General features: G+C 40.8%; 2 protein-coding genes across 2 annotated transcripts; both read left to right on the top strand.

The window, feature by feature from the left end:
- The first annotated feature begins 76,559 nt into the window (after positions 1-76,559).
- On the top strand, positions 76,560-113,054 carry LOC126428235 (sex-regulated protein janus-A-like). Its single transcript, XM_050090150.1, is given in 4 exon segments — positions 76,560-76,774; positions 90,800-90,955; positions 94,438-94,539; positions 112,902-113,054. Coding segments are annotated over 3 exon segments (378 nt in total). The 5' UTR covers positions 76,560-76,645; the 3' UTR covers positions 94,531-94,539; positions 112,902-113,054.
- A 1,797-nt stretch (positions 113,055-114,851) lies between these two features.
- LOC126428234 (molybdenum cofactor biosynthesis protein 1-like) lies at positions 114,852-227,193 on the top strand. Its single transcript, XM_050090149.1, has 6 exons — positions 114,852-114,884; positions 164,727-164,953; positions 176,638-176,862; positions 188,402-188,547; positions 201,590-201,675; positions 227,114-227,193. Exons 2-6 carry the CDS (start codon positions 164,765-164,767, stop codon positions 227,167-227,169), a joined length of 702 nt encoding a protein of 233 aa, XP_049946106.1. The 5' UTR covers positions 114,852-114,884; positions 164,727-164,764; the 3' UTR covers positions 227,170-227,193.
- Positions 227,194-288,358: the final 61,165 nt, after the last annotated feature.

Raw genomic sequence — 288,358 nt, 5'->3', positions numbered from 1 at the left:
TATTGACGACGAAACACAGAAATTGCATCGGAATTTAATACAAATGGCACAATGCCTTCTTAAGTACCAGAAGACTGGGTCTTCTAACTGTCTATGTATTGAATCATTCCTGTGACACTAGTTATAGATTCCGATGCTTCACGTCAGGTTTACTGTATCCCTTGGACCTTCTTATTGACGTCTAAACACAGAAATTGAATTGGAATAAAATACTAAAGGTACAATGCCGACTTAAGTACAAGAAGACTATCTCTTCTTACTGCCTATGTTTAGAACCATTCCTGTGACACTAGTTATAGATTCCGATGCTTCACTTGAGGTTTACTGTATCCCTTGGATCTTCTTATTGACAACGAAACACAGAAATTAAGCGGAATTAAATACAAAAGGCACAATGCCGACCTAAGTACAAGAAGACAGGCTCTTCTTACTGACTACGCTTTTGAACATTTTCTGTGAGACAAGTATTAAATTCCGATGCTTCGCTATATGTTTACTGTATCCCTTGGACCTTCTTATTGACGAAGAAACACAGAAATTGCATAGGAATTAAATACAAAAGGCACAATGCCGACGTAAGTACAAGAAGACTGGTTCTTCCTACTGTCTATGATTTGAACCATTCCTGTGACACTAGCTATAGATTCCGAAGCTTCACGTCAGGTTTACTGTATACCTTGGACCTTCTTATTGACGACGAAACACAGAAATTGCTTCGGAATTAAATACAAAAGGTACAATGCCGACTTAAATACAAGAAGACTGGCTCTTCTTACTGTCTATGTTTTGAACCATTCCTGTGACACTAGTTATAGATTCCCATGGTTCACTTCTGGTTTACTGTATCCCTCTGACCTTCTTACCGACGATGAAACAGAGAAATTGCTTCAGAATTAATTACAAAAGGCACAATGCCAACTTAAGTACAAAAAGACTGGCTCTACTTACTATCAATGATTAAAACCATTCCTGAGAGACTAGTTATAGATACCGAAGCTTCACTTCAGGTTTATTGTATCCCTTGCACTATCTTATTGATGACGAAACACAGAAATTGCATCGGAATTAAATACAAAAGGTACAATGCCGAATTAAGTACAAGAAGACTGACCCTTCTTACTGCCTATGATTTGAACCATTCCTGTGGCACTGGTTATAGATTCCGATGCTTCACTTCAGGTTTACTGTATCCCTTGGACCTTCTTATTGACGACAAAACACAGAAATTGTATCATAATTAAATACAAAAGGCACAATGCTGACTTAAGTACAAGAAGACTGGCTCTTCTTACTGTCTATGTTTTGAACCATTCCTATGGCACTAGTTATAGATACCGATGCTTCACTTCAGGTTCACTGTATCCCGTGGACCTTCTTATTCAGGACGAAACACAGAAATTGCATCTGAATTAAATACAAAAGGGTCAACGCCGAATTAAGTACAAGAAGGCTGACTCTTCTTACTGCCTATGTTTAGGACCCTTCCTGTGACACTAGTTATAGATTCCGAAGCCTCACTTCAGGTTTACTGTATCCCTTGGATCTTCTTATTGACAACAAAACACAGAAATTGCATCGGAATTGAATACCAAAGGCACAATGCCGACTTAAGTACAAGAAGACTGACTCTTCTTACTGACTATGTTTTGAACATTTCCTGTGAGACAAGTATTAAATTCCGATGTTTCGCTATATGTTTCCTGTATCCCTTGGACCTTCTTATTGACGATGAAACACAGAAATTGCATCGGAATTAAAAACAAAAGGCACAATGCCGACTTAAGTACAAGAGGAGTGGCTCTTCTTACGGACTATGTTTTCAACCATTCCTGTGACACTAATTATAGATTCCGATGCATCACTTCAGGTTTACTGTATCCCTTGGACCTTCTTATTGACGATGAAACACACAAATTGCATCGGAATTAAATACAAAAGGCACAATGCCGACATAAGTACAAGAAGACTGACTCTTCTTACTGACTATGTTTTGAACATTTCCTGTGAGACCAGTATTAGATTCCGATGCTTCACTATATGTTTACTGGATCCCTTGGACCTTCTTATTGACGATGAAACACAGAAAATGCATCGGAATTCAATACAAAAGGCACAATGCCGACTTAAGTACAAGAAGAGTGGCTCTTTTTACCATCTATGTTTTGAACCATTCCTGTGTCACTAGTTATTGTATCCGATGGTTCACTTCAGGTTTACTGTATCCCTTGTACCTTCGTATTGACGACGAAACACAGAAATTGCTTCCGCATTAAATACAAAAAGCACAATGCCGACTTATGTACAAGAAGTCTGGCTCTTCTTACTGTCTATGTTTTGAACCATTACTGTGACACTAGTCATAGATTCCGATGCTTCACTTCAGGTTTACTGTATCCCTTGGACCTTCTTATTGACGACAAAACACAGAAATTGTATCGGAATTAAATACAAAAGGCACTATGCTGACTTAAGTACTAGAAGTCTGGCTCTTCTTACGGTCTATGATTTGAACCATTCCTGTTGCACTAGTTATAGATTCCGATGTTTCACTTCAGGTTTACTGTATCGTTGGACCTTTTGATAGACGACGAAACACAGAAATTGCATCGGAATTAAGTACCAAAGGCACAATGCCGACTGCAATACAAGAAGACTGGCTCTTCTTACTGTCTATGTTTTGAAACATTCCTGTGACACTAGTTATAGTTTCCGGTGCCTCACTTCGGGTTTACTGTATCCCTCGGACCTTTTTTATTGACGACGAAACACAGATATTGCTTCGGAATTAAATACAAACGGCACAATGCCGACTTAAGTACAAGAAGACCGGCTCTTCTTACTGTCTATGTTTTGAACCATTCCTGTGACACTAGTTATAGATTCCGATGGTTCACTTCTGGTTTACTGTATCCCTCTGACCTTCTTACCGACGATGAAACAGAGAAATTGCTTCGTAATTAAATACAAAAGGGACAATGCCGACTTAAGTACAAGAAGACTGGTACTTCTTACTGTCTATGATTTGAACCATTCCTGTGACACTAGTTATAGATTCCGATGCATCACGTCAGGTTTACTGTATACCTCGGACCTTCTTATTAACGTCGAAACACAGAAAATGCATCGGAATTAAATACAAAAGTTACAATGCCGACTTAAGTACAAGAAGACTAACTCTTCTTACTGTCTGTCTTTTGAACCATTCCTGTCACACTAGTTATAGATTCCGATGCTTCACTTCAGGTTTACTCTATCCCTTCATCCTCCTTTTTGACGACGAGACACAGAAATTGCATCGGAATTAAATACAAATGGCACAATGCCGTCCAAAGTACAAGAAGACTGGCTCTTCTAACTGTCTATGATTTGAACCATTCCTGTGACACTAGTTATAGATCTGATGCTTCACTTCAGGTTTACTGTATCCCTTGGACTTTCTTATTGACGTCTAAACACAGAAATTGAACCGGAATTAAATACAAAGGTACAATGCCGACTCAAGTACAAGAAGACTGGCTCTTCTTACTGCCTACGTTTAGAAACATTCCTGTGACACTAGTTATAGATTCCGATACTTCACTTCAGGTTTACTGTATCCCTTGAATCTTCTTATTGACAACGAAACACAGAAATTGCATCGGAATTAAATACAAAAGGAACAATGACGACTTAAGTACAAGAAGACTGACTCTTCTTACTGACTATATTTTGAACATTTCCTGTGAGACAAGTATTAAATTCCGATGCTTCTTATTGACGATGAAACACAGAAATTGCATCGGAATTAAATACAAAAGGCACAATGCCGGCTTAAGTACAAGAAGACTGGTTCTTCCTGCTGTCTATGATTTGAACCATTCCTGTGACACTAGTTATAGATTCCGATGCTTCACGTCAGGTTTACTGTATACCTTGGACCTTTTTATTGACCACGAAACACTGAAATTGCATCGGAATTAAATACAAAAGGTACAATGCCGACTTAAGTACAAGAAGACTGTCTCTTCTTACTGTCTATGTTTTGAACCATTCCTGTGACACTAGTTATGGATTCCCATGGTTCACTTCAGGATTAATGTATCCCTCTGACCTTCTTACCGACGATGAAACAGAGAAATTGCTTCGGAATTAAATACAAAAGGCACAATTCCGACTTAAGTACAAGAAGACTGGGTCTTCTTACTTTCTATGATTTAAACCATTCTTGAGACCCTAGTTATAGATACCGAAGCTTCACTTCAGGTTTACTGTATCCCTTGGACCTTCGTATTGACGACGAAACACAGAAATTGCATCGGAATTAAATACAAAAGGTACAATGCCGAATTATGTACAAGAAGACTGACCCTTCTTACTGCCTATGTTTTGAACCATTCCTGTGACACTAGTTATAGATTCCGATGCCTCACTTCAGGTTTACTGTATCCCTTGGACCTTCTAATTGACGACGAAACATAGAAATTGCATCGGAATTAAATACAAAAGGGACAACGCCGAATTATGTACAAGAAGACTGACTCTTCTTACTGCCTATGTTTTGAACCATTCCTGTGACACTAGTTATAGATTCCGGTGCTTCACTTCAGGTTTACTGTATCCCATGGACCCTCTTATTGACGTCGAAACACAGAAATTGCATCGGAATTAAATACAAAAGGCACAACGCCGACTTAAGAACAAGAAGACTGACTCTTCTTACTGACTATGATTTGAACATTTCCTGTGAGACAAGTATTAAATTTCGATGTTTCGCTATATGTTTACTATATCCCTTGGACCTTCTTATTGACGATGAAAAACAGAAATTGCATCGGAATTAAATACAAAAGGCACAATGCCGACTTAAGTACAAGAAGAGTTGCTCTTCTTACGGTCTATGTTTTCTACCATTCCTGTGACACTAGTTATAGATTCCGATGCTTGACTTCAGGTTTACTGTATCCCTTGGACCTTCGTATTGACGACGAAACACAGAAATTGCTTCGGAATTAAATACAAAAGGCACAATGCCGACTGAAATACAAGAAGACTGGCTCTTCTAACTGTCTATGTTTTGAACCATTCCTGTGACACTAGTTATAGTTTCCGGTGCTTCACTTCGCGTTTACTGTATCCCTTGGACCTTTTTTATTGACGACGAATCACAGAAATTGCATCGGAATTAAATACGAAAGGCACAAGGCTGACTTAAGTACAAGAAGACTAGCTCTTCTTCCTGTCTATGTTTTGAACCATTCCTGTGACACTAGTTATAGATTCCGATGCTTCACATCAGGTTTACTGTACCCCTTGGACCTTCTTATTGACGACGAATCACAGATATTGCATCGGAATTAAATACAAACGGCACAATGCAGACTTAAGTACAAGAAGACTGGCTCTTCTTACTGTCTACGTTTTGAACCATTCCTGAGACACTAGTTATAGATTCCGAAGCTTCACTTCAGATTTACTGTATCCCTTGAACCACCTTATTGTCGACGAAACACAGAAATTGCATCGGAATTAAATACAAAAGGTGCAATGCCGAATTAAGTACATGAGGACTGACTCTTCCTACTGCCTATGTTTTGAACCATTCCTGTGACACTAGTTATAGATTCCAATGCTTCACCTCAGGTTTACTGTATCCCTTGGACCTTCTTATTGACAACTAAACACAGAAATTGAATCGGAATTAAATACAAACGGCACAAAGCCGACTCACGTACAAGAAGACTGGCTCTTCTTACTGTCTATGTTTAGAACCATTTCTGTGACACTAGTTATAGATTCCGATGCTTCACTTCAGGTTTACTGTATCCCTTGGATCTTCTTATTGACAACGAAACACAGAAATTTGCATCGGAATTAAATACAAAAGGCACAATGCCGACTTAAGTACAAGAAGACTGACTCTTCTTACTTACTATGTTTTGAACATTTCCTGTGAGACAAGTATTAAATTCCGATGTTTCGCTATATGTTTACTGTATCCCTTGGACCTTCTTATTGACGATGAAACACAGAAATTGCATCGGAACTAAATACAAAAGGCACAATGCCGACTTAAGTACAAGAAGAGTGGCTATTCTTACGGTCTATGTTTTCAACCATTCCTGTGACACTAGTTATAGATTCCGATGCATCACTTCAGGTTTACTGTATCCCTTGGACCTTCTTATTGACGATGAAACACACAAATTGCATCGGAATTACATACAAAAGGCACAATGCCGACTTAAGTACAAGAAGACTGGGTCTTCTAACTGACTATGTTTTGAACCATTCCTGTGACACTAGTTATAGATTCCGATGCTTCACTATATGTTTACTGGATCCCTTGGACCTTCTTATTGACGATGAAACACAGAAAATGCATCGGAATGAAATACAGAAGGCACAATGTCGACATAAGTACAATAAGAGTGGCTCTTCTTACCATCTATGTTTTGAACCATTCCTGTGTCACTAGTTATTGTATCCGATGCTTCACTTCAGGTTTGCTGTATCCCTTGGACCTTCGTATTGACGACGAAACACAGAAATTGCTTCGGCATTAAATACAAAACGCACAATCCCGACTTAAGTACAAGAAGTCTGGCTCTTCTTACTGTCTATGTTTTGAAACATTACTGTGACACTAGTTATAGATTCCGATGTTTCACTTCAGGTTTACTGTATCCCTTGGACCTTCTTATTAACGACAAAACACAGAAATTGTATCGGAATTAAATACAAAAGGCACTATGCTGACGTAAGTACAAGAAGACTGGCTCTTCTTACTGTCTACGTTTTGAACCATTCCTGAGACACTAGTTAGAGTTTCCGGTGCCTCACTTCGCGTTTACTGTATCCCTTGGACCTTTTTTATTGACGACGAATCACAGAAATTGCATAGGAATTAAATACGAAAGGCAAAATGCTGACTTAAGTACAAGAAGACAGGCTCTTCTTTCTGTCTATGTTTTGAACCATTCCTGTGAAACTAGTTATAGATTCCGATGCTTCACATCAGGTTTACTGTATCCCTTGGACCTTCTTATTGACGACGAAACACAGATATTGCTTCGGAATTAAATACAAACGGCACAATGACGACTTAAGTACAAGAAGACTGGCTCTTCTTACTGTCTACGTTTTGAACCATTCCTGAGACACTAGTTATAGATTCCAAAGCTTCACTTCAGATTTACTGTATCCCTTGGACCTCCTTATTCTCGACGAAACACAGAAATTGCATCGGAATTAAATACAAAAGGTGCAATGCCGAATTAAGTACATGAGGACTGACTCTTCCTACTGCCTATGTTTTGAACCATTCCTGTGCCACTAGTTAAAGATTCCGTTGCTTCACCTCAGGTTTACTGTATCCCTTGGACTTTCTTATTGACAACTAAACACAGAAATTGAATCGGAATTAAATACAAAAGGCACAATGCCGACTCAAGTACAAGAAGACAGGCTTTTCTACTGCCTATGTTTAGAAACATTCCTGTGACACTAGTTGTAGATTCCGATGCTTCACTTCAGGTTTACTGTATCCCTTGGATCTTCTTATTGACAACGAAACACAGAAATTGCATCTGAATTAAATACAAAAGGCACAATGCCGACTTGAGTACAAGAAAACTGGCTCTTCTTACTGTCTATGTTTTGAACCATTCCTGTGACACTAGTTATAGATTCCGATGGTTCACTTCAGGTTTACTGTATCCCTCTGACCTTCTTACCGACGATGAAACAGAGAAATTGCTTCGGAATTAAATACAAAAGGGACAATGCCGACTTAAGTACAGGAAGACTGGTTCTTCTTACTGTCTATGTTTTGAACCATTCCTGCGACACTAGTTATAGACTCTGATGCTTCACTTCAGGTTTACTGTATCCCTTGGACTTTCTTATTGACGTCTAAACACAGAAATTGAACCGGAATTAAATACAAAAGGTGCAATGCCGACTCAAGTTCAAGGAGACTGGCTCTTCTTGCTGCCTATGTTTAGAAACATTCCTGTGACACTAGTTATAGATTCCGATGCTTCACTTCAGGTTTACTGTATCCCTTGGATCTTCTTATTGACAACGAAACACAGAAATTGCATCGGAATTAAATACAAAGGGCACAATGCCGACTTAAGTACAAGAAGACTGGGTCTTCTAACTGTCTATGATTTGAAGCATTCCTGTGACACTAGTTATAGATTCCGATGCTTCACTTCAATTTTACTGTATCCCTTGGACTTTCTTATCGACGTCTAAACACAGAAATTGAATTGGAATTAAATACAAAAGGTACAATGCCGACTTAAGTACAAGAAGACTGGCTCTTCTCACTGGATATGTTTAGAAACATTCCTATGACACTAGTTATAGATTACGATGCTTCACTTCAGGTTTACTGTATCCCTTGAATCTTCTTATTGACAACGAAACACATAAATTGCATCGGAAATAAATACAAAAGGCACAATGCCGACTTAAGTACAAGAAAACTGACTCTTCTTACTGATTATGTTTTGCATATTTCCTGTGAGACAAGTATTAAATTCCGATGCTTCTTATTGACGATGAAACACAGAAATTGCATCGGAATTAAATACAAAAGGCACAATGCCGACTTAAGTACAAGAAGACTGGTTTTTCTTACTGTCTATGATTTCAACCATTCCTGTGACACTAGTTATAGATTCCGATGCTTCACGTCAGGTTTACTGTATACCTTGGACCTTTTTATTGACCACGAAACACATAAATTGCATCGGAATTAAATACAAAAGGTACAATGCCAACTTAAGTACAAGAAGACTGGCTCTTCTTACTGTCTATGTTTTGAACCATTCCTGTGACACTAGTTATAGATTCCCATGTTTCACTTCAGGATTAATGTATCCCTCTGACCTTCTTACCGACGATGAAACAGAGAAATTGCTTCGGAATTAAATACAAAAGACACAATGCCGACTTAAGTACAAGAAGACTGGCTCTTCTTACTGTCTATGATTTGAACCACTCCTGTGACACTAGCTATAGATTTCGATGCCTCACTTCTGGTTTACTGTATCCCTTGGACCTTCTAATTGACGACGAAACACAGAAATTTCATCGGAATTAAATAAAAAAGGCACAATGCCGACTTAAGTACAAGAAGACTGGCACTTCTTACGGTCTATGATTTGAACCATTCCTGAGACACTAGTTATAGATTCCGAAGCTTCACTTCAGGTTTACTGTATCCTTTGGATCTTCTTATTGACGACGAAACACAGACATTTCATCGGAATTAAATACAAAAGGCACAATGCGGACTTAAGTACAAGAAGACTGGCTCTTCTTACTGTCTATGATTTAAACCATTCCTGAGACACTAGTTATAGATACCGAAGCTTCACCTCAGGTTTACTGTATCCCTTGGACCTTCTTATTGACGACGAAACACAGAAATTGCAACGGAATTAAATACAAAAGGTACAATGCCGAATTAAGTACAAGAAGACTGACCCTTCTTACTGCCTATGTTTTGAACCATTCCTGTGGCACTGGTTATAGATTCCGATGCTTTACTTCAGGTTTACTGTATCCCTTGGACCTTCTTATTGACGACAAAACACAGAAATTGCATCATGATTAAATAAAAAAGGCACAATGCTGACTTAAGTACAAGAAGACTGGCTCTTCTTACTGTCTATGGTTTGAACCATTCCTATGGCACTAGTTATAGACTCCGATGCTTCACTTCAGGTTTACTGTATCCCTTGGACCTTCTTATACACGACGAAACACAGAAATTGCATCGGAATTAAATGCAAAAGGCACAACGCCGAATTAAGTTCAAAAGGGCTGACTCTTCTTACTGCCTATGTTTTGAACCATTCCTGTGACACTAGTTATAGATTCCGATGCCTCACTTCAGGTTTACTGTATCCCTTGGACCTTCTTATTGACGACGAAACACAGAAATTGCATCGGAATTAAATACAAAAGGGACAACGCCGAATTATGTACAAGAAGACTGACTCTTCTTACTGCCTATGTTTTGAACCATTCCTGTGACACTAGTTATAGATTCCGGTGCATCACTTCAGGTTTACTGTATCCCTTGGACCTTCTTATTGACGTCGAAACACAGAAATTGCATCGGAATTAAATACAAAAAGACAATGCCGACTTAAGTACAAGAAGACTGGCTCTTCTTACTGTCTATGATTTGAACCATTCCTGTGACACTAGTTATAGATTCCGATGATTCACTTCAGGTTTACTGTATCCCTTTGACCTTCTTATAGACGACAAAACACAGAAATTACATCGGAATTAAATACAAAAGGCACAATGCTGACTTAAGTACAAGAAGACTGGCTCTTCCTACTGTCTATGTTTTGAACCATTCCTATGGCACTAGTTATAGATTCCGATGCTTCACTTCAGGTTTACTGTATCCCTTTGACCTTCTTATTGACGACGAAACACAGAAATTGCGTCGGAAATAAGTACAAAAGGTACAATGCCGAATTAAGTACAAGAAGACTGACTCTTCTTACTGCCTATGTTTTGAACCATTCCTGTGACACTAGTTATAGATTCCGATGCTTCACTTAAGGTTTACTGTATCCCTTGGACCTTCTTATTGACGATGAAACACACAAATTGCATCGGAATTAAATACAAAAGGCACAATGCCGACTTAAGTACAAGAAGACTGACTCTTCTTACTGACTATGTTTTGAACATATCCTGTGAGACAAGAATTAAATTTCGATGTTTCGCTATATGTTTACTATATCCCTTGGACCTTCTTATTGACGATGAAACACAGAAATTGCATCGGAATTAAATACAAAAGGCACAATGCCGACTTAAGTACAAGAAGAGTGGCTCTTCTTACGGTCTATGTTTTCTACCATTCCTGTGACACTAGTTATAGATTCCGATGCTTCACTTCATGTTTACTGTATCCCTTGGACCTTCGTATTGACGACGAAACACAGAAATTGCTTCGGAATTAAATACAAAAGGCACAATGCCGACTGAAATACAAGAAGACTGGCTATTCTTACTGTCTATGTTTTGAACCATTCCTGTGACACTAGTTATAGTTTCTGGTGCTTCACTTCGGGTTTACTGTATCCCTTGGACCTTTTTTATTGACGACGAATCACAGAAATTGCATCGGAATTAAATACGAAAGGCACAATGCCGACTTAAGTACAAGATGACTGGTTTTTCTTACTGTCTATGATTTGAACCATTCCTGTGACACTAGTTATAGATTCCGATGCATCACGTCAGGTTTACTGTATACCTTGGACCTTCTTATTGACGACGAAACACAGAAATTGCATCGGCATTAAATACAAAAGGTACAATGCCGACGTAAGAACAAGAAGACTGGCTCTTCTTACTGTCTATGTTTTGAACCATTCCTGTGACACTAGTTGTTGTGTCGGTAGCTGGGCCGACACCGTGAAGTTGAGATTGCTGAAAATGAACTCTAGACTAACGCTGTAGCCGATAGTGCACGCACGGCATAAAGCAGACGGGCGTGAAGTCTGGAACATGAGAACTTATAAATGAATAAGAAGAAAAGTATGTAGATGCTTTTTACTTATCTTTTATTTAGTCCTTGGAATACATCTCTCTTGAATACTCGTAAGCTATAGGCACTGATACAAATGGCGCCTTGCTAGTTAGTTGCCATTAACTTAGCTGATGGCTATTCAGTCTCTCGGCTAATGAGAGAGAAAGACTTCGTACATCTGGTCGGTAGCTAGGTTCTCGTACAACTGGGCTGTAGCTTGGTTCTCCTCGTATCACGAGACCTGCCTTGGTGGTGGCGCTAGGTCTGCGATTACACAGTGGCGACACGCGGGTCCGACATGTACTAAATGGACCGCGGCCGATTTAAGCTACCACCTAGCAAGTGTGGTGTCTGGCGGTGACACCACACTAGTTATAGATTCCGATGGTTCACTTCTGGTTTACTGTATCCCTTGGACCTTCTAATTGACGACGAAACACAGAAATTTCATCGGAATTAAATACAAAAGGCACAATGCCGACTTAAGTACAGGGAGACTGGCTCTTCTTACGAACTATGATTTGAACCATTCCTGAGACACTAGTTATAGATTCCGAAGCTTCACTTCAGCTTTACTATATCTCTTGGACCTTCTTATTGACGACGAAACACAGATATTTCATCGGAATTAAATACAAAAGGCACAATGCCGACTTAAGTACAAGAAGACTGGCTCTTCTTACTATCTATGATTTGTACCGTTCCTGAGTCACTTGTTATAGATACCGAAGCTTCACTTCAGGATTACTGTATCCCTTGGACCTTCGTATTCACGACGAAACACAGAAATTGCATCGGAATTAAATACAAAAGGTACAACGCCGAATTAAGTACAAGAAGGCTGACTCTTCTTACTGCCTATGTTTTGAACCATTCCTGTGACACTAGTTATAGATTCCGATGCCTCACTTCAGGTTTACTGTATCCCTTGGACCTTCTTATTTACGACGAAACACAGAAACTGCATCGGACTTACATACAAAAGGGACAACGCCGAATTATGTACAAGAAGACTGACTCTTCTTACTGCCTATGTTTTGAACCATTCCTGTGACACTAGTTATAGATTCCGATGCTTCACTTAAGGTTTACTCTATCCCTTGGACCTTCTTGTTGACGACAAAACACAGAAGTTGTATCGGAATTAAATACAAAAGGCACTATGCTGACTTAAGTACAAGAAGACTGGCTCTTCTTACTGTCTCTGATTTGAACCATTCCTGTGGCACTAGTTATAGATTCCGATGTTTCACTTCAGGTTTACTGTATCGTTGGACCTTTTGATAGACGACGAAACACAGAAATTGCATCGGAATAAAGTACCAAAGGCACAATGCCGACTGAAATACAAGACGACTGGCTCTTCTTACTGTCTATGTTTTGAAACATTCCTGTGACACTAGTTATAGGTTCCGGTGCCTCACTTCGGGTTTACTGTATCCCTTGGACCTTTTTTATTGACGACGAAACAAAGATATTGCTTCGGAATTAAATACAAACGGCACAATGCCGACTTAAGTACAAGAAGACCGGCTCTTCTTTCTGTCTATGTTTTGAACCATTCCTGTGACACTAGATATAGATTCCGATGGTTCACTTCAGGTTTGCTGTATCCCTCTGACCTTCTTACCGACGATGAAACAGAGAAATTACTTCGTAATTAAATACAAAAGGGACAATGCCGACTTAAGTACAAGAAGACTGGTTCTTCTTACTGTCTATGATTTGAACCATTCCTGTGACACTAGTTATAGATCCCGATGCTTCACGTCAGGTTTACTGTATACCTTGGACCTTTTTATTGACCACGAAACACAGAAATTGCATCGGAATTAGATACAAAAGGTACAATGCCGACTTAAGTACAAGAAGACTGTCTCTTCTTACTGTCTATGTTTTGAACCATTCCTGTGTCACTAGTTATAGATTCCCATGGATCACTTCAGGATTAATGTATCCCTCTGACCTTCTTACCGACGATGAAACAGAGAAATTGCTTCGGAATTAAATACAAAAGGCACAATTCCGACTTAAGTACAAGAAGACTGGGTCTTCTTACTGTCTATGATTTAAACCATTCTTGAGACCCTAGTTATAGATACCCAAGCTTCACTTCAGGTTTACTGTATCCCTTGGACCTACTTATTGACGACGAAACACAGAAATTGCATCGGAATTAAATACAAAAGGTACAATGCCAAATTAAGTACAAGAAGACTGACCCTTCTTACTGCCTATGTTTTGAACCATTCCTGTGACACTAGTTATAGATTCCGATGCCTCACTTCAGGTTTACTGTATCCCTTGGACCTTCTTATTGACGACGAAACATAGAAATTGCATCGGAATTAAATATAAAAGGGACAACGCCGAATTATGTACAAGAAGACTGACTCTTCTTACTGCCTATGTTTTGAACCATTCCTGTGACACTAGTTATAGATTCCGGTGCTTCACTTCAGGTTTACTGTATCCCTTGGACCTTCTTATTGACGTCGAAACACAGAAATTGCATCGGAATTAAATACAAAAGGCACAACGCCGACTTAAGAACAAGAAGACTGACTCTTCTTACTGACTATGTTTTGAACATTTCCTGTGAGACAAGTATTAAATTTCGATGTTTCGCTATATGTTTACTATATCCCTTGGACCTTCTTATTGACGATGAAACACAGAAATTGCATTGGAATTAAATACAAAAGGCAGAATGCCGACTTAAGTACAAGAAGAGTGGCTCTTCTTACCATCTATGTTTTCTACCATTCCTGTGACACTAGTTATGGATTCCGATGCTTGACTTCAGGTTTACTGTATCCCTTGGACCTTCGTATTGACGACGAAACACAGAAATTGCTTCGGAATTAAATACAAAAGGCACAATGCCGACTTAAGTACAAGAAGAGTGGCTATTCTTAAGGTCTATGTTTTCAACCATTCCTGTGACACTAGTTATAGATTCCGATGCATCACTTCAGGTTTACTGTATCCCTTGGACCTTCTTATTGACGATGAAACACACAAATTGCATCGGAATTAAATACAAAAGGCACAATGCCGACTTAAGTACAAGAAGACTGACTCTTCTTACTGACTATGTTTTGAACATTTCCTGTGAGACCAGTATTGAATTCCGATGCTTCACTATATGTTTACTGGATCCCTTGGACCTTCTTATTGACGATGAAACACAGAAAATGCATCGGAATTAAATACAAAAGGCACAATGCCGACTTAAGTACAATAAGATTGGCTCTTCTTACCATCTATGTTTTGAACCATTCCTGTGTCACTAGTTACTGTATCCGATGCTTCACTTCAGGTTTACTGTATCCCTTGGACCTTCGTATTGACGACGAAACACAGAAATTGCTTCGCATTAAATACAAAAGGCACAATGCCGACTGAAATACAAGAAGACTGGCTCTTCTTACTGTCTATGTTTTGAAACATTCCTGTGACACTAGTTATAGTTTCCGGTGCCTCACTTCGGGTTTACTGTATCCCTTGGACCTTTTTTATTGACGACGAATCACAGAAATTGCATCGGAATTAAATACGAAAGGCACAATGCCGACTCAAGTACAAGAAGACTGGCTCTTCTTACTGCCTATGTTTAGAAACATTCCTGTGACACTAGTTATAGATTCCGATGCTTCACTTCAGGTTTACTGTATCCCTTGGATCTTCTTATTGACAATGAAACACAGAAATTGCATCGGAATTAAATACAAAAGGAACAATGCCGACTTAAGTACAAGAAGACTGACTCTTCTTACTGACTATGTTTTGAACATTTCCTGTGATACAAGTATTAAATTCTGATGCGTCGCTATATGTTTACTGTATCCCTTGGACATTCTTATTGATGATGAAACACAGGAATTGCATCGGAATTAAATACAAAAGGCACAATGCCGACTTAAGTACAAGATGACTGGTTTTTCTTACTGTCTATGATTTGAACCATTCCTGTGACACTAGTTATAGATTCCGATGCATCACGTCAGGTTTACTGTATACCTTGGACCTTCTTATTGACGACGAAACACAGAAATTGCATCGGCATTAAATACAAAAGGTACAATGCCGACGTAAGTACAAGAAGACTGGCTCTTCTTACTGTCTATGTTTTGAACCATTCCTGTGCCACTAGTTATAGATTCCGATGGTTCACTTCTGGTTTACTGTATCCCTTGGACCTTCTAATTGACGACGAAACACAGAAATTTCATCGGAATTAAATACAAAAGGCACAATGCCGACTTAAGTACAGGGAGACTGGCTCTTCTTACGAACTATGTATTGAACCATTCCTGAGACACTAGTTATAGATTCCGAAGCTTCACTTCAGCTTTACTATATCTCTTGGACCTTCTTATTGACGACGAAACACAGAAATTTCATCGGAATTAAATACAAAAGGCACAATGCCGACTTAAGTACAAGAAGACTGGCTCTTCTTACTATCTATGATTTGTACCGTTCCTGAGTCACTTGTTATAGATACCGAAGCTTCACTTCAGGATTACTGTATCCCTTGGACCTTCGTATTCACGACGAAACACAGAAATTGCATCGGAATTAAATACAAAAGGTACAACGCCGAATTAAGTACAAGAAGGCTGACTCTTCTTACTGCCTATGTTTTGAACCATTCCTGTGACACTAGTTATAGATTCCGATGCCTCACTTCAGGTTTACTGTATCCCTTGGACCTTCTTATTTACGACGAAACACAGAAACTGCATCGGACTTAAATACAAAAGGGACAACGCCGAATTATATACAAGAAGACAGACTCTTCTTACTGCCTATGTTTTGAACCATTCCTGTGACACTAGTTATAGATTCCGATGCTTCACTTAAGGTTTACTCTATCCCTTGGACCTTCTTGTTGACGACAAAACACAGAAATTGTATCGGAATTAAATACAAAAGGCACTATGCTGACTTAAGTACAAGAAGACTGGCTCTTCTTACTGTCTATGATTTGAACCATTCCTGTGGCACTAGTTATAGATTCCGATGTTTCACTTCAGGTTTACTGTATCGTTGGACCTTTTGATAGACGACGAAACACAGAAATTGCATCGGAATTAAGTACCAAAGGCACAATGCCGACTGAAATACAAGAAGACTGGCTCTTCTTACTGTCTATGTTTTGAAACATTCCTGTGACACTAGTTATAGGTTCCGGTGCCACACTTCGGGTTTACTGTATCCCTTGGACCTTTTTTATTGACGACGAAACAAAGATATTGCTTCGGAATTAAATACAAACGGCACAATGCCGACGTAAGTACAAGAATACCGGCTCTTCTTTCTGTCTATGTTTTGAACCATTCCTGTGACACTAGTTATAGATTCCGATGGTTCACTTCAGGTTTACTGTATCCCTCTGACCTTCTTACCGACGATGAAACAGAGAAATTGCTTCGTAATTAAATACAAAGGGGACAATGCCGACTTAAGTACAAGAAGACTGGGTCTTCTTACTGTCTATGATTTGAACCATTCCTGTGACACTAGTTATAGATCCCGATGCTTCACGTCAGGTTTACTGTATACCTTGGACCTTTTTATTGACCACGAAACACAGAAATTGCATCGGAATTAAATACAAAAGGTACAATGCCGACTTAAGTACAAGAAGACTGTCTCTTCTTACTGTCTATGTTTTGAACCATTCCTGTGACACTAGTTATAGATTCCCATGGATCACTTCAGGATTAATGTATCCCTCTGACCTTCTTACCGACGATGAAACAGAGAAATTGCTTCGGAATTAAATACAAAAGGCACAATTCCGACTTAAGTACAAGAAGACTGGGTCTTCTTACTGTCTATGATTTAAACCATTCTTGAGACCCTAGTTATAGATACCGAAGCTTCACTTCAGGTTTACTGTATCCCTTGGACCTTCTTATTGACGACGAAACACAGAAATTGCATCGGAATTAAATACAAAAGGTACAATGCCGACTTAAGTACAAGAAGACTGTCTCTTCTTACTGTCTATGTTTTGAACCATTCCTGTGACACTAGTTATAGATTCCCATGGATCACTTCAGGATTAATGTATCCCTGTGACCTTCTTACCGACGATGAAACAGAGAAATTGCTTCGGAATTAAATACAAAAGGCACAATTCCGACTTAAGTACAAGAAGACTGGGTCTTCTTACTGTCTATGATTTAAACCATTCTTGAGACCCTAGTTATAGATACCGAAGCTTCACTTCAGGTTTACTCTATCCCTTGGACCTTCTTGTTGACGACAAAACACAGAAGTTGTATCGGAATTAAATACAAAAGGCACTATGCTGACTTAAGTACAAGAAGACTGGCTCTCCTTACTGTCTATGATTTGAACCATTCCTGTGGCACTAGTTATAGATTCCGATGTTTCACTTCAGGTTTACTGTATCGTTGGACCTTTTGATAGACGACGAAACACAGAAATTGCATCGGAATTAAGTACCAAAGGCACAATGCCGACTGAAATACAAGACGACTGGCTCTTCTTACTGTCTATGTTTTGAAACATTCCTGTGACACTAGTTATAGGTTCCGGTGCCTCACTTTGGGTTTACTGTATCACTTGGACCTTTTTTATTGACGACGAAACAAAGATATTGCTTCGGAATTAAATACAAACGGCACAATGCCGACTTAAGTACAAGAAGACCGGCTCTTCTTTCTGTCTATGTTTTGAACCATTCCTGTGACACTAGATATAGATTCCGATGGTTCACTTCCGGTTTACTGTATCCCTCTGACCTTCTTACCGACGATGAAACAGAGAAATTACTTCGTAATTAAATACAAAAGGGACAATGCCGACTTAAGTACAAGAAGACTGGTTCTTCTTACTGTCTATGATTTGAACCATTCCTGTGACACTAGTTATAGATCCCGATGCTTCACGTCAGGTTTACTGTATACCTTGGACCTTTTTATTGACCACGAAACACAGAAATTGCATCGGAATTAGATACAAAAGGTACAATGCCGACTTAAGTACAAGAAGACTGTCTCTTCTTACTGTCTATGTTTTGAACCATTCCTGTGTCACTAGTTATAGATTCCCATGGATCACTTCAGGATTAATGTATCCCTCTGACCTTCTTACCGACGATGAAACGGAGAAATTGCTTCGGAATTAAATACAAAAGGCACAATTCCGACTTAAGTACAAGAAGACTGGGTCTTCTTACTGTCTATGATTTAAACCATTCTTGAGACCCTAGTTATAGATACCGAAGCTTCACTTCAGGTTTACTGTATCCCTTGGACCTTCTTATTGACGACGAAACACAGAAATTGCATCGGAATTAAATACAAAAGGTACAATGCCAAATTAAGTACAAGAAGACTGACCCTTCTTACTGCCTATGTTTTGAACCATTCCTGTGACACTAGTTATAGATTCCGATGCCTCACTTCAGGTTTACTGTATCCCTTGGACCTTCTTATTGACGACGAAACATTGAAATTGCATCGGAATTAAATACAAAAGGGACAACGCCGAATTATGTACAAGAAGACTGACTCTTCTTACTGCCTATGTTTTGAACCATTCCTGTGACACTAGTTATAGATTCCGGTGCTTCACTTCAGGTTTACTGTATCCCTTGGACCTTCTTATTGACGTCGAAACACAGAAATTGCATCGGAATTAAATACAAAAGGCACAACGCCGACTTAAGAACAAGAAGACTGACTCTTCTTACTGACTATGTTTTGAACATTTCCTGTGAGACAAGTATTAAATTTCGATGTTTCGCTATATGTTTACTATATCCCTTGGACCTTCTTATTGACGATGAAACACAGAAATTGCATTGGAATTAAATACAAAAGGCAGAATGCCGACTTAAGTACAAGAAGAGTGGCTCTTCTTACGGTCTATGTTTTCTACCATTCCTGTGACACTAGTTATAGATTCCGATGCTTGACTTCAGGTTTACTGTATCCCTTGGACCTTCGTATTGACGACGAAACACAGAAATTGCTTCGGAATTAAATACAAAAGGCACAATGCCGACTGAAATACAAGAAGACTGGCTCTAGTTACTGTCAATGTTTTGAACCATTCCTGTGACACTAGTTATAGTTTCCGGTGCTTCACTTCGCGTTTACTGTATCCCTTGGACCTTTTTTATTGACGACGAATCACAGAAATTGCATCGGAATGAAATACGAAAGGCACAATGCTGACTTAAGTACAAGAAGACTGGCTCTTCTTCCTGTCTATGTTTTGAACCATTCCTGTGACACTAGTTATAGATTCCGATGCTTCACATCAGGTTTACTGTACCCCTTGGACCTTCTTATTGACGACGAGACACAGATATTGCATCGGATTTAAATACAAACGGCACAATGCCGACTTAAGTACAAGAAGACTGGCTCTTCTTACTGTCTACGTTTTGAACCATTCCTGAGACACTAGTTATAGATTCCGAAGCTTCACTTCAGATTTACTGTATCCCTTGGACCTCCTTATTGTCGACGAAACACAGTAATTGCATCGGAATTAAATACAAAAGGTGCAATGCCTAATTAAGTACATGAGGACTGACTCTTCCTACTGCCTATGTTTTGAACCATTCCTGTGACACTAGTTATAGATTCCATTGCTTCACCTCAGGTTTACTGTATACCTTGGACCTTCTTATTGACAACTAAACACAGAATATGAATCGGAATTAAATACAAACGGCACAATGCCGACTCACGTACAAGAAGACTGGCTCTTCTTACTGTCTATGTTTAGAACCATTTCTGTGACACTAGTTATGGATTCCGATGCTTCACTTCAGGTTTACTGTATCCCTCGGATCTTCTTATTGACAACGAAACACAGAAATTGCATCGGAATTAAATACAAAAGGCACAATGCCGACTTAAGTACAAGATGACTGACTCTTCTTACTTACTATGTTTTGAACATTTCCTGTGAGACAAGTATTAAATTCCGATGTTTCGCTATATGTTTACTGTATCCCTTGGTCCTTCTTATTGACGATGAAACACAGAAATTGCATCGGAATTAAATACAAAAGGCACAATGCCGACTTAAGTACAAGAAGAGTGGCTATTCTTAAGGTCTATGTTTTCAACCATTCCTGTGACACTAGGTATAGATTCCGATGCATCACTTCAGGTTTACTGTATCCCTTGGTCCTTCTTATTGACGATGAAACACACAAATTGCATCGGAATTAAATACAAAAGGCACAATGCCGACTTAAGTACAAGAAGACTGACTCTTCTTACTGACTATGTTTTGAACATTTCCTGTGAGACCAGTATTGAATTCCGATGCTTCACTATATGTTTACTGGATCCCTTGGACCTTCTTATTGACGATGAAACACAGAAAATGCATCGGAATTAAATACAAAAGGCACAATGCCGACTTAAGTACAATAAGATTGGCTCTTCTTACCATCTATGTTTTGAACCATTCCTGTGTCACTAGTTATTGTATCCGATGCTTCACTTCAGGTTTACTGTATCCCTTGGACCTTCGTATTGACGACGAAACACAGAAATTGCTTCGCATTAAATACAAAAGGCACAATGCCGACTTAAGTACAAGAAGTCTGGCTCTTCTTACTGTCTATGTTTTGAAACATTACTGTGACACTAGTTATAGATTCAGATGCTTCACTTCAGGTTTACTGTATCCCTTGGACCTTCTTATTGACGACAAAACACAGAAATTGTATCGGAATTAAATACAAAAGGCACTATGCTGACTTAAGTACAAGAAGACTGGCTCTTCTTACTGTCTAAGATTTGAACCATTCCTGTGGCACTAGATATAGAATCCGATGCTTCACTTCAGGTTTACTGTATCGTTGGACCTTTTGATAGACGACGAAACACAGAAATTGCATCGGAATTAAATACCAAAGGCACAATGCCGACTGAAATACAAGAAGACTGGCTCTTCTTACTGTCTATGTTTTGAAACATTCCTGTGACACTAGTTATAGTTTCCGGTGCCTCACTTCGGGTTTACTGTATCCCTTGGACCTTTTTTATTGACGACGAATCACAGAAATTGCATCGGAATTAAATACGAAAGGCACAATGCCGACTCAAGTACAAGAAGACTGGCTCTTCTTACTGCCTATGTTTAGAAACATTCCTGTGACACTAGTTATAGATTCCGATGCTTCACTTCAGGTTTACTGTATCCTTTGGATCTTCTTATTGACAATGAAACACAGAAATTGCATCGGAATTAAATACAAAAGGAACAATGCCGACTTAAGTACAAGAAGACTGACTCTTCTTACTGACTATGTTTTGAACTTTTCCTGTGATACAAGTATTAAATTCTGATGCTTCGCTATATGTTTACTGTATCCCTTGGACATTCTTATTGACGATGAAACACAGAAATTGCATCGGAATTAAATACAAAAGGCACAATGCCGACTTAAGTACAAGATGACTGGTTTTTCTTACTGTCTATGATTTGAACCATTCCTGTGACACTAGTTATAGATTCCGATGCATCACGTCAGGTTTACTGTATACCTTGGACCTTCTTATTGACGACGAAACACAGAAATTGCATCGGCATTAAATACAAAAGGTACAATGCCGACGTAAGTACAAGAAGACTGGCTCTTCTTACTGTCTATGTTTTGAACCATTCCTGTGCCACTAGTTATAGATTCCGATGGTTCACTTCTGGTTTACTGTATCCCTTGGACCTTCTAATTGACGACGAAACACAGAAATTTCATCGGAATTAAATACAAAAGGCACAATGCCGACTTAAGTACAGGGAGACTGGCTCTTCTTACGAACTATGATTTGAACCATTCCTGAGACACTAGTTATAGATTCCGAAGCTTCACTTCAGCTTTACTATATCTCTTGGACCTTCTTATTGACGACGAAACACAGAAATTTCATCGGAATTAAATACAAAAGGCACAATGCCGACTTAAGTACAAGAAGACTGGCTCTTCTTACTATCTATGATTTGTACCGTTCCTGAGTCACTTGTTATAGATACCGAAGCTTCACTTCAGGATTACTGTATCCCTTGGACCTTCGTATTCACGACGAAACACAGAAATTGCATCGGAATTAAATACAAAAGGTACAACGCCGAATTAAGTACAAGAAGGCTGACTCTTCTTACTGCCTATGTTTTGAACCATTCCTGTGACGCTAGTTATAGATTCCGATGCCTCACTTCAGGTTTACTGTATCCCTTGGACCTTCTTATTTACGACGAAACACAGAAACTGCATCGGACTTAAATACAAAAGGGACAACGCCGAATTATGTACAAGAAGACAGACTCTTCTTACTGCCTATGTTTTGAACCATTCCTGTGACACTAGTTATAGATTCCGATGCTTCACTTAAGGTTTACTCTATCCCTTGGACCTTCTTGTTGACGACAAAACACAGAAATTGTATCGGAATTAAATACAAAAGGCACTATGCTGACTTAAGTACAAGAAGACTGGCTCTTCTTACTGTCTATGATTTGAACCATTCCTGTGGCACTAGTTATAGATTCCGATGTTTCACTTCAGGTTTACTGTATCGTTGGACCTTTTGATAGACGACGAAACACAGAAATTGCATCGGAATTAAGTACCAAAGGCACAATGCCGACTGAAATACAAGAAGACTGGCTCTTCTTACTGTCTATGTTTTGAAACATTCCTGTGACACTAGTTATAGGTTCCGGTGCCTCACTTCGGGATTACTGTATCCCTTGGACCTTTTTTATTGACGACGAAACAAAGATATTGCTTCGGAATTAAATACAAACGGCACAATGCCGACGTAAGTACAAGAATACCGGCTCATCTTTCTGTCTATGTTTTGAACCAATCCTGTGACACTAGTTATAGATTCCGATGGTTCACTTCAGGTTTACTGTATCCCTCTGACCTTCTTACCGCCGATGAAGCAGAGAAATTGCTTCGTAATCAAATACAAAAGGGACAATGCCGACTTAAGTACAAGAAGACTGGGTCTTCTTACTGTCTATGATTTGAACCATTCCTGTGACACTAGTTATAGATCCCGATGCTTCACGTCAGGTTTACTGTATACCTTGGACCTTTTTATTGACCACGAAACACAGAAATTGCATCGGAATTAAATACAAAAGGTACAATGCCGACTTAAGTACAAGAAGACTGTCTCTTCTTACTGTCTATGTTTTGAACCATTCCTGTGACACTAGTTATAGATACCCATGGATCACTTCAGGATTAATGTATCCCTCTGACCCTCTTACCGACGATGAAACAGAGAAATTGCTTCGGAATTAAATACAAAAGGCACAATTCCGACTTAAGTACAAGAAGACTGGGTCTTCTTACTGTCTATGATTTAAACCATTCTTGAGACCCTAGTTATAGATACCGAAGCTTCACTTCAGGTTTACTGTATCCCTTGGACCTTCTTATTGACAACGAAACACAGATATTGCATCGGAATTAAATACAAAAGGTACAATGCCAAATTAAGTACAAGAAGTCTGACCCTTCTTACTGCCTATGTTTTGAACCATTCCTGTGACACTAGTTATAGATTCCGATGCCTCACTTCAGGTTTACTGTATCCCTTGGACCTTCTTATTGACGACGAAACATAGAAATTGCATCGGAATTAAATACAAAAGGGACAACGCCGAATTATGTACAAGAAGACTGACTCTTCTTACTGCCTATGTTTTGAACCATTCCTGTGACACTAGTTATAGATTCCGGTGCTTCACTTCAGGTTTACTGTATCCCTTGGACCTTCTTATTGACGTCGAAACATAGAAATTGCATCGGAATTAAATACAAAAGGCACAACGCCGACTTAAGAACAAGAAGACTGACTCTTCTTACTGACTATGTTTTGAACATTTCCTGTGAGACAAGTATTAAATTTCGATGTTTCGCTATATGTTTACTATATCCCTTGGACCTTCTTATTGACGATGAAACACAGAAATTGCATTGGAATTAAATACAAAAGGCAGAATGCCGACTTAAGTACAAGAAGAGTGGCTCTTCTTACGGTCTATGTTTTCTACCATTCCTGTGACACTAGTTATAGGTTCCGATGCTTGACTTCAGGTTTACAGTATCCCTTGGACCTTCGTATTGACGACGAAACACAGAAATTGCTTCGGAATTAAATACAAAAGGCACAATGCCGACTGAAATACAAGAAGACTGGCTCTAGTTACTTTCAATGTTTTGAACCATTCCTGTGACACTAGTTATAGTTTCCGGTGCTTCACTTCGCGTTTACTGTATCCCTTGGACCTTTTTTATTGACGACGAATCACAGAAATTGCATCGGAATGAAATACGAAAGGCACAATGCTGACTTAAGTACAAGAAGACTGGCTCTTCTTCCTGTCTATGTTTTGAACCATTCCTGTGACACTAGTTATAGATTCCGATGCTTCACATCAGGTTTACTGTATCCCTTGGACCTCCTTATTGTCGACGAAACACAGAAATTGCATCGGAATTAAATACAAAAGGTGCAATGCCTAATTAAGTACATGAGGACTGACTCTTCCTACTGCCTATGTTTGAACCATTCCTGTGACACTAGTTATAGATTCCAATGCTTCACCTCAGGTTTACTGTATCCCTTGGACCTTCTTATTGACAACTAAACACAGAAATTGAATCGGAATTAAATACAAACGGCACAATGCCGACTCACGTACAAGAAGACTGGCTCTTCTTACTGTCTATGTTTAGAACCATTTCTGTGACACTAGTTATAGATTCCGATGCTTCACTTCAGGTTTACTGTATCCCTCGGATCTTCTTATTGACAACGAAACACAGAAATTGCATCGGAATTAAATACAAAAGGCACAATGCCGACTTAAGTACAAGAAGACTGACTCTTCTTACTAACTATGTTTTGAACATTTCCTGTGCGACAAGTATTAAATTCCGATGTTTCGCTATATGTTTACTGTATCCCTTGGTCCTTCTTATTGACGATGAAACACAGAAATTCACATCGGAATTAAATACAAAAGGCACAATGCCGACTTAAGTACAATAAGATTGGCTCTTCTTACCATCTATGTTTTGAACCATTCCTGTGTCACTAGTTATTGTATCCGATGCTTCACTTCAGGTTTACTGTATCCCTTGGACCTTCGTATTGACGACGAAACACAGAAATTGCTTCGCATTAAATACAAAATGCACAATGCCGACTTAAGTACAAGAAGTCTGGCTCTTCTTACTGTCTATGTTTTGAAACATTACTGTGACACTAGTTATAGATTCCGATGCTTCACTTGAGGTTTACTGTATCCCTTGGACCTTCTTATTGACGACAAAACACAGAAATTGTATCGGAATTAAATACAAAAGGCACTATGCTGACTTAAGTACAAGAAGACTGGCTCTTCTTACTGTCTAAGATTTGAACCATTCCTGTGGCACTAGATATAGAATCCGATGCTTCACTTCAGGTTTACTGTATCGTTGGACCTTTTGATAGACGACGAAACACAGAAATTGCATCGGAATTAAATACCAAAGGCACAATGCCGACTGAAATACAAGAAGACTGGCACTTCTTACTGTCTATGTTTTGAAACATTCCTGTGACACTAGTTATAGTTTCCGGTGCCTCACTTCGGGTTTACTGCATCCCTTGGACCTTTTTTATTGACGACAAATCACAGAAATTGCATAGGAATTAAATACGAAAGGCACAATGCTGACTTAAGTACAAGAAGACAGGCTCTTCTTTCTGTCTATGTTTTGAACCATTCCTGTGACACTAGTTATAGATTCCGATGCTTCACATCAGGTTTACTGTATCCCTTGGACCTTCTTTTGAGGACGAAACACAGATATTGCTTCGGAATTAAATACAAACGGCACAATGCCGACTTAAGTACAAGAAGACTGGCTCTTCTTACTGTCTTCGTTTTGAACCATTCCTGAGACACTAGTTATAGATTCCAAAGCTTCACTTCAGATTTACTGTATCCCTTGGACCTCCTTATTGTCGACGAAACACAGAAATTGCATCGGAATTATATACAAAAGGTGCAATGCCGAATTAAGTACATGAGGACTGACTCTTCCTATTGCCAATGTTTTGAACCATTCCTGTGCCACTAGTTATAGATTCCGAAGCTTCACCTCAGGTTTACTGTATCCCTTGGACCTTCTTATTGACAACTAAACACAGAAATTGAATCGGAGTTAAATACAAAAGGCACAATGCCGACTCAAGTACAAGAAGACTGGCTCTTCTTACTGCCTATGTTTAGAAACATTCCTGTGACACTAGTTATAGATTCCGATGCTTCACTTCAGGTTTACTGTATCCCTTGGATCTTCTTATTGACAACGAAACACAGAAATTGCATCTGAATTAAATACAAAAGGCACAATGCCAACTTAAGTACAAGAAAACTGGCTCTTCTTACTGTCTATGTTTTGAACCATTCCTGTGACAGTAGTTATAGATTCCGATGGTTCACTTCAGGTTTACTGTATCCCTCTGACCTTCTTACCGACGATGAAACAGAGAAATTGCATCGGAATTAAATACAAAAGGGACAATGCCGACTTAAGTACAAGAAGACTGGTTCTTCTTACTGTCTATGATTTGAACCATTCCTGTGACACTAGTAATAGATTCCGATGCATGACGTCAGATTTACTGTATACCTTGGACCTTCTTATTGACGACGAAACACGGAAATTGCATCGGAATTAAATACAAAAGGTACAATGCCGACTTAAGTACAAGAAGACTAACTCTTCTTACTGTCTGTCTTTTGAACCATTCCTGACACACTAGTTATAGATTCCGATGCTTCACTTCAGGTTTACTGTATCCCTTGGATCTTCTTATTGACAACGAAACACAGAAATTGCATCGGAATTAAATACAAAGGGCACAATGCCGACTTAAGTACAAGAAGACTGGGTCTTCTAACTGTCTATGTTTTGAAGCATTCCTGTGACACTAGTTATAGATTCCGATGCCTCACTTCAGGTTTACTGTATCCCTTGGACTTTCTTATTGACGTCGAAACAATGAAATTGCATCGGAATTAAACACAAAAGGGACAACGCCGAATTATGTACAAGAAGACTGACTCTTCTTACTGCCTATGTTTTGAACCATTCCTGTGACACTAGTTATAGATTCCGGTGCATCACTTCAGGTTTACTGTATCCCTTGGACCTTCTTATTGACGTCGAAACACAGAAATTGCATCGGAATTAAATACAAAAAGACAATGCCGACTTAAGTACAAGAAGACTGGCTCTTCTTATTGTCTATGTTTTGAACCATTCCTGTGACACTAGTTATAGATTCGGATGATTCACTTCAGGTTTACTGTATCCCTTGGACCTTCTTATAGACGACAAAACACAGAAATTACATCGGAATTAAATACAAAAGGCACAATGCTGACATAAGTACAAGAAGACTGGCTCTTCTTACTGTCTATGTTTTGAACCATTCCTATGGCACTAGTTATAGATTCCGATGCTTCACTTCAGGTTTACTGTATCCCTTTGACCTTCTTATTGACGACGAAACACAGAAATTGCGTCGGAAATAAATACAACAGGTACAACGCCGAATTAAGTACAAGAAGACTGACTCTTCTTACTGCCTATGTTTTGACCCATTCCTGTGACACTAGTTATAGATTCCGATGCTTCACTTAAGGTTTACTGTATCCCTTGGACCTTCTTATTGACGATGAAACACACAAATTGCATCGGAATTAAATACAAAAGGCACAATGCCGACTTAAGTACAAGAAGACTGACTCTTCTTACTGCCTATGTTTTGAACCATTCCTGTGACACTAGTTATGGATTCCGGTGCTTCACTTCTGGTTTCTGTATCCCTTGGACCTTCTTATTGACGTCGAAACACAGAAATTGCATCGGAATTAAATACAAAAGGCACAACGCCGACTTAAGAACAAGAAGACTGACTCTTCTTACTGACTATGTTTTGAACATTTCCTGTGAGACAAGTATTAAATTTCGATGTTTCGCTATATGTTTACTATATCCCTTGGACCTTATTATTGACGATGAAACACAGAAATTGCATCGGAATTAAATACAAAAGGCAGAATGCCGACTTAAATACAAGAAGACTGGCTCTTCTTACTGTCTATGTTTTGAACCATTCCTGTGATACTAGTTATAGTTTCTGGTGCTTCACTTCGGGTTTACTGTATCCCTTGGACCTTTTTTATTGACGACGAATCACAGAAATTGCATCGGAATTAAATACGAAAGGCACAATGCCGACTCAAGTACAAGAAGACCGGCTCTTCTTACTGCCAATGTTTAGAAACATTCCTGTGACACTAGTTATAGAATCCGATGCTTCACTTCAGGTTTACTGTATCCCTTGGACCTTCTTATTGACAACGAAACACAGAAATTGCATCGGAATTAAATACAAAAGGCACAATGCCGACTTAAGTACAAGAAGACTGACTCTTCTTACTGACTATGTTTTGAACATTTCCTGTGATACATGTAATAAATTCCGATGCTTCGCTATATGTTTACTGTATCCCTTGGATATTCTTATTGACGATGAAACACAGAAATTGCATCGGAATTAAATACAATAGGCACAATGCCGACTTAAGTACAAGATGACTGGTTTTTCTTACTGTCTATGATTTGAACCATTCCTGTGACACTAGTTATAGATTCCGATGCATCACGTCAGGTTTACTGTATACCTTGGACCTTCTTATTGACGACGAAGCACAGAAATTGCATCGGAATTAAATACAAAAGGTACAATGCCGACATAAGTACAAGAAGACTGGCTCTTCTTACTGTCTATGTTTTGAACCATTCCTGTGACACTATTTATAGATTCCGATGGTTCACTTCTGGTTTACTGTATCCCTTGGACCTTCTAATTGACGACGAAACACAGAAATTTCATCGGAATTAAATACAAAAGGCACAATGCCGACTTAAGTACAAGGAGACTGGCTCTTCTTAAGAACTATGATTTGAACCATTCCTGAGACACTAGTTATAGATTCCGAATCTTCACTTCAGCTTTACTATATCTCTTGGACCTTCTTATTGACGACGAAACACAGAAATTTCATCGGAATTATATACAAAAGGCACAATGCCGACTTAAGTACAAGAAGACTGGCTCTTCTTACAATCTATGATTTGTACCGTTCCTGAGTCACTAGTTATAGATACCGAAGCTTCACTTCAGGTTTACAGTATCCCTTGGACCTTCTTATTGACGACGAAACACAGAAATTGCATCGGAATTAAATACAAAAGGTACAATGCCGAATTAAGTACAAGAAGACTGACCCTTCTTACTGCCTATGTTTTGAACCATTCCTGTGGCACTGGTTATAGATTCCGATGCTTCACTTCAGGTTTACTGTATCCCTTGGACCTTCTTATAGACGACAAAACACAGAAATTGCATCATAATTAAATACAAAAGTCACAATGCTGACTTAAGTACAAGAAGACTGGCTCTTCTTACTGTCTATGTTTTGAACCATTCCTATGGCACTACTTATAGATTCCGATGCTTCACTTCAGGTTTACTGTATCCCTTGGACCTTCGTATTCACGACGAAACACAGAAATTGCATCGGAATTAAATACAAAAGGTACAACGCCGAATTAAGTACAAGAAGGCTGACTCTTCTTGCTGACTATGTTTTGAACCATTCCTGTGACACTAGTTATAGATTCCGATGGCTCATTTCAGGTTTACTGTATCCCTTGGACCTTCTTATTGACGACGAAACACAGAAACTGCATCGGAATTAAATACAAAAGGGACAACGCCGAATTATGTACAAGAAGACAGACTCTTCTTACAGCCTATGTTTTGAACCATTCCTGTGACACTAGTTATACACTCCTGGAAATGGAAATAAGAACACATTGACACCGGTGTGTCAGACCCACCATACTTGCTCCGAACACTGCGAGAGGGCTGTACAAGCAATGATCACACGCACGGCACAGCGGACACACCAGGAACCGCGGTGTTGGCCGTCGAATGGAGCTAGCTGCGCAGCATTTGTGCACCGCCGCCGTCAGTGTCAGCCAGTTTGCCGTGGAATACGGAGCTCCATCGCAGTCTTTAACACTGGTAGCATGCCGCGACAGCGTGGACGTGAACCGTATGTGCAGTTGACGGACTTTGAGCGAGGGCGTATAGTGGGCATGCGGGAGGCCGGGTGAACGTACCGCCGAATTGCTCAACACGTGGGGCGTGAGGTCTCCACAGTACATCGATGTTGTCGCCAGTGGTCGGCGGAAGGTGCACGTGCCCGTCGGCCTGGGACCGGACCGCAGCGACGCACGGATGCACGCCAAGACCGTAGGATCCTACGCAGTGCCGTAGGGGACCGCACCGCCACTTCCCAGCAAATTAGGGACACTGTTGCTCCTGGGGTATCGGCGAGGACCATTCGCAACCGTCTCCATGAAGCTGGGCTACGGTCCCGCACACCGTTAGGCCGTCTTCCGCTCACGCCCCAACATCGTGCAGCCCGCCTCCAGTGGTGTCGCGACAGGCGTGAATGGAGGGACGAATGGAGACGTGTCGTCTTCAGCGATGAGAGTCGCTTCTGCCTTGGTGCCAATGATGGTCGTATGCGTGTTTGGCGGCGTGCAGGTGAGCGCCACAATCAGGACTGCATACGACCGAGGCACACAGGGCCAACACCCGGCATCATGGTGTGGGGAGCGATCTCCTACACTGGCCGTACACCACTGGTGATTGTCGAGGGGACACTGAATAGTGCACGGTACATCCAAACCGTCATCGAACCCATCGTTCTACCATTCCTAGACCGGCAAGGGAACTTGCTATTCCAACAGGACAATGCACGTCCGCATGTATCCCGTGCCACCCAACGTGCTCTAGAAGGTGTAAGTCAACTACCCTGGCCAGCAAGATCTCCGGATCTGTCCCCCATTGAGCATGTTTGGGACTGGATGAAGCGTCGTCTCACGCTGTCTGCACATCCAGCACGAACGCTGGTCCAACTGAGGCGCCAGGTGGAAATGGCATGGGAAGCCGTTCCACAGGACTACATCCAGCATCTCTACGATCGTCTCCATGGGAGAATAGCAGCCTGCATTGCTGCGAAAGGTGGATATACACTGTACTAGTGCCGACATTGTGCATGCTCTGTTGCCTGTGTCTATGTGCCTGTGGTTCTGTCAGTGTGATCATGTGATGTATCTGACCCCAGGAATGTGTCAATAAAGTTTCCCTTTCCTGGGACAATGAATTCACGGTGTTCTTATTTCAATTTCCAGGAGTGTAGATTCCGATGCTTCACTTCAGGTATACTGTATCCCTTGGACCTTCTTATTGACGACGAAACACAGAAATTGCATCGGAATTAAATACAAAAAGACAAAGCCGACTTAAGTACAAGAAGACTGGCTCTTCTTACTGTCTATGTTTTGAACCATTCCTGTGAACTAGTTATAGATTCCGATGATTCACTTCAGGTTTACTGTATCCTTTGGACCATCTTATAGACGACAAAACACAGAAATTGCATCGGAATTAAATACAAAAGGCACAATGCTGACTTAACTACAAGAAGACTGGCTCTTCTTACTGTCTATGTTTTGAACCATTCCTATGGCACTAGTTATAGATTCCGATGCTTCACTTCAGGTTCACTGCATCCCTTGGACTTTCTTATCGACGTCTAAACACAGAAATTAAGTCGGAATTAAATACAAAAGGTACAATGCCGACTTAAGTACAAGAAGACTGGCTCTTCATACTGCCAATGTTTAGAAACATTCCTGTGACACTAGTTATAGATTCCGATGCTTCACTTCAGGTTTACTGTATCCCTTGGATCTTCTTATTGACAACGAAACACAGAAATTGCATCGGAATTAAATACAAAAGGCACAATGCCGACTTAAGTACAAGAAGACTGACTCTTCTTACTGACTATGTTTTGAACATTTCCTGTGATACAAGTATTAAATTCCGATGCTTCGCTATATGTTTACTGTATCCCTTGGACATTCTTATTGACGATGAAACACAGAAATTGCATCGGAATTAAATACAAAAGTCACAATGCCGACTTAAGTAAAAGATGACTGGTTTTTCTTACTGTCTATGATTTCAACCATTCCTGTGACACTAGTTATAGATTCCGATGCATCACGTCAGGTTTACTGTATACCTTGGACCTTCTTATTGACGACGAAACACAGAAATTGAATCGGAATTAAATACAAAAGGTACAATGCCGACGTAAGTACAAGAAGACTGGCTCTTCTTACTGTCTATGTTTTGAACCATTCCTGTGACACTAGTTATAGATTCCGATGGTTCACTTTTGGTTTACTGTATCCCTTGGACCTTCTAATTGACGACGAAACAGAGAAATTTCATCGGAATTAAATACAAAAGGCACAATGCCGACTTAAGTACAAGGAGACTGGCTCTTCTTAGGAACTATGATTTGAACCATTCCTGAGACACTAGTTATAGATTCCGAAGCTTCACTTCAGCTTTACTATATCTCTTGGACCTTCTTATTGACGACGAACCACAGAAATTGCATCGGAATTAAATACAAAAGGTACAATGCCGAATTAAGTACAAGAAGACTGACCCTTCTTACTGCCTATGTTTTGAACCATTCCTGTGGAACTGGTTATAGATTCCGATGCTTCACTTCAGGTTTACTGTATCCCTTGGACCTTCTTATTGACGACAAAACACAGAAAATGCATCATAATTAAATACAAAAGGCACAATGCTGACTTAAGTACAAGAAGACTGGCACTTCTTACTGTCTATGTTTTGAATCATTCCTATGGCACTAGTTATAGATTCCGATGCTTCACTTCAGGTTTACTGTATCCCTTGGACCTTCGTATTCACGACGAAACACAGAAATTGCATCGGAATTAAATACAAAAGGTACAACGCCGAATTAAGTACAAGAAGGCTGACTCTTCTTACTGACTATGTTTTGAACCATTCCTGTGACACTAGTTATAGATTCCGATGCCTCACTTCAGGTTTACTGTATCCCTTGGACCTTCTTAATTACGACGAAACACAGAAACTGCATCGGAATTAAATACAAAAGGGACAACGCCGAATTATGTACAAGAAGACAGACTCTTCTTACTGCCTATGTTTTGAACCATTGCTGTGACACTAGTTATAGATTCCGATGCTTCACTTCAGGTTTACTGTATCCCTTGGACCTTCTTATTGACGACGAAACTAAGAAATTGCATCGGAATTAAATACAAAAAGACAAGGAGGACTTAAGTACAAGAAGACTGGCTCTTCTTACTGTCTATGTTTTGAACCATTCCTGTGACACTAGTTATAGATTCCGATGATTCACTTCAGGTTTACTATATCCCTTGGACCTTCTTATAGACGACAAAACACAGAAATTGCATCGGAATTAAATACAAAAGGCACAATGCTGACTTAACTACAAGAAGACTGGCTCTTCTTACTGTCTATGTTTTGAACCATTCCTATGGCACTAGTTATAGATTCCGATGCTTCACTTCAGGTTCACTGTATCCCTTGGACCTTCTTATTGACGACGAATTACAGAAATTGCGTCGGAATTAAATACAAAAGGTACAACGCCGAATTAAGTACAAGAAGACTGACTCTTCTTACTTCCTATTTTTGAACCATTCCTGTGACACTAGTTATAGATTCCGATGCTTCACTTCAGGTTTACTGTATCCCTTGGACCTTCTTATTGACGACGAAACACAGAAATTGCATCGGAATTAAATACAAAAGGACAATGCCGACTTAAGTTCAAGAAGACTGGCTCTTCTTACTGTCAATGTTTTGAACCATTCCTGAGACACTAGTTATAGATTCCGATGATTCACTTCAGGTTTACTGTATACCTTGGACCTTCTTATTGACGACGAAACACAGAAATTGAATCGGAATTAAATACAAAAGGTACAATGCCGACGTAAGTACAAGAAGACTGGCTCTTCTTACTGTCTATGTTTTGAACCATTCCTGTGACACTAGTTATAGATTCCGATGGTTCACTTTTGGTTTACTGTATCCCTTGGACCTTCTAATTGACGACGAAACAGAGAAATTTCATCGGAATTAAATACAAAAGGCACAATGCCGACTTAAGTACAAGGAGACTGGCTCTTCTTAGGAACTATGATTTGAACCATTCCTGAGACACTAGTTATAGATTCCGAAGCTTCACTTCAGCTTTACTATATCTCTTGGACCTTCTTATTGACGACGAACCACAGAAATTGCATCGGAATTAAATACAAAAGGTACAATGCCGAATTAAGTACAAGAAGACTGACCCTTCTTACTGCCTATGTTTTGAACCATTCCTGTGGAACTGGTTATAGATTCCGATGCTTCACTTCAGGTTTACTGTATCCCTTGGACCTTCTTATTGACGACAAAACACAGAAAATGCATCATAATTAAATACAAAAGGCACAATGCTGACTTAAGTACAAGAAGACTGGCACTTCTTACTGTCTATGTTTTGAATCATTCCTATGGCACTAGTTATAGATTCCGATGCTTCACTTCAGGTTTACTGTATCCCTTGGACCTTCGTATTCACGACGAAACACAGAAATTGCATCGGAATTAAATACAAAAGGTACAACGCCGAATTAAGTACAAGAAGGCTGACTCTTCTTACTGACTATGTTTTGAACCATTCCTGTGACACTAGTTATAGATTCCGATGCCTCACTTCAGGTTTACTGTATCCCTTGGACCTTCTTAATTACGACGAAACACAGAAACTGCATCGGAATTAAATACAAAAGGGACAACGCCGAATTATGTACAAGAAGACAGACTCTTCTTACTGCCTATGTTTTGAACCATTGCTGTGACACTAGTTATAGATTCCGATGCTTCACTTCAGGTTTACTGTATCCCTTGGACCTTCTTATTGACGACGAAACTAAGAAATTGCATCGGAATTAAATACAAAAAGACAAGGAGGACTTAAGTACAAGAAGACTGGCTCTTCTTACTGTCTATGTTTTGAACCATTCCTGTGACACTAGTTATGGATTCCGATGATTCACTTCAGGTTTACTATATCCCTTGGACCTTCTTATAGACGACAAAACACAGAAATTGCATCGGAATTAAATACAAAAGGCACAATGCTGACTTAACTACAAGAAGACTGGCTCTTCTTACTGTCTATGTTTTGAACCATTCCTATGGCACTAGTTATAGATTCCGATGCTTCACTTCAGGTTCACTGTATCCCTTGGACCTTCTTATTGACGACGAATTACAGAAATTGCGTCGGAATTAAATACAAAAGGTACAACGCCGAATTAAGTACAAGAAGACTGACTCTTCTTACTTCCTATTTTTGAACCATTCCTGTGACACTAGTTATAGATTCCGATGCTTCACTTCAGGTTTACTGTATCCCTTGGACCTTCTTATTGACGACGAAACACAGAAATTGCATCGGAATTAAATACAAAAGGACAATGCCGACTTAAGTTCAAGAAGACTGGCTCTTCTTACTGTCAATGTTTTGAACCATTCCTGAGACACTAGTTATAGATTCCGATGATTCACTTCAGGTTTACTGTAACCCTTGGACCTTCTTATAGACGACGAAACAAAGAAATTGCATCGGAATTAAATACAAAAGGTACAATGCCGACTTAAGTACAAGAAGACTAACTCTTCTTACTGTCTGTCTTTTGAACCATTCCTGTCACACTAGTTATAGATTCCGATCCTTCACTTCAGGTTTACTGTATCCCTTCATCCTTCTTATTGACGACGAAACACAGAAATTGCATCGGAATTAAATACAAATGGTACCATGCCGTCCTAAGTACAAGAAGACGGGGTCTTCTAACTGTCTATGTTTAGAACCATTCCTGTGACACTAATTATAGATTCCGATGCTTCAAATCAGATTTACTGCGTCCCTTGTACTTTCTTATCGACGTCTAAACACAGAAATTAGATCGGAATTAAATACAAAAGGTACAATGCCGACTTAAGTACAAGAGGACTGGCTCTTCATACTGCCAATGTTTAGAAACATTCCTGTGACACTAGTTATAGATTCCGATGCTTCACTTCAGGTTTACTGTATCCCTTGGATCTTCTTATTGACAACGAAACAAAGAAATTGCATTGGAATTAAATACAAAAGGCACAATGTCTACTTAAGTACGAGAAGACTGACTCTTCTTACTGACTATGTTTTGAACATTTCCTGTGAGACAAGTATTAAATTCCGATGCTTCGCTATATGTTTACTGTATCCCTTGGACCTTCTTATTGACGATGAAACACAGAAATTGCATCGGAATGAAAATACAAAAGGCACAATGCCGACTTAAGTACAAGAAGAGTGGCTCTTCTTACCATCTATGTTTTGAACCATTCCTGTGACACTAGTTATAGTATCCGATGCTTCACTTCAGGTTTACTGTATCCCTTGGACCTTCGTATTGACGACGAAACACAGATATTGCTTCGGAATTAAATACAAAAGGCACAATGCCGACTTAAGTACAAGAAGTCTGGCTCTTCTTACTGTCTATGTTTTGAACCATTACTGTGACACTAGTTATAGATTCCGATGCTTCACTTCAGGTTTACTGTATCCCTTGGACCTTCTTATTGACGACAAAACACAGAAATTGCATCGGAATGAAATACAAAAGGCACTATGCTGACTTAAGTACAAGATGACTGGCTCTTTTTACTGTCTATGTTTTGAACCATTCCTGTGGCACTTGTTATGGATTCCGATGCTTCACTTCTGGTTTACTGTATCCTTTGGACCTTCTGATGGACGACGAAACACAGAAATTGCATCGGAGTTAAATACCAAAGGCACAATGCTGACTTAAGTACAAGAAGACTGGCTCTTCTTTCAGTCTATGGTTTGAACCATTCCTGTGTCACTAGTTATAGATTCTGATGCTTCACATCAGGTTTACTATATCCCTTGGACCTTCTTTTTGACGACGAAACACAGATATTGCCTCGGAATTAAATACAAACGGCACAATGCCGACTTAAGTACAAGAAGACTGGCTCTTCTTTCAGTCTATGGTTTGAACCATTCCTGTGTCACTAGTTATAGATTCTGATGCTTCACATCAGGTTTACTGTATCCCTTGGACCTTCTTTTTGACGACGAAACACAGATATTGCCTCGGAATTAAATACAAACGGCACAATGCCGACTTAAGTACAAGAAGACTGGCTCTTCTTACTGTCTATGTTTTGAACCATTCCTGAGACACTAGTTACAGATTCCGAAGCTTCACTTCAGATTTACTGTATCCCTTGGACCTCCTCATTGTCGACGAAACACAGAAATTGCATCGGAATTAAGTACAAAAGTGCAATGCCGAATTAAGTAAATGAGGACTGCCTCTTCCTACTGTATATGTTTTGAACCATTCCTGTGACACTAGTTATAGATTCCGATGCATCACTTCAAGTTTACTGTATCCCTTGGACCTTCTTATTGACGACGAAACACAGAAATTGCATCGGAATTAAATACAAAAGGCACAATGCTGACTTAAGTACAAGAAGACTGACTCTTCTTGCTGACTATGATTTGAACATTTCCTGTGAGACCAGTATTAAATTCCGATGCTTCACTATATGTTTACTGTCTCCCTAGGAGCTTCTTATTGACGATGTAACACAGAAATTGCATCGGAATTAAATACAAAAGGCACAATGCCGACTTAAGTACAAGAAGAGTAAATCTTCTCATTCCTTCTGGTTTGCATTAAGCGTTTCCTAGGAGATCAGTATCAGATTGCGATGTACTACTGCAGCTTTACTTTATCCCTTGGACCTTCACATTGACGATGAAACACAGTAATTGCGTAGGGATTTAATACAAAAGGCACAATGCCGACTTACGTATAAGAAGTGTAAATCTTCTCATTCTTTCTGGATTGCATTGAGCGTTTCCTAGGAGATCAGTATCAGATTCCGATGCACTACGGCAGCTTTACTGTTTCCCTTGGAATTTCACATTGACGATGAAACACAGAAATTGTGTCGGGATTAAATAGAAATGGCACAAAGCCGACTTAAGTACAAGAAGAGTAAATCTTTTCATTGTTTGTGGTTTGGTTTGAGCGTTTCCTGGGAGATCAGTATTAGTTACCGCTGCACTACTGCAGCTTTACTCTATCCCTTGGACCTTCAAATTGACGATGAAACTTAGAAATAGCGTAGAGATTTAATACAAAAGGCTCAATGCCGACATATGTGCAAGAAGAGTAAATCGTCTCATTGTTTGTGGTTTATATTGAGCGTTTCCTGGGACATCAGTATTAGATTCCGATGCACTACTGCAGATTTACTCTTTACCTTGGACCTCCACATTGGCGATGAAACACAGAAATTGCGCCTGGATATAATACAAAAGGCACAATGCCGACTTAAGTACAAGAAGATTAAATTTTCTCATTGTTTGTGGTTTGCTATGAGCGTTTCCTGAGGGATCAGCATTAGATTCCGATGCAGTACTGCTGCTTTACTCTATCCCTTGGACCTCCACATTGGCGATGAAACACAGAAATTGCGTCGGGATTTAATAATAAAATCACAATGCCTTCTTAAGTACAAGAAGAGTAAATATTGTCATTGTTTGTGGTTTGCTTTGAGCGTTTCCTGGGAGATCAGTAATAGATTCCGATGCACTGCTGCAGATTTGCTCAATTCTCTGGACATTCACATTGACGATGAAACACAGAAATTGCGTCGGGATTTAATACAAAAGGCAGAATGCCGACTTAAGTACTAGAAGAGTAAATCTTTTCATTGATTGTGGTTTGCTTTGAGCGTTTCCTGGGAGGTCAGTAATAGATTACGATGCACTACTGGAGCTTCACTCTATACCTTGGACCTCCACATTGGCGATGAAACACAGAAATTGCGTCGAGATTTAATACAAAGGCACAATGCCGACTTAAGTACAAGAAGAGTAAATCCTCTCATTGTTTGTGGTTTGCTTTGAGCGTTTCGTGGAAGATGAGTACTAGATTCCGATGCACTACTACAGCTTTATTATATCCCTTGGACATTGTCATTGACGATGAAACACTGAAATTGCGTCGGGATTTAACACAAAAGGCACAAAGCCTACTTAAGTACAAGAAGGGTAAATCTTCTCATTGTTTGTGGATTGGTTTGAGCGTTTCCTGGGCGATAAGTACTAGATACCGATGGACTACTGCAGCTTTACTCTATCCCTTAGACCTCCACATTGACGATGAGACACAGAAATTGTGTCGGGATTTAATACAAAAGGCACAATGCCGACTTAAGTACAAGAAGAGTAAATCTTGTCATTGTTTGTGGTTTGCTTTGAGCATTTCCTGGTAGATCAGTATTAGATTCCGATCCACTGCTGCAGATTTCCTCTATCCCCTAGACCTTTACATTGACGATGAAACACAGAGATTTCGTCGGGATTTAATACTAAAGGCACAATGTCGACTTAACTGCAAGAAGAGTAAATCTTCTCAATGTTTCTGGATTGCTTTGAGCGTTTCCTGGAAGATCAGTATTACATTGCGAAGCACTACTGCAGCTTTACTCCATCTGTTAGACCTCCACATTGACGATGAGACACAGAAATTGCGTCGGGATTTAATACAAAAGGCACAATGCCGACATAAGTACAAGAAGGGTTAATCTTGTCATTGTTTCTGGTTCGCTTTGAGCGTTTCCTTGGAGATCAGTATTAGATTCCAATGTGCTACTGCAGCTTTACTCTATCCTGTGGACCTTCACATTGACGATGAAGCACAGAAATTACGTCGGGATGTAATACAAACGGCACAAAGCAGACTTAACTACAAGAAGGGTAAATCTTCTCATTGTTTATGGTTTGGTTTGAGCGTTTCCTGGGAGATAAGTATTAGATTCCGATGCACTACTGCAGCTTTACTCTATCCCTTGGACCTTCACATTGACGATGAAACACAGAAATTGCGTCGGGACTCAATACAAAAGGCACAATTCCGACATAAATACGAGAAGAGTAAATCTACTCATTGTTTGGCGTTTGCTTTGAGCGTTTCCTGGGCGATCAGTATTAGATTCCGGTGCACTACCGCAGCATTACTCTACTCCCTTGGACCTCCAAATTGATGATGATTCACAGAAATGGCGTCCGGATATAATACAAAATGCACAATGCCGACTTAAGTACAAGAAGAGTAAATTTTCTCATTGTTTGTGGTTTGCATTGAGCGTTTCCTGGGGGATCTGCAATAGATTCCGATGCACTACTGCTACTTTACTCTATCCCTTGGACCTTCACATTGACGATGAAACACAGTAATTGCGTCGGGATTTAATACAAAAAGGCACAATGGAGACGTAAGTACAAGAACAGTAGATCATCTCATTGTTTGTGTTTTGGTTTGAGTGCTTCCTGGGAGAAAAGTATTAGATTTTGATGCACTATTGCAGCTTTACTCTACCCCTTGGACCTTCACATTGAGGATTAAACACAGAAATTGTGTCGGGATTTGATACAAAATGCACAATGACGACTTATGTATAAGAAGAGTATATCTTCTCTTTGTTTGTGGTTTACTTTGAGCGTTTCCTGGGAGATCAGTAATAGATTCCGATGCACCACTGCAGATATAATCTATCCCTTGAACTTTCACATTGACGATGAGACACAGAAATTGCGTTGGGATTTAATACGAAAGGCACAATGCGACTTCTACAAGAAGAGTAAATTTTCTCATTATTTGTGGTTTGCTTTGAGAGTTTCCTGGGTGATCAGTATTAGATTCCGATGCACTACTGCAGCTTTACTTTATCCCTCGGACCTCCACATTAGCGATGAAACACAGAAATTGCGTCGGGATTTAATACAAATGGCACAATGCCGACTTAAGTACAAGAAGAGTAAATCTTCTCATTTTTCTGGTTTGCTTTGAGCGTTTCCTGGGAGATCAGTATTGGTTTCCGATGCACTACTCCAGCTTTACTCTATCCCTTGGACCTTCATATTGACGATGAAGCACAGAAATTGCGTCTGGATTTAATACAAGAGGTACAATGCCAATTATGTACAAGAAGAGTAAATCTTCTCATTGTTTGTGGTTTGCTTTGAACGTTTCCTGAGAGATCAGTATTAGGTTCAGATGCACTACTGCAGCTTTACTCTATCCCTTCAACCTTCACATTGACGATGAAACACAGAAATTGCGTTGGGATTTACTACAAAAGGCACAATGCTGACTTACGTACAGGAAGAGAAAATTTTCTCATTGTTGTTGGTTTGCTTTGAGCGTTTCCTGGGGGATCAGAATTAGTTTCCGATGCGCTACTGCAGCTTTACTGTATCCCTTGGACCTTCACATTGACGATGAAACACAGAAATTGCGTCGGGATTTAATACATAAGGCACAATTCCGACTTAAGTACTAGAAGAGTAAATCTTTTAATTGTTTGTGGCTTGCTTTGAGCGTTTCCTGGGAGATCAGTACTAGATTCCGATGCACTATTGCAGATATACTCAATCCCTTAGACCTTCACATTGACAATGAAACACAGAATTTGCTTAGGGATGTAAAACAAAAGGCACAATGCCGACTTAAGTACTAGAAGAGTAAATGTTTTCATTGGCTGTTGTTTGCTTTGAGCGTTTCCTGGGAGATCAGTATCAGATTCCGATGTACTACTGCAGCTTTACTCTCTCCCCTGGACCTTCACATTGACGATGAAACACAGAAATTGCGTCGGGATTCAATACAAAAGGCACAATACCGACATAAGTACAAGAAAAGTAAATCTTCTCATTGTTTGTGGTTTGCTTTGAGAGTTTCCTGGGAGATCAGTATTAGATTCCGGTGCACTACCGTAGCATTACTCTATTCCCTTGGAACTCCAAATTGACGATGAAACCCAGAAATTGCGTCGGGATATAATACAAAAGGCACAATGCTGACCTAAGTACAAGAAAAGAAAATCTTCTCATTGTTTGTGGTAAGCTTTGAGTGTTTCCTGGGAGATCAGTATCAGATTCCGATGTACTACTGCAGATTTACTCTATCCTTTTGTCCTCCACATCGACGATGAAATACAGAAATTGCGTCGGGATTTAATACAAAAAGGCACAATGCAGTCTTAAGTCCAAGAATAATAGATCTCCTCATTGTTTGTGTTTTGGTTTGATTTCTTCCTGGGAGAAACGTATTTGATTCCGATGCACTACTGCAGCTTTACTCTACCCCTTGGACCTTCACATTGAGGCTGAAACACAGAAATTGTGTCGGGATTAAATACAAAATGCACAATGTCGACTTAAGTATAAGAAGAGTATATCTTCTCATTGTTTGTGGTTTAATTTGAGCGTTTGCTGGGAGATCTGTAATAGATTCCGATGCACCACTGCAGATTTTATCTATCCCTTGAACTTTCACATTGACGATGAGACACAGAAATGGCGTCGGGATTTAATACAGAAGGCACAATGCTGACTTACATACAGGAAGAGAAAATTTTCTCATTGTTGTTGGTTTCCTTTGAGCGTTTCCTGGGGGATCAGAATAAGATTCCGATGCACTACTGCAGCTTTACTGTTTCCCTTGGACCTTCACATTGACGATGAAACACAGAAATTGCGTTGGGATTTAATACAAAAGGCACAATGCTGACTTGAGTAAAGGAAGGGAAAATCTTCTAATTGTTTGTGGTTTGCTTTGATCGTTTCCTGGGGGATCAGATCGTTGATTCCGATGCGCTACTGAAGCTTTACTGTATCCCTTGGACCTTCACATTGACGATGAAACACAGAAATTGCGTCGGGATTTAGGACACAAGGCACAATGCCGATTTAAGTACTAGAAGAGTAATTCTTTTCATTGTTTGTGGTTTGCTTTGAGCGTTTCCTGGGAGATCAGTATTAGATTCCGATGCACTATTGCAGATATACTCTATCCCTTGGAACTTCACATTGACGATGAAACACAGAATTTGCTTAGGGATTTAATACAAAAGGCACAATGCCGACTTATGTACAAGAAGAGTAAAACTTCCCATTGTTTCTGGTTTGCTTTGAGCGTTTCCTGGGAGATCAGTATCAGATTCCGATGTACTACTGCAGCTTTACTCTATCCCTTGGACCTTCACATTGACGATGAAACACAGAGATTTCGTCGGGATTTGATAGTAAAGGCACAATGTCCACGTAACTGCAAGAAGAGTAAATCTTCTCAATGTTTCTGGTTTGCTTTGAGCGTTTCCTGGGAGATCAGTATTAGATTGCGATGCACTATTGCAGCTTCACTTTGTCCCCTAGACCTCCACATTGACGATAAGACACGGAAATTGCGTCAGGATGTAATACAAACGGCACAAAGCCGACTTAAGTACAAGAAGGGTAAATCTTCTCATTGTTTGTGTTTTGGTTTGAGCTTTTCCTGGGAGATAAGTATTAGATTCCGATGCACTACTTCAGCTTTACTCCCTCCCTTGGACCTTCACATTGACGATGAAACACAGAAATTGCGTTGGGATTCAATACAAAAGGCACAATAGCGACATAAGTACAAGAAGAGTAAATCTTCTCATTGTTTGTGGTTTACTTTGAGAGTTTCCTGGGAGATCAGTATTAGATTCCGGTGCACTACTGTAGCATTACTCTATTCCCTTGGACCTCCAAATTGACGATGAGACACAGAAATTGCGTCGGGATATAATACAAAAGGCACAATGCTGACTTAAGTACAAGAAGAGTAAATCTTCTCATTGTTTGTGGTATGCTTTGAGTGTTTACTGGGAGATCAGTATTAGATTCCGATGTACTGCTGCAGATTTACTCTGTCCTTTTGTCCTGCACATTGACGAAAAAATACAGAAATTGCGTCGGGATTTAATAAAAAAGGCACAATGCCTACTTAAGTACAAGAAGAGTAAATCTTGTCATTGTTTGTGGTTTGCTTTGAGCGTTTCCTGGGAGATCAGTATTAGATTCCGATCCATTGCTGCAGATTTGCTTTACCCCCTGGACCTTTACATTGATGATGAAACACAGAGATTTCGGTGGGATTTAATACTAAAGGCACAATGTCGACTTAACTGCAAGAAGAGTAAATCTTCTCAATGTTTCTGGTTTGCTTTGAGCGTTTCCTGGAAGATCAGTATTAAATTGCGATGCACGACTGCAGCTTTACTCCATCCGTTAGACCTCCACATTGTCGATGAGACACAGACATTGCGTCTGGATTTAATACAAAAGGCACAATGCCGACTTAAGTACAAGAAGAGTTAATCATCTCATTGTTTCTGGTTCGCTTTGAGCGTTTCCTTGGATATCAGTATTACATTCCGATGTGCTACTGCAGCTTTACTCTATCCTGTGGACCTTCACATTGACGATGAAACACAGAAATTGCGTCGGGATGTAATACAAACGGCAAAAAGCCGACTTAAGTACAAGAAGGGTAATTCTTCTCATTGTTTGTGGTATGGTTTGAGCGTTTCCTGGGAGATAGGTATTAGATTCCGATGCACTACTGCAGCTTTACTCTATCCCTTGGACCTTCACATTGACGATGAAACACAGAAATTGCGTCGGGATTCAATACAAAAGGCACAATTCCGACATAAGTACAAGAAGAGTAAATCTACTCATTGTTTGTCGTTTGCTTTGAGCGTTTCCTGGGCGATCGGTATTAGTTTCCGATGCACTACTCCAGCTTTACTCTATCCCTTGGAACTTCATATTGACGATGAAACACAGAAATTGCGTCGGGATTTAATACAAAAGGCACAATGCCGACTTAAGTACAAGAAGAGTAAATTTTCTCATTGTTTGTGGTTTGCTTTGAGCATTTCATGGGGGATCAGCATTAGATTCCGATGCACTACTGCTGCTTTACTGTATCCCTTGGACCTTCACATTGAAGATGAAACACAGTAATTGCGTCGGGATTTAATACAAAAAGGCACAATGCAGACTTAAGTACAAGAATAATAGATCTTCTCATTGTTTGTGTTTTGGTTTGCGTGCTTCCTGGGAGAAAAGTATTTGATTCCGATACACTACTGCAGCTTTACTCTACCCCTAGGACCTTCACATTGAGGCTGAAGCACAGAAATTGTGTCGGGATTAAATACAAAATGCTCAATGTCGACTTAAGTATAAGAAGAGTATATCTTGTCATTGTTTGTGGTTTGCTTTGAGCGTTTCCTGGAAGATCTGTATTAGATTGCGATGCACGACTGCAGCTTTACTCCATCCGTCAGATCTCCACATTGATGATGAGACACAGAAATTGCGTCCGGATTTAATACAAAAGGCACAATGCCGACTTAAGTACAAGAGGAGTTAATCTTCTCATTGTTTCTGGTTCGCTTTGAGCGTTTCCTTGGAGATCAGTATTAGATTCCGATGTGCTACTCCAGCCTTACTCTATCCCTTGGACATTCATATTGACGATGAAACACAGAAATTGCGTAGGGATTTAATACAAAAGGCACAATGCTGACTTAAGTAAAGGAAGGGAAAATCTTCTAATTGTTTGTGGTTTGCTTTGAGCGTTTGCTGGGGGATCAGAATTAGATTCCGATGCGCTACTGCAGCTTTACTGTATCCCTTGGACCTTCACATTGACGATGAAACACAGAAATTGCGTCGGGATTTAAGACATAAGGCACAATGCCGACTAAGTACTAGATGAGTAAATCTTTTCATTGTTTGTGGTTTGCTTTGAGCGTTTCCTGGGAGATCAGTATTAGATTGCGATGCACTACTGCAGATTTACTCTATCCTTTTGTCCTCCACATTGACGATGAGATACAGAAATGGCGTCGGGATATAATAAAAAAGGCACAATGCCTACTTAAGTACGAGATGAGTAAATCTTGTCATTGTTTGTGGTTTGCTTTGAGCGTTTCCCGGGAGATCAGTATTAGATTCCGATCAACTGCTGCTGATTTGCTCTATCCCCTGGACCTTTACATTGACGATGAAACATAGAGATTAAAGGCACAATGTCAACTTAACTGCAAGAAGAGTAAATCTTCTCAATGTTTCTGGTTTGCTTTGAGCGTTTCCTGGGAGATCAGTATTAGATTGCGATGCACTACTGCAGCTTCACTTTATCCCCTAGACCTCCACATTGACGATGAGACACAGAAATTGCGTCGGGATTCAATACAAAAGGCACAATTCCGACATAAGTACAAGAAGAGTAAATCTACTCATTGTTTGTCGTTTGCTTTGAGCGTTTCCTGGGGGTTCAGAATTAGATTCCGAACACTACTTCAGCTTTACTGTTTCCCTTGGACCTTCACATTGACGATGAAACACAGAAATTGCGTTGGGATTTAATACAAAAGGCACAATGCTGACATAAGTAAAGGAAGGGAAAACCTTCTAATTGATTGTGGTTTGCTTTGAGCGTTTGCTGGGGGATCAGAATTAGATTCCGATGCGCTACTGCAATTTTACTGTATCCCTTGGACCTTCACATTGACGATGAAACACGAAATTGCGTCGGGATGTAAGACATAAGGCACAATGCCGACTAAGTACTAGAAGAGTAAATCTTTTCACTGTTTGTGGTTTGCTTTGAGCGTTTCCTGGGAGATCAGTATTAGATTCCGATGCACTATTGCAGATATACTCTATCCCTTGGACCTTCACATTGACGATGAAACACAGAATTTGCTTAGCGAATTAATACAAAAGGCACAATGCCGACTTATGTACAAGAAGAGTCAAACTTCTCATTGTTTCTGGTTTGCTTTGAGCGTTTCCTGGGAGATCAGTATCAGATTCCGATGTACTACTGCAGCTTTATTCTATCCCTTGGAACTTCACATTGACGATGAAACACAGAGATTTCGACGGGATTTGATAGTAAAGGCACATTGTCGACGTAACTGCAAGAAGAGTAAATCTTCTCAACGTTTCTGGTTTGCTTTGAGCGTTTCCTGGGAGATCAGTATTAGATGGCGATGCACTACTGCAGTTTCACTTTATCCCCTAGACCTCCACATTGACGATAAGACACAGAAATTGCGTCGGTATATAATACAAAATGCACAATGCTTATTTATGTACAAGAAGAGTAAATCTTCTCATTGTTTGTGGTATGCTTTGAGTGTTACCTGGGAGATCAGTATTAGATTCCGATGTACTACTGCAGATTTACTCTATCCTTTTGTCCTCCACATTGACGATGAAATACAGAAATTGCGTCGGGATATAATAAAAAAGGCACAATGCCTACTTAAGTACGAGAAGAGTAAATCTTGTCATTGTTTGTGGTTTGCTTTGAGCGTTTCCCGGGAGATCAGTATTAGATTCCGATCTACTGCTGGTGATTTGCTCTGTCCCCTGCACCTTTACATTGACAATGAAACACAGAGATTAAAGGCACAATGTCGACTTAACTGCAAGAGGAGTAAATCTTCTCAATGTTTCTGGTTTGCTTTGAGAGTTTCCTGGAAGATCAGTATTAGATTGCGATGCACGACTGCAGCTTTACTCTATCCGGTAGACCTCCACTTAGACGATGAGACACAGACATTGCGTCCGGATTTAATACAAAAAGCACAATGCCGACTTAAGTACAAGAAGAGTTAATCTTCTCATTGTTTCTGGTTCGCTTTGAGCGTTTCCTTGGAGATCAGTATTAGATTCCGATGTGCTACTGCAGCTTTACTCTATCGCCTGGACCTTCACATTGATGATGAAACACAGAGATTTCGTCGGGATTTAATACTAAAGGCACAATGTCGACTTAACTGCAAGAAGAGTAAATCTTCTCAATGTTTCTGGTTTGCTTTGAGCGTTTCCTGGGAGATCAGTATTAGATTGCGATGCACTACTGCAGCTTTTCTCTATCCCTTAGACCTTCACATTGACGATGAAACACACAGTAATTGCGTCGGGATTCAATACAAAATGCACAATGTCGACATAACTACAAGCAGAGTATATCTTCTCATTGTTTGTCGTTTACTTTGAGCGTTTCCTGGGAGATCAGTAATAGATTCCAATGCACCACTGCAGATTTAATCTATCCCTTGAACCTTCACATTGAGGAACAGACATAGAAATTGCGTCGGGATTAAATACGAAAGGCACAATGCGACATTTACAAGAAGAATAAATTTTCTCATTGTTTGTCGTTTGCTTTGAGAGTTTCCTAGGGGATCAGTATTAGATTCCGATGCACTACTGCAGCTTTACTGTATCCCTCGGAGCTCCACATTGACGATGAAACACAGAAATTGCGTCTGGATTTAATACAAATGGCACAATGCCGACTTAAGTACAAGAAGACTAAATCTTCTCATTTTTCTGGTTTGCTTTGAGCGTGTCCTGGGAGATCAGTATTAGTTTCCGATGCACTACTCCAGCTATACTCTATCTCTTGGACCTTCATATTGACGATGAAACACAGAAATTGCGTCGGAATTTAATGCAAAAGGCACAATGCCGACTTATGTACAAGAAGAGTAAATCTTCTCATTGTTTGCGCTTTGCTTTGAACGTCTCCTGAGAGATCAGTATTAGGTTCAGATGCACTACTGCAGCTATACTCTATCCCTTCAACCTTCACATTGACGATGAAACACAGAAATTGCGTCGGGAATGTAGTACAAAAGGCGCAATGCTGACTTAAGTACAGGAAGAGAAAATCTTCTCATTGTTGTTGGTTTGATTTGAGCGTTTCCTGGGGGATCAGAATTAGATTCCGATGCACTACTGCAGCTTTACTATATCCCTCGGACCTTCATATTGACGATGAAACACAGAAATGGCGTCGGGATTTAATACAAAGGGCACAATTCCGAATTAATTACAAGAAGTGTAAATCTTCTCATCATTTGTGGATTGCTTTGAGCGTATCCTGGGAGATCAGTATTAGATTCCGATGCACTATTGCAGATATACTCTATCCCTTGGACCTTCACATTCACGATGAAACTCTGAATTTGCTTAGGGATTTAATACAAAAGGCACAATGCCGACTTAAATACAAGATGAGTAAAACTTCTCATTGTTTCTGGTTTGCTTTGAGCGTTTCCTGGGAGATCAGTATTAGTTTCCGATGCACTACTCCAGCTTTACTCTATCCCTTGGACCTGCATATTGACGATGAAACACAGAAATTGAGTTGGGATTTAATACAAATGGCACAATGCTGACTTACGTACAGGAAGAGAAAATTATCTCATTGTTGTTGGTTTGCTTTGAGCGTTTCCTGGGGGATCAGAATTAGATTCCGATGCGCTACTGCAGCTTTACTGTATCCCTTGGACCTTCACATTGACGACGAAACACAGAAATTGTGTCGGGATTTAAGACTTAAAGCACAATGCCGACTTAAGTACTAGAAGAGTAACTCTTTTCATCTTTTGTGGTTTGCTTTGAGCGTTTCCTGGGAGATCAGTATTAGATTCCGATGCACTATTGCAGATGTACTCTATCCCTTGGACCTCCAAATTGACGATGAAACACAGAAACTGCGTCGGGATATAATACAAAAGGCACAACGCCGACTTAAGTACAAGAAGAGTAAATTTTCTCATTGTTTGTGGTTTGCTTTGCGCGTTTCCTGGGGGATCAGCATTAGTTTCCGATGCACTACCGCTGATTTACTCTATCCCTTGGACCATCACATTGACGATGAAATACAGTAATGGCGTCGGGATTTAATACAAAAAGGCACAATGCAGACTTAAGTACAAGAATAATAGATCTTCTCATTGTTTGTGTTATGGTTTGAGTGCTTCCTGGGAGAAAAGTATTACATTCCGATTAACTACTGCAGCTTTCCTCTACCCCTTGGTCCTTCTCATTGAGGATAAAACACAGAAATTGTGTCGCGATTAAATACAAAATGCACAATGTCGACTTATGTGTAAGAAGAGTATATCTTCTCATTGTTTGTGGATTACTTTGAGCGTTTCCTGGCAGATCAGTAATAGATTCCGATGCACCACTGCAGATTTAATCTATCCCTTGAACCTTCACATTGACGATGAGACACAGATATTGCGTCGGGATTTAATACGAAAGGCACAATGCGACCTTTACAAGAAGAGTAAATTTTCTCATTGTTTGTTGTTTGCTTTGAGAGTTTCCTGGGGGATCAGTATTATATTCCGATGCACTACTGCAGCTTTACTTTATCCCTTAGACCTCCACATTGACAAAAAGACACAGAGATTGCGTCGGGATTTAATACAAAAGGCACAATGCCGACTTATGTACAAGAAGAGTTAATCTTCTCATTGTTTCTAGTTCGCTTTGAGCATTTTCTTGGAGATCAGTATTAGATGCCGATGTGCTACTGCAGCTTTACTCTGTCCCTTCAACCTTCACATTAACGATGAAATACAGAAATTGCGTCGGGATTTAATGCAAAAGGGACAATTCCGAATTAAGTACAAGAAGTGTAAATCTTCTCATTGTTTGTGGATTGCTTTGAGCGTTTCCTGGGAGATCAGTATTAGATTCCGATGCACTACTGCAGCTTTACTCTGTCTCTTCGACCTTCACATTAACGATGAAACACAGAAATTGCGTCGCGATTTAGTACAAAAGGCACAATGCTGACTTAAATAAAGGAAGAGAAAATCTTCTCATTGTTTGTGGTTTGCTTTGAGCGTTTCCTGGGAGATCACTATTAGGTTCCGATGCACTACTGCAGATTTACTCTATCCCTTGGACGTTCACATTGACGATGAAACACAGATATTGCGTCGGGATTTAATACAAAAGGCACAATGCTGACTTAAGTTCAACAAGAGTAAATCTTCTCATTGCTTCTGGTTGGCTTTGAGCGTTTCCTGGGAGATCAGTATTAGGTTCCGATGCACTACTGCAGATTTACTCTATCCCTTGGACGTTCACATTGACGATGAAACACAGAAATTGCGTCGGGATTTAATACGAAAGGCACAATGTGACTTATGTACAAGAAGAGCAAAGTTTCTCATTGTGGTTTGCTTTGAGAGTTTCCTGGGGGATCAGTATTAGATTCCGATGGACTACTGCAGCTTTACTTTATCCCTTGGACCTCCACATTGATGATGAATCACAGAAATTGCGTCGGGATTTAATACAAAAGACATAACGCCGACTTAAGTTCAACAAGAGTAAATCTTCTCATTGTTTCTGGTTGGCTTTGAGCGTTTCCTGGGAGATCAGTATCAGATTCCGATGTACTACTGCAGCTTTACTCTATCCCTTGGACCTTCACATTGACGATGAAACACAGAGATCTCGTCGGGATTTAATAGTAAAGGCACAATGTCGACGTAACTGCAAGAAGAGTAAATCTTCCCAATGTTTCTGGTTTGCTTTGAGCGTTTCCTGGGAGATCAGTATTAGATTGCGATGCACTACTGCAGCTTTACTTTATCCCATAGACCTCCACATTGACAAAAAGACACAGAGATTTCGTCGGGATTTAATACAAATGGCATAATGCCGACTTAAGAACAAGAAGAGTAATTCTTCTTATCGTTTGTGGTTTGCTTTGTTCGTTTCCTGGGAGATCAGTACTAGATTCGGATGCACTACTGCAGGTTTACTCTATCCCTTGTACCTAGAGATTGACGATGAAACACAGAAGTTGCGTCGGGATTTAATACAAAAGCCACAAAGCTGACTTAAGTACAAGAAAGTAAAAGCTTCTCATGGTTTGTGGTTTGGTTTGGGCTTTTCCTGGGAGATAAGAATTAGATTGCGATGCACTACTCCAGCTTTACACTATCCCGTAGACCTCCACATTGACGATGAGACACAGAAATTGCGTCGGGATGTAATACAAAAGGCACAATGCCGACTTAAGTACAAGAAGAGTTAATCTTCTCATTGCTTCTGGATCGCTTTAAATGTTTCCTTAGAGATCAGTATTAGATTCCGATGTGCAACTGCAGCTTTACTCTATCCCCTGGACCTTCACATTGATGATGAAACACAGAGATTTCGTCGGGATTTAATACTAAAGGCACAATGTCGACTTAACTGCAAGAAGAGTATATCTTCTCAATGTTTCTGGTTTGCTTTGAGCGTTTCCTGGGAGATCGGTATTAGATTGCGATGCACTATTGCAGCTTTACTCTATCCCTTGGACCTTCACATTGACGATGAAACACAGAAATTGCGTCGGGATTTAATACGAAAGGCACAATGCGACATTTACAGGAAGAGTAAATTTTCTCATTGTTTGTGGTTTGCTTTGAGAGTTTCCTGGGGGATCAGTATTAGATTCCGATGCACTACTGCAATTTTACATTATCCCTCGGACATCCACATTGACGATGAAACACAGAAATTGCGTCAGGATTTATTGCAAAAGGCACAATGCCGACTTAAGTACAAGAAGAGTAAATCTTCTCATTTTTCTGGTTTGCTTTGAGCGTTTCCTTGGAGATCAGTATTAGATTCCGATGTGCTACTGCAGCTTTACTCTGTCCCTTCAACCTTCACATTAACGATGAAACACAGAAATTGCGTCGGGATTTAATGCAAAAGGAACAATTCCGAATTAAGTACAAGATGTGTAAATCTTCTCATTGTTTGTGGATTGCTTTAAGCGTATCCTGGGAGATCAGTATTAGATTCCGATGCACTACTGCAGCTTTACTCTGTCTCTTCGACCTTCACATTAACGATGAAACACAGAAATTGCGTCGCGATTTAGTAAAAAGGCACAATGCTGACTTAAGTAAAGGAAGAGAAAATCTTCTCATTGTTTGTGGGTTGCCTTGAGCGTTTCCTGGAAGATCAGTATTAGATTCCGATGCACTACTGCAGCATTACTTTATCCCTTGGACCTTCAAATTGACGATGAAACACAGACATAGCGTCTGGATTTAATTCAAAAGGCACATGCCGACTTAAGTAAAAGAAGAGTAAAACTTCTCATTGTTTGTGGTTTGCTTTGAGCGTTTCCTGGGAGATTAGTATTAGGTTCCGATGCACTACTGCAGATTTACTCTATCCCTTGGACGTTCACATTGACGATGAAACACAGAAATTGCGTCGGGATTTAATACGAAAGGCACAATGTGACTTATGTACAAGAAGAGTAAATTTTCTCATTGTGGTTTGCTTTGAGAGTTTCCTCGGGAATCAGTATTAGATTCCGATGGACTACTGCAGCTTTACTTTATCCTTTGGACCTCCACATTGATGATGAAACACAGAACTTGCGTCGGGATTTAATTCAAAAGGCACAATGCCGACTTAAGTTCATTAAGAGTAAATCTTCTCATTGTTTCTGGTTGGCTTTGAGCGTTTCCTGGGAGATCAGTACTAGATTCCGATGCACTACTGCAGATTTACTCTATCCCTTTAACCTTCACATTGACAATGAAACTCAGATATTGCGTCGGGATTTAATAAAAAAAGGCATAATACCTACTTACGTACAAGAAGAGTAAATCTTCTCATTGTTTGTGGTTTGCATTGAGCGTTTCCTGGGAGATCAATATTAGATTCCGATGCACTACTACAGATTTACTCTATCCCTTGGACCTTCAGATTGACGGTGTAACACAGAAATTGCTTCGGGATTTAATACAAAAGGCACAATGTCGACTTAACTGCAAGATGAGTAAATCTTCCCAATGTTTCTGGTTTGCTTTGAGCGTTTCCTGGGAGATCAGTAATAGATTCCGATGCACAACTGCAGCTTCACTCTATCCCTGGGACATCTACATTGGCGATGAAACACAGAAATTGCGTCGGGAATTAATACAAAGGCACAATGCCGACTTAATTACAAGAAGAGTTAATCTTCTCATTGTTTGTGGTCTGCTTTCAGCGTTTCCTCGAAGATCAATACTAGATTCCGATGCACTACTGCAGCTTTATTCTATCCCTTGGACCTTCTTATTGACGATGAAACACAGAAATTCCGTCTGGATTTAATACAAAAGGCACAATGCCAACTTAAGTACAAGATTAGGAATTCTTCTCATTGTTTCTGGTTTGCTTTGAGTGTTACCTGGGAGATCAGTATTAGATTCCGATGCACTACTGCAGATTTACTCTATCCCATGGACTTTCACATTGACGATGAAACGCAGATATTGCGTCGGGATTTAATACAAATGGCATAATGCCGACTTAAGGACAAGAAGAGTAATTCTTCTTATCGTTTGTGGGTTGCTTTGATCGTTTCCTGGGAGATCAGTACTAGATTCGGATGCACTACTGCAGCTTTACTCTATCCCTTGTACCTAGTCATTGACGATTAAACACAGAAGTTGCGTCGGGATTTAATACAAAAGGCACAAAGCTGACTTAAGTACAAGAAAGTAAAATCTTCTCATGGTTTGTGGTTTGGTTTGAGCGTTTCCTGGGAGATAAGAATTAGATTGCGATGCACTACTACAGCTTTACTCTATCCCGTAGACCTCCACATTGACGATGAGACACAGAAATTGCGTCGGGATGTAATACAAAAGGCACAATGCCGACTTAAGTACAAGAAGAGTTAATCTTCTCATTGCTTCTGGATCGCTTTAAACGTTTCCTTAGAGATCAGTAATAGATTCCGATGCACCACTGCAGATTTAATCTATCCCTTGAACCTTCACATTGACGATGAGACACAGAAATTGCGTCGGGATTTAATACGAAAGGCACAATGCGACTTTTACAAGAAGAGTAAATTTTCTCATTGTTTGTTGTTTGCTTTGAGAGTTTCCTGGGGGATCAATATTATATTCCGATGCACTACTGCAGCTTTACTTTATCCCTTAGACATCCACATTGACAAAAAGACACAGAGATTGCGTCGGGATTTAATACAAAAGGCACAATGCCGACTTATGTACAAGAAGAGTTAATCTTCTCATTTTTTCTGGTTCGATTTGAGCATTTCCTTGGAGATCAGTATTAGATTCCGTTGTGCTACTGCAGCTTTACTCTGTCCCTTCAACCTTCACATTAACGATGAAACACAGAAATTGCTTCGGGATTTAATGCAAAAGGGACAATTCCGAATTAAGTACAAGAAAAGTAAATCTTCTCATTGTTTGTGGATTGCTTTGAGCGTTTCAGGGGAGATTAGTATTAGGTTCCGATGCACTACTGCAGATTTACTCGATCCCTTGGACGTTCACATTGACGATAAATCACAGATATTGCGTTGGGATTTAATACGAATGGCACAATGTGACTTATGTACAAGAAGAGTAAATTTTCTCATTGTGGTTTGGTTTGAGAGTTTCCTGGGGGATCAGTATTAGATTCCGATGGACTACTGCAGCTTTACTTTATCCCTTGGACCTCCACATTGAAGATGAATCACAGAAATTGCGTCGGGAATTTAATACAAAAGGCACAATGCCGACTTAAGTTCAACAAGAGTAAATCTTGTCATTGTTTCTGGTTGGCTTTGAGCGTTTCCTGGGAGATCAGTATTAGATTCCGATGCCCTACTGCAGATTTACTCTATCCCTTTGACCTTCACATTGACAATGAAACTCAGATATTGCGTCGTGATTTAATAAAAAAAGGCATAATACCTACTTACGTACAAGAAGAGTAAATTTTCTCATTGTTTGTGGTTTGCTTTGAGAGTTTCCTGGGGGATCAGTATTATATTCCGATGCACTACTGCAGCTTTACTTTATCCCTCGGACCTCCACATTAACGATGAAACACAGAAATTGTGTCGGGATTTAATACAAGTGGCACAATGCCGACTTAAGTACAGGAAGAGTAAATCTTCTCATTTTTCTGGTTTGCTTTGAGCGTTTCCTGGGAGATCAGTATTAGTTTCCGATGCTCTACTCCAGCTTTACTCTATCCCTTGGACCTTCATATTGACGATGAAACACAGAAATAGCGTAGGGATTTAATACAAAAGGCACAATGCTGACTTACGTACAGGCAAAGAAAATTTTCTCGTTGTTGTTGGTTTGCTTTGAGCGTTTCCTGGGGGATCAGAATTAGATTCCGATGCACTACTGCAGCTTTACTGTATCCCTTGGACCTTCATATTGACGATGAAACACAGAAATTGCGTTGGGATTTAATACAATAGACACAATGCTGACTTAAGTAAAAGAAGAGAAAATCTTCTAATTGTTTGTGGTTTGCTTTGAGCGTTTCCTGGGAGATCAGTATTAGATTCCGATGCACTATTGCAGATATACTCTATCCCTTGGACCTTCACATTGACGATGAAACACTGAATTTGATTAGGGATTTAATACAAAATGCACAATGCCGACTTAAATACAAGAAGAAGCAAACTTCTCATTGTTTCTGGTTTGCTTTGAGCGTTTCCTGGGAGATCAGTATCAGATTCCGATGTACTACTGCAGCTTTACTCTATCCCTTGGACCTTCACATTGACGATGAAACACAGAGATTTCGTCGGGATTTAATAGTAAAGGCACAATGTCGACGTAACTGCAAGAAGAGTAAATATTCACAATGTTTCTGGTTTGCTTTGAGCGTTTCCTGGGATATCAGTATTAGATTGCGATGCACTACTGCAGCTTTACTTTATCCCTTAGACCTCCACATTGACAAAAAGACACAGAGATTGCGTCGGGATTTAATACAAAAGGCACAATGCCGACTTATGTACAAGAAGAGTTAATCTTCTCATTTTTCTGGTTTGCTTTGAGCGTTTCCTGGGAGATCAGTATCAGATTCCGATGTACTACTGCAGCTTTACATTATCCCTCGGACATCCACATTGACGATGAAACACAGAAATTGCGTCAGGATTTATTGCAAAAGGCACAATGCCGACTTAAGTACAAGAAGAAAAAATCTTCTCATTTTTCTGGTTTGCTTTGAGCGTTTCCTGGGAGATCAGTATTAGATTCCGATGTACTACTGCAGCTTTACTCTATCCCTTGGACCTTCACTTTGACGATGAAATACAGAAATTGCGTCGGGATTTAATGCAAAAGGAACAATTCCGAATTAAGTACAAGAAGTGTAAATCTTCTCATTGTTTGTGGATTGCTTTGAGCGTTTCCTGGGGGATCAGTATTAGATTCCGATGCCCTACTGCAGCTTTACTCTGTCTCTTCGACCTTCACATTAACGATGAAACACAGAAATTGCGTCGCGATTTAGTACAAAAGGCACAATGCTGACTTAAGTAAAGGAAGAGAAAATGTTCTCATTTTTTGTGGTTTGCTTTGAGCGTTTCCTGGAAGATCAGTATTAGATTCCGATGCACTACTGCAGCATTAGTTTATCCCTTGGACCTTCAAATTGACGATGAAACAATGACATAGCGTCTGGATTTAATTCAAAAGGCACATGCCGACTTAAGTACAAGAAGAGTAAAACTTCTCATTGTTTGTGGTTTGCTTTGAGCGTTTCCTTGGAGATCAGTATTAGATTCCGATGTGCTACTGCAGCTTTACTCTGTCCCTTCAACCTTTACATTAACGATGAAACACAGAAATTGCGTCGGGATTTAATGCAAAAGGAACAATTCCGAATTAAGTAGAAGAAGTGTGAATCTTCTCATTGTTTGTGGATTGCTTTGAGCGTTTCCTGGGAGATCAGTATTAGATTCCGATGCACTACTGCAGCTTTACTCTGTCTCTTCGACCTTCACATTAACGATGAAACACAGAAATTGCGTCACGATTTAGTACAAAAGGCATAATGCTGACTTAAGTAAAGGAAGAGAAAATTTTCTCATTGTTTGTGGTTTGCCTTGAGCGTTTCCTGGAAGTTCAGTATTAGATTCCGATGCACTACTGCAGCATTACTTTTTCCCTTGGACCTTCAAATTGACGATGAAACACAGACATAGCGTCTGGATTTAATTCAAAAGGCACATGCCGACTTAAGTACAAGAAGAGTAAAACTTCTCATTGTTTGTGGTTTGCTTAGAGCGTTTCCTGGGAGATTAGTATTAGGTTCCGATGCACTACTGCAGATTTACTCTATCCCTTGGACGTTCACATTGACGATGAAACACAGAAATTTCGTCGGGATTTAATACGAAAGGCACAATGTGACTTACGTACAAAAAGAGTAAATTTTCTCATTGTGGTTTGCTTTGAGAGTTTCCTCGGGAATCAGTATTAGATTCCGATGGACTACTGCAGCTTTACTTTATCCCTTGGACCTCCACATTGATGATGAAACACAGAAATTGCGTCGGGATTTAATACAAAAGGCACAATGCCGACTTAAGTTCAACAAGAGTAAATCTTGTCATTGTTTCTGGTTGGCTTTGAGCGTTTCCTGGGAGATCAGTATTAGATTCCGATGCACTACTGCAGATTTACTCTATCCCTTTTACCTTCACATTGACAATGAAACTCAAATATTGCGTCGGGATTTAATAAAAAAAGGCATAATACCTACTTACGTACAAGAAGAGTAAATCTTTTCATTGTTTGTGGTTTGCATTGAGCGTTTATTGGGAGATCAGTATTAGATTCCGATGCACTACTGCAGATTTACACTATCCCTTGGACCTTCACATTGATGGTGTAACACAGAAATTGCTTCGGGATTTAATACAAAAGGCACAATGTCGACTTAACTGCAAGATGAGTAAATCTTCCCAATGTTTCTGGTTTGCTTTGAGCGTTTCCTGGGAGATCAGTAATAGATTCGGATGCACTACTGCAGCTTCACTCTATCCCTGGGACATCAACATTGGCGATGAAACACAGAATTTGCGTCGGGAATTAATACAAAGGGACAATGACGACTTAATTACAAGAAGAGTTAATCTTCTCATTGTTTCTGGTTCGCTTTGAGCGTTTCCTTGGAGATCAGTATTAGATTCCGATGCACTACTGCAGCTTTACTCTATCCCATGGACTTTCACATTGACGATGATACGCAGATATTGCGTCGGGATTTAATACAAATGTCATAATGCCGACTTAAGGACAAGAAGAGTAATTCTTCTTATCGTTTGTGGTTTGCTTTGATCGTTTCCTGGGAGATCAGTACTAGATTCGGATGCACTACTGCAGGTTTACTCTATCCCTTGTACCTAGTCATTGACGATGAAACACAGAAGTTGCGTCGGGATTTAATACAAAAGCCACAAAGTTGACTTAAGTACAAGAAGAGTTAATCTTCTCATTGCTTCTGGATCGCTTTAAACGTTTCCTTAGAGATCAGTATTAGTTTCCGATGTGCTACTGCAGCTTTACTCTATCCCCTGGACCTTCACATTGATGATGAAACACAGAGATTTCGTCGGGATTTAATACTAAAGGCACAATGTCGACTTAACTGCAGAAGAGTATATCTTCTCAATGTTTCTGGTTTGCTTTGAGCGTTTCCTGGGAGATCGGTATTAGATTGCGATGCACTATTGCAGCTTTACTCTATCCCTTAGACCTTCACATTGACGATGAAACACAGAAATTGCGTCTGGATTCAATACAAAATGCACAATGTCGACATAAGTACAAGAAGAGTATAACTTCTCATCGTTTGTGGTTTACTTTGAGCGTTTCCTGGGAGATCAGTATTAGATTCCGATGCACCACTGCAGATTTAATCTATCCCTTGAACCTTCACATTGACGATGAGACACAGAAATTGCGTCGGGATTTAATACGAAAAGCACAATGCGACATTTACAGCAAGACTAAATTTTCTCATTGTTTGTGGTTTGCTTAAGGAGTTTCCTGGGGGATCAGTATTAGATTCCGATGCACTACTGCAGCTTTACTTTATCCCTCGGACATCCACATTGACGATGAAACACAGAAATTGCGTCAGGATTTATTGCAAAAGGCACAATGCCGACTTAAGTACAAGAGGAGTAAATCTTCTCATTTTTCTGGTTTGCTTTGAGCGTTTCCTGGGAGATCAGTATCAGATTCCGATGTACTACTGCAGCTTTACTCTATCCCTTGGACCTTCACATTGACGATGAAACAGAGTTTTCGTCGGGATTTAATAGTAAAGGCACAATTTCGACGTAACTGCAAGAAGAGTAAATCTTCCCAATGTTTCTGGTTTGCTTTGAGCGTTTCCTGGGAGATCAGTATTAGATTGCGATGCACTACTGCAGCTTTACTTTATCCCTTAGACCTCCACATTGACAAAAAGACACAGAGATTGCGTCGGGATTTAATACAAAAGGCACAATGCCGACTTATGTACAAGAAGAGTTAATCTTCTCATTTTTCTGGTTTGCTTTGAGCGTTTCCTGGGAGATCAGTATCAGATTCCGATGTACTACTGCAGCTTTACATTATCCCTCGGACATCCACATTGACGATGAAACACAGAAATTGCGTCAGGATTTATTGCAAAAGGCACAATGCCGACTTAAGTACAAGAAGAGTAAATCTTCTCATTTTTCTGGTTTGCTTTGAGCGTTTCCTGGGAGATCAGTATTAGATTCCGATGTACTACTGCAGCTTTACTCTATCCCTTGGACCTTCACTTTGACGATGAAATACAGAAATTGCGTCGGGATTTAATGCAAAAGGAACAATTCCGAATTAAGTACAAGAAGTGTAAATCTTCTCATTGTTTGTGGATTGCTTTGAGCGTTTCCTGGGGGATCAGTATTAGATTCCGATGCCCTACTGCAGCTTTACTCTGTCTCTTCGACCTTCACATTAACGATGAAACACAGAAATTGCGTCGCGATTTAGTACAAAAGGCACAATGCTGACTTAAGTAAAGGAAGAGAAAATGTTCTCATTTTTTGTGGTTTGCTTTGAGCGTTTCCTGGAAGATCAGTATTAGATTCCGATGCACTACTGCAGCATTAGTTTATCCCTTGGACCTTCAAATTGACGATGAAACAATGACATAGCGTCTGGATTTAATTCAAAAGGCACATGCCGACTTAAGTACAAGAAGAGTAAAACTTCTCATTGTTTGTGGTTTGCTTTGAGCGTTTCCTTGGAGATCAGTATTAGATTCCGATGTGCTACTGCAGGTTTACTCTGTCCCTTCAACCTTTACATTAACGATGAAACACAGAAATTGCGTCGGGATTTAATGCAAAAGGAACAATTCCGAATTAAGTAGAAGAAGTGTGAATCTTCTCATTGTTTGTGGATTGCTTTGAGCGTTTCCTGGGAGATCAGTATTAGATTCCGATGCACTACTGCAGCTTTACTCTGTCTCTTCGACCTTCACATTAACGATGAAACACAGAAATTGCGTCACGATTTAGTACAAAAGGCATAATGCTGACTTAAGTAAAGGAAGAGAAAATTTTCTCATTGTTTGTGGTTTGCCTTGAGCGTTTCCTGGTAGTTCAGTATTAGATTCCGATGCACTACTGCAGCATTACTTTTTCCCTTGGACCTTCAAATTGACGATGAAACACAGACATAGCGTCTGGATTTAATTCAAAAGGCACATGCCGACTTAAGTACAAGAAGAGTAAAACTTCTCATTGTTTGTGGTTTGCTTAGAGCGTTTCCTGGGAGATTAGTATTAGGTTCCGATGCACTACTGCAGATTTACTCTATCCCTTGGACGTTCACATTGACGATGAAACACAGAAATTTCGTCGGGATTTAATACGAAAGGCACAATGTGACTTACGTACAAAAAGAGTAAATTTTCTCATTGTGGTTTGCTTTGAGAGTTTCCTCGGGAATCAGTATTAGATTCCGATGGACCACTGCAGCTTTACTTTATCCCTTGGACCTCCACATTGATGATGAAACACAGAAATTGCGTCGGGATTTAATACAAAAGGCACAATGCCGACTTAAGTTCAACAAGAGTAAATCTTGTCATTGTTTCTGGTTGGCTTTGAGCGTTTCCTGGGAGATCAGTATTAGATTCCGATGCACTACTGCAGATTTACTCTATCCCTTTTACCTTCACATTGACAATGAAACTCAAATATTGCGTCGGGATTTAATAAAAAAAGGCATAATACCTACTTACGTACAAGAAGAGTAAATCTTTTCATTGTTTGTGGTTTGCATTGAGCGTTTATTGGGAGATCAGTATTAGATTCCGATGCACTACTGCAGATTTACACTATCCCTTGGACCTTCACATTGATGGTGTAACACAGAAATTGCTTCGGGATTTAATACAAAAGGCACAATGTCGACTTAACTGCAAGATGAGTAAATCTTCCCAATGTTTCTGGTTTGCTTTGAGCGTTTCCTGGGAGATCAGTAATAGATTCGGATGCACTACTGCAGCTTCACTCTATCCCTGGGACATCAACATTGGCGATGAAACACAGAATTTGCGTCGGGAATTAATACAAAGGGACAATGACGACTTAATTACAAGAAGAGTTAATCTTCTCATTGTTTCTGGTTCGCTTTGAGCGTTTCCTTGGAGATCAGTATTAGATTCCGATGCACTACTGCAGCTTTACTCTATCCCATGGACTTTCACATTGACGATGAAACGCAGATATTGCGTCGGGATTTAATACAAATGTCATAATGCCGACTTAAGGACAAGAAGAGTAATTCTTCTTATCGTTTGTGGTTTGCTTTGATCGTTTCCTGGGAGATCAGTACTAGATTCGGATGCACTACTGCAGGTTTACTCTATCCCTTGTACCTAGTCATTGACGATGAAACACAGAAGTTGCGTCGGGATTTAATACAAAAGCCACAAAGTTGACTTAAGTACAAGAAGAGTTAATCTTCTCATTGCTTCTGGATCGCTTTAAACGTTTCCTTAGAGATCAGTATTAGTTTCCGATGTGCTACTGCAGCTTTACTCTATCCCCTGGACCTTCACATTGATGATGAAACACAGAGATTTCGTCGGGATTTAATACTAAAGGCACAATGTCGACTTAACTGCAGAAGAGTATATCTTCTCAATGTTTCTGGTTTGCTTTGAGCGTTTCCTGGGAGATCGGTATTAGATTGCGATGCACTATTGCAGCTTTACTCTATCCCTTAGACCTTCACATTGACGATGAAACACAGAAATTGCGTCTGGATTCAATACAAAATGCACAATGTCGACATAAGTACAAGAAGAGTATAACTTCTCATCGTTTGTGGTTTACTTTGAGCGTTTCCTGGGAGATCAGTATTAGATTCCGATGCACCACTGCAGATTTAATCTATCCCTTGAACCTTCACATTGACGATGAGACACAGAAATTGCGTCGGGATTTAATACGAAAAGCACAATGCGACATTTACAGCAAGACTAAATTTTCTCATTGTTTGTGGTTTGCTTAAGGAGTTTCCTGGGGGATCAGTATTAGATTCCGATGCACTACTGCAGCTTTACTTTATCCCTCGGACATCCACATTGACGATGAAACACAGAAATTGCGTCAGGATTTATTGCAAAAGGCACAATGCCGACTTAAGTACAAGAGGAGTAAATCTTCTCATTTTTCTGGTTTGCTTTGAGCGTTTCCTGGGAGATCAGTATCAGATTCCGATGTACTACTGCAGCTTTACTCTATCCCTTGGACCTTCACATTGACGATGAAACAGAGTTTTCGTCGGGATTTAATAGTAAAGGCACAATTTCGACGTAACTGCAAGAAGAGTAAATCTTCCCAATGTTTCTGGTTTGCTTTGAGCGTTTCCTGGGAGATCAGTATTAGATTGCGATGCACTACTGCAGCTTTACTTTATCCCTTAGACCTCCACATTGACAAAAAGACACAGAGATTGCGTCGGGATTTAATACAAAAGGCACAATGCCGACTTATGTACAAGAAGAGTTAATCTTCTAATTTTTCTGGTTTGCTTTGAGCGTTTCCTGGGAGATCAGTTTCAGATTCCGATGTACTACTGCAGCTTTACATTATCCCTCGGACATCCACATTGACGATGAAACACAGAAATTGCGTCAGGATTTATTGCAAAAGGCACAATGCCGACTTAAGTACAAGAAGAGTAAATCTTCTCATTTTTCTGGTTTGCTTTGAGCGTTTCCTGGGAGATCAGTATTAGATTCCGATGTACTACTGCAGCTTTACTCTATCCCTTGGACCTTCACTTTGACGATGAAATACAGAAATTGCGTCGGGATTTAATGCAAAAGGAACAATTCCGAATTAAGTACAAGAAGTGTAAATCTTCTCATTGTTTGTGGATTGCTTTGAGCGTTTCCTGGGGGATCAGTATTAGATTCCGATGCCCTACTGCAGCTTTACTCTGTCTCTTCGACCTTCACATTAACGATGAAACACAGAAATTGCGTCGCGATTTAGTACAAAAGGCACAATGCTGACTTAAGTAAAGGAAGAGAAAATCTTCTCATTTTTTGTGGTTTGCCTTGAGCGTTTCCTGGAAGATCAGTATTAGATTCCGATGCACTACTGCAGCATTACTTTATCCCTTGGACCTTCAAATTGACGATGAAACACAGACATAGCGTCTGGATTTAATTCAAAAGGCACATGCCGACTTAAGTACAAGAAGAGTAAAACTTCTCATTGTTTGTGGTTTGCTTAGAGCGTTTCCTGGGAGATTAGTATTAGGTTCCGATGCACTACTGCAGATTTACTCTATCCCTTGGACGTTCACATTGACGATGAAACACAGAAATTGCGTCGGGATTTAATACGAAGGGCACAATGTGACTTACGTACAAAAAGAGTAAATTTTCTCATTGTGGTTTGCTTTGAGAGTTTCCTCGGGAATCAGTATTAGATTCCGATGGACTACTGCAGCTTTACTTTATCCCTTGGACCTCCACATTGATGATGAAACACAGAAATTGCGTCGAGATATAATACAAAAGGCACAATGCCGAATTAAGTTCAACAAGAGTAAATCTTCTCATTGTTTCTGGTTGGCTTTGAGCGTTTCCTGGGAGATCAGTATTAGATTCCGATGCACTACTGCAGATTTACTCTATCCCTTTTACCTTCACATTGACAATGAAACTCAAATATTGCGCCGGGATTTAATAAAAAAAGGCATGATACCTACTTACGTACAACAAGAGTAAATCTTTTCATTGTTTGTGGTTTGCATTGAGCGTTTATTGGGAGATCAGTATTAGATTCCGATGCACTACTGCAGATTTACTCTATCCCTTGGACCTTCACATTGATGGTGTAACACAGAAATTGCTTCGGGATTTAATACAAAAGGCACAATGTCGACTTAACTGCAAGATGAGTAAATCTTCCCAATGTTTCTGGTTTGCTTTGAGCGTTTCCTGGGAGATCAGTAATAGATTCCGATGCACTACTGCAGCTTCACTCTATCCCTGGGACATCAACATTGGCGATGAAACACAGAATTTGCGTCGGGAATTAATACAAAGGGACAATGCCGACTTAATTACAAGAAGAGTTAATCTTCTCATTGTTTCTGGTTCGCTTTGAGCGTTTCCTTGGAGATCAGTATTAGATTCCGATGCACTACTGCAGCTTTACTCTATCCCATGGACTTTCACATTGACGATGAAACGCAGATATTGCGTCGGGATTTAATACAAATGGCATAATGCCGACTTAAGGACAAGAAGAGTAATTCTTCTTATCGTTTGTGGTTTGCTTTGATCGTTTCCTGGGAGATCAGTACTAGATTCGGATGCACTACTGCAGGTTTACTCTATCCCTTGTACCTAGTCATTGACGATGAAACACAGAAGTTGCGTCGGGATTTAATACAAAAGCCACAAAGCTGACTTAAGTACAAGAAAGTAAAATCTTCTTATGGTTTGTGGTTTGGTTTGTGCGTTTCCTGGGAGATAAGAATTAGATTGCGATGCTCTACTGTAGCTTTACACTATCCCGTAGACCTCCACATTGACGATGAGACACTGAAATTGCGTCGGGATGTAGTACAAAAGGCACAATGCCGACTTAAGTACAAGAAGAGTTAATCTTCTCATTGCTTCTGGATCGCTTTAAACGATTCCTTAGAGATCAGTATTAGATTCCGATGTGCTACTGCAGCTTTACTCTATCCCCTGGACCTTCACATTGATGATGAAACACAGAGATTTCGTCGGGATTTAATACTAAAGGCACAATGTCGACTTAACTGCAGAAGAGTATATCTTCTCAATGTTTCTGGTTTGCTTTGAGCGTTTCCTGGGAGATCGGTATTAGATTGCGATGCACTATTGCAGCTTTACTCTATCCCTTAGACCTTCACATTGACGATGAAACACAGAAATTGCGTCTGGATTCAATACAAAATGCACAATGTCGACATAAGTACAAGAAGAGTATATCTTCTCATTGTTTGTGGTTTACTTTGAGCGTTTCCTGGGAGATCAGTATTAGATTCCGATGCACCACTGCAGATTTAATCTATCCCTTGAACCTTCACATTGACGATGAGACACAGAAATTGCGTCGGGATTTAATACGAAAGGCACAATGCGACATTTACAGCAAGACTAAATTTTCTCATTGTTTGTGGTTTGCTTAAGGAGTTTCCTGGGGGATCAGTATTAGATTCCGATGCACTACTGCAGCTTTACTTTATCCCTCGGACATCCACATTGACGATGAAACACAGAAATTGCGTCAGGATTTATTGCAAAAGGCACAATGCCGACTTAAGTACAAGAAGAGTAAATCTTCTCATTTTTCTGGTTTGCTTTGAGCGTTTCCTGGGAGATCAGTATCAGATTCCGATGTACTACTGCAGCTTTACTCTATCCCTTGGACCTTCACATTGACGATGAAACAGAGATTTCGTCGGGATTTAATAGTAAAGGCACAATGTCGACGTAACTGCAAGAAGAGTAAATCTTCCCAATGTTTCTGGTTTGCTTTGAGCGTTTCCTGGGAGATCAGTATTAGATTGCGATGCACTACTGCGGCTTTACTTTATCCCTTAGACCTCCACATTGACAAAAAGACACAGAGATAGCGTCGGGATTTAATACAAAAGGCACAATGCCGACTTATGTACAAGAAGAGTTAATCTTCTCATTTTTCTGGTTTGCTTTGAGCGTTTCCTGGGAGATCAGTATCAGATTCCGATGTACTACTGCAGCTTTACATTATCCCTCGGACATCCACATTGACGATGAAACACGGAAATTGCGTCAGGATTTATTGCAAAAGGCACAATGCCGACTTAAGTACAAGAAGAGTAAATCTTCTCATTTTTCTGGTTTGCTTTGAGTTTTTCCTGGGAGATCAGTATTAGATTCCGATGTACTACTGCAGCTTTACTCTATCCCTTGGACCTTCACTTTGACGATGAAATACAGAAATTGCGTCGGGATTTAATGCAAAAGGAACAATTCCGAATTAAGTACAAGAAGTGTAAATCTTCTCATTGTTTGTGGATTGCTTTGAGCGTTTCCTGGGGGATCAGTATTAGATTCCGATGCCCTACTGCAGCTTTACTCTGTCTCTTCGACCTTCACATTAACGATGAAACACAGAAATTGCGTCGCGATTTAGTACAAAAGGCACAATGCTGACTTAAGTAAAGGAAGAGAAAATGTTCTCATTTTTTGTGGTTTGCTTTGAGCGTTTCCTGGAAGATCAGTATTAGATTCCGATGCACTACTGCAGCATTAGTTTATCCCTTGGACCTTCAAATTGACGATGAAACAATGACATAGCGTCTGGATTTAATTCAAAAGGCACATGCCGACTTAAGTACAAGAAGAGTAAAACTTCTCATTGTTTGTGGTTTGCTTTGAGCGTTTCCTTGGAGATCAGTATTAGATTCCGATGTGCTACTGCAGCTTTACTCTGTCCCTTCAACCTTTACATTAACGATGAAACACAGAAATTGCGTCGGGATTTAATGCAAAAGGAACAATTCCGAATTAAGTAGAAGAAGTGTGAATCTTCTCATTGTTTGTGGATTGCTTTGAGCGTTTCCTGGGAGATCAGTATTAGATTCCGATGCACTACTGCAGCTTTACTCTGTCTCTTCGACCTTCACATTAACGATGAAACACAGAAATTGCGTCACGATTTAGTACAAAAGGCATAATGCTGACTTAAGTAAAGGAAGAGAAAATTTTCTCATTGTTTGTGGTTTGCCTTGAGCGTTTCCTGGAAGTTCAGTATTAGATTCCGATGCACTACTGCAGCATTACTTTTTCCCTTGGACCTTCAAATTGACGATGAAACACAGACATAGCGTCTGGATTTAATTCAAAAGGCACATGCCGACTTAAGTACAAGAAGAGTAAAACTTCTCATTGTTTGTGGTTTGCTTAGAGCGTTTCCTGGGAGATTAGTATTAGGTTCCGATGCACTACTGCAGATTTACTCTATCCCTTGGACGTTCACATTGACGATGAAACACAGAAATTTCGTCGGGATTTAATACGAAAGGCACAATGTGACTTACGTACAAAAAGAGTAAATTTTCTCATTGTGGTTTGCTTTGAGAGTTTCCTCGGGAATCAGTATTAGATTCCGATGGACTACTGCAGCTTTACTTTATCCCTTGGACCTCCACATTGATGATGAAACACAGAAATTGCGTCGGGATTTAATACAAAAGGCACAATGCCGACTTAAGTTCAACAAGAGTAAATCTTGTCATTGTTTCTGGTTGGCTTTGAGCGTTTCCTGGGAGATCAGTATTAGATTCCGATGCACTACTGCAGATTTACTCTATCCCTTTGACCTTCACATTGACAATGAATCTCAAATATTGCGTCGGGATTTAATAAAAAAAGGCATAATACCTACTTACGTACAAGAAGAGTAAATCTTTTCATTGTTTGTGGTTTGCATTGAGCGTTTATTGGGAGATCAGTATTAGATTCCGATGCACTACTGCAGATTTACACTATCCCTTGGACCTTCACATTGATGGTGTAACACAGAAATTGCTTCGGGATTTAATACAAAAGGCACAATGTCGACTTAACTGCAAGATGAGTAAATCTTCCCAATGTTTCTGGTTTGCTTTGAGCGTTTCCTGGGAGATCAGTAATAGATTCGGATGCACTACTGCAGCTTCACTCTATCCCTGGGACATCAACATTGGCGATGAAACACAGAATTTGCGTCGGGAATTAATACAAAGGGACAATGACGACTTAATTACAAGAAGAGTTAATCTTCTCATTGTTTCTGGTTCGCTTTGAGCGTTTCCTTGGAGATCAGTATTAGATTCCGATGCACTACTGCAGCTTTACTCTATCCCATGGACTTTCACATTGACGATGAAACGCAGATATTGCGTCGGGATTTAATACAAATGTCATAATGCCGACTTAAGGACAAGAAGAGTAATTCTTCTTATCGTTTGTGGTTTGCTTTGATCGTTTCCTGGGAGATCAGTACTAGATTCGGATGCACTACTGCAGGTTTACTCTATCCCTTGTACCTAGTCATTGACGATGAAACACAGAAGTTGCGTCGGGATTTAATACAAAAGCCACAAAGTTGACTTAAGTACAAGAAGAGTTAATCTTCTCATTGCTTCTGGATCGCTTTAAACGTTTCCTTAGAGATCAGTATTAGATTCCGATGTGCTACTGCAGCTTTACTCTATCCCCTGGACCTTCACATTGATGATGAAACACAGAGATTTCGTCGGGATTTAATACTAAAGGCACAATGTCGACTTAACTGCAGAAGAGTATATCTTCTCAATGTTTCTGGTTTGCTTTGAGCGTTTCCTGGGAGATCGGTATTAGATTGCGATGCACTATTGCAGCTTTACTCTATCCCTTAGACCTTCACATTGACGATGAAACACAGAAATTGCGTCTGGATTCAATACAAAATGCACAATGTCGACATAAGTACAAGAAGAGTATATCTTCTCATTGTTTGTGGTTTACTTTGAGCGTTTCCTGGGAGATCAGTATTAGATTCCGATGCACCACTGCAGATTTAATCTATCCCTTGAACCTTCACATTGACGATGAGACACAGAAATTGCGTCGGGATTTAATACGAAAAGCACAATGCGACATTTACAGCAAGACTAAATTTTCTCATTGTTTGTGGTTTGCTTAAGGAGTTTCCTGGGGGATCAGTATTAGATTCCGATGCACTACTGCAGCTTTACTTTATCCCTCGGACATCCACATTGACGATGAAACACAGAAATTGCGTCAGGATTTATTCCAAAAGGCACAATGCCGACTTAAGTACAAGAAGAGTAAATCTTCTCATTTTTCTGGTTTGCTTTGAGCGTTTCCTGGGAGATCAGTATCAGATTCCGATGTACTACTGCAGCTTTACTCTATCCCTTGGACCTTCACATTGACGATGAAACAGAGATTTCGTCGGGATTTAATAGTAAAGGCACAATTTCGACGTAACTGCAAGAAGAGTAAATCTTCCCAATGTTTCTGGTTTGCTTTGAGCGTTTCCTGGGAGATCAGTATTAGATTGCGATGCACTACTGCAGCTTTACTTTATCCCTTAGACCTCCACATTGACAAAAAGACACAGAGATTGCGTCGGGATTTAATACAAAAGGCACAATGCCGACTTATGTACAAGAAGAGTTAATCTTCTAATTTTTCTGGTTTGCTTTGAGCGTTTCCTGGGAGATCAGTATCAGATTCCGATGTACTACTGCAGCTTTACATTATCCCTTGGACATCCACATTGACGATGAAACACAGAAATTGCGTCAGGATTTATTGCAAAAGGCACAATGCCGACTTAAGTACAAGAAGAGTAAATCTTCTCATTTTTCTGGTTTGCTTTGAGCGTTTCCTGGGAGATCAGTATTAGATTCCGATGTACTACTGCAGCTTTACTCTATCCCTTGGACCTTCACTTTGACGATGAAATACAGAAATTGCGTCGGGATTTAATGCAAAAGGAACAATTCCGAATTAAGTACAAGAAGTGTAAATCTTCTCATTGTTTGTGGATTGCTTTGAGCGTTTCCTGGGGGATCAGTATTAGATTCCGATGCCCTACTGCAGCTTTACTCTGTCTCTTCGACCTTCACATTACCGATGAAACACAGAAATTGCGTCGCGATTTAGTACAAAAGGCACAATGCTGACTTAAGTAAAGGAAGAGAAAATCTTCTCATTTTTTGTGGTTTGCCTTGAGCGTTTCCTGGAAGATCAGTATTAGATTCCGATGCACTACTGCAGCATTACTTTATCCCTTGGACCTTCAAATTGACGATGAAACACAGACATAGCGTCTGGATTTAATTCAAAAGGCACATGCCGACTTAAGTACAAGAAGAGTAAAACTTCTCATTGTTTGTGGTTTGCTTAGAGCGTTTCCTGGGAGATTAGTATTAGGTTCCGATGCACTACTGCAGATTTACTCTATCCCTTGGACGTTCACATTGACGATGAAACACAGAAATTGCGTCGGGATTTAATACGAAGGGCACAATGTGACTTACGTACAAAAAGAGTAAATTTTCTCATTGTGGTTTGCTTTGAGAGTTTCCTCGGGAATCAGTATTAGATTCCGATGGACTACTGCAGCTTTACTTTATCCCTTGGACCTCCACATTGATGATGAAACACAGAAATTGCGTCAAGATTTAATACAAAAGGCACAATGCCGACTTAAGTTCAACAAGAGTAAATCTTCTCATTGTTTCTGGTTGGCTTTGAGCGTTTCCTGGGAGATCAGTATTAGATTCCGATGCACTACTGCAGATTTACTCTATCCCTTTGACCTTCACATTGACAATGAAACTCAAATATTGCGTCGGGATTTAATAAAAAAAGGCATGATACCTACTTATGTACAAGAAGAGTAAATCTTTTCATTGTTTGTGGTTTGCATTGAGCGTTTATTGGGAGATCAGTATTAGATTCCGATGCACTACTGCAGATTTACTCTATCCCTTGGACCTTCACATTGATGGTGTAACACAGAAATTGCTTCGGGATTTAATACAAAAGGCACAATGTCGACTTAACTGCAAGATGAGTAAATCTTCCCAATGTTTCTGGTTTGCTTTGAGCGTTTCCTGGGAGATCAGTAATAGATTCCGATGCACTACTGCAGCTTCACTCTATCCCTGGGACATCAACATTGGCGATGAAACACAGAATTTGCGTCGGGAATTAATACAAAGGGACAATGCCGACTTAATTACAAGAAGAGTTAATCTTCTCATTGTTCCTGGTTCGCTTTGAGCGTTTCCTTGGAGATCAGTATTAGATTCCGATGCACTACTGCAGCTTTACTCTATCCCATGGACTTTCACATTGACGATGAAACGCAGATATTGCGTCGGGATTTAATACAAATGGCATAATGCCGACTTAAGGACAAGAAGAGTAATTCTTCTTATCGTTTGTGGTTTGCTTTGATCGTTTCCTGGGAGATCAGTACTAGATTCGGATGCACTACTGCAGGTTTACTCTATCCCTTGTACCTAGTCATTGACGATGAAACACAGATATTTGCTGGATGAATTCCCGAATGTTTAATGGGTTTAAAGACATTTTTAAAAAAATTTTATTCTCAACATTTAGAAACAGTGGCTATTTTTTGCTTTTACAGGCATCTGTTTTTTAAAAATTATTCAGTACTGAGTTGCCCCAGAAATTTCAAATAAGAATCATTAACTGGACTATAAATTAAAAACCATGATAACCATGCTGAATGAATTCCTTAATATAGGCCCTACTTTTAATGGCTCAAACTTGTTGATTGCAAGCTAAAAAAGCTCATTCTTTAAACTATTTAATTGGATAGATAAAAATTCTACTCATCAAGCAGCGGCAGAACACATACATAAAAGACAGCTGTAATTGGCAAGCTTTTGGAGCCAGTGGCTCCTTCTTCAGGCAGAAGGGTGGAAGGGGAAGTAATCGAGTGAAGGAGGAAGACTGGAGAGGTCTAGGAAAAGGGGTAGATATTGGTTAAGTCACCCAGAACCGCTGGTCAGAGGAGACTTACCATACGGGATGAGAAGGAAAGACATTACTTACGGTAAGTCTCCTCTGACCCGCTGTTCTGGGTGACTTTCCCGATATCTACCAATTTTCCTAGACCTCTCCAGTTCTCTTCCTTCACCCCTCTTCCGTCTTTTATGTGCGAGTTCTGCTGCCACTTGGTGAGTAGATTTTTTATCTACCCTATTTGTATTTTTCCAAAGTAAGAGTAATTTCTCAGCCTTAATATTTATTGTGCTATTACACTATACAGTATAACTACTTCTTATAGTGAGAAGCTTACACAAAATGTACACTATTTTAAAAAATTGATTTTTTGAATTTTTTCATTCTTTGACCTACAATATCTTTGTAAGGAGAGCAGATAAAAGTCTGAAAATTACACACTTAATGGATCTTCATGATATCAAACTTAAATTGGAAGTAACAAACAGAAAATATTGTGGGGAAGGGTAATCAAAGACTGCAATTTATTGGCAGTACTAAGGAGATTGCCTACACTACGCTTGTCCGTCCTCTTTTAGAATTCTGCTGCGCGGTGTGGGATCCTTGCCACATAGGACTGACAGAGTACATTGAAAAAGTTCAAAGAAGGGCAGCACATTTTGTATTATTGCGAAATATAAGAGAGAGTGTCACAGAAAAGATAATGGATTTGGGCTGGACATCATTAAAAGAAAGGCATTTTTTGTTGCAACAGAATCTTCTCATAAAATTCCAATCACCAACTTTCTCCTCTGAATGTGAAAATATTTTGTTGACACTGACCTACATAGGGAGAAACGATCACCACGATAGAATAAGGGAAATCAGAGCTCGAACGGAAAGATATAGGTGTGTTCCTTCTTTCTGCGCTCTATACGAGATTGGAATAATAGAGAACTGCGAAGGTGGTTCGATGAACCCTCTGCTAGGCACTTAAATGCGATTTGCAGAGTATCCATGTAGATGTAGACAAGCCTGTACAAATTTGTGTGTTGTCATCCCCCTTCCACCAACATCTGTTCACTCACACTTAGTTAATAATGAGCCCTTGAAGTGTGCAGTTGAACAATGGAGTCTCAAAATAATGAGAATAGTTTTTCTAAGTGTTGGTTACTAACCTTGAAAACTCAATAGTGTGTCATTTAATTGCCAAAGTCAGGATAAATTTCTGAAGGACAAAAGCAAACCTTGGCAGTTGATGAATGTATAGTTCTTGCTGACTTTTCTGAAAACTATTCCTTTGTTGTTCAAGTGAAATACAAGGGCACCACTGGGTAAACAAACAGGCCACAGTTTGTCCATTTATGTTCTGTTATAAAGATCCAGATAAACTAGAGTCATAGTTTTTGTGTTGCAAATGATTACTTTGAGCACAAAGCTACAGCAGTGCATGCTTTTCACCTGCAGTTAACAAACTACGTAAAACAGCACGACAGTTCCATAAACAAACTGATGAACTTTTCTGATGGTGCTGCAAGCCAATATAAAAGCAAACAAATATTAAAACTCCTTTCTCAAAGAAAAAAGACCGTTGGCTCGGTGCAGAATAGCACTTTTTTGCATCATGCCCTTGGAAGAGTGAGTGTGATGGCATAAAGGGTACAACAAAGTGAGCTGTCACAAAAGCTAGTCTGCAACGGACCTATGAGAACCAAATCTGGACACGTCAAGAAATGTTCAAATTCTGTATAAAGAATGGGTAAAAGGGATTACGTATGTTTCATTAAATGTGAGGAAATACTAGAACTCTATGCCAATGTCTTGGAGGAAAGATTCAAAACTTGTCAGAAGATTAAAGGCACCTGATCTTTTCATTGTTTTATACCTTAGTCATACAACTTGCTCAACTGTAAGTTCACATCAACATCCTCTGATAGTGAACGTCATCACTGTGGAAAACTTGTACCACTGACACTTCAAAGGAAGGACATAGTGGCTTGTGTCTATGGCGAACAGTGGTGGATTGCCAAAGTTGGTAACATTGCTCGTCAAAACCAAGATGTGGATGTTACATTTTACCAGCACCAAGAACCCCGTTTAAAAAATTTGAAAAGGATCAATTCGAGAGGCCCGTTAAAAATCATTAAAGGAGTTGTCTTCTCCCCTGGAATTTATGACTGTGACTAGGCGAACATTTAACCCTGTGCCCAACATGAGTGAAGAAATATCTCTGTTGTTCAATAAACAACATAGTAAAAACAAATAAGTTGAAAACGGGATAATGTAATGAATTGTCTCATTTTTTAAAGAGTTATCCTAGATATTTTTAAGTTATGTAATTTATACACTGTTTCCATCAGCCCAGATATTGCAAACAGTAAGAAACATATTTTTGACTCATATTTGAAATTTTTTTTGTCCATGGAATCTCAAGGTTGAAATTTATACAGAAGTTTGATATCATAAAGGTCTATTAAATGTGTAATTTTCAGATTTATATCTGGTCCATTAACAAAGATTTGCAGACCAAAGAATGAAAAAATTCAAAACATTTGTTTTTAAAGTGTTTTTAAGTATAAGCTTGTCATAATTGTTTCTCTAAAAAAAAAAAAAAAGGTATCTGTACTGAGTAGTGTAATACCACAAAATGTATTAAGGCTAAGAAACTACTCTTTGGAGAGATAGTATTAAAAATGGGTTTTTTAAATTTACAACCAACAACTTTGAGACATTAAAAGTGTATTCCCTAATACATTCAGCAGGGTGATCATGGTTTTAATTTATAGTCCAGTGTCTGCTGAAATAAATACCTCTTATATGAAAGGTCTGGGGCAATCCATTACCGAATAATTTAAAAAACCACAGACACTTATAAAAGTGTAAGAATGCTTGCAGCCTGAAACAAAAATGGCTGCTCTTTCTAAACGATAACCAATAAATGTTTTTAAAAAATATTTTTGAGTCCACCAAACATGAAGGAATTCACCCAGCGAATTCTTTCTACGAGAATGCAGTTGTCTCTCTTTGTAATTTTATGGCTTTCTCAAGTATGTTTCCCTTTGGATACAATTAATTGATAGTTTTATGGTTTGGATGGTGTACGATCTTCCACAGAATGCTTGTATTTACTTAATAGGCACACGTTTCAAAATCCAAATATTAGATCATTATTTCTCTGAAGGAAACATTTTTTCCAGTATAAATCCTAGAGGCAGAATTGTATTGTTTACATTGTGACTGCACCACTACTCTTCTCTCACCTGTTGTATATAAATATTTCTGGAATAATTTTAACACCTGTTTAACAGGACACTAATGACAGCAGCAGAGAAGCTTGCCGCTGTTCCTGATGTGGATATCGACCCAGAGGGAACATTTAAGTATGTTCTAATACATGTCTTTGGTCCAGAGGGTCCTGATGGCAAAGAACCGAGCAAATTAGTGGTCAGTAACTGGTAAACTAATATTTGGTCAACTTTGTGATACATTATTATTTGAGAGACAGTCGTTTGCATCATTTTTCAATTTTCTCAGTTGAATTTTTCTTTTGATGTCGGTGACTTGCAATGGGGAATTGTAGCCTAAGGTTGGTTGTTATCTGCATAACATAGTGTTTCAGTGTTTACTGTTAAATTGGAAGTGAGATGGTGGATGGCGATACAACTGAAAACACACAAAAGATTTTTCACTGAAACACTGTGGAACTACAGTTATGGCCCTGTGTGCTATGGTATCTTTGCCAGATAGTGTTGACAGAGGATATGAAAAAGCATTCAAAGAAGAGCAACTTATGTTGTTTTATTGCTAAGAAGGGGGAGTGCGCCATGGACATGCAGGGTGTACACGACCCAGAAGATCCGGGGAAAAACCCGGGAAATTTTTCATTGTTTTTGTTTTCAGTTAAATTTTTGTAATTTTGATTGGTAAGAACCAATACTCTAACAAAGGATATTACTGTGTCTCAATACTGCAGCAATAAAACATGAACAAGAGAAAAAACGAAAATAAAACTTAAATTTCAAGGGAAATGCACCATATACAGCAACAAAACGGTGCTCATACAAGTGTACGCCAACAGTAAAATGTGTCAAAGGCTTTAGGAAGACTGTGCAATGCTTTGTAACAGCAATTTGCCTCCGCTGAGCGTGACGTCACAACTGTTTACATTAAATTCATTTTAACAGTTACGAGCTCGATCATGCACATGCACAGTTGAGTAGTACCTTCTCCCGCTTCTGGCTACAGAAATTGTTGGCTGTGTAAGCAGTCGCAGCAAGCAGCTAGATGCTACCGGGATAAATTTTACTGGAGCGCCCAAGCTGCCAGATTTATACATGCGCAGGAGGTCCAAATCTAGGGAGGGGGGGGGGGGGCAAATTCATATTCTTGAGGGGGGGGGGGGGGGAGGAAACCTTGTTTCACAAAGCGACTCGCATCCAGCGCACGTTAGTTTGTTAGTTTATTGATTATTCATATTACTTTGAAACTCATCCCTGTCGGTTTTTGAACATTTTTAACACATTCTAGTTGATTTTGAATGAATCGCAAGTTGATTTGTGAATGCGTGCGTAGTGTACATGTTTCCTCTGTCAGTGGAATCTGACAGAGCTGAGCGAAGTAAGGCTGAACGGATGAATGCCAACCGCTGTCTGATTGTGTGGTTGATTGTGTTTGCGAATGATGAGCGTTGTTGTAATTACTAGCGGAATCCATAGATTCAGACTACAGGAGTGGAAATAAACGAATAACAGGTAAGAATGATTACGTATTACCTTCTCGGTGTATACAAGAAAATGAAATTTTGACAAAAAATTTTTGGGCAGATCGCTATACTAGTAAGGGCGAGTTGTGCAGTCCACAGCTAGCAGCTACTTTAGGTTCTGTTCTGGAAGAAGCACGGAAAACGTGTTGTACGACCATGTAACAATGCCTAACCGGAAAATAATCACGGGATAGCTAAACCGGTGATTCTGGTAGAGTTAATGAAGTTAACCTGCAAATAAGCTTTGGCATTGGCAGCAATAGTTACAGAATTAGTGATAACAAGACTGTTTGTTAGAATGATGAAGGAGAAGAAATGGGGGCCTCTCACAAATTATGGAACAATATGACGATTCCAAGTTCGTATAAAAATTTCATACTACTACTTTTCGATCTCGTGCTTGAGAAACTGGAGTGTAGGAATGAAGTGTGAAACTATTTCCTAACGTAAAGCTTTTTGCTTGTAGTTGGCCTAATAGGCATTTGATATGGGTACTTTGTGAATTATTTTCTGTCCTTACAAAAAAGACCGTTTGTGCCAAAACAGTCTCATTTATTTTGTGTGTATTACAATTGTTGTAGTATTAGAAAGGCCTATTTTGTTTTATCTAGCAGACAGTGACAAAATAGATGTAATCAGATCAGGAAACAACACCAGTCTTCGGTCCTATTTGTATTAACAGCTTTTTCAGTATTAGACAATGACATTTCGACTTTTCGTGTAGCAAAATGTTTGACGAACTTTGATGAGGTAATAGATTCTTTCACAGAAGGAAAGCACTCCATGTAAAGCTGTACCAAGATTAGAGGGTAAAAAATTCTAGGAGCTAAGGATTGAAGAAACATGTATTGTCTTGCTTGTCTCATGTCTTTACTGGGTTTATGTATCCTATATTTAATTTTATGTCACACAAAGCAGCAAGTTGTGAGCTGATAGGGAACAAAGAGTGCAGATTTTCTGAAGAGTTCTTTCTTTTAAAAAAAAAGAGGGACAGAATGTCAAACCGGCCAACTGTAAACAGGAGAGGCACCACAGGACATTTTAATTTCCACTGTCCTGAATATGGTTTGATGGCATCCATTACAAAATATACACATTTCAATTCCACAGAGCGAAAAATTTCCTCGAACACACATGTTGCATGCATCAGACCCTTCAGAAAGACGTGCACTACAAAATGAACTTAAAGGACGGGTATACACTCACGCACACACACACACACACATATCCATCAACACATATACAGACACAAGCAGACATATTACACGTTTTTTCGAAATTTTCCCGAATTTGTCCGTCCTTTAACGTGTTTTAGCGGCAACACAACCACCTAACCTTTATGCACATTGCTGTCTCAACTTAACCTACACTTTTTCGCCTTTTTTCATACCAGATCTCCAGTTGCTTTCTAGTTCACCTTTATCTCTACCCATATATTTTTATCTTTCATTTTCATTTCAACCTCATGTTACACTTTCCACCTTCTAATACCATGTCACCCTCACAACACCCCCACAAAAAATGGTCTTTAAATATGTCTGCTTGTGTCTGTATATGTGTGGATGGATGTGTGTGTGTGCGCGAGTGTATACCCGTCCTTTTTTCCCCCTGAGGTAAGTCTTTCCGCTCCAGGGATTGGAATGACTCCTTACCCTCTCCCTTAAAACCCACATCCTTTCGTCTTTCCCTCTCCTTCCCTCTTTCCTGATGAGGCAACAGTTTGTTGCGAAAGCTTGAATTTTGTGTGTATGTTTGTGTTTGTTTGTGTGTCTGTCGACCTGCCAGCACTTTCATTTGGTAAGTCACATCATCCATAAAATTTTTTTTTTAACGTCCTATCTCAAACGCTCGAGGGGATGGCGGGGTATTGCCCCGGTTCGGAAATATTAGAGATCCGGGACTGATGCGCAGAACAGTCTGAATTACAGTTGGGAAGTGGGTAGTCTCCACGTGACCCATTTTTACATTTAGTGTTTTTGCTGTTTCCTCTTCATTTACTGCTCCCACGTCAAATGAAGACAAAACAGATTTCTGTGGCCGGGAGCTATCAAGTGAATTAAAATACATTCACATAATTATGGAAGGCTAAACTGTGTTATTAGTTGCAGATTTTATTTTATTTCCATCTTTCTGACAGTCAAGCATTAATTGCCTTTTAGAACAATGAAGTTATTTTTGTTGGTTTGCCAAAGAAATTTTCTTTCATTAATCTTTTCCACTAAGGCAGACAATATATTTGAGACAAAGTGTTTAATTCCACACACTGTGTTTGCTGCATTTCAAGTGCACATTTTCAACTTCTAGCACATTTGGCATTACGCCATAATAAAGAACCAAACATGAGACAGGCCAGTACTGGTACTCGAAGAAAATTTACATCCCAAAAACCACATAGAAAAGCTTAATAACAGGTCGTGGGATTCTGGACATACAAATTTGCACTTTAAATGTGAACATTTTAGTATGGGCCATGAAATTCCGATTCTCTTGGAGTATCCTCTGATGTCTTGTTTCTTACATAATGTAATATCTTTTATTGTTTCACACGTACGAACATGCGGGCTCCCTACGACATCGTAGCTGCGCTTGCGCAGTGATGCCTGTCATCTGGCGCTCTCTGGCAACTGCAGAAACGAACCTATTTCTAACAGGTCGTGGGAAAATATTTCGAATGGTGGGTTGAAAATCGTTACCATCAATGTACCATTCTAGCAGTTACACCAGAACTATGTGAGGTAATGTACGATGAAATTCTTAAATCACAAAGTGTTTGACTCTCATTTAAAAATCAACTCTTTGATGATGAGCCATTTAGATGAATTTTGAGCCTGGAAGATCAGACATTTATGTCGTTATTAAAAATTTTACTGGCACCTTTGTGTGATACATCTTAAATTGTATTACGCGCATAAAAGACCAACATTTTATGTGAAAGCTTAGCTTCTCTTGCAGCGTATTAATCTGATAGACCAATATTATATGTGAAGGCTTTGCGTTTCGTTTAGCAACTCTATTTACATTAATTTGAACCATTAACTTTTTCTGTTTGTGTGTTCGCGCTACTTAACAGTGATGTTGCTGTTGGTTGACTACATCACGTGTCCTAAGCTCTGAATACCTGCTGTGATCGGCTGGCGAAATCGCATGAAATGAGATTTGACTAACTTACAAAAGCACATCCCAATCTCAATTTCAATGCTTTGGAAAGTAACATGCGGTGTTTGGTGGAATTCGAGTTTATACTTTCCTAATACAAAAATATGCAGCATACATGTTGCTGCACATCAAAGATCTTTCCAAAATGCGTGTTTTTTTTTTGTTTTTTCCTAAAGCGCCAGGAAATTCTACGCCCGTGTATAAAACCATAATCAACGGACTTACAAGTTATACAGTTCCAAGAGAAAATATACCGTCAGTTAACAGGGAAAAAGTATGTTTTCACTTGGGAGAAAGTGTATTTTTGACTGAGAAATCCGGGAATTTTTTTTCCTTGTCCGCGTATACCCTGACATGATATACAAGTTGGGCTGACAGTCATTAAAACAAAGGTGTTTTTTGTTATGATGAGATGTTTTCAGGAAATTTCCTCTGAATGGCAAAATATTTTGTTGGCCCCACCTACATAGGGAGAAATTATTATCGTGATAAAGTAAGAGAAATCAGAGCTCCCACAGAAAGATTTAAATGATATTTTTCCCCAGTGCTGTTGAAGAGTGGAATGTTACAGAAATAGTCTGAAGGCTTTTCGATGAATCCTCTGCCGAACACTTAAGGATACAGGATACTTATAAATGGTGGAAAAATCAAAATTTTTTAAATGACTTTATTAAATTCTATAGTCTTTCCTGATTACATTGATATATACACTGTAGGGTTTGAAATGAAAAAAGACCTATACATACCAAATTTTAAAGTTACGGTCATGTACGAGGTGTGACAATAAAGTAATGAGACTGATTTTCTTTGCAAGGTGTGGCACCCCTGCAGGCTTGCGTAGGCACAATATCTGTGACCTTGGTCTATAAGCCGCTTCTAGTCCAAGCGGCATGTTGAAGCAACTGCTCAGTCATGAGTTGTGCTGTAATAAGTTAACACGTGTTAGTGTCTCTCATCACAGAAATGGAACTGCATAATATTGCGCAACAGTATGCCATTTCTTTCTGCGTTAAATTGAGTGAAAACGCGACGACAACTTACGGTAAGCTTAAGAAGGCTTTTGGAGAGGAGATTATGTCAAAAGCTCAAGTTTTTGATTGGCATAAAATGTTTAGTGAAGGCAGAACATATGTTGAAGATGAAGACTGCAGTGGACGACTGTCAACCTCACGGACGGATGTCAACTTGGCCAGGGTGCATGAACTCGTAAAATCTGATAGAAGGTTATCCATGAAAATGATTGCAGGAGAGCTACACATCAATCGAGGAACGGTTCGTCTAATAATAACATTGCTGATAATTGGATTCTGCATCACGATAATGCACCATCCCATACTGCTCTGTCAGTACAATAATTTTTTACCTCAAAACAAATTTCAGTACTACCAGAGCCACCTTATTCACCAAATATTGCTCCGTGCAACTTTTTTCTCTGTCAAAGAGTCAAAATGGTGGTCAAGGACACCATTTTCAAACAACACAAGATGTCCCAAAAGCTGTCACGAAGGTCTTGGAGGATATTACAGAAGATGAGTTCCAGAAATGTTACCATCAATGACAGAAGTGCTAAAAAAAGTGTGTGCAATCTGAAGGGAACTTTGAAGGAGACAACACGAAAATTGACTAAAACTGTAAGCAACATTTTTTTTTCACATCAGTGTCATTACTTTACATTCGCACCTTGTATACTGCCATGCCCCCTTTATTTCTGTTACAGAAACCAGTATTATTTTGAAAAGAACTGTGCACTTTCTTTCTGTTTCCAGCGATTATATGTATGATACTTTGTATATGTTGGTAACAGTGCAGGTTTCTAGCGTCTGTAAATGATTATCTTTGCAAGTATTTACTTTTGTGTTCTGAAGCAGTTTGTTCACATGTTAATAAAATTTTGTTTCCCAAGTGCTACATATATTTGTGAAAATACATATTTTTTAGTGTGCCACACATCAAGAAATTCAATAAAAGGAAATTCTGTGGTAACCAGTTGACAAACAAAACAAGCCACACTGTTGAAAGTAACGTACGTGTCAGTTCTTCAGTGAAGAAATTCGCACATGGCACGCCTCCTGGTGATTCAAATTTTTGTGTTAAAAATGACGCTGTTTGTAGTGGATTTGTTGTTGTTGGTGTGGGTATCTTATCTTCTTTTATAAAGGAAGTGGAAAAATGTAAACAATGTGATGGTGTAGGCTGTCTGGAAATAACTGAACAACAAAGTAGCAGGAAGGGTTTAGCGTCAAAATTAGTTGGTCTGTGTAGATCCTGCAATAAATCTACCTCGAAAATGACTTCGAACATTGTGCATAATTCATATGATGTGAATTTGAAGTTAGTGTACGCAATGCGTGCAATAGGAAAAGGAAAAAAAGGCTGCACAAACGTTTTGTCATTTGATTGACCTTCCTCCTCCCAGTAGGTTCAGCAAGTACATAAGAATACTTTTAGGTGCCTTGACGGTTGTGTCTAAAGCATCTGTGAAATGTGCAGTAGAAAAAACTGTTAATATTAGTGAAACAAGGGACATTGCTGTTGCACTTGATGGGACATGGCAACATCGAGGACATCGTTCCTTGAATGGTGTTTTAAGTGCTACTTCTGTGGAGAATGGAAAAGTTTTTGATGTTGAGTGCTTATCTAATTATTGCCACACCTGCCATAGTAACACTGAAGGATTATTGAACATCAGTGTTATAATAATTATGATGGTTACAGTAGAGGTATGGAGTGTGATGGAGCTCTAAAATTATTTCAGAGGTCAGTGCCCGTTTATAACGTTAGATATACAAAGTACCTAGGTGAAGGGGAATCTAAAGCTTTCAATAAAATTAATGAGTTCAATGTTTATGGTGATAGCTTCGTAACAAAACTGGAGTGTTGTGGACATGTGCAAAAGAGGATGGGTGCTAGATTGAGGAAGCTAAGAAGAGAAATGAAAGGAAAGTTGCTATCTGATGGAAAATCTCTGTCTGGCTGAGACAGATTGACAGAAACTGAAATAGACCTCCTTCAGAGGTATTAAGGACTGGCCATTAGACAAACTGCACCTCTGAATGATGATACAGCAATGAGGAAAGCTGTATGGGCCACCTACTTTCATAAGTTGTCCACAGATGACCACACTGTTCATGGACTTTGCACTAAAGGAGCAGATTCTTAGGTGTGGTTACCAAAAAGCAAAAGAAAGTGGTCAAATATACTATCAAAATATCGTAAGCATTATCTTCTTGAGCCTGTTATGAATGAAATAAAACCAATTTTTAGAGACCTGAGTGGACCCTGTTTTGCTTAGTACCACATTTACTCGAATCTAAGATGCACCTGAAAAATGAGACTCGAAATCCAGGAAAAAAAAAATTCCCGAATCTAAGCCGCACCTGATATTTGAGACTTGAAATTCAAGGGGAGAGAAAAGTTTTAGGCCGCACCTCCAAATCGAAATAAAGTTGGTCCATTGTAATATGAGACACAATTTAGGTCAAATGAATGACGATACAGCTACAGTAGTTTGGTTCGAGTCGTAAGCTCAGTAGTTAAGCTTTACCAGGTAGCCATTATTATGCGTCAGGCGCTCCATCCGTATTATACGGGTACCCTTCCTCTTTCGCGTACTTCGTTAGCGAAACAATGGCAAGAGACTGCTATTTGCTGTTACCTACACTCCTGCTTTCTTTGAGAATGATCAACAAGAAACAAATAATAGACAGCGTATGATAGAAGATATTCTGAACGGGAGTTTAGCGAAAATTTTTCTCCGTTTGAAAATCTTTGCAGGCACCTCTTTAGTACATTACATTCTGCATTGAAATTAGTCATCTTAGATTTAAAAATCTAGTCAATTGCCGTGCTTCATTTCTGACTGTATCACTATTAGGCATAAGAATAATACAGATATAAACATGGGATGGTATCTATATTTTTCCGCGTTTGCTGTTGTCTCACTCTAGTTTCGTAGTTTATTAGGCAGACAGGATTTAAATGAGTTAGCAGCAAACACGAAAGAATACATGGCAAAATGTTTATATTCTAATTATTCTTATGTGAAGAGAATACTGCATGCTATTCACAATTCATAAAAGTTCCTATAAGGAACCATCTCTTCTCACAGTTAGGAAAAAATTCAGAACGTAGAGTTGGCCATATTGACAAACATCCCAAACAGTCTTGGCAGTGGGATTTTCGTAGTGCTACATTCAAAGGTGCACAATACGGAATTTGTATTTACTTCGTTGGATAATGTATGAAAATGCAGTGGTCAAAACTCGAGGCGGAGGAAAAACTTGTCTGCCACCCCTTTTTCTTTTTTTTTTAATACACTCATGCAGAGGGTTTGGCGCCAGTATTTATCTTTGTGCCTGCAAAGCATGCCTGTGTAGCGCTACATATATTCGACAGCAGAAGTTAGTTGTGGCGGCACCTACCAACATTTTCCAGAACTTCCGCTTACTTTGCACTCAATTGTAAGCCGCAGGCGGTTTTTTGGATTACAAAAACCGGAAAAGAAGTGCGGCTCAGATTCGAGTAAATACGGTAAATGTCTTCATGGGGGCACTCAGAATACAAATGAAAGTTTCAACCATTCCATACGGGAAAGACTACTCAAGAATGTTTTTGTAGGAATAAATACATTAATAGTTGGTGTACTAGATGGTGTGCTATGTTTCAATGATGGAGTGATAGGAAGGTAGGAAGTCCTGAGAAATTTAGGCATAAAATGTGGCTCTAATATGAAAGATCAATTTCTTCTGTGTGACAGACAACGGGTGCATGAAGTTGAAAGATTCGCTCTTCAAGTTACCAAAGAAGCAAGAAGTGCTAAAAGGAATGCCAAGAGGAAGCTTGAAGATGAAGAAAGGCTGCAGGATGTAGACTATGCTTCAGGAATGTTCTGAGGCACAGTTTAATTGGACTCATATGTTCATTCACAATTTCCCGCAAGTTGTTTTCTTCAGAATTCAGGTACAAATATTTCCTAAAGTTTAGAAAGCATTGCTCTAATTTTTTCTGTAACTTTCGGTAGTCCATACTTATGTAGTAGACCTAAGCTTTATTGCAGAATCAGCTAAATCATTGAAAAAATAACATTTTTATTAGGAAAAAATTATAAATATTAAATGTAAGGTGTGATACTTTTTTATCCTTGTAATATACGTAATAGGTGGAATTAAATAGGTCTAGTACCTCAGCCATGTCATGCATGTCTGGTAAAAATTTGGTCTCCTTCAAATGTATAACATTGGATTAAATGGTACCTCAGTTTGAGGAAGAATTTCCTTGTTACTTTTTTTAAATAACTCTAAGCAGGTTCAAAAATATTCAAAATACTTCTAATTTGTTTAGAAAGTGTGCTCTATTACCTGATATCAACAAAAAAATCTTAAAACATATACATTATAAACAGTGCCTGAAAGAAATAGGTGTTGATTTTTACATAATATTGAGCTTGAAAAATGCCATGTATCCTTAAGTGTGAACTGCCAGATAGCTGTGTAGATTTACACGAGAAATATCGTCTGGTTTGCACTGATGATGTAATGATGTGAGTGGGCTGAATGCATTTTTTTTTTTTTTTTAACGCCTGCTTTGGTGACGGAAGCAATGCATTCAACTTCCAGAAAGAAATTATCTCACAAAACAGGCCTTTGACTAAACTTCATAAAGTGCCGTACTGTGCTGTTTTATGGTATAGAGCAGATGTTACCAACAAGTATTCCATTGGTTCTCCATCATTTGAAAAAAACGTTGTTTTCACTAAAACACAGCTACATTTACAACTCCATTTTTCCTGTACAGTGTTCTATAATACATACAATTGTGACTTTAAATGACAACTTTGAATTATCAAGGACATCAGTTTTTTTTTTTTCCCCCAAATTTAATGTGCCATTATCAACAGAATGATTGCATGCAGATCATTATATTGGCGTGTGAGGTTTTGGGATTGACATTTATTTTTTTTATCGCATATCTTGAGACTTTGAGCCAAAGCTCATGGGATGAGGTGGTACCTAGTTTACAGAAAGCTGAATATAAAATTTATAAACAAAAAATTACAGAATTAATAAAATATGAAATTAAGAGAAATTAGGATAAATTACATGTTGCATAGAGAAGTTCTCATGTATTGTGAGGGCCTCCTGTGCGGAATTCTAGCATACCACAAGGTAACCTTCGTGTGTGGATTTGAATACTTAGGTGTATCACTCTTTTTTTCTGCCCTGCTGGGAAATTTGGAAAAAAAAAACCTGGAGAAATCTAGTTTTTTGTCTCAGTAGATGAAACAGTTTGTTTACTGGGATTTCCTGCATCGTCGCTGGCTGGGTGCAGCTTAATACATGCACCGCTTCCCTACTCCCTCATTCTTACTGCTTCTCCACTTCCTACCACTCCCCTCAGCTTGCAGTCAGTGCTGCCACCACTTCTTGCCACTAGCCTAGTAGCTGCCGATGGGAGGCGTGAGGGGTGGTTTGTTTTGATATGATTCTTGGAGATTGTTGACCCAGTGGCTGGAGACAACGGTCATATGTGCACGAGTTGTGTCTGAGTGATTGTGTGAATATGTGTGTGTGTGTGTGTGTGTGTGTGTGTGTGTGTGTGTGTGTGTTATTTTCCAAGAAAGGCTATGGCCAAAAATTTAGTTGTGAGAGTGTGATTGTCTTTTCTACGTGTCTGTCCATGGTTCAGCGATCATCTTTACGGTGAGTTGCTACCTATCTTCATTAGCATTAATTCTCAGAGTATTTGCACAAATTGATGGATTTACCACCACCATCTCATTTCATCAACATAATGTCAGTGACTTGTGTAAAGCTGGCCACATGAATGGACTTCCATGATGGGCCAAAACCACAGGTCATTTCTGTGGGTCTCTCTAACGGATTGGGTCTGCCGATTTGAAGCCCATCGTTTCCCAATAATGTGCAAGCCCTGCCCATCGGATCTAGTCTCGCCGATCTGTTCCCAGGCCGGCTCTGTTTGTGTGTGGTATAATGCAGTGGGTTTTCGTGATTTATCCGAGGACTCAGGACTGTGGTGCTCCTCGCAGGCCAGAGGCCATGGGCGATGGAGTTGAGGAATTGTGACTTTCTCACTGCAAGTACATTGTGCGGTACATTGTTTTATAAACATTTTATTTATTCTAGTACATTTTGGGGCTTAGAAAATAATTTATACAGGATGTACATATCTTTTTTTTTTTTTTTTTTTACAAACATTCAGTACGCGAAACATGAGTGACCCGGCAGACATCAATACAGTAATCGAATTCGTGCCATACCTGTCCCAGCATGGCATCGTCGATTGTGATATTTGTTTCTCGTATTCTCTCCCGGAGCTCCGCTACATCACGTGGTAGAGACCATACATACACCGGATCTTAAATGTGTCCCCACAGAAAAAAAGTCACACGGAGTGAGGTCTGGTAATCAGGGAGGCCATTTCATGAAACAGCTGTTCCCTTCTGTAGCACGGCCAGTTCATTGATGCGGCAGCTCCGTATTCAGGTACCCACAAACTTAACGATGAAAATGGGGTGGAGCCCCATCCTGCTGAAAGATGAACGGAGAGCCCAATTGCATCTGAGGCATCAGCCATTGCTGCAACATATCCGAGTAGGAATATCCAGTGACAGTTCTCTTGGCGGAGAAGAATGGCCCGTACAGTTTTCGACACGACAAAGCACAAAAAACATTTACATTTAGCGAATCACACCCAAATTCAATGTATTAGTGGGGATGCTTTGCACCCCAGATTCGACAATTATGCCTGTACACTTTCCCATTAGTGTGAAAAGTGGCTTCATTGCTAAAACTTAAGCGATCAAAAATTCCATCCCCGTCCTTATTCAATTGTTGCAACTGTGAACAAAACTCAAAACACTTGTCTTTGTCGTTGTTATTGACCTTCTACCCTAGCTCCAATTTGAATGGTTTCATAGACAACTTATGTCGCATGACTTGCCACAGTCAGTGGAGCCATTTCGAGTTCATGGGATGCACGACGCACCAATTTCTTTGGACTCCTTATGAATGTCTCTGGTATGCAATCCAAATTCACTTCACTCACACTGGGATGTCTGCTTCTCTGTGCTGGGCACAAGCAACCGGTCATAATAAATTTGTTGTGCCTTCCTTATTGGTGGTTTCTTACTGTACTTTGTTCTAAACATCCATTGAACAGCTGTAGCACACACTTTTTTTGTCGAACTCCAACACGCAGAAAGCTCGCTCCGCACCTGAACTTGCCATGTTTATGACTGGTGCTATTGGCAAATCACCAAAGTATGCTGTGGTGGTATACATGAAAAAGAACTTTCAGGGTTTCTCTTCAAAATGACATATGTGTGATATCTGTGCTATGTTTGGTTCTTGTGCAATAAATAATTGAAAGTGTTCCCAGATGTAATGTACACCCTGTATATTAGAAAGTATGAGTGATAGGAAGAACAACTTGCGGCAGTCACAGGCGGTTTGTATGCTATGTACCTGTATATTTTGGCCTGCCTTATATACTTCTTTCAATAGGCCTACTTTTTTCTGAGGTTATTTCTGAAATCAGTGTAGGTATTTTAAATCTGTCTTGCGACTCCAAGGAAATGCGTATTTGTGTCACCAAATATGTTTAGTTTTATTGAAATAAAATAACATCAGTGGTCTTCATGGAATATTATATACCATCGTCTTTCTTTCTCCATCTAAAAACTGTTCATTACAAAAGATGCTGACATTAGTACTTAAGATTTTTGCTCATGAGGGGAAGAAATACAGAAGTCCTTACATTTTTTTTTTGTGAACTTATGTCTTTACTTGCTCTTGAGACCTCGAAATTTGTCAGGGAAAAATGCTAAAAGTTGCTGGAAATCGGGGAACGTCACTTGGGGAAACTTGCGGCAACCCTGAATGTTCACAAGCTGGCACTGCAGAGCTTGCTGACTGCATTTTTCAGGGATGAGAATATTCTTGCGAAGTGCACAGAATTGCCCCAAACTATAACACCATATGAGATAACAGAGCAAAAGTAAACAAGCTTTTGTGTTTGTGTCCAAGACATAGTGTATAGTGAAGACAGAAGTGTTCATTTTCTGCTTAAGGTGTTGAACATGATACTTCTGAGAGAGCTTTTCATCTATCTTCAGTCTTAAGAATTTAAAATGTCTGTTCGACCAGCTCAGGACAAGACTATTTCTATTTTACAAGAGTTCAGTTGTTGGCAGTGAAGTATTAATCCGTTCTCCAAAAGCCATGTGCTGATGTTGCCAACTAGCTTGTCAGCTAGATGATTTACTTTATGTTCAGTGTTTTCCGAGAGAACACATGTCCGAATATACAAAAGCTTTCATTTGCATTTGCAGTAGGTATGAAAAAAAAAAAAAAACAGAAGCTCCTGTTTGTGTTTCCTATAGATAGTGGATATAACAACAGCTCCTTTAAGTTATGTTTTCAGATTATTTTTGATGCCACAATTTCCACTCACGTTGTTACTTTTGTGTTTTCTTCTTGCTTAGTACTCTTGATACATTTTGTTCAAAGTTTGACTATGGTTCCTGCTACTAGGTGCGAGAATAGAAGTGAGTTGGCTTCCATTCGGACGTCTACGATGAGACGATGGACAGGGTGAAAGGCCTCGGCGTTGATACCGAGTGCACTGGTGGTGGCAGAATACAGCACGACCCCAGTGCCAAGGTCATCAAAGTGTACAGCTACTCACAGGTGATACCTAAAGCAGTGAGTTGTAGAAATGACAGTATGTGTCATCTTGAGCTGTTATTCAACTTAATTTTTTACTGTGTGACTGGTTTCAGTTGAAGACCATTTTCAGGCACCTGTTGTATATACATCGTGGATACGGGAAAATTTGGGATGAAAAGAATGTTTGAAAATTATAGTAACAATACAAGCAACACTTACAGAATTTGATTACCAGCAAAAACTATATATATCAAAAGAGTACAATGTCAGAAATATAAATTAAATATCCACAAGCATTGTATGTATTGTTATTACAATTTTGAAGTATCCTTTTTGCCTGAATTTTTCCTGTTTCCATGCTGTGGGTACAACAGGTGCTCAAGAATGGTCTCTGACCAAAACTGGTTGCATCGTAAAAAAAATTTATCAACAGCTTAAAGTGTTACGTGATGTCATTTCTACAATTCGTATAAGCTGCAGACCACAGTTAACAAAAAATATTTTAAGAACAGTGAAGTTTCTGTTCATACGTTGTGTGCCCTATAATTCAAGTATTTTTAAAGTTTTTAAGAATGTTATACGCCAAGCTCCTCCATGGGAAAGCAGTTTCTGCTTCGGTTACATGGCACAAATTATAGAATACCTTGTTATATGGTCAGAAGCAAATGTCACCAGATGTTAATACCTGTAAATCATCATCATCATGCTTCTTACAACCGTGTACAATAATTTGTGTGTGGTGTTGTGGACAAGTGTTATGGTTGAAATGGCTACTGTTGTTCTGGGTAGCAGCCATGATTATGAAACTTCCTGACAAATTAAAACTGTGTGCCGGGCCAGGACTACATCCTGAAACCTTGTCTTCCGTGGACAATGCTGATACCAACTGTGCTGTTCAATCTGATTCATGATTTTTTCTTACACCTTTCAGATTACTTTTGAGGCCACAATCCTTGCTTCCACTTGTATATATAGCGAGAGAGAGTTGTATATGTAGCAAGAGAGAGAGAGAGAGAGAGAGAGAGAGAGAGAGAGAGAGAATCTTCTGTCCCATAATTTTATGACATTATTATTATTATTATTATTATTATTATTATTATTACCTTCACTTTCTCAGACGTTAAGTCCGGTTAAAAATGGAGTGACGCGGACCTTGATCAAGCGTCACTTCCTTTTAACTGTACGGTATGTGTTATATTGCATTTAGGAACTTTCGGGTAATTGAACATGTATCAATAATTACGGATTTCTGTAGCTGTATATATATGTTTGGATGTAGCTGTATTGCATTGATGTACTGGTGGATATTGTGTGGTATGACTCCTGTAGTTGATAGTATAATTGGTATGATGTCAACTTTATCCTGATGCCACATGTCTTTGACTTCCTCAGCCAGTTGGATGTATTTTTCAATTTTTTCTCCTGTTTTCTTTTGTATATTTGTTGTATTGGGTATGGATATTTCGATTAGTTGTGTTAATTTCTTCTTTTTATTGGTGAGTATGATATCAGGTTTGTTATGTGACGTTGTTTTATCTGTTATAATGGTTCTGTTCCAGTATAATTTGTATTCATCATTCTCCAGTATATTTCGTGGTGTATACTTGTATGTAGGAATGTGTTGTTTTAAAAGTTTATGTTGTAAGGCAAGCTGTTGACGTATTATTTTTGCGACATTGTCATGTCTTCTGGGGTATTCTGTATTTGCTAGTATTGTACATCCGCTTGTGATGTGATCTACTGTTTCTATTTGTTGTTTACAAAGTCTGCATTTATCCGTTGTGGTATTGGGATCTTTAATAATATGCTTGCTGTAATACCTGGTGTTTATTGTTTGATCCTGTATTGCAATCATGAATCCTTCTGTCTCACTGTATATATTGCCTTTTTTTAGCCATGTGTTGGATGCGTCTTGATCGATGTGTGGCTGTGTTAGATGATACGGGTGCTTGCCATGTAGTGTTTTCTTTTTCCAATTTACTTTCTTCATGACTGTTGATGTTATGTGATCTAAAGGGTTGTAGAAGTGGTTATGAAATTGCAGTGGTGTAGCCGATGTATTTATATGAGGGATTGCCTTGTTTATTTTGCTAGTTTCTGCTCGTTCTAGAAAGAATTTTCTTAAATTGTCTACCTGTCCATAATGTAGGTTTTTTATGTCGATAAATCCCCTCCCTCCTTCCTTTCTGCTTAATGTGAATCTTTCTGTTGCTGAATGTATGTGATGTATTCTATATTTGTGGCATTGTGATCGTGTAAGTGTATTGAGTGCTTCTAGGTCTGTGTTACTCCATTTCACTACTCCAAATGAGTAGGTCAATATTGGTATGGCATAGGTATTTATAGCTTTTGTCTTGTTTCTTGCTGTCAATTCTGTTTTCAGTATTTTTGTTAGTCTTTGTCTATATTTTTCTTTTAGTTCTTCTTTGATATTTGTATTATCTATTCCTATTTTTTGTCTGTATCCTAGATATTTATAGGCATCCGCTTTTTCCATCACTTCTATGCAGTCGCTGTGGTTATCCAATATGTAATCTACTTGTTTAGTATGTTTTCCCTTGACTATGCTATTTTTCTTACATTTGTCTGTTCCAAAAGCCATACTTATATCATTGCTGAATCCTTCTGTTATCTTTAGTAATTGGTTGAGTTGTTGATTTGTTGCTGCCAGTAGTTTTAGATTATCCATGTATAGCAAATGTGTGATTTTGTGTGGGTATGTTCCAGTAATATTGTATCCATAATTTGTATTATTTAGCATGTTGGATAGTGGGTTCAGAGCAAGGCAGAACCAGAAAGGACTTAATGAGTCTCCTTGGTATATTCCACACTTAATCTGTATTATTATTATTATTATTATTATTATTATTATTATTATTACCAGCTTCTGTATCTTTTGATTGAGTATAGTTACAGCAGCACATGAATTGTGGTGAGCCTGGTGTTTTTACAAGACTTTTTCCAGTTGCCAGGACAGTTGTCATAATTACTCAAATCAACAATTACTTGCACTTGGAGCAGACCAAATGATTCCTCTGTACCCCTCGCACCTATTTTATACTTTTCAGACTGTGTTTCACACATTTTGTGACCTACCTGTTTCATTAAACACAGTTAATACAGTTGCAGATTGTGGGTACGTGTTTAATGTTTTTGCACGATTACTGCTGCTTGTGTTTCAGTGTTGTGTACAATGCCAGACCCATCAATAGAAAAATTAATTCTGATGCTGCATATTGCACATCTGTTCTGAAGGTCTTTACACACTCCCTTTTTCTGCTGCTTTTGTGTTGTGATGTGTGGTTTAGAAAATTTCAGATTGCTTTACGGTTTCATGTGCTCTGTATTAGATGCATTTTTAGTGTACGTACAAGCACATCGGTTACTTATGATGTAGTTGTAGTTAAGAGTTCTCGTTTTAGTGTTTAATTATTATTGTGATATGTAGCACACTGTTTAATTGTACTTTAGTTTTAAAATACCCAAAGACTGCTTCATTTCAGGGGTTTGGGAAGGCAGACCACAGCAAGACAGTAGAAATTCTGAAGACTGCATATCCTGTTTACAACATTACTTGGAGTGATGAAGGATACTGATCTGCTCAGGTAATTAAATTTACATATGCGTGATACATTCAAAATGTCTCTGACATTACGACAACCTTATAATGAATGAAGGTGATATTTTTTGCATTTAAGCTGTTGTATTTTAATAAGACCTCTCCTTAATTATACAGGGTGATTCAAAAAGAATACCACAACTTTAGGAATTTAAAACTCTGCAACGACAAAAGGCAGAGCTAAGCACTATCTGTCGGCAAATTAAGGGAGGTATAAAGTTTCATTTAGTTGTACATTTGTTCGCTTGAGGCGCTGTTGACTAGGCGTCAGCGTCAGTTGATGCTAAGATGGCGACTGCTCAACAGAAAGCTTTTTGTGTTATTGAGTACGGCAGAAGTGAATCGACGACAGTTGTTCAGCGTGCATTTCGAACGAAGTATGGAGTTAAACCTCCTGATAGGTGGTATATTAAACGTTGGTATAAACAGTTTACAGAGAATGGGTGTTTGTACAAAGGGAAAAGTTCTGGACGGCCGAGAACGAGTGATGAAAATGTAGCACGCATCCAGCACGCATTTGTTCGCAGCCCAGGAAAATCGACTCGCAGAGCTAGCAGAGAGCTGCAAATTCCACAATCAACTGTATGGAGAGTCCTACGATAAAGGTTAGTTATGAAACCTTATCGTCTGAAATTGGTTCAAGCACTGTCTGCAGCTGATCAGATTAAAAGAATCGATTTCTGTGTTTTTATCCTTGCTCAAATGGAAACAGATGAATCTTTCGTTTCGAAGATTGTGTTTAGTGATGAAGCAACTTTCCACACTAACGGGAAAGTCAACCGTCACAATGTCTGTACATGGGGCACTGAGAATCCGCGGGAAACAACTCAGTATGAACATGACTCGCCTAAGGTGAACGTTTTCTGTGCCATTTCAGCCAATAAAGATTTTGGTCCCTTTTTCTTCAAAGGTGCTACTGTAACTGGACTACAGTATCTGGAGATGTTAGAGAATTGGCTGTTCCCTCAGCTCGAACAAGAAGCACAATAATTCGTATTTCAGCAGGATGGAGCACCACCACATTGGCACTTATCTGTCCGTAACTACCTGAACGTCAACTACCCCAGGCGATGGATCGGCCGCCAGGCTGCCCATGACAGAGCACTTCATCACTGGCCTCCAAGAAGCCCTGATCTTACCCCCTGCGATTTTTTCTTATGGGGGTATGTTAAGGATATGGTGTTTCGGCCACCTCTCCCAGCCACCATTGATGATTTGAAACGAGAAATAACAGCAGCTATCCAAACTGTTACGCCTGATATGCTACAGAGAGTGTGGAACGAGTTGGAGTATCGGGTTGATATTGCTCGAGTGTCTGGAGGGGGCCATATTGAACATCTCTGAACTTGTTTTTGAGTGAAAAAAACCTTTTTAAATACTCTTTGTAATGATGTATAACAGAAGGTTATATTATGTTTCTTTCATTAAATACACATTTTTAAAGTTGTGGTATTCTTTTTGAATCACCCTGTACAGGTAGTTCTGGCCCAAAAAGTCATTTTAAATGTTTTTAAAGTACAACAAACAGTAGCATTTCTACTGTAATTTGTAAGCCATGATGAACAGTAGCACATAGTGTGAGTTTGCTGCCTTTTTATTTCTGTGGGACCTCGCTATGTGTGTAAACCGAAAAATGGCTTTTCGAGTTGAAACTAGTTGCTTAATTAAAAATATTTTTAGTAACTCTATTATCTTAAGTTGAAAAATATCATTTTCATCCAATGACATTAATAATTTTTGTGTCCTCTTTTTCACTTTTGCCATATGGGTGTGTTTGAGAAGGTCTATCACATGTTTGTTTCTAAGATTGGTACAGTTGTTTTCTGTCATTAGTTATTGTATGCTGCTTTTGACCGCTGAGAATCAAATTTTTCAACTGTTTATTATCAGGATTTAGCAGCAAGTTTTTTTACTGAAGTGTTAAAAGGTGTTGTATCTAACAACTATTTTTCTGATCTTCACAACTATTTTTCTGATCTGAAGATTGCCATGCAGGAACTCAACAAACTAGTTCTGATCTGATTCAAAGATTGCATTCATTTTGTTGGTAGAGGCAGTGGGGAGCTGTCCTCTTCAGTCATCATTATCCAGAGGTGAAGCTAGTTTCTTTCAGTAGTGGCTGTCATTATTGACTTCAGTCTTGAAGAGTGTGTCTCAGAAATCATTAAATCAGCAGCAGACTGTTGGTTTATTGCATGAAGAGATTCCAAATACTGCTTTAAATTCACTTCTATCTTAAATTCAGTGCCATGTATGAATGTCTTCTTTTAAACTCCATTGCTACCTCAGTGTAAGTGATGTGTGTACAAAAGGAGTGAACAAGTGGCCCGTGTAATATGCCTAGTGTGTTAACAGTGTACACCACTACACATTGTCTATTTTAGAAAATGAATCACTCTGCAGCAACCCAGAATGTCTCAGAATTCCCACACTATGCAGTACAGTATCCGAAGATTGTTATTCTGCGAAAATAAATCCATTGGTGTTAATTAGATGTGTACTGTACTCTCCATTTAATGTACAAAAGCAGTTGTCCAGTAGCAATTCATTGCAAGAGGAGGGACAATTTCCAGTTTTGTTATTTATTTTATTTGCCCATTTAAATAAAGCTGACTTAGGAATTTTCCCTTATGTGGGGACTGTTTGTACTAGATAATGTGTCTGTTTGAAGTTCTATATTTGTATATTTTGCTGTTCATGTCACTTCTGCATAATTTTTCATTGATTGTATCGATACTTGTTTGAATTCTGATATGTTGTGAAATTTCAAACATTTGGGAATCCCGTGATAAACTAGTACTATTAGCGTCAATTGTAGGCTTAAACTAAATTGTGCTCTTTCAAAAATTTTTAGAACAGTATGCCTATCATCCTCATTCAAAATAGTCTGTCTCTTATTTTGTTGTCCAATTATGTGAGAAATAGTTTAGTTTCAGAATTTTGAGATGCCTGCAAAACTATACTTTGTAAGTTAGTGCTACCAGTGTTTTGTATACGTAATTTACGTAGCAAATCAATGCTTTGTGGTTCACAGCTCAGCCAAAGTATACATCACCCCTGAATTTCATTGTATATCAATGCAAATAAATGTGTATTTTTGAGAATTTTCGGAAGTTACCATTGTTGTTGTTGTTGTTGTTGTTGTTGTTGTGGTCTTCAGTCCTGAGACTGGTTTGATGCAGCTCTCCATGCTACTCTATCCTGTGCAAGCTTTTTCATCTCCCAGTACCTACTGCAACCTACATCCTTCTGAATCTGCTTAGTGTATTCATCTCTTGGTCTCCCTCTATGATTTTTACCCTCCACGCTCCCCTCCAATACTAAATTGGTGATCCCTTGATGCCTCAGAACATGTCCTACCAACCGATCCCTTCTTCTGGTCAAGTTGTGCCACAAACTTCTCTTCTCCCCAATCCTATTCAATACTTCCTCATTAGTTATGTGATCTACCCATCTAATCTTCAGCATTCTTCTGTAGCACCACATTTCGAAAGCTTCTATTCTCTTCTTGTCCAAACTATTTATCGTCCATGTTTCACTTCCATACATGGCTACACTCCATACGAATACTTTCAGAAATGACTTCCTGACACTTAAATCAATACTGGATGTTAACAAATTTCTCTTCTTCAGAAACGCTTTCCTTGCCATTGCCAGCCTACATTTTTTACCCTCTCTACTTCGAACATCATCAGTTATTTTGCTCCCCAAATAGCAAAACTCCTTTACTACTTTAAGTGCCTCATTTCCTAATCTAATTCCCTCAGCATCACCCGACTTAATTAGACTACATTCCATTATCCTTGTTTTGCTTTTGTTGATGTTCATCTTATATCCTCCTTTCAAGACACTGTCCATTCCATTCAACTGCTCTTCCAAGTCCTTTGCTGTCTCTGACAGAATTGCAATGTCATCGGCGAACCTCAAAGTTTTTATTTCTACTCCATGAATTTTAATACCTACTCCGAATTTTTCTTTTGTTTCCTTTACTGCTTGCTCAATATACAGATTGAACAACATCGGGGAGAGGCTACAACCCTGTCTCACTCCCTTCCCAACAACTGCTTCCCTTTCATACCCCTCTACTCTTATAACTGCCATCTGGTTTCTGTACAAACTGTAAATAGCCTTTCGCTCCCTGTATTTTACCCCTGCCACCTTTAGAATTTGAAAGAGAGTATTCCAGTCAACATTGTCAAAAGCTTTCTCTAAGTCTACAAATGCTAGAAACGTAGGTTTGCCTTTCCTTAATCTTTCTTCTAAGATAAGTCGTAAGGTCAGTATTGCCTCACGTGTTCCAGTGTTTCTACGGAATCCAAACTGATCTTCCCCGAGGTTGGCTTCTACTAGTTTTTCCATTCGTCTGTAAAGAATTCGTGTTAGTATTTTGCAGCTGTGACTTATTAAGCTGATAGTTCGGTAATTTTCACATCTGTCAACACCTGCTTTCTTTGGGATTGGAATTATTATATTCTTCTTGAAGTCTGTGGGTATTTCGCCTGTTTCATACATCTTGCTCACCAGATGGTAGAGTTTTGTCAGGGCTGGCTCTCCCACGGCCGTCAGTAGTTCCAATGGAATATTGTCTACTCCGGGGGCCTTGTTTCGACTCAGGTCTTTCAGTGCTCTGTCAAACTCTTCATGCAGTATCATATCTCCCATTTCATCTTCATCTACATCCTCTTCCATTTCCATAATATTGTCCTCAAGTACATCGCCCTTGTAGAGACCCTCTATATACTCCTTCCACCTTTCTGCTTTCCCTTCTTTGCTTAGAACTGGATTTCCATCTGAGCTCTTGATATTCATACAAGTCATTCTCTTATCTCCAAAGGTCTCTTTAATTTTCCTGTAGGCGGTATCTATCTTACCCCTAGTGAGATAGGCCTCTACATCCTTACATTTGTCCTCTAGCCATCCCTGCTTAGTCATTTTGCACTTCCTGTCGATCTCATTTTTGAGACGTTTGTATTCCTTTTTGCCTGTTTCACTTACTGCATTTTTATATTTTCTCCTTTCATCAATTAAATTCAATATTTCTTCTGTTACCCAAGGATTTCTACTAGCCCTCGTCTTTTTACCTACTTGATCCATTGCTGCCTTCACTACTTCATCCCTCAAAGCTACCCATTCTTCTTCTACTGTATTTATTTCCCCCATTCCTGTCAATTGCTCCCTTATGCTCTCCCTGAATCTCTGTACAACCTCTGGTTCTTTTAGTTTATCCAGGTCCCATCTCCTTAAATTCCCACCTTTTTGCAGTTTCTTCAGTTTTAATCTACAGGTCATAACCAATAGATTGTGGTCAGAGTCCACATCTGCCCCTGGAAATGTCTTACAATTTAAAACCTGGTTCCTAAATCTCTGTCTTACCATTATATAATCTATCTGATACCTTTTAGTATCTCCAGGGTTCTTCCATGTATACAACCTTCTTTCATGATTCTTAAACCAAGTGTTAGTTATGATTATGTTGTGCTCTGTGCAAAATTCGACCAGGCGGCTTCCTCTTTCATTTCTGTCCCCCAATCCATATTCACCTACTATGTTTCCTTCTCTCCCTTTTCCTACACTCGAATTCCAGTCACCCATGACTATTAAATTTTTGTCTCCCTTCACAATCTGAATAATTTCTTTTATTTCATCATACATTTCTTCAATTTCTTCGTCATCTGCAGAGCTAGTTGGCATATAAACTTGTACTACTGTAGTAGGTGTGGGCTTCGTATCTATCTTGGCCACAATAATGCGTTCACTATGCTGTTTGTAGTAGCTTACCCGCATTCCTATTTTCCTATTCATTATTAAACCTACTCCTGCATTCCCCCTATTTGATTTTGTGTTTATAACCCTGTAGTCACCTGACCAGAAGTCTTGTTCCTCCTGCCACCGAACTTCACTAATTCCCACTATATCTAACTTCAACCTATCCATTTCCCTTTTTAAATTTTCTAACCTACCTGCCCGATTAAGGGATCTGACATTCCACGCTCCGATCCGTAGAATGCCAGTTTTCTTTCTCCTGATAACGACATCCTCTTGAGTAGTCCCCGCCCGGAGATCCGAATGGGGGACTATTTTACCTCCGGAATATTTTACCCAAGAGGACGCCATCATCATGTAATCATACAGTAAAGCTGCATGCCCTCGGAAAAAATTACGGCTGTAGTTTCCCCTTGCTTTCAGCCGTTCGCAGTACCAGCACAGCAAGGCCGTTTTGGTTAATGTTACAAGGCCAGATCAGTCAATCATCCAGACTGTTGCCCTTGCAACTACTGAAAAGGCTGCTGCCCCTCTTCAGGAACCACACGTTTGTCTGGCCTCTCAACAGATACCCCTCCGTTGTGGTTGCACCTACGGTACGGCTATCTGTATCGCTGAGGCACGCAAGCCTCCCCACCAACGGCAAGGTCCATGGTTCATGGGGGGGGAAGTTACCATTGTCCTTTGCATAATCTGTGAGCAGTCGGGGTTTGTGATGTAGTTCCTGTAGCAGATTTTCTGCCAGACATTTTGTGTTACATCTGGTTTTCCCTTAACCCTTTACTGGCCAAAACTCTATTGGATCTTTTTTTTGCAAACTTTTATACATAAATATGTTACATTGAGTGATAAATTGAATAAAAAGTTGTTTTGAAAAGTTTCAGTTTATTAGAACAAAAACTACAGAAGTCCCATTTTTGGGACATTGGCCAAATGCGCTATCCAAATTCACAATCTTATTCTCCATGCATAATATTGTAAGAAGCAACACAAACATTAAATAAAGAATATTTTAATGTTATGGAATGTATATTCAGTATGAAATGAAGCAAAACACTTGTCATGTACACCAACATTGCACCTATCACAAATTTTTGTTGTTTTTTTCTTGCAGTAAGCACATCTCTTCTGTGTTTTACTTGGCACAAAGAAAATATTTCCTGGATCTAGTCGTACATATGTGCTCACCCGTCCTCCCATCAATTTGCTTCCTTGTGGTCCTCTTTGTTTTGGTACTGATCCTTTTTTCTTTGATAGAAAAAACATCACTATTCTCTGTCGGACATCCAAAAGTAAGAGCTTCTCATTAGAGTTAGCAATTTGGTATGCACGCCATGTGTTTACTACGCAGATATATATCATCTGTGTGAATAATGGCCACCACCATTTCTTTGACCTTATCCTCGTCCTATAAAGTGATATCTGCTTGTCCAGTAGATATATGCCACCCATATGGGCATTGTATTCTTCAATGATATGTGGCAGTGTAACAGATATTTCCTTTTTTTTTTTTGCCCGTGAATATCTTTTTGTAGAACTCGAGGAATAATAGTACTGTTATTTGTCACTACACATACTGGTTTGTTGTCACTCCATTTCACAACCAGAACTTCATTCTCTTTGTCAAATCTGTAGTCATAGAATCCTCGTTCCTTCCTTTTGCCATTCTTTTCGAGTCAATCAAAGGACATGCATTAGTTCGGATCTCTGTTATTGTTCCTGCAGCTTTCATTTTACTCTTTCCGAGTGTGATCAGTGTGTCAACACTGGTGAAAAAGTTGTCAAAGAAAAGCTTACAATTCGGATACTCTGATTCTGGAATCATGCTGGTTAGTTCATTTATTACCCTTGCACCTAAAGGCTCCTGTTTGTTGTCAGTCTTGCTACAGTATGGTGAAAAATTATAAAGAAAGCCATTGGAACTTGTAAGACACCAAATTTTATATCCAACTTTGATAGGCTTTTCCCTCAGAAACATTTTAGCTGAATGTTTGCGATAATAATATACCATTATTTCATCAGTTGAGAGTTCTGAATGAAATACGCCAAATTTACCAAATTCCTATTTCAGCATTTCAAATTATAACCTCAGTTTGTACATCTTGTCGTTTCTGTCTATTTTGGAGTTGTCATTGAGATGAATGAATCTCTTTATTTCCCAAACCTATTTCTTGACCCGGAGTTGAAGACTAAAGGAACACCGACATCAGGAGCCTGTTCCCAGTACTTATTCTTGTGGGGAAGCTTATGATAACCACTCAGAAGTAGTACGCCAATAAATAATTTTAGTTCTTCTTTGGTTAGCAGAAAATTTATTCTGTTATGTTGGCAAGAATAAATTTCGCTTTGTTCAATAATAGTATCCATTAGTTTCTCAGAAAAAAAATCCTCAAACACTTGGGGCACTGTGTTATTTTCTAGACATTCCGCATCATAATGTTTGTTGCTCTTCCCTGGTTCACTATTGTTTGTGTACGTTGGTTGACATTTATACCACTTACATATATATTTTTTTGTAGATAACATACCACTTTCTCCTCCACCTCCCAACGCTTTCCTTCTTTTGGCTTCTGGATGTACAACTGTAGCATTAACTTCATCTCAGCTGGTTGTGAGTTCTAAAGTACCGGCGTCATCTTGTACAACAGTACATTTTCGTCAGTGTCTTCTTCATCTGTTATTACATCTGCATCGGGTGGAATAATCGCCAATTCTGTATATCATCTTCATCGTCACTCTCTTGATGGTTCTCTAGTTCTGCTAGAATTTCTTCAAATGTAAGTTTACGCGGCATGTTTTTGTCCTGTTGGAATCGTAAAATTCGAATAGAATATGAAAAAAGCAGATATAAAGAACATAAAATGCAATTCTTCTCTGTATATTACGTGTATACAAGAATAGGGCACATCAACAATAAATGATAGTATGATTATATTTATATAATAGAGGGAAAAACACACAGGGAGAGGGTAAGGAGTCATTCCAATCCCGGGAGCGGAAAGACTTACCTTAGGGGGAGAAAAGAACAGGTATACACTTGCACACACACCCATATCCAACCACACATACACAGACACAAGCAGACATTTGTAAAGGCAAAGAGATTCGGCAGAGATGTCAGTCGAGGCAGAAGTACAGAGGCAAAAATGATGTTGAAAGACAGGTGAGGTACGAGCGGCGGCAACTTGAAATTAGCGGAGGTTGAGGCCTGGCGGATAACGAGAAGAGAGGATATACTGAAGGGCAAGTTCCCACCTCTGGAGTTCTGACAGGTTGGTGTTAGTGGGAAGTATCCAGATAACCCGGACGGTGTAACACTGTGCCAAGATGTGCTGGCTGTGCACCAAGGCAAGTTTAGCCACAGGGTGATCCTCATTACCAACAAACACTGTCTGCCTGTGTCCATTTCCCCCCTGCGGGTTCGAGGGTTAGAATATGCCCGCGGTATTCCTGCCTGTCGTAAGAGGCGACTAAAAGGAGTCTCAACTGTTTCGGCCTTTAATGTGATGGTCCCCATTAGGGTTTGACCTCCATTTTTCCAAATTCAACAGAAGTAAGAGCCTTTTGGGGAAGGACCCCTTACGTGGTGCACCATCAGTCCTCTGTGCCCTAAGACCTTGGCACTCTTTATCGTCTGGGCGTCGTAACTGCACCCTCCATCCCTCATTTTGGGCATACACACCTGATGGATTGTGTAAGTTACGCCCTTAGTGCATCATCATCTGCACCCACGATCACTATGGACTACCCATGGCACCCAAAATCCAGCACGGTAGCCAGCCCGTTGTGGTGGGGTCGTCATGTACCCTCTAGGTTGTAGCCCCCTGACAACACAGGGATCGTACTGCCGATGCCTGAGCTGCCGCCTCCCCACGTAAGCCAAGGAGTAGATGCCCGTCTCTCCGGGGCATCAGGACTCCCGGCAACGGCCATCCTGCTAGGTGGCCTTTGCTGTGGCTGGGTGCCACCTGTGGGGAGAGCCCCTGGTCGGAGTGGGTGGCATCGGGGTGGATATCCCGCAGTGAAATGGGTACAATCTCAATCCGGTGGTCGCATGACCACCAACGTCTCTAAGCGCAATAAAGTAGACTTTAACGCTGTGGCATGTAACCCCAAATCGTCCCCTTCCCTAGCCACGCCCTGGGAGGGACGCAGGGCTGCGGACAGACAGGAGCCATATTCACCGTGATATCTTGTGTGCAGCAGAACTGATGGGGATTCATTTTTGGGGACTAAGCCTCTGTTCTTTGTGACCCATCTTGAAGATAAGTTCGGGGAAGTGGCCTCTCTTTCCAAAATGCGGAGCGGGGCCATTTTGATACAAGCACCTTCCTCTGCACAGTCAAGGGCGTTGCTCGCCTGTGAGAAGCTTGGTGACATACCCGTTAACGTCACTCCCCATAAGTCACTAAATTTTGTCCAGGGGATTATCTTTCATAAAGATCTTCTGCTACCGTCTGATGACGAGCTATGGGAGAACCTGGCACGACGAGGTGCACACTTCGTTCGTCGTGTCTTTAGGGGACCCAAGGATAATAGGATCGCTACCGGTGCTTTCATCCTGGCCTTTGAGGGCGACTGCTTGCCTGAGAAGGTCAAGGTCATGATCTACCGGTGCGATTTCAAGCCCTATGTCCCGCCCCCTATGCGATGCTTCCAGTGCTGGAAATTCGGACACGTGTCCTCCAGATGCACTGCCAGCCCCACATGTCGCGATTGTGGACAACCTTTGCATCCAAGTGCTCCGTGTGCTCCACCTCCCACCTGCGTTAACTGTGGGGAGCATCATTCTCCCTGCTCGCCAGACTGTGCAGTCTACCATCAAGAGCGGAAGATACAAGAAATTAAGACCCTGGACCGTTTAACTTACCAAGAGGCGAGGAAGAAATTAGAATGGCTCAACCCCACACCTATGTTGAGGAGTTATGCTGCTGTAACACTGCAGCCACCAGTTCCTGCAAAGACTCCTTTGACAGTTGGCCAACCGAGCAGTCACGTTTCACCTGCCCCACCACCGGTGGGGACCACTCTCTATTCCACTGCTCCCAAAACACACAGTTTGGGAGCAGTGCGCCCCAAGCAACCGGGGACGTCGGTCCCCACCTCTCAGCCGGAGCGGCGACAGCCCTCTCCGGCTCCTCAGCCGGGGAAGCGACATCTCTCTCCGGCTGTTCAGCCAGAGACGCAACAGCCTCCTCCGGCCTCACTTGTTCGGAAGGGATCCCTTGGGGGAGTCCCTTCCAAGGACTTCCCCAGTGTCTCACAAGACACTAGCCAGTGGCTGAAGAAGCCACCAGCTGCTGGTCGAAGGGCTTCACGCTCTTCCTCTGTTCCTGATAATGCGTCAGGAAAGCCCACCCAGCATGCCAACCCTCCTCCGAAAGACAAGAGAGAGAAGAGGAACCTCTCCAAGAAGGATAAGGACCCAGTGGTTCCCGCACCAACGCTTCCTGTCAGCTCAGCCTCTGAGGATGAGGTCGAGCTCTTTGCGTCCCCTGATGACCTGGATCTCGCCGTCTCCTCAGAAACGATGGCCGTAGCGACATCCGTCACTCAGTCGGTGGTAGCATGTGACCCTGCCCAGTAATTTGCCTTTTCAGTGCCTGAATGCCTCTACAGGACACGCTTTGTACAATCCTCCAGTGGAATTGTGGCGGTTATTTTAGCCATCTACCTGAGCTACGTCAGCTTGTAAGCTTGACACCTGCTTTATCCATTGCTCTCCAGGAAACCTGGTTCCCGGCAATGCGGACCCCTGTCCTCCGTGGATACAGGGGTTATTACTGCAACCGAAGCACTTACAATAGTGTGTCAGGTGGAGCCTGCGTGTATGTCCTTACCTCTGTATATAGTGCTCCTGTGCCCCTTCAAACATCTTTGGAAGCTGTGGCTGTCCGCGTAAGAACTACCCAGGACTTAAACGTCTGCAGTGTCTATCTCCCTCCGGGTGGTACAGTCTCCCTGACCGAATTGGCAGCTCTTGTCGCCCAACTTCCCACGCCTTTTCTTCTCCTTGGGGATTTTAACGCCCACAATCCCCTGTGGGGTGGATCGAAGATTACTGGCCAAGGCAGAGATGTCGAGAATCTCATCTCCCAACTTGACCTCTGCCTCTTAAACACTGGCGCTGCCACGCATTTCAGTGTGGCGCATGGCACGTTCTCGGCCATAGATCTGTTGTTGTGCAGCCCAGGGCTTGTACCATCGGTCCACTGGAAAGTCCATGATGACTTGTGTGGTAGTGACCATTTTCCCATCTTCCTTTCACTACCCCAGCGTCGATCCCATGAACGCCTGCCTAGATGGGCATTTAGCAAGGCAAACTGGGAAACATTCTCCTCTGCTGCCACTGTTGCATCTCTCCCCCACGGTACCATCGATGTGGCGGTTGAGACACTGACTGCAGTGATTGTTTCCGCTGCGGAACGTACCATTCCTCGTTCGTTAGGGTGCCCCCGGCGAAAGGCAGTGCCTTGGTGGTCTCTGGAGGTCGCTGAAGCCATTAAAGAACGTCGGCGGGCTCTTCAGCGACATAAGCGGCACCCGTCTTTGGAGAACCTCATTTTCTTCAAACGTCTCCGTGCTCAGGCACGGCGGCTCATCAAGAGGCGGAAACAGGAGTGCTGGGAGAGGTATGTTTCCACCATTGGTTCCCGTATTTCACCCTCCCAGGTGTGGATGAAGATTCGGCGCATCTTTGGAGTGCAGCACTCTACAGGTGTCCCAGGGCTTACCATCAACGGGGCGGTATCCACCGATGCTGATGCAATCGCCGAGCATTTCGCACAGCACTATGTTCGGGCCTCTGCGTCGGGGAATTACCCGCCTGCGTTTCGCGCGCTTAAACGCCGGGAGGAAGGCAAACGGCTTTCTTTAGCTTCTCACCACCCTGAGACGTATAACGCCCCATTTAGTTTGTGGGAACTCCAAAGCGCCCTGGCACAGTGCCCCGATACAGCCTCTGGGCCAGATGGCGTCAACAATCAGATGCTCAAACACCTGTCCCCGGTCTGTCAGCGATGTGTTCTTGCCATCTTCAACCGCATATGGGGCGATGGTGTCTTTCCGTCGCAGTGGCGAGAAAGTACCATCATTCCGGTGCTGAAGCCTGGTAAGGACCCGCTTACTGTGGATAGCTATCGACCCATCAGCTTGACAAATACTCTGTGCAAGCTACTGGAACGTATGGTGTGTCGATGGCTGTGTTGGCTGCTCGAGTCTCGGGGTCTTCTGGCTCAGTGCCAGAGCGGCTTCCGTCAGGGCCGTTTCACTGCCGATACTTTGGTCTTTCTTGAGTCTGCAATCCGCACTGCTTTTTCCAGGTGCCAACACCTTGTCTCCGTCTTTTTCGACCTCTCCAGAGCATATGACACGACGTGGCGGCACCATATACTCGCCACGTTGCACGGGTGGGGTCTCCGGGGCTCTCTCCCCATTTTTATTCAGAATTTTTTATCTGTTCAGACATTCCGCGTTTTAATTGGCACATCCCATAGTTCACTTCATATCCAGGAGAACGGCGTTCCACAGGGCTCAGTATTGAGCGTGCCCCTTTTCCTTGTGGCCATTAATGGCCTTGCAGCAGCAGTTGGGTCGTCTGTCTCACCCACGTTATATGCTGACGATTTTTGCATCTTGTTCAGCTCCTCCACCATTAGTGTTGCAGAACGTAGGTTGCAGGGGGCCATACGCAAGGCGCAGGCATGGGCCCTAGCTCATGGGTTTCAATTTTCTCCTGCGAAGACTTTTTTTATGCACTTTTGTCGGTGTCGAACTGTCCATCCCCACTCTGAGCTCTATCTTCAGGATGCCATGCTCAGGGTTGTTGACACTTACCGTTTTCTGGGATTGCTGTTCGATGCCCGGCTTACTTGGCTTCCACATATTCGTCAACTCAAGCGTCAGTGCTGGCAGCATCTGAATGCCCTTCGCTGCCTCAGCAACACAACTTGGGGTGCCAGTCGTAATACGCTGCTGCAGCTCTACAAAGCCCTTGTGCTGTCCCGGCTTGATTATGGGAGTGTGGCGTATGGCTCAGCGTCGCCCTCAGCGTTGCAACTGCTGGACCCCGTTCACCACTGTGGGGTTCGACAGGTGACAGGAGCATTCCGCACCAGCCCTGTGGACAGCATACTTGTGGAGGCAGGTGTCCCTCCACTGCGATTGAGGCGCCAACATTTACTGGCCGCTTATGCTGCCCATGTTTTTAGCTTGCCCGGGCATCCAAACTATCGTCTCCTGTTACCGCAATCGGTCGTCCATCTTCCTGAACGTCGGCCCCGGTCAGGTTGTACGATCGCAGTCCACGTCAAAGGGCTTCTCTCCGGGCTTAGGGTTTTTACAGTTCCACCTCCTTTCCGGGCCACTTTGCGACACCCCCATGGTGTGTTCCTCAGCCTTGCCTTCGGCTCGACTTGGCACAGGGCCCGAAGGACTCCGTCCCTCCAGAGGCCTTCCGCTGCCGTTTTTATTCCATCTTGGCCACGTATCAGGGCTCTGGCGTTGTATACACTGACGGTTCGATGGTTGCTGGTCGTGCCGGATATGCGCTTACTCTAGGGGACCATTCAGAACAACGTTCCTTGCTGGATGGCTGCAGCGTTTACACAGCTGAGCTGGTCGCCATCTTTTGTGCCCTAGAGTATATCCACTCCTGCTCAGGTGAGTCCTTTGTTATCTGTAGCAATTCCCTGAGCAGTTTACGAGCTCTCGACCAGTATTTCCCTCGTTCTCGTCTGGTGATGGCTGTCCATGAGTCCCTGCATACTCTTGCACGTAGCGGCCGCTCTGTGGTCTTTGTGTGGACCCCAGGCCATGTTGGGATCCCCGGCAATGAGAATGTTGACCGCCTGGTGAAAGAGGCCATCAGTAAACCACCTCTGGAGATTGGCCTCCCGGCGACTGATTTGCGGGCACTATTACGCCGCAAAGTTTTCGATTTCTGGGACACTGAATGGCGCAACCTGCCCGTGCCAAACAAACTCCGTCATATCAAGGAGACGACGACTGTTTGGCGGTCATCCCTGCGAGCCACCCGCAGGGACTCAGTCGTCGTTTGTTGGCTCCGCATTGGCCACACCCGACTGACGCACAGTTATTTACTGTGTCGTGAGGATCCTCTTATTATGCGTTCAGTTAACTAAGTAGAAATTAGTATTATCTTATCTCAGTGAGGAACTTGAAACTTTCAGGACAGGTCAGGAGCATGTAGAGGTGCTCTTCCTCTACTTGAAAAGAACAGTTGACCATGCACTGAGTAGATAGGTTCCTAGTAGAACAGTTCATAATGGGATGGAACCTCCGTGGTATACAGTCACTGTAAAGAAAACGTCTAAAGGAACAGAGATTACTGCATAATAGGTGTAAAACAAAGTGTAGGATTATAGATTGAGAGACGCTGGATGAAACATGTTTGGCTGTCAAGAGAGCAATGCATGAAGCCTTCAATGGCTACTGTAGCAGAATACTGTCAAATGACATTTCACAAAATCCAAATAAATTCTGGTCGTATGTAAGGCCTGTTAGTGGCACAAAAGTTAGTGTCCAGTCCCTAGCAAGTGAGACCGGAACTGATATTGAGGGTAGCAAAGTAAAAGCTGAAATTATGAACTCGATTTTCAAATGTTCCTTTGCAAATAAAAACCCAGGAGAACTGCCCCAATTCAATCCTAGTACACTGAAAAAATGAATGAAATAGGTATTAGTGTCAGTTGTGTTGAGAAACAGTTGAAATCATTAAACAAAGCTCCAGACCCCGATGGAATCGCCGTCAGATTCTATATTGAATTTGTGGCTGAGTTATCCTCTCTTCTCACTGTAATCTATCCAAAAAACCTTACCCAGTTTTTGGAAAAAATTACAGATCACACCCGTCTACAAGAAGGGTTGTAGGAGTGACAAAACTACCATCCAGTAGCCTTGACATCGATTTGTTGTAGATTCTTAGAAAATATTTTGAGCTCAAACATAATGAGGTATCTCGAACGGAACTATCTTCTCAATATCAACCAGCATGGTTTTCAAAAACATAGATGATATGAAATCCAACTGTCACTTTTCTCACATAACTTGCTGAAAGCGTTGGATCAAGGCAACAGGTAGATAGTGTTTCTTGATTTCCTAACAGTATTTGATTCTGTTCCACACCTACACTGACTGTGAAAAGTACGATCATATGGGGTATCAAGTGAAATTCGTGACTGGATTGAGGACTTTTTGATAGGAAGGACACAGCATGTTACCTTGGATGGAGAGTCATCATCAGATGTAGAAGTAACTTCAGGTGTGCCCCAGGGAAGTGTGTTGGGGCCCTTGCAGTTCTTGTCCATTAATGACCTTGCTGTAAATCAGGATTTTTGCAGATGATGCAGTTATCTGTAATGAAGTGCTATTTCAGAGAAGCTGCATAAATATTCAGTCAGATCTTGATGAGATTTCAACATAGTGCAGTGATTGGCAACTTGCTGTGAATGTTTAGAAATGTATAAACTTAGTATCCTGTGACTATAATATGGGTGAGTCACTGTCGGAATCTGCCAACTCGTACAAATACCTGTGTGTAACACTTTGTAGGAATATGAAATGGCATGATCACATAGGTTCAGTTGTGGGTAAAGCAGGTTGTAGACTTTGGTTTATTGGTATAATAATGGGGAAGTGCAATCAGTCTACTAGAGAGATGCTTATAAGTCATTTGTGTGACCCCCCCCCCCCCCCCCACCATAGACTATTGCTAAAGTGTGTGGGACTTGTACCACATAAGACTAGGAGGAGACATTGAATGTATACAAAGAAAGGCAGCATGGTCAGAGGTTTGCTTAATCCATGGGAGAGTGTCACAGAGATACTGAAGGAACTGAAATGGCAGACTGTTGAAGACAGGTGTAAACTATCCCAAGAAAGTGTATTAGCAAAGTTTCAAGAACTGTCTTTAAATGATTACTCTAGGGATATACTACAACCCCCCACATATTGCTCTCACAGGGTTCGTGAAGATAAGATTAGAATGATTACTGCTCACACAGAGGCATTCAGACAAATTCAGACAATCATTCTTCCATGCTCCATACATGAATGAAACAGCAAGAAACCCTGATAACTGGTACAATGGGACTTACCCTGTACCATGCACCTCCTGGTGGATTGCAGATTATAAACGTAGATGTGAACTGACAGTCTCTTACATGTGCATGAGGGAAACATCTAATCACCTTTATTTTACCAAGACAAAAATTATGATTTACTAAAGTTTCAAACCTTGACAGGAAATAATGGATTAGGCTGTCCATAAATTATAAACTAACATTATTGTGATGATGGAAAATCTCATATAAAGACGTGAAACTTTGTTCCTTCATCAGGGAGGAGAGAGGGGAAAGAAGGGAAAGAAGAGAAAGTGGATTCAGTTACTCACAACCCAGGTTATGAAGCAACAGGGTAGAGGTAAACAGGGAGGGTAGCAAAGATGGAGGCATGGGTGTATACTCTACAGTACGTCAACATGTTGCCTTGACCTGTTTGATCACCAGGTCTGGCTCCAATTCAGTGCACACGGGACATCGTCGAACAACTCCAGTGTCTCCCAAAAACAGCATTAACCATCCCTGTTTCGATGACAATGTGAAACAGGCATGGAACTTCATCCCACAAACTCATATCCAGCACAATGCATGCACGTTTGCATGCTTACATTCGGGCAGTTACACTGGATTTCAATGTATTACTGTATCACATTTGCAATGGTGTATCTCGCACTTATATTATCCTGTGATCTTGCAACGTTAATCACTTAAATAAGTTACTTAGACATATATATTCCTGAAATTTCATTACTCTACGTTAATTACTTTTTGGTGTTGCAATTTTTTTTTTTTTTTTTCAGTGTACATGATGACTACAATAATACATTATAATGTTTCTCCAGTGGTTTCAACATTAACTTTTTAACAGAAAAGATTTTGCTTACAGTTCATTTTTAAGTTAACATTTCTAAAGTTTTTAACAATCCATATTAAAGCTAGCAATAGTAACTATATTAATAATTGCTACTGTAAACAGTTACACATATGGACATCAGTTTTGAATAATGGGTTTTGAGTGTAAATAATGTTTTATGTAAGTGTTTGTATTGATACTTAAAATTAAATGTCATGTAATGAATGTCGAGATACTCATATAAAAAGTTTTGTTGGATCAAGTTATTTACGAACGCGATGTACTGTGTTCTTCCATTAGAGAATGTGACTGTATTGTTTATCGGTTTCATTACAAAATGATAATAAGCTTTTAGTTAGAAAACCTTCTATAACTAGAATTATTAATATGAGAAAAATAGGAACAATGAAAGAACGGAAGATCAGTTGCAGAAACAAGAGTAGCTCTGAATTGCAAGAGTGGTTGCTTTTCCCACACATGTAATTAACTGGCATTATCGCCACTATTAACTTACCATGGTTTCACATCTCATCTGTTCATTGTTCCCCATGTCCTGCCCTTCTGTTCCCCCTTCCTATTAGATCATATATGCCTCTGTTACAGTAATCGATATGTAAACAATATTTATCACATGACCTTTTTTTGTTACAGGTTGTAATATTTGACATTGCAGCTTTTGAAAATGGAGCTGGATGTTGTGCCCTCTTTCCTATTGGAGTGTTTCTCTGTGATCAGAATTGGAGGCAGACAATTCACTTGAACGTCCATTGCTGTTGTTGATGTCTTTGAATCATGTTGTTTCTTTGTGATTAATAAAACAGTTATACAATCCAATGGTTTCTTCGCCTTGTCTTTAAAAATTCCAGACCTATTGTTCAAACACATATTTTGAGAGTTATGCATCTGAGCCTTTTTGTGGAAAGTGCGTTTCACACATACTTTCAAGATAAAATGAATAATGACCCCCATTTTGTGTGTTGGGGAAGATAATTTGATACAGCTAAATGCATATACGGGTACACACATTTGCTCGCGCCTGAGACTAAGTGAGAGTGATTCAAAGGAAGAATTCACTACTTTTTACCTACTTTGTGAATAACTCGTACTTTCGTCAGAAATCTCACACTGCAAAGTTGATTAGATAAAGGGACAAAAATGAGATTAAAATATAATTTGAAAATCAGAAAAAATAACCACTTAGTGTTTGTGTAATACTTTACGGCAAGTGTAAAATTAATTTTTAAACATTGGGAAATCTGGGATGGAATAACAATAATATGAAATAGGATAGCAGACACAAAAAAAAAATACAATGTCAGAAAAATTGATTGATTTATTCAAGAGAAAGAGCTTCACAAATTGAGCAAGTTGGTCCACCTCTGACTCTTGAGCAAGCTTGGCATTGATAGATTTGTTGGATGTCCTACTGAGGGACATCAAGCCAAATTCTATCCAAGTGGCACATTGTATTGTCTAAATCATGAGCTGGTTGGGTGGCCCTGCCCATAATGCCCCAGACATACTCAGTTGGGGAGAGATCCCGTGACCTTGCTGGCAAAGATAAGGTGTGGCAAGTATGAAGACGAATTGTGTGTGGGCAGGCATTATCTTGCTGAAATGTAAGAAAATGATGGCTTGTCATGAAGAGAAACAAAATGGGGTTTATAATATCGTCAACAGATGTCTGTGTTGTAATGGTGACACAGATGACAACCAAAGGGGTCCTGTTATGAAAAGAAATGGCACAGTAGACCATCAGTCCTCGTTTGGCTGTACGGCAGCCAGCAGCCAGGTTGGTATCGCACTGCTATCTGGTGTGTCCCCAGGCACGTCCCTGGTCTGGAATTGCATTGACTGGAATATAATTGGCTTCAGTGATGAATCCCACTATGAACTGAGCCCCAATGATCAGCACAGATGTGTCTGAAGACCCCCCAGACGGTGGGATACCACCGTGAATGTCACATCCCATACGGTCCAACTACCAGGACTGATGATCTGGGGTGCGATTTCTTTTCATAACAGATCCCTTTTGGTCAACAGACGACTATGCTGTAGGGGTGACATGGATGTCACCCCTACAGCATAGTTGTCTGTTGACAATACTGCACATCCTATTTTGTTTCCCTTCTTGGCAAGCCTTACATTGCTTACATTTCAGCAAGATAAAGCCTGTCCGCACACAGCTTGTCCTCATGCTTGTCAAACCCTACCTTGGCCAGCAAAGTTGCTGGATCTCTCCCCAATTGAGAATGTAAGGAGCATTATGGGCAGGCCGTTAGACCACCTCGGGATTTTGACTATCTACAGTGACATTTGAATAGAATTTGGCATGATGTCCCTCTGTTGGACATCCAACAACTCTATCAGCCAGAGCCAAGCTTGTATAAGGGCCAGAGGTGGACCATCTCATCCAATTTGTGATGCTCTTTCTCTTGAATAAATCATCCAGTTTTTTCTGAAACTGTAATTATTTTTCTGTCTTCACATGTATGTCACATTTACTGATTTCAGCCCTATTTGGTATTTGGATAATTCCTTCAGTACCTAAGTGTTTTTTTGAGTATATAATATCTGACAGTTTCTTTTTTTTTTTCAGTATGCTTGTCTGCTGCACATTGCCTGCTCTAACTGGTGAGTAGCAATCTGTCCTATTTCATATTGTTAGAATTAACTTTTGACACTCAATATTTATGATGCAAGCAAACTGTTATTGCCACTTGACATGATGGTGAATGGTACTCTGTTAGCCATTGGCACAAATGGATTGACATGATAAAACAAGGGTCCACAGCTTTTACAAACTTTTTGGATGTGATAAATACTGCTTACTGCTGACAATACTTTTGTTAATTACAATATTGATCGTTTGTTATTTTCAAGCATACGTGTCAGGTGCTACGACACCTTTGAACTACTGCAAATGGACAAAGATGACCAGACTCATTTCTCTTCAGTAGAAACAACTATCGACAAGAGAAGAAACTTGATGTCATTCAAATCTACTTTTTCATTGGTAGAGATCTTTCACTCATGGGATTAGCAGCAGAGATTAAAAAGAAGCAGCAGCAAACAGATCCAAGGCATCCATTGTTTGGAACTCATGTTCTTCCATCACAACTCCTTATAATAGTATCAGCTCTGGAGAACTAAGTCCCGATTCATTTTCTTGTAACAAAATAGACTGTCATTACCTAGCAGTTAAAAATGGGAAGCTTTACATGAATGTCCTACATGCAGTTTTTTTATACTTGTGCTCTTTGAGTTCCTGTCCTAGAATACATTAAAATATTAAAAAATGTGTAAATTAATCTTTGAAACAATCCAAACCTTTCAATGGAAACCAGGGAAGACTTAGAAACATTATCATTAAAAAAAAAAAAAAAAAAAAAAAAAAAAAATCAAGGAAAGGTAATGTAAGGAACAATCAGGGAAAGTCTGCTGTACCCTTCCTGTTGTGTACTGTGTTATTGTTATTCTTAATTTTTTAAAATTTGATAATGGCCATTAAAGACCACGCAGAATAGCAATTGCACATTACTAGAAGCTGCCTTTGCATTCTTCCTCCAACAGCCCGTTGTATTTGCTCAGCGTAGAAGCCTTTAAAGTTGTAACTCTGGTCGGTCTGAGATGCCGCTTAGATTTAATCTAGTCTGCCAAAGATCCCTTTGTCATTCCCCTGTAGTACGTCAGAAACATTAGGGTCGTTTCCAAGAGTATTAAAAATCTGTTTTGTCAACCTGACCTTAAAACTTTAGTCTTCCTGACTCGACAGGTGCAGGCAGTATTTCTCGATTTCTGAACAGCTTTTGACTTAGTGCCAGATCGATGCTTATTATCAAAATTGCTACCGTGAGGGGTATCGAGTGAAATTTGTCACTGGAATTGAGGATATTTTGGTAGGAATGACTTAAATGTTATCTTGGCTGGGGAGTCATCATCTGATGTAGAAATAACCTCAGATGTGTCACAGAGAGGTATGTTCATGTACATTAATGACTTTGCAGACAATATTAATAGTAAAGCACTCTTTTCACAGATAGTGCATTTATCTAGAATAAAGTACAGTCTGAAAGAAATTGTACAAACATTCGTCAGATCTTGATAATTTCAAACTTTCTTTTAAATGTTCAGACATGGAAAATCGTGCATTTTGCAAAATGAAAAAAACGCAGTGTGGTATGACTACAGTATCAGGATGTCTTGCTTGGATTAAGTCTATTCATACAATTACCTGGGTGAAGCACTTTGTAGGGATATGAAATGAACAGTCATATGGGCCTACTCAGGGGTAAGGCAGGCGAAAGAGTTAGATTTTTTTTTTTAGAATACCATAGAAATGCAGTCATTCTACAAATCGTTTGTGTGATCCATCCTAGAATATTGCTCAAATGTGTGGGACCTGTATCAAAATGGATTAATGGGGAATTGAATGCATGCAGAGAAGGGCAGATCAAATGGTCACAGGTTTGTTTGACCCAAGGGAGAGTGTCACAGAGATGCTGAAATAACTTAATTGGCAGACGCTTCAGGATAAGATGTACACTATCCTAAGAAAGTATGCTTACCAAAAGACGACTCTAGGAATATGTTACAACCTTGTAACTATTGCTCCCATAGGAACCGTGAGGACAATATTAGATTAATTACAGCATGCAGAGAAAGATTTAAATGGTCTTGAAACATGAACAAGCTTTAATATCTGGTACAGTGAGATGGACCCTCTGTCATACTCTTCATAGTGGTTTTCAGAGTGTGGATGAACATGTAGATAGCATCATCAAGAACGCAATCAATGTGTATCTGAAACTTGAGCTTCTCCTAGTGTGTAGTGTCACAAACGTTTTGACATTATTATACATACTTCTGCCACTGGGGCAATCATAGGTAATGACTAATTTGGCAGTAATATGCAGTGCTAGATTTGTTAAAAGAAAAAAAATAGACTTCTTAACATGTATTTATGGTAAGTAGTACTCTATCATTTCCTATATTTCTAAGTTCCTACCGAGAGTTTCCATAGTTTGATTTAGACTTCTGAAAAAGTTATAACACTTTTCTGAGCTTTTTAAAAGTGTGAATACAACATTTGCATCTTACCGCTTCAACTAGAGCAAAAGTTCTATTGTACCACATCTCAAAATCTTTGGGTCCAATTTTTTTCGTCATCAGCGGTAGTATACTGTCACAAATCAAGCCTTGGTTATGTGTATTGTTAGATTTTGTTTATTATTATTTATGTGGGGTGCATGAGCAATGCAGCTGACTGGGATTCACCTGCTGCAAGTCATAGACTGACCGCTGCTGTGTTCACTGCCTGGGTCAAAGGTGCTGAAAGGATGTTCTCATTGATGCTATGGAGACACTGTTCTGTGTTTTATTTTAACAACAATTATTGTCAGTTTTTTCTTGTTTTGTTTATAAGAAAGGAATGAGGACATCATTAGATCTTTTGAAGAGTACACAACATAAATCACAAAATGTTATTTCTGTATTAGCAAAAAATTGGACTACATTGTATGATAGAGATGAAAAAGAAACCGTGATTAAATTCTTTCTGTGTTAGATTCCTGAACCTGCCGATCTTTGAGAGAGAGGGGGGGGGGGGGGGAGAGAGAGAGAGAGAGAGAGAGAGAGAGAGAGAGAGAGAGAGAGAGAGAGGGGGGGGGGATGGGATTTAATTGTATCTCCCCATGCAGCCGTAGCATTTTGGCATGTCGTACATTGGTCAGATCATCAGTAGCTTGGAGGACTCGTATGTAGGGCATAAGCGACACACACACACACACACACACACACACACACACACACACACACACACACTTAATAATAGTCAAGAAAATTTGCAACCGCAAAATATTGCCTTGGTACAGGTCATAGAATCTAATATACAACACAGATATTTCAATATGCATATCCAGTTACTGGAATAGTGTTATTAAGAAAGCTGTTGAGAGACAGAAGTTTTTGCTTAAATTCTTATAATTTACACCAGATGATGTACAAAATAAACTCCAAATTACTGTAACAACATAGTGCACAAGGCACACATTCATTTTCTAATTACAACAATCATACCCCAAACTATAACAATTAAAATATTGAAGACCAGCATTTAATTTTAGCTGCTACAAAATTATGTCACAGGTAACAATTATTTAATTCACTTCTTAAACATAACAATTTAATTTAAAAAAGACAACAAATAACATTTTTAAGTACAATATTCAAGTTTAGCTGCTGCAAAGATGCATAACAATCATCTATATTTCAACATTCTTATAAAAAATACAACATAAAAAGGAAGACCTGATTGTAGATCATGGGTGGGCTACGTAAAATAAATGACAAAAATCAGCAGCTGTAAAAGGCAGATTTTTTTTTTCAACTACAACCAATTCCTCCATTTTACAACAGCATAAATGAATGCAGCTCTTTTTCCCAAATTTGCTGCTTCAGAGTATTAGTGTCATAATGAAGTCTTTCAAGAATTAGGGGCACAAACAGATTAATAAATACAAACAAAATCAGGAATATTCAATTTGCTCGCGGCTACCAAATGAAAGAAGAAAGGGGGCTAGGGAGGAGAAAAAAGATCACGTAAGAAAGAAATAAACTGCTGATTGTTTGCATCATTCCTAGACTCAAAACCCTAAGCAAAAGAAGCAATGATGATAGCATTGATTTAAAATCATGTCAGAAAAGACGGCAGCTAATTCTAGGTGATGCTCCATAAAGCCATGGTCTCACGTTGTCAAACCCCTGCAGGATTGTTTGAGGGACAATGATTTGACACTGATTGTTAAGTCAAAAAGGCAATGCGTCTTTGACTGAAGTAACAATCAAAAATATATTCTTTGAATGGAATATTTACATTGCAGTGTACTGATCTGAGAAACATACTGAAAAGAAACATGACTATGTTGAGAAATTTTCATTTTGTATTTTCTTATATTTGTAACCGCAGTACATGAAAAAAGTGACACTCGACATTTGAGTTAACTGAAAGATGAAAGATTAGGGTTGCATGCCCTGCCGATCCTTGTCCCCAAACGGGGACAGCCCACAAACAGAATTCTACCAGCCAGCTTGGACTGAAAACATAACACACAAGGATCGTGCCCGTGAGTGTAGATGGCTCTCGGAATATCACGCAACACGGATACCCGAGGATGGTGTCTGTCAGAGCAGATTGCAGATGAAGCAGGAAGGCAGAGGGAACAAATTACAGACCTGCTCCATTTGACGATCAGTCTCAAGTAGCACTTTGTAAAAGCAACGACTAATGTCACCGAAATATGCGAGGAAGACAATGATGTCCGACTGTGCAAAGGACAACTCGGGAATTTCAGCAAACTTCTGGAAAAACCTGAAGAATTAAATTGACAGAAACCTGTTCTGGATTGGTAACTTACAAAATAAAACATTTTCAATCTCTGGACAAGTCACACACAAGAAAGATGATAGGCCTTTAAAAAAGAGGATACCATACAGTGTAAAGCTGAAACATGTAAATTAGTCTGGCCAATATGCTCTACACCTGAGCAAAAGTGTCAATGAAGTGGTGCACATTTTAGGAACTGTTAAAAAAGTGTCATTTTACTTCAATGAACACAGCAATGACAACCTGATCCTAGGAGAAAAGAGCTGATACACACTATTTATTTAAGAATGAACACTTCACCTCAACTTTTCACAGCACGGGACCATCAAAAATTGAAACAATAGAGCAACACAGAGGACACTACCACACAGCTGGGGGAGGGCACAGAGAGAGAGAGAGAGAGAGAGAGAGAGAGAGAGAGAGAGAGTTTAATGACCTACTTACTCACTTTTTACTGGCAACAAGATAAGAGTGCAGGTGGTGTCATATCAAAATTGTAGAAAACATACACGAGATAAAGTTTTAACAATAGCAAATTAACGTACTTGCTAGTGCTTATTTTTTGTTTTAAATATCTCTCTCAAATTGATCAGGTATTGGAAAAAGAAAGATAAATATTTTGAATTAAGACTTAAAACAGGATGGAAACGGGTACCATACTGGCCTGAATATAAGATACACCATTTCTACAAAAAATCTCCAAAAAAATTAGAGTATACAGCACACCCCATAAAAACTGGGACTTTTATGAATCATAGAAACCTCAACTGTAGTGCTTCTTCTTAAGTATGAAATGAAACAAAAATATCACTACAGTTTGTAAATCAATTGTTGTGTATGAGGTAGCAATGCAAACATTCTCTTTGTTGATATCCCATTTAGGTAGTGACTACAGAGGGATCCAGAAAAATGTAGACATTCTCTGATAGTTATTACCTTTGGAACAATGTGTTATATGGCTGCAATTTTGAGTGGTAGCATAAACCACTGTTTTCCCAACAGATCTTGTCGTGTGGGTTTCCAGCAGATGACAATGCAGCACTGAATGAAGTACAACTATTGTTTGAGCAATGCAAGGCTGTACTGAAACAACAATTTATTGTATTTGGTATAAATTTTAAGCCGACAATACTGTTTAAAATGTGCACAAGGAAAAGTCCTCCGAACAAGAACATCAACCTCCAGGTTCCAGCACTGCTGTATTGCAACATTTTTGTAGATCATCTCAAAAATCTATGAAGCAGGATGTATGGGGAAGTGGGGTAAGCTGATCAAGTGCATGATAAATTCTGAAGACTGCAAAGTGGAAAGCGTACATTCCAAGATTATTTCACACTATGAATGAGGACAACTCGAATCGAAGGATGGAGCACTACGAGTGGTCTGAAGGCATGCTTCACGAAGATGAATGGTTTGCAGGGAAGGTTATCTGGCCTAATGAGGCACAATTCAACCTGAATGGTAATGTAAACTGTCATAGCTGCGTGTATTGGGCTGCTGAAAATCCTCATGTTCACATGGACAAACATGTTACTTCACTTGGTGTTAATGTGTGGTGTGGTCCGTCATAGTATTGTTTCTCTGACCCATTCTTCTTTGAAGGTACATAACTGGTGAGGTGTATCATATGCTGCAAACATTGATTTTATTAGCCATCCAAGAGGTGTTTGGAAACAAAAGATTTTTACCTACAAGACTACTCCGCCTCACCACCACAGAGATATCAGATTCTACTTAGATGAAAATTTACCTGGACGACGGATAAGTCGAAGAGGAGCTGTCAAGTGCCCACCAAGGTTACGGGACCTTACAATTCTCGACTTCTACCAATGGGGGACCTCAACAAACAAAGTTTACCAACAGAACCCAGCTACACTGAATGAGATATGAGAAACCATCAAGACATCCTGTGCAGCTACCACACTGGCAACACTGACAGCTGTACTTCAGTCAACAATTCAGCAACATTGATGTTGCTTGGCTGCTAACAGGTGTCACTTTGAACACACAAAATGATCTTCCTCCCATGCAAGAATTTTGACACTATGCCATTTTGTTCCATCAATATTGACTATCAAAGAGAGTCTACATTTTTCTGGACCCCTCTGTATTACCATTCTCACAGTTTCACTATTTTAGACAATGGGACAGGCACAATTTTTCTCTAACTAAAGAATATAATTTATTCTTCACCAATGAAGCACAACATTGAGAGAAAATTTTGGAATTCGGTACAGTTACGTTGCAAATTTCAAACTCACAGTTATTCATCTAACAGATGTGCTTTTTAAAGGTACGGTTCAAGAAATGCTGCACATGCAATGCCCGGGATTGTAGTGACGGCACTGTACTTTGGGAGGAGAGTGACAAAAATACTGACAGTGATAAAACAATGAATGTTAGTGAAGTTAAGAGTGTCTTACATGAAAACTGCAACTGAAAGCTTTGTTTTTGTGTGTAATTTATCTACAGTGTACTACAAAAAAAGTGGTTAAGGGTAAATCACATGTTGAAAAGCTTTTGTAAATGGGCAACTTGACAAATTATTTTTAATTAAGTTTCTCTCTTTTTCGAAATTAAAGGTGCAACTTATATTCAGTCCAATTCGATGTGTCTATAATTTACAATAACTACGAACAGACTTTGAAATTTGCCTACATCACACCAGGTATACTTAACTTATTTCACTGACCCACACAGATGCTCATGTCCGGTGGAAGTCTCCTCTAGTTCCCCCACTTTTGGCCAGAAGCATTATTTCAGATATCACAATGTCATGACTCACAGCTTTGCACATATCGTACACTGTTAAGGCAGACACCGATACAGCAGTGAGAGCTTCCATCTCCACGCCCGTCTGCCCTCTACACTTTGCCGTGCCAGTTATAATCACACAGTTGAGAGCAGAGTCCAGTTCAATGTCCACAGCCTCAGAGGATAAAGATATATTATGACACAGAGGGATAAGGCTGGACGTCTGCTTGGCCCCCACAATTCCCGCCAGGCGAGCAACGCTAAGTACGTCACCTTTCTCGTACGAGTTTCATCAGTTCGGGTCCCACAAAAACCTTTGCTCGTGCTGTAGCAGTCTGTTCTGTCACCAGCTTCGAACCCACGTTGACCATTTTCGCCCTGCCGGTCCGGTCAACATGAGTCAGACTTCCGGACTGTGCTCCTGAACTGCAGAAACTGCAAGAGAAGACAGAGGGCTGTGCTCTGGGTGTTTGGCTTGTTAGGAGTCCTGCATTGCACATAATGCTTGGGGTACAGGGAAGCAAAAGAAACTGTTTTCTAGATTCAGTCACTACACTCAAATTATGTGATAACAACTGAGACATCTGTGTATCCGACACAAACAGGGGCAAAATATTGGTATCTGAGAAGAAGTACTTTTGAAAATCTTGTTTCTGAAGGTTTAACAACTTCCAACTTTGTGCCTTCATGACATCACTACAGCCATCAAGTTCAGTGCCACCTGGAACAAAAATACAAGCTGTAACAAAGAACTCTTCATAATCTGAAAATAGGTTAACTACAAAAGAATTTTTAAGCATTCGTGTTGAAACATCCCTGATTAATTCCTTTACTGGATTTTGGGTAATTTACCGAAGCCACCAAACAGTTAATTATTATGATATATGACGGTATACTTAATGGATGAAAGGCTATTGGTTGTTCTGCGAATGCGGCTGTTCTGAGACAGAATAGCTAATGATTGAAAGTTTGTCTATTATTAAGTATCACAAAGGTTGCGATGTACAACTGATATATATTTCCTACTAACACACAAATTCTGAGGCAGTTGCTACCTTTGCCTTACACGTCTAATTGCGGTTATTTCTTTTTATTGATTGCTTATTTTCAGTACTTTGTCACACGCAATGCTGATGGTTAACATTCACAACAATCCTCACTGCAATCCATAGTTGTTGCTGGCCGATGCGGTTGATGCGAAACACGTAATTCGGCACTTGTCACTTTCTGTTTCATATCACTCGCGAATCGGCATTAGTGAGAGTCAACCCCACGACGATCAGGGGGACGTGCTCACTCGTCATACTCCAGTGAGTTTTACCGTTTACAACTCACTCGACCACCATTCTTGCCTGTCATTCCCGCACTACTTCTCACTCGAAACTCTACCATACTACTGCGCACTCAGCACTAGTCTCACTGCCTACTACAGCGCTCGACAATCGACTCCTGTCCGCTATCGACCTGGGCGTCAGATACTAGCATCTATGTTTGTGGGATCACGGATCCCTTACAGTGTTCAAGACAAGTTCTTTGAACCTTAATGATCTGTGATGATTCTTTTCTTTCCTAAGCTAAGGTCGAAAATCTGTTTTGTCTGCAGAAGTGTGCAATATGAATATTACACAAAGTTGATAGGAACATCTCACATAAATCTCCTCAGTGGCTGTAGATTTCACAATCTTGCAGGAGTGGATACAAGGGGAGGTCGTGGCAATGGTGATAACTACCACCCACTTCCCAAACAACATATTATACTGGGGTGCACTTAAGAAGGCAGCAGTGTGGTGCATTCTGTGCAGAAAGAGATGGGGAATGCTTTATGGTGCTGTCTGTGTGTTCTCTCTCTCTCTCTCTCTCTCTCTCTCTCTCTCTCTCTCTCTCTCTCTCTTTCTCTCTGTCCCACGACTCACATTTCAGCCACTTCCAACCCTCGTATCTGGCACAGGCCACTGTGTCTGCTTCTGACTCTGACTAGTAGAAATTATGCGGTCGGAAAGCTATCGCTGTTGCTTTCTAATGTAATACTTGTCATGTTTCCTTTATGCCAGCCGTTGTGAACACTAATGGCTAAGTAACCTCACCATACCTAAATGCCTTGTATCGTACACGCACCCCAAAATGCACACTACAGACAGATGTGGCAGAATGACACGATGTCTTTATATTTTTTACTTCACCAATTTCCAAATGCACACATAACTTTTGGAGAATTAGGTAGCGTGGAAACAGAAGTGTGTCAAAAATGCCAAGTTCTTCCAGCAATGACAAGCTACATTTAATAAACGACACTTTTCAGTTGCTCGTGCTAGGGTCTGCCCACAAGGACATGCTTTTGGTCTGATTGACAACATTCCAGCCGGGTAAAGCTGCACACCACTGGGTTGAACATACCAGCTGTCAACAGATCCGATACAACAACAACAGAAAGAATGACTTCCCAAACACAGTTGGAAATCACTGATAGAAACAGTATTCCCCTCATTCACATGTGTTTGCAGACCGCTGTTCAGTCATAATGTTTATTGAAATAATGATGGTGAGCGCACAGTTTGACAGAGTTCAACTTGGTTGGTACGTGATTGTTCAGCTTTTTCCTTCTTTCCTCCTCCCTTTTCTCTTCCCAAAATCTTTTCATTCTTAGACTGTGTTCTTGTTTCCTTTGATATGTACATATTTTCTCTGTTTTCTTCCTTCCCTTTACTTCAAGTTTTATGTTCATAATTTTGTTTCTGAATTTGTCTCTTTCATTCATCATTTCCATTCTGATTCCTGCTTGTTTGTAGCCTTCTTCTATTTCTTGAAACCAACTGGTTTTTTTTGATTAAGGCATTTACTACATCCTAAATCCCTTTGTGAATCTGTCGCTATTCATTGTGTGTATGTGTCCACAGAATGTTAGTCGGTGTTTTCTGATTGTGACTGAGTCTGCCTCTGTGTTCATATAATTCTCTGGTTGATCTCTTCATCCATCTCTGTGCACTGCTCCAAAAAATTTTCTGAGGATTTTGCATTGTATTCTTTCTGCTTTGTGGTGCCTGGTCCTCAGATTGTGGTCATTTCTGATGCGAAGAGTTCTTCTGATACTATAACTGTATTGTAGTGCATGTGTTTGCCTTGTACTGAAATGTTTCTTTTATTATAGTGTGTCCATGTCAGTTTGTACACTTTCTGAAGTTCTTTTGTTTGTTCTATGTTTTCTTCCTTCTTTGATCCACCTATTTGTATTGTTACTATTATATTGAATAATTTAATATATTTTTGTGTATTTATTATTGTTATTAAAATTGTAGATGTCTGTCGTATGCTAACAGCGAGGTTGCTAGCGAGTTGCATTTTTGAGGGAAGCTGGGCGAGGGGTGGTGGAAACAATAACAAACCGTCACTCCCCCCCCCCCCCCCCAAATAACTAAACCCTGGATGCCAATACATTTGCTCTGTATAGGTGTTTGTGTCCAGAAGTAAGAGTCAATTTAGCAAAAAAAAAAGCAAAGGAAAGCTTCATGTTCTGGCCCACATCAAAACCAGATGACCAACCACAGTGTAATCCTCTGCAATGGCATCACTGAAAGCAGAAAGGAGGGGGGGGGGGGGCGTCAGCACACCCTGTTCTGGTCACTGCCAGCTTTCTTGACCTCAGAGTCACTACACCTCAGTCCAACAGTTCCTCAATGGGCATCACAAGGCTTGGTGCACCTCGTTCCAGTCCTCCCACCAAGGAAAACCACAGGCAGTACTACGGGTGAGTCACAGCTGAGCAGCTGCCTTCCCCCTGTACCTGCAGTAGCTGCGAGCGAGAGGAAATTTGTGTTACACATATGCTAAAACTGGCGTAGATGCCACAGGACACTCTTTGGAGTGTCACTAACAAGCACACGCTGCTACACACTTGACAGTGCTAGGTGGCCAATAGTTCTGGCTCAAAGTTCCTGCAACTGTGGTTGGAACTTCCCCAGTGTGACTCTCCCATTCTTTAATAGGGTATTTCAGTGTCCGGGGCACGTTCACATTGGACAACACTGTCCAGTACAGGCTGCTGTCTTCCACCCGTGCTCTCTTGCACTGTGCATTGCATCTTGCACAAGTGAGTCATAAGGACTCCCCTCTTCTTTATGTACACTAAAAAAGCAAAATTGTCGTTTCAGACGAAAAAGTAAAATTGTCTCATATCCACATTCTATCCTTAAAAGTATCCTTATGTCTGGGAGACGGCAGATCCACCGAGCAGATCCCACCCGACGACCCGTAGCAAGACTGCAGCACAAGAGGCAGGAGTGCCATCTGTTCCCTTCGACGTCTTGCTTTGCCACCTATCAGTAAGTGATGAACCAGCTAAATCTGAACTTCGCTGCCACAAATCAAGAAGCAATGGCTCGGAGACAGCATGAGCTCATTGTCCAACTGACGGGTGGAAGCAACACAACAGCAACAGCAACACCAACACCAGTCACACCACCAGTGAATACACTAGAGGCCCTCAATATCACCGCAGTAGTCGTCGAGCTGGAAGTGAGAGCTCTGTGGAACAAAGATGGACCTTGGAAGCTGGTGGATCCAAAATGCAATCAGGAGCAACGTACATGAACAACTGAGCCTACTGACTCACACGGCAAATGCAGCGTGCTTTTACCAACACCAGTTCCGAGCATCGGTAATATGAGGGACCATACAAACAATTCTGCAGCACCTCAACTACATAACACTACCCCAGCCGCTACGCAGAACACTACACCGACTGGCTTCCGACTGGTCATAATACACAATTACACTTGCCTCGGCAAGCTAAACAAGACATTTGTAGAATGTCACTCCCCACCATATACCAAACACAAAACTCACAAGGGACCATGTATCACTGTATGTATGCAACAAAACAGATTGCACAAATCTCCTGAAATTCGTCAAAGCTGGGGGAATTGAGTATCATAAATATAGCACCCAAGGGGGGAAAACTCAAATGTACATCGTGAAAGGAGTTGACACCACAACCCTCAATGACATTCTTCATGGTATAATCACAGCTCTCAGCTGGGACTGTGAGAGCATGAGATGAATTCTGGGATTTGTGACACACAGACTGCAGCCAAACTATTTAGTGGAGTTGGATGACACAGCTTACTCCTGCAACTTTCTGACGCAGATGCTCCTGCTTCACATGGTCATAGTAGAAATATACACACCTCCGTGTGTCCCCCAACAGTGCCACCACTGCCAGCAGTTTGGCCGTGCGGCACCCGATGTGATCTGGCACACGGTGCCGCAAATGCACTGGTAACCGTGTAGCATGACACTTTAAACTTGGTACAACTATCAAATGTACCAAATGTGGAGGGGTCCATGTGCAAACTACAGATGGTGTGCAGCATACAAAGAAGCTCTAAGGTGCAAAAGTGCCAAAGACAGACAAGTGGTAACCAGAACAGCTCCAAGACACTTCCCACCCCCCAACCAGTAAGGTGTGGAATCTCTTTTACTGGCATTGTCAGTGGAAGTGGATGAACTGAGGATGCACAGAGCTCCACAAACTCATGGCACACTCCCACAACAACAGAACCACAACCCACACATGCAATGCTAGAAACTGCCCCTATACTGATGACAACACTGCCGGTCTCAGACAACACCAAGTCAACTCTGTCTGGGCCAGATTGTGACACTCGTGATATCACAGAAGACACACCCAAACTAGGGCAACCACAAACACACGAAATGAAACGGAGGTACCCAAAAAACAAAAGAGGGGACACTATCACACCACAACAAATACACCAACAACAGACCAGACAAACATAGGAACACATTCAAAGGAATAATGTAACCGTAACTCACACTCTTGCCCCCCTCACCACAGCAATAACACAGGTGACCCCAGATGAAATACGAACCATGAATAACACACAAGCCAGCGCATCCAGTACACCAACATAAGGACCAGCAGCCACCAACACCACCGCCAACACTTTGGCTGACATAACAAACATTCTCACCACAATCAGAGGCATAGTGGAGACACTATTCCCCACTCACGTGGCTTAAGATCCTCTTGAGGCTCTTCATCGTAACACATGCACAAACTCAAGACGGCTACACCCAGCCATTGCATGGCTGCTATACAAACTGCTATCACCACACTGCCCACACTCTTCCATAGATAATGCACCACAAAACACAAACAACAGTACTTTGACCCAGATGCTATTCTGGAATGCAGATGGGATTGGCAACAAAAGGGCAGAGGTAGCTGCATTTATGGAGGAGAAGGGAATCTGGATTGCTCTCATGAACGAAGCTGAGCTCCAGTCACACAAACAACTACTCTTTCCAAGATATTACATTTACTGTACTGACCACCTGAAGGCACAACTGTGGGTGGAACAGCAATCATCATATATTGAGACAAAGAATACACAAATATTAAGATCCCTGAACCTGAAAGACTAGAAGCCACAGCTGTTAGGGTCAAGTCAGCTGAGTGAACACTTCATTGATATCGATATACAATTGATGTGGTAACATCATAACAAGCGATATCAGCACAATACTCAACATAGCATAGTGACCAATAGCCACTGGTGATCTTAATGCTAAACACTCTGCTTGGAACTAACAAAGATCAAACACCAATAGCAAAAAAACTATGCGAACATGCACTGCGCCCAAACTACATTACACTAGTGCCAACTGAGGTGACACTTAAAACAGGGAACAGAGACTAGATGTGATAGACATTAGATGTGATAGGCATTATAGTCACAATCAACATTGAAATTATACATGATTTGGCCTCACCAAACACCTGTAATACTTTACTCGGAAGAAACACAGCAGTATGATGAATCTCACAGGATACTGAGCTACAAGCGTGTGAATTGGGCATTGTTCAAGGAAATGCTTGAAAAGTCGTATCCCACAAATTCCCAAAATTACACAAAGCAGGAATCTTGTTGAAGCTGTCAAAGCCCTTACCACCGTAGTTCAGGATGCAATAGCATTTACCATTACAGTACTTATACCACAAGAATGTTCAATGGCCCTGCTCCCAGAAATACAGGGGCCGATGTCAATGAGAGATCATCTCGGGAGATACTGGCTGTACAAACAGCATATTAGCAGGCTCCAGGGGATCATACAGGCTAAATTAAAACTTTTAAAACCACAAACTGGGACAATACACTCGCAGGGCTGCACACCACATGACCTGGAGTGTGGCAAATAGCTGTCCACTCCACCAAGAAGAAATACTACACACCAAGTTTACAAATACCTTACAGACCAGCATACTCCATGGAGGAGAAGCATGAGCCGATGACCAGAACACTAGCAACATCATTCACACTGAATCAGGCTCCTTCCAATCCAGCACTGCTACTTGAAATGGACCAGGAGGTTACATGGCTTGTAACCCAGCCCAAGTGCAATGTAACAATACATACTGCTACACATGAAATTACACAGGCTATTAAGCACAAAACAGCTAGAAAAGCTCCTGGTCCCAATCACTTTCAAAACCGTGTCACCAAGGAGTTCACGAATAAAGCTATAGAGCATCTCACACACATGACGAATACCATTCTACAACATCAACACTTCCCTGTCCTGATGTTCAGGAAGCCAGGGAAATACCACTCCCTACCACAAAATTATGGAGCCGTTAGCCTGCTGAGCTCCCTGAATAAGATTGTTGAGAAGATGATTCTCAAACATCTTACTATGCACTGCATCACCAATGACTCGCTGAGACTGGAGCAATTTGGATTCAGCAATCACCACTCCACAACACAACAACTCCTCCGTGTAGTAGAACATATTACACACACCCCCAACACCAACAAAGCTACAGGAGCGCTGTTCCTGGTCTTCAGTCATCTACGGCACAATCGTCTCATTCGCAAAATCTGCACTGCTAGTCTCTCCGATGAACTCATACATCTTACACACTCATATCTCACCCACAGAAGCTTCAACACCGATGTTCAGGGCAAACAGTCAACACAACACAGTATACAAGTGGGAGTACCCCAAGGCAGCATCCAAGGGCCCCTCTTGTTTAATCTCTACGTCAATGACTTTCCAACTGAACAGAACACAATGACAACCATCTACGCAGATGACACTACCATCCTAGTGCAAGACTGGAAACCATCAGGCATAGTTCGCAACGGCAAACAAAACTGCCTAGCTGGAATGACAGTGTGTTAAAGCAAATGCTGACAAGTGTGAAGCAGTTCTGTTCACTGACAAACCATAACAACTGCACAAACATTACGTGTTCTGGCATACCCACAAGCTCTGGAATGAAAATTAAGATCGCAGGAGCAAAGAAGGCAGTGAACACACCGTCAGCCAATAGCCCACTGGCAAGGACCACACCACGACGGAAGCAGGCCCCTTGACAAAGAGAATATAAGTGCCGCTCCTGCCAGCCTCGGCCACTCAGTATTTGGACAGGATTAGGACAGTATACGGACAGGCCTAGCGCAGAATGCTACAATAACAGTTATTAGTGATCCACAAGCTGTGTGTCAAACTTGCACGAACATTGTATATAGCAAAGGACTCGCATTTATACTGCATGTCGCCTGTTGCTTGCGACACCATTGTAAATTCCAGGTTAAGCATTGTCAAGCTTCTTATTTGTAATAAAATCTATGAATGTTGTTTGCTTGAATTGTTGTATAGCATTTTGAGAATGCAGCATCCTTTAGGCACCCTATATGAGATGAGTGGGTAGGACCCCACGTTAAGACTGCAGACAAATAACACTACACACACGCCCAATACGTTTCAGTGTGAAAGCCAAATACTTCAGTGACAGGCCAACTGAGCAAATGCAAGGCTCAAACAGTGTTACTCTAAGCTCAACAGGTAAAGCACACTGAATAGGAGGGTATCGAGGTCCGTGTACATGATACTGATTAGACCCATGATGATACATGCAGCTGCAGTCTGGGGTTACGTGGCTCTGACCGCCTGTGCTGCCTACAGGTGATACAGAACAAAGTGCACCACAGTCCACACACACTGTCGACCTTCACAGAGAGTGCTGCCTTGAGACTCACACACAGATATTCAAAAAACTCACCACACGACTGTACAGGAACTTGAGACACTCTGACAATCACTTCATTCTTAACCTGGGAAACTATGACCACAACCACGGGTGAAAACACAACTGCTGAAAAACGCTTCTATCTAGGGACAATTAATCACCTGTGGACAGCACAAGCTCACAGACAAAATAAACACTGGTGAATCCCTGCATTACAGCAAAACTAAATGGCATTGCCAGCTGCAAATATCTAGCTGACCAACTGACAATACGGGAAAGCAGTATTGCACACTAAACATAAACATATCCAACCAAACCTCTTTATGGCCAATTGACCACTCGTATAACGACCTTGGCATGTTACAAGTACAGATGCTGCAGGTGGCCCCGGAGACACTCAGGTGCACAGCCCAGGAGTACCCCTCCTCAATAGGACTGACACTCGTAAAGAGTGTTTTAAGCTGCGACAATGGTATCGAGCATCGCACGATACCCAAAACTAATGACAACCTCACCCTTGCAGACAGAAAGAAACTGCTACTGCTCTTACTATCTGTCCAGACTCTTGCAGAAGTTCTTTGCCTTTGGTGCTTGCCTCGTCACTTTTCTCCCTCTGCCCTTAAAACTGCTACCTTCTGCTCACTTCTCGACCACTTCTATCGCCTCAAAGTGCCTGTATTAGTGGGTAATCCTACGGACAACATCATGACCCCACATCCTGTGCACTTCTCAATTGTAACAAAGCAAACAGAGGTGGTGGTAGAACTTCGGTGATGGTCACCATGTCAGTGTGGGTGTGGAGTAGCTTCGCCCTTTAAAGAAAAAGGCATTACCACGAATTGGACCTGGGTCCTCCACATAGCAGCAAGATATACTGACCTCTGAGCTGCTCAAATGGACAAGAGAGAATTTAGCATTAATTGCAATGCTTGCAACCATAACAATCACAATATAAATAATTTCCATAGAGAATATGCATTGAAGCTTAGGGTTAAGAAAACTGTTTTATATTCAGGTGCAACACCCTTTTAACATCTGCCAGCCAACATTAGGAGCAATCTGGAAATCCCCAAATATTCAAAATTGAAGTAAAAAATGTTTTATTAGCCAGTCCACCAATAATTTACCTGGATATGTGAATTTACCTACCTGTCCCACCTCAGATACACAACGCACAAACACTTTCTAACAGAAAACCATATTTAGCCATGCAACATATTCTCTAGGAGCAGACAGGAATGGTAGATGGTTTACTCCACGGAGGGAAGCTGGCAGCAGCTTTGGAATGCCTTTTGAAGTGGTGATTCCATCATAATAATAGCCTATGTGCAGGTACGGTTGGTTCTCCACGGAACAGAAACTACTGTACCGGTCCCAACGTGGCATTGACAGCATAAAGGGCATTGCACAGGAAGTAAGTATATGAATTTATCAGAATAAGTTTCGATGACAGTGTCCTGTGTAAAATTAAATGCCCATTTAGCATGAAGTATTAAATCAAAATAGTGGCAGAGCAGTTTAAGTAGCAGGGCATTGGCTTTTTGCAAGTAGTTGCTTCTCTGTATATTTATAAAAATAAAATGATGTAGAACTGATCCCCTTGAATAATGATTAATGTGAGCAGATTAGTAGTAGATGAAAATGGTTGTTAGTAGTTCAGTGGCACTTCTCACTTACTCGTTTTACACCCCTGAAGGCTCTCATCGATGATGGAGCTGTTGGAATATTACATGTGAATGAATGGCTGAACTCGATAATTTTCAAGGTATTCAGTATTCTTGTACAGTGCATTCAAAACAAAGTTATATAAAAATGAAGAGGGATGTGTACTTCATAAACTGGCTTGACAACAAGCACACAACAAAGCAGTGTGATGTAGCTTACTCAAGCACCTCAGTTTCGCAGGAGACCCTGAGGCAACAAGTACACACATCATGTTTGCTCACTGTTTTTTATTGCTTGTGCTCGAGCACAGTATGAAATGTATTAATTTTTATGGAGTCAGCTATCCGTCCAATTTCCTTCTCCAATCTTGGGCTGCTTCGCATCTCTAATTAATTTGTCATTAACAGGATGTTAATTGTAATATTCCCTTTAATGAACTCATTTTCAGCAAATTGCTAAGCTGGTAATCTTCCTTTCTGTATTGAATAATAATAGTAACTCTGACATTTACATGAAGAGGCATACCAGCAGCAGCAGTTAGCTGTCTTTTAAACTTCATTTGATGCATCCAGAACATTGGAGATATACTGCAACGTCAGTAGGACATATTTACTAAGAAAAATCATACACGACACACTTGCCTCCACTGAACGCATCCACACCCATTAATGTACAGGCAAAAATCCACAAAACCTAACATTCTAGAAGTGGAACAAAATGAATAATATTTTTCAAATACAGTGCTTAAAAAGTTTCACACTGCCCCCACAGCTTGCATACTTTGTTTTTAACCCATTTGTGGGCACATTTTTTGTAGCAGCCCTGTAAAGTTAATTGTTTTGGTATCATTTTAGAAGTGTCAACTACATTTAATTTTTGATTATTTTATTTTTGTGATTTAGGAGCAAAAAACTATAGTGGTAAGTATACTTGCCACTGTCTTTAGTAAGCTGTTATGAGTTACTACTACATGTGAAAAAAAGGAATTTTCTGTTTTTATTTGACTATCTATTTTACAATCCTAGAAACTTCATTTAACACTACATAAAGAAACCAGCTGAGACAAGTCACAATAGCATATATTGCAGAATGAAACAATGTGTTCTGTTGTAACAAGTGACAACAGCACTGATGTCATGACAAACAGACACCAGTAGTTTAGCATATTATCACAGAAGGTCAACCACATCCAGAGGAGGTAAAACATTTTCCCAAGAGCATAGTAAAACAACTAAATTAGTGGTAAGTATGGTCAGTTGGTGGTAAGTATCCTTTCTGCAGTCCAAAAAAGAAATTAATTTTGTGGTAAGTATATTCCCCTTGTATCATGGAAAAATTACTTTGGTAGTAAGCATACTTCCCAGTGGCCTTCAAAACAACATTATTTGGTGGCACATATAGTTGCAACTGCTTCTGAAAGGAACGAGTGACATTTAATGACAATTAAAAGCTACATTTCATAACAGACAGAAAGTTCAGCTGGTGCAGCAAACTAACATCAGGTGCCAGGTGCATACAGAGCTCGTATGTTGTGTTCTCAGGAATACAGTAAAGAAATATAGTTGATGGTAAGTACACTCCCCACATCCTGTGAAATGGTTAAATCAGGAACTTCTCTCACAATATATCGAGTGAGGTGGCACAGTGGTGAGCTCACTGGACTCACATTCAGGGCGACTAACAGTTAAAGTCCATGCATTACTCTCCTGTGGCAACCTGTTCATCTCAGAGTAGCCCTTTCAACCTACAGCCTCAATTATCTGCTGGATGTATTCCAATCTCTGTTTTCCTCTACAGTTTTTGCTCTCTACAGCTCCATCAAGTCCACCCAGACTTGGGTTTCCTGAGCTTTCTTTAAATCAGTACAGGCAAATGCCGAGATGGTTTCTCTGAAAGGGCACAATAAATAGCCTTCCCATCCTTGAAACAATCAGAGTTTGTGCTCAGACACTAAAGACCTCAATGTTTATGGGACATTAAACACTTATCTTCCTTCATTTCTCCTTTCTCAATATTCTTTTGTCTACCAGAAATCACTAAGTACAACTGACTGTGTAATGTAGGTGAAAGCGAATCTGCACTCTCATTTACCTTAGCAGAGTGCACTGTGTCTCCATTCGTTAATGGGACAGTGTGACTCACGTGGGCCGTACAGTCTGTCGACCTGCTGCAAAGAGTCACTTAAGGCTTTTACTGGTCATGAGAGATATACTTAGCAGTAGCTGTGTTTCTTCACTGCATTTATGGGAATACATTGAACCACTTCTGCATGCTCCTGGCATCCAGTGATAGTCCGCTGCACCAGTTTACTTTCTTTTTGTTATGAAATATAGCTTTTAGGGCTGTGAGAAGTATACAGCCCACCAAATAACAGTGTTTTAATGGCTCTTGGAAAATATGCTTTCCATCAAAATAGTTTCTCAAAATGGTTTGGGAAGTACACTTACTGTATTTACCCGAATCTAAGCCGCACTCAAATCTAAGCCGCACCTGAAAAATGAGACTCGAAATCAAGGAAAAAAATTTTCTCGAATCTAAGCCGCACTTGAAATTTGTGACTCGAAATTCAAGGGGGAGAAACGTTTTAGACCACATCCCCAAACCGAAACAAAGTTGGTCCATTGTAATATGAGACAATTTAGGTCGAATGAATGATGATGCAGCTACAGTAGTTTGGTGCGTGTGGTAAACTTAGCAGTTAAGCTTTACCACGTAGTCATTGCTATGCGTCAGGCTCTCTGTCCGTATTTATACTAGAGAGCCTTTTTCACGTGCTTCGTCTGGTTTGAATTGATTGCTTATTTTTCTTTGATCTGATAAGTGCCGTTCTCTTTGTTATAGGTGTTTCCGTCACTCTAAGCTCAAAATGCATTATCATACTGTGCCATGCATTGTTTGTCGCATTCTGATTATGCGTGTTTACAGCCTGTCACCGCTCGTGGGATGGCTTGCTTTTGCGCACGCTACCGCTGCTTACAATTAAAAAAAAAAAAAGAGAGAGGAATCGTCTCATCAGCGAAACAATGGCAAGAGACTGCTATTTGTTGTTTCTTACACTGCCGCTTTCTTTGATAATGATCAACAAGAACCATATAATAGACTGCATATGATAGATGCTCCAAACGAAAGTTTAGCGAAAAATTTTCTCCGTTTGAAAATTTTTGCAGACGCCTCTTTAGTGCATTACATTCTGCACAGAAATTAGAGCCATCTTAGGTTTAAAAATCTAGTCAGTTGCCGTGCTTCATTTCTGACTGTATCACTATTCAGCATAGGAATAATACGAATATAAACATGATATATATATTCTTCTGCGTTTGCTGTTGTCTCACTATAGTTTCGTAGTTTATTAGGAAGACAGGATTTACATGAGATAGCAGGAAAGACGTAGGAATACATGGCAAAATGTTTACATTCGTATTATTCTTATGGTGAAGAGAATACTGCATGTGATTCACAATTCATAAAAGTTGGTAATAACAACCATCTCTTGTCACAGGTAGGACAAAAATTCAGAATGTAGACTTGGCCATATTGACAAACATCCCAAACAGTCTTCCAGTCGGATTTTCGTAGCACATTGAAAGGCTGCAACATTCGGAGATGAAGAATATGGAATTTGTATTTACTTCATTGGATAAAGTATGAAAATGCAGTGGTCGAAACTTGGGGCAGAGAAAAAAGCTCGTCTTCCACCCCTCCACCCCCATTTTTTTAAAATTTGTTTACTGATGCAGAGGTTTTGGCGCCAGTATTTATCTTTGTGCCTGCAAAGCATGCCTGTGTAGTGCTACATATATTCAATGGCAGAAGTTAGTTGTGGCAGCACCTACCAACATTTTTCAGAACTTCCGCTTACTTTGCACTTGATTCTAAGCCGCAGGCGGTGTTTTGGATTACAAAAACCGGAAAATAGTGCAGCTTAGATTTGAGTAAATACGGTATTACACAATTATGTCTTTTGTGAATCTCGGGAAGCATACTTGCCAACCACTTAGTGGTTTTACAAAGCTTTTGGGAATATATATTACCATCTGTAGATGTACCTGGTATCTTGTGATAGTACACTGTACCAGATGCATAAAAATTGCTACATCATACAGTTTGTGGCTATTCTAACAGATATACATAAGGCACTACATTCTAAAATATTTGCATCTTTTACTGAAAAGAAAGCAACTAGAGGTAAAGTTCTCTTGCCATTTGTAAAAACAGTCGCAGATCGCGACCTCCGAGTGCTATGAAGAGAAGGTATTGACGCAGTGCTTAAACCAAACTGAAGACCACAACAGCAGCCATACCCAAGTAAATTGCTATGCACTAGTTTCAGTGAATTTGACAATGATGTGGCTGCTTTCATGGTGGCCCAGTCATATTGTGGGGTAAAAATACGTTTTGTTTATAACAAGTTGTATACCAATAAAAACATCACACACAGATACTCTTTATAAAATTATTTAATTGGATAGATAAAAAATCTACTCACCAAGCAGTGGCAGAACACACACATAAAAGACTGTTGTGATAGGGAAGCGTTTGGAGCCAGTGACTCCTTCTTCAGGCTGAAGGGTTGCAGGGGAAGCAAGAAGGGTGAAGGAAAAGGACTGGAGAGGTCTAAGAAAAGGGGTAGATTTTGGGAAAGTTACCCAGAACCGTGGGTCATGGGTGACTAACCGTACAGAATGAGAAGGAAAGACTAATTGTTGGGGACTGCATCGGGCAAGATTCGGAAACCTGAGAGCTTAAAGGTGGAAGACAGGGTAATATGCAAGACAGAGATTACTACTAAAACTGTACGTGAGTTAATAAGAGTGAGAAGCTAAGTGTATTGTATGCAACAGCTGTTGGATGGGGCAGTGAAAATAGATGGGAAAGACAATGAAAGATGTAGAAAGCTAAAACGGAGTGAAGCACAGAGTAATTACAGTGAAGAAAGGCTGAGACAGGAGAAATTAACGTAAATTAAGGCGAGGTGGGTGGTGAGAACCAAGGACACGTTGTAGTGCTAGTTCCCACCTGCGGAGTTCTGAGAAACTGGTGTCTGGCGGAAGAATCCAGGTGGCATGTGTGGTGAAACAAGTGTCGAGGTCACATATGCCATGTTGTAGAGCATGCTCTGCAACAGGATATTGTGAGATTCCAGTATATACACTATGCGTATGCCCATTTATCCTAACTGATCATTTGGTGGTAGTCATGCAGATGTAGAAAGCTGAACAGTGTTTACATAATAGCTGGTATATGACATGTGTCGTTTCTATTTTTCGCCTGATCCGCAGTTCTGGGTGACTTTCCCAAAATCTACACCTTTTCCTGGAACTCTCCAGGCCTTTTCCATTACCCTTCTTCCTTCCCCTTCAATGCTTCTGTCTGGAGGAGCCACTGGCTCTGAAAGCTTGCCAATCACAACAGTGTTTTATGTGTATGTTCTGCTGCCACTTGGTGAGTAAATTTTTTATCTATTCAATTAAATAATTTCAATATAATAGAAGGAAACATTCCACGTGGGAAAAATTATATATAAAAACAAAGATGAGGTGACTTACCGAACAAAAGCGCTGGCAGGTCGATAGACACACAAACAAACACAAACATACACACAAAATTTAATACATCACGTACCCTCCTCTCCACAATTCTTCGAACACATAGTTTTGCCTTTTGTAAAAAATCACTGCGTTTCTGTATAACATACTTGGAGTCAAAGTGTCCAACATCTATTACAATTATAAACAGAAGAAAGAAAGTCATTGTATTTATTGGCAGTATTACCCAATCAAATATTTTGAAAGAGTTCCAGTGGTATAAATTTACAAAATCTTACAAATAAATATATACGTTTATTCTTTAAATCAATTCTTAGCAATAACATAATAGTATAAATTGCAGAATCAATATAGCCAATTTTAATGTAATGACTGCAATACAAATACAAAATAACAGCGGTAAGTTATAACAAATGAGAGAGAGGCATTTAGACAATGTTTCATTACAGTGTGAAACTTATTAGAATTAAAATGAAGCCATAGTGAATTATTACATTCCAAAAATAATAATTATTGTGCTCTTTCACCCCAAAATAATACATTCATTAGGTAATATATACTTTTAATTTCAGAAATTTTTACAACAGCTCTGGACTTCACTGCCTCGATGAATTTATTACATGTGTCAATGAATGAGGGTTGATAACACTGCTTTAGTCATTCAGTTGTTCGTCATGTGATATTCGCAATGTTCTTAATAACTTCTTATGTAAAGTTCTATCATCAAAAAGATAATCTACGTAAGTTTTAAAAGTCGCGAATCTTTAAACAACAACTTGAAAATGGGTATATCAGTATTTTGTATACATTCGAGCATTGCTAGATTTACTTTTAAATTTTAAAGTATGTGAGCAGATTGAGCTACTTTCCATCCAGAAAATTTGCTGTTGGCAAGACCTCACTACAACAAAAAATGGTCTTTCCGGAGTCAAATGCTAAAGAATTCATAAATACCAGCATTGTAAGTGATACAAACAGGTATTAAGCAACGGGCATAAATATCGTTCTGCTTGATGAGAAAAAAAAGTAGGTAGATGAAAGAGTAAATTGGGTGCAAGGATTGAACATAAACTCACCCAAATTGCAAAGGTTTTTTTAAAAAAATATGTAAAGAGAATTACAGATAAAGAGTTTTCTAGAATGAGATTTTCACTCTGCAGCATAGCGTGCACTGATATGAAACTTCCTGGCAGATTAAAACTGTGTGCTGGACCAAGACTCAAACTTGGTGATCGTAACGCCAGACCTGTGTTGCCATTTTTGGAGGTAAATCTCGGAAAGAGATGACAGTTAGGGTACTATGGGCGAGCAGCTGCCATCAATTTTTGATGGTGCAGAACCCACAATAGTGCAACTGCTGCCTAGTCCAAAGGCACCTGTTACCAGTCTTACCCCACAATAGTGTATCGAATCCAGGCGTAATGTCGAAGCTGATAAAAAGTCATATGAGAGATTCCTGTAATCTAGGTGTGACTGCACCAATGCTGCATACAGGCATATCAAACTAGAGTGGACCACACCGCGGTTGGTGTCGCTGAGGCATAGAAGAGCATTCAGGTGCGACCTACATGTCTGCTTTAGTTGACAAAGACGGGGAAGCCATGTCAACTAGGCATCAAAGACCGGTCCTAAAAAACACAATGACAGAAATGCATAACGTAAGTCATGGCAGCCAAAAAATGGATGCTATGAGTGAAAGCCCAGGATTGTGCTTGGTGTATTGCTCCCTGCATTCTGCCTCCAGCAATAGCCGTCGCGGACGAACAAAAACGATGGGGACACCATATGTCATGCAGCTGCCGCCAGATCATTGATAGCCACAAAAAGGAGAGCGACACTCAAAACAGAACCTTATTCAAGCCCCTTCTTCTGCAGGGGGGGATGCTACAGGAGGCACCAACCTTTACCCAAAAAGTGAGACATGGAAGAAAGTTCTGGATACAAATCAGGAGTGGGCCATGGAGGCCCCACTCCTTTAAGGTGGCAAGGACGTTATGGCACCATGTGGTATCATAGGATATATACGCAGATCAATGAAAACTGCAACAAGGAACTGATGCTGAGCAAAAGCTGTTCAGATAGCACACTTCAAGTGGACTAAATTATCTTCAGTAGAGCGCCCTTGGCGAAAAGCACACTGGATCGAAGCCAAAAGATCCGGGGATTCAAGGACACAATACAGCCTTCGACTAACCATATGTTCAAATAACTTGCAGGACACTGAGTAAACAATCTGGACGACAGCTGTCCGTTTGAAGAGGCAATTTATCTGATTTCAAAATTGGAATAACAGCATTTTCTCGCTACTGGGAAGAGAATTCTGCATTGCACCAGGGATGGTTAAAGAAAGGCAAGGTACACTGATGGAAAATTTTGCAACGCCAAAAAATAATTAATGTAGAGTAATGAAATACCAGGAATATATTTGTTGAGACAACGTATGTAAAGTGATTAATGTTGCAGCATCAGAGATCAATGTAAGTGTGAGATAAGCCACTGCAAATGTAAAAGTAAATGCTGGTATGCTATTGTACTCGTGTCATGTGTCAGTTTGTGGGATGGAGTTCCATGCCTGTTGCACTTGGTCGGCCAATATAAGGACAGTTAATGATGTTTGTGGATGGGTTGAAGCTGTCATCAGATAATGTCCAATATGTGCTCGATTGGAGGTAGAGCTGGTTAGTGTTGACACACTATAGCATGTTGGCTTACAACAGCAGTATGTGAGCAAGTGTTATCCTGTAGGAAAACACCTCCTGGAATGCTGTTTGTGAATGGCAGCACAACAGGTCAAATAACCAGACGGACATACAATTTTGCAGTCAGCGTTCGTGGGATTCATACAGTTTTGTCAGTGGAAAAGCGAAAGCCATTGTCGATGCTCCAGGAGTAAAGACAATCAAGACATTGCTGAAGATGCCACTAAGTGAGACAGGTTCATAGAGAACTGCAATAGAATGCAAAATCGTCAAAAAAAAGGGAGCGGGAGATGTCCGAGGAGGCAGACCCCATACGTACTTCGAAAACTCGTCTTTTAAAAGTTCCTCAAGGAGATGGGGCAGTTGGCCCCATGTGTAGAGAGTACAAACGGTACTAGTCCTCCAACAAATGTCATAGACTTTCTCCAAATTGAAAAACACAGCCAGTCTGGGATTTCCACAGAAAACCATTCATGACATGGGTAAACAAAGTGGGTGATGGCCAGAAGGAAGTTGTTTGTCCTTACTGGGCTTAGGTGTGGGTATGACAGTGGCTTCACGACAGTGGCTGGAAAACATGCCCTCTGCCCAGGTCCGGTTGTATGTATTAAGCAAAAAGTGCTTGCCCACAAGAGAAAGGTGCTGCAACATTTGAAAGTTAACAGTGTCTGGTCCAGGGCGGAGGATTGAGATGAAGTGAGAGCGTGATCTAGCTTCCTCATAGTAAAGGCAGCACAGTAACACTCATGATTCTGAGAACAGAAGGGTATTGCCCGAGTCTTCTCTGCTCATTTCCAATAGAGGTAGGCAGGACAATAGTGGGAGGAGCTCAAAATTTCTGCAAAATGGCGACCCAAGGTGTTGGAGATAGCAATAGGGTACACGATGATATTGTCTGCTACTGTCAGGCCGAAAACTGGCGAATGGATCTTGCTCCCAGAGAACCGTCGGAGGTTGGTGCACACGAAGGTAGAGGGGGGGGGGGTGAAACTGTTAAAAGAACTAGTGAATGAAGTTCAGCTACCTTTTTGGTTATCCTGAAGAATGCGAATTGCATCGCAGCAGGCTTCAGTCCACCACAGGACTGGGACACAGCATGGTAAAGAGGAAGTGTGAGGAATGGAATGTTCTGCGACGGTAAGGATAATGTTTGTAAGAAATTCCACCTGGTCTTGACAACTGCGGAAATCGTGTTCGTTGAAGGTCGCCAGGGAGGAGTAAAGTCTCCAGTCAGCCTTAGTGAGCTGCCATTTCGATGTGCACAGAGGTGGGGTAGGAGTCAGCAAATGGATAGCACACAGGAAATGGTCGCTCGAGTAGGTGTCAGAGAGAACGGACCGTTCAAGATGATGTGCAGGACGGGCAGTGAAGAAGGAAAGGTCCAAATGGGAATAGGTGTGTGACGAGTCTGAAAGCAACATGGGTGCTTCTGTGTTAAAGAAGACAAGGTTAAGTTGATTAAGAATGGCAGCGAACAGTGCACCTCTCGGATAGGTTCTGGAAGAGCCCCAAATGGGATGGTGTGCATTAAAGTCCCCAAGCAGCAGAAATCGGCGAGGAAGCTGTCCAATAAGCTGGAGGAAGTCGAACCTGGTGACATCGAATGACGGAGGGATGTAAATGGTAGAAAGGGAAAAGCTCAAGTGAGGAAGGAAAAGACAAACTGCAACAGCTTGATGACTGGTAGTCAGGGAGATGGATGGGTTGACTATGAATGTCATCCCATATGAGCAGCATGACTCCCCCATGAGACAGAATGCCAACCTCGAACAGAAGGTCAAAACAGACCAGGAAGAAATGCGAAAGCTCAAAGCAGTCGTGAGTATGCAATTTTGTTTCCTGAAGGCAGAGTACAAGTAGGAGCTGCGATTCTAAAAGCAGTCATAAATCCTCTTTGTTGGATCAAAGGCTGCAAAAGTTCCATTGGAGGACAGTCACGATGAGGACAATACGAAGGGGTGTCACCTCGGCAGCTGCCGAGTGCCAGTCTGCAAAAACTCGCTGCTACAGGGCACAGAGGCAAGAGGATCCTGCTCCATGAGGTCCTACAGAAGTGTCGGCTTTCTTCTGCTGTTGACATGAGGAATCCAGGGCATGTTGTCTGTAGTTCAACAATGTCTAGATGATCAATACTGCAGTTCGATTGCATCTGCGTTATTACTTTGTGCCAAGAAGGGCTCTCAGCAAGGGTAGTGTCCAGGCATCGTGGCGTGAACCGTGGCAATGTTGTTCGGACATGGAGGAGATACAGAGAGACAGGAACTGTCGGTGACATACCTTGCTCAGGCCACCCGAGGGCTACTAATGCAGGGGGTGACTGCTACCAATGGATTATGGCTCTGAGGAACCCTGACAGCAATGCCACTGTGTCGAATAATGCTTTTCGTGCAGCCACCGGACGTCACGTTACGACTCAAACTGTGTGCAATAGGCTGCATTATGTGCAGTTTCACTCCACACATCCATGGCGAGGTCCATCTTTGCAACTGCAACACCGTGCAGCACGGTACAGATGAACCCAATAACAAGCTGTATTGGACTGCTCAGGATTGGCATCATGTTCTCTGCACCAATGAGTGTCACATATGCCTTCCGACGATTGTCAGAGATGTGTTTGGAGGCAACCCGGTCACGTTGAACTCTTAGACACACTGTCAAATGAGTGAAGCAAGGTGGAGGTTCCCTGCTGTTTTGGGTGGGATTATGGGGGGCTGATGCACACTGTTGGTGGTCATGGTAGGCACCATGACAGCTGTGCTATAAGTGAATACCATCCTTATATTAGAACAAATAAGCCCTCGGTCACAAATATTAAGTCAAAATTGACCAGGTTTCGATGCTACTATGAGCGTCATCTTCAGAATAAGACTAACTGTTCTAAAATATATTAGGTATATAATACATTAATAAAATTAAAGTTTGTACTGACTGGAAAAGATGCAGTACAAACTTTAATTTTATTAATGTATTATATACTTAATATGTTTTAGAACAGTTAGTCTAATTCTGAAGACGACGCTCATAGTAGCGTCGAAACCTGGTCAATTTTGACTTAATATTTCTGACAGAGGGCTTATTTGTTCTAATATAATTCTGACACGGGCACTGAACCTTAGCAGCTATGTTCAAAGTTTTATGAATGCCATCCTCCGACCAATAGTGCAGTCATATTGGCAACATATTGGCGAGGCATTCGTCTTCGTGGATGACATTTCGCATCCCCATTGTGCACATCTTGTGAATGACTTCCTTCAAGATAATGACATCACTCGACTAGAGTGGCCAGCATGTTCTCCAGACATGAACCCTATCAAACATGCCTGGGATAAATTGAAAAGGGCTGTTTATGGGCAATGTGACTTGCCAACCACTCTGAGGGATCTACGCCGAATCGCCGTTGAGGAGTGGGACGATCTGGACTGACAGTGCCTTGATGAACTTGTGGATAGTATGGTACGACGAACACAGCCATGCATCAATCCAAGAGGACGTGCTACTGGGTATCAGAGGTACCCGTGTGTACAGCAGTCTGGACCAACACCTCTGAGAGTCTCGCTGTATGGTGGTACAACATGCACTGTGTGGTTTTCATGATCAATAGAAAGGGCGGAAACGATGTTGATCTCTATTGCAAATTTCTGCACAGGTTCAGGAACCGAGGAGATGCAAAACGTTTTTTGATGTGTGTGTGTATGTATGGGATGGGCATCAGTTGTTTGGTAAGTGGTGCTTAGGTGTGTGTGTGTGTGTGTGTGTGTGTGTGTGTGTGTGAGAGAGAGAGAGAGAGAGAGAGAGTGGAGGGGGGGAAACCGTGGTTGGTAAGACCTTTTCCCTTTTTGTAAGAGTGTAGTGGATTTGTTTACGGTTCATTGAGGTAATTTATGTTTGATTAATTTGGTATTATTTTTTGGGGGTATTTATTTGCTTATATCGGTGGGTTTTATGGAGTGTGGTCTGTTGTTGTTGATTTGTGGCAGTTGGTAGTATTGTGCACCTTGGTTGAGCTATATAGGTCAAGTGAAATTTGCAGTACCAGGTTTTTGTGTCTGGTTTCATGGTATCTCTGGCTATGTTTGAGCGGTATAGACCAAGTGAAAGTTTCAGTGTATGTGTGGGTTTCTAGTATCACTGTCTTCATTGGAGCTGTTTAGTTCAGGCAAAATGTATGATACCAATAGCTGTTTTTCGCAGTTTTGGGGTGGGATGATTGTTGAGGGTTTGTTGAGGATTTTGTGTGCATAATTTTTGGTTTGATATTTATTTTGGAATGGTGTCATGATACTTATTGTTGTGTGTGCTGATTGACACTGCCCAAAACCCCTACTTCGAGCGGTTCCCCCATTAGTTTCACTTTATTTCTGGTGTTAAATATTCCACTTGTTAGGGCCTGTTTATGTTTGTTCATGGGTGTAGTGACAGATGTCGTGGTCTCCATATTGAAAACGCTTGAAATAGGAGTGTCAGCATCTTGAAGATGCCACGGGTTAAAGCAAATAAGAGAACAAGAACTTTTGGTAATCCCCTGCTGCCTATGTCTGTAAAATATGCTAACAACAAATTATGGCTAGTGCTTCTCTGCTCGAATTGATAATTATGAAATTTCTTGTAGATTTGTTATGTCAGGGGTAAAACAGCGATTTTGAAAATATCCACTGCTTGTCCTATACTATTTAGCTGCTATTTTTATATAATACTTCAAACAAAACAGTCATGTAATGGGACACAGACTACTGTCAGCTCTCTATATATGGTTAAAGTCAGGATCTATATAATAGTATTAGTATGCAGAATTTACCTTCTGGAGCCCAGGTATTCTTATAAATTATGGACACCTTGTCTCATGGGGTATTTTTTTACTTCATTTTTAAGGATTTGGGGATTTTTGTTTGCCTGTCCGTCTCTTGTCATACAGTTACACTTTTGTAGCAGAATATAAAGCTGTAATCTGAACCGTACGGAGAGGTGCACAGTCTACATGGAAATATGCCATTGGTACTTGAGGGAACATAGATATATTAATGCTTAAATTCACATCATTGATTTTCCACAATAGTATTTGTTTTATAGTCTGTTATAAACCAGCGTTTGGCATTCTGTGTCATCCTCAGACAATTTCTGATGATGTCCTAAAAAGCCAAAATCTGATTCATAACGAACTGTAAAATAAATGACTTTGATCATGCTGAGCACCACAGCTGAGACCAATATTAATGATTATATGTGTTATTACATATTTATCATGTTGCAGTTGGTTTCACTGATTGAACATCTTCAAATTGCCCATTTGTGTCATGACTTTACACATGTAGGCCACCTGAATATGTTCAGTGAACAAATCTGGTCATAACACAATAAATGTGTAATAATACAGCTTAGATGGTTATTAATATGAAATAAATATTATTGTGGCACATCAATCATGTGTATTTCCAGGGTTGCCGCATGTTCTGGAAATCAGGGAATTTCAAATGTATCAGGGAAATTTGAAAAGAGCACTGGAAAAATCTTGTTTTTGTCTCAGTAGATGAAATGGTTTATTTACTGAGATGTCATGTGTCATCACTGGCTGCGTGCAGCTGAGTACGTGCGTAACTTCCCTACTCCCTTATTCTTACTGCTTTTCCCCTTTATACCACTCCCCTCGAATTGCAGTCAGTACCGCCACCACTTCTTGCCACTAGCCTAGCAGCTATCGATGAGAGACAGGGAGGCAGGAGGAGTGGTTATTTGAATCTGATTCTCAGAGATTGTTGACGCATCAGCCAGAGGTGGTGATCACGTATACATGAGTTGTGTCTGGGTGAGTGTCTGAATATCTGTGTGCTCCTGTTTTGTGACAAAGGGTATGGCAGAAGTTTAGTTGTGAGAATGTTATTGTCTTTTTTACATGCCTGGATGTGGCTCAGCAATCATCTTTAGCGTGAGTTGCTACTATCCTCATTAGTGTTGATTCTCAGAGTATTTGTGCAACTCACCAGCTACACAACCAGCAGGCCGGAAAGGACAGAAGGAAGACTCCCTTGAAGACTTGCTACATCCCTCCAGCCAATCAACACATGAGTCTCCCTCTGCCAACTGGAAAGGCTCGAAAAAGTCCAACAAAGGCAAATGGTCTTCTCTTTCGCTGACCCAAAGATCCTCTTTGACGGTGTCGCCATGTGATACCTTCTCCTGGCCGGCCTCCATGTCGCCAGTGTGCCCCACCAACCTTTCTTGTGCCCTGGATTCCTCATGTCGACAGCAGAAGAAAGCCGACACTTCTGTAGGACCTCATGGAGCAGGATCCTCTTGCCTCTGTGCCCTGTAGCAGCGAGTTTTTGCAGACTGGCACTCGGCAGCTGCCGAGGTGACACCCCTTCGTATTGTCCTCATCGTGACTGTCCTCCAATGGAACTTTTGCAGCCTTTGAACCAACAAAGAGGATTTATGACTGCTTTTAGAATCGCAGCTTCTACTTGTACTCTGCCTTCAGGAAACAAAATTGCATCCTCACGACTGCTTTGAGCTTTTGCATTTCTTCCTGGTCTGTTTTGACCTTCCGCTCGAGGTTGGCATTCTGTCTCATGGGGGAGTCATATGGGATGACATTCATAGTCAACCCATCCATCTCCCTGACTACCTGTCATCGAGCTGTTGCAGTTTGTCTTTTCCTTCCTCACTTGAGCTTTTCCCTTTCTACCATTTACATCCCTCCGTCATTCGATGTCACCAGGTTCGACTTCCTCCAGCTTATTGGACAGCTTCCTCGCCGATTTCTGCTGCTTGGGGACTTTAATGCACACCATCCCATTTGGGGCTCTTCCAGAACCTATCCGAGAGGTGCCCTCTTCGCTGCCATTCTTAATCAACTTAACCTTGTCTTCTTTAACACAGAAGCACCCATGTTGCTTTCAGACTCGTCACACACCTATTCCCATTTGGACCTTTCCTTCTTCACTGCCCGTCCTGCACATCATCTTGAACGAACCGTTCTTTCTGACACCTACTCGAGCGACCATTTCCTGTGTGCTATCCATTTGCTGACTCCTACCCCACCTCCGTGCACATCGAAATGGCAGCTCACTAAGGCTGACTGGAGACTTTACTCCTCCCTGGTGACCTTCAACGAACACGATTTCCGCAGTTGTCATGACCAGGTGGAATTTCTTACAAACATTATCCTTACTGTCGCAGAACATTCCATTCCTCACACTTCCTCTTTACCATGCTGTGTCCCAGTCCTTTGGTGGACTGAAGTGTGCTGCGATGCAATTCGCATTCTTCGGGATAACCAAAAAGGTAGCTGAACTTCATTCACTAGTTCTTTTAACAGTTTCACCCCCCCTCTACCATCGTGTGCACCAACCTCCAACGGTTCTCTGGGAGCAAGATCCATTCGCCAATTTTCGGCCTGACAGTAGCAGACAATATCATCGTGTACCCTACTGCTATCTCCAACACCTTGGGTCGCTATTTTGCAGAAATTTTGAGCTCCTCCCACTATTGTCCTGCCTACCTCTATTGGAAATGAGCAGAGAAGACTCAGGCAATACCCTTCTGTTCTCAGAATCGTGAGTGTTACTGTGCTGCCTTTACTATGAGGAAGCTAGATCACGCTCTCACTTCATCTCAATCCTCCGTCCTGGACCAGACACTGTTAACTTTCAAATGTTGCAGCACCTTTCTCTTGTGGGCAAGCACTTTTTGCTTAATACGTACAACCGGACCTGGGCAGAGGGCCTTTTTTTCCAGCCACTGTCATGAAGCCACTGTCATACCCACACCTAAGCCCGGTAAGGACAAACAACTTCCTTCTGGCTATCACCCACTTTGTTTACCCATGTCATGAATGGTTTTCTGTGGAAATCCCAGACTGGCTGTGTTTTTCAATTTGGAGAAAGCCTACGACATTTGTTGGAGGACTAGTATCGTTTGTACTCTCTACACATGGGGCCAACTGCCCCATCTCCTTGAGGAACTTTTAAAAGACGAGTTTTCGAAGTACGTATGGGGTCTGCCTCCTCGGACACCTTTATCAAGGAAAATGGTGTACCTCAGGGTTCTGTCCTGAGTGTCGTCGTCTTTGCTGTCGCCATTAACCCTACAATGGCCTGTCTCCTGCTGGGCATCTCTGGCTCTCTTGTTGTTGACAATTTTGCTATCTACTGCTGCTCTCCATGAACCTGTTTCATTGATTGGTGTCTTCAGCAATGTCTCGATCGTCTTTACTCATGGAGCATCGACAGTGGCTTCCGTTTTTCTACTGACAAAAACATTTGTATGAATTTCTGGCAGCACAGCTGGTTTCTCCCACCATTTTTACATCTTCGGCCTGTTGCTCTTCCATTCATTGAAACTACAAAATTCCTGAGGCTCCTGCTTTATACAAAACTATCTTGGTCCTCCCATTTCATGCTCCCTGCAGCTTTTTCGATGGGTGTGAACCCTTCACCATCTTGGCTTCGTGCGGCAGTCCATCTTCACCTTGACCTTCATTCACTTTCTAAAGACACTGCACCAGGCTCGCTCTATTGCCTTCAGTTTCACGACCTATGCATGGAATTTTGCAATAGTATCATTGTGTACACTGATGGCTCTTTGACTGACCATGGTGTCGGGTGTGCCTTCAACGTCAACCAACATTTTTTGGTACTGACTTCTGGCACATTGCTCAGTATTTACAGCAGAGCTCTTCACCCTGTATCAGATCATGGAGTACATCTGGTGACATACTCTTTTCAACTGTGTCACTGCTCAGACTCTCTCGGCACCCTTCAAAGCCTCTGTGCACTGTGGACTGTCCATCCCTTAATGCACCGGTTCCAGGAAAGCTTCCACTTGCTCACTTTTTATGGAGCCACTGTGATGTTTATGTGGGTTCCAGGTAATATCGGTCCAAGAGGTTGCTGACACTGCTGCCAAAGCTGCATTCCTCGTACTTCAGCCCAATAATTCTTGCATTCCCTCTGATGATCTCTTGTAGCTTTCTGTCAGGAGGTGGTGTCACTTTGACATCGACACTGGTCCTCCATTCATAGGAATAAGCTCTTGGTTATTAAGCCTCTCCCAGTGGCTTGGACAACCTCCTCTCAGTCCTCCTGCAGCGAGGTCATTTTAACTAGGTTGCATATTGGGCACTGCCTTTTTAGCCATCACCATTTGTTAAGTGGTGCTCCCCCACTACTTTGTGCACATTGCACCCAACTTTTAACTGTCTGCCGTTTCCTGAGGGGATGCCCCTTTTTTTTACCGTTTACGTTCCCGTTTGGGTTTGCCATCTGAGTTATTGGCCGTTTTAGTGAACAATGCGTGGGCTGTCGACCGTGTTTTACTTTTTATCAGTTGTAGCAATATGGTGAAGGCCATTTAATTTTTAGTTCGGGGCCTCCATTTCCCTATTGCGTACTTCGTAGACCTTTCTCCACGTCCCTGTTTATAGCTGTCCTCTCTTCTGTCATTAAACGTTGACATGTAATCATTTTTAACTCCTCTCTTCATCTTTGTGTTTCACAGTTTTGGCATGGACACATATGACCCTAGTTGTTTTTGCGCCCTAAAACAAAATGGTGGAGAAATACAAAGCCCTTACATTCTTTTGTTGACTTATGTCTTTACCTCTCCTCGAGACCTCAAAATTTGTCGGGGAAAAATTCTAAAATGTGTCTGTGGAATCAGAGAAATATCAGGGAATTTCACTTGGAGAAACTTGTGGCAACCCTGATTTTAGGTTTTTATATATGGAAATTATTTTTGCTTCTAGTATTGCAGTTCTGAATTGCTGAGTTCATCTTAAACCAACTCTTGTTATTAATCACAAATACCATTAGGGAATATAACTTCTATAGGCATGTAAGTGTGAGAATCCATGGGTCCCTGAAGAAGCTTTTTCAAGATGTAGAATAAATATTTTTTTCCGCTTAGCTGAAGTACCTCAGAAGATTATGCCATATGAGTAAACTGAGTGAAAGTGTGTTAGCAATCCTTTGTCCAGTTTCATACAGTAAGAGATTCCTAAGCACAAAATGGGCGGAACTGAGCTTCTCGGTTAACTGACCCACATGCTGGTCTCACACGTGATTGGTATCTGCATACCCAGGAACTTAGAACATGGGAGCCTAATTGCCCATTTATCCCCCCCCATGAACCATGGACCTTGCCGTTGGTGGGGAGGCTTGCGTGCCTCAGCGATACAGATAGCCGTACCGTAGGTGCAACCACAACGGAGGGGTATCTGTTGAGAGGCCAGACAAACGTGTGGTTCCTGAAGAGGGGCAGCAGCCTTTTCAGTAGTTGCAAGGGCAACAGTCTGGATGATTGACTGATCTGGCCTTGTAACAATAACCAAAACGGCCTTGCTGTGCTGGTACTGCGAACGGCTGAAAGCAAGGGGAAACTACAGCCGTAATTTTTCCCGAGGGCATGCAGCTTTACTGTATGATTACATGATGATGGCGTCCTCTTGGGTAAAATATTCCGGAGGTAAAATAGTCCCCCATTCGGATCTCCGGGCGGGGACTACTCAAGAGGATGTCATTATCAGGAGAAAGAAAACTGGTGTTCTACGGATCGGAGCGTGGAATGTCAGATCCCTTAATCGGGCAGGTAGGTTAGAAAATTTAAAAAGGGAAATGGATAGGTTGAAGTTAGATATAGTGGGAATTAGTGAAGTTCGGTGGCAGGAGGAACAAGACTTCTGGTCAGGTGACTACAGGGTTATAAACACAAAATCAAATAGGGGGAATGCAGGAGTAGGTTTAATAATGAATAGGAAAATAGGAATGCGGGTAAGCTACTACAAACAGCATAGTGAACGCATTATTGTGGCCAAGATAGATACGAAGCCCACACCTACTACAGTAGTACAAGTTTATATGCCAACTAGCTCTGCAGATGACGAAGAAATTGAAGAAATGTATGATGAAATAAAAGAAATTATTCAGATTGTGAAGGGAGACGAAAATTTAATAGTCATGGGTGACTGGAATTCGAGTGTAGGAAAAGGGAGAGAAGGAAACATAGTAGGTGAATATGGATTGGGGGACAGAAATGAAAGAGGAAGCCGCCTGGTCGAATTTTGCACAGAGCACAACATAATCATAACTAACACTTGGTTTAAGAATCATGAAAGAAGGTTGTATACATGGAAGAACCCTGGAGATACTAAAAGGTATCAGATAGATTATATAATGGTAAGACAGAGATTTAGGAACCAGGTTTTAAATTGTAAGACATTTCCAGGGGCAGATGTGGACTCTGACCACAATCTATTGGTTATGACCTGTAGATTAAAACTGAAGAAACTGCAAAAAGGTGGGAATTTAAGGAGATGGGACCTGAATAAACTAAAAGAACCAGAGGTTGTACAGAGATTCAGGGAGAGCATAAGGGAGCAATTGACAGGAATGGGGGAAATAAATACAGTAGAAGAAGAATGGGTAGCTTTGAGGGATGAAGTAGTGAAGGCAGCAGAGGATCAAGTAGGTAAAAAGACGAGGGCTAGTAGAAATCCTTGGGTAACAGAAGAAATATTGAATTTAATTGATGAAAGGAGAAAATATAAAAATGCAGTAAGTGAAACAGGCAAAAAGGAATACAAACGTCTCAAAAATGAGATCGACAGGAAGTGCAAAATGGCTAAGGAGGGATGGCTAGAGGACAAATGTAAGGATGTAGAGGCCTATCTCACTAGGGGTAAGATAGATACCGCCTACAGGAAAATTAAAGAGACCTTTGGAGATAAGAGAACGACTTGTATGAATATCAAGAGCTCAGATGGAAACCCAGTGCTAAGCAAGGAAGGGAAAGCAGAAAGGTGGAAGGAGTATATAGAGGGTCTATACAAGGGCGATGTACTTGAGGACAATATTATGGAAATGGAAGAGGATGTAGATGAAGATGAAATGGGAGATACGATACTGCGTGAAGAGTTTGACAGAGCACTGAAAGACCTGAGTCGAAACAAGGCCCCCGGAGTAGACAATATTCCATTGGAACTACTGACGGCCGTGGGAGAGCCAGTCCTGACAAAACTGTACCATCTGGTGAGCAAGATGTATGAAACAGGCGAAATACCCTCAGACTTCAAGAAGAATATAATAATTCCAATCCCAAAGAAAGCAGGTGTTGACAGATGTGAAAATTACCGAACTATCAGCTTAATAAGTCACAGCTGCAATATACTATCACGAATTCTTTACAGACGAATGGAAAAACTAGTAGAAGCCAACCTCAGGGAAGATCAGTTTGGATTCCGTAGAAACACTGGAACACGTGAGGCAATACTGACCTTACGACTTATCTTAGAAGAAAGATTAAGGAAAGGCAAACCTACGTTTCTAGCATTTGTAGACTTAGAGAAAGCTTTTGACAATGTTGACTGGAATACTCTCTTTCAAATTCTAAAGGTGGCAGGGGTAAAATACAGGGAGCGAAAGGCTATTTACAATTTGTACAGAAACCAGATGGCAGTTATAAGAGTCGAGGGATATGAAAGGGAAGCAGTGGTTGGGAAGGGAGTAAGACAGGGTTGTAGCCTCTCCCCGATGTTGTTCAATCTGTATATTGAGCAAGCAGTAAAGGAAACAAAAGAAAAATTCGGAGTAGGTATTAAAATTCATGGAGAAGAAATAAAAACTTTGAGGTTCGCCGATGACATTGTAATTCTGTCAGAGACAGCAAAGGACTTGGAAGAGCAGTTGAATGGAATGGACAGTGTCTTGAAAGGAGGATATAAGATGAACATCAACAAAAGCAAAACAAGGATAATGGAATGTAGTCTAATTAAGTCGGGTGATGCTGAGGGAATTAGATTAGGAAATGAGGCACTTAAAGTAGTAAAGGAGTTTTGCTATTTGGGGAGCAAAATAACTAATGATGGTCGAAGTAGAGAGGATATAAAATGTAGACTGGCAATGGCAAGGAAAGCGTTTCTGAAGAAGAGAAATTTGTTAACATCCAGTATTGATTTAAGTGTCAGGAAGTCATTTCTGAAAGTATTCGTATGGAGTGTATCCATGTATGGAAGTGAAACATGGACGATAAATAGTTTAGACAAGAAGAGAATAGAAGCTTTCGAAATGTGGTGCTACAGAAGAATGCGGAAGATTAGATGGATAGATCATGTAACTAATGAGGAAGTATTGAATAGGATTGGGGAGAAGAGAAGTTTGTGGCACAACTTGACCAGAAGAAGGGATCGGTTGGTAGGGCATGTTCTGAGGCATCAAGGGATCACCAATTTAGTATTGGAGGGCAGCGTGGAGGGTAAAAATCATAGAGGGAGACCACGAGATGAATACACTAAGCAGATTCAGAAGGATGTAGGTTGCAGTAGGTACTGGGAGATGAAAAAGCTTGCACAGGATAGAGTAGCATGGAGAGCTGCATCAAACCAGTCTCAGGACTGAAGACCACAACAACAACAACATCCCTACTTTTGATATTCGTATCTGTAAGTCGCTTTTATTTCTTTAGAACTGCACAATACAAGTTTTTAGGCCTTAAGCTGGTACCTGTGGATCAGTACAAGCCTGTTCTGTTATTCTCCTGGATGTTTCTGGTATGGATGAGTTTAGATCTTGCATCAATAAGTTTGTGACACTGCAAAACATTAGAGTTTTTCCAAAGCCCTCCAGTGCCCCATGTAAATCATTTTTGTGGACTTGGCAGCAAACAGTGTGTGCCACACCATATTTTATGTTTTCCCTTTTTGAGTTTAATCTTATTCCTGTCTTATCATTTGTTAATGTGACCTTCCATTTTCTGTAGTTAAAGTACAACTCAATCCATGCAAGGGGAAGACTTTTAATGCCATACTATTTTAGCTCCCCCTCACAGAATTTTTTAATCTAAACAGTCAAAGGCTTTGGCAAGATGACAGGGGGGATAATTTCCACTATTTAATTCTACTGGAATTGAATGTTTGAGATATTATGTTGGATTCTCAGTATAGAACCTTTACAGAAGTCAAACTGTGTTGTTAAAAAGTTACTCTCTGAATGGTGGTTCACCATTCTAAGTGGATTTAGGTTGAAATACTATGCAGAGATGAAGAGGCTTACAAAGGCTGGAATAGGCTGGTGAGATGCACCAAAGCAGTAGTTGGATGAAGACCACAACAGCAGACTTCAACTCAGTTTATTGATGGAAATCCAGCTCTTGCCGAAATTAGCTCTCTCTCTCTCTCTCTCTCTCTCTTTTTCTCTCTCTCTCTGTCTCTCTCTCTCTCTCTCTCTCTCTCTGACACACACACACACACACACACACACACACACACACACACACACACACACACTTCCTTCTAGCTACCACTCCATCTCTCTTACCAGTGTGTTCGCAAGGTGATGGGACATATGATTCATGCCCGGATGATATGGTGGCTCGAGTCTCACAATTTTTGATGAATGCACAGTGTGGCTTTCAACACGGCATTCTGCAGTTGACCGTCTCATTATTTTGCCCACCCATGTCATGAATGGTTTTCTGCAGAAATCCCAGACTGTCGCCGTGTTTTTCAATTTGGAGAAGGCCTATGACACCTGCTAGAGAGCTAGTACCCTCCATACTCTTCACATGTGGGGCTTCCGTGGCCACCTACCCTGTTTCCTTCAGACATTTTTAAAAGACTGAGTTTTCGAGGTGCACGAAGGGTCTCCCTTGTTGGACACCTTTATCCAGGAAAATGGAGTGTCTCAGGGTTCCATTCTGAGTGTCATTCTCTTTGCTATCACCATAAACCCTATAATGGCCTGTCTCCCACTGGGCATCTCCGGCTCCCTTTTTTTTGACGATTTTGCCTTCTATTGCAATTCTCTATGAACCTGTCTCACTTAGTGGCATCTTCAGCAATGTCTTGATTGTCTTTACTCCTGGAGCATCGACAATGGCTTTCGCTTTTCCACTGACAAAACTGTCTGTATGAATCCCACGAACGCTGACTGCAAATTTGTATGTCCGTCTGGTTATTTGACCTGTTGTGCTGCCATTCACAAACGGCATTCCAGGAGGTGTTTTCCTACAGGATAACACTTGCTCACATACTGCTGTTGTAAGCCAACATGCTATAGTGTGTCAACATATTGCCTTGGCTTGCTCGATAACCAGCTCTACCTCCAATCGAGCACATATTGGACATCATCTGATGACAGCTTCAACCGATCCACAAACATCATTAACTGTCCTTATATTGGCCAACCAAGTGCAACAGGCATGGAACTCCATCCCACAAACTGACACATGACACGTGTACAACAGCGTACCAGCATTTACATTTATATTTGCAGTGGCTTATCTCACACTCACATTGATCTCTGATCCTGCAACGTTAATCACTTTACATATGTTGTCTCAACAAATATATTCCTGGTATTTCATTACTCTACATTAATTATTTTTTGGTGTTGCAAATTTTTCCGTCAGTGTACCTGGCCTTTCTTTAACCACCCCTGGTGCAATGCAGAATTTTCTTCCCAGTAGCGAGAAAATGCTGTTATTCCAATTTTGAAATCAGATAAATTGCCTCTTCAAACGGACAGCTGTCGTCCAGATTGTTTACTCAGTGTCCTGAAAGTTACTTGAACATATGGTTAGTCGAAGGCTGTATTGTGTCCTTGAATCCCCGGATCTTTTGGCTTCGATCCAGGGTGCTTTTCGCCAAGGGCGCTCTACTGAAGATAATTTAGTCCACTTGAAGTGTGCTATCTGAACAGCTTTTGCTCAGCATCAGTTCCTTGTTGCAGTTTTCATTGACCTGCGTATATATCCTATGATACCACATGGTGCCATAACGTCCTTGCCACCTTAAAGGAGTGGGGCCTCCATGGCCCACTACAGATTTTTATCCAGAACTTTCTTCCATGTCACACTTTTTGGGTACAGGTTTGTGCCTCCTGTAGCATCCCCCCCTGCAGGAGAAGGGGCTTGCACAAGGTTCTGTTTTGAGTGCCGCTCTCCTTTATGCGGCTATCAATGATCTGGCGGCAGCGGCATGACATATGGTGTCCCCATCTTTTTTGTTCGTCCGCGACGGCTATTGCTGGAGGCAGAATGCAGGGAGCAATACACTAAGCACAATCCTCCGCATTCACTCATAGCATCCATTTTTTGGCTGCCATGACCTACGTTATGCATTTCTGTCATTGTGTTTTTTAGGACTGGTCTTTGATGCCTAGTTGACATGGCTTCCCCGTCTTTGTCAACTAAAGCAGACATGTAGGTCACACCTGAATGCTCTTCTATGCCTCAGCGACACCGACCACGGTGTGGTCCACTCTACTTTAATATGGCTGTGCAGTCACACCTAGATTACAGGAATCTCTCATATGACTTTTTATCAGCTTCAACATTAAGTCTGGATTCGATACACTATTGTGGGGTAAGACTGGTAACAGGAGCCTTTTGACTAGGCAGCAGTTGCACTATTGTGTGTTCTGCACCATCAAAAATTGATGGCAGCTGCTCGCCCATAGTACCCTAACTGTCATCTCCTCTTTCCAGATACGAGATCTACCTCCGAAAATGGCAACACAGGTCTGGGGTTATGATCACCAAGTCTGAGTCTTGGTCCAGCACACAGTTTTAATCTGCCAGGAAGTTTCATATCAGTGCACACTATGCTGCAGAGTGAAAATCTCATTCTAGAAAACTCTTTAACTGGAATTCTCTTTACATATTGGCTATTTTCTTCACATATGTGGGACATGGTCTCATCTGAAAAGTGAAAGCAAGCCTGTAAAAGAAAGGGGGGGCAGTTCTCAATTCTTGAGCAGTGACCCTCTTTTTTTTGCTTTTTCTTTTTAAAAAAAAAAAGATCCTTTGTAATTTGGGTGAGTTTATGTTCAATCCTTGCACCCAATTTACTCTTTCATCTACCTACTTTTTTTCTCGTCAAGCAGAACGATATTTATGCCCGTTGCTTAATACCTGTTTTGTATCACTTACAATGCTTGTATTTATGAATTTTTCTTTGTAGTGAGGTCTTGCCAACAGCAAATTTTCTGGATGAAAAGTTGCTCAATCTGCTCATATACTTTAAAATTTAAAAGTAAATCTAGCAATGCTCGAATGTATACAAAATACTGATATACCCATTTTCAAGTTGTTGTTTAAAGATTCGCGACTTTTAAAACTTATGTAGATTATCTTTTTGATGATAGAACTTTACATAAGAAGTTATTAAGAACATTGCGAATATCACATGACGAACAATTGAATGACTAAAGCAGTGTTATCAACCCTCATTCATTGACACATGTAATAAATTCATCGAGTCAGTGAAGTCCAGAGCTGTTGTAAAAATTTCTGAAATTAAAAGTATATATTACCTAATGAATGTAGTATTTTGGGGTGAAAGAGCACAATAATTATTATTTTTGGAATGTAATAATTCACTATGGCTTCATTTTAATTCTAATAAGTTTCACACTGTAATGAAACAATGTCTAAATGCCTCTCTCTCTCTCTCTCTCATTTGTTATAACTTACCGCTGTTATTTTGTATTTGTACTGCAGTCATTACATTAAAATTGGCTATATTGATTCTACAATTTATACTATTATGTTATTGCTAAGAATTGATTTAAAGAATAAACGTATATATTTATTTGTAAGATTTTGTAAATTTATACCACTGGAACTCTTTCAAAATATTTGATTGGGTAATACTGCCAATAAATACAATGACTTTCTTTCTTCTGTTTATGATTGTAATAGATGTTGGACACTTTGACTCCAAGTATGTTATACAGAAACGCAGTGATTTTTTACAAAAGGCAAAACTATGTGTTCGAAGAATTGCGGAGAGGAGGGTACGTGATGTATTTTATGTAGGTTATAAAGAGTAACTATAACAACAAAAACAATAAATTATTGATAAAATTATTTAATTGAATAGATAAAAAATCTACTCACCAAGTGGCAGCAGAACATACACATAAAACACTGTTGTGATTGGCAAGCTTTCGGAGCCAGTGGCTCCTCCAGATAGAAGCATTGAAGGGGAAGGAAGAAGGGTAATGGAAAAGGCCTGGAGAGTTCCAGGAAAAGGTGTAGATTTTGGGAAAGTCACCCAGAACTGCGGATCAGGCGAAAAATAGAAACGACACATGTCATATACCAGCTATTATGTAAACACTGTTCAGCTTTCTACATCTGCATGACTACCACCAAATTATCAGTGAGGATAAATGGGCATAGGCATAGTGTATATACTGGAAACTCATGATATCCTGTTGCAGAGCACGCTCTACAACATGGCATACGTGACCTCGACACTTGTTTCACCACACATGCCACCTGGATTCTTCTGCCAGACACCAGTTTCTCAGAACTCCGCAGGTGGGAACTAGCACTACAACGTGTCCTTGGCTCTCACCACCCACCTTGCCTTAATTTACGTTAATTTCTCCTGTCTCAGCCTTTCTTCACTGTAATTACTCTTTGCTTCACTCCGTTTTAGCTTTCTACATCTTTCATTGTCTTTCCCGTCTATTTTCACTGCCCCCTCCCACAGCTGTTGTATACAATACGCTTAGCTTCTCACTCTTATTAAGTCATGTACAGTTTTAGTAGTAAACTCTGTCTTGCATATTACCCTGTCTTCCACCTTTAAGCTCTCAGGTTTCCGAATCTTGCCTGATGCAGTCCCCAACAATTAGTCTTTCCTTCTCATCCTGTACGGTAAGTCACCCATGACCCACGGTTCTGGGTAACTTTCCCAAAATCTACCCCTTTTCTTAGACCTCTCCAGTCCTTTTCCTTCACCCTTCTTGCTTCCCCTGCAACCCTTCAGCCTGAAGAAGGAGTCACTGACTCCAAACGCTTCCCTATCACAACAGTCTTTTATGTGTGTGTTCTGCCACTGCTTGGTGAGTAGATTTTTTATCTATCAAATTAAATAATTTTATAAAGAGTATCTGTGTGTGATGTTTTTATTGGTATACAACTTGTTATAAATATAACTTATTTTTACCATTTAATATGTTTCCAGATATTTACCAGTGGTAAAGATGAAATTGGGTTGATTGTACTTGGTTCTGACAAGACACAGACTCCACTTGATTACCCAAATGTGAGTGTGGAATTTCCTCTTGCACTGCCTACATGGCAGATGATATCCATTGTGGAGAAATCTTTACATGAAAGAGAAATAAAAACAGATTGGATAGATGGTGTTGTTGTTGGCATGCAAGTCTTGAAAGATGAGCTAGATTAAGTATTTAAAGCTGTCTGTTTCATGACATTCCTGGAACATGTTCCAGAATGTGTGTTACACAAATCACAGTGACATAGTTGTGACTTTATAAACTTGAATCAATATGTTTTTGTAATGAAAAAGAAACAGAACGCACAATACCTGCAGAAATAGGAAATTTGTTTGTGTGATTTTACTGTATGAATGTTTTTTACAGTTTTTCAGCTCAATAATTAAGGAGGTATTGATACAAGGCTTTGCCAAAAATCCATCTGTCACCTACAATTCCAGCCCTGTCACTGGCATTCCCTACCCCACAATATGACTGGGCCACCATGAAAGCAGCTACATCATTGTCAAATTCACTGAAACTACTGCATAGCAATTTACTTGAGTATGGCTGCTGTTGTGGTCTTCAGTTTGGTTTAAGCACTGCGTCAATACCTTCTCTTCATAGCACTCGGAGGTCGCGATCTGCGACTGTTTTTGCAAATGGCAAGAGAACTTTTCCTCTAGTTGCTTGTTTTTCAGTGAAAGATTCAAATATTTTAGAATGTAGTGCCTTATGTATATCTGTTAGAATAGCCACAAGGTCTGAAAGTTATTTTCAAATGATTGAGCTCTTCTACACAGTATTGAAATTCACAGATTCTTCCAACCTGGTCCACCAATGTCTTACATACTCCTCTTCCTCCATGAATTGTTTCCAGCATTTGGAGATGAAACATTAGGCAGCAAAACGTGCCTTATAACCAAAATCTAATGAACATATAATTAAATTAACCAAAGATGTAATGTTGCACTCTCAGGTAAGACTGATCTTGAATGCAAAGCCAAAGTGGAAATTAAATGTACGCTGCAACATTCATCACACTTTTTGTTATTGAATTTATTCACAGTGCCATAGGGAGAACTGAGTTTATGTGTTTTATAGAGTCAGATACACGCTGTGGCACAGGGTGCTGTCCGTTATTCTCCTGACTATGATGTGCAGGAATGGTAGTCTTCCTTCTTCTTTGGTCTCCATAGTGAATTTGATTTTGTGGCGTGTGGAGTTCACATGTACAAAGAAGTCAAGAAGTTTGTCTCTTCCATGAGGCCAGATGACAAGTGTGTTATTTACATAACAGAAGAAGAAGAAGATGGATTTCCATTTGGATGACATCAGGGCCTCTTCCTCGAAGTGCACCGTAAACATATTCACAATCTCTGGTCAGAGTGGCCTGCCTATTGCGACTCCATCTGTTTGCGGGAGGGGGGTGTGCCACAAGTCAGTGAAGTGGGAAAGCTGACCAAGTAATATGCGTGACGTGTCATACCTCGACCGATATTGAGAACAGAATAAAAAATTCAGAGGCATTACTTTTCAGCACTCCCATGCATATTCTGTATGCAAGAAAAGCTTATGGAGCAGGTTTCTCATTCAGAAATTCTATTTCAGTGTTGGTTGTTTACACGAAGACCGTGTTAAGCATAATGGAAGAAGGAGAAATGTTTATCAGCATTCCAGATTTGGCAGTGGCAGGCTCATGGTCTGCTGAGACTCTGGTTTATTGTTTCACTATATTGCTGCTTGCATTGCTCAGAATCTCATTTTGTGCGAACATTGAATTGGTAGGTTCAGATGGGCCATGCTAAATGCCTTGCAGGGCCTCAGTAGTGCCACCCAACTAGCACCTGAGAGGGCAGACAAGTGTTCGCTCATGCGTACATGATCCTGCAGTGAAGTTGTGTACATTTAGTCAGGAAGTGGGCTTGTATACAGTGAGACAAGTATCCACACAGACAATGTGATGGCATCTGGAGCAGCACAGACTGTCAAGCCCTTAATGCAGCTGTAGAGAGAGGTGAACTGACAGCGGTGCAACTGACAACAATGCCAGACACAGGAATGGCACTGTGTCATCGTATCAGATGAGTCTCGGTTCTGCAATATCGTCACAATTGATGTACTTGTGTGTGGAGGCTCTGATGCCAACAGACCTGGCCAGATTGTACCTGTCATTCCCATGCGGGTCCAGCATGTGATGTGATGGTATGGGGTGCAACTGGATACATGTCACAACCTCTGGTTCGCATCGCCAGTAATTTGGACAGCAGCCATTGCATTTGTGTTTTGTTAAGGCCTATCGCTGTGCCCTATTTTCAAGGGCTCCATGATGTTATCTTTTAACAAGATAATGCAAGACTACATATCACCTGAGCTGTACTGAGCTACCTCGATACAGAGAGTGTTCCACTGTTGCCATATCCAGCATTTGCTTCAAATCTGTCACCTGTGGAGAACGTCTGTTCACAGAATGCCAAGAGATGGGTATGCCACCAGTCGCCAGCCACCAGTCGCCAACCACTACAGTTGATGAACTCTGACATATGACATACAGTTGAGTAGCATGAATTAATATACCCATGGCTGTAATCCAACCTCGATTTGATATCCAGTGTGATGAGAGCTGTTCTGCTGTTCCAGTTTCAATACTGAAATTCATATATTATTTTTATGCTATCCTTACCAGATTGGACTGTGGTGTCATACAGCATAAAATATCTTACAACGTGTTGAATCAGTGATGAGAAGTGTAGAACAGCCAGCAGGGGAAAGATGTTGGCAATGAGACATCTTTTATGTAGAACAGCAGTACAGTGTTTTACAGTGCATAATACTTCCACTGATTGAGAACAAAATGTGCAGTTTGCTGTCATCCATTTTCACAAACATAGCCTTGAAAAATAATGTTGACATTACTGTGCATTTCACTCTGAGGCATATTGCACTCTGAGAATGTTCATCGAATTCAGTTACTTTGTATTATATTTCAGTAACAGTGACACAATAGCAAATTGGACTGTATGAGTTTTTATTGATTTTTTTTCCAGAGACACACTACCATTTCTTCAGATTTATTTAATTTGGGTATAAATCCTTTCCAGCATATATGCTGTACACAAAATGTTGAACATAAAATATAGCTATCTGCTGATTTAACATCTTGCTGAGTATACCAGTACAATGTTCTGTTGTAACACATAGTTCAATGTATTTTACACACTTATAAACTTATTTATACAGTTATAGTAATTTATACCATTACATTAATGTTGTACCTTAATGTTCTGGAAGATGATATTATAAGGAACCTCATACTTTTCCTGGATGATAGAGTTGTCTATAATGAATTATTGCCTGAAAAAGATCTGCACAAATTTGAGTCAGATCATAACATTTCAAATTGGTCCAAAGATAGGCAACTGAGTTTAAGTTTTCAGAAATGTAAATTGGAGCACATCACAAAACAAATAAAAGACAGTATTGTATGACTACATTATCAAATAATCACAGTTTTAACTGGTCAACTCATACAAATATCTGGATGAAATGAAATGGTGACATAGACTCACTTGTAGGCAAAGCAGAATGCAGACTTCAATTCGTTGGTAAGATACTGGAAAATGCAATCAGTCTATAGAGGACATTGCTTACAAAATACTTGTGTGGCCCATTCTAGAATATTGCTTAAGTATGACCCATAACAAATAAGGCTAATGGCAGACATTGAATGTATACAAAATAGTGTAGCATGATTGATCATAGATTTATTTGATGCTTGGGAGAGCATCAAGAAGCTACTAAAAATTGGAAATGCCAGACAAGTGAAGATAGACGCCAAATATATGACAAAACCCAACTTATGAAATTTCAGGGACCTGTATTAAGCGAGGTATTTAGGGATTATACAATAACCACATATGTATCACTCCTATAGGGACCATGAAGGCAAGATTAATTACAGCATGCACAGAACCATTTAAAGAATCATTCTTCCCACACTCCACATGAGCATTGAATGGGGAAAAACCATAATAGGTGGTACAACAATGTACTGTGTCGGACAAACCCACAGTGGTTTATACAGTGTGCATGGAGACATGGAATCAGTTGACAGTAGCTGGGTAATGGTTCATATTGATTCCCATTTCCCTGTTGCAGTAGGTGATCTTATGCCTCTAATTATTTTTTCATTGCTATCTTAACTTGCATTCTTCAATTCAGTTTATTAACCCTTCTTATCTCTTTGTATTAGGGCAAATGTACAGTTTACTTTTAAGGAATTTGTATTTTCAATTTATCAACTGGAGTTTTGTTTCATATGCAACAGCAATGTCACAAATTATTTGTTTCAGTTTGTTTAGGATAATTTGCTGTTTCACAGGTGCCTTGAAGAAAATAAAAGATCTCGAAAGTGTCTTAATGACAACCGATGGCCTCATATTGACAAGACAGCTGGTTGCCTTGCAGAGGGCAGGGCTTGACGGTCTGAACATCAGCTTAGACACCCTGCAGTCCCAACGCTACAACCAGATCACGAGGAGGAAAGGCTGGGAGCGTGTCATGGCTGGCATAGATCTAGCCTTGCAACTTGAATACGACCCTGTGAAGGTATTACTAGTGCAGCTGTCATCGCATGCAGACTTTCATAAGCAAAAGATATAAATCTGTTGTTAAGAATATCAATACAAGAATCACCATTTTAAAGCAGTACGCCCTCACCCTCGCCCCCATCCCTGCTCCCACCCTCACCCCTGTCTCCACACTGCAGCTGTAAGTGAAGGAAGGTATATTAAGACAGAAGAAGTAAATTTTAGCTGACGATGCTAACAGTTTCGTAGTTTATACAACATAAAAAGTATGCCTTGCAAGTTTACCAATTAAATATCTTATATTTTCCTCCAAAGAGAGTCTTATGAGACTCAAGATCTTTATAGTTTCTCTTTTTTTCTTTTGTGTCTTTAGTTTAAAGTAAGTTTCCTCTATTGTGGTGTTGTTTTGAAAAAAATACTCAATTGTTTGGAAAAATTATTCTTAATTCTGTAGTCACACTTTTGTTGTGTCTAAGTACTACTGGTTTCAGTAGCGAGTACCGGCATCAGTTCATCTTATTATCAAAAATTTCTTTGCAAAATAAAAGCTGACCACTGTGGCCGAGCGGTTCTAGACACTTCAATCCGGAACCGTGCTGCTGCCATGGTCGCGGGTTCGAATCCTGCCTCAGGCAGAGATGTCCTTAGGTTAGTTAGGTTTAAGTAGTTCTAAGTCTGGGGGACTGATGACCTCAGATGTTAAGTCCCATAGTGCTTAGAGCCATTTGAACCATTTTGCAAAATAAAAAGCTTCTGTACAACTGCAAACTAGACATACCATTTTCAGGGTGCAGTTCACATCTATTGAAAGCACAACAGTGACCTTTACTTTTAGTAGATAAGACACCTACTGGGGTAAGTGACTTGATGAATGCACACAAGAAGTTGTCATTTATTCCACATGTAGCTGCCATGCAGAATCATATTTTGTATTAGTTTGTCCTTACTCTTCCAAAAGGTTAAACCTTGTCTCTGCAGCCACAGCTTCCTCTCTTCAGCAGTTGTCTTCATCTCCATGTGTGAAGAAAATCCCATTCATTGATCATATTATTTAAGTAGGATGTTCTCAGTCATCCCCTTGTTTTCTTACCTACGATCTTGCCTTCAGAAATGTTTTTTAAAAGATTATCATCTCCAGTTAAGTGTCCAGTGTATTTTGCTTTGCCCTGGCCTATAACTTTCAGTGGTTCTTTCTTCTCTCCTATTTCCTTTAATTTTTCTGTCAATGCAGCTAGTTCTTGTACTTCTCCTCCAGAACCACATTTCAACAGGTTTGAGGTGAGCTTCCTTTGGCTTTTCTAATGTACAGATTTTGCATCTGTGTGTCAGAACACTCCACACAAAGGTCTTTACAAATATTTTCTTAATGTGGGAGCTGATATGTTTATTCAGTTGCAGCTTCTTCTTATTTTGGAAGGAACTCTTCACCTGTGCTATTCTTTTCTTGAATGCCTTGAAATATTGGTTGTTTTCTTGCAAAATGCTACTGAGATAGTGAATTTCAGTTCCTTTCTTGAGTTGCTCATTGCCTGTTCTTGTGTCAGTCCTACCTCCACCTCCTTTCTTGTCTGTAGCCATAACTTTTGTCTTCTTTGTATTCATTTTTAGCTTTAGTTTTACCATTTCTTGATTTAAGGCCTGAAACATTTTATTTAGTTCCTACTCTGATTTACTATTGCGATGTCATCAATCTGCAGTGTATATGCATGCAATTAAGTCTCCATATCGACATCATGCTCCAAAAACCACCTAACTGTGTGTGGCAGGGGGTACGTTTCATGCTACCAACTGATCCCCTCTGCCTTGTTCCATTTGTGAACAGTGCTTCGGAAGAATGACTGTCAGTACGCTTCTGTATTATCTCTAACTTCTCAAATTTCCTTCTCGTGATCATTTCGTGAATTGTATATGAGAGAAACTATTATGTTGTCAGACTCTTCTCGGAAACTACTCTCTCGAAACGTTGGTAGTAAATCTTTCCGTGATGCACAACTGCTCTCTTATGGCATCTACCACTGGAGTTGCTGAGCATCTCTGTAATGATCTCACAGTGACTAAATGATCCTGTGACAAAACACTCCGCACTTCATTGGATCTTCTTTCTCTCTTCTGTCAGTCGTACTGGGTAAGGACACAGGGGTAATTTACATTCACTTAAGATTCTTCCTGTGGATGTTAGTCTGGCATCTGCTTTTCTATTGCTGTTTTGTGTGGTCATTCCACTTTAAGGTTGCTCTGGATAGTTACTTCTAGATATTTTACGGTAGATTCTGTTTCCAGCAATTTGTCATTAATAGTGTAGTTGTACAGTATTGGATTTTGGATTTCTTTTCCTGTGTGTGTGTGTGTGTGTGTGTGTGTGTGTGTGTGTGTGTGTGTGTTACATTTATTTATGTGCAGGGTCAACTGCCAGAGCCTGCATCATTCACCAATCCTCTGCAGGTCATTGTGCAAATTGATACTGTCTTCTGTTGTTGATACTTTCTTATGGACAAGTGTAATACCTGTGAACGATATTAAGGAGCCTCTGACACTTTCTACTGGATCATTTATATACATTGTAAATGTAATGGTCCTATCACATTTCCTTGGAGTATTCCAGAAATTACCTTTTGATTCTTGTCATCTTTTCTTTGTTGTTGTTATCACTTCCTTGATGAACATATTAAGGAAGTAAGGTGATAGAAGGCGCCCTTCTCTCACTGCCCTTCTGGTTTTCCTTCTTTCATATCCGGTTCAGTACTCTGATTTTTGTATATACTCAAAATTAATCATCTGTCCTTCCACTTTGGACATTACTTTAAGGAATGATGATATAATGGTAATCTGTTTATTAAACAATATTTTAATGATACACGATGCTTTCTGATCATATAGTGGCTTGATGATGGAATTTGATACTGAAATTAGTAATCATTAGACAAAATAAAAGTGAAGCTATAATAAAAGAAAGTAATATTTTGGATCATGTCAGTTGTTGTTCCAAACAACAGCACGTCAGGAATAGGTTCAAATTGCTCTGAGCACTATGCAACTTAACTTTGAGGTCATCAGCCACCTAGAACTTAGAACTAATTAAACCTAACTAACCTAAGGACATCACACACATCCATGCCCGAGGCAGGATTCGAACCTGCGAACGTAGCGGTCACTCGGCTCCAGACTGTAGCGCCTAGAACTGCACGGCCACTCCGGCTGTCCAGGAATAGGTACTAAATTATTTGTCCGCTGATGACCTCACAGCTTAGAACACTAAAACACAAATGTTAATTGTTTGTTATGTGCCCTGGTAGAGTGTACAACTGTTTACAGTTCACGATTGGTTGTTGGAGATTGGGCGTTACTCACATAGTGTATTTGGTGCACAGCACAGAAAAAGGCAGTGTCCAGAAAAGTAAACAAGTGTAAAGGCAAAAGTTTCATGACAGGATGTTGTGTCACCATACTTGGAAGACAATTATAGCCAAAGACAGAAATTTAAAAGAAACTGGCTCATTTGAGCTGCGGAGACCTAGTCGAGGAATCTCAGTAGATAATTGTTAGCACAGTAGAATTTATAAAGAGACAATGTCAGTTCGTGTGAGGGAAGGTTGATTGGTAAGTACCTATCAGCTTTCTCATAAAACTCACAATTTGAAGAATACACATCAAGGAAAAGGTAGAAGTCCAACAGCGTCAAATCTAGACAATAATATCGATCATCCAACAGTTTTGTAAAATCCCCAGTTGTACTTACTTTACTTACTTACTACTAACTTACTCAGATTTGCTGTGTACCATACAAGGAACTGCTTTCAACTAGTTCACTCGATCAGCTGCCAAGTTCTCACCTTCCTCCAAGTTTGTGTCCATGCATTGAAGATTCATTGCAAAAGTTCCAGGTGTTAAAAGGTCTTCCTGTACATCTGTATCTGTCCATTGATTTCAACAACAGTGGTGATTTTGGGATTCTTCCACCTTACATGCGTAGAACATAACCTGCAATCTTCAGTCTTCTTTCAACAATAATTTTGTGCAGGCTGTGTAGACCTCGTATTCTCAGCACTTCATCGTTTGTAACTTGGTTGGGTTAACATCTTCAGAATTCATCTCTAGCATTGTTGGTGAAAAATATGGAGACTGTGTGCTGATTTTACTGACATTTTCCAAGTCTCACACATATAAACGATAAAGGAGTACAGTCAAAGCTTTGTTGACATATTACAGACCTAATTGCCATATGGACTGATTTTCCAGTTCTGCTGGTGATTTCTGTATCTGTGACCTCATTATTACATATAAAGCTACCGAGATATGGCATCTGTCAACATCTTGTAGTATCTTCTATTGCAATGTAATCGGGGAAGAGATGAGTAATTTCCACTTACTTTGCACATTCTGTTTGCCTTATCTCTATTAATTTTTAGCCCTACACAATAGGGCATTTAATGAGAAAGCAGATAAAAATTAACTTGATGCCTTCAAAGGAGATGGTCTCTACTAAGTCTCTGCTCCTTCAAGTCTGACTATGTAAGTGTAGAACAGAGATGGTTTGAATTCAGAGAAATAGTATCGACATCAATTAAGAGATATATACCAAATAAATTGAAAGGATACCAAATAAATTAAAAGGGTGGTGCACAAAATATGTCAAAACTCAGCTGCAGAAGCAATGAAAAAAAGCATGTCAAAATTTAAAAGAATGCAAAATCTCCAAGATTAGCGATGTTTTACTGAAGCTCGAAACTTAGGGTGGGTTTCAGTGCAAGATGTGTTTAATAGTTCCCATAGTGAAACTTCGTTTTGAAATCTGGAAGAAAATCCAAAGAGGTTCTGGTTGCATGTATAGTACACCAATGGCAAGACACAACCAATACCTTCACTGCGCAATAGCTGTGGTAATGTTACTGATGACAGTGCTACTAAAGCAGGGTTACTAAACACGGATTTCTGAAATTTCTTCACCAAAGACAACAAAGTAAATATTGCAGTATTCAAATCAAGAACAACTGCAACTGTGAGTAACTTAGTAGTAGCTCTCCTCAGTGTCATAAACCATTTATGTTTCTTTCAGAGAATGTTGATACAATAGCTCCATTAGAAATCATATATAGCTGCTCATTTGATAAAGATCCATACCTAGAGACTGAAAAGTTGCTCAGGTCACACCAATGCTCAAGAAAGAAAAGAGGAGTAATCTACTAAATAACAGACTCATATCACTAATGTTGATTTGCATTAGGATTTTGGAACATAAATTGTGTTTGAATATTATGAATTATCTCAAAGATAATGATTCATTGATAAATAGCCAGGATAGAGTCAGAAATATTGACCTTTTAAAACACAGCTAGCTCTTTAGTCACACAAAGTAATAAGTGCTGTTGACTGGGGATCTCAAATTGATTCCATATTTGTAGATTTCCAGAAGACTTTTTGAAACAGTTCCTCACAAGCATTTTCTAATCATATTGTGTGCCTATGGAGTATTGTCTGAGTTGTACAACTGGATGTGTGGTTTCCTGTCAGAAAGGTCACAGTTCATAGTAATTGATGGAAAATCGTCAAGTAAAAGAGAAGTGATATCTGACATTCCTCAAGGAAGTGTTATAGACCACCTGCTGTTGCCGATCTACATTAACAATTTAAGAGAGAATCTGAGCAGTCCTCTTAGATGATGCTATCATTTACAGTCTTGCAAATCATTTACTGTCTTTTAAAGTGATCAGATGATCAAAATGAACTGCAAAATGATTTAGGCTACCTATCCATATGATGCAAAAAGTGGTAACTGACCTTAAATAATAAAAATTGTTATGTCTTCTGCATGAGTAGTAAAAGGCATCTACTAAATTTTGTTTACATGATAATTCACACAGATCTAAAGGCTGTGAAGTCTACTGAATACTTAGGAATTACATTTACAAATAACTTAAATTGGAATGTTCACATAGATAATGCGGTGGGAAAGCAAACAAAAGACTGTGATTTAATAGTAAAACATTTAGAAGATTAGGATTACTAAAGAGACTATCTACAACTATACCTGTCTGTCCGCTTTTGGAGTATTCTGCATGGTGTGGGATCCGTACCAGATAGGACTGACAGAGGACATCATTTAAAAGTTCAAAGAAAGGCAGCTCATTTTGTATTATTGGGAAACAGGAAAGTGCATGCCACAGATATCACATGTGAATTGGGGTGGCAGTCATTAAAGCAAAAGCATTTTGCTGGAGCAGGTTCTTAAAATTTCAATCATCAACTTTCTCCTCCGAATGTGAAAATATTTTGTTAGAGCCCTCTTACATAGGGAAAAATGATCATTGTAATAAAATAAGAGAAATGAGAGCTTGTACGGAAATATTGAAGTGTTTGTTTTTCCGCAAATGCTGTAGAGGAGTGTAATGGTAGATAAATAGGTTGAGGGTGGTTCTCTGAACCCTCTGCCAGCATTTAATTGTGAATTACAGACTAGTCATGCAGATATAGATAATGTAGATAGGCTTTCAATATTGTGCACCGATTCTCTAATTTTATACATTGCTCAAATACTTTCGTGGCGCTTTGGAGTGACCCCTTTAAAATAACAATTTACCAGTCTTCTTAATATGTATTTTGGTCACGAGGTTGATAAGAAGTTACAACAATACTCTCTTATTACTCCCCAGTTTTGGTTTTTATTAATGAACAAAATCGCCGCAGTGTTCCATAACAATTACGGGCTGAAGTTTCCTGCTGATGGAACCAATATGATTTTCTGTGTTTCTGAGCATACAGGTTGTGTACGCTGTTTGGAGTCTGGTGTATGCTGAATCAAATGTTTTTATTGTTTTGATCTTCCATCTGAAGATTGGTTTCATGGAGTTGCCCATGCTAGCCTATCCTGTGTGACCCTCTTCACCTCTGCGTAACTACTGCAGCGTACAAAAACTTGAACTTGCCTACTGCAGTCAGTTTTTGGTCTCCTACACTTGTTACCCCCATTATATTCACAGATGACCACATATTGTGGAAATTGCATATTGTAATGTAGGATGCAATAATAACGTACGGAAAGTTTCTGTTGAAAATTACGAATTATTTAGGAATAAAGCAGATGGCTCACCAAAAGGCAGAAGCACTGTCTCATCGATAGGCACACGAACAAAAGGTATGTAGAATGAGATTTTCACTGTGCAGTGGAGTGTGCACTGATATGAAACTTCCTGGCAGATTAAAAGTGTGTGCCGGACTAAGAGTCAAACTTGGGACCTTTGCCTTTTGTGGGCAAGTGCTCTTCCATCTGAGCCATCCATGCACGACTCACGACCCGTCCTCACAGCTTTACTTCCACCAGTACCTCGTCTTCTACCTTCCAAACTAAAAGGTACATTGCTTGGCGAGCTTCCAGAATGCACTTTCTTTTTCTAGCTGTAGGGAAAACATGCGCGCGCGCACATACACACACACACACACACACACACACACACACACACACACACACACACACATGCGCATGCATGTCTCCTTATGTTGTGGTCGCTCAACTGCCAGCTCTTTACTGGCCCATGGTGAGTGTTCTGTAGTGAGGTGGGGCTTTAGAGTGGGGTAGGATGGGGTGGGTTGAGGCAATGTGAGGGATGGAGAGAGATGGAAGGGGTTTGGAGGGAAGCATTTAGTGGCTCATGGGAGAGTGGGGAGCCATCTGTGGGCTAGCTAGGGGTGCAGGTAGAGGGGTCAGGCGACAGACAGCTGGGCACTCATAGACTAGGGTGTGACGTAAGATAACAGCACACAACTAGCTGATTGGCGGGGGGGGGTGGGGGAGTGGCATGTGTGTGGGGGGGGGGGGTAGGGGGGCTGGTAGTTAACTTGGATTTAGGTCAGGAAGCAAAGGATGTGCTGTAAGTATGGCTACGAAAGTTGAGTATTCTTAAATAAGATCAGCTGGTGGCAATGTATTGGAAAGTAACTGGCACACAAAGTGCAATTGTGGCTCCTTTTTGTCTTTGTGAATTTTAAATAGTCTGCAGAGCAAATTGAATTAGGAGGATCAGGCATTTGTGTGGGTCTAGGAAAGTAAATTGTAGAGCCAGATAAAAGGCGCGCAAGACAGGAGGGGTACTACTGCTCATCACTGCTGTATCGTGCTACTAGTATGTGTCAGTGTGAGTGCACCGAGAGTGGTGTTGCCGTACATGCGTCTTTAAATTGGTCACCCACTGATCACTGCAGGCTGGCTGCTGGATGCCGTCTCTGGAAGCAAAGCATGTGGCGCGGTCCCTGCCGTGCCATCTGCTGGCGACTCGCACATATATAGGTGTGGAACAGTGCTGACTGTCTCTCTGTGTGATTCTAGTTTGTAATGTGCACATCAGTGTTCTGTGTCTTGTTGAGTCCTTAGAGGCATATTGTTCGGAGGTTATTATTAAAGCCATATTTGTGCGACTTGGATCACACTTCAGTATTACTTGGTTATTACATCACCACAAACATATGGACCGGGAATGTACATGCTTTGACAGTTTGCTACGTCTCTCTCTTCTAGGACTGACATGGTAGCTGCCTTGCATTTGTTAATGACTCTGACCTTGTCAACCAAAAACCGAATCTTAGTACAGTCATGATTTCCCTGAAGAGATTACATGACAGCAGAGACTTGTAAAATTGTGTTACCCATTTCTCTAGCCAGTGAAGATTCATTCTATACCTTCAGATACAGTGTCATGTAGGAGTAGAACAGCAAGAAATACGTAGCTCCTCTAACAGTAATGACAGTTTATCACCTCCCAACACTACATGTGCCAATGTTTCAGTGCATTTTTGAATATGTTTGTTAACAGATTCATCAACACAACAAAAATTTACGATCTCAGTAGCATCTTATTTCTTAACTCATACTTTACTATTCATCAGAATCTTCATCGCTGCTCTTTGATTTGTCAGAGCTCCCTGCTGTACTTTGTTTTATTTCATAGTCAGAATTAGTTGAAATACCACCTACCGTATTTACTCAAATCTAAGCTGCACTCAAACCTGAAAAATGAGACTCGAAATAAAGGAAGGAAAAAAAAAAATTCCCGAATCTAAGCCGCACCTGAAATTTGAGACTCAAAGTTCAAGGGGGGAGAAAAGTTTTAGGCCGCACCTCCAAATCGAAACAAAGTCAGTCCATTGTAATATGATACAAAATTTAGGTCGAATGAATGACGATACAGCTACAGTAGTTTGGTTCGAGTCGAAAGCTTAGCACTTAAGCTTTACCAGGTAGCCTTTGCTATGTGTCTGGCGCTCCGTCCGTATTTATACTGGTACCCTTCCTTTTTCATGTGCTTCATCTGGTTTGAATCAATTGCTTATTTTGCTTTGATCTGATAAGTGCTGTTTTCCTTGTTATAGGCGTTTATGTCACTCTAAGCTGTAAATACATTACTGTACTGTGTCATGCATTGTTTGTCGCATTCTGATAGTGCGTGTTTGCGGCCTGTCGTCGCTCGCGGCATGGCTTGCTTTTATGCACGCTACCACCGCCTACAATTAAAAAAAAAAAAAAAAGAGAGGGAAATCGTCTCATTAGCGAAACAATGGCAAGAGACTATTTGTTGTCACTTACACTGCTGCTTTCTTTGATAATGATCAACAAGAACCAAATAATAGACTGCGTATGATAGAACATGTTCTGAACGAGAGTTAGGCGAAAATTTATCTCCATTTGAAAATCTTTGCGGCCGCTTCTTTAGTACATCAGATTCTGCACAGAAATTAGAGTCATCTTGGATATAAAAATCTAGTCAGTTGCCGTGCTTCATTTCTGACTGTATCACTATTAGGCATAAGAATAATACGAATATAAACATGACACGATATGTATATTCTTCCGCATTTGCTGTTGTCTCACTCTAGTTTCGTAGTTTATTAGGCAGGCAGGATTTAAATAAGATAGCAGCAAACACGAAAGAATACGTGGCAACATGTTTATATTCGTATTACTCTTATGATGAAGAGAGTACTGCATGTGATTCACATTTCATCAGGTTCCTATAAGCAACCATCTCTTCTCACAGGTAGGAAAAAATTCAGAACGTAGAGTTGGCCATATTGGCAAACATCTGAAACAGTCTTGCCATTCGGATTTTCGTAATACATTGAAGTTCTGCTACATTCGAAGATGAACAATACGGAATTTATATTTACTTCGTTGGATAATGTATGAAAATTGTCTTCCACCTTTTTTTTTAATTTATTTACTGACGCAGAGGTTTTGGCGCCAGTATTTATCTTTGTGCCTACGAAGCATGCCTGTGTAGCGCTACATATATTCGATGGCAAAAGTTAGTTGTGGCAGCACCTACCAAAATTTTTCAGAACTTCCACTTGCTTTGCACTCGATTCTAAGCCGCAGGTGGTTTTTTGGATTACAAAAACCGGAAAAAATGCGGCTTAGATTTGAGTAAATATGGTACATCCTCTCCTTTGGATTCAACTTCTTAAGTATTATCTTTCAAGTCAACACCTGCTAATCTGTGAGACCGAAATGATGAGCCATACTACTCTATTTCACTGTGCCTGTTTGTTTCATTTATATAACATTTTATTCCATCATAGATGCTGCACTTACAGTTTCATATATGCATTGCAGCAGCAGACACAATAAAAGTAGCAATCAGCAGTGCTTAGTTTGTTGAATGGGTAAAAAATATGCCATTGTCCCAGTTCCACATATCCCCAAAATTTGATTCTCCCAAATTCTGTACTCTCTGAAATCGAATGTTTAATCCAAAGATGAAAGTGAACAAGTTTGATGCAGTATTGCTAATATTGCTTATTACTCATCTTGCTAAATGAAGTGCATACCGTGTCTTTTCTGAAAGGTAAGCAGAAGTAATGCACATACCAGTTTTCTAAAAACTTACATTGAGATTGTGCTCTCCTTCCTCTTGTACAAATTAGTAGAGCCCTTCGGATTACTCCACGATATGCCTCTTGGCAAGGTGGTAACGACAGTATTATGAAAAGGATAGATAGGCACTCACTGTATAGTGTAGATGTTGTGTTGCAGGCAGGGGGGGGGGGGGGGGGAAATACACCACCCATTAAACACGTAAGCTTTTGGTGCGTTGGAGTGGGGAAAAAGATTGGAGATGTATGTAGTTTAATTTTCGTAAGTTGTTAAGATGGTTAACAGCTTGGCATGCTAAGATAAATTCCCACATTCTCTAAAAAGAGAGAAAAAGATTAATTTTACAGAATCAGTGAGGTATACAAATATAACAGCAGACTTGTAGAACCATTATTTTGTAGGTTAGATTAGATTAGATTCAGCTTTTGTTCCAAGACCCAAAAAATGAGATGATTCTCGTGGGTGAGTAACATGCCAGAAAGTATAACATAAAAAATATAAAACATTTGAATACCCTGATCATTTGTCAGGAGATTGTCAAACTAGGTGAATACAATACAAACTGGAACAGCTAATATTTTCAGAATTGATACACTGTCAAACTGAAACATTGTTATGCACTATTAATAAATTTATCAAACAAAAAGTACATAATCTTGACTGTTATGACAAGGTGCTCTCAGAACTGAAATCTAACAGACATTCTTATTTAAGCTGGCCCAACAGCCACTGTTAAGATATTCATCTATAGAGTAGGATGAGTTGCCTATCAAAAAGTCTTTCAAACTCTGTTTAAATCATGCTTTATCTGATATCAAGTTGTTAATGGTGTCTTTCTTCCACAGATAAATTGTGTTGTAATGCGAGGTTTTAATGAAGATGAAGTGTGCAGTTTTGTGGAGTTAACAAAAGAGAAAAATGTTGATGTAAGATTTATCGAGTACATGCCTTCCAGCGGCAACAAATGGAATGATGGGAAGATGGTCTCATTTAGTGAAATGCTCCAAATAATTAGAAAGCAGTGGCCTGATTTTGATCCTCTTCCCAATGGGCCCAATGATACCTCAAAGGTACGTGCAGTATTACATATGAACATACATTGAAAATAATTTAATGTTTATGACTTACTACCAATCACAAGAATACTTCACATCTGCTGGTGGTATGAGAGATAGACTGGTTTAATTACATATTTCTCATCCCATTCAGTAAGTCTGTCCTGGCCTGGGTTTCTCTGCAGCTTTTCTGCAACTCTCCCCATTTCCTAAACCTTGACAATCCTTTTCTTTCTTCCCTTTTCCTTCCCCTTCATTGTTTCTGCCAGAAGAAGAAGCCACTGGCTCCGAAAGCTTGCACATTTCCATAACTTTAAGGGGAGTTAGAAGGGGAAAACATTCTTTTTCACTTTTTCGGGTTTTTATCTGATTATAAAATTTGCAATTTTCCAAATAAAATGATATGTATATTACTTATAAACTTGCGTGGGAAGTATTTTATTTTATTTTCTAAAATATAATCTACACCAGTTGAAAATGTTAAAATTTTTACATGCATTACTTCAAGACCTAATAAAATCGGTAATTTTTTATATACAGGGTAGTCCATTGATCGTGACCGGGCCAAATATCTCACGAAATAAGTGTCAAATGAAAAAACTACAAAGAACGAAATTTGTCTAGCTCGAAGGGGGAAACCAGCTGGTGCAATGGTTGGCCTGCTATAAGGCGCTGCCATTGCTCAAACTGATATCAACTGTGTTTTTTAAAATAGGAACCCCATTTTTTATTACATATTCGTGTAATACGTAAAGAAATATGAATGTTTTAGTTGGACCACTTTTTTCGGTTTGTGATAGATGGCGCTGTAATAGTCACAAACATATGTCTCATAATTTTAGACAAACAGTTGGTAACAGGTAGGTTTTTTAAATTAAAATACAGAACCTAGGTACATTTGAACATTTTATTTCGGTTGTTCCAATGTGATACATGTACCTTTGTGAACTTATCATTTCTGAGAACGCATGCTGTTACGGCGTGATTACCTGTGAATACCACATTAATGCAATAAATGCTCAAAATGATGTCTGTCAACCTCAATGCCTTTGGCAATACGTGTAACGACATTCCTCTCAACAGTGAGTAGTTCGCCTTACGTAATGTTCGCACATGCATTGACAATGTACTGATGCATGTTGTCAGGCATTGTCGGTGGATCACGATAGCAAATATCCTTCAACTTTCCCCACAGAAAGAAATCCGGGGACGTCAGATCCGGTGAACGTGCGGGCCATGGTATGGTGCTTTGACGACCAATCCACCTGTCATGAAATGTGCTGTTCAATACTGCTTCAACCACATGCAAACTATGTGCCGGACATCCATCATGTTGGAAGTACATCGCCATTCTGTCATGCAGTGAAACATCTTGTAGTAACATTGGTAGAACATTACGCAGGAAATCAGCATACACTGCACCATTTAGATTGCCATGGATAAAATGGGGGCCAATTAACCTTCCTCCCTTAATGCCACACCATACATTAACCTGCCAAGGTCGCTGCTGTTCCACTTGTCGCTGCCATCGTAGATTTTCCGTTGCCCAATAGTGCATATTATGGCGGTTTAGGTTACCGCTGTTGGTGAATGATGCTTCATCGCTAAATAGAAGACATGCAAAAAATCTTTCATCGTCTCGTAATTTCTCTTGTGCCCAGTGGCAGAACTGTACATGACATTCAAAGTCATCGGCATGCAATTCCTGGTGCATAGAAATATGGTACGGGTGCAATCGATGTTGATGTAGCATTCTCAACACCGACGTTTTTGAGATTCCCAATTCTCACGCAATTTGTCTGCTACTGATGTGTGGATTAGCTGCCCCAGCAGCTAAAACACCTACTAGGGTATCATCATTTGTTGCAGGTCGTGGTTGATGTTTCACATGTGGCTGGACACTTCCTGTTTCCTTAAATAATGTAACTATCCGGCGAATGGTCCGGACACTTCAATGATGTCGTCCAGGATACCAAGCAGCATACATAGCACACGCCCCTTGGGCATTTTGATCACAATAGCCATACATCAACACGATATCGACCTTTTCCGCAATTGGTAAACGGTCCATTTTAACACGGGTAATGTATCATGAAGCAAATACCGTCTGCACTGGCGGAATGTTATGTGATACCACATACTTATATGTTTGTGACTATTACAGCAGATGACCGGAGTGGCTGAGCGGTGCTAGGCGCTACAGTCTGGAAACGCGCGACCGCTACGGTCACAGGTTCGAATCCTGCCTTGGGCATGGATGTGTGTAATGTCCTTAGGTTAGTTAGGTTTAAGTAGTTCTAAGTTCTAGGGGACTGATGACCTCAGAAGTTAAGTCCCATAGTGCTCAGAGCCATTTGAACCATTTTTGACTATTACAGCCCCATCTATCACAAAGTGAAAAAGTGGTCCAGCTAAAACATTCACATTTCTTTACGTACTACATGAATATGTAATAAAAAAATGGGGTTCCTATTTTTAAAAAATGCAGTTGATATGAGTTTGACCTATGGCAGTGCCATCTAGCAGGCCAACCATAGCGCCATCTGGTTTCTCCCTTCAAGCTAGACGAATTTCGTTCTTTGTAGTTTTTTCATTTCATGCTTATTTCGTGAGATATTTGGCCCGGTCACTATCAATGGACTACCCTGTAGAAAGCTGTGGATTGCTGTGTTATAAAGGTTAAATTATGTGTTTGTATTGGTAGCACTGTCAAAAATAGTATCGTATCTTTTCATAGTATAAACATGCTTTGTATATCGAAGTGCTAACGTTTTTCCGAGGAAAAGTGACGAATAGACTGGTAAATCTCTCAAAAAGTATGACTCCAAAATGAAGTGTTTTTAAGAAATGTGGGTTTCATGGTAATAAATTTTTGAATAAAGAGAAACATTGTGTTCAGCATGTGGTGTGTGAAGTTACAGACAATGAAATACTGGCAAACTCATGAGTATCTAGAGAAACACCCATTAGTGCTTCGAAGATTAAAATAAAACATAGTGATAACACAGTTATCTCAAAAAAAAACTCATGTAAACGGTAGGTTAGGTTATATTCTGATACATTTACACATCCTAACAGGGGTGTTATGTGAATGTGTATGCTGTATGTATGTGGAGGGCCAGTTAGTTTACATGAAGACATTAAGGTATCAAATGGACTAGCCAGGAAACTTATCATTAATTCTGCCAGTTGTAAATACACTCATTCATTTTGGAATTCTGATAAGTGTAAAGATAATTATTTTGACATAAATGTTAGGTGGTTTTATGGATTGAGAGCTATTGGCAAAGGACACACTGCAGCAGAAACAATGTGTTTCGTGATGTATATGCCACACCCACTTTGTAAAATGGACAAGTATACAGGATTTATTGGAGCTGCTGTGAAATCCACTGCATGTGAGTCAATTAAGGGTGCTGCAAATGAAGCTGCTGAAATAAACGATGGTATGATTGACATAGCTTTTGGGGCACTTGGTAGAAGCGCAGCTGCAGTTCTAAGAATTCTGTTGCTACAGTGACCAGTGTGGATACTGGAAAGCTAATAGATTTCCAGATTTTAACCAAACATTGTTATAAGTATAAATCAGGGAATGAAGAAGGGCATATCTGTGACAGAAATTATGAAGGACAACTAGTCGTACGGAGGCCTGTGCAGCTGTTGAAATTTATAATCGATCTGTAAACTAAAGGGGAGTGTGTTACACTAAGTTCTTAGGTTATGCAGACTCAAATTCGTATAACAGTGTAGTAGCCACTCAGCCTTATGGTGAGAAGTTTATCACAGAACTGGAATGAGTTGGTCATGTCCAGAAGAGGATGGGTACCAGATTGAGGAAGTTGAAACAAAGTTTGAGAGACAAGAAACTTTCAGGTGGTAAGACCATCAGAAGCAGGCTGACAGACAAAATGATTGATGAAGTACAACAGTATTATGAGATTGCCATTAGATATAATACTGAGGATTTGTTGAAAATGAAGCAGGCAGTATGGGCTACCTTCTTCCAGAGACTGTCAGCTGATAATAAACCAGTACACCATCTTTGCCCTCCTGGATCTGGTTCATGGTGCAATTACCGCAATGCCCAGTACTCAAACAGGTCATACAGCCATAAACATTCTATCCCAGCAGCAGTTGTGGATATCATAAAACCTGTTTACAGAGACCTGGCAATCCTGAATTATTGAAGAAGTGTCTGCATTGTCAGACTCAAAATCCCAATGAGTCGTTCAATAATCTTATTGTGTCATGACAGAAGGTTGTATACATGGAAGAACCCTGGAGATACTAAAAGGTATCAGATAGATTATATAATGGTAAGACAGAGATTTAGGAACCAGGTTTTAAATTGTAAGACATTTCCAGGGGCAGATGTGGACTCTGACCACAATCTATTGGTTATGACCTGTAGATTAAAACTGAAGAAACTGCAAAAAGGTGGGAATTTAAGGAGATGGGACCTGGATAAACTAAAAGAACCAGAGGTTGTACAGAGATTCAGGGAGAGCATAAGGGAGCAATTGACAGGAATGGGGGAAATAAATACAGTAGAAGAAGAATGGGTAGCTTTGAGGGATGAAGTAGTGAAGGCAGCAGAGGATCAAGTAGGTAAAAAGACGAGGGCTAGTAGAAATCCTTGGGTAACAGAAGAAATATTGAATTTAATTGATGAAAGGAGAAAATATAAAAATGCAGTAAGTGAAACAGGCAAAAAGGAATACAAACGTCTCAAAAATGAGATCGACAGGAAGTGCAAAATGGCTAAGGAGGGATGGCTAGAGGACAAATGTAAGGATGTAGAGGCCTATCTCACTAGGGGTAAGATAGATACCGCCTACAGGAAAATTAAAGAGACCTTTGGAGATAAGAGAACGACTTGTATGAATATCAAGAGCTCAGATGGAAACCCAGTTGTAAGCAAAGAAGGGAAAGCAGAAAGGTGGAAGGAGTATATAGAGGGTCTATACAAGGGCGATGTACTTGAGGACAATATTATGGAAATGGAAGAGGATGTAGATGAAGATGAAATGGGAGATATGATACTGCGTGAAGAGTTTGACAGAGCACTGAAAGACCTGAGTCGAAACAAGGCCCCCGGAGTAGACAATATTCCATTGGAACTACTGACGGCCGTGGGAGAGCCAGCCCTGACAAAACTCTATCATCTGGTGAGCAAGATGTATGAAACAGGCGAAATACCATCAGATTTCAAGAAGAATATAATAATTCCAATTCCAAAGAAAGCAGGTGTTGACAGATGTGAAAATTACCGAACTATCAGCTTAATAAGTCACAGCTGCAAAATACTAACACGAATTCTTTACAGACGAATGGAAAAACTAGTAGAAGCCAACCTCGGGGAAGATCAGTTTGGATTCCGTAGAAACACTGGAACACGTGAGGCAATACTGACTTTACGACTTATCTTAGAAGAAAGATTAAGGAAAGGCAAACCTACGTTTCTAGCATTTGTAGACTTAGAGAAAGCTTTTGACAATGTTGACTGGAATACTCTCTTTCGAATTCTAAAGGTGGCAGGGGTAAAATACAGGGAGCGAAAGGCTGTTTACAATTTGTACAGAAACCAGATGGCAGTTATAAGAGTCGAGGGACATGAAAGGGAAGCAGTGGTTGGGAAGGGAGTAAGACAGGGTTGTAGCCTCTCCCCGATGTTGTTCAATCTGTATATTGAGCAAGCAGTAAAGGAAACAAAAGAAAAATTTGGAGTAGGTATTAAAATTCATGGAGAAGAAATAAAAACTTTGAGGTTCGCCGATGACATTGTAATTCTGTCAGAGACAGCAAAGGACTTGGAAGAGCAGTTGAATGGAATGGACAGTGTCTTGAAAGAAGGATATAAGATGAACATCAACAGAAGCAAAACAAGGATAATGGAATGTAGTCTAATTAAGTCGGGTGATGCTGAGGGAATTAGATTAGGAAATGAGGCACTTAAAGTAGTAAAGGAGTTTTGCTATTTGGGGAGCAAAATAACTGATGATGGTCGAAGTAGAGAGGATATAAAATGTAGGCTGGCAATGGCAAGGAAAGCGTTTCTGAAGAAGAGAAATTTGTTAACATCCAGTATAGATTTAAGTGTCAGGAAGTCACTTCTGAAAGTATTCATATGGAGTGTAGCCATGTATGGAAGTGAAACATGGACGATAAATAGTTTGGACAAGAAGAGAATAGAAGCTTTCGAAATGTGGTGCTACAGAAGAATGCTGAAGATTAGATGGGTAGATCACATAACTAATGAGGAAGTATTGAATAGGATTGGGGAGAAGAGAAGTTTGTGGCACAACTTGACCAGAAGAAGGGATCGGTTGGTAGGACATGTTCTGAGGCATGAAGGGATCACCAATTTAGTATTGGAGGGCAGCGTGGAGGGTAAAAATCGTAGAGGGAGACCAAGAGATGAATACACTAAGCAGATTCAGAAGGATGTAGGTTGCAGTAGGTACTGGGATATGAAAAAGCTTGCACAGGATAGAGTAGCATGGAGAGCTGCATCAAACCATTCTCAGGACTGAAGACCACAACAACAACAACATTGTGTCAGTGTCGTCGTAACTGCCATCTGGGTCACGTCTGCTGTGCAGCGAGCTATGCTAATTTAAGTATTAACTCTATTTTTCTTACTTGTCACTTCTTTTTCCGTGTGTTTTTGCTTTTAGGAAGCTTTAATTGTCGGGTGCTAGTAATAGTGTTCCATAGATTTCGTGTTTGTTTTGAATACAGTCAGAGAGAGTCCTTTTAGTCAGCCATAGTGCCAGTAGTGCTAGTGTTTGTTTTCAATACAGTCCAGAGACAGGTAGTGCTATTTTCATTGTTTTCTACAGGAAGTGTCTAGTAACCACAGTTTAGTCAACTATCAGCCGCCTTTAGTGAATTAGCAGTCTAGTTATAAGTTGATTAACTCTCTACAGTAAATTGATTTCTTAGGATGGATAGGATGTGTGACTGCTGTGTACGGACACAGGAGGAGCTGTCCACTGTTCGCGAACAGGTGAATGTATTGAAGCCGCGGTTAGCCATCTTCAGGCTGCTGCCTCAGAGTGTAGCAGCAGTGGGGAGTCTGGTGCATTGCATGGTACACCCCAGGTGTTACATGCTTCACCCACTGACCCTGCTGTCAAGACATCTTTGCGGGTACCGGGCGCAGTTGGGCCACGCCTCTTCCCAAGGGGAGTGGCGGGTTCAGCGGCATTCGTGGCGCATGAGGCGGAGGGTCAGTGTGGAGGCTGGCCGTGTGGCATCGCCCGTTCTGCCTGTGAGTGGACATGTGGCCACTCCTTCAGCAAGGTCCGAGCAGGCACATGGGGGGAGGGGTATATTAGTTATTGGGAGCTCCAACGTTAGGCGGGTGATGGAGCCCCTTAGGGAAATAGCGGAAAGGTCGGGGAAGAAGGTCAGTGTTCACTCTGTCTGCTTGCCAGGGGTCTCATCCGAGATGTGGAGGAGGCCGTGCTGGCAGTGATAGAGAGCACTGGGTGCACCCGACTGCAAATTGTTGCTCATGTCGGCACCAATGACTCCTGCCGTCTGGGTTCAGAGGTCATCCTCAGTTCGTACAGGCGGTTAGAGGAGTTGGTGAAGGCGGAAAGCCTCGTGGGGTGGAATCTGAGCTAGCTATTTGTTGTATCATTCCCAGAACCGATAGTGGTCCTCTGGTTTGGAGCCGAGTGGAAGGCTTAAACCAGGGGCTCAGACAATTCTGCGGAGATCTGGGGTGCAAATTTCTCGACCTCCGCTATCTGGTGGAGAAATGTAGGGTCCCCCTGAATAGGTCACGCATGCACTACATGCAGGAAGCGGCTACAAGTGTAGCGGAGTATGTGTGGAGTGCAGATGTGGGTCTTTTAGGTTAGAGAACTCCCTCCCTAGGCCCAACAAGACACCTCCTGAGATGCGGCAAGGTAGGAATAGACAAAATGCAGCAGGGAATAACAATATTAATGTGCTAATAGTAAACTGCAGGAGCGTCTATAGAAAGCTCCCAGAACTGCTCTCATTAATAAACGGTCACAATGCCCACATAGTACTAGGGACAGAAAGTAGGCTGAAACCAGATGTAAACAGTAATGAAATTCTAAACTCAGATTGGAATGTATACCGCAGAGACAGGCTGGACAGTGAAGGGGGAGGCATGTTTAAAGCGATAAGAAGTGCAATAGTATCGAAGGAAATTGACGGAGATCCGAAATGTAAAATAATTTGGGTGAAGGTCATGGTTAAAGCAGGCTCAGACATGGTAATTGGATGTCTCTATAGGCCCCCTGGCTCAGCAGCTGTTGTGGCTGAGCACCTGAAGGATAATTTGGAAAATATTTCAAGTAGATTTGCCCACCATGTTATAGTTCTGGGTGGAGATTTTAATTTGCCGGATATAGACTGGGAGACTCAAACTTTCATAACGGGTGGCAGGGACAAAGAATCCAGTGAAATTTTTTAAGAGCTTTATCTGAAAACTACCTTGAGCAGTTAAACAGAGAACTGACTTGTGGTGATAACATATTAGACCTTCTAGTGACAAACAGACCTGAACTATTTGAAACAGTTAACGCAGAACAGGTAATCAGCGATCATAAAGCGGTTACTGCATCGATGATTTCAGCCGTAAATAGAAATATTAAAAAAATGTACGAAGATTTTTCTGGTTAGCAAAAGTGACAAAAATCAGATATCAGAGTACCTAACGGCTCAACACAAAAGTTTTGTTTTAAATACAGATAGTGCTGAGGATCAGTGGACAAAGTTCAAAACCATCGTACAATATGCGTTAGATGAGTATGTGCCAAGCAAGATCGTAAGAGATGGAAAAGAGCCAGCGTAGTACAACAACCGAGTTAGAAAACTGCTGCGGAAGCAAAGGGAACTTCGCAGCAAACATAAACATAGCCAACACCATGCAGACAAACAAAAATTACGCGAAGCGAAATGTAATGTGAGGAGGGCCATGTGAGAGGCGTTAAATGAATTCGAAAGTAAAGTTCTATGTACTGACTTGGCAGAAAATCCTAAGAAATTTTGCTCTTATGTCAAAGTGGTAGGTGGATCAAAACAAAATGTCCAGACACTCTGTGACCAAAAAGATACTGAAACAGAGGATGATGGACTGAAGGCCGAAATACTAAATGTCTTTTTCCAAAGCTGTTTCACAGAGGAAGATTGCACTGTAGTTCCTTCTCTAGATTGTCGCACAGACGACAAAATGGTAGATATTGAAATAGATGACAGAGGGATAGAGAAACAATTAAAATCACTCAAAAGTGGAAAGGCCGCTGACCTGATGGGATACCAGTTCAATTTTACACAGAGTATGCGAAGGAACTTGCCCCCCTTCTTGCAGCAATGTACTGTAGGTCTCTACAAGAGCGTAGCGTTCCAAAGAATTGGAAAAGGGCACAGGTCATCCCCGTTTTCAAGAAGGGACGTCGAACAGATGTGCAGAACTACAGACCTATATTTCTAACGTCGATCAGTTGTAGAATTTTAGAACATGTATTATGTTTGAGTATTAAGACTTTTCTGTAAACTAGAAATCTACTCTGTAGGAATCAGCATGGGTTTCGAAAAAGACGATCGTGTGAAACCCAGCTCGCGCTATTCGTCCACGAGACTCAGAGGGCCATAGACACGGGTTCCCAGGTAGATGCTGTGTTTCTTGACTTCCGCAAGGCGTTCAATACAGTTCCCCACAATCATTTAATGAACAAAGTAAGAGCATATGGACTATCAGACCAATTATGTGATTGGATTGAAGAGTTGCTAGATAACAGAACGCAGCCTGTCATTCTCAATGGAGAGAAGTCTTCCGAAGTAAGAGTGATTTCAGGTGTGCTGCAGGGGAGTGTCGTAGGACCGTTGCTATTCACAATATACATAAATGACCTTGTGAATGACATCAGAAGTTCACTGAGGCTTTTTGCGGATGATGCTGTGGTATATCGAGAGGTTGCAACAATGGAAAATTGCACTGAAATGCAGGATGATCTGCAGCGAATTGATGCATGGTGCAGGGAATGGCAATTGATTCTCAATGTAGACAAGTGTAATGTGCTGCGAATACATAGAAAGAAAGATCCCATATCATTTAGCTACAATATAGCAGGTCAGCAATTGGAAGCAGTTAATTCCATAAATTATCTGGGAGTATGCATTAGGAGTGATTTAAAATGGAATGATCATATAAAGTTGATTGTCGGTAAATCAGATGCCAGACTGAGATTCATTGGAAGAATCCTAAGGAAATGCAATCCCAAAACAAAGGAATTTCGTTACAGTACACTTGTTCGCCCACTGTTTGAATACTGCTCAGCAGTGTGGGATCCGTACCAGATAGGGTTGATAGAAGAGATAGAGAAGATCCAACAGAGAGCAGCATGCTTCGTTATAGGATCATTTAGTAATCATGAAAGCATTACGGATATGTTAGATAAACTCCAGTGGACGACTCTGCGGGAGAGACGCTCAGTAGCTCGGTATGGGCTTTTGTTGAAGTTTCGAGAACATACCTTCACTGAGGAGTCAAGCATTATATTGCTCCCTCCTACGTATATCTCATGAAGAGACCATGAGGATAAAATGAGAGAGATTAGAGCCCGCACAGAGGCATACCGACAATCCTTCTTTCCACGAACAATACGAGACTGGAATAGAAGGGAGAACCAATAGAGGTACGCAAGGTACCCTACACCGTCAGGTGGCTTGAGGAGTATGGATGTAGATGTAGATGTAGACCAAAAAATGTTTTTCTTGTAATGAAGACACTAAAGTGGGGGTCAGTCATGCTGTTATTGCTTTTAATGATGGCAACATTGGTAGCGTGAAAGTGCTACAACATATGGGAATTAATTCTGGAGCAAACTGCATCAGAGAATTTGAATGGATGGACACGGTTTGCAATGGTAAAGCAGAGTATGCAGCACAGTTGGCCACTACGGAGTCCAGAAAGAAGAAAACAAAAAAAAAAACTTAAAAAAGATCAAGAGGATGATATACAGTATGGTGCAGGGTGCTTCTGAGTGACTAAAAATAAAATGTTAAGCATATATTGAGTTACAGTCTATTAAAACTTTAAAAACTCTTCCTGAAAATTTACATTTTCTCTTGCATTTTTCCCTAAATCTCAGAAACTAGTTCAAGTAGCGAATTCAAATTTTCAGGGAGTAATGACATACGTATCCTGAGTCTTCTGAACTAAAAGAAGAACATAATGTTATGTATAAATAAAATTATTTGGAATAACATACAAAAAAGTACACAAAATTTTAACTGTGTAATTAAAAAATTGTATTTCCAAAAGCAGTGGCTGAAATGCAATTATTGTAAGACTCAGAACACATAGTTTAATGTCCTGTAAAAGTTTCTTGTCAATGGCTACAGTTGTTCCTGAAGTACGGGGAAGTTAAGTCACTAAATTTAACATTGTCAGGATAGGGCGTTCAAACTCCCCTTAATGCACATTTTCTCCTTCCTCCACTTGGTGAGCAACACATTTATAGTATTTTCACAACAGCAGTAGCTATTTTCTTACAATTTCTTTTTGCAGGCATACCATGTCCCGGGCTTCAAGGGACGTGTGGGATTTATTACCTCAATGAGTGAACACTTCTGTGGCACGTGCAACCATTTACCGATAACAGCTGATGGCAATTTGAAGGTGTGTCTCTTTGGGAATTCAGAGATATCTCTCAGGTGAGTGATGAAACATAGAATAATCATGTCCAAGTGAAAATTCATGCAAGGAAACCATAAAATTACTAGAAGACTGACAGACTGATCAGTATTTTACCTTCAGGAGGTGAAATTCCAAAACTTCTTATAGACACATTTGTTCCTCTTGTCCTCACATTAGTTGTGGAGTCTGAGTGACCTTTCAGACCTTCAGAAACTTATCCCTCTTTCCTCTCTCATGAAGGAACTGATAGTTCCAAATGCTGAGTATAGAATAATACTTTCAAACTGTTTGCCATGCACATTAGGTATGTGGTTGGTATATGGAAGAGATAAACTGCAGTTAAATCCAGCAGGTATGAAATGAGTAATCTTTTCTTGAAGTTTTCAGCTTGCACCCTCCTCCCTCCCAGACATACAAACCAGATACCTCTAGCTAAATAATTTGTGAGTATATATAATTTGCCTCTGTCAACATCATGTTACACTAACATATTTGTGAGATTAAATTAAAGGAAAGTAATCAGGACTGGAAATTATGTGAAGACATTTTTAGCTATGTCCCTAGGTTGTAATAAAGTTAACACAGTATTTCTGTCCATGTGATGGTAACTATGATTCGCCAGCCACCGTTGCCGAGCGGTTCTAGGCGCTTCAGTCCAGAACTGCGCGACTGCTACGGTCGCAGGTTTGAATCGTGCCTTGGCTCAGATGTTAAGTCCCATAGTGCCCAGAGCCATTTGAACTGTGATTCATGATTATCAGAGTCTATATGTTCCAAATAAAAATTGGAACGTCATGTGTATAAATGTACAAATTATTAGACAATGGGACCAACAACTGACACTTTTAAATTGATGACTAGACTAAGAGATTAATAATAGGAAAAAAACTGCAAGATACTTGGCGATAAGTTTGTTTCAGGACAAGGTAAGGGGGGTGGGGGGTGGGAAGAATCAGCTCTCTCTTTGTGAGCATACCAGAAATCCTTTATCAACCGAAGGTAAAATAAGATATAAAAATACAGGGTCAAACAATTAATTTAAGTATCTTAAAAACCAAATGACTAATAAAATTGGAAGCTAAGAAAAGTAAGTTCGTAGTAAGTAGGGTGAAACACAGGGGGCTGCAACATATTGCCATTGTTGTTTGACTTGTCTATCAAAGAAAAAAGAAATGGATCGAAACAAAATAAAAGTGAGAATGGAAATATATCAGAAGCAGATAGGAATAAGCAAGGAACATATTCTTTAATAAAAAAAAAAAAAACTGACATGTGAGGCAGATTTTCCTACAATTTTATGTTCAAAGCACAGCAGTCTGTGAAAGCAAAATATTTATGACATTGAAAAAAGAAAATCAGTGAGTGAAAAGTGTGTGTAGGTGAATTGTGGTGAAAGATTGGATATTGGAACTTCTGTTAGGCTGCCCAGTATTAGTTAACTTGGTAGTAAAGGAGCAAGTTTGCAAGGGCAGATAACTGTTTGACTACGTAAAATAGAGTGGGAGTATGGAAAAGCTAGTCCAAGATAGGATGAAAAAGATAACAGCAACTTAAAAAATGAACTGATAAGTTACCATGAACCCCATTCCAATCTAGTGAATGCAGTGGTTGACAATATCTTGTGACATTCACCTATAAGTCTCAAACAATAATTCAATAATTGCTAAATAAAAATACAAAATGTTGACAAGACTGTATCTAAGCTGTCACTCTCTTTTGAAACAAGTGTGTTTAAACCAACAAACACGCAGGAAAGCAGGGACAACTCGCACACTAGAGAAGGATGGGCAGTATCATTGAAGGAGTGAGCATAAACCATGTGGAATATGTGTGGTACAAAAAAAAAAAAAAAAAAAAAAAAAAAGATGAAGAAGAAGAAGAAGAAGAAGAAGAAGAAGAGGAAAAATGTTGATCTGCAAACAAGGGAATAAAAATTTTCCACGTGAAGAGACAATATGGTACTGTGCTGATGAGTGTGTACAAGTGGTGATATACAATATACATTGATAAAGGAACTCTGCATTGGGCCCAGAAGACCACGCAATGCTCTTCGAGAGATGTCCTCTACTATATATCTATGGAGAGTTAGGGGGTCAGTATACAACTCTCCAGGCTGTTATCAACTTCCAGAAGTTGAAGACACTACTTCTCACTTGAGTATCTCCTCAGCTGGAACTACAAGCAGAGTGTACCCTATTCCAGTCTGTCCACCGAGCAGAATTTCCCGGCTCTACAAGGAATTGAACCTGATCCCATTCTATGGCACGCCTGTGGCATACTGACTGCATGGCTGTGGCAAGAGTCATAATATATACTTGTGAACAATTGAGTTATAATTATTCTGTTTATTGGGGAGAGAGTATGTATATTGCCACTGTGAATGAAACAGTTTAGTGTATCATATCTGGAATGTATTCAGACCTCGTACTTGTTGTGTGAGAGCGCAGTGTCTTAGACACTTGTAGTGTTTGTCTTAGCATGTACTAACTGGTGTGCCTTACTTTCTAGTATTTTTAATTGTATATCATTACTGGTGCCTCTGGCACTTTTGTGTTGCAATAGCAATAGCTTGCAATAGCAAACATTGAGTAAACCATGGTTTTTGGATTAGAAGTAGAGGTCAGCTGGATTGACATTGGGAATAGAGTGATGGGAAGTGGACAATAAGCAGTTATATCGAAGGGTGCATTATTTGATATGTTAAGGTTAATTACAAAATGTGAATTGGAGAATTTTTCACGTTGAGCAGAAGTAAGTTTACAGGACCAGGTGTCAAATTACACATGATCAGTGTGAATCCCTATAGTCAGCATGAACACTGGCACACAGAATAATTTATAGGTAGCCTTGCTGTATATAAAAAATCAGATTTGTGCTGAACTGTCATAAACAAACTGTCACTTCTCTGGAATAAATAGACTCTGATTTGTTAATTACATCTGTGTAAATGAAAAATATAGGAAAACATAGATTGCTGCTTACTGTAAAGGAGACATGTTACACTGTAGACAGGCACAATTAAAAAGGCACTTACACAAAGCTTTCGGCCACAGCCTTCATCAGCAAAAGAGATACAGAGAAACACACACATTCATACACACAGGCAAGCACATGTCACACACATATGACTGCCAACTCCAGCAGCTTGCCCCTAGCTGCTGGACTTGGCAGGTTTTTTTTCTCTGTGTGTGTGCAGGGAAAGATAGATCACTATTTACCATAAAGAAAACAAAGTTGCACCAGGCACAACACACAAGCATTCATTACGTATCCTGTTTCAGACCTCACACCCTCCTTTTTTAACTTAGCGCGTGCCTTTCGGCTTCCTCTCATTGTGTCTAGGCTGTCTTGTCTAGACACAACAATTTTTGGCGACGAGTCAACGGCAAGGGTCTTGTCCTTTCTAATTGCTTACATTTACTTGTGTCATGTCTTCGCCAGCTGTACTGTCCGAATTTTATCGCTTGCAGAATCAGCAGACGCAGGCGTTATTGGATGCCCTTGGACAGCTCGTCCAGGGTCAACGTGAACTGCACAACGATGCGGCAGCCGCCGCTCTACCACTACCGCAGCCACAACTCACAGTTGCACCGCCTTTTAGGCCGTTTGACCCAGCTAAGGAAACATGGACGGAGTGGTCACGCCAGTTTGGATTTCATCTCGCCGCCTACAGAATTCAAGGTAACGAGCGGCAGCCTCATTTATTGGCGTGTGTAGGGGTGCAAACGTACCGTGTGATAGTGAAATTATTTCCCCGACGCGACGTAGCAACTCTGTCCTACGAAGAACTTTTGTCTGCTTTAGATGCCTATTTCAAGGAAACAGTTAATGTAGTTGCAAAAAGGTATACGTTCTTTCGTACAAAATGTACGGCTGGTCAAACTAATAGGGAGTAGGTTGCAACATTGCAAGGCCTTACAAGGGATTGTGCTTTTGAGTGTGAATGTGGACTCCCTTATTCAGATACAATGGTCCGTGATGCAACTGCACAGAACGTTTCTGATGTTCGTATACGGGAACAGATTTTGAAACTAGTTAATCCCTCCCTTCAGCAAGTGATAGACATATTAGATAGACAAGACACGCTTGACTTTGCTCAGGAATCATTTGCAACTTCGCCAGCCGTGTGTAACATTAACCGGCCCGCCGGGCGCGCTGCACGGCCCGGTAAACTGCCCTCGCGCACGTCCACGCAGCTGCCGCTACGCTTTAAACCAGGTGTGCCGCCACAGCATACAACTGCAGTGAAATCATGCCCGCGGTGTGCTACTAGACATTCGCGTGAAAATTGCCCGTCACGCCAAGCTATTTGCTTTTTCTGTAATAAGAAAAGACATGTTCAAAGTGTTTGCCAGAAAAAGCTCAGATCAGACAATCACAACCATTCCAGGCCTTTTGCTTCGCGCTGGAATCGAACCAAGGACACTCGGGCTCGTGGACCTTCGCCCATGGACATTCATGTAGTGAATTCCACCCCGTCCAGTGCCACTTTCTCAAACAGTGACAGTGTTCGTCCCACACAAAGTGTGCGTCGACGTCACCGGAAATCACGTCAATTAGCAAGTGATGCTGTACCTGTATCAGTTCAGATTGCACGAGACAGTCGCTCTTGTCGTCAGCAGGACAATAAACTTTTTGTAGATTTGGACTTTAATGGAATGGTCATACCATTCCAGCTCGATACCGGAGCTGCAGTTTCATTGCTCAATCACGACACGTACAAACAACTGGGCAAACCTCCGTTGCGTGCCGCAAATGTTAAGTTAAATAGTTATTCAGGTCAGAATATCCCTGTGTTAGGACAGTGCAGCCTTCTTGCAACATACAAGGGACAAACAAAACTTGTCTCATTTTACGTTCTTCGTTCTTCTACTGCAGTGAACTTGTTTGGTTTCGATTTATTTCAGTTGTTTAACATGTCTATAGTAAATCAGGTCCTATCAATGAATCAGACTGTGCCTTCAGACAATGTTTCTCGTCTGTGTGAAGAATTTGCAGACATTTTTTCACCGGGCTTAGGTTGCGCTAAAAACTATGAAGCACATTTGGAACTGAAAGTCAATGGGCAACCGAAATTTTTCAGAGCGCGCAATGTTCCTCACGCATTGCGTGATGAGGTCACAAGAACATTACACGATTTAGAATCACAAGGTGTAATTGAACGTGTGCAGGCTTCTCTCTGGGCCTCACCATTACTAATTTTGCCCAAACCTTCCGGAAAACTGAGACTTTGTGTGGACTTCAAGGCCACTGTGAATCCACAACTAGTGATTGCAACTTTTCCATTACCCCGCCCGGAAGATCTTTTTGACAAACTGTGCCCGGGTAAATATTTTTCAAAGTTGGACGTCGCAGATGCGTACTTGCAAATACCAGTGGACGAAGAATCCCAGCGCGTCTTGGTGGTTAACACGCATCTTGGTTTGTACCGATTCAAAAGACTGCCATTCGGGTGTGCATCCGCCCCTGCATTGTTTCAGCAATATTTACAAACTGTTTGTGTGTCGGTCCCTACTGCTGCGAACTATCTGGACGATATTGTGATCTCCGGAAAGACAGCAGACGAGCATTTAGCACACCTACGAACATTATTTCAGGTATTGCGACAAAATGGTCTTCACTTGCGGAAGGACAAATGTGTGTTTTTTGCTCGTGACTTACCATACCTGGGACATGTCATCAATGCCCAAGGCATACATCCGAGTCCAGAGCACCTCCGTGCCATACAAGACTTGCCTTCGCCGCAGAATTTGAAGCAGCTACAGAGTGTGTTGGGTAAAATTAACTATTATCATCGCTTTCTGCGCAATGCCTCTTCCATTTCAGCTATGCTTCATAGCTTACGCCGTAAGGGTGTTCCGTTCGTCTGGACGACGGAATGCAAACGCGCCTTTCGCCAGTTGAAATCGGCGTTGCTTTCTAATACTTGCCTTACGCCATTCGATCCCCAGATACCCCTTTTGTTGATGGTAGATGCATCAGATTTCGGGATCGGTGCTGTGCTTACGCACAAAGATGGGTCGCATGATCGCCCTATTGCCTTTGCTTCCAAATTGCTCTCGTCTGCGCAAAGAAATTATTCACAGATAGAGAAAGAAGCTTTGGCTCTCGTGTTTGGTGTTACTAAGTTCCATGATTTCTTGTATGGTCATCACTTTACCATCATCACAGACCACAAACCTTTGACGTCGCTTTTTCATCCGAACAAGCCTGTACCTACGCGTACAGCGCAGAAATTCATTCGCTGGTCTATTTTCCTCTCGCAGTACCGCTACGATATCTTGTATCAGTCCACTGCTAAGCACGGAAACGCCGATGCGTTGTCCCGTTTGCCTGTTGCTGAGGATAGAGCATTCGATTCTTCCGAACTTGCTTGCATGTTCATTGATTCGGAAACCGATGACGTGGTCGACTCGTTTCCGATTGATTTTCGTCGTGTAGCTACAGCCACAGCTGCTGACCCGGTCCTTGCTACCGTTTTGCGTTTTGTTGCTACGCAATGGCCTTTGTCAAAGTCTCGGATCGAGGATCCGTTGGTTCGCCGATTTTTTGCTCACAAGGAGAGACTTTTTGTTCGACGTGGTGTTTTGTTGTTGCGTTCTGATAATCGTCAGTCCAGAGTCGTGGTCCCACATTCGTTACAGTCCTCTGTTTTACGGCTTCTTCACCAAGGACATTGGGGTATAGTGCGAACGAAACAACTTGCTCGTCAGCACTGTACTTAGTTCGGAATTGATGCTGCAATTACGAATATGTGTTCTTCTTGCATGGCGTGTGCCGAACAACAATCCGCACCGCCGCGGAAAGTCTTTGCATGGCCAAAAGCCACTTCCCCTTGGCAACGCTTGCACATCGATTTTGCTGGTCCATTCTGGAATGCTCGGTGGTTTGTTCTGGTAGATGCCTTCAGTAATTTTTCTTTTGAGGTCCGGATGTCTTCCACGACGTCAACTGCCACCATCCAAGCGTTGTCTGCTATCTTTTGCACTGAAGGTCTTCCGCAGACTATTGTTTCCGACAATGGCCCACAAGTCATGTCCGCATAATTTCAGTCATTCTGCCAGGCCAATGGTATTCAACATCTGACATCCGCACCGTTTTCGCCTCAGTCCAACGGTGCCGCTGAACGATTGGTCCGGACTTTCAAGTCACAGATGTTGAAGTTGAAAGAGTCGCATTCTCGGGAGGACGCGTTGTTGCTCTTTTTGTCTTCGTATCGCTCTCAGCCCCGAGATGGTCGCTCGCCGGCTGAGTTGCTCCACGGTCGTCCTCATCAAACCTTGATGTCTTTGCTGCACCCGCCGCATCAGGTTCCTGTGCAGCGGCAGACTTCTGCTTTTGCTCCAGGCGACGTTGTATTTTATCGCAACTATCGAGGTTCACGGCGTTGGGTCGCTGGGCGCATTCTTCGCTGCCTTGGCCACGCGATGTATTTGGTTTTGGGGGCCTCTGGTGAGGTGCGTCGGCATCTCAATCAGCTGCGCCTCTGTTGTCGCTCGGGTTATGCCGCTCCCCGTCTGCTTTCAGCGATGGTGCCGTCCGGTAAGCGCCCTGGGGACCCATCTACTGGCTCGCCTCATCCCCAGGTGTTACCGACGATGCCTTCCATTTTGCCCCATGGCGACGCGCCGCTGCCGCCTCCGCCGCCGCCGGTCCTCCAGCTAGTGCCGCCCGCAGTGGATGCTTCGCTGCAGCCACCAAGCGCCTCCCTGGGTCATGCGCCACCGATCGCTTCCCGTGACCAGCTGTCCTCCACCATGGTACTCTTGCCCGCTCCGGACCACATGGCGTCTTCGCGCGTCGGGTACCCCGACGCAATGGAGGTCGACCCTTCGGCCCCTCCTGTCTCTTTACGGGCGCATACACCGCATGTTGACGTGCACCCTGGACTAGGTTTTCAGGTGTTTCCTAGCTCCCCTTGGACCGAATGGCCGGGTGCGGGTGGCATAGCCTCGCCTGTTGTTAGGCTCCCCACCTCATCACATACGTCAACATGGGGTTCTCCCCACGGCGGGCGGAAGCCTTATAACACGACCGTTCGCCGATTTGCAGGGGAGGAATCTGGTGTCACCGCCAGACACCACACTTGCTAGGTGGTAGCTTTAAATCGGCCGGGGTCCATTAGTACATGTCGGACCCGCGTGTCGCCACTGTGTGATTGCAGACCGAGCGCCACCACAAGGCAGGTCTCGAGATACGGACTAGCACTCGCCCCAGTTGTATGGACGACTTTGCTAGCGACTACATGGACGAAGCATTGCTCATTAGCCGAGCCGATAGTTAGAATAGCCTTCAGCTAAGTCAATGGCTATGACCTAGCAAGGCGCCATTAGTAACATTGCATGTATATAAAGAGTCTCACTTGTATCACCACAATCTCCAGATGTACCAAAAGGATGGATTAAAGTTAAGTATTCCAGAAGCTACGTACTTTTCTTTACAGCATTCATTATGTATCCTGTTTCAGACCTCACGCCCTCCTTTTTTAACTTAGAGCGTGCCTTTCAGATTCCTCTCATTGTGTCTAGGCTGTCTTGTCTAGACACAACATGAAGCATGCAGGAAGGTCTGATGATTTGCGGTACATATTGCCAAGGTGGCAGGGAGCAAAATAAGGAGTGATCAAAAAACTTCCATTTGAAGGTTGCATAGTTCAGATCAGATCACACACACACACACACACACACACACACACACACACACACACACACACACACACACACCCTAAGGTAAGTCTTTCCACTCCCAGGATTGGAAGGACTCCTTACCCTCTCCCTTAAAACCCACATCCTTTCGTCTTTCCCTCTCCTTCCCTCTTTGCTGATGAAGCAACTGTGGGTTGCGAAAGCTTGAATTTTGTGTGTGTGTTTGTTTCTGTGTCTATCAACATACCAATGCTCTCGTTTGGTAAGTTACATCATCTTTGTTTTTAGATATATTTTTCCCATTTGGAATGTTTCCCTGTATTATATTATATATCAGTGCTTTCCTCTCCCACAACTATCCTGCAGATCTTGTCCACAAACAGATCTCCCAAGCAATACATTCCTCCCCACCCAACAACAATGTTACTACCCCCAGACCACACAGAAGCATCCCCCTTGTCACCCAATATTATCCTGGCCTCGAGTACATCAACTAATTACTCCGCCAGGGATATGACTTTCTCAAGTCAAGCCCTGAAATGAGATCATCCCTTGACAATATTCTCCCCACACCACCCAGAGTTGCCTTTTGCCAACCCCCTAACCTCCGTATCATCCTTGTCAAACCCTACAATATTCCCAGACCACCTTCTCTACCCAGCGGTTCCTACCCCTGTAACGGACCCCGATGCAAAACCTGCCCCATGCATCCCCCCACAACCAACTACTCCAGCCCCGCTACTGGTAAAACATACACAACTCAAGGCAGGGCCACATGTGAGACAACACGTCATTTATCAGCTGACATGCCTGCACTGCACAGCCTTTTACATTGGTATGACGACAACTAAACTGGCTGAGCGCATGAATGGGCACAGACGAACTGTCCACCTAGGAGATGTCCAATACCCAGTAGCGGAGCATGCCCTCCAGCATAATTCTAGGGACCTAGGAACCTGCTACACCATATGTGCCATTTGGCTTCTCCCACCCAACACCAGTACCTCGGAACTGCGGAGATGGGAACTTGCACTCCAACACATCCTTTCATCTCGCCATCCCCCTGGACTGAAACTATGTTAACCAACCTCACTCCCATTTACTCTTTAGTCTTCTCCTCTTTCCCTTTCCTCTTTAGCCATTCATGCATCTTTTCATCCTACATAGTTGCATTTATCTTTATACTATGTACCTCTTTACTTCTGTATTCATCCTCCTTGGTTTGAAGCTGGCAAAGTAATTACAGTAGAATATCTTTGGCTTCCCTCTGACATCCATGCCTCCATCTTTGCTACCCTCCCTGTTTACCTTTCCCCTGTTGCTTCATAACCTGGGTTGTGAATAACTGAATCCACTTTCCCTTCTTCCCCTTTTTTCCCCTCTCTCCTCCCTGATGTAGGAACGAAGTTCCGAAAGCTAGGATACGTCAATTTTCTGTTCTGTTTTGTGTATGTATCGGCTGTACTGAGCTGAGGTAAGTACTGGCCAGGCCCTCTATCTCTTTGTTAGTATTTGTTTCATATATATAAACACACACACACACACACACACACACACACACACACACACACACACACACACACACACACACACACACAGGGATCCCAACCCAAGTCAAGTATTCATATCATTGTGGCTACGGACACACATGTGCGACTTTAGTGATGGCGTTCAGGATTTGAGTCTTGCATCTGGCAGGCAGTATTTTTTCATTGTGTTAAACAATTATGTATTTATATTGAAGTTTACTATTTTATTTACCGATCTTGCAGTTTCCTTGATTTCTTGCAAAGTACAATACAATGAAAACCTACCGTATTGCATAAAAAGTAGATGAGTATAAACTTCAGAATAGCATCATTGCCATTAAATGACCTATGTTTTCTTTACTAACTAATGTCTGTAAACAAAAAGAGGACAGAAGCAAAAAACACAAAATCAGAACTTGTTTTGCTTGATTACAGCAGGGACAATAATTTTGTAACATATACAATTACAACAGATCATATTTACAAAATGTTTTTGAAATTTGCTCTGTTTGCTCAAATGAAAGTATTGCACTGCTCAATCATTCCTTTACACTCAGCCCTGACTGCTGCACATGCTGTGGGGTATGTCATCTGGTTATGTCATATGTTCAGTGTTTCTCACCAATTTTTGGGGTATTTTGAAATGTACAAAAAGGCAAATGCAGAAAATTATCACATTTTGCTGCACATTACATGCGTCACATAAAAATAATGTATACAAATCTTCTCAGATTTGCCACTGAATAACTTTGTGCAAGCCTCACAATATTTCACCAACACAACTGTTCGTCATCTTCAGGTAGTGGTGGGTCCTGTCATCACTGCTGCAAGATGTGACTGGTGATATTTGCACAGCAGAATTGAAATTTGTCAGGCTAGAAGCAGGAGTACGAATGTGTGGACAGGCACTCCCAGTTGGATGGAAATGCTATTCATAGTAGCCTTCTGCTTATGTGTTGTGGGCAATGACTGCACTTCTGGACACTCATGTGGTTAAAAGCTGAATTAACTCTCTGCAAGGTGCTGCATCAGGTCATACATCGGAGGATCTGGTTTCTACTGTTTTAATTTCATGGCAGTCAGTGCTGGATTCTGGGCAGTGCTTAGTCAAAATTCCATATTCCTGTTGGTAAGATTGCCCACCGTATGGATACATGCCTCATTGTTAAAAACACAATCCTAAAGTGATGATGCTGAGGATAAAATTTCAGTCCTCGTGGGAAATGTGTGGTGCCCTGTATTCAGGCAGTGCTCTGCTACCACTAATTTACTGGGTGGCATTTTTGTCAGCGCTGTTGAACACAGTGTTCTTGCACAATGTGAGGTGTCTGCCCTATATAAGATTTCCCATAATGGCATCAGATCTTATATATGATCTGTGTTTTCTAAGGTCAAGATTGTCTTTAACTGAACACAAACAATTCCTTAGTTTTGCTGGTAGACGAAAAACACACTTGATTCTGTTTCTCTTAGTGATTCTTTCTATTTTTGAAAACATGCCACTGAAATATGGTAGGAAAGCCATTTGCAGTGCTTGTCTAAGTATCTTCATTTACATCCCTACACTGAACTTGCTTTGCTCAGAACACATTGCAAATCTGTTTACAAGAATAAACATTCTGCTGGAACACTGTTCTTAGGTGTTACAGTTCACCAGGCAGACTGTCAGTATCTGAGATCATGTGTGCTCTATGTGCCAGGGAGTGTAAGACACTACCACATTGTGCAGGGTGATGGCAACTTTTGGACCGCAAATATAACTCTGCATGTATCAGTTTGCAGTAGAGACTATGCCCCAGTGTTCTGTCAGCTTTTCTTCTAACCGTGACATCCAGGAATGGTAAGCTGCTATCTTTTTGTACTTCCACAGTGAACTGAATATTCGGATGGACCGAGTGCAAATGCTGCAGGAACATAGGTAGTGTCTGTATTATGTGGGCCACACCACAAATGTCTCTTCAGCATTCTGCCAGAAGGAGGAAAGTTGGATATTTACTAAGGGAAATAGAGGATCTCCCATGGGAACACTGTCCACTTGATCAAAGTAGTTGGTGTTACATAAGAAATAGGATGAGGTATGCACATGTTTAAACAGCACCACAATTTCTTTCTCAAACTTGCTGCTAATAACCTCTAATGAGGGCTGCAGGGGCACTTTTGTAAGTAATGGTATAACATTTGAGCTAACTAAAAGATCTGAAAGTTCTAGTTTAAGCATCTTCAGGTATTCTATGAAATCCTCTGAATTCTAAATATGATGGTCATAGTCATCCACATGATAAATTTCAAAGCTGTCATGTGGAAATTGCCAGTTCCATCTTGCAGCAGTGATGGTGGAAATCACCACCACCTGAAGATTCCAAAACGTTGTGTCACTGAAGTATTGAGGGAGGGACTTGCATAATGTTATCTGGTGGGGAACCCAAAGTGTTTTTGCAACAGATCTATCAGGCAAGCCTGAAAAGTCACATATACTCCAAGCAGTAAGTACCTGTTGTAAAATGGCCACATTAGTGAGCTTGGCAATTAATTAACAGTTTATCAATAAATTTGGCTTCATTTTGCAAGAAATTGTGCTGTGTTCCACTACTCCCTCTTCAACAAAACTAATGTCAGTTTCTGCTCCACCTCTTCAGCCCGAGATCCTATGTATACTCTTGAGCATTTGTGTAAGATACCTGTTTATTTATAAAAATAAAAGTAACTTCTATCATGACTTTCCCATTCTTGTCCAGTGGGTTTGTTATCCTGCTGTTGCCTACTGCAGACTACAAGATTACTGTTGAAGATTTCTGCAAAGTTTTTCTTTCTTTTTAGTGTACCAACATTTCACTGTGTGGTAATTGCCTGGTACTGTTTAACGGGTGTTTTAACTGTTGTTTCAGAGATGCAATACGAAGCAAATGCAGTGAGGATGACTTGCTTGCCATGATTGGGGCAGCAGTGAGAAGAAAGAAGAAACAACATGCAGGTAAGATACATTACAGCAAATGTAACTCTATAGATAGCAAGAAAATTTCTGCTTAACAAGTCATAGCAAACATAAGAGCAAAATAGAACGAAAAACAACAGTGATAGAACCTGAGTTTTTTGTGTAAAATTGGATTTAATTTTTTATTTAGTATTCATTCTGATTAATGCCCATTGGTCAACAGTACATTTCAGCCCTAGAATTTGGTTCTGCAAGGTCCACCAGATAACCATATATGGCTGTTGTAACTCCTTTATTGGACTTCAGAAGTTTTCCAGCTACAAATCTTTTTTTTTTCTTTCTTTCTTTCTTTTTTTTTCTTTTTTTAAAAATAGCTAAAATGCAGAAAACATCATAAAGGAAACACTAACAGAAAAGCATCAGTGTCCTTGAAACAATGGAAACTCCAGTAGGAATATCAACAATGTTGGAAAAGACAGATTACTACTTACTGATGAAGGCTGTGGCTGAAAGCTTTATGTAAGTGTCTTTTAATTCTGCCCATCTGCAGCCTAAGGTATCTTCTTTATGGTAAGTAACAGTCTGTCTTTTCCTTCATTATTCATTAGTGTTCTTTGTTTTTATTGCTGTTTAGCAAGCATCGTGTGGTATATAAGGGATGTGAATAGCGTCAGATGTTGAATCATCACTCTGGAGGATATGAAGGTGCTGCATATTGGTGTGAGACAGCATTATCTGATGAGAGTTTGAAAGAAACCTCATTGTGGATGTCCATTTGGTCGCCTGGTTAAACCTTGCAACATCTGTATTTTTGGAGTATTTGGATCTCAGTGGCCTGATGTTGGAAAGTAAGGGCATACTCATCATCAATCTTCCAGTTGACTACATCAGACCACTATAAGTGAGCATCACTGTGTAGTGTACTGAGTACATTGTAATCTGTTCATGTCTGTGACTGCCATCTGAGAACAAGTACAGTAAACTCTCGTGCAGCTACACTTTTGGCTAGCTAGATTGACACTTGACAAGTTTCAATTTGCGTGCACCTGGAGCCAAGCATTTGCTGGTGTTTTTTGGCAATCTACTGCTAATCAGTGCACAGGTGCGTGTCAAAAGTCCAAGTATCGTCAATTTGTGCGTGTGTTGGTTGAAGCTCTAGTGTGTTTCTTATTCGTATTGCATGGTTTCATGCCACTGCCATCTATTGGAACTCCTTGGAAGTACAGTACATACAGTATTGTTCTGTGCAGTGCAACGTAGCCCTGTCGAAACCGACAATTAGAGTGCGCCGCCTAACACTTTCCACTTGTTGTCGGTACATCAAAGCTGAGTGTTTAACAGTGAATGTACAACACCCTGTTGTGTTGCCACGTGGGCTTGGGTATAACAGAGGAAATGGCATAGATGTATCGAATGCTTTCATTTGATGGCTGCCACAGCCTGGTTTCAAAAGTCAAAAGTTTGTCTAGTGCATCTCGAGTGTTGTCAAGTTGTGCATCTGTATGTTTCTGATTTGAGGTTTTGTGCTCCCACTATGTGCCTTAAAGTGTCCAGAGATAAAAGGGACCAAAAACCATAAAGGACTCAGTCGAGTGTCTGTAAAAAGAACACTGAACGTGACTACGGGCACAAAACATAAAACGAATGTGATCTTGTTGGAAAAAGAACTTCACACTTTGCAGAGAATTGATGCTGGTGAGCCACCCACAAAAGTTGCTGCAGAGTAGGAGTACAATTACTGATCGGAAGACAAATCGATCAGGAATTGAAAAATTTTGTTCCATCCAAGCATTGGGCAGCGCAGTGAAATCTTGAAAAACAATGAGAAAAGGTGCACATCCTCAGTTAGAAGAGGCATTATTTTTGTGGCACGAATAAATAAGAGCCAAAGGTGTGTCAGTTTCAGGTCCTCTACTTTGTCAAAATGAGCTGATGAGTTGATTGAAGGAAAGAAGCAAGAATTCCTCGGAAGTAATGGCTGGCAGGATCGTTTCAAGAAGCGGCATGGCATTCATTAAATTGCCATCAGTGCCAAATCATTATGTGGGGATGAAGCTGCTACGCTGATTTTAAGAAGAAACTGCACACAATCATTGACAAAGGAGGTTATACTGGCAATCAACTTTACAAATGTGATGAAACTGAGTTGAATTACAAAGTGCTGCCAATGACAACCCTTGCCTCTAAAGAAGAAGAAATGGCTTCCGGATACAAAAAAATCAAAGAAAGATTTACTGTCCTCACTTGCAGTAATGCCACTGGTAATCATAAACTGTGTCTTACTTTAATTGGCAAATCCAAAACACCAAGAGCATTTAGACACCAACCAACCATCTTTGCCACTGAGGTACACGAATCAGTCTTAAGGCATGTATGAACAGTGCCATCTTCAGAGAGTGGTTCCAGGCAGAGTTTGTTCCAGCTGTAGTAAATTACATGGAAGGAAATGGACTTCCTTGAAAAGCGCTACTTCTTGTGGACAGTGCTCCTTATCACCCAGGTGATCTGCAAGATGGGGATATCAAAGTTGTATTTCTCCCACAAAATGTCACATCTCTATGTCAGCCGATGGACCAAGGTATTCTTGAGGCGATGGAAAAACATTACAGACGCAAGATGCTGGAATACTTAATAGGTGTGATTGATGCTGCAGATGATTTTGTGGAAGCTCTTAAAAAAATCGATGTTTTAAGTGTCATTCATTGATTGCTGAAGCTTGGAATCTAATTCCTCCAGTTCCTCTTGTTAGGTCTTGGAAAAAACTCTTAGATCGTAAGGCAACCTAAGTGATGGGAAGGAGGAGGCAACACCGAAACTCAAGCTGACATAATTTTGGTGAATTTACTGGAGAAGCTGGTTGTAAAGACACACACTTCGAAGACATTGAAGAGTGGATGGAAAATGGCATTTTTTCATGTGACTGAGGATGAAATCGTCCAAATTGTGACCGATCATAAAGTGTCAGAAGACTATGTTTCTGATGATGAATCAGAGAAAAATATTCCTCACACATTCTGTTACGAAGTGATCCAAACTGCCCTGGAGTACATCAGCCAACAGGAGGAGATGATTTATCCTGAAATAGTTTGATTTCAACGTTGGAGATGTATTGTTGCAGCAATAGTTTCTCAAGCAAAAAAACAAAAAAAAAGACATTCGTGACTTCGTTACCAAAAAATAAACTCTAATGAAGCATCCTAGAACTTCTATGTCCATAACTTAAAAAGTTTTTTTTTTTTTTTTACTTTTCTTGAAAGTTCCTCTGGACAGACTTTTTGTTCCTTTGAGTAATCTCTAGATTTGTTTCGTAATTTTGTTCAGTAGTTTATATTTTATTCAAAAGAGCAGGTAATAAAATTAAAACTCCTGTTTTTTCCTGCTGCCAAATAAGGGAGATTTTTTTCTGTAAGAATGCAAAATAAACGAGCTTTGTTATACAGCATTTAAAAACTTTGAGTTTTCAATCATAGTTTGGTGCCTTTTTAACATGTCAACACAATTTTTTCAGTAAAAAAGTGCAGGGTTATTTGCAACCGTATCAGAAACGTTTTACATACCCTACACACGTTTTACGATCGTGTTTCGCAATATTGACACAATTTGAAGTGTTCACATGTGAAAACAGGGGGACTTTGATTTATCTGAAATTTTCGTTATCGGAACCGGCCACCGTCCTGATCATTTTGGATAAACAGGAGTTCACTGTAATAGACTCCTTGCAACATGCTGTGTCATACAGCTAGGAGCAGCCAGACTGGAATTGCCATCCTGCGCATAGGCTGCCATTAACACCCAAGCAAATGACTGCGTGTGAAGTGGTGCCATGATCGAGAAGTATGGACTGCTAATGAATGGTGTCACATTATGTTCACTAATGAGTCCCAGTCCTGCACTGCTCCAAATGACTATCGTGAAGTTTGACAGTGACCCGGGGAGATTGGGAGAGGTCCCATTCTTCCACATTTTGGGGGGGGGGGGTCACAAAGGAGTCCCATGGTGTGGGGAGCCATTGGGTATGACTTCAAGTCACGGCTTGTAATGGCCGAGGGAACTCTGATGGTACAGCAGTGTGTAATAGTATTGTGGTGCTATTTTTCAACAGGCCAGTGCTTGTCCACATGTAGTATGTGTCTCTTTAAATTGTCTGCGTGATGTTGATATACTCCTGTGGCCAGCAAAATCCCCATATCTGTCCCCGATAGAACATTATGGGACCAACATGGACGTCAACTCCGTCCCACTACCTGTATCCATGATTGCAATGTCCAGTTACAACAGTTGTGGATCACCTTTCTCAGGAGGGTATGCAGCAGCTTTACGACATCCTCCCGCACTGTCCAAGCCAGACGGGGTGCATTTCTGTATTGATAAGCGGGCTCAAACTGATAAGTTCTGTGTAAATTTGACTCTGTTTTGTTATCACTGAAATAACATCACATATCCTCTAAATTCGCTATGTTTCAATTTGTTTTCTCCCCACCTTCTGAGTGTCTCACTTTTTTTCAAGCAGTGTAATTTAAGACAGACATAAGAATATGAAAATGGGATGGCATATCACATTGCTATTCAACTATGCCCCTAAGAAAATTGTAAGATAATGGAGAAGAGCAGGTGCACTATTACACTGACAAGAACGTAAACTTAAAGATAGAATTATATTGTGTAACCTATACCTATGACATAATACTAATTGACAAAAACATCACTGATGTGCTAAAGCAATTTGAAATATTAAGGGAGCAAGCTAGGAAAATTGGACTACTAATTTCACCTGGAGAAAAAATTCTTGGCTGATACCAAAATGGCACTAGTTGAACTTATATAGGGAACGACATATTATTTGGTGTTAAAGAGTTTAAATAATTGGGTGAAAAAGACCACTGAACATCATAATGAAAAGAAGGCCATAGAATCCAGACTTCAGAAAATACAAACTGTCTCTCAGTTAACTAAAAGTATTTTTCCTGGAACTTTAAAATCTAACTTTGTACAACAGTGATCAAATTAGAATTTCTTTATGCATGAGAGAGACTCTTTGTCCAACACAAGACATGAAAACAGCAAACTGAATTAGAAGAATGTAAAACTGTAGTAAAAATCTTAGGTCCAAGAATAAAAGATGGAACACATCACACAGAACCCAGCGTGAAATCTCCAGGCAAATTCCAAAAAACTCTGTTACAATGTGTCTCCAAAGACTCCAACTTGTGGGACATACAGAAAGAATGTATCCAAACAGGCAGCTCATTGGATTCCCACATACTTGAAAAATAAGATCCAACTGATGAAAACAAACAGGAAGAGACCTTAAGAAATTGGAATCACTACATTTCCAGTATTCTGATGTAGTGATGAGTCACACAGAGTGCAGTCTCACAGTAGCTTGATCGATGCTTGTACTTGTGTATGTAGTATATGCAAGTGTGTACAGCGTCTATTCTGGTGTACTCACAATATGCTAATTTAGTGGCTGAGCAGTAAACCGGATCCCTACTCGGTTCCAGTGTGCTGTGCTAATTATTCTTCTTCACTTGACATTTATGCTTGGAGCTGCAAGAGAGGTCATTTTCCAGATAGTGCCACAAAAACAACAAATTCTCAGATATCAGTTTAACTTACACTCTTCAACATCATAGACAACATTTCACATTAATATGTTGCAGAACACTAGATTAGTGTTAAAATTGCCAGAGTAAACATTGTTCTCCATGTGACAGATTGTCACCCAACGTCCAAAATAGATAAATTTTATATCTCTGCACAGAGAAGCAGCTGGTTGCTCATTGTCATCTGTGGTGCTAATCAATGGGTCGAGCTCGTTGCTGGCACAGTGCCACCACAGAGTAAGTGGCCCCTCATCCCAGCAGGTGGCGATGTTTTAACACCCGTATAGCTCCCCAGACTTACCACGTCTGTGGATAACTCCGTCTCTGCACAGAACTTCCCACATTTCCCACACAGTGGGCCATAGTGCCTTTTACACACAATAAATCTTCAAACTTATTTCATTGGCTAAGTTAAAATTCGAGTGTGACATGCTATTTCGTAAAAAATAGCAAACGGTAGACATGGATGTTATTGTGACTCTTTCCTAAGGCAACATTTGTGTATTACACTTGTAGAAGTGCTCTGCAACATAAAACAGTAGACCGTAAGTTCAAACAATGGAAACTCCAGGTTGGAATATCAGCAGTGTAGGAAAAGATAGAGTGCTAATTACCATAAAGATGGCACGTTAAAATGCAGACAGGCACACTTAAGACACTTACACATAAGCTTTTGGCCACAACCTTCATCAGAAAAAGAAATAGAAATACACACCATTCATTAACACAAGCAAGCACACCTCACACACGCATGACCGCCAACTCCGACAGCTCAGACCAGAATGCTAGTCTGTAAGTTTGCTACACAATAAAATAATTATTCTGAGCTACAAAAAAATGGATTCAAAGAACTAAACTGCTTGAAGAAAAAAAAGGGAAGCTCCCTGAAGCAACGTAGTTTCACAAGTGTGCATACCAGTGGTAAATTATGAGAGTCGCAACTCTCTGAAATGGATACAAAGGCCACCAGATTGCATTAGCTTTGTTTGTGTCTGGGATTGTTACCATGAATGGTAGGAGCTATAAGAGATGTGAAGAGTGTAAGATGTTGAGTGATCCCTGTGAAGGACACAGATGCCCTGTACTTCTGTGAGTCAGCATTATCAGCACATAACAAAATTTGAAGGGGCCTAATTGTGTGTCTCCATTTGCCAGGCTGATTGAATTATGCAATATGCAGATTTGTGAGACATTCAGACGTGGTAGTGGCCCCATGTTGTACTGCTTGGGAACGTAAGGGCGGCGTGCTTGTCAGCAAGCTTCCAGTTGACCGTGTCTGACGAGCCCATGGGAGAATCGCTGTAATGTACGCCGAGCACATTGTAACCCTTTCACACCTGCACCTGTCATGTGATCAGCAGTGAGTCACATTCTGCAAGACCCGCAATGACAGTTGTCAGTGAGTATGACAACGACATAGGGAGAGGGCGTGTGGGGCAGCATCGGATATGACTTCAGGTCACTCTGACGGCACAGCAGTATGTCATGGACATCCTACATCCTCATTTGCTACCTCCATGTCCAACGGAGTTACAAGAGACAGAGCAGTGAAAACATATCCAGTTGTTGACTCACAAAACGGTTTTGAGCTGTGACGCATGTAGTCTCAAGTGAATCATTCATACAAAAAGAAAAGAAGAAGAAGCTAAAGTCAGAATGTGAAAAAATTGGAGAATGGAATAGATATTTGAAGACTTCACACTTGAAACTCCCAGTTTTCCTATTGTGAAAGTACCTTTGTGACCATATGCATTTCACTGACGATAAACTTTCTTTCTCCCCCTGGGTCTTGGCTCCATATTTTTTCATCCAGTTGAGTCATAATACTTGCATAGTATTTGTGAGGTATTGTTTCAGTCTTGCAAGCTAATCTAAAATACAATCCCTTTTGCATCCTAGAAAACAATGACCACTCTTTCTCTCCGATGAAGTCACCTTGGCTATTTTTGTGCAACTGCTGTTTCATTTCATCCACGGGAACAGATTGGTGCATAGAATCAGTTGTGTGTCAGATTGTCCCAAATTGTTTTTCACATTAGGTTGTAGTCAGGCTTCAACAGACATGCCACTCACTTTCTGGTACAGCCACTGCATCAGCTGGTTTGCACATCTTTTTAATTACTGATCTTGCAATATCACACTGTGTTCTTTCTCAGCATTTTCATATTTGATTGTAATTCTAGGAAGTTTGTTCATGAGTCATCTTACAAACATATGCCACATATGAATTCAGCCACCCATTCCTTAACTGTTGACTATGAAGGAACTCCCCCCATGAACCATGGACCTTGCCGTTGGTGGGGAGGCTTAAGTGCCTCAGCGATACAGATGGCCGTACCGTAGGTGCAACCACAACGGAGGGGTATCCGTTGAGAGGCCAGACAAACATGTGGTTCCTGAAGAGGGGCAGCAGCCTTTTCAGTAGTTGCGGGGGCAACAGTCTGGATGATTGACTGATCTGGCCTTGTAGCATTAACCAAAACGGCCTTGCTGTGCTGGTACTGCGAACGGCTGAAAGCAAGGGGAAACTACAGCCGTAATTTTTCCCGAGTACATGCAGCTCTACAACTTGACTAGAAGAAGAGATCGGTTGGTAGGACATGTTTTGAGGCATCAAGGGATCACAAGTTTAGCATTGGAGGGCAGTGTGGAGGGTAAAAATCGTAGAGGAAGACCAAGAGATGAATACACTAAGCAGATTCAGAAGGATGTAGGTTGCAGGAGGTACTGGGAGATGAAGAAGCTTGCACAGGATAGAGTAGCATGGAGAGCTGCTTCAAACCAGTCTCAGAACTGAAGACCACAACAACAACAACATGAATGAACTGACTCCTAATAAGTAAGATGATGCCTGTAGAAAAGTACAGCAAAACAGTAATCTCAAAAAAGGACAGGATAGACAGTACATTCTGTAGGACATATTAAAAATGATTGGTAAAAGAGACTTGCCGTGTTAAATGCAGCTTTTGATTACATGATAATTGAATTGGATAGATAAACAATCTACTCGCTAAGTGGCGGCAGAACACACACATAAAAGAAGATTATTATTAGGCGAGCTTTCAGAGCCAGTAGCTCATTCTTCAGGCAGAAGGGTTGAAGTGGAAGGAAGAGGGGTGAAGGATAGGTCTAGGAAAAAGGGTAGATTTTGAGAAAGTTACCCAGAACTGCAGATCAGGGGAGACTTTCCAGATGGGATGAGAAGGAAAGACTGATTCCACATCTACATACATACTCCACTAGCCACCATATGGTGCATGGCAGAAGGTACCCTGTCTCACTACAATAGTCTGAATAAAATTACTTGACAGTTGACATCAATCACTTGCTGCAACAATGTTGCCACATTGGCTACCAGCTACCGTTTGGTTACAGGTGACAACAAACAAGCGGCTCACTTCACAAATTATGTTAAATGTTTAACACAGAGCAATTTTTCTGGTGGCTGGTGCAAGGTATGTCAGAAATGTTGGATACTCTGTCGACTATTGATTTAATGTGATCAGTGACTGAACTGGGGCAGATGACCCGTTTTGTATCCCTGACTGTAAACTTGTGTCCTAACCCAGCCGAGAAAATTGTGGTCAACAGTCTGCAGCAGTACTAATATCACTATCGCTTTGTTCATGGCGATTAAAGCTAACCCTTAAGGGTAAACTCAAGACAACAAAAACTCAGTTTCAGGGCTGAAAGCAAATTGAAATTTCTCCGTGTCATTTGTTACCTGTAACTATCCTTACACTAGCTGCACATGCTGCCATGTTAGAAACCAGTGAACAGTCCGTGTGGGCCCTTAGTCGTGGATTATAGATGACTGAGGCAGATTCCAAATGAAGAAATAATGACAGGACAAAAAATAAGACCAAATAGAACAGTCAAAACAATGATGAAAAATGATGCAGCAAAGTATTAAAAATAAAAAAATACATTTAAACCAATTAATTGAATGAAAATAATAATCACACTCATTTGGTTAGATTTAGAAATAAAAATTTTGCTACATTGATGAGATTCGAACCTACGACATGCTACACATTAGCTTAATCTGCCAACCATTGTGCTATGCCACAGCACTGCATGAAGTATTTATATATGTGAATGTAGTGACCCTAAAAATTTCAGTTTCACGCAGTGTAGTGAAAAGCTTATCTAATGTAACATGATCTCTGTGAATATGATAACTATAAGTATGATACTGAATTACACCTTGTGCTGATTTATTCGGTAATGTTTGGTTAGTGCTATGAATGAAATGTGTGTCTTTCATTAGCATTGTTAATGTGTGTTGTTTTTGGTGTAGTTATCGCGTGTCATGAAATACATAATAAAAGTGTTGGGCTCATAATTCGGGATACAAATACATCAAGAAAGAATGCTGAACCAGGAATTGGAAGTGACTGGCCAATTTTGGTGGAGTTTGGCAACAGCAGACAGTTCAAGTGTGACACTGACAACTCTTATTGACGTTTGAAGTGCCAACTATCAAGTAATTTTAATTCGACTGTAGTCAGTTCCTTTCCCGTTCCATCTGCCAATCGAGTGGGGAAAAAGTGAATGTCTATATGCCTCTCTATGAGTCCTAATTTCTCGTCTCTTATCTTCATGGTCCTTATGCGTAATGTATGTTGGTGCAAGCAGAATTGTTCTGCAGTCAACACAGTGCTCCTCAAATTCCCTCCAGGGATTCCCATTTGAGTTCCAGAAACATCTCCATAATACTTGTATGTTGTTGTTTCAACCTACTGTTAACAAATCTAGTATCCTGCCTCTGAAATACCTCAATGTCTGCTTTAATTCGACCCCTTGTGGATCCCAGACACTCAAACTGTACTCAAGAAGAGATCACACTAGCACCCTATATGTGATGTCCATCACAGCTGAGCCACACAAGTAAAATCCACCCAACAAACGAAAGATGATTATTCACCTTCCCTACCATGACCCTCACAAGTTTGTTCCATTTCATATCACATTGCAAAGTTATGTCCAGATATTGAAACAATATGACTTCTTCATTCATGACACTACTAATGCTGGATTCTGGCACTATGGATTTGTTTTTCCGACTCATTTGCAGTAACTTATATTTTTCTACATTTAGGGTTAGCTGTCATTTATGGCACAAACTGGGAACTTTGTCCAAGTCATCTTTTATCCTCCTAAATCACTCAACAATGACACCTTCCATACACCACAACATCATCAGCAAACAACCATAGATTACTGTCCACTTTGTCCATCAGATCAGTTATGCACATAGAAAATATGAGTAATAGCGCTCCTATCACACATCCCTGGAACGATCCTAATGATACCCTAGTCACTGATGGACACTCACCATCGGGATAATGTAGTGGGTTCTATTACTTCAGAAGTCTTTGAGCCACTCACATGTCTGGGAACCTATTCCATGTGCTTGTACCTTTGTTAAAAGTCTGCAGTGAGGCACTATGTCAAATGCTTCTCGGAAATCAAGAAATATGGAATCTGGGTTTGTGAATTTTGTGATGGCAAACTTAGAGGAGCAATGCATCTGCATTAAATTTTGCGTGAAACTCAAGAAAACCTTTACAGAGATACACCAAATGATGCAGGGAGCCAATAGCGATGAGTGCTTAAGCCATACTCGGTGTTACGTATTATTCACACATTTTAAAAATGGCTTTACAAAAGTCAAAAATGATCCTTGTTCAGGACACTCTTAGATGTCCTCTGATGACGCTTGTGTCAGGAACGTCGACGAAATTGTGTGTGCCAGTCGAAGATTCACTGTCCGAGAGATTGTAGAAGAATGTAACATTTCAATTGGATCATGTTATGAAATGACACAGCATCTTGGAATGCATTGTGTTGCCGCCAAGTTCATTCCACGGCTCATGAGTCAAGACCAAAAAAACTTTTTGGATCTCACAAAAGAGAATGAGATGTTCCGTGTGAGAATAGTATGACCCCTGCAGACTTCTTTTTATTTCCAAAGTTGAAAAGGATGAAGTTTTGCAATGGAAGATGAGATAAAAGAAAATTCGCAGACGGCACTTTATGCGACCCAGCAAAAGGTGTGTCAAGACTGCTCCTGGAAGTGGAAATGATATTGGGAGCAGTGTATCAATTGTGGAGGAGAGTATTTCGAAGGAGACAATCCGTAGTAACTAAAAGATAAGCATAGAAAATTTTGTGGACAAAGTTCTGGAATTTTTTGAACAGACGTCGTATGACAAAAGAGCATGCTGAGTTGCCCATGAGCGATGCTTTGTACTGATTTGTGGACATAAACTTATTGGTCTCTATGAAACTGATTAGATTCAAACCCAGAATATGTTCAAGAATTCTGCAGCAAACTGATGTTACGGGTATTGGTCTGTAATTTCGTGGGTCTGTTCTTTTGCCCTTCATATATACAGGAGACGCCTCTGTATTTTTTTCCCCAGTTGCTTAGGTCTTTCTGCTGGGTGAGAGATTCACAATAAATACAAGCTAAGTAAGGGTCCAGTGCCATATAGCACTTTTTGTAAAACCAAATTGAGATTCCATCTGCAACTGGCGACTTATTTGTTTTTAATTATTTCAGGTGTCAGGGATGCTTACGAGGGTGGTTTGAAAAGTTCTTGAAACAGAATAGAAAAAAAGTACTTATGTCACTGAAACTTTTTTGTTTTCCAATGTACCCTGCTTGTAGATTAATTCACTTGGTCCAACAGTGTTCCAATACCTTGATCCCATCTCGACAATGATTTTCCTCCAGGCCTACAAAATAGTTGTCAACTCAGGCTACCAATTCTTCATTTAAGTGAATCTTCATCCACAAAGAAAAATTTTCTGTTTAGGGAAGAGGCATGTGTGGCAACAGTTCATACCTTAGTTTGTGTAATTTTACCATGGCGATGGCACACGCGTGCGAGCGTGCATTGGCTTGATGCTAGATGACTTTCTTCCTTATTAAACCTGGCCTTTTTCGTATACCTTTTGTTGTAATTTGTCCAGAAGGTTAGCATAATATTCTCCAGTAATTGTTTGCCCAGTGGGGAGACAATGTACAAACAGAATCCCCTTCTCATCCCAGAACACTGATGCCATGATCTTCCCAGCTGAAGGAATTAGGTGGCACATCCCAGAACACTGACGCCAAGTCCTTCCCCGCTGAAGGAGTTTGGCGGCAGAGATTCAGCATATTTCCACTGCTTTGATTGTTGCTTTGTCTCGGGGCTTCCCCCATGAACCATGGACCTTGCCGTTGGTGGGGAGGCTTGCGTGCCTCAGCGATACAGATAGCCGTACCGTAGGTGCAACCACAACGGAGGGGTATCTGTTGAGAGGCCAGACAAACGTGTGGTTCCTGAAGAGGGGCAGCAGCCTTTTCAGTAGTTGCAGGGGCAACAGTCTGGATGATTGACTGATCTGGCCTTGTAACATTAACCAAAACGGCTTTGCTGTGCTGGTACTGCGAACGGTTGAAAGCAAGGGGAAACTACAGCCGTAATTTTTCCCGAGGACATGCAGCTTTACTGTATGATTAAATGATGATGGCGTCCTCTTGGGTAAAATATTCCGGAGGTAAAATAGTCCCCCATTCGGATCTCCGGGCGGGGACTACTCAAGAGGACGTCGTTATCAGGAGAAAGAAAACTGGCATTCTACGGATCGGAGCGTGGAATGTCAGATCCCTTAATCGGGCAGGTAGGTTAGAAAATTTAAAAAGGGAAATGGATAGGTTAAAGTTAGATATAGTGGGAATTAGTGAAGTTCGGTGGCAGGAGGAACAAGACTTTTGGTCAGGTGATTACAGGGTTATAAATACAAAATCTAATAGGGGTAATGCAGGAGTAGGTTTAATAATGAATAGGAAAATAGGAATGCGGGTAAGCTACTACAAACAGCATAGTGAACGCATTATTGTGGCCAAGATAGACACAAAGCCCATGCCTACTACAGTAGTACAAGTTTATATGCCAACTAGCTCTGCAGATGATGAAGAAATTGATGAAATGTATGACGAGATAAAAGAAATTATTCAGGTAGTGAAGGGAGACGAAAATTTAATAGTCATGGGTGACTGGAATTCGTCAGTAGGAAAAGGGAGAGAAGGAAACATAGTAGGTGAATACGGATTGGGGGGAAGAAATGAAAGAGGAAGCCGCCTTGTAGAATTTTGCACAGAGCATAATTTAATCATAGCTAACACTTGGTTCAAGAATCATAAAAGAAGGTTGTATACCTGGAAGAATCCTGGAGATACTAAAAGGTATCAGATAGATTATATAATGGTAAGACAGAGATTTAGGAACCAGGTTTTAAATTGTAAGACATTTCCAGGGGCAGATGTGGATTCTGACCACAATCTATTGGTTATGAACTGCAGATTGAAACTGAAGAAACTGCAAAAAGGTGGGAATTTAAGGAGATGGGACCAGGATAAACTGAAAGAACCAGAGGTTGTAGAGAGTTTCAGGGAGAGCATAAGGGAACAATTGACAGGAATGGGGGAAATAAATACAGTAGAAGAAGAATGGGTAGCTCTGAGGGATGAAGTAGTGAAGGCTGCAGAGGATCAAGTAGGTAAAAAGACGAGGGCTAATAGAAACCCTTGGGTAACAGAAGAAATATTGAATTTAATTGATGAGAGGAGAAAATATAAAAATGCAGTAAATGAAGCAGGCAAAAAGGAATACAAACGTCTCAAAAATGAGATCGACAGGAAGTGCAAAATGGCTAAGCAGGGATGGCTAGAGGACAAATGTAAGGATGTAGAGGCTTGGCTCACTAGGGGTAAGATAGATACTGCCTACAGGAAAATTAAAGAGACCTTTGGAGAGAAGAGAACCACTTGTATGAATATCAAGAGCTCAGATGGCAACCCAGTTCTAAGCAAAGAAGGGAAGGCAGAAAGGTGGAAGGAGTATATAGAGGGTTTATACAAGGGCGATGTACTCGAGGACAATATTATGGAAATGGAAGAGGATGTAGCTGAAGATGAAATGGGAGATAAGATACTGCGTGAAGAGTTTGACAGAGCACTGAAAGACCTGAGTCGAAACAAGGCCCCGGGAGTAGACAACGTTCCATTAGAACTACTGATGGCCTTGGGAGAGCCAGTCCTGACAAAACTCTACCATCTGGTGAGCAAGATGTATGAGACAGGCTAAATACCCTCAGACTTCAAGAAGAATATAATAATTCCAATCCCAAAGAAAGCAGGTGTTGACAGATGTGAAAATTACCGAATTATCAGTTTAATAAGTCACAGCTGCAAAATACTAACGCAAATTCTTTACAGGCGAATGGAAAAACTGGTAGAAGCGGACCTCGGGGAAGATCAGTTTGGATTCCGTAGAAATGTTGGAACACGTGAGGCAATACTAACCTTACGACTTATCTTAGAAGAAAGATTAAGAAAAGGCAAACCTACGTTTCTAGCATTTGTAGACTTAGAGAAAGCTTTTGACAATGTTGACTGGAATACTCTCTTTCAAATTCTGAAGGTGGCAGGGGTAAAATACAAGGAGCGAAAGGCTATTAACAATTTGTACAGAAACCAGATGGCAGTTATAAGAGTCGAGGGCCATGAAAGGGAAGCAGTGGTTGGGAAAGGAGTGAGACAGGGTTGTAGCCTCTCCCCGATGTTATTCAATCTGTATATTGAGCAAGCAGTAAAGGAAACAAAAGAAAAATTCGGAGTAGGTATTAAAATTCATGGAGAAGAAATAAAAACTTTGAGGTTCGCCGATGACATTGTAATTCTGTCAGAGACAGCAAATGACTTGGAAGAGCAGTTGAACAGAATGGACAGTGTCTTGAAAGGAGGATATAAGATGAACATCAACAAAAGCAAAACGAGGATAATGGAATGTAGTCAAATTAAATCGGGTGATGCTGAGGGGATTAGATTAGGAAATGAGACACTTAAAGTAGTAAAGGAGTTTTGCTATTTAGGGAGTAAAATAACTGATGATGGTCGAAGTAGAGAGGATATAAAATGTAGACTGGCAATGGCAAGGAAATCGTTTCTGAAGAAGAGAAATTTGTTAACATCGAGTATAGATTTAAGTGTCAGGAAGTCGTTTCTGAAAGTATTTGTATGGAGTGTAGCCATGTATGGAAGTGAAACATGGACGATAACCAGTTTGGACAAGAAGAGAATAGAAGCTTTCGAAATGTGGTGCTACAGAAGAATGCTGAAGATAAGGTGGGTAGATCACGTAACTAATGAGGAGGTATTGAATAGGATTGGGGAGAAGAGAAGTTTGTGGCACAACTTGACTAGAAGAAGGGATCGGTTGATAGGACATGTTTTGAGGCATCAAGGGATCACAAATTTAGCATTGGAGGGCAGTGTGGAGGGTAAAAATCATAGAGGGAGACCAAGAGATCAGTACACTAAGCAGATTCAGAAGGATGTAGGTTGCGGTAGGTACTGGGAGATGAAGAAGCTTGCGCAGGATAGAGTAGCATGGAGAGCTGCATCAAACCAGTCTCAGGACTGAAGACCACAACAACAACATTGTCTCTGGGGTATAGTAGTAAACCAAAGTTTCTTCGTGGTCACAAACCAGCACAAAAGATCTTGTTTGTTTCTCCTAAAACAGGCCAAACATTGTTGTGATATGTCCATTCTCATGCGTTTTTGACCCAGCGTCAAGAGTCGCGGCACCCATCTTGTGAATACCTTTCAGATACATCTGGCAAGCGTGAGCAATTTCATGCCCTCTAAATTGGTGATCCTCCTTGATCATTATGCGCACTTTTGCAATGATTTCTAGAGTAGTGACTCATCTTGGCTGACCTATTCATGGATGATCATCATCTAAGCTCTCCTGACCAAATTTAAATTCATTTATCCACTTGGCAACAGTTGAAGACAAAGGAGCAGATTCCCCTGGTGTATTCTGGAAATCGGCATGAATGTCCTTCACTTTCATACCTTTCTTTATGAAGTAATTAATCACTGCTTGAATCTCGACCCCCCCCCCCCCCCTGTACTGTCACGTCTTTGCAGATCACTACACAGGAACAACAACAGAGCCGTGTCACTGCCACAGCTCTCTTCCAAGAGCACTGACATGGCACGTGTTTACAGGCAACAGTCCAACGAATATCATGTGAACAACTTGTGCTAGCGCTGGCCTCTTGTGGTGATTGTTGTTAGGTGTCTTTGTGCTATTGTCAAATGACGGTATGTTTATATGATTCTCTTGCATGAATGATTTCTTGAATGCAAAATTTAAAACATTTATCTCCTACTGCCACACCAGACTGGTCAAGTGACTTGATGGAAAACTTTGACTCACTTAGTGATTTTACATAGGACAATAATTTCCCCTGCTTCTCAGCCAGATCTTTTGCTGAGGTATGACAGTGGTAGTAACCTTTCCTTGTTGGCATTTGGCATTCTCTTTTGAACTAAGAGTGCAGTAGCTTTTCCTTCCTCAGTATTTTCTGAATTTCATTGTTAAACCACAGTGGCTGTTTTGCATCCATAATTCGTTTACTAGGTACAGACTTGTTGAGAGTGCAATTCACGAACTATTTAAGCTTTGACCATAATCTCTCTACGTCCATCTTAATGGATCTAAGTGATGTCAGTTCTGTCTAAGTGAGATGCTAACATCTGCTTATCTGCTCTTTCTGGCATGAACATTTTCCTAGCCTTCTTGACTGATTTATTAATTTTTGAAACCTTAGTTGTTATGATGTTATCATGATTATTAATCCCCATCTCTATGCTGAAGTCATTGATGATATCTGGCCTGTTTGTAACTACAAGGTCTAAGATATTTCCATTGCATGTGGCGTGCCAAACTAGGTGCTCAAGACAATTTTCGAAAACCACATTCAAAAGTGCTTCACAAGATTGACTGCACCCCCTGTAATAAAGGCATAGGCTACCATCTATACTCAGTAGGCTAAATTCACCTCCAACCAGTATTGCATGATCTAGGTATTTACATGCTACTGTCTGTAGACTTTCTTTGAATGGCTCCAAAACTGTCATAGCAGAACCGGGTGGCTGATTAAAACATCCATTAATTAACGTGATTTCACATAGACTTGTTATAGGCAACCAGATAACTTCACTGTCACAATCAGCTTTGACCTCAATAGAGACAATGGACACTTCCTCTCCTACAGTGTCTAACCTGCCTTTCCGATATACATTCCATTAATCACTAAATATGTCAGAGCTTTCTACTCTGGGCTTCAGCCAGCTCTCAGTCTCTGAGAATAATTTGAGTTGGAGACTTCCCTGGATGGCAGTAAATTCGGAAACTGTGTTACAAGTACTTTGACAACTGATAAAATTTTGACAATCTACACTGGAGTGAATTCAAAAGATAAACCTCAACCAACATTGAATGTATCTTGGTGATAAAGAGCCAAAATAAATAAATTGATGATTTTATTCCATTTCATCTGATTGAATGAAACACACACAGCATAACTACTCAGAAAACAACTATAGTGCGGATTACATTTACTATCATACATGTAGCACTCTGAGAACATTTCACCTTGTCATAGTAGTCCTGTGTTTTGGAACTAGGCAGTGCTTCATTTCACAAAGCGAAAGGAATGGCTTGTGTGTAAAAAAAAAAAAAAAAAAAAAAAAAAAAAAAAAAAAAAAAAAAAAAAAAAAAGAGGAAATAGTGGTTGCTGGTGTTTTTAACACCATCATTCAATTTAGTTCCTATTGTGAACTTTGCAGCTGGGATATGTAAATGCTCTGAGACTGCTATTGATAATATCTTTATGAACAAATCTAGGGGAAAAAAGTCATATCACAAAACCAATAGTAAATGGACTACCTGATCACGACGTGCAGCATCTTGTGTTAAATGTTGAAACTTGTCAGGATAAAAAAATATTAAATCTGAGTACAGGAGGATAATAAATAAGCCAGAAATTGAGGAATTCAGGAAATTGCTCAAAGACATGAACTGTAGAGATGTTTACCTGACTCAAATGGAAAATACAAAGCATTTATTAATAAAGTTACCTCCTCTTTTGAAAATTGTTTTCCCCTAAAGGTAACTCAAATCACACAGAAAAGTCAAAAGATAAACCATGGATTACACAAGGAATAAAGATATCATGTGGGGCAAAAAGGAGACTGTATCTACTATCTAGGAACATTTCTGATATTAGCATTGTAATGCATTACAAAGAATACTGCAAAATATTGAATCAAGTAATCCAGAAATCGAAGTAGCTTTATTAAGAGAAAAAGATAATTGTATCGGGCAACAAAATAAGAACTGTATGGGATATAGTGAAGACAGAGAGAAGTGGGGCCAAAAAGGAAGTGGAACAGATAGCTCTAAAAGTAAATGAGACTTTGGTAACAAGTGCATGTAGTGTTGTAAATCTCTTAAGCAACACTTAATTTTTGTTACTGACAGCTCGGGGTTATCAGGTTTGGTGAATGGTGCAATGGAGTATCTGGGATCAGTCTTTGAAGAACATCGTGTAGAACCTATTCGAGGAACTTTGAATTCCAACCATTGCTTCTCAGTATACTTACTCCTTAATGAAATTTGTTGCAAGTTATATATCTATATTTCCAACAAATAGCTCAATACATATTATCAATACTAGGAATAAGAAAAATCTACATAAAGACCTAAAATCACTTATGTTGGTCCAAAAGGGGGTCCAATATTCAGGAACACACATTTTCAATAATTTACCAGCAACCATTAAAAACTTGGTTTCAGATCAAGCACAGTTTAAACAGAGTTTGAATGACTTTTTGATAGGCAATGCCTTCTACTCTATAGATGAATATCCTAACAGAGACTGTTAGGCCAGCGTAAGTATAAATATGTTAGATTTAAGTTTTGACAGCACTTGGTTGCAACAGTCAATATTAGGTATTTTGTGTATGCTAAATTTATTAATAGTGCATAACAATGTTTCATTCTGACAGCGTATTAATTCTGTAAATATTAGCTTTTCCAGTTTACTGTATTGTATTCACCTATTTTGACAATCTCGTGACAAATGATCAGGGTAGTATTCATTATATTAAAATGTTTTGTGTTATACATTCTGACATGTTCCACACCCTCGAGAATCATCTCATTTTTTCGGTGTATGTAACGAAAACTGAATCAAATCAAATCCAATCACCATCTCTCATCATGTAATAACTTCACTTCTTCTTCTTTTCTTGTCATCTCCTGTTTTTCCAGTACTCGTCCATCTCCTCCTCATGTTTTCCCCCTTTATTCTATTTGTGTTGTTCTCAATCCCCTATTTCTTCTGCATCGAAAGCCTTTTATTTTTATTTATTTTTTTTTTTTATCGAGGTGAGTCTCTATGGACTGCGTGGTAACAACCGACTTCACTCTAGTGTCCAGGTCTTGTACTTGCTCCAACTTTGACTTCCTGCCAGTATCTTCTGAGTCCCTCCAAGAAGTGCCTTTTTATGCCCTTCAGATAATGGTCCTCACTGTCTTTCGGATGTTGATGCCATGTTAAAACCTTGGTAGTTGGTCACCAATCTTCTAAATTTGTTCCTTTCAGGAATTTCTCTCTGAGACACCAATCTGCTTAAGATCTTTTTCACATTCTTTGAACCATCTCGGCCTCGTTTTCTTAGATAGGATGAAACTCTGTATTCTTTTTGTTAGTCGATCACCATCCATTTTCATGAGATGACCATAAAATAACAATCATTTCTTCGTAATGGCTGCTGTGATAGGTTCTGTCTTGCTGCACGAGTCCTCATTTGCTCTCATTCGCCATTGTCCATCGACCCATCTATTACCTTAGGATTTTCCTTAATATCCTACACTCACGCTTTTCCAGCCGCTCAGCTTGACCTTGTCTATTCGTGGTCAAAGTTTTGGATGCTTATAAGCCCTCAGGTTTTACAACTGTATTATAATGTTGGAACTTGGCCCATATACTCATAGACTTTTTGTTATAAGTATTCTTTGTCAGTTGGTATGCTTGGTCTAACTTCCTCATCCCGACAATTGCTTCTTCTTTTAATCCATTCTCCTGGTGGATGACTTCACCGAGATACCTGAAATTCTTAACTCATCCGATTTTTTCCCAGGTTGGTTATCATCCATTCAGGTCCGTTACACATGTTCATCATATATTTTGTCTTTTGAATAGAGATCTGGAGTCTAACTTTTTTCAGCAATTTCTGACAGCCTATTTATCTTGTTGACTGCTGACTCTATGTTGTTAGCAAAAATGGCCAGGGCAGCCGCAAAATCTAAGCAGTCAATGCACACCCCTTTGTTCTTAGGACCAAGTCTGAACCACTCTTCATTTGTTTCTTCTTGGGCTAATAACTTTCTCCACTCTCGAATGACCTTTTCCAAGACACAATTGAAAAGGAGAGGTATAGTCCATCTCCTCGTCTTATGTCCGTTCTGGTTGTAAAGGGTTCAGATACCTCACCCATAAATTTAATTTTTGACACTGTGTTAGTAAGAGTTTGTTTGATCAGCTTTCTTGATGTATTATCCATCCCAAACTTTTCCAAAATATTCATTAATGCCTGTCAGTCGATGGAGTTATATACTTTTTGAAAATCAACAAACATGACCACATAGTTATTTCTTCCAGTTTTTTGGACCTGATGATGTTCTTCAGGCTAAAGATCTGTTCTGCGCAAGAATCGCCCTTTCGGAAACCAGCTTGATAGTCCCCAATCAGTTGGTTACAATGACCTTCTATTCTATTCTGTATCACTTTGGAGAGAATCTTATATGGAACAGATACTAATGAGGTACCCCTATAGTTATTGACATTCAATTTATCACCTTTTTTGTGTAGACGATGGATTAAAGCTGACTGCCATTCAGTTGGTATCATCCCAGCTCTCCAGATCTCCTCAAAAAGTTGGACTAGTATATCTAGAGTTTCATTATTTGCCAGCTTCAGTAGTTCCACCACTATTGAATCCTCTCCAGCTGCCTTATTATACTTAAAGTTGTTGATGATCTCTTTGGTCTCCTCTTTACTAGATGGAGATGAGGGGTAGTTTGTGGATTGGGGCACATACACGGAATCTTTCTTTTGGTTCATCACAATTAAGTAGGTTTTCAAAGTAACAAGACATGATCTTGCAGTTTTCTTTGTTGGTCAGGCCGAGTGTGGTGTGCGTACTGTAAGACCTTCAGTACACACACCATCAGATTATTTGACTTGTTGCTCTAACGAAGTAAGCGAGTGTCAGCAATATGTCTCGTGGTCTTATCATGGTGTGTTTATCTTCTGCCATTAGGTCAGATGATAGAAATGCCACTTGCACGCTTAGAGTAGCAGATTGACGGTGACCAACTTTAAACAGAACTTGATTAATTTTCACACACATTTATTAAAATAATAACAAATATAAAAATTACTTAACTTGGTTCTGGATGCTATTTACAATTGACAATCTGAAGTTCTTTGGGATTGGTACGTTAATCTTATTCTCACATATATCTCAGATACTTGACAAAAGTGTCTATACATTTATCTTCATGGCTATGTACAGGAATATGGTAATCTTATTAGGCGCAGACTGAATCTTGACTATGGACTGGTACAGACAATTGTAGAACTCGACAGACTGGTACAGACTAATGCAGACTGGTACAGACTAATGCAGACTGGTACAGACTGGTGCAGACAAATGCAGACTGACTGATCGAAGGTCTTTACACTCGTTATAATACCTCGCACGTTCATGTATCACTGCGCGAGTGTTATGCGCAAGGAGAAAATGTTCTATGTTAGCAGAAATCTCATTGGCTGCGCTACATATTAATAAGTGGATCAGCGGAAGCAGAATTTGGTCCGTCTCTATGGGAGCGCCATGTCATAGTGCGGAGATGGACGAGCGCTGCGCCTGCGCTGTTGTGCTTAGCGGGGCGCACTCTAGTGGGAAATTTGTGTACGCGCTGAATATGCGGAACTATGTACACAACACTGAGCTTTCCATTTTCGTCTCTAAAACAAAAACTAGGGGCTTGGTATCCTTTCAAATTCGATTTGAACGTCTGATAGAAGTCTCTGACATTGTTTATCTGGAAACGCTGATCGATCTGTTCTAACTGCGGTTTCTCATGCAATTGCTTAGACCTTCATAGAGTTCTGGCTGCATATTTTCGAACTTCATGGAATATATCAAAATCATCAGGTCTCCTGGTAGAGTTCCACTTTTTCCATGCACTTGCTGTTTGGGCCACCACCTCGCCACAAACCTCATTCCTGATTCCTCTTTTTAGCTGTCAGGATTGTAGTATTAGCTGCTTGTTGGATCATGGAGGCAATGTCTGCCCATTTATGGGATTCAACTGTCAGTTACTGGTGGCATTGTTCCAATATGTTTTGATTGATTTTGAGCTTCGCAATATCATATTTATGAATTTTATTTCCGGTTTTCACGGTCTTATTGAGAGGGATGAAATTAATTTTGATCTTGGAGAGGTGATGATCCTTTTAAATTCAGTATTTTATCTGTAAAAAGGTTTCTTTCTATTATTTCTGATTGTTTGATGTTGTTTCTTTCTTATTTCTGTAATCCATGCTATCATTGATTCCTTCTTCCAGAACTACTCATTCAGTATAGGTCTCTAAAAAAAGATTAATCTTCTTTTAGCCATTACTTCTGATATTTTCTCAAAATTTTTGTAGATCTCCTCATTACTTCTCATTTTCCAGCCATCTGTAGCTTGTATTGCAACCATTATTTTCTAATAATCCTCCTTTGAGGATCCTCTGTTCTGTCCAGCTTATAGTTCATCATTAGGCATCCTCATCCATATAAACATCCTGGTCATACCACTGTGGGGTAGTGTTTTAGTTTTGTTTTTTTTAGTTGTGCATTTCTTGTTGTAAATATCCTTTGTCAAACGATTTGCTCTCTCCAGTTTGCTGACTCTTGCATCTACTGTTAATTCTTCTAGTCCATTTTGTTGTACAGTTTGTCCAATATATTTAAATTTACTTACTAATGCTATTTTACATTTTTGTTTTTCTAAGAATGTTGATGCATTGTTTGAAATTGTCATCAATGTTGTTTTTTCAGCTGAAATTTTGGGACCAGCTCTCTTTGCTATTTCTTCCAAAAGATTTCTTTCAATAACTGTCTGTCAGATTTTTTGAAAGTATATCAGAATCATCTGCAGAAGCCAGGCAGTTTACCTTAATTCCACTTGTTATTCGTCCTAAAATTATTGGTTCAATTTTGTGATTTTTTTTTCTCCAAATTCCAGATACTTTCTATTTTTTCTAGAATGCAGTGTTACAGTAAAGGTGATAAACTGTCCCCTTGTCTAACACCAGTTTTTATTTCAAATGGTTGAGATACTTCTCCCATAAATTTAGCTTCAGTCATCCTATTTGCTATTGTTTTGAGGATTATGTTTGCTTTAACACAAAATTCTTTGATGATTTTACCTATAGTTTCTCTGCCTACCAAATCAAATGTTTTCTTGAAACCAATACATGATACTATTATAGGTTTGGTTATTAGCAGTCTGTGGAGGATTATCGATTTTCTAATAAACATCTGCTCTGTGCAGGGTCTTCCCTTTCTAGAGCTCCTCGAGATTCTCCCAGTTATTTGTCTAAAGTTTCTACAACTCTGTCCATAGAATTTTTGATAATATTTTGTATACCACTGGCAGAAGTGAGGCATCTCTGCCATTTTTGACATTTTGTGTGTCCCCTTTTTTTCATAGCTGTGGATTAATGCTTTCCATAATCTCTTCAGCTTTCCAAATGTTCTCAAACAGCAGTTGTAGATCATTTGTGTGTTCTGACTATTTCAATAATTTTGCTGTAGTGGAGTCTTCATTTGTTGCTTTGAAGTTTTGGAAGATATGATGGCTTCATGAATTTATTGCTCTGTTAGTGGAAAATCTTCCTCCAGATGTTGTGGGACTGCTATTATATATTGCTACAATGTGCTGTTATTATTGTTGTTGTTGTTGTTGTTGTTGTTGTTTGGTTGCCTGTTCTTCAGCACTTTCTTTCTGTTTCGTTTATCTATTTGCCGCCATTTTAGCCCATTTACCGGTATTTTCAGCTTGTTCTTCACTTATTTGACCTTTTGGTGGCTCCTCTTGAAGAGATCTTATTTCTCAGCATTTAAAATTATATCATCTGCTGCTCTTTCGCAACTGAATTTCATCATGTCCATCTTCCTTGACTCAAGATCCTGAATTTTCATCCTTAATTCTTGAACAGTCTCATTTCTCTTTTTACGTTTTCCAGATGAAGAAACTTTTGGTCCTCAAAGCTAAGATTAGTATCAGTTTTTTTATTTGTTTCTGCCTATGGCTGCTATATCTCTTTAGTTAGAATATTTTCTCTCTCTGTATTTGATTATAGTCTAAGTCTGAATATTTTTATAAGTACATTTATTGCTGTAGCATTGAGTAAAATAAATTGTATTGCACTGCCTGTAGCATGTAGCACCATTTTGACTGTTAGTCCTCTTGCTGTGCAAAAAGTAACTTTGATGATTACTTAATGCAAGTATTTTGTAAGAGCTGTGGAACGGTTAGTATCTGTTTATATTTTTCTGATTAATTCAAGCTCGTCAATGCACATCCTGTGTTAAGGAAATATTTGAACTGAATTTACTGTGTGTTAAATATAAGCAGTGGATCCATTGCGGTAGTCTTTTTGGTAGAAATATGTCAAGGTGAACAAAACAGGAGATGGTGAAGGAAGAGAGGGAAAAGATCAACATTTGCTTCTCATCAGCAATATAACTGGGTTGCAACATTCAGTGAAAATTATCTGTGACAGGAAGTTGTCAGAAATACATTTTTTGAAGAAACTTTATGTTTGTATAAGCATTTATTAAATTTAAAAAGTTGGATTTCATCTGTTAATACAAAAGATAATGTTTTGCATTGCAGGCATGATGAACCTGTCAAAGATGAAGAATCGGCCAATGATTCTTATTGGAGGATAACAGTATGTATAACTTAAACTTGAGATTCTTGAAAATAAAGCTAGTCAGTATTTCTTAACAGTACTGATTTAAATATATCTAAAAGATCGCTGTTACCTAAATGAAAGTTGATGAGCAAAGTCTTAGTGGACATTTGTATAAAATTGTCATAGGTGTTATTTACAAGAAGAGTAAATAGTTTCAATAGGAATGTGGTGAGACATTTAACAAATGTCATGACCACACATTAATAGGACCTTATAACACTACCATTATGATATTAGTATGCTTTTACGTAAATAACAGAAACCCTGTCTCTATGTTGCCACGTATAACCCTCTTACTAAAATTTAGTTTAGTTTCCAAATAAAATACACTATGGAAGGATAGTCCTGTTTATAGGAAAAGATAATCAATAGAGTTATCCTTCTTACAGGATTTACCATGTGTTGCGTCTAATGGACTATTCACTTCTTTTCCTAAGATCTTACCCAGTGGCTAGATAGGAACACAGTATGAATAATAATATACTGAAGCTAGGACAACTCATTTCCAAGTTCATTTAGTGATTTAAAACATGTACTTAATGGTCACCAACCTATCCTGGCAATGAAATAGTGAAGTATTGGAGAAGCAGAAATGTGAATTTTGCCTACTTTCTTGCTACTGTTTAGTTTGGCTCTTCAAATAAATTACCCCACTTAAACAATTTTGGGCTACATCTTTATACATTATGTTTTTAAAAAAGAAAAAACCCAGTAGATTACTTCAAGGAAGGTAAAAAAAATTAGCCGGGGTGGGGGGGGACTACCTTTAGAAAAGCACTTTCCATAATCAAGAAACTTAAATACTTAGACACTAAAGCACACACTTTTTAACTGAACATTTCACTTAAAGAAAACCTCTTTCTTGGTGGAATTTACTTTCAGAAGCTATTATTCTTTGAACTAATTCTGTATAGCCATCTAACAGGTTCTAGTAACTTGGCTTCACTCTGATTGAATTTTATGTAAGCAAACCATAACACTTTGCAATAGTTAAGAAAACATTTTTATTATTTACTCAAAGCAATTTAAATGGTGCCTCTTTATATTAACTTGGCACTTCATAAGTCTGTAAAACAGGACACTCGGATTAATCAAACACCAGGAAGGAACCCTATACAGATGTATGATTAGGATGAAATAACAGGGTGAGCCAGTTTCCGTAAAGTTCAAGAATGATTATTAAAACACAGTTTAAATTAATGGTTCATGCTGTACAAAGGTAAAAATAGAAAAAAATCTTATCTGGTGGCTGTAGGCTTGGGTGTGGCGAACAGTTATGATGGCTACACTACCCACACTACGGCCTGCAAGTTTCTTGCTGTACGGGCTCAATTTATCTTCTTGGCTTCATTCAGTTTTACATACAGTAGCTCAACAACTCGCAGCTATGCTGTAAGCTGTTTGCAGTCTTCAACCGAGGCATTTTTATGAAAATTTGCAGGCAAAGCTTCTGCTCCACAAAGGAGTTACCTCAATCACTGCTGCCTTCAGACTGTGTGACTTACTTCCCGAACTTGCTCAAGGTAGCACGCCAATTCGCCTTTCGCACCTTTTCCACTCGCCACAGCCATTTTCGTTTCAAACAAAAGCACACTGGCTTTTACATAACACCTATTTCTTACATTGTTCAAAAGCATGACCATTTCTTAAATTGTCAAATTTACAACAACATGAACAATTTATACACACACATATTTTTAAATACAAAATGTTATCAAAACATTATTTAGACACTTGGTATCCTTTGTAGAGGACTTGGGCAGGTTTGTCCCATCCTAGTACACATTATTTTGTTACTACCCTTCAGATATTCCATTTAGCTACATCTACAATAATTCCCAATGTTCTGCCTTTTGAGGTGTCCAGTGTGGGTTGCTCTCCACTTCCTGGGTGTATTGTATCGAGTTACCTTTTTCAAATTTCCATGAGGGTTTATCAATGTATTTTGTAACTGATATTTCAGCACCAATGATAACTTTTGTGAGCCAATGTACACTCCTTGAAAAATGTTTCAGTACTACTATTGAGTGATTCAGTGGTAATTTGTTCTCATCAGTGGAAAAGATGGATGGGTCAGGTTTTGTATCAGTTTCCATCTGCCTGCCCAAAACGTTTTAAATTCCTTGGCATCAAACTTAGATAATTTCTTGTGTGTTGATCCATTCGAACAATGGTTCTCTATTTTTGTCTCTATTTATGTATCTCCGGGTTGTGTTTTGGAATTAAAATCTTAAACATATACGTGCTGTCTAGTTGCTGTGTGTAAGACTAGTGTCAGACACTTTCCGTTAGGTGATTTGTGGACTGATGTAATAGCCAGGCCTTTGAGTTTTATCCTAATTACTTCTACATCACTAATTTTCTGACAGCTTAAGCCAGCATAATCCAAGAGCTGTTTCTTTTTTCATTTATTGTGGATGCACCTAACAATTGAGAGGAGTATTGATATTGCTTTATATTGCGTAATCTTGCATGTAGCTGCTGAATTATCACCTAAATGCATTTCCTATAGAGCTATAATACTGATGGCATGCTCATCATTTAATTTGTTTTGGTAACTGCATTTGTCACTTGTTAATCCTACATTAATTTGCATAATATGGACACCTTGCCTGATAATTTTGGACTGTAAGCTCTGAGAAGTGCTGGACCATCTTTTGTGTAGAGTTTTTGCTGTCTGCTCCTGCAGTCACACAGCCTTGGTGCACCATCTCGGGGGTTGTCTACATGCCCCACAACAGTCTTTTTGGTGTCCAGTGTGAATGATTCACTGGTAAATATCCTGTCCCATACACTTTTGTTTGTAGACAATACTTCTGTGTTAGCTGAAAATAGAAACCCTGGGCCAGGAAGCAGTAGTCTCAGTACCTCAGAGAATTAGTTTCAGGTAAAGTATATGGATCTAACATATCTAAAATGCACATGGTTTAATTTGGAAACCACACAAACACCCAAATGTACACACCTGCAGTAGCTGCAGGGGGGGGGGGGGGCAGAGTGATTGGAGAAGACAGTAAATGGTCTGAATGGGAAAAGATTGGTGGGTACAGAAGATAGAAGGGAAAAGGTAAAGTGATACAGTGGGAAAAAAATTAGCAGAGGTTTCGGTCTGGTGGATGGCACTAGATGTGCAGGAGAGACAATTTCCACCTGCATAGTTCAGAAAAACTTGCACTGGAAGGGAATATCCAAATGGTATGTCTAGTGAAGCAGTTGTTCAAGTGGTGTACAGCCTCTTGGCAACTGGAATGTGAAGTCTCTGGTTTGCCACAGTTTGGTGCTAGACATTACTGCGAGTGAACAGTTGGTTACTTGTCATCCCTACATGGAAAATTTTATGGTAATTGCAGCATAGCAGATTTTTAACAGGTTGCTTTTGCACATGATCGTGCCTTTTATATGGTGGGAGATGCCTGCGACTGGACTGCTGTAGGAGGTGGTGGGTGGATTTGTGGGACAGGTCTTGCACCTGGGTCACTCACAGGATTAGTGGCGGACAAGTATGTTCTCTAGATTGTGCGGGCTGTGGAACACTACTTTGCAGGACATTGACCGTGAAACACAGAGATTGCATCGGGATTGAATAGAATAGGCACTATGCCCACTTAAGTACAAGAAGAGTGAATCTTTTAAGATTTTGTGCTTTGAGTGGCTCCTGGGTGACCAGTATTAGATTCATATACACCAGTGCAGGTTTACTGTATCCCTTGGACTTTCAGATTGACATGGAACACAGAAATTGCATCGGGGCTGAATACAAAAGGCAGAATGCTGACTTAAACACAAGAAGAGTGAATCTTCTAAGAGTTTCTGCTTTGTACAGATCCTGGGAGGCCAGTATTAGATTGCGATGCACCAGTGCAGGTCTGCAGAATCCCTTGGACGTTCACATTGACCATGAAACTCCGAAATTGCATCGTGATTGAATACAATAGGCTCTATGCCGACTTATGTACAAGAAGAGTGAATCTTCAAAGAGTTTGTGCTTTGAGCGACTCCTGGGGGTAAAGTATTAGATTCCAATGCACCAGTGCAGGTTTACTGTAAACCTTGGACCTTCACATTGACCATGAAACAGAGAAAATGCATCGGGATCGAATACAAAATTCACAATGCCGACTTAAGTACAAGAAGAGTGAAACTTCTAAGATTTTGTGTTTTGAGCTGCTCCTGGCAGACCAGTATTAGATTCTGATGCACCAGTGCAGGATTACTGTGTCCCTTGGACTTTCACAGTGACCGTGTAACACAGAAATTGCATTGGGATTGAATACAAATGGCACATTTACGACTTAAGTACAAGAACAGTGAAATGTCTATGAGTTTGTAGTTTGAGCGTCTCCTGGGAGACTAGTATTAGATTCCGATGCACCAGTGCAGATTTACTGAATCTCTTGGACCTTCACATTGACCATGAGACACAGAAATTGCATCGTGATTGAATAAAACAGGCACACTGCCGACTTAAGTACAAGAAGAGTGAATCTTCTAAGAGTTTGTGCTTTGAGCGGCTCCTGGGAGACCAGTAATAGATTCCGATTCACCAGTGAAGGTTTACTGTATCCCTTGGACCGTAACATTGACCATGAAATACAGAAATTGAATGGGGATAGAATACAAATGGCACAATGCCGACTTAAGTACAAGAAGAGTGAATCTTCTAAGAGTTTGTGCTTTGAGTGGTTCCAGGGAGACCAGTATTAGATTTCGCTGCATCAGTGCAGGTTTACTGTATCCCTTGGACCTTCATATTGACCGTAAAACACAGAAATTGCATCGGGATTGAATAAAAAGGCACAATGCCGACTTAAGTACAAGTAGAGTGAATGTTCTATGAGTTTGTACTTCGAGCGGCTCCTGGGAGACCAGTATTAGATTCTGATGCACCAGTCCAGGTTTACTGTATCCCTTGGACATTCACACTGATCATGAAACTCAGAAATTGCATCGTGATTGAATACAAAAGGAACAATGCCGACTTAAGTACAAGAAGAGTGAATCTTCTAAGAGTTGGTGCTTTGAGCGGCTACTGGGGGTTAAGTATTAGATTCCGATGGACCAGTGCAGCTTTACTGTAAACCTTGGATTTTCACATTGACCATGAAACACAGAAATGCATCGGGATTGAATACAAAAGGCACAATGCCGACTTAAGTACAAGAAGAGTGAATCTTCTACGAGTTCGTGTTTTGAGCTGCTCCTGGTAGACCAGTATTAGATTCCGATGCACCAGTGCAGATTTACTGAACCCATTGGACCTTCACATTGACCTTGAGACACAGAAATTGCATCGTGATTGAAAAAAAATGCCGACTTAAGTACACGAAGAGTGAATCTTCAAGAGTATGTGCTTTGAGTGGCTCCTGGGGGTTATGTATGTGATTCCGATGCACCAGTGCAGGTTTACTGTATACCTTGGACCTTTGCATTGACTGTGAAACACAGAAACTACATCGGGATTGAACACAAAAGGCACAATGCCGACTTAAGTACAAGACGAGTGAATCTTCTAAGATTTGTGCTTTGAGGGGCTCCTGGGATACCACTATTAGATTCCGATGCACCAGTGCAGATTTTCTGTATCTCTTGGACCATCACATTGACCAAGAAACACAGAAATTGGTTCAGGATGGAATACAAAAGGCACAATACCGACTTAAGTACAAGAATAGTGAATCTTCTAAGAATTTGTGCTTTGAGCGGCTCCTGGGAGACCAGTATTAGATTCCAATGAATCGGTGCAGATTTACTGTAGTGCTTGGACATTCACATTGTCCATGAAACACAGAGAATGCATCCGGATTGAATGCAAAAGGCACAGTGCCGACTTAAGAACAAGACGAGTGAACTTTGTAAAAGATTCTGCATTGAGCGTCTCCTGGGAGACCAGTATTAGATTCCGATGGACCAGTGCAGGTTTACTGAATCCCTTGGACCTTCATATTGACCATGAGACACAGAAATTGCATCGTGATTGAATAAAAAACGCCGACTTAAGTACAAGAAGAGTGAATCTTCAAGAGTTTGTGCTTTGAGTGGCTCCTGGGTGTTACGTATGAGATTCCGATGCACCAGTGCAGGTTTACTGTGTACCTTGGACCTTCACATTGACCATGAAATACAGAAAATGCATCGGGATTGAATGCAAAAGACAGAATGCCGCCTTAAGTACAAGAAGATTGAATCTTCTACGACTTTGTGCTTTGAGCAGCTCCTAGGAGACCAGTATTAGAATCCGATGCACTATTCTAGCTTTACTGTATCCCTTGGACCTTCACATTGACCATGAAACACACAAATTGCATCGCGATTGAATACAAAAGCACAATGCTGACATAAGTACAAGAAGAATGAATCTTCGAAGAGTTTGCGACCGAACCGCCGAATCTTTCCATCAGTAAATGGGGTATGTTCTCAAGTGACTCCGTTGTTTTAACCCCTCCACTGACAGAATGACCCGCTTCCTACTTCCGTATGTATAAAGCCAATACGGACTTGTAGCTGTCACGCCTTTGCGCTTACTGCTACGTATTTTAACCGTAAATAGCTCAGCCCTAATGGTAAGAGTTAGTAGTGAATTCTGGCGTTATTAATCTTTGAAGACAGCACAGCTGCCACAAGCTCAGCTCACTTTTACTCCACTCCTACCCTCGCCATTACACCACATTAACTAGGTGCTACATAGACCTTGCTAAATTCACTTGCGTATACATTTCTGACCGTTACTCGCCAGTATTTACCTATTGGATTAGTACACTCCTAACCGGACTATTTCTCAAAGAGCTGTGATGATTGAACGGGTTCGATCCACGGCCTACAGTGCCCTACAGTTCACACGGTAACACTGCCTACCTGACCCACTTAACTTGGTAGTGAGCTTATGTATCCAATCACCACTGCTAGCAGCAGTAGATAATCCTATCAGCACGACGAGAGCAGCAGACTTACCGTCGAATCCTCCTGAAAATACTTATAACTACGGTCGCCAGCTCTGAAGGAGCAAAAGAATAAATCAATTTTTTGGCTCGTTTCAAAGTGAAACGGCTTGAGTTGAATTTTAAACTTAATTCTGAATATTACTATTTCTGATCATTCTAGGTGATTCTACAAAGCAAATACTCTCTCAATTTCTGTGAGTTGGCTTGGTAATTACCACCAAGACAATTTAAGCAACTTAGGTTAACAAACTTCTACCCTTCAACTTATTTAATGATTTTGGGATATTAAGTTAAGTGACTTTACTTGAAAGGTTACTCAGAAAAATTTAAGTAACTAAAAATAGGCGACTCATTCTGGTGTGACCATTGCTCTTTTCAACATTCGTATACGCTAAATTATTCTACAACCAAAAGAATTGTAAATGAAAGAGGCGATGGTGGCCTCAGTCTGATTTCACTACACTATGTTTCAGGTTACTACACTTTTCAATGAACAACATGCCTCGTAATTTTACTCATAACTATATTCTGTCCTCTGCACTTGAATAAAAGATAACTGGTATTCTCCTTTTACATGTATACAAAGTTGGACTTAACAATTGCAAGCAGTCTTGCCTTGGGTAGACGTATCGGTGCTGGTGGTGATATGCATGTGGCTAACGCAGCTCTTCCTCTTCACGCCTCGTGCCCTTAATGGCGGCTGGAACTACGAGCTGTAGCACTCGTATTAGCTACTGCGCGTCCGCCATAAAATCTGGGCGCAGGAACTCTTACACTCAGCCCCAGTGGCATAGAGACGGCTTCGACAACCATTCGTCGCGTTCCACTCCACAAACGGCGACGATATTCGCCTCTTCGCTGTTGCACAATCACTTTTGCGTGAGCACAGTTACGCACGTCCGCTCACGTCAACACTCCCCAGGCCATTCCATTGTTCAGTCCCTGTGTCTCCAGCTACCTCTAGCTACGCTCGTATCACCAAGAGTGGGGGCGGTCCCCTACCACCTTTTCACCGAAATCATTTAGTATTTAAGAATATTTATATTTATTACCCTGGAGTTCATACCAGTCATAATAATTTACTACTAGCGCTTTATAACATTAAATCATATAGTAATAGCTTATAATTACCAAGAAAAAGAATACATTTGACTACATTGTCTGAGACAGCGCTAACTGCCAGTTTCGCCAATAGATGGCATCAGGGTGCACTCCCTGGCAGGCTCACACCAACGCGCCCGTTTCCGACGCGCGGGCTCCAAATTACTGTCAGCCCAACATCATTTCAGTTCCGTTACAAGTTTGTGGTTTGAGCGTCTCCTGAGAGACCAGTATTAGATTCCGATGCACCAGTGGAAATTTACTGAATGTCTTGGACCTTCACATTGGGCATTAAACACAGGAATTGCATTGCAATTGAATACCAAAGGAACAATGCTGACTTATGTACAATTATTGTTAATCTTCTAAGTGTTTGTGCTTTGAGCGGACCTGGGGGACAAGTATTAGATTCCGATGCACCAGTGCAGGTTTACTAAATCTCTTGGACCTTCGCATTGAACATGAAACACAGAAATTGCACCGGGATTGGATACAAAAACACAATGCCGACTTCAGTACAAGACGAGTTAATCTTCTAGGAGTTTCAGCTTTGAGCGGCTCCTGTGAAACTACTATTAGATTCCGATGCACCAGTGCAGGTGTACTGTATCCCTTGGACGTTTACATTGACCATGAAACACAGAAATTGCATCAGGATAGAATACAAAGTTCACAATGCCAATTTAAATACAAGAAGAGTGAATCTTCCAAGAGTTTGTGCGTTGAGCGGCTCCTCGGAGACCAGTATTTCATTCCGATGCACCAGTGCAGGTTTACTGTATCCCTTAGACCGTCACATTGACCATGAAACACAGAAATTGCAACGGGATTGAATACAAAAGGCACAATGCCGGCTTAAGTGCAAGAGGATTGAATCTTCTAAGAGTTTGTGTTTTGAGCGGCTCCTGGCAGACCAATATTAGAAACCGATTCACCAGTGCTGGTTAACTGCATCCCTTTGACTTTCACATTGACCATGAAACACAGAAATTGTATCGGGATTGAATACAAAATGCACAATGCCAACTTAAGTACAAGAAGAGTGAATCTTCCAAGAGTTTGTGCGTTGAGCGGCTCCTGGGAGACTAGTATTAGATTCCGATGCACCAGTGGAGGTTTACTGAATCGCTTGGACATTCACATTGACCATGAGACACAGAAATTGCATCGGGATTAATTCAAACGGCACAATGCCGACTTAAGTACAAAAAGACGGAATCTTCTAAGAGTTTGGGCTTTCAGCGGATCTTGGGAGACCAGTATTAGATTCCAATGCACCAGTGCAGGTTTACTTTTTCCCTTGGACCTTCACATTGACCATGAAACCCCGAAATAGCATCGGGATTGAAAACAAAAGGCACAATGCCGACTTAAGTAAAATATGAGTGAATTTTCAAGGAGTTTTTGCTTTGAGCGGCTCCTGGGAGACCAGTATTTCATTCCGATTAACCAGTGCAGGTTTACTGTATCCCATAGACCGTCACATTGACCATGAAACTCAGAGATTGCAATGGGATTGAATACAAAAGGCACAATGCTGACTTAAGTACAAGAGGATTGAATCTTCTAAGAGTTTGTGCTTTGAGTGGCTCCTGGGAGATCAGTATTAGATTCCGATTCACCAGTGCTGGTTAACTGTATCCCTTTGACTTTCACATTGACCATGAAACACAGAAATTGCATCGGGGTGAATACAAAATGCACAATGCCGACTGAAGTACAAGAAGAATGAATTTTCTAAGAGTTTGTAACTTGAGCGGCTCCTGGGACACAAGTATTAGAGTCCAATGCTGCATTGCATGTTTACTGTATCCCTTGGACCCTCACATTGACCATGAAACACAGAAATTGCATCCGGATTGAATACAAAAAGCCCAATGCCGACTCAGGTACAAGAAGAGTGAATCGTCTAAGAGATTGTCCTTTGAGCGACTCCTGGGAGACCAGTATTAGATTCCGATGCACCTGTACAGGTTTAGTGATTCCCTTGGACCCTCACATTGACCATGAGACAGAGAAATTGCATCGGGATAGAATATAAAAGGCACAATGCCGACTTAAGTACAAGAAGAGTGAATCTTCTAAGACTTTGTGCTTTAAGCGGCTCCTGGGAGACCAGTATTAGATTCTGATACACCAGTGCAGGTTTACTGTATACCTTGGACCTTCACATTGACCATGAAACACAAAAGTTGGATTGGGATTGAATACCAAAGGTACAATGCCAAGTTAAGTATAAGAAGAGTTAATCATCTAAGAGTTTGTGCGTTGTGCTGTTATTGGGAGAACAGTATTAGATTCCGATGCACCATTGCAGGTTTACTTTTTCCCTTGGACCTTCACATTGACCATGAATCCCCGAAATAGCATCAGGATTGAAAACAAAAGGCACAATGCCGACTTAAATAAAAGAAGACTGAATTTTCTAAGAGTTTTTGCTTTGAGCGGCTCCTGGGAGTCCAGTATTTCATTCCGATGCACCAGTGCAGGTTTACTGTATCCCTTCGACCGTCACATTGACCATGAAAGACAGAAATTGCAACGGGATTAAATACAAAAGGCACAATGCCGACTTAAGTACAATGGGATTGAATCTTCTAAGAGTTGTGATTTGAGCGGCTCCTGGGAGACCAGTATTAGATTCCGATTCACCAGTGCTGGTTAACTGTATCCCTTTGACTTTCACATTGACCATGAAACACAGAAATTGCATCGGGACTGAATACAAAAAGCACAATGCCGACTCGGGTACAAGAAGAGTGAATCGTCTAAGAGATTGTGCTTTGAGCGCCTCCTGGGAGACCAGTATTAGATTCCGATGCAATAGTGCAGGTTTACTATATCGCTTGGACCTTCACATTGACCATGAAACACAGAAATTGCATTGGGATTGAATACAAAGGCACAATGCCGACTTAAGTACATGAAGAGTGAATCTTCTAAGAGTTTCTGATTTGAGCGGCTCCTGGGAGACCAATATTAGATATCGATGCACCAGTGCAGGTTTACTGTATCCCTTGGGCTTACACATTGACCATGAAACACAGAAATTACTTTGGGATTGAATACAAAAGGCACAATGCCGACTTAAACACAAGAAGAGTGAATCTTCTAAGAGTTTGTGCATTGACCGGCTCCTGGGAGACCAGTATTAGATTCCGATGCACCGGTGCAGGTTTACTGAATACCTTGGAACTTCACATTGACCATGAAACAGTGAAATCGGATCGGGATTAGTTCAAACGGCACAATGCCGACTTGAGTACAAGAAGAGTGAATCTTCTAAGACTTTGAGCTTTGAGCGGCTCTTGGGAGACCAGTATTAGATTCTGATGCACCAGTATAGGTTTGATGTATCCCTTGGACCTTCACATTGACCATGAAACACCCAAATTCCATTGGGATTGAATACAAAAGGCACAATGCCGACTTAAATAAAAGAAGAGTGAATTTTATGAGAGTTTGTGATTTGAGCGGCTCCTGGGAGACCAGTATTAGATTCCGATGCACCAGTGCAGGTTTACTGTATCCCTTGGACCTTCACATTGACCATGAAACACAGGAATCGCAATGGGATAGAATACAAAAGTCACAATGAGGACATAAGTACAAGAAGAGTGAGTCTTATAAGAGTTTGTGCTTTGAGCGGCTCCTGGGAGACCAGTATTAGATTCCGATGCACCAGTGCAGGTTTACTGTATCAATTTGACCTCCACATTGACCATGGAAACAGAAATCGCATCGCGATTGAATACAAAAGGCACAATGCCGACTTTAGTATTAGAAGAGTGAATCTTCTAAGAGTTTGTGGTTTGAGCGGCTCCTGGGAGACCAGTATTAGATTCTGATGCACCAGTGCAGGTTTACTGTCTCAATTGGACCTTCACATTGACCATGAAACACAGAAATTGCATCGGGATTGAATACATAAGGCACAATGCCGACTTAAGTACAAGATGAGTGAATCCCCTAAGGGTTTGTGTCATGAGCGTCTTTTGGGACACAAGAATTATATTCCGACGCACCAGTGCCGGTTTACTGTATCCCTTGGACTTTCAATTTGGCATGTAACACAGAAATTGCATCGGGATCAGATACAAAAGGCACAATGCCGACTTAAGTACAAGAAGAGTGAATCTTCTAAGGGTTTGTGCTTTGAGTGGCTCCTGGGAGACCGGTATTAGATTCTGATGCACCAGCGCAGGTTTACTGAATCCCTTGGCCTTCACATTGACCATGAAACACAGAAATTGGATCGGGATTGAATACCAAAGGCACAGTGCGGACTTAAGAACAGGATGAGAGAATCTTCTAAGAATATGTGCTTTGTGCGGCTCCTGGGAGGCCAGTATTAGATTCCGATGGAACAGTGCAGGTATACTGTATCCCTTAGACCCTAACATTGACCATGAAACACAGAAATTGCATCGGGATAGAATATAAAACGCACTATTCCGACTTAAGTACAAGAAGAGTGAATCTTCTAAGACTTTGTGCATTAAGCCGCCCCTTGGAGACCAGTATTAGATGCCGATGCACCAGTGCAGGTTTACTGTCTCAACTGGACCTTCACAATGACCATGAAACACAGAAATTGCTTCGGGATTGAGTACAAAATGGACAATGCCGACTTAAGTACAAGAAAAGTGAATATTCTAAGAGGTTGTCGTTTGAGCGGCTCCTGGGAGACCAGTATTAGATTCCGGTGCGCCAGGAAAGGTTTACTGTATGCCTTGGACTTTCACATTGACCATTAAACACAGAAATTGCATCGGGATTGAATACATAAGGCACAATGCCGACCTAAGTACAAGAAGAGTGAATCTTCTAAGAGTTTGTGCTTTGAGTGGCTCGTGGGAGACCCGTATCAGATTCTGATGCAGCAGCACAGGTTTACTGAATCCCTTGGACCTTCACATTGACAATGAATCACAGAAATTGGATCGGGATTGAATACAAAAGGCACAATGCCGATTTAAGTACAGGAAGAGTGAGTCTTTCAAGAAATTGTGCTAGAGCGGCTCCTGAGAGTCCAGTATTAGATTCCGATACACCAGTGCAGGTTTACCGAATCCCTTGTACCCTAACATTAACCATGAAACACAGAAATTGCATCGGGATTGAATACAAAATGCACAATGCCGACTTAAATTGAAGAAGAGTGAATCTTCTAAGAGTTTGTGCGTTGAGAGGCTTCTGGAAGACCAGTATTAGATTCCGATGCATCAGTGCAGGTTTACTGAATCCCTTGGTACTTCACATTGACCATGTAACACAGAAATTTCATTGGGATTAGTTCAAACGGCACAATGCCAACATGAGTAAAAGGAGAGTGAATCTTCTAAGACTTTGAGCATTGAGCGGCTCTTGGGAGACCAGTATTAGATTCCGATGCACCAGTACAGGTTTAATGTAAATCCTGGACCATCACATTGACCATGAAAGACCGAAATTCCATCGGGATTGAATATAAAAGGCACAATGCCGACTTAAATAAAAGAAGGGTGAATTTTATGAGAGTTTGTGTTTGAGCGCCTCCTGGGAGACCAGTATTAGATTCTGATACACCAGTGCAGGTTTACTGTATTCCTTGGAGCTTCACATTGACCATGAAACACAGGAATCGCAATGTGATAGAATACAAAATTCACAATGAGGACTTAAGTACAAGAAGAGTGAGTCGTATAAGAGTTTGTGGTTTGAGCGGCTCCTGGGAGACCAGTATTAGATTCCGATGCACCAGTGCCGGTTTGCTGTATCAATTTGACCTCCACATTGACCATGGAAGACAGAAATCGCATCGCGATTGAATACAAAAGGCACAATGCCGACTTAAGTACTAGAAGAGTGAATCTTCGAAGAGTTTGTGGTTTGAGCGGCTCCTGGGAGACCAGTATTAGATTCCAATGCACCAGTGCAGGTTTACTGTACCCTTGGACCTTCACATTGACCATCAAACACAGAAATGGCATCGGGATGGAATACAAAATGCACAACGCAGACTTAAGTTCAAGAAGATTGAGTCTTGTAAGAGTTTGTTCTTTGATCGGCTCCTGGGAGACCAGTATTAGATTGCGATTCACCTGTGCTGGTTAACTGTATCCCTTTGACTTTCTCATTGACCATGAAACACAGAAATTGCATCAGGATTGAATACAAAAGGCACAATGCCGACTTAAGTACAAGAAGAGTGAATCTTCTAAGAGTTTGCGCTTTGAGCGGCTCCTGGGAGACTAGCATGTGATTCCAAAGCACCAGTGCAGGTTTACTGTATCCCTTGGACCTTCACATTGACCATGAAGCACCAAAATGACATCGGGATTGAATACAAAAAAGACAATGACGGCCTAAGTACAAGAAGAGTGAATCCTCTAAGAGTTCGTAGTTTTAGCGGCTCCTGGGAGACCAGTATTAGATTCCGGTGCACGAGTGCAGGTTTAGTGTATCCCTTCGACCTTCACATTGACCATTAATCTCAAATTGCATTGGGATAGAATCCAAAAAGCACAATGCCGGCTGAATCACAAGATGACTGAATCTTCTAGGAGTTCGTGCATTGGGTGGCTCCTGGGAGACCAGTATTAGATTCCGATGCACCAGTGCAGAATTTACTGTATCCCTTGTACCTTCATATTGACCATGAAACACAGAAATCGCATCGGCATTGAATACAAAGTCACAATGCCGACTTAAGGACAAGAAGAGTGAATCGTCTGTGAGTTTGTGTTTGAACTGCTCCCGGGAGACCAGTATTAGATTCCGATGCAACAGTGCAAGTTTACTGTATCTCTTGGACCTTCACATTGACCAGGATACAAAGAAATTGCATCGGGATTGAATACAAAAGGCACAATGCTGACTTAAGTAAAAGAAGAGTGAACTTTCTAAGAGTTTGTTCTTTGAGCGGCTCCTGGGAGACTAGTATTTGATTCCAATGCACCAGTGCCGGTTTACTGTATCCCTTAGACCGTCACATTGACCATGAAACACAGAAATTGCATCGGGATTAAATAGAAAAGGCAAAATGCCGACTTAAGTACAAGAAAATTGAATCTTCCAAGAGTTTGTGCTTGGAGCGGCTCCTGGGAGACCAGTATCTGATTCCGTTTCGCCATTGCTGGTTAACTTTATCCCTTTGACTTACTCATTACCCATGAAGCTCTGAAAATGCATCAGGATTGAATTCAAAATGCATAATGCCGTCTTAAGTACAAGAAGAGTGAATCTTCTGTGAGTTTTTGCTTTGAACGGCTCCTGGGAGACCAGTATTAAATTCCGATGCACCAGTGCAGGTTGACTGAATCCCTCGGACTTTCACATTGACCAAGAAACACAGTAATTGCAGCGGGGTGAATACAAAAGGCACATGCCGATTTAAGTCCAGGATCAGTGAATTTTCTAGGAGTTTGTAATTTGAGCGGCTCCTGGGACACCAGTATTAGAGTCCGATGCAGCATTGCAGGTTTAATATATCCCTTGGTCCTTCACATTGACCATGATACACAGAAATTGTATCGGGATTGAATACAAAAGGCACAAGACCGACTTATGTTCGAGAAGAAAGAATCATCTAAGAGTTTGTGGTTTGAGCGGCTCCTGGGAGATCAGTATTAGATTCCGATAATCCAGTGCACATTTACTGTATCCGTTGGACCTTCACATTGACCATGAAACAGAGAAATCGCAACGGGATGGAATTCAAAAGCCACAATGCCGACTGAAGTACAAGAAGAGTGAATCTTCTAAGAGTTTGTGGCTTGAGCGGCTCCTGGGAGACCAGTATTAGATTCCGATGCACCTGTGCAGGTTTACTGTATCCCTAGGACTTTCACATTGACCATGAAACACAGAAATTGCATCGGGGTATAATACAAAAGGGACAATGCCGACATAAGTACAAGAAGATGAATCTTCAAAGAGTTTGTGGTTTGAGCGGCTCCTGGGAGACCAGCATTAGAATCCGATGCACCAGAGCAGATTTATTGTATCCCGTGGACCTTCACATTGACCATGAAACACAGAAATTGCATCAGGATTGAATACAAAATGCACAATGCCGACTTAAGTACAAGAAGAAAGAATCTTCTAAGAGTTTGTGGTTTGAGCGGCTCCTGGGAGACCAGTATTAGTTTCCGATGCACCAGTGCACGTTTACTGTATGCCTTGGACATTCACATTGACCATGAAACACAGAAATCGCAGCGGGGTGGGATACAAAAGGCACAATGCCGACAGAAGTACAAGAATATGAATCTTCTAAGAGATTGTGGTTTGAGAGGCTCCTGGGAGACCAGTATTAGATTCCGATGTACCAGTGCAGGTTTAGTGCATTCTTTCGACCTTCACATTGACCATGAAACAGAGAAATTGCATCGGGATTGAATACAAAAGGTACAATGCCGACTTAGGTGCAAGAAGAATGAATCTTCTAAGACTTTGTGGTTTGAGCGGTTCCTGGGTGAATAGTATTAGATTCCGATGCACCAGTGCAGGTTTACTGTATCCCTTGGACCTTCATATTGACCATGAAACACAGAAATCGGATCGGCTTTGAATACAAAAGGCACAATGCCGACTTAAGTACAAGAAGAGTTAATCTTCTAAGAGTTTGTGGTTTGAGCGGCTCCTAGGAGATCAGTATTAGATTCCGATGCACCAGTGCAGGTTTACTGTCTCACTTGGACCATCACATTGACCATGAAACACAGAAATTGCAACGGGATTGCATACAAAATGGACAATACCGACATAAGTACAAGAAGAGTGATTCTTCTAAGAGTTAGTGTTTTGAGCGGCTCCTGGGAGATCAGTATTAGATTCCGATGCACCAGTGCCAGTTTACTGTATCACTTGGACCTTCACATTGACCATGAAACACAGAAATCGCATCGGGTTTAAATTCAAAAGCACGACGCCGGCTTAAGTACAAGAAGAGTGAATCTTCTAAGAGTTTGTGCTTTGAGCGGGTCCTGGGAGAACACTAATAGATTCCGATGCACGAGTGCAGGTTTACTGTGTCACTTGATTCATCACTTTTACAATGAAACATAGAAATCGCATCGGGATTGAATACAAAAGGCACAATGCCGACTTAACTACAAGAAGTGTGAAACTTCTAAGAGATTGTGGTTTGAGAGGCTCCTGGGAGACCAGTATTAGATTCCGATGTACCAGTGCAGGTTTACAGCATTCTTTTGACCTTCACATTGACCATGAAACAGAGAAATTGCATCGGGATTAAATACAAAAGGTACAATGCCTACTTAGGTACAAGAAGAGTGAATCTTCTAAGACGTTGTGGTTTGAGCGGCTCCTGGGTGAATAGTATTAGATTCCGATGCACCAGTGCAGGTTTACTGTATCCCTTGGACCTTCATATTGACCATGAAACACAGAAATCGCATCGGCATTGAATACAAAAGGCACAATGCCGACTTATGTACAAGAAGAGTTAATCTTCTAAGAGTTTGTTGTTTGAGCGGCTCCTAGGAGACCAGTATTAGATTCCAATGCACCAGTGGAGGTTTACTGTATCCCTTGGACCTTCACATTGACCACCAAACACAGAAATTGCATCGGGATTGAACACAAAAGGGACAATGCCGACTTAAGTTCAAGATGAGTGAATCTTTTAAGAGGTTTTGCATTGAGCGGCTCCTTTAGACCAGTATTAGATTCCGATTCCCCAGTGCAGATTTACTGTATCCCTTAAACCTTCACATTGACCATGAAACACAGACATTGCATTAGGATTGAATACAAATGGGACAATGCCGACCTAAGGACAAGAAGAGTCAATCTTCTGAGAAATTGTGCTTTGAGCAGGTCATGGGAGACCAGTATTAGATTCCAATGCACCAGTGCAGAATTTACAGCATCCCTTGGACCATCACATTCACCATGAAACACAGAAACCGCATGGGGATTGAATACAATAGGCACAATGCCGACTTAAGTACAAGAAGAGTTTATCTTCTAAGAGTTTGTGCCTTGAACGGATCCTGGGAGACTAGTATTAGAATCCGATGCACCAGTGCAGGTTTACTGTATCCCTAAGTCCTTCACATTGACCATGAAACACAGAAATTGCATCGGGATATAATACAAAAGGGAGAATGCCGACATAAGTACAAGAAGATGAATCGTCAAAGAGTTTGTGGTTTGAGCGGCTCCTGGGAGACCAGTATTAGAATCCGATGCACCAGAGCAGGTTTACTGTATCCCGTGGACCTTCATATTGACCATGAAACACAGAAGTTGCATCGGGATTGAATACAAAATGCACAATGCCGACTTAAGTACAAGAAGAAGGAATCTTCTAAGAGTTTGTGGTTTGAGCGGCTCCTGGGAGAATTGTATTATATTCCAATGCACCTCTGTAGGTTTACTGTACCTTTTAGACCTTCACATAGACCATGAAACACAGAAATTGAATCGGGATAGAATACAAAAGACACATAGCCAACTTAAGCACAAGCAGAGTGAATCTCCTAACAGTTTGTGGTTTGAGCGGCTCCTGGGAAACCAGTAATAGATTCCGATGCACCAGTGCAGATTTACTGTATTCTTGGACCTTCACATAGACCATGAAACACACAAACCACATCGTGATTGAATTCAAAAGGCACAAAGCCGACTTAAGTACAAGAAGGGAGAATCCTCTAGGAGTTTGTGCTATGAGTGGCTCCTGGGAGAACAGTATTAGATTCCGTTGTACCAGTGCAGGTTTACTGAATCACTTGGTTCATCACATTGACCATGAAACGCAGAAATCGCATCGGGATTGAATACAAAATGCACAATGCCGACTTAAGCATATGAAGAGTGAATCCTCGAAGAGTTTGTGGTTTGAGCGGCTCCTGGGAGACCTTAATTACATTCCGATGCACCAGTGCAGGTATACTGAATCACTTGGAAATTCATATTGTCCATGAAAAATAGAAATTGCTTCGGGATTGAATACAAAATGCACAATGCCGACTTAAGCACAAGAAGAGTGAATCTTCTAACATTTTCTGCTATGTGCGGGTCCTGGGAGACCAGTATTAGATTCCGATGCAACAGTGCAGGTTTACTGTATCTCTGAGACTTTCACATTGACCATGAAACTCAGAAATTGCATCGGGATAGAATACAAATGGCACATTGCCGACTACAATACAAGAAGATTGAATCTTCTAGGAGTTTGTGGTTTGAGCGGCTCCTGGGAGACCAGTATTAGATTTCGATGCAACTGTGCAGGTTTACTGTATCCCTTGGACCTTCACATTGACCATTAAACACATAAATTGCATCGGGATTGAACACAAAAGGCACAATGCCGACTTAAGTACAAGAACGGTGAAACTTCTAAGAAAATGTGGTTTGAGCGGCTCCTAGGAGACCCGTATTAGATTCTGATGCACCAGTGCAGGTTTACTGTAACCCTTGGATCTTCACATTGACCATGAAACACAGAAATTTTTTTGGGATTGTATACAAGAGGGACAATGCAGACTTAAGTACAAGAAGAACGAATCTTCGAAGAGTTTGTAGTTTGAGCGGCTCCTGGGTGAATAGTATTAGTTTCCAATGCACCAGTGCAGGTTAACTGTATACTTTGGACCATCACATTAACCATGATACACAGAATTTGCATCGGGATTGAATACAAAAGGGGCAATGCCGACTTAAGTACATCAAGAGTGAAACTTCCAAGAGTTTGTGGTTTGAGCGGCTCCTGGGAGACCAGTATTCGATTCCGATGCACCAGTGCCGGATTGCCGTATCCCTTGAACATTCACATTTACCATGAATCACAGAAATTCCATCGGGTTGAATACAAAAGGGACAATGCCGACTTAAGTACAAGAAGATTGAATCTTCTAAGAGTTTGTGGTTTGAGCGGCTCCTGGGAGACCGGTATAAGTTTCCGATGTACCAGTGCAGGCTTACTGTATCCCTTGAACCTTCTCATTGACAATGAAACACAGATATCGCAGCGGGATTGAATACAAAAATCACATTGCCGACTTAAGTACAAGAAGAGTGAATCTTCTAAGATCATGTGCTTTGAGAGGCTACTGGGGGACCAGTATTAGATTTCAATGCACCAGTGCAGGTTTTCTGTATCCCTTGGACCTTCACATTGACCATGAAGCACAGTAATCGCTGCGGGATTGAATGCAAAAGGGACAATGCAGATTAATGTACAAGAAGAGTGAATCTTCTAAGAGTTTGTGGCCTGAGCAGCTCCTCAGGGGACCAGTATTAAATTCAGATGCACCAGTGCAGGTTTACTGTATCCCTTGGACCTTCACAATGACCATGAAACAGAGAAATCGCATCGAGATTGAATCCAAAAGGCACAATGCAGACTTAACTACAAGGAGAGTGATTCTTCTAAGAGTTTGTGCTTTGAACGGCTCCTGGGAGGCCAGTATTAGATTCTGATGCACCAGTGCAGGTTTGCTGTATCCCTTGGACCTTCAGATTGACCATGAAACACAGAAATTCCATCGGGATTGAACACAAAATTTACAATGCCGACTTAAGTACAAGGTAATTGAATCTTCTAAGAGTTTGTGCATTGATCGGCTCCTGGTAGCCGGGTATTGCATTCCGAATCATCAGTGCAGCTTTACTGTATCCCTTGGACCTTCACATTGACCATGAAACACAGAAATAGCAACAGGATTAATTACAAAAAACAAAACAAAAAATACAAAAAGTACAAGGAGAGTAAATGTTCTAAGAGTTGATTGAATACCGAAGGCACAATGCCGACTTAAGTACAAGAAGAGTGAATCTTCTATGAGATTGTCACTTGAGCTTCTCCAGAGAGACCAGAATTAGCTTCGGATGCACCAGTGCAGGTTTACTGTATTCCTTGCATCTTCACATTGTCTATGAAACACAGAAATTTTTTCGGGATTGAATACAAAAGGGACAATGCAGTCTTAAGTACAAGAAGAGTGAATCTTCTAAGAGCTTGTGGTTTGAGCGGCTCCTGGGAGAATATTATTATAATCCGATACACCAGTGCAGGTTTACTGTACCCCTTGGACCTTCACATAGACCATGAAACACAGATATTGAATCGGAATTGAATACAAAAGGGACAAAGCCAACTTAAGTACAAGAAGAATGAATCTTCTAAGAGTTTGTGGTTTGAGCGGCTCCTGGGAGACCAGTATTATATTCCGATGCACCAGTGCAGGTCTACTGTATCCTTTGAACCTTCACATTTAAAATGAAACACAGAAATAGCATCGGGTTGAATACAAAAGGGACAATGCCGCCTTAAGTACAAGCTGAGTGAATCTTCTTGGAGTTTGTGGACTGAGCGACTCCTGGGAGACCAGTTTTTTATTCCGATGCACCAGTGCAGGTTTACTGTATCCCTTGGAATTTCACATTGACCATGATACACAGAAATCGCTACGGGATTGAAAACAGAAGGGACAATGCCGCCGTAAGTACAAGAAGAGTGAATCTTCTGAGAGTTTGTGCTTTGAGCGATTACTGGGAGACCAGTATTTGATTCCGATGCACCAGTGCAGGTTTACTGTCTCCCTTGGACCTTCACATTGACCAAGAAACACAGGAATCGCATCTGGATTGAATACTTAAGGCACAATGCCGACTTAAGTACAAGTAGAGTGAATCTTCTAAGGGTTTGTGGTTTGAGCGGCACGTGGGAGAATAGTATTAGATTCCGCTGCACCAGTGATGGTTTACTGTATCCCTTGGACCTTCACATTGACCATGAAACACAGAAATTGCATCGGGATTGAATACAAAAGGGAAAATGCCGACTTAAGTACAAGATGAGTGAATCTTCTAAGAGTTTGTTGTTTGAGCGGCTCCTGGGAGACCAGTATTATATTCCGATGTACCAGTGTAGGTTTACTGTATCCCTTGAACCTTCACATTTACAATGAAACACAGAAATTGCATCAGGTTGAATACAAAATGGACAATGCCGACTTAAGTACAAGAAGAGTGGATCTTCTAAGAGTTTGTGTTTTGAATGGCTCCTGGGAGACCAGTATTAGATTCCGACTCACCAGTGCAGGTTTACAGTATACCTTGGACCTTCACATAGACCATGAAACACAGAAATCGCATCGGAAATGGATACAAAGTGGAAAATGCAGACTTAAGTACAAGTAGTGTGAATCTTCTAAGAGTTTGTAGTTTGAGCGGCTCCTGGGAGAATAGTATTAGATTCCGATGCACCAGTGCGGGTTTACTGTATCCCTTGGACCTTCAAATTGACCATGAAACACAGAATATGCATCGGGATTAAATACAAAATGGAAAATGCCGACTTAAGCACAAGAAGAGTGAATCTTCTAATAGTTTGTGGATTGAGCACCTCCTGGGAGACCAGTATTAGATTCCGATGCACCAGTGCAGATTTACTGTATCCCTTGAACGTTCACAATTACAATGAAATACAGAAATCTCATTGTATTGAATACAAAAGGGACAATGCCGACTTAAGTACAAGAAGAGTGACTCTTCTACGAGCTTGTGGTTTGAGCGGCTCCTGGGAGACCAGTGTTAGATTCCGATTCACCAGTGCGGGTGTGCTGTATCCCTTGGACCTTCACATTGACCATGAAACACAGAAATCGCATCAGGATTGAATACAAAAGGCACAATGCCGACTTAAGTACAAGAAGAGTCAATCTTCTTAGAATTTGTGGTTTGAGCGGCTCCTGTGAGAAGAGTATTGGATTCTGATGCACCAGTGCAGGTTTACTGTATCCCTTGGACCTTCACATTGACCGCGAAACAAAGAATTTGCATTGGGATTGAATACAAAGTGCACAATACCGACTTAAGTACAAGAAAATTCGATCTTCTAAGAGTTTGTGCTTAGAGCGGCTCTTGGGAGATCAGTATTAGATTCCGATGCACCAGTGCAGGTTTACTGTATCCCTTGGACCTTCATATTGACCATGAAACATAGAAATTGCATCGGGATTTTAACACAAAAGGGACAGTGCCGACTTAAGTACAAGCAGAGTGAATCGTCTAAGAGTTTATGCTTTGAGCGGCTCCTGGAAGACCAGTATTAAATTCCGATGCACCAGTGCAGGTGTACTGTATCCCTTGGACCTTCACATTGACCATTAAACACAAATATCACATCAGGGTTGAATACAAAAGGGACAATGCCGACATAAGCACAAGAAGAGTGAATCATCTAATAGTTTGTGGTTTGAGGGGCTACTGGGAGACCAGTATTAGATTCCGATGCACCAGTGCAGGATGACTGTATCCCTTGCACCTTCGCATTGAACATAAAACACAGAAATTGCATCGGGATTGAATACAAAAGGGACAATGCCGACTTAAGTACAAGAATATGAAATCTTCTAAGAGTTTGAGGTTTTATCGCCTCCAGGGAGACCAGTATTAGATTCCGATGCACCAGTGCAGGTTTACTGTATCCCTTAAACGTTCACAATTACAATGAAATACAGAAATTGCACCGGATTGAATACAAAAGGGACAATGCAGACTTAAGTACAAGAACAGTGATTCTTCTACGAGATTGTGGTTTGAGTGGCTCCTGTTAGACCAGTGTTAGATTCCGACTCACCAGTGCAGGTTTGCTGTATCCCTTGGACCTTCACATTGACCATGAAACACAAAAATCGCATTGGGATCGAATACAAAATGCACAATGACAACTTAAGTACAAGAAAATAGGATCTTCTAAGAGTTTGAGTTTAGAGCGGCTCCTGAGAGGTCAGTATTAGATTCCGATGCACCAGTGCGGGTTTACTGTATCCCTTGGACCTTCACATTGACCGTGAAACATAGAAATTGCATCGGGATTGAACACAAAAGGGACAATGCCAACCTAAGTACAAGTAGAGGGAATCGTCTAAGAGTTTATGCTTTGAGGGTCTCCTGGGAGACCAGTATTAGATTCCGATGCACCAGTGCAGGTGTACTGTCTCACTTGGACATTCAGATTGACCATTAAACACAAATATTGAATCGGGGTTGAATACAAAAATTACAATGCCGACATAAGTACAAGAAGAGTGAATCTTCAAATAGTTTGTGGTTGTGGGGCTCCTGGGAGACCAGTACTAGCTTCCGATGCACCAGTGCAGGTTTACTGTATCCCTTTAACCTTCACTTTAACCATGAAACCCAGATATTGTATCGGGATTGAATACAAAAGGGGTAATGCTTATTTAAGTACAAGAATATGAAATCCTCTAAGAGTTTGATGTTTGATTGGCACCTGGGAGACCAGTATTAGATTCCGATGCACCAGTGCAGATTTACTGTATCCCTTGGACCTTCACGTTGACCATGAAACACAGAAATCGCATCGGGATTGGATACAAAAAGCACAATGCCCACTTAAGTACAAGAAGAGAGAATCTTCTAAGAGTTTGTGTTTTCAGCTGCTCCTAGGAGACCAGTATTAGATTCCGATGCACCAGTGCATGTTAACTGTATCCCTTGGACCGTTAGTGACCATGAAACAGAAAAATCTCAACGCGATTGAATACAAAAGGGACAATACCGACTTAAGTACAAGAAGAGTGAATCTTGTAAGAGTTTGTGGTTTGAGCGGCTCCTGAGAGACCAGAATGCGATTCTGATCCATCAGTGCAGGTTTACTGTATCCCTTGGACCTTCACATTGACCATGAAACACAGAAATCGCATCGGGATTGAATGCAAAATGGACGATACCGACTGAAGTTTAAGAAGAGTGAATCTTCTAAGAGTTTGCGGTTTGAGCGGCTCCTGGGAGACCAGTATTAGATTCCGATGTACCAGTGTAGGTTTACTGTATCCCTTGAATCTTCACATTTACAATGAAACACAGAAATTGCATCAGGTTGAATACAAAATGGACAATGCCGTTTTAAGTACAAGAAGAGTGAATCTTCTAATAGTTTGTCGTTTGAGCGGCTCGTGGGAGACCAGTGTTAAGTCCCGTTGCACCAGTGTAGGTTTACTGTATTACTTGGACCATCACATTGACCATGAAGCACAGAAATCGCATTGGGATTGAGTACAAAATGTACAATGCCAACTTAAGTACAAGAAGAGTGAATCTTCTACGAGTTAGTGTTTTGAGTGGCTCCTGGGAGACCAGTATTAGATTCCGACTCACCTGTGCAGGTTTACAGTATACCTTGGACCTTCACATTGACCATGAAACACAGAAATCGCGTCGGAAATGGATACAAAGTGGAAAATGCCGACTTAAGTACAAGTAGTGTGAATCTTCTAATAATTTGTGGATTGGTCACATCCTGGGAAACCAGTATTAGATTCCGATGCACCAGTGCAGGTTTACTGTATCCCTTGAACGTTTACAATTACAATGTAATACAGAAATTTCATTGGATTGAATACGAAAAGCACAATGCCGACTTAAGTACAAGAAGAATGAATCTTCTAAGAGTTTGTGGTTTGAGCTGCTCCTGGGAGTCCAGTATTAAATTCCGATTCACCAGTGGAGGTTAACTGAATACCTTGGACGTTGGCATTGACCATGGAAAACAGAAATCGCATTGGGATTGAATACAATATGCACAATGCTGACTTAAGTACAAGAAGAGTGTAACTTCTAAGAGATTGTGGTATGAGCGGCTCATGGGAGACTAGTATTATATTCCAATGCACCAGTGCAGGTTTACTGCATCCCTTCGACTTCACATTGACCATGAAACACAGAAATTGCAACAAGATTGAACACAAAAGGGACAATGCTGACTTAGGTACAAGAAGAGTGAAACCTCTAAGACATTGTGGTTTGAGCGGCTCCTGTATGAATAGTATTAGATACCGATGCACCAGTGGAGGTTTACTGTATACCTTGGACCTTCACATTGACCATGAAACACAGAATTTGCATCGGGATAGAATTCAAAATGGACAATGCCGATTTAAGTACAGGAAGTGTGAATCTTCTAAGACTTTGTGGTTTGTGCGGCTCCTGGGAAACCAGTATTGATTCCGATGCACCAGTGCAGGTTTTCTGTATCCCATGGATCTTCACATTGATCATGAAACACAGAAATTTTTTCGGGATTGAATACAAAAGGGACAATTCCGACTTAAGTACAAGGTGACTGAATCTCCTAAGAGTTTGTGGTTTGAGCCGCTCCTGGGAGAATAGTATTATATTCCGATGCACCAGTGCAGGCTTACTGTACCCCTTGGACCTTCACATGGACCATGAAAAACAGAAATTGAAATGGGATTGAATACAAAAGGGACAAAGCCTACTTAAATACAAGAAGAGTGAATCTTCTAAGAATTTGTGGTTTGAGCGTCTCCTGGGAGACCAGTATTAGATTCCGATGCACCAGTGCAGGTTTACTGTATCCTTTCAACCTTCACATTTAAAATGAAACACAGAAATTGCATCGGTTTGAATAAAACATGGACAGTGCTGAATTAAGTACAAGAAGAATGAATCTTCTGAGAGTTCGTGGTTTGAATGGCTCCTGGGAAACCAGTATTAGATTCCGATGCACCAGTGAAGGTTTACTGTATTCCTTGGATATTCACATTGACCATGAAACACAGGAATCGCATCGGGATTGAATACAAAAGGCACAATGCCGACTTGAGTACAAGAAGTGTGAATCTTCAAAGAGTTTGTGGTTTGAGCGGCTCCTGGAAGACCAGTATTAGATTCCGATGCACCAGCGCAGGTATACTGTATCCCTTGGAAATTCACATTGACCATGAAACAGAAATTGCATCGGGATTGAATAAAAAAGGGACAATGCCGACTTAGGTACAAGATGAGTGAAACGTTTAAGATTTTGTGCTTTGAGCGGCTCCTGGGAGACCAGTATTACATTCCGATGCACTAGTGCAGCTATACTGTATCCCTTGGACCTTCACATTGTTCATGAAAAAGAGAAATCGGCACGGGATTGAATACAAAAGTGGCAATGCCGACTTAAGTACAAGCAGAGGGAATCGTGTAAGTGTTTGTGTTTTCAGCGGCTCCTGGGAGACCAGTATTAGATTCCGATGCACCAGTGCAGGTGTACTGTATCCCTTGGAACTTCAGATTGACCATTAAACACAAATATTACATCGGGGTTGAATTCAAAAGGGACAATGCCGACATAAGTACAAGAAGAGTGAATCTTCAAATAGTTTTTGGTTTGAGAGGCTCCTGGGAGACCAGCATTAGATTCCGATGCACCAGTGCAGGTTTACTGTATAACTTGGACCTTCACATTGACCATGAAACACAGAAATTGCATCGGGATTGAATACAAAAGGGACAATTCGGAGTTAAGTACAAGAATATGAAATCTTCTAAGAGTTTGAGGTTTGAATGGCACCTGGGAGACCAGTATTTGATTCCGATGCACCAGTGCAGATTTACTGTATCTCTTTGAGCTTCACATTTACCATGAAGCCCAGAAATAGCATCGGGATTGAATACAAGTCGGACAATGCAGACTTAAGTACAAGATGAGTGTATCTTCTAGGAGTTTGCGGTTTGATCGTCTCCTGGGACACCAGTATTAGTCTCCGATGCATCAGTGCAGGTTTACTGTATCCCTTGGACCTTCACATTGACCATGAAACACAGAAATTGCATCGGGTTTGAATACAAAAGGGACAATGCCGACTTAAGTACAAGAAGAGTGAATCTTCTAAGAGTTTGTGGTTTGAGCGGCTCCTGTGGGAAGAGTATTGGATTCTGATGCACCAGTGCAGGTTTACTGTATCCCTTGGTCATTCACATTCACCATTAAACACAAATATCACATCAGGGTTGAATACAAAAGGGACAATGCCGACATAAGCACAAGAAGAGTGAATCATCTAATAGTTTGTGGATTGAGGGGCTCCTGGGAAACCAGTATTGATTCCGATGCACCAGTGCAGGTTTTCTGTATCCCTTGGATCTTCACATTGATCATGAAACACAGAAATTTTTTCGGGATTGAATACAAAAGGGACAATTCCGACTTAAGTACAAGGTGACTGAATCTCCTAAGAGTTTGTGGTTGGAGCCGCTCCTGGGAGAATAGTATTATATTCCGATGCACCAGTGCAGGCTTACTGTACCCCTTGACCTTCACATGGACCATGAAAAACAGAAATTGAAATGGGATTCAATACAAAAGGGGCAAAGCCAACTTAAATACAAGAAGAGTGAATCTTCTAAGAATTTGTGGTTTGAGCGGCTCCTGGGAGACCAGTATTAGATTCCGATGCACCAGTGCAGGTTTACTGTATCCTTTCAACCTTCACATTTAAAATGAAACACAGAAATTGCATCGGTTTGAATAAAACATGGACAGTGCTGAATTAAGTACAAGAAGAATGAATCTTCTGAGAGTTCGTGGTTTGAATGGCTCCTGGGAAACCAGTATTAGATTACGATGCACCAGTGAAGGTTTACTGTATTCCTTGGATATTCACATTGACCATGAAACACAGGAATCGCATCGGGATTGAATACAAAAGGCACAATGCCGACTTGAGTACAAGAAGTGTGAATCTTCAAAGAGTTTGTGGTTTGAGCGGCTCCTGGAAGACCAGTATTAGATTCCGATGCACCAGCGCAGGTATACTGTATCCCTTGGAAATTCACATTGACCATGAAACAGAAATTGCATCGGGATTGAAAAGAAAAGGGACAATGCCGACTTAGGTACAAGATGAGTGAAACGTTTTAGATTTTGTGCTTTGAGCGGCTCCTGGGAGACCAGTATTACATTCCGATGCACCAGTGCAGCTATACTGTATCCCTTGGACCTTCACATTGTTCATGAAAAAGAGAAATCGGCACGGGATTGAATACAAAAGTGGCAATGCCGACTTAAGTACAAGCAGAGGGAATCGTGTAAGTGTTTGTGCTTTCAGCGGCTCCTGGGAGACCAGTATTAGATTCCGATGCACCAGTGCAGGTGTACTGTATCCCTTGGAACTTCAGATTGACCATTAAACACAAATATTACATCGGGGTTGAATTCAAAAGGGACAATGCCGACATAAGTACAAGAAGAGTGAATCTTCAAATAGTTTTTGGTTTGAGAGGCTCCTGGGAGACCAGCATTAGATTCCGATGCACCAGTGCAGGTTTAATGTATAACTTGGACCTTCACATTGACCATGAAACACAGAAATTGCATCGGGATTGAATACAAAAGGGACAATTCGGAGTTAAGTACAAGAATATGAAATCTTCTAAGAGTTTGAGGTTTGAATGGCACCTGGGAGACCAGTATTTGATTCCGATTCACCAATGCAGATTTACTGTATCTCTTTGAGCTTCACATTTACCATGAAGCCCAGAAATAGCATCGGGATTGAATACAAGTCGGACAATGCCGACTTAAGTACAAGATGAGTGTATCTTCTAGGAGTTTGCGGTTTGATCGGCTCTTGGGACACCAGTATTAGTCTCCGATGCACAAGTGCAGGTTTACTGTATCCCTTGGACCTTCACATTGACCGTGAAACACAGAAATTGCATCGGGTTTGAATACAAAAGGGACAATGCCGACTTAAGTACAAGAAGAGTGAATCTTCTAAGAGTTTGTGGTTTGAGCGGCTCCTGTGGGAAGAGTATTGGATTCTGATGCTCCAGTGCAGGTTTACTGTATCCCTTGGTCATTCACATTGCCCATTAAACACAAATATCACATCAGTGTTGAATACAAAAGGGACAATGCCGACATAAGCACAAGAAGAGTGAATCATCTAATAGTTTGTGGTTTGAGGGGCTCCTGGGAGACCAGTATTAGATTCCGATGCACCAGTGCAGGATGACTGTATACCTTGGACCTTCGCATTGACCATGAAACACAGAAATTGCATCGGGATTGAATACAAAAGGGACAATGCCGACTTAAGTACAAGAATATGAAATCTTCTAAGAGTTTAAGGCTTGATCGGCTCCTGGGAGACCAGTATTAGATTCCAATGCACCAGTGCAAGTTTACTGTATCCCTAGGACCTTCACATCGACCATGACACAAAAATCGCGTCGGGATTGAATACAAGAGGCACAATGTCGACTTAAGTACAAGAAGAGTGATTCTTCTAAGATTTTCTGCTTTGAGCGGCTCCTGGGTGACCAGTATTAGATTCCGATGCACCAGTGCAGGTTTACTGTATCCCTTGGACCTTCACATTGTCCATGAAACACAGTAATTGCATCGGGATTGAATACTAAAGGGACAATGCCGACTTAAGTACAACAATATGAAATCTTCTAAGAGTTTGAGGTTTTATCGCCTCCAGGGAGACCAGTATTAGATTCCGATGCACCAGTGCAGGTATACTGTATGCCTTAAACGTTCACAATTACAATGAAATACAGAAATTGCATCGGATTGAATACAAAAGGGACAATGCAGACTTAAGTACAAGAAGAGTGATTCTTCTACGAGATTGTGGTTTGAGTGGCACCTGTTAGACCAGTGTTAGATTCCGACTCACCAGTGCAGGTTTGCTGTATCCCTTGGACCTTCACATTGACCATGAAACACAATAATCGCATCGGGATCGAATACAAAATGCACAATGCTGACTTAAGTACAAGAATATGAAATCCTCTAAGAGTTTGAGGTTTGATTGGCACCTGGGAGACCAGTATTAGATTACGATGCACCAGAGCAGGTTTACTGTATCCCTTGGACCTTCACATTGACCATGACACCCAGATATTGTATCGGGATTGAATACAAAAGGGACAATGCTTACTTAAGTACAAGAATATGAAATCCTCTAAGAGTTTGAGGTTTGATTGGCACCTGGGAGACCAGTATTAGATTCCGATGCACCAGTGCAGGTTTACTGTATCCCTTGGACCTTCACATTGACCTGGAATCACAGAATTTGCATCGGTATTGAATACAAAAGGGACAATGCCGACTTAAGTACAAGAAGACAGAATCTTCTAAAATTTTCTGCTATGTGCGGCTCCTGGGTGACCAGTGTTAGATTCCGAAGCATCAGTGCAGGTTCACTGTATCCCTTGGACCTTCACATTGACCATGAAACACAGAAATCTATCGGGATTGAATACAAAAGGCACAATGCCGACTTAAGTACAAGAAGAGTGAATCTTCTAAGAGTTGGTGGTTTGGGCGGCTCCTAGGAGACCAGTATTAGAATCCGAAGCACCAGTGCAGGTTTACTGTATCCTTTGACTTTCACATTGATCATGAAACAGAGAAACCGCAACGGGATTTAATACAAAAGAGACAATGCCGTCTTAAGCACAAGCAGAGGGAATCGTCTAAGAGGTTGTGATTTGAGCGGCACCTGGGAGACCACAATTAAATTCCGATGCACTAGTGCGGGTGTACTGTATCCTTGGACCTTCACATTGACCCTGAAACACAGAAATTACATCGGGATTGAATACAAAAGGGACAATGCGGACTTAAGTACAAGAATATGAAATCTTCTAAGAGTTTGAGGTTTGATTGGCACCTGGGAGACCAGTATTAGATTCCGATTCACCAGTGCAGGTGTACTGTCTCACTTGGACATTCAGTGACCATTAAACACAAATATTTAATTGGGGTTGAATACAAAAATTACAATGCCGACATAAGTACAACAAGAGTGAATCTTCAAATAGTTTGTCGTTTGAGCGGCTCGTGGGAGACCAGTATTAAGTTCCGTTGCACCAGTGTAGGTTTACTGTGTTACTTGGACCATCACATTGACCATGAAGCACAGAAATCGCATTGGGATTGAGTACAAAATGTACAATGCCGACTTAAGTACAAGAAGAGTGAATCTTCTACGAGTTAGTGTTTTGAGTGGCTCCTGGGAGACCGGTATTAGATTCCGACTCACCTGTGCAGGTTTACAGTATACCTTGGACCTTCACATTGACCATGAAACACAAAAATCGCATCGGAAATGGATACAAAGTGGAAAATGCCGACTTAAGTACAAGTAGTGTGAATCTTCTAATAATTTGTGGATTGGTCACATCCTGGGAGACCAGTATTAGATTCCGATGCACCAGTGCAGGTTTACTGTATCACTTGAACGTTTACAATTACAATGTAATACAGAAATTTCATTGGATTGAATACAAAATGCACAATGCCGACTTAAGTACAAGAAGAATGAATCTTCTAAGAGTTTGTGGTTTGAGCGGCTCCTGGGAGACCAGTATTAGATTCCGATGCACCAGTGCCGGTTTGCTGTATCAATTTGACCTCCACATTGACCATGGAAGACAGAAATCGCATCGCGATTGAATACAAAAGGCACAATGCCGACTTAAGTACTAGAAGAGTGAATCTTCGAAGAGTTTGTGGTTTGAGCGGCTCCTGGGAGACCAGTATTAGATTCCAATGCACCAGTGCAGGTTTACTGTACCCTTGGACCTTCACATTGACCATCAAACACAGAAATGGCATCGGGATGGAATACAAAATGCACAACGCAGACTTAAGTTCAAGAAGATTGAGTCTTGTAAGAGTTTGTTCTTTGATCGGCTCCTGGGAGACCAGTATTAGATTGCGATTCACCTGTGCTGGTTAACTGTATCCCTTTGACTTTCTCATTGACCATGAAACACAGAAATTGCATCAGGATTGAATACAAAAGGCACAATGCCGATTTAAGTACAAGAAGAGTGAATCTTCTAAGAGTTTGCGCTTTGAGCGCCTCCTGGGAGACTAGCATGTGATTCCAATGCACCAGTGCAGGTTTACTGTATCCCTTGGACCTTCACATTGACCATGAAGCACCAAAATGACATCGGGATTGAATACAAAAAAGACAATGACGGCTTAAGTACAAGAAGAGTGAATCCTCTAAGAGTTCGTAGTTTTAGCGGCTCCTGGGAGACCAGTATTAGATTCCGGTGCACGAGTGCAGGTTTAGTGTATCCCTTCGACCTTCACATTGACCATTAATCTCAAATTGCATTGGGATAGAATCCAAAAAGCACAATGCCGGCTGAATCACAAGATGACTGAATCTTCTAGGAGTTCGTGCATTGGGTGGCTCCTGGGAGACCAGTATTAGATTCCGATGCACCAGTGCAGAATTTACTGTATCCCTTGTACCTTCATATTGACCATGAAACACAGAAATCGCATCGGCATTGAATACAAAGTCACAATGCCGACTTAAGGACAAGAAGAGTGAATCTTCTGTGAGTTTGTGTTTGAACTGCTCCCGGGAGACCAGTATTAGATTCCGATGCAACAGTGCAAGTTTACTGTATCTCTTGGACCTTCACATTGACCAGGATACAAAGAAATTGCATCGGGATTGAATACAAAAGGCACAATGCTGACTTAAGTAAAAGAAGAGTGAACTTTCTAAGAGTTTGTTCTTTGAGCGGCTCCTGGGAGACTAGTATTTGATTCCAATGCACCAGTGCCGGTTTACTGTATCCCTTAGACCGTCACATTGACCATGAAACACAGAAATTGCATCGGGATTAAATAGAAAAGGCAAAATGCCGACTTAAGTACAAGAAAATTGAATCTTCCAAGAGTTTGTGCTTGGAGCGGCTCCTGGGAGACCAGTATCTGATTCCGTTTCGCCATTGCTGGTTAACTTTATCCCTTTGACTTACTCATTACCCATGAAGCTCTGAAAATGCATCAGGATTGAATACAAAATGCATAATGCCGTCTTAAGTACAAGAAGAGTGAATCTTCTGTGAGTTTTTGCTTTGAACGGCTCCTGGGAGACCAGTATTAAATTCCGATGCACCAGTGCAGGTTGACTGAATCCCTCGGACTTTCACATTGACCAAGAAACACAGTAATTGCAGCGGGGTGAATACAAAAGGCACATGCCGATTTAAGTCCAGGATCAGTGAATTTTCTAGGAGTTTGTAATTTGAGCGGCTCCTGGGACACCAGTATTAGAGTCCGATGCAGCATTGCAGGTTTAATATATCCCTTGGACCTTCACATTGACCATGATACACAGAAATTGTATCGGGATTGAATACAAAAGGCACAAGACCGACTTATGTTCGAGAAGAAAGAATCATCTAAGAGTTTGTGGTTTGAGCGGCTCCTGGGAGATCAGTATTAGATTCCGATAATCCAGTGCACATTTACTGTATCCGTTGGACCTTCACATTGACCATGAAACAGAGAAATCGCAACGGGATGGAATTCAAAAGCCACAATGCCGACTGAAGTACAAGAAGAGTGAATCTTCTAAGAGTTTGTGGCTTGAGCGGCTCCTGGGAGACCAGTATTAGATTCCGATGCACCTGTGCAGGTTTACTGTATCCCTAGGACTTTCACATTGACCATGAAACACAGAAATTGCATCGGGGTATAATACAAAAGGGACAATGCCGACATAAGTACAAGAAGATGAATCTTCAAAGAGTTTGTGGTTTGAGCGGCTCCTGGGAGACCAGCATTAGAATCCGATGCACCACAGCAGATTTATTGTATCCCGTGGACCTTCACATTGACCATGAAACACAGAAATTGCATCAGGATTGAATACAAAATGCACAATGCCGACTTAAGTACAAGAAGAAAGAATCTTCTAAGAGTTTGTGGTTTGAGCGGCTCCTGGGAGACCAGTATTAGTTTCCGATGCACCAGTGCACGTTTACTGTATGCCTTGGACATTCACATTGACCATGAAACACAGAAATCGCAGCGGGGTGGGATACAAAAGGCACAATGCCGACAGAAGTACAAGAATATGAATCTTCTAAGAGATTGTGGTTTGAGAGGCTCCTGGGAGACCAGTATTAGATTCCGATGTACCAGTGCAGGTTTAGTGCATTCTTTCGACCTTCACATTGACCATGAAACAGAGAAATTGCATCGGGATTGAATACAAAAGGTACAATGCCGACTTAGGTGCAAGAAGAATGAATCTTCTAAGACTTTGTGGTTTGAGCGGTTCCTGGGTGAATAGTATTAGATTCCGATGCACCAGTGCAGGTTTACTGTATCCCTTGGACCTTCATATTGACCATGAAACACAGAAATCGGATCGGCTTTGAATACAAAAGGCACAATGCCGACTTAAGTACAAGAAGAGTTAATCTTCTAAGAGTTTGTGGTTTGAGTGGCTCCTAGGAGATCAGTATTAGATTCCGATGCACCAGTGCAGGTTTACTGTCTCACTTGGACCATCACATTGACCATGAAACACAGAAATTGCAACGGGATTGCATACAAAATGGACAATACCGACATAAGTACAAGAAGAGTGATTCTTCTAAGAGTTAGTGTTTTGAGCGGCTCCTGGGAGATCAGTATTAGATTCCGATGCACCAGTGCCAGTTTACTGTATCACTTGGACCTTCACGTTGACCATGAAACACAGAAATCGCATCGGGTTTAAATTCAAAAGCACGACGCCGGCTTAAGTACAAGAAGAGTGAATCTTCTAAGAGTTTGTGCTTTGAGCGGGTCCTGGGAGAACACTATTAGATTCCGATGCACGAGTGCAGGTTTACTGTGTCACTTGATTCATCACTTTTACAATGAAACATAGAAATCGCATCGGGATTGAATACAAAAGGCACAATGCCGACTTAACTACAAGAAGTGTGAAACTTCTAAGAGATTGTGGTTTGAGAGGCTCCTGGGAGACCAGTATTAGATTCCGATGTACCAGTGCAGGTTTACAGCATTCTTTTGACCTTCACATTGACCATGAAACAGAGAAATTGCATCGGGATTAAATACAAAAGGTACAATGCCTACTTAGGTACAAGAAGAGTGAATCTTCTAAGACGTTGTGGTTTGAGCGGCTCCTGGGTGAATAGTATTAGATTCCGATGCACCAGTGCAGGTTTACTGTATCCCTTGGACCTTCATATTGACCATGAAACACAGAAATCGCATCGGAAATGAATACAAAAGGCACAATGCCGACTTATGTACAAGAAGAGTTAATCTTCTAAGAGTTTGTTGTTTGAGCGGCTCCTAGGAGACCAGTATTAGATTCCAATGCACCAGTGGAGGTTTACTGTATCCCTTAGACCTTCACATTGACCACCAAACACAGAAATTGCATCGGGATTGAACACAAAAGGGACAATGCCGACTTAAGTTCAAGATGAGTGAATCTTTTAAGAGGTTTTGCATTGAGCGGCTCCTTTAGACCAGTATTAGATTCCGATTCCCCAGTGCAGATTTACTGTATCCCTTAAACCTTCACATTGACCATGAAACACAGACATTGCATTAGGATTGAATACAAATGGGACAATGCCGACCTAAGGACAAGAAGAGTCAATCTTCTGAGAAATTGTGCTTTGAGCAGGTCATGGGAGACCAGTATTAGATTCCAATGCACCAGTGCAGAATTTACAGCATCCCTTGGACCATCACATTGACCATGAAACACAGAAACCGCATGGGGATTGAATACAATAGGCACAATGCCGACTTAAGTACAAGAAGAGTGAATCTTCTAAGAGTTTGTGCCTTGAACGGATCCTGGGAGACTAGTATTACAATCCGATGCACCAGTGCAGGTTTACTGTATCCCTAAGTCCTTCACATTGACCATGAAACACAGAAATTGCATCGGGATATAATACAAAAGGGACAATGCCGACATAAGTACAAGAAGATGAATCGTCAAAGAGTTTGTGGTTTGAGCGGCTCCTGGGAGACCAGTATTAGAATCCGATGCACCAGAGCAGGTTTACTGTATCCCGTGGACCTTCATATTGACCATGAAACACAGAAGTTGCATCGGGATTGAATACAAAATGCACAATGCCGACTTAAGTACAAGAAGAAGGAATCTTCTAAGAGTTTGTGGTTTGAGCGGCTCCTGGGAGACCAGTATTAGATTCCGATGCACCAGTGCTCGTTTACTGTGTCACGTAGACCTTCACATTGACCATGAAACACAGAAATTGCATCGGTATTGAATACAAAAGGGACATTGCCGAGTTAAGTACAAGAAGAGTGAATCTTCTAAGACATTGTGCTTTGAGCGGCTCCTGGGAGACCAGAATTAGATTCCGATGCAACAGTGCAGGTTTACTGTATCACTTGGAAATTCGCATTGACCATGAAACACAGATATTGCATTGGGATTAAATACATAAGGGACAATGCCGACCTAAGTACAAATTGAGTGAACCTTCTAAGGGTTAGTTCATTGAGCGGCTCCTGGGACACGGGAATTAGATTCCAATTCACCAGTGCAGGTTTACTGTATGCCTTGGACCTTCACATTGACCATGAAACACAGAAATCGCATCGGGATTGAATACAAAAGGCACAATGCCGACGTCAATACAAGAATAGTGAATCTTCTAAGAGTTTGTGCTTTGAGCGGCTCCTGGGAGAACAGTATTAGATTCCGATGCACCAGTGCAAGTTTACTGTATCACTTGGACCTTGACATTGACCATGAAACACAGAAATCGCATCGGGTTTAAATTCAAAAGCACAACGCCGACTTAAGTACATGAAGAGTGAATCTTCTAAGAGTTTGTGCTGTGAGCGGGTCCTGGGAGAACAGTATTAGATTCCGATGCACGATTGCAGGTTTACTGTATCACTTGGTTCATCACATTGACAATGAAACACAGAAATCGCATCGGGATTGAATACAAAATGCACAATGCCGACTTAACTACAAGAAGCGTGAATCTTCGAAGAGTTTGTGGTTTGAGCGGTTTCTGGGAGACCAGTATTAGATTCTGATGCACCAGTGCAGGTATACTGTATCCCTTGGAAATTCACATTGACCATGAAACAGAAATTGCATCGCGATTGAATAAAACATGGACAGTGCTGAATTAAGTACAAGAAGAATGAATCTTCTGAGAGTTCGTGGTTTGAACGGCTCCTGGGAAACCAGTATTAGATTCCGATGCACCAGTGAAGGTATACTGTATGCCTTGGATATTCACATTGACCATGAAGCACAGGAATCGCATCGGGATTGAATACAAAAGGCACAATGCCGACTTGAGTACAAGAAGTGTGAATCTTCAAAGAGTTTGTGGTTTCAGCTGCTCCTGGGAGACAAGTATTCGATTCCGATGCACCAGTGAATGTTAACTGTATCCCTTGGACCTTTAGTGACCATGAAACAGAGAAATCTCAACGCGATTGAATACAAAAGGGACAATACCGACTTAAGTACAAGAAGAGTGAGTCTTGTAAGAGTTTGTGGTTTGAGCGGCTCCTGAGAGACCAGAATGCGATTCTGATGCATCAGTGCAGGTTTACTGTCTCCCTTGGACCTTCACATTGACCATGAAACACAGAAATCGCATCGGGATTGAATGCAAAATGGACGATGCCGACTGAAGAATAAGAAGAGTGAATCTTCTAAGAGTTTGCGGTTTGAGCGGCTCCTGGGAGAATAGTATTAATTCCGATGCACCAGTGGAGGTTTACTGTATCCCTTGGATCCTCACATTGACCATGAAACACAGAATTTGCATCGGGATTGAATACAAAAAGACAATGCCGACTTAAGTACAAGAAGAGTGAATCTTCTAAGAGTTTGTTGTTTGAGCGGCTCCTGGGAGACCACTATTAGATTCCGATGTACCAGTGTAGGTTTACTGTATCCCTTGAACCTTCACATTTACAATGAAACACAGAAATTGCATCAGGTTGAATACAAAATGGACAATGCCGACTTAAGTACAAGAAGAGTGGATCTTCTAAGAGTTTGTGTTTTGAATGGCTCCTGGGAGACCAGTATTAGATTCCGACTCACCAGTGCAGGTTTACAGTATACCTTGGACCTTCACATAGACCATGAAACACAGAAATCGCATCGGAAATGGATACAAAGTGGAAAATGCAGACTTAAGTACAAGTAGTGTGAATCTTCTAAGAGTTTGTAGTTTGAGCGGCTCCTGGGAGAATAGTATTAGATTCCGATGCACCAGTGCGGGTTTACTGTATCCCTTGGACCTTCAAATTGACCATGAAACACAGAATATGCATCGGGATTAAATACAAAATGGAAAATGCCGACTTAAGCACAAGAAGAGTGAATCTTCTAATAGTTTGTGGATTGAGCACCTCCTGGGAGACCAGTATTAGATTCCGATGCACCAGTGCAGATTTACTGAATCCCTTGAACGTTCACAATTACAATGAAATACAGAAATCTCATTGTATTGAATACAAAAGGGACAATGCCGACTTAAGTACAAGAAGAGTGACTCTTCTACGAGCTTGTGGTTTGAGCGGCTCCTGGGAGACCAGTGTTAGATTCCGATTCACCAGTGCGGGTGTGCTGTATCCCTTGGACCTTCACATTGACCATGAAACACAGAAATCGCATCAGGATTGAATACAAAAGGCACAATGCCGACTTAAGTACAAGAAGAGTCAATCTTCTTAGAATTTGTGGTTTGAGCGGCTCCTGTGAGAAGAGTATTGGATTCTGATGCACCAGTGCAGGTGTACTGTATCCCTTGGACCTTCACATTGACCATTAAACACAAATATCACATCAGGGTTGAATACAAAATGGACAATGCCGACATAAGCACAAGAAGAGTGAATCATCTAATAGTTTGTGGTTTGAGGGGCTACTGGGAGACCAGTATTAGATTCCGATGCACCAGTGCAGGATGACTGTATCCCTTGCACCTTCGCATTGAACATGAAACACAGAAATTGCATCGGGATTGAATACAAAAGGGACAATGCCGACTTAAGTACAAGAATATGAAATCTTCTAAGAGTTTGAGGTTTTATCGCCTCCAGGGAGACCAGTATTAGATTCCGATGCACCAGTGCAGGTTGACTGTATCCCTTAAACGTTCACAATTACAATGAAATACAGAAATTGCACTGGATTGAATACAAAGGGGACAATGCAGACTTAAGTACAAGAACAGTGATTCTTCTACGAGATTGTGGTTTGAGTGGCTCCTGTTAGACCAGTGTTAGATTCCGACTCACCAGTGCAGGTTTGCTGTATCCCTTGGACCTTCACATTGACCATGAAACACAAAAATCGCATTGGGATCGAATACAAAATGCACAATGATAACTTAAGTACAAGAAAATAGGATCTTCTAAGAGTTTGAGTTTAGAGCGGCTCCTGAGAGGTCAGTATTAGATTCCGATGCACCAGTGCGGGTTTACTGTATCCCTTGGACCTTCACATTGACCGTGAAACATAGAAATTGCATCGGGATTGAACACAAAAGGGACAATGCCAACCTAAGTACAAGTAGAGGGAATCGTCTAAGAGTTTATGCTTTGAGGGGCTCCTGGGAGACCAGTATTAGATTCCGATGCACCAGTGCAGGTGTACTGTCTCACTTGGACATTCAGATTGACCATTAAACACAAATATTGAATGGGGGTTGAATACAAAAATTACAATGCCGACATAAGTACAAGAAGAGTGAATCTTCAAATAGTTTGTGGTTGTGGGGCTCCTGGGAGACCAGTACTAGCTTCCGATGCACCAGTGCAGGTTTACTGTATCCCTTTAACCTTCACTTTAACCATGAAACCCAGATATTGTATCGGGATTGAATACAAAAGGGGTAATGCTTATTTAAGTACAAGAATATGAAATCCTCTAAGAGTTTGAGGTTTGATTGGCACCTGGGAGACCAGTATTAGATTCCGATGCATCAGTGCAGATTTACTGTATCCCTTGGACCTTCACGTTGACCATGAAACACAGAAATCGCATCGGGATAGGATACAAAAAGCACAATGCCCACTTAAGTACAAGAAGAGAGAATCTTCTAAGAGTTTGTGTTTTCAGCTGCTCCTAGGAGACCAGTATTAGATTCAAATGCACCAGTGCATGTTAACTGTATCCCTTGGACCGTTAGTGACCATGAAACAGAGAAATCTCAACGCGATTGAATACAAAAGGGACAATACCGACTTAAGTACAAGAAGAGTGAATCTTGTAAGAGTTTGTGGTTTGAGCGGCTCCTGAGAGACCAGAATGCGATTCTGATCCATCAGTGCAGGTTTACTGTATCCCTTGGACCTTCACATTGACCATGAAACACAGAAATCGCATCGGGATTGAATGCAAAATGGACGATACCGACTGAAGTTTAAGAAGAGTGAATCTTCTAAGAGTTTGCGGTTTGAGCGGCTCCTGGGAGACCAGTATTAGATTCCGATGTACCAGTGTAGGTTTACTGTATCCCTTGAATCTTCACATTTACAATGAAACACAGAAATTGCATCAGGTTGAATACAAAATGGACAATGCCGTTTTAAGTACAAGAAGAGTGAATCTTCTAAGAGTTTGTGGTTTGAGCGGCTCCTGTGGGAAGAGTATTGGATTCTGATGCACCAGTGCAGGTTTACTGTATCCCTTGGTCATTCACATTGACCATTAAACACAAATATCACATCAGGGTTGAATACAAAAGGGACAATGCCGACAAAAGCACAAGAAGAGTGAATCATCTAATAGTTTGTGGTTTGAGGGGCTCCTGGGAAACCAGTATTGATTCCGATGCACCAGTGCAGGTTTTCTGTATCCCTTGGATCTTCACATTGATCATGAAACACAGAAATTTTTTCGGGATTGAATACAAAAGGGACAATTCCGACTTAAGTACAAGGTGACTGAATCTCCTAAGAGTTTGTGGTTGGAGCCGCTCCTGGGAGAATAGTATTATATTCCGATGCACCAGTGCAGGCTTACTGTACCCCTTGGACCTTCACATGGACCATGAAAAACAGAAATTGAAATGGGATTGAATACAAAAGGGGCAAAGCCAACTTAAATACAAGAAGAGTGAATCTTCAAAGAATTTGTGGTTTGAGCGGCTCCTGGGAGACCAGTATTAGATTCCGATGCACCAGTGCAGGTTTACTGTATCCTTTCAACCTTCACATTTAAAATGAAACACAGAAATTGCATCGGTTTGAATAAAACATGGACAGTGCTGAATTAAGTACAAGAAGAATGAATCTTCTGAGAGTTCGTGGTTTGAATGGCTCCTGGGAAACCAGTATTAGATTCCGATGCACCAGTGAAGGTTTACTGTATTCCTTGGATATTCACATTGACCATGAAACACAGGAATCGCATCGGGATTGAATACAAAAGGCACAATGCCGACTTGAGTACAAGAAGTGTGAATCTTCAAAGAGTTTGTGGTTTGAGCGGCTCCTGGAAGACCAGTATTAGATTCCGATGCACCAGCGCAGGTATACTGTATCCCTTGGAAATTCACATTGACCATGAAACAGAAATTGCATCGGGATTGAATAAAAAAGGGACAATGCCGACTTAGGTACAAGATGAGTGAAACGTTTAAGATTTTGTGCTTTGAGCGGCTCTGGGAGACCAGTATTACATTCCGATGCACCAGTGCAGCTATACTGTATCCCTTGGACCTTCACATTGTTCATGAAAAAGAGAAATCGGCACGGGATTGAATACAAAAGTGGCAATGCCGACTTAAGTACAAGCAGAGGGAATCGTGTAAGTGTTTGTGCTTTCAGCGGCTCCTGGGAGACCAGTATTAGATTCCGATGCACCAGTGCAGGTGTACTGTATCCCTTGGAACTTCAGATTGACCATTAAACACAAATATTACATCGGGGTTGAATTCAAAAGGGACAAAGCCGACATAAGTACAAGAAGAGTGAATCTTCAAATAGTATTTGGTTTGAGAGGCTCCTGGGAGACCAGCATTAGATTCCGATGCACCAGTGCAGGTTTACTGTATAACTTGGACCTTCACATTGACCATGAAACACAGAAATTGCATCGGGATTGAATACAAAAGGGACAATTCGTAGTTATGTACAAGAATATGAAATCTTCTAAGAGTTTGAGGTTTGAATGGCACCTGGGAGACCAGTATTTGATTCCGATGCACCAATGCAGATTTACTGTATCTCTTTGAGCTTCACATTTACCATGAAGCCCAGAAATAGCATCGGGATTGAATACAAGTCGGACAATGCCGACTTAAGTACAAGATGAGTGTATCTTCTAGGAGTTTGCGGTTTGATCGGCTCCTGGGACACCAGTATTAGTCTCCGATGCACAAGTGCAGGTTTACTGTATCCCTTGGACCTTCACATTGACCGTGAAACACAGAAATTGCATCGGGTTTGAATACAAAAGGGACAATGCCGACTTAAGTACAAGAAGAGTGAATCTTCTAAGAGTTTGTGGTTTGAGCGGCTCCTGTGGGAAGAGTATTGGATTCTGATGCACCAGTACAGGTTTACTGTATCCCTTGGTCATTCACATTGACCATTAAACACAAATATCACATCAGTGTTGAATACAAAAGGGACAATGCCGACATAAGCACAAGAAGAGTGAATCATCTAATAGTTTGTGGTTTGAGGGGCTCCTGGGAGACCAGTATTAGATTCCGATGCACCAGTGCAGGATGACTGTATACCTTGGACCTTCGCATTGACCATGAAACACAGAAATTGCATCGGGATTGAATACAAAAGGGACAATGCCGACTTAAGTACAAGAATATGAAATCTTCTAAGAGTTTAAGGCTTGATCGGCTCCTGGGAGACCAGTATTAGATTCCAATGCACCAGTGCAAGTTTACTGTATCCCTAGGACCTTCACATCGACCATGACACAAAAATCGCGTCGGGATTGAATACAAGAGGCACAATGTCGACTTAAGTACAAGAAGAGTGATTCTTCTAAGATTTTCTGCTTTGAGCGGCTCCTGGGTGACCAGTATTAGATTCCGATGCACCAGTGCAGGTTTACTGTATCCCTTGGACCTTCACATTGTCCATGAAACACAGTAATTGCATCGGGATTGAATACTAAAGGGACAATGCCGACTTAAGTACAACAATATGAAATCTTCTAAGAGTTTGAGGTTTTATCGCCTCCAGGGAGACCAGTATTAGATTCCGATGCACCAGTGCAGGTATACTGTATGCCTTAAACGTTCACAATTACAATGAAATACAGAAATTGCATCGGATTGAATACAAAAGGGACAATGCAGACTTAAGTACAAGAAGAGTGATTCTTCTACGAGATTGTGGTTTGAGTGGCACCTGTTAGACCAGTGTTAGATTCCGACTCACCAGTGCAGGTTTGCTGTATCCCTTGGACCTTCACATTGACCATGAAACACAATAATCGCATCGGGATCGAATACAAAATGCACAATGCTGACTTAAGTACAAGAATATGAAATCCTCTAAGAGTTTGAGGTTTGATTGGCACCTGGGAGACCAGTATTAGATTACGATGCACCAGTGCAGGTTTACTGTATCCCTTGGACCTTCACATTGACCATGAAACATAGAAATTGCATCGGGATTGAACACAAAAGGGACAATGCCAACCTAAGTACAAGTAGAGGGAATCGTCTAAGAGTTTGTGCTGTGAGGGACTCCTGGGAGACCAGTATTAGATTCCGATGCACCAGTGCAGGTGTACTGTCTCACTTGGACATTCAGAGTGACCATTAAACCCAAATATTTAATTGGGGTTGAATACAAAAATTACAATGCCGACATAAGTACAAGAAGAGTGAATCTTCAAATAGTTTGTGGTTGAGGGGCTCCTGGGAAACCAGTACTAGATTCCGATGCACCAGTGCAGGTTTACTGTATCCCTTTAACCTTCACATTGACCATGAAACCCAGATATTGTATCGGGATTGAATACAAAAGGGACAATGCTTACTTAAGTACAAGAATATGAAATCCTCTAAGAGTTTGAGGTTTGATTGGCACCTGGGAGACCAGTATTAGATTCCGATGCACCAGTGCAGGTTTACTGTATCCCTTGGACCTTCACATTGACCTGGAATCACAGAATTTGCATCGGTATTGAATACAAAAGGGACAATGCCGACTTAAGTACAAGAAGACAGAATCTTCTAAAATTTTCTGCTATGTGCGGCTCCTGGGTGACCAGTGTTAGATTCCGAAGCATCAGTGCAGGTTCACTGTATCCCTTGGACCTTCACATTGACCATGAAACACAGAAATCTATCGGGATTGAATACAAAAGGCACAATGCCGACTTAAGTACAAGAAGAGTGAATCTTCTAAGAGTTGGTGGTTTGGGCGGCTCCTAGGAGACCAGTATTAGAATCCGAAGCACCAGTGCAGGTTTACTGTATCCTTTGACTTTCACATTGATCATGAAACAGAGAAACCGCAACGGGATTTAATACAAAAGAGACAATGCCGTCTTAAGCACAAGCAGAGGGAATCGTCTAAGAGGTTGTGATTTGAGCGGCACCTGGGAGACCACAATTAAATTCCGATGCACTAGTGCAGGTGTACTGTATCCTTGGACCTTCACATTGACCATGAAACACAGAAATTACATCGGGATTGAATACAAAAGGGACAATGCGGACTTAAGTACAAGAATATGAAATCTTCTAAGAGTTTGAGGTTTGATTGGCACCTGGGAGACCAGTATTAGATTCCGATTCACCAGTGCAGGTGTACTGTCTCACTTGGACATTCAGTGACCATTAAACACAAATATTTAATTGGGGTTGAATACAAAAATTACAATGCCGACATAAGTACAAGAAGAGTGAATCTTCAAATAGTTTGTCGTTTGAGCGGCTCGTGGGAGACCAGTATTAAGTTCCGTTGCACCAGTGTAGGTTTACTGTGTTACTTGGACCATCACATTGACCATGAAGCACAGAAATCGCATTGGGATTGAGTACAAAATGTACAATGCCGACTTAAGTACAAGAAGAGTGAATCTTCTACGAGTTAGTCTTTTGAGTGGCTCCTGGGAGACCGGTATTAGATTCCGACTCACCTGTGCAGGTTTACAGTATACCTTGGACCTTCACATTGACCATGAAACACAAAAATCGCATCGGAAATGGATACAAAGTGGAAAATGCCGACTTAAGTACAAGTAGTGTGAATCTTCTAATAATTTGTGGATTGGTCACATCCTGGGAGACCAGTATTAGATTCCGATGCACCAGTGCAGCTTTACTGTATCCCTTGAACGTTTACAATTACAATGTAATACAGAAATTTCATTGTATTGAATACAAAATGCACAATGCCGACTTAAGTACAAGAAGAATGAATCTTTTAAGAGTTTGTGGTTTGAGCTGCTCCTGGGAGTCCAGTATTAAATTCCGATTCACCAGTGCAGGTTTACTGTATACCTTGGACGTTGGCATTGACCATGAAAAACAGAAATCGCATTGGGATTGAATACAATATGCACAATGCTCACTTAAGTACAAGAAGAGTGTAACTTCTAAGAGATTGTGGTATGAGCGGCTCATGGGAGACTAGTATTATATTCCAATGCACCAGTGCAGGTTTACTGCATCCCTTCGACTTCACATTGACCATGAAACACAGAAATTGCAACAAGATTGAACACAAAAGGGACAATGCTGACTTAGGTACAAGAAGAGTGAAACCTCTAAGACATTGTGGTTTGAGCGGCTCCTGTATGAATAGTATTAGATACCGATGCACCAGTGGTGGTTTACTGTATACCTTGGACCTTCACATTGACCATGAAACACAGAATTTGCATCGGGATAGAATTCAAAAGGGACAATGCCGATTTAAGTACAGGAAGTGTGAATCATCTAAGACTTTGTGGTTTGTGCGGCTCCTGGGAAACCAGTATTGATTCCGATGCACCAGTGCAGGTTTCCTGTATCCCTTGGATCTTCACATTGATCATGAAACGCAGAAATTTTTTCGGGATTGAATACAAAAGGGACAATTCCGACTTAAGTACAAGGTGACTGAATCTCCTAAGAGTTTGTGGTTTGAGCCGCTCCTGGGAGAATAGTATTATATTCCGATGCACCAGTGCAGGCTTACTGTACCGCTTGGACCTTCACATGGACCATGAAAAACAGAAATTGAAATGGGATTGAATACAAAAGGGACAAAGCCAACTTAAATACAAGAAGAGTGAATCTTCTAAGAATTTGTGGTTTGAGCGGCTCCTGGGAGACCAGTATTAGATTCCGATGCACCAGTGCAGGTTTACTGTATCCTTTCAACCTTCACATTTAAAATGAAACACAGAAATTGCATCGGTTTGAATAAAACATGGACAGTGCTGAATTAAGTACAAGAAGAATGAATCTTCTGAGAGTTCGTGGTTTGAACGGCTCCTAGGAAACCAGTATTAGATTCCGATGCACCAGTGAAGGTTTACTGTATTCCTTGGATATTCACATTGACCATGAAACACAGGAATCGCATCGGGATTGAATACAAAAGGCACAATGCCGACTTGAGTACAAGAAATGTGAATCTTCAAAGAGTTTGTGGTTTGAGCGGCTCCTGGAAGACCAGTATTAGATTCCGATGCACCAGAGCAGGTATACTGTATCCCTTGGAAATTCACATTGACCATGAAACAGAAATTGCATCGGGATTGAATAAAATGGGACAATGCCGACTTAGGTACAAGATGAGTGAAACGTTTAAGATTTATGTGCTTTGAGCGGCTCCTGGGAGACCAGTATTACATTCCGATGCACCAGTGCAGCTATACTGTATCTCTTGGACCTTCACATTGTTCATGAAAAAGAGAAATCGGCACGGGATTGAATACAAAAGTGGCAATGCCGACTTAAGTACAAGCAGAGGGAATCGTGTAAGTGTTTGTGTTTTCAGCGGCTCCTGGGAGACCAGTATTTGATTCCGATGCACCAGTGCAGGAGTACTGTATCCCTTGGAACTTCAGATTGACCATTAAACACAAATATTACATCGGGGTTGAATTCAAAAGGGACAATGCCGACATAAGTACAAGAAGAGTGAATCTTCTAATAGTTTTTGGTTTGAGAGGCTCCTGGGAGACCAGCAGTAGATTCCGATGCACCAGTGCAGGTTTTCTGTATAACTTGGACCTTCACATTGACCATGAAACACAGAAATTGCATCGGGATTGAATACAAAAGGGACAATTCGGAGTTAAGTACAAGAATATGAAATCTTCTAAGAGTTTGAGGTTTGAATGGCACCTGGGAGACCAGTATTTGATTCCGATGCACCAGTGCAGATTTACTGTATCTCTTTGAGCTTCACATTTACCATGAAGCCCAGAAATAGCATCGGGATTGAATACAAGTCGGACAATGCCGACTTCAGTACAAGATGAGTGTATCTTCTAGGAGTTTGCGGTTTGATCGGCTCCTGGGACACCAGTATTAGTCTCCGATGCACCAGTGCAGGTTTACTGTATCCCTTGGACCTTCACATTGACCACGAAACAAAGATTTTCCATTGGGATTGAATACAAAGTGCACAATGCCGACTTAAGTACAAGAAAATTCGATCTTCTAAGAGTTTGTGCTTAGAGCCGCTCCTGGGAGATCAGTATTAGATTCCGATGCACCAGTGCAGGTTTACTGTATCGCTTGAACCGTCATATTGACCATGAAACATAGAAATTGCATCGGGATTGAACACAAAAGGGACAGTGCCGACTTAAGTACAAGCAGAGTAAATCGTCTAAGAGTTTGTGCTTTGAGCGGCTCCTGGAAGACCAGTATTAGATTCCGATGCACCAGTGCAGGTTTACTGTATCCCTTGAACGTTCACAATTACAATGAAATACAGAAATTTCATTGGATTGAATACAAAAGGCACAATGCCGACTTAAGTACAAGAAGAGTGAATCTTCTAAGAGTTGGTGGTTTGGGCGGCTCCTAGGAGACCAGTATTAGAATCCGGTGCACCAGTGCAGGTTTACTGTATCCTTGGACCTTCACATTGATCATGAAACAGAGAAATCGCAACGGGATTTAATACAAAGGTGACAATGCCGACTTAAGCACAAGCAGAGGGAATCGTCTAAGAGTTTGTGATTTGAGCGGCACCTGGGATACCACAATTAAATTCCGATGCACCAGTGCAGGTGTACTGTACCCCTTGGACCTTCACATTGACCATGAAACACAGAAATTACATCGGGATTGAATAAAAAAGGGACAATACGGACTTAAGTACACGAATATGAAATCATCTAAGAGTTTGAGGTATGATTGGCACCTGGGAGATAAGTATTACATTCCGATGCACCAGTGCAGATTTACTGTATCCCTTGGACCTTCACGTTGACCATGAAACACAGAAATCTCATCGGGATTGGATACAATAAGCACAGTGCCCACTTAAGTACAAGAAGAGAGAATCTTCTAAGAGTTTGTGGTTTCAGCTGCTCCTAGGAGACCAGTATTAGATTCCGATGCACCAGTGCATGTGAACTGTATCCCTTGGACCTTTAGTGACCATGAAACAGAGAAATCTCAACGCGATTGAATACAAAAGGGACAATACCGACTTAAGTACAAGAAGAGTGAATCTTGTAAGTGTTTGTGGCTTGAGCGGCTCCAGAGAGACCAGAATGCGATTCTGATCCATCAGTGCAGGTTTACTGAATCCCTTGGACCTTCACATTGACCATGAAACACAGAAATCGCATCGGGATTGAATGCAAAATTGACGATGCCGGCTGAAGTATATGAAGAGTGAATCTTCTAAGAGTTTGCGGTTTGAGCGGCTCCTGGGAGACCAGTATTAGATTCTGATGTACCAGTGTAGGTTTACTGTATCCCTTGAACCTTCACATTTACAATGAAACACAGAAATCGCATCGGGATTGAGTACAAAATGCACAATGCCGACTTAAGTACAAGAAGAGTGGACCTTCTAAGAGTTTGTGTTTTGAGTGGCTCCTGGGAGACCAGTATTAGATTCCGACTCATCAGTGCAGGTTTACAGTATACCTTGGACCTTCACATTGACCATGAAACACAGAAATCGCATCGGAAATGGATACAAAGTGGAAAATGCCGACTTAAGTACAAGTAGTGTGAATCTTCTAATAATTTGTGGATTGAGCACCTCCTGGGAGACCAGTATTAGATTCCGATGCACCAGTGCAGGTTTACTGTATCCCTTGAACGTTCACAATTACAATGAAATACAGAAATTTCATTGGATTGAATACAAAAGGGACAATGCCGACTTAAGTACACGAAGAGTGAATATTCTACGAGTTTGTGGTTTGAGCCGCTGCTGGGAGACCAGTGTTAGATTCCGATTCACCAGTGCGGGTTTGCTGTATCCCTTCGACCTTCACATTGACCATGAAACACAAAAATCGCATCGGGATCGAATACAAAACGCATAATGCCGACGTAGGTACAAGAAGAGTGACTCTTCTAAGAGTTTGTCCTTGAGCGGCCCCTGGGAGACCAGTATTAGATTCCGTTGCACCAGTGCAGGTTTACTGTATCCCTTGGACCTTCACAATGACCATGAAACACAGAAATCGCATCAGGATTGAATACAAAAGGCACAATGCCGACTTAAGTACAAGAAAGGTCAATCTTCTAAGAATTTGTGGTTTGAGCGGCTCCTGGGAGACCAGTATTAGATTCCGATGCACCAGTGCAGCTATACTGTATCCCTTGGACCTTCACATTGTTCATGAAAAAGAGAAATCGGCACGGGATTGAATACAAAAGTGGCAATGCCGACTTAAGTACAAGCAGAGGGAATCGTGTAAGTGTTTGTGTTTTGAGCGGCTCCTGGGAGACCAATATTAGATTCCGATGCACCAGTGCAGGTGTACTGTATCCCTTGGACCTTCGCATTGACCATGAAACACAGAAATTGCATCGGGATTGAATACAAAAGGGACAATGCCGACTTAAGTACAAGAATATGAAATCTTCTAAGAGTTTAAGGCTTGATCGGCTCCTGGGAGACCAGTATAAGATTCCAATGCACCAGGGCAAGTTTACTGTATCCCTAGGACCTTCACATCGACCATGACACAAAAATCGCATCGGGATTGAATACAAGAGGCACAATGTCGACTTAAGTACAAGAAGAGTGATTCTCCTAAGATTTTCTGCTTTGAGCGGCTCCTGGGTGACCAGTATTAGATTCCGATGTACCAGTGCAGGTTTACTGTATCCCTTGGACCATCACATTGTCCATGAAACACAGAACTTGCATCGGGATTGAATACTAAAGGGACAATGCCGACTTAAGAACAACAATATGAAATCTTCTAAGAGTTTGAGGTTTTATCGCCTCCAGGGAGACCAGTATTAGATTCCGATGCACCAGGGCAGGTTTACTGTATCCCTTAAACGTTCACAATTACAATGAAATACAGAAATTGCATCGGATTGAATAAAAAAGGGACAATGCAAACTTAAGTACAAGAAGAGTGATTCTTCTACGAGATAGTGGTTTGAGTGGCTGCTGTTAGACCAGTGTTAGATTCCGACTCACCAGTGCAGGTTTGCTGTATCCCTTGGACCTTCACATTGACCATGAAACACAAAAATCGCATCGGGATCGAATACAAAATGCACAATGCTGACTTAAGTACAAGAAAATTGGATCTTCTAAGAGTTTGAGTTTAGAGCGGCTCCTGAGAGATCAGTATTAGATTCCGATGCACCAGTGCAGGTTTACTGTATCCCTTGGACCTTCACATTGACCATGAAACATAGAAATTGCATCGGGATTGAACACAAAAGGGACAATGCCAACCTAAGTACAAGTAGAGGGAATCGTCTACGAGTTTGTGCTTTGAGGGGCTCCTGGGAGACCAGTACTAGATTCTGATGCACCAGTGCAGGTGTACTGTCTCAATTGGACATTCAGATTGACCATTAAACACAAATATTTAATCGGGGTTGAATACAAAAATTACAATGTCGACATAAGTACAAGAAGAGTGAATCTTCAAATAGTTTGTGGTTGAGGGGCTCCTGGGAGACCAGTACTAGATTCCGATGCACCAGTGCAGGTTTACTGTATACCTTTAACCTTCACATTGACCATGAAACCCAGATATTGTATCGGGATTGAATACAAAAGGGCCAATGCCTACTTAAGTACAAGAATATGAAATCCTCTAAGAGTTTGAGGTTTGATTGGCACCTGGGAGACCAGTATTAGATTCCGATGCACCAGTGCAGGTTAACTGTATCCCTTGGACCTTCACATTGACCTGGAATCACAGAATTTGCATCGGGATTGAATACAAAAGGGACAATGCCGACTTAAGTACAAGAAGACAGAATCTTCTAAAATTTTCTGCTATGTGCGGCTCCTGGGAGACCAGTATTAGATTCCGAAGCATCAGTGCAGGTTCACTGTATCCCTTGGACCTTCACATTGACCATGAAACACAGAAATCTATTGGGATTGAATACAAAAGGCACAATGCCGACTAAAGTACAAGAAGAGTGAATCTTCTAAGAGTTGGTGGTTTGGGCGGCTCCTAGGAGACCAGTATTAGAATCCGATGCACCAGTGCAGGTTTACTGAATCCTTGGACCTTCACATTGTTCATGAAACAGAGAAATCGCAACGGGATTTAATACAAAAGAGACAATTCCGACTTAAGCACAAGCAGAGGGAATCGTCTAAGAGTTTGTGATTTGAGCGGCACCTGGGAGACCACAATTAAATTCCGATGCACCAGTGCAGGTGTACTGTATACCTTGGACCTTCACATTGACCATGAAACACAGAAATTACATCGGGATTGAATACAAAAGGGACAATGCGGACTTAAGTACAAGAATATGAAATCTTCTAAGAGTTTGAGGTTTGATTGGCACCTAGGAGACCAGTATTAGATTCCGATGCACCAGTGCAGCTATACTGTATCCCTTGGACCTTCACATTGACCATGAAACACAGAAATTGCATCGGGATTGAATACAAAAGGGACAATGCGGACTTAAGTACAAGAATATGAAATCTTCTAAGAGTTTGAGGTTTGATTGGCACCTGGGAGACCAGTATTTGATTCCGATGCACCAGTGCAGATTTACTGTATCCCTTTGACCTTCACATTTACCATGAAAGCCAAAAATAGCATCGGGATTGAATACAAGTCGTACAATGCCGACTTAAGTACAAGATGAGTGTATCTTCTAGGAGTTTTAAGTTTGAGCGGCTCCTGGGACACCAGTATTAGTCTCCGATGCACCAGTGCAGGTTTACTGTATTCCTTGGACCTTCACATTGACCATGAAACACAGACATTGCATCGGGTTTGAATACAAAAGGGACAATGCCGACTTAAGTACAAGAAGAGTGAATCTTCTAAGAGTTTGTGGTTTGAGCGGCTCCTGTGAGAAGAGTATTGGATTCTGATGCACCAGTGCAGGTTTACTGTATCCCTTGGACCTCCACATTGACCATGAAACATAGAAATTGCATCGGGATAGAACACAAAAGGGACAGTGCCGACTTAAGTAAAAGAAAATTGGATCTTCTAAGAGTTTGTGCTTAGAGGGGCTCCTGGGAGATCAGTATTAGATTCCGATGCACCAGTGGAGGTTTACTGTATCCCTTGGACCTTCATATTGATCATGAAACATAGAAATTGTATCGGGATTGAACACAAAAGGGACAGTGCCGACTTAAGTACAAGCAGAGTGAATCGTCTAAGAGTTTGTGCTTTGAGCGGCTCCTGGAAGACCAGTGTTAGATCCCGATGCACCAGTGCAGGTGTACTGTATCCCTTGGACCTTCAAATTGACCATTAAACACAAATATCACATCAGGGTTGAATACAAAAGGGACAATGCGGACATAAGCAGAAGAAGAGTGAATCTTCTAATAGTTTGTGGTTTGAGGGGCTCCTGGGAGACCAGTATTAGATTCCGATGCACCAGTGCAGGATGACTGTATCCCTTGGACCTTCGCATTGACCATGAAACACAGAAATTGCATGGGGATTGAGTACAAAAGGGACAATGCCGACTTAAGTACAAGAATATGAAATCTTCTAACAGTTTACGGCTTGATCGTCTCCTGCGAGACCAGTATTAGATTCCAATGCACCAGTGCAAATTTACTGTATCCCTAGGACCTTCACATTGACCATGACACAGAAATCGCATCGGGATTGAATACAAGAGGCACAATGTCGACTTAAGTACAAGAAGAGTGAATCTTCAAAGATTTTCTGCTTTGAGCGGCTCCTGGGAGACCAGTATTTGATTCCGATGCACCAGTGAAGGTTTACCGTATCCGTTGGACCTTCACATTGTCCGTGAAACACAGAAATTGCATCGGGATTGAATACTAAAGGGACAATGCCGACTTTAGTACAACAATATGAAATCTTCTAAGAGTTTGAGGTTTTATCGCCTCCAGGGAGACCAGTATTAGATTCCGATGCACCAGTGCAGGTTTACTGTAACCCTTAAACGTTCACAATTACAATGAAATACAGAAATTGCATCGGATTCAATACAAAAGGGACAAAGCAGGCATCAGTACAAGAAGAGTGATTCTTCTACGAGTTTGTGGTTTGAGTGGTTCCTGGGAGACCAGTGTTAGATTCCGACTCACCAGTGCAGATTTGCTGTATCCCTTGGACCTTCACATAGACCAAGAAACACAAAAATCGCATCGGGATCGAATACAAAATGCACAATGCTGACATAAGTACAAGAAAATAGGATCTTCTAAGAGTTTGAGTTTAGAGCGGCTCCTGAGAGATCAGTATTAGATTCCGATGCACCAGTGCAGGTTTACTGTATTGCTTGGACCTTCACTTTGACCATGAAACATAGAAAATGCATCGGGATTGAACACAAAAGGGACAATGCCAACTTAAGTACAAGTAGAGGGAATCGTCTAAGAGTTTGTGCCTTGAGGGGCTCCTGGGAGACCAGAATTACATTCCGATGCACCAGTGCAGGTGTACTGTCTCACTTGGACCTTCAGATTGACCATTAAACACAAATATTTAATCTGGGTTGAATACAAAAATTACAATGCCGACATAAGTACAAGAAGAGTGAATCTTCAAATAGTTTGTGGTTGAGGGGCTCCTGGGAGACCAGTACTAGATTCCGATGCACCAGTGCAGTTTTACTGTAGCCCTTCAACCTTCACATTGACCATGAAACCCAGATATTGTATCGGGATTGAATACAAAAGGGACAATGCGGACTTAAGTACAAGAATATGAAATCCTCTAAGAGTTTGAGGTTTGATTGGCACCTGGGAGACCAGTATTAGATTCCGATGCACCAGTGCAGGTTTACAGTATATCTTGGATCTTCACATTGACCTGGAATCACAGAATTTGCATCGGGATTGAATACAAAAGGGACAATGCCGACTTAAGTACAAGAAGACAGAATCTTCTAAAGTTTTCTGCTATGTGCGGCTCCTGGGAGACCAGTATTAGATTCTGAAGCATCAGTGCAGGTTCACTGTATCCCTTGGACCTTCACATTGACCATGAAACACAGAAATTGCATCGGGTTTGAATACAAAAGGGACAATGCCGACTTAAGTACAAGAAGAGTGAATCTTCTAAGAGTTTGTGGTTTGAGCGGCTCCTGTGAGAAGAGTATTGGATTCTGATGCACCAGTGCAGGTTTACTGTATCCCTTGGACCTCCACATTGACCATGAAACATAGAAATTGCATCGGGATAGAACACAAAAGGGACAGTGCCGACTTAAGTACAAGAAAATTGGATCTTCTAAGAGTTTGTGCTTAGAGGGGCTCCTGGGAGATCAGTATTAGATTCCGATGCACCAGTGGAGGTTTACTGTATCCCTTGGACCTTCATATTGATCATGAAACATAGAAATTGTATCGGGATTGAACACAAAAGGGACAGTGCCGACTTAAGTACAAGCAGAGTGAATCGTCTAAGAGTTTGTGCTTTGAGCGGCTCCTGGAAGACCAGTGTTAGATCCCGATGCACCAGTGCAGGTGTACTGTATCCCTTGGCCCTTCACATTGACCATTAAACACAAATATCACATCAGGGTTGAATACAAAAGGGACAATGCGGACATAAGCACAAGAAGAGTGAATCTTCTAATAGTTTGTGGTTTGAGGGGCTCCTGGGAGACCAGTATTAGATTCCGATGCACCAGTGCAGGATGACTGTATCCCTTGGACCTTCGCATTGACCATGAAACACAGAAATTGCATGGGGATTGAGTACAAAAGGGACAATGCCGACTTAAGTACAAGAAGACAGAATCTTCTAAAGTTTTCTGCTATGTGCGGCTCCTGGGAGACCAGTATTAAATTCCGAAGCATCAGTGCAGGTTCACTGTATCCCTTGGACCTTCACATTGACCATGAAACACAGAAATCTATCGGGATTGAATACAAAAGGCAAAATAACGACTTAAGTACAACAATATGAAATCTTCTAAGAGTTTAAGGCTTGATCGGCTCCTGGGAGACCAGTATTAGATTCCAATGCACCAGTGCAAGTTTACTGTATCCCTAGGACCTTCACATCGACCGTGACACAGAAATCGCATCGGGATTGAATACAAGAGGCACAATGTCGATTTAAGTACAAGAAGAGTGAATCTTCTAAGATTTTCTGCTTTGAGCGGCTCGTGGGAGACCTGTATTAGATTCCGATGCACCAGTGCAGGTTTACTGTATCCCTTGGACTTTCACATTGTCCATGAAACACAGAAATTGCATTGGGATTGAATACAAAATGGTCAATGCCGACTTAAGTACAAGAGGAGAGAATCTTCTAAGAGTTTGTGCTTTCATCGGTTCCTAGGAGACCAGTATTAGATTCCGAAGTACCAGTGCAGCTTTACTGTATCCCTTGGACCTTCACATTGACCATATAACACAGAAAGTGCATCGTGATTGAATATTAAAGGAACAATGCCGACTTATGTACAACAATATGAAATCTTCTAAGAGTTTGAGGTTTTATCGCCTCCAGGGAGACAAGTATTAAATTCCGATGCACCAGTGCAGGTTTACTGTATCCCTTAAACGTTCACAATTACAATGAAATACAGAAATAGCATCGGATTGAATACAAAAGGGACAATGCAGACTTAAGTACAAGAAGAGTGATTCTTCTACGAGTTTGTGGTTTGAGCGGCTCCTGGGAGACCAGTGTTAGATTCTGATTCATCAGTGCAGGTTTGCTGTATCCCTTGGACCTTCACATTGACCATGAAACACAAAAATCGCATCGGGATCAAATACAAAAGGCATAATGCCGACGTAAGGACAAGAAGAGTGACTCTTCTAAGAGTTCGTCCTTGAGCGGCCCCTGGGAGACCAGTATTAGATTCCGTTGCACCAGTGCGGGTTTACTGTATCACTTGGACCTTCACATTGACCATGAGACACCGAAATTGCATCGGAATGGAACACAAAATGCACAATTCTGACTTAAGTACAAGATAATTGGAACTTCTAAGAGTTTGAGCTTAGAGCGGCTCCTGGGAAATCAGTATTAGATTCCGATGCACCAGTGCAGGTTTACTGTGTCCCTTGAACCTTCACATTGACCTTGAAACACAGAAATTGTATCGGGATTCAACACAAAAGGGACAATGCCAACTTAAGTACAAGTAGAGGGAGTCGTCTAAGAATTTGTGCTTTGAGCGGCTCCTGGGAGACCAGTATTAGATTCCGATGCACCAGTGCAGGTGTACTGTCTCACTTGGACCTTCAGATTGACCATTAAACACAAATATTTAATCGGGGTTGAATACAAAAGGGACAATGCCGACATAAGTACAAGAAGAGTGAATCTTCTAATAGTTTGTGGTTTGAGGGGCTCCTGGGAGACCAGCATTACATTCCGATGCACCAGTGCAGGTTTACTGTATCCCTTGGACCTTCACGTTGACCATGAAACACAGAAATTACATAGGGATTGAATACAAAAGGGACAATGCGGACTTAAGTACTAGAATATGAAATCTTCTAAGAGTTTGAGGTTTGATTGGCACCTGGGAGACCAGTATTAGATTCCGATGCACCAGTGCAGATTTACTGTATCCCTTTGACCTTCACATTTACCATGAAACCCAGAAATAGCATCGGGATTGAATACTAAAGGGGCAATGCCGACTTAAGCACAAGCAGAGGGAATCGTCTAAGAGTTGATGCTTTGAGCGGCTCCTGGGAGACCAGTATTAGATTCCGATGCACCAGTGCAGGTGTACTATATCCCTTGGACCGTCAGATTGATCTTGAAACAGAGAAATTGCAACGGGATTGAATACAAAATGGACAATGCCGACTTAAGCACAAGCAGAGGGAATCGTTTAAGAGTTTGATTTTTGAGCGGATCCTGGGAGACCAGTATTAAATTCCGATGCAGCAGTGCAGGTGTACTGTATCCTTTGGAGCTACAGATTGACCATTAAGCATAGATATTAAGTCGGGTTTCAATACTAAAGCGACAATGCCGACTTAAGTACAAGAATATGAAATCTTCTAAGAGTTTGAGGTTTGATCGCCTCCAGGGAGACCAGTACTAGATTCTGATGCACCAGTGCAGGTTTACTGTATCCTTGGACCTTCACATTGACCATGAAACACTGAAACTGTATCCGGTTTGAACACAAAAGGGACAATGCCGACTTAAGTACAAGAAGAGTGAATCTTCTAAGAGTTTGTGGTTTGAGCGGCTCCTGGGAGAATAGTATTAGATTCCGATGCACCAGTGCAGGGTTACTGTATCCCTTAAATGTTCACATACAATGAAATACAGAAATTGCATCGGATTGAATACAAAAGGGACAATGCAGACTTAAGTACAAGAAGAGTGATTCTTCTACGAGTTTGTGGTTTCAGCGGCTCCTGGGAGACCAGTGTTAGATTCCGACTCACCAGTGCAGGTTTGCTGTATCCCATGGACCTTCACATTGACCATGAAACACAAACATCGCATCGGGATTGAACACAAAATGCACAATGCTGACTTAAGTTCAAGAAAATTGGATCTTCTAAGAGTTTGAGCTTGGAGCGGCTCCTGGGAAATCAGTATTAGATTCCGATGCACCATTGCAGGTTTACTGTATCCGTTGGACCTTCACATTGTCCATGAAACACAGAAATTGCATCGGGATTGAATACAAAATTGTCAATGCCGACTTAAGTACAAGAGGAGGGAATCTTCTAAGAGTTTGTCCTTTGATCGGTTCCTAGGTGACCAGTATTAGATTCCGATGCACCAGTGCAGGTGTACTGTCTCACTTGGACCTTCAGATTGACCATTAAACACAAATATTTAATCGTGGTTGAATACAAAAGGGACAATGCCGACATAAGTACAAGAAGAGTGAATCTTCTAATAGTTTGTGGTTTGAGGGGCTTCTGGGAGACCAGCATTAGATTCCGATGCACCAGTGCAGGTTTACTGTATCCCTTGGACCTTCACGTTGACCATGAAACACAGAAATTACATAGGGATTGAATACAAAAGGGACAATGCGGACTTAAGTACTAGAATATGAAGTCTTCTAAGAGTTTGACGTTTGATTGGCACCTGAGAGAACAGTATTAGATTCCGATGCACCAGTGCAGATTTACTGTATCCCTTTGACCTTCACATTTACCATCAAACCCAGAAATAGTATCGGGATTGAATACTAAAGGGGCAATGCCGACTTAAGCACAAGCAGAGGGAATCGTCTAAGAGTTTGTGTTTTGAGCGGCTCCTGGGAGACCAGTATTAAATTCCGATGCACCAGTGCGGGTGTACTGTATCCTTTGGACCTTCAGATTGACCACGAAACAAAGAATTTGCATCGGGATTGAATACAAAATGCACAATGCCGACTTAAGTACAAGAAAATTGGATCTTCTAAGAATTTGTGCTTAGAGCGGCTCCTGGGAGATCAGTATTAGATTCCGATGCACCAGTGCAGGTTTACTGTATCCTTTGGACCTTCATATTGACCATGAAACATAGAAATTGCATCGGGATTGTACACAAAAGGGACAGTGCCGACTTAAGTAGAAGCAGAGTGAATCGTCTAAGAGTTTGTGCTTTGAGCGGCTTCTGGAAGACCAGTATTAGATTCCGATGCACCAGTGCAGGTGTACCGTATTCCTTGGACCTTCACATTAACCATTAAACACAAATATTACATCAGGGTTGAATACAAAAGGGACAATGCCGACATAAGCACAAGAAGAGTGAATCTTCTAATAATTTGTGGTTTGAGGGGCTCCTGGGAGACCAGTATTAGATTTTGATGCACCAGTGCAGGATGACTGTATCCCTTGGACCTTGGCATTGACCATGAAACACAGAAATTGCATCGAGATTGAATACAAAAGGGACAATGCCGACTTAAGTACAAGAATAGCAAATCTTCTAATAGTTTAAGGCTTGATCGGCTCCTGGGACACCAGTATTAGATTCCAATGTACCAGTGCAAGTTTACTGTATCCCTAGGACCTTCACATCGACCATGACACAGAAATCGCATCGGGATTGAATACAAGAGGCACAATGTCGACTTAAGTACAAGAAGAGTGAATCTTCTAAGATTTCCTGCTTTGAGCGGCTCGTGGGAGACCAGTATTAGATTCCGATGCACCAGTGCAGGTTTACTGTATCCCTTGGACCATCACATTGTCCATGAAATACAGAAATTGCATTGGGATTGAATTCAAAATGGTCAATGCCGACTTAAGTACAAGAGGAGAGAATATTCTAAGAGGTTGTACTTTGATCGGTTGCTAGGAGAGCAGTAATAGATTCCGAAGCATCAGTGCAGCTTTACTGTATCTCTTGGACCTTCACATTGGCCATATAACACAGAAATTGGATCGGGATTGAATACTAAAGGGACAATGCCGACTTAAGTACAACAGTATGAAATCTTCTAAGAGTTCGAGGTTTTATCGCCTCCAGGGAGACCAGTATTAGATTCCGATGCACCAGTGCAGGTTTACTGTATCCCTTAAACGTTCGCAATTACAATGAAATACAGAAATTGCATCGGATTGAATACAAAAGAGACAATGCAGACTTAAGTACAAGAAGAGTGATTCTTCTACGAGTTTGTGGTTTGAGCGGCTCCTGGGAGATCAGTGTTAGATTCCGACTCGTCAGTGCAGGTTTTCTGTATCCCTTGGACCTTCACATTGACCATGAAACACAAAAATTGCATTGGGATCGAATACAAAAGGCATAATGCCGACGTAAGAACAAGAAGAGTGACTCTTCTACGAGTTTGTCCTTGAGCGGCCCCTGGGAGACCAGTATTAGATTCCGTTGCACCAGTGCAATTTTACTGTATCGCTTGGACCTTCACATTGACCATGAAACACAGAAATCGCATCGGGATTGAATACAAAATGCACAATGCTGACTTAAGTACAAGAAAATTTGATCTTCTAAGAGTTTGAGT

The sequence above is a fragment of the Schistocerca serialis genome, chromosome 12 (genome assembly GCF_023864345.2).
Source record: "Schistocerca serialis cubense isolate TAMUIC-IGC-003099 chromosome 12, iqSchSeri2.2, whole genome shotgun sequence".
NCBI classification, from domain to species: domain Eukaryota; kingdom Metazoa; phylum Arthropoda; class Insecta; order Orthoptera; family Acrididae; genus Schistocerca; species Schistocerca serialis.
This window is presented reverse-complemented; position numbering and strand designations above follow the sequence as displayed.

Coding starts and splice junctions, on each gene's coding strand:
- LOC126428234 (XM_050090149.1), top strand. CDS start 164,765: ATGACAACCGATGGCCTCATATTGACAAGACAGCTGGTTGCCTTGCAG. Junction 188,548..201,589: donor AATTCAGAGATATCTCTCAG/GTGAGTGATGAA, acceptor CTGTTGTTTCAG/AGATGCAATACGAAGCAAAT. Junction 201,676..227,113: donor AAAGAAGAAACAACATGCAG/GTAAGATACATT, acceptor TTTGCATTGCAG/GCATGATGAACCTGTCAAAG.